Source organism: Scyliorhinus torazame, chromosome 11 (assembly GCF_047496885.1).
Source record: "Scyliorhinus torazame isolate Kashiwa2021f chromosome 11, sScyTor2.1, whole genome shotgun sequence".
NCBI lineage: Eukaryota > Metazoa > Chordata > Chondrichthyes > Carcharhiniformes > Scyliorhinidae > Scyliorhinus > Scyliorhinus torazame.
In genome coordinates, this window is record NC_092717.1 from 139,106,623 (window position 1) to 139,390,576 (window position 283,954).

At 50.5% G+C, this 283,954-nt stretch overlaps 1 protein-coding gene across 1 annotated transcript; it reads right to left on the minus strand.

Annotated features, from left to right (window-relative positions):
* Positions 1–31,370: 31,370 nt before the first annotated feature.
* LOC140385547 (chloride channel protein C-like) lies at positions 31,371–240,555 on the minus strand. Its single transcript, XM_072467798.1, has 16 exons — positions 240,265–240,555; positions 202,719–202,848; positions 200,223–200,303; positions 193,355–193,530; positions 167,879–167,971; positions 166,640–166,883; positions 162,492–162,686; positions 157,774–157,862; positions 145,137–145,276; positions 141,046–141,217; positions 125,753–125,924; positions 99,270–99,436; positions 57,966–58,145; positions 45,992–46,085; positions 41,844–41,936; positions 31,371–33,481 (listed from the first exon to the last, which is right to left on the minus strand). The coding sequence occupies exons 1-16, from the start codon at positions 240,501–240,503 to the stop codon at positions 33,263–33,265; spliced, it is 2,484 nt and encodes an 827-aa protein (XP_072323899.1). The 5' UTR covers positions 240,504–240,555; the 3' UTR covers positions 31,371–33,262.
* Positions 240,556–283,954: the final 43,399 nt, after the last annotated feature.

Consider the following 283,954-nt stretch of genomic DNA (forward strand, 5'->3'; position numbering starts at 1 on the left):
CATGATCAGAGGCCAAATCGTTTTTGGAGTTACTCTGATCCTCTGAGAGAGCAGCTACTGAAAATTAAGCATATGACCCTGCCAGTCACAATTGAAACATGCACAGTGCATGAGCACGCCAAAAATCGCTATGCCCAGTACATATTGGTTGAAAATGAGAAACTTGCCTCCCACGAGGCAGAGAGTGTGCAGGCTATCTCCCGGATGCAGCGCCTCAGCATTGATGAAAGCGGCCAATTTGCACGCTATTCGCTGGGCTCCACGCATGCGCGATGCGAACGGGATAACGAAGCGGCCGACACCCGCACTGCGTATGTGTGACGACGCGCGGAGCGTCAGATCGCCGACATCATGACGTGCTCGAACTGCGGCAACGCCCACTTAAAGAAACACTGCCCTGCAAGAGGCAGGCGATATTTAAACTGCGGGAAGCCTGGACAATAGGCAGCTTGTGCAGATCTGCACCACCAGTCAGGGGCCAGCGCTCCCAATTCCGACGACGGCACGTTCAGAGTGTGCATCAACGATTACAGGATTCTGATCCTGGCAGCACAACGGATCCAGAGGAAGATTGCCTGGACTCCGCCTCCTGTGTGGGCATCATCACCAAATGTGAATATGCCACATCCAACTCATCACAAAGTCAATCCATCCTCGCTGTGGATTCTGCGGAAGAATGACATCGGTGATGCAGGTCAACCACTGCTCCATCCAGTTTAAGCTGGAGACAGGTGCTTCTGCCAAACTCCTCTCACAGGCAGATTTCAAACGCATCAAGAAGCCCCCCCAGGTCCTTCCAGCAGCCTGCAGGCTCCTGGACTACAACGGAAATGCCATCACGGCACTGGGATCCTGCCATCTACTCGTCTCCAACCGGAGCACCCATGCACAGATAGGTTTTTAAATTTTCAAGCCAGACAGGGCATCCCTACTTGGCGCGCATGCCTGCAAGTAGCTGAACCTCGTGCAGAGGGTTTACACAATGACATCTTCCAATGTGGATCTTCAGGCCGGCATTGACGACATCCTCGCTCAGTATCCGGATGTGTTCGACGTGATGGGCATGCTGCCATATCGATACAAGATTCTGCTACGACCTGATGCCAAGCCAGTGGTCCACGCACCACGCCGGTTCCCAGCTCCGCTGAGGGAGCGCCTGAAGGCACAGCTCAAGGATCTTCAGCAACAGGGCATCATTTCCAAGGTAACCGAACTGACTGACTGGGTCAGCTCGATGGTATGTGTTAGAAAGCCTTCGGGAGACCTGCGCATCTGCATTGATCCCAAGGATCTCAATAAGAATAAAATGCGTGAACACTACCCCATCCCGAAGCGGGAGGAACTCACCAGTGAGATGGCACATGCAAGGTTTTTCAGGAAGTTAGATGCGTCACATGGATTCTGGCAAATCCAGCTGGATGAGTCCAGCAGAAGGCTCTGCACCTTCAACACACCGTTTGGCAGATACTGCTATAATCGCATGCCGTTTGGCATTGTCTCGGCTTCGGAGATCTTCCATCACATCATAACATAAGAACATAAGAACTAGGAGCAGGAGTAGGCCATATGGCCCCTCAAGCCTGCTCCGCCATTCAGTGAGATCATGGCTGATCTTTTGTGGACTCAGCTCCACTTTCCGGCCTGAACACCATAACCCTTAATCCCTTTATTCTTCAAAACACTATCTATCTTTATCTTAAAAACAATGGAGCAGATGATGGAGGGCATTGAAGGGGTTCGTGTGTACATCATCATGTGGGCCACGACTCCTGAAGAGCGTGTTTCCCGTCTCCAGCAGGTATTCCGCCGTGTCCATGCCAATGGCCTGAAGCTGAACAGGTCCAAATGTTGCTTTGGCATGTCGACACTCAAGTTCCGAGGTGACCAGATCTCTCAGCAGGGCCCGAACACCGACAAGTCAAGGCCATCGAAGCCATGAAGGTCCGTGAAGACAAGAAGGTGGTGTTGCGCTTCCTGGGCATGGTCAATTTTCTGGGCAAGTTCATCCCAAGTTCATCACACACACGGCCCTAAGAAACCTGGAAAAGAAGTCCACTGCCTTTCAGTGGAAGGCAGCACATCAGGCAGAGTGGTCGGAGCTGAAAGCCAAGCTCACCACTGTACCCGTCTTGGCATTTTTTGACCCAGACAGGGAGACGAAGATCTCGACAGATGCGAGCCAGGATGGCATCGGTGCGGTGCTGCTTCAACGCAATGACACTTCAACCTGGGCACCGGTAGCCTACACATCGAGGGCCATGACGCCCACCGAAACAAGGTATGCGCAAATAGAGCAGGAATACCTGGGTCTTCTCACTGGTATTCTCAAGTTTCACGACTATGTCTACGGCCTGCCGACATTCACTGTCGAGACGGATCATAGGCCTCTGGTCCACATTACCCACAAGGACCTGAATGACATGACGCCTCGGTTGCAGCGTTTGAGTTTTCCTCAAACTCAGAAGGTACGACTTTGACTTAGTGTCCACGCCTGGCAAGAAGCTCATCATTGCTGGTGCATTGTCCCGCTCCATCACATTGCCTAGTGAACCGCTGGAAATCATCCGGCAGATTGAATCACAGGTGCAGCTGTGCACTAGCACCCTCCCGTTGTCTGATGAGAAGGTGATTCGTATCCACAAGGAGACAGCCAAAGACCCCCTCTTGCAGCATGTCATGCACCACCTCGCCAATAGCTGGCAGAAAGGGCAGTGCCCTGAATTTTACAATGTAAAGGACGACCTGACAGTGATTGATGGTATCCTCCTCAAGCTGGACCGCATTGGCATTCCACTCAGTCTCCAGAGCTTGGTGCTCCGCCAAATCCATGAGGGACACCTGGGCGTCGAGAAGTGTAGATGCAGAGCCAGGCAAGTTGTCTACTGGCCCGGTATTAGCCAGGACATCTCGAACATGGTCCTCAACTGTGCGACCTGTCAACGCTTCCAGCCAGCGCAGAGCAAGCAGACGCTCCAGCAGCATGAAATCGAGACCTCCCCGTGGTCCAAGGTTGGCATTGACCTCTTTCGTGCGAATGGTCATGACTACATGTTGATTATCAACTATCTCTCCAATTACCCTGAAGTCGTGAAGTTCTCAGACCTCACATCTCGGACCGTCATCAAGGCCTGTAAGGCGACGCTCTCCAGGCAATGTATCCCACTTACTGTCATGAGTGACCATGGCCCATGCTTCAACAGCCATGAGTGGTCTATGTTTGCCAAGTCATACCATTTCAAACATGTCACTTCCAGCCCACACTATCCGCAGTCCAATGGGAAGGTTGAAAAAGGGGTGCACATTGTGAAACAGCTCATCTGCAAGGCCGCGGATTCTGCTTCTGACATCTACCTCGCCCACCCTGCTTACGTACAGGGTGACTCCACTGTCCACTGGCATCTTGCCGGCTCAACTCCTGATGAGCAGGGATCTGCGGACAACACTTCCAGCCATACAGTTGCCCAACCTGGATCACCTCCCGGTGCTGCAGAAGGTGCAGCAGATCCGAAACCAGCAAAAACAGGGCTAAGATGCTCATGCCACCGATTTGCCCGTGTTATCCCCGGCAGACACTGTCAGGATCAAGATACCGGATGGTGGTCAGGTCTGCTCCAGCTGTTGTTGATCGACAGGCTGCGCCCCGCTCGTATGTTGTACGTATGGCTGATGGTTCTGTTGTGCGACAAAACAGACAGGCACTGCGCAAGTTGCCTGCCCGCAACCGCTTTCTTCACCGTTTCTGTCCGTTGTTTTGCCACCTCCTGATACCTCGATCTACGAGACCACCAGTCAGGCTTCCATCCCGCTTGTCAAGGCGCCATCGTCCCCACCACCACCTCTCCGGCGGTCGACAAGGATCAGACGGAAGCCCCAGAGACTGGACTTATGAACATTTGTTTTGTTTGCTATGTTCTGTTTTCTCACATTAGACATGTAAATGCGTTCACATATGCCACCGCTTGTAAATATGTTAATATATGTCACCACATATAAGTACGTTCCCATGTACCAACAAAACATTTTTAAAAAGGGAGATGTCATGATATGCAGACATGCAGATAATGATATACAGACAGGCAGCTAATGAACACAGAGAACAGGACATTAAGGGCAGCACGCTATCATAGGGTTAGCACAATTGCTTCACAGCTCCAGGGTCCCAGATTCGATTCCCGGCGTGGGTCACTGTCTGAGCGGAGTCTGCACGTTCTCCCCGTGTGTGCGTGGGTTTCCTCAGGGTGCTCCGGTTTCCACCCACAGTCCAAAGATGTGCAAGTTAGGTGGATTGGCCATGATAAATTGCCCTTAGTGTCCAAAATTGCCCTTAGTGTTGGGTGGGGTTACTGGGTTATTGGGATAGGGTGGAGGTGTGGGCTTGGGTAGGGTGCTCTTTCAAAGAGCCGATGCAGACCCGATGGGCCGAATGGCCTCCTTCTGCACTGTAAATTCTATGAAATTCTATGCTGACCAATGAGCAGGAAGGACACTCAGGGGTGGTATCTCACTATAGAAGGCACGTGGCACTCACACTCCGCCTCTTTCCACTGTTGAACATCTACAGAGTGAGTCAGGGTGTACGTACAGTATCACACCTCCAGCACGTGGCTAAGAGCTAGTCTGGTTCAGTCAGACAGAGTAACCACACTTAGGTTAGCAGAGAGTCAAACTCATAGAGAACTGTGCTACTGGTTCAATAAATCAGATTGAACTAACTTCAAGGTCTGGAGTATCTTTTGGTTAAAGCTGCATCCAGTTGCTGCCTATGTTATCCCAGAGTACATAACACAACAGGAAGATGGCCAGAATTAAAAATGTGCTACTACAGAGAGGAAGGCAGGCTTGCGTCTTCCGAGCCTGATGCATTATTACTGGGCGGCGAATGTGGAGAAGGTACGGAGCTGGGTCAGAGGGGTTGACTCCCAATGGGTCAGAATGGAGGAGAGTTTGGGTAGAGGATTGGGATTGAAGGCGCTAGCGACAGCGCTGCTCCTGACGGCCCCGGGGAGATACTCAGGGAGTCCGGTAGTAAAAGCTTTGTTGAGAATGTGGAGGCAGTTTCAACAGCACTTTGGGTTGGGGGCAGGGTCAAGGGAAATGCCGAATCATAGATTTGAGCCAGGGAAATGGGATGGAAATTTTCAAAGATGGGAGGAGAAAGGAATTAGAACACTAAAAGATTTATTTCTTGAGGGTCTTTTTGTGGCATTGAAGGAGCTGGGAGCGAAGTATGGGCTGGAGCAGAGGGAAATATTTAGATACATGCAGGTTTGAGACTTTGCCAGAAAGGAGATACAGAGCTTCCCAGTAGAGCCGGCTTCCACATTGCTGGAAGAGGTGCTGACGACAGGGGGACTGGAGAAGGGGGTAGTATCGGAGGTTTACAGGGCCATTTTGGAGGAGAAGGCACCACTAGAAGGGATAAAGGCAAAGTGGGCGGAAGAGTTGGGAGAGGGTATGGAGGAGGGGTTTTGCTGTGAGGTGCTCCAGAGGGTGAATGCCTCCACCTCGTGTGTGAGGTTGGGGCTGATACAGCTGAAGGTGGTGTATAGAGCACACCTTACGAAGGCGAGGATGAGCCGGCTCTTTGAGGGGGTAGAAGATGTGAACGTTGCGGGGAAGGCCCCGCAAACCACTTTTATATGTTTTGGTCCTGTCCAAAGCTGGAGGATTACTGGAAGAAGGTGTTTAGGGTAATCTCTAAAGTGGTGCACGTGAAACTGGACCGGGGCCCTCGGGAGGCCATATTTGGGGTGTCGGACCAGGCCAGGGTTGGAAACGGTCGCGGAGGCAGATGTTGTAGCCTTCGCCTCATTGATTGCCCGACGCGGATCCTGTTAGGATGGAGATCAACCTCTCCACCCTGTGCCCTGGCGTGAAAAGGTCACATTTGAACTGAGGGGAATGATGGAGGGGTTCTGCAATTCATGGGCATTATTCATTACGCACTTTCGAGAATTGGATCAGATCGAACATTAGGGGGGTTGGGCGCTGGGAGGGTTGAGGGGAGAGGGTCTTTATGTGTTAATGGTGACTAATGATTCCTTTTTGTCGTTTGTTTATGTTAACATGCGGGCTAATGTCTGGGGTTTGGTGGGAGGATGGGATCGTTATTGATATGGGGATTGACATTGCATTCGTTACTGATTATTGTTTATTGTTGGCTGTAAATTTGGGAAAAAATGCGAAAAAGGAGAATTTTTTAAAAAAAAATTTTTAACTCCCCTTTCCATATTCAAGGTCACCCCTTCAAACTTGCCATCTCATGTGGCCTTACTACTCCAATTGTGTCAACCATAGCTAAGGGCATTTCTGACCATTTCTTTGCATCACTTGTCATCCACTTCCCTGTCCCTCCAGCCCGTTATCACTTCCTTCTATGTGCAACCTGGAAAAACTTTCTTCAAGTCACTTAAAATCACTTTCAAATTTCAAACTGGCTATTGACTCTCCATTCACAACAACATTCTTGCAGCTGCGGATTTGCTCAATCACTTCCTCATTTCCTCATTTCCTCACATCCACCTTTGATGCCCCGGTTTCCGGTGAAACAATTTATCTCGCTCTCCCTGGGTGGAAGAGACTTTACAGCAGAGAAAAGGTGTATCTTTGCATCGTAGAATGGTGCGCAGTTTTGGCAGATGACAGCCATGCCCAATTGTGCTTACGTAGTCCAGCCAGATGTGGCTGTGGATGGCAAGACAAATTGAGGGTTGTCTAAGGAAGTTTTATACAGCCCTCATCTCCACTTTCTCAAGTCCACGGGACACAGGCTTGAACATATATGGTAAACAATTTGTCTTGCCATCCACAGCCACATCATAGGTAATCATAGGTAATCATAGAATTTACAGTGCAGAAGGAGGCCATTCGGCCCATCGAGTCTGCACCGGCTCTTGGAAAGAGCACCCCACCCAAGCCCACACCACCCTATCCCCATAACCCAGTAACCCCACTCAACCAACGCGAAGGGCAATTTTGGACACTAAGGGCAATTTATCACAGCCAATCCACCTAACCTGCACATCTTTGGACTGTGGGAGGAAACCGGAGCACCCGGAGGAAACCCACGCACACACGGGGAGAACGTGCAGACTCCGCACAGACAGTGACCCAGCTGGGAATCGAACCTGGGACCCAGGAGCTGTGAAGCAATTGCGCTAACCGCTATGCTACCGTGCTGCCCACTCTGGCTGGACTACGTAAGCACAATTGGGCATGGCTGTCATCTGCCAAAACTGCGCACCATTCTACGATGCAAAGATACACCTTTTCTTTGCTGTAAAGTCTCTTAAGGCCCACTTCCCTGTGCCCTCCACCCTTACCTCCAACAACTGTGAGGGGTTCATAGGTTTATTTGTAATGAAGATTGACCCCCATCTAATCTGCTGCCTTTGCTACTTCCCTCCTTCCTTCTCGCTCTCCAATTCAAGTTTTTCTGCCATACCTCTGAACTCACACTTTTCTCTATTTCCTCTCCTATTTCCACTAAGTCTCCAAGTTCCACTTGTCCATGAGCCCCACCTCTTGTTCCCTCAATCATGTTTCCACAAAACTACTGACTGACACCAAACTTTCCCCCGGCTCCTGTCTAATGTTAGCTGATCTTGTTAATGGTTCGGTTGCCTCAGTACTGCACCCTTTTTTCCACATCTACTATTATCACCCACTTCTCAAAAAAGCTATCCCTGACCCATTGGTCCTTGCAAACTGACATCACATCTCAAAATCTCGCTTTCCTCTATAAAGTCCTGAATGTGTTGTCACTTTCCAAATCCACGTCCTTCTTTCCCAGGATTCTGTGTTTGAACCCCTCCAGATAGGTTTCTGTTTCTGCCACAGTACTGAAATGTTCCTTATCACAGGGTCAAACAACATCCTATGCAACTGTGACTGTGGTAAACTACCCCTCCTCGTCCTTCTTGACTTTATTAATCATTTCACACGGCTGACCACACCATCCTACTCCAATGCCTCGCCTCTGCCACGCAGTTGGGCAGGACAGCACTCACCTTATTTCATTTTCACCTTTCAAGTTGTAGCTAAAGCATCACTTGTTCCCATACTGTTTAGTCTTGTGCCTCCCTGCACCTCCCCCCCCCCCCCCCCCCCACCACCAACCCTACATGCTGCTCCTCTGTGATGTCATCCAAAAACCCAACATCAACAACCTCATTTACACTGACAACACCCAGCTCTTCCTCACCGCCACCTCTCATGATCCCTTTGCCCTATCTGATTTGTCACACTGCTTGTCTGAAATCAAGTACTGGATGTACTGGCAGCACAATGGCACAGTGGTTAGCACTGCAGCCTCACAGCGCCAGGGACCCGGGTTCGATTCCGACCTTGGGTGACTGCCTGTGTGAAGTTTGCATGTTTTCCCCGTGTCTCCGAGGGTTTCCTTCTCAACAGTCCAAAGGTGTGCAGGTCAGATGGATTGGCCATGATCAGTGCGCGAGGTTGCAGGGATAGGTCAGGGGGGTGGAGTGCTCTTTCAAAGGATCAGTGCAGACTCAAGGGGCCAAATGGCCTCCTTCAACACTGTAGGATTCTATGTGCAGAAATTTTCTACAACTAAATATTGGCAGAATCAAAGCCACTTCTGACCCTGTCATAGACATACATAAACTGGGGGAGAGTGTGGCAGGACTAGCAATCCAGAGACCCAGGCTAATGCTCTGGGCCACTGGTTCAAATTCCACCATGGCAGCTGATAGAATTTAAATTGAATTAATTAAGAAAACAAAATCTGTATTGAAAGCAAGTCTCATTAATCATTGATTGTTGTTGAAATACATCTGGTTCTTTGATGTCCTTGAGGGAAGGAAATCTGCCATCCTTATCTGATCTGGCCTATATGTGACTCCAGACCCACGGCAATGTGGTTGACACATAACGGTTCTCCATCACAAGAATTTAGGCAACAAATGTTGGCTTTGCTAAGTGATGCTACATCACATGATGAATAAAAACAAGCTCTCTTTGTTCGGCTCTCTCTCCCTGGCAACTGTCTGAAACTGAATCAGACTGTTCACAATCTTTGTGTTGCATTTGACCCCAAGGTAAACTTCCAACCACATACCAGCGCCATCACTAAAACTGCCTGTTTCTACCTCCATAATATCCCCCAATTCTAACTCATCTGAGAGCTGGAACCTTCTTCCATGCCTTTGTTATCTCTAGACTTAAGTATTCCAAACTCTCCTGGTAAACTGCTGATCATATGTCTGACATAAACCTGACTCATCCAAAAGTCAGCTGGCCATATCCCAACTCATACCACGATCCATTCACCCATCCACCTCCATTTCCACGAACCTATATTCCCATTCCGGCAATGCCACATTTTTAAACTTCTCACTATTATTTTCAACTCGCTCCATGGCCTTGTTGTTCTACCTTCGTAACCGCCTCCCAGCCCCTGAACCCCCCAAAATATCAGCACTACTTCAATTCTGCCCTATTGTGCTTCCCTGATTTAAATCACTCCACCATTGGTGGTCAGGCATTCAGCTGCCTCGACCCTAATTGTTACAATTCCCTCCCTGCACCTCTCTTCCTCTCTTTCCTTCTTTAAGACACGCCTTTAAACTTATTCCTTTGACAATGTTTTTGGGTATCCACCCTAATATTTCCTTATGCAGCCCTGCATCAAACTTTGTCTGATAATGCTCCTGTGAAGTGTCTTCTGACGTTTTAGTACAGTAAAGGGGTGATGGTGGCATAGTGGGTAATGTCGCTGGACAAGTAATACAGAGACCCAGGCTAATGGTCTGGAGTCATGTGTTCAAACCCCACCACGGCAGCTGGTGGAATTTGAATTCAGTTACTAAATCTGATTAATCTCAGTAATAGTGGCCATGAAACTAGCATTGGTTGTCATAAAAAAACATCTGGGTTCGATTCACCCAAAATAATTCTGTCATTTTGGGCAAGTTTGATGGGGTGTTTCACATCGGCCGCATTGGTGAGACTGCGGCCTGTATTCACCCGCACTTTGTCCCAAAAATGAGCCCCCACCTGAATCTCGGCATGCCTGGCTCCCTCGCCATCTGATCCACCTGCCTTGTGCCTCGGCTGTGCGCTGCTAACAACCTAGATCAACTTTTAAACGCTCCTTCAGCACTCATTCCCAGTCAAGACATGAAGATGGCAGTGCGGAGACCTGCTCCTCGCTTTGGGGATGCTGACCAGGCCAGGCTTCTCAACGCCGTGGATGAGAAGCAGTGCACCTGTTCCCCCGAGGAGGTCGAAAAACCAGTAGCAGGGTCAGGAATGCCGGCTGGGAGGCAGTGGCAACAGCTATCAGTGCGGGCAGCATGACCAGGAGGGCCACCGTCAAATGTCAGAAGATGAACGACCTCTAACGAGTTGCAAGGGTAAGTTACCACCTTCTCATGGCATCAGTCCCAACTGCCACATCTCAGTTTCCCAAACTCCCATCCGCTCCTCCTCTCAATCCACTGGCTGACCCCTTGCACTCTCCCAACATCCGATCTTCAAGCTTATTCCTCAGAACCCAATGGTCTAGCTGCAGTACCCTCACATGCCACCTGTTATAGACCCCCAACTCATCAAGCATGCAGCTTATAATGCCCCCTCTTTGTCCCCTAATGTCCCCGCAGGAGAAGATAGCCCATAATAAGAGGGAAAGAATGAAGACGGGTGGAGGAATCGCAGAGATCCGATGTCCTCACCTCCTATGAGGAAAAGGCATTGGAGATTGCGGGGTTGCCCGAGGAGAGAGCAGTGACAGCCAGGCTGGCCAGTGCCAGAGGTGAGGATCCACTGCCCCTTCATCCAGGTGACCTGTCTCAAGTGAGTTGTTGATGTCCCACAAAATGATCCTTCCCTCTCACTCACTACATGTCCATTCACTTGCAGATCATCATCTGATGAGGCTGGGCCATCCAGAATCGTACAACCCCTGCCACCCAAGAGAACATCTCAGTGGAGAGCTCCGAGGAGAACACCAGCAATCTGTCACAGCCATTACCCCTGTCGTGTTCGGTACACTGGTATAACACTGGCTGCAACTGGATGCAGCATAGATCAAAAAGATACTCCAGACCTTGAAGTTAGTTCAATTAGGTTTATTGAACTAATAGCACAGTTTGCACAGTTCTCTGTGAGTTCGACTCTCTGCTAACTTAAGTGTGGTTATTCTGTCTGACTGAACCAGACTAGCTCTTAGCCACGTGGTGGGGGGGGTGAGATTGTAACAACACCCTTGACTGATTCTCTAGATGTTCATCAGTGGAAAGAGGCGGAGTGTGAGTGCCTCGTGTCTTTTATAGTCAGATCCCACCCCTGAGTGTCCTGCCTGCTTATTGGTCATGTCCTGTTCTCTGTGTCCATTAGCTGCTTGTCTGTATATCATTATGTGTGTCCCCGCATATCATGACATCTCTCCTTTTTTTATGTTTGGATGACATATGTGAACGTATTTACATGAATAGGCCAATATTAACATATATACATGCAGTGGATGTGAACATATGTACATGTGAAAACAGCTGTCTGATGCGAGAACACAGAACATAGCAAACAGAACAAATGTTCATAAGTCCAGTCTCTGTGGCTTGCGTCTGATCCTGGTCGACCGCCGGAGAGGTGGTCGTGGGGGCGACAGTGCTTTGATGGGCGGGATTGAAGCCTGACTGGTGGACTCATGAGTCGAGGTATCAGGAGGTGGCAAAACAACAGAAGGAAATGGAGAAGAATGTGGTTGCGGGCAGGCAACTTTGCGCAGTGCCCGTCTGTTTCGTCGCACAACAGAACCATCAGCCAGACGCACAACATACGAGCAGGGGGCAGCCTGTCGAACAATGACAGCTGGAGCTGACCAGCCTCCATCAGGGACCTTGACCCGAACAGTGTCTGATGGGTATAACATGGGCAAATCGGTGGCATGAACATCATAGCCCTGCTTTTGCTGGTTTTGGAGTTGCTGCACCTTCTGCAACACCAGGAGGTGATCTAGGTTGGGCACGTGTATGGCTGAAAGTGTCGTCCACAGGTCCCTGTTCATCAGGAGTTGAGCCAGCGACATGCCAGTGGACAGTGGGATCGCCCTGTACGCAAGCAGCGCGAGGTGAATGTCAGACGCAAAATCCGCGGCCTTGCAGATGAGCTGCTTCACTATGTGCACCCCTTTCTCAACTTTCCCGTTTGGCTGCGGATAGTGTGGGCTGGAAGTGACGTGTTTGAACTGATACGACTAAGCAAACAGAGAGCATTCATGGCTGCTGAAGCACGGGCCATTGTCACTCATGACAGCGAGTGGGATACCATCCCTGGAGAACGTCTCCTTACAGGCCTTGATGACGGTCCGAGATGTGAAGTCTGAGAGCTTCACGACTTCAGGGTAATTGGAAAAGTAATCAATGATTAACCCGTAATCACGACCATTCGCATGAAAGAGGTCGATGCCAACCTTGGACCATGGAGAGGTTTCGATTTCATGCTGCTGAAGTGTCTCCTTGCTCTGCGCTGGCTGGAAGCGTTGACAGGTCGCACAGTTAAGGACCATGTTCGCGATGTCCTGGCAGATCCCGGGCCAGTAGGCAGCCTGCCTGGCTCTGCGTCTGCACTTTTCCACACCCAGGTGGCCCTCATGGATTTGACGGATCACCAAGCTCTGGAGACTGTGTGGAATTACAATCCGGTCCAGTTTGAGGAGGATACCATCAGTTCGTCCTTCACATTGAAAAATTGAGGGCACTGCCCTTTTTGCCAGCCATTGGCTAGGTGTTGAATAACACGCTGCAAGAGGGGGGTCCTTGGCTATCTCCTCACGCATACAAATCACCTTCTCATCAGATGCCGGGAGGGTGCTAGCACACAGCTGCATCTGTGACTCAACCTGTGACTCAATTTGCCGGATGACGTTCAGTGGTTCACTCGGCACGGTGATGGAGCGGGACAGTGTATCGGCAATGATGAGCTCCTTGCCAGGCGTGTACCCCAGGTCAAAGTCATACTTTCTGAGTTTGAGGAGGATGCGCTGCAACCGAGACATCATGTCATTAACGTCCTTGTGGATAATGTGGACCAGGGGCCTGTGATCCGTCTCGACTGTGAATGTCGGCAGGCCGTAGACATAGTCGTGAAACATGAGAACGCCAGCGAGAAGGCCCAGGTATTCCTTCACTATTTGCGCATACCTTTGTTCGGTGGGCGTCGTTGCCCTTGATACGGAGGCAACCGATGTCCAGGATGAAGTGTCATCACGTTGCAGCAGGACCGCACCGATGCCATCCTGGCTCGCATCTGTCAAGATTTTTGTTTCCCTGTCTGGGTCGAAAAATGCCAATACAGGTGCAGTGGTGAGCTTGGCTTTCAGCTCCAACCACTCTACCTGATGGGCCGCCTTCCACTCGAAGGCAGTGGACTTCTTCATTAGGTTCCGTAGGGCCGTGGTGTGTGAGGCCATGTTTGGGATGAATGTGCCCAGAAAATTGACCATGCCCAGGAAGCGCAATACCGCCTTCTTGTCTTCCGGGACCTTCATGCCTGCGATGGCCTTGACCTTGTCTGTGTCCGGGCCCACGCCCTGCTGAGAAATCTGGTCTCCGAGGAACTTGAGTGTCGACATGCCAAAGCAACATTTGGACCTGTTCAGCTTCAGGCCATTGGCATGGACACGGCGGAATACCTGCTGGAGATGGAAAACATGCTCCTCAGGGGTCATGGACCATATGATGACGCATCCACGTACACACAAACCCCTTCAATGCCCTCCATCATCTACTCCATGATGCAATGAAATATCTCCGATGCCGAGACGATGACGAACGGCATACGGTTACAGCAGTACCTGCCAAACGGTGTGTTGAAGGTGCAGAGCCTTCTGCTGGACTCATCCAGCTGGATTTGCCAGAATCCATGTGACGCATCTAACTTTGTGAAAAAACATGCGTGTGCCATCTCACTGGTGAGTTCCTCCCGCTTCGGGATGGGGTAGTGTTCACGCATTATATTCTGGTTGAGATCCTTGGGATCAATGCAGATGCGCAGGTCTCCAGAGGGTTTTTTAACCACCACCATTGATCTGACCCAGTCAGTAAGTTCGGTTACCCTAGAAATGATCCCCTGCTGCTGCAGCTCCTTGAGCTGTTCCTTCAGGCGCTCCTTCAGCGGAGCCGGGACCCGGCGTGGTGCATGGACCACTGGCTTGGCATCAGGTCAAAGTAGGCTCTTGCACTAATATAGCAACGTGCCCATCCCGTCAAACATATCTGGATACTGAGTGAGGATGTCGTCAATGCCAGCTTGAAGATCCACGTTGGAGGATGACGTTGAATAAACCCGCCGCACCAGGTTTAGCTTTTTGCAGGCATGCACTCCCAATAGGGAAGCCCTGTCCGGCTTGACAATTTCAAACCTGAGCCGTGCATGGGTACTCCGATTGGAGACGAGTAGATGGCAGGACCCCAGTGCCGTGATGGCATTACCGTTATAGTCCAGGAGCTGGCAGGCTGCTGGAAGGACCTTGGGGGGCTTCTTGATGCATTTGAAATCTGCCTGCGAGAGGAGATTGGCAGAAGCACCTGTGTCCAGCTTGAACTGGATGGAGCAGCGGCTGACCTGCATCACCGCACGCCATTCGTCCTCCGAATCCACAGCGAGGATCGACGCAATGCGAGATGAGTTAGGTGTGGCATGTTCACGTGTAATAATGATGCCCACTCGGTAGGCGGACCCCAGGCATTCGTCCTCTGGATCCGTTGCACTGCCAGGATCAGAATCCTGTAATCGCCGCTGCACATTCTGGACGCGCCGTCGTCGGAATTGGGAGCGCTGGCCTCTGACTGGTGGTGCAGACCTGCACAAGGCTGCATAGTGTCCAGGCTTCCCCCAGTTTAGACATCGCCTGCCTCTTGCAGGGCATTGTCCCTTTAAGTGGGCATTGCCGCAGTTCGGGCACATCATGACGTTGGCGTCGTGACGCGATGTACGTCGTCGCACATGCGCAGTGCGATCGGCAGACGTCTGCACCTGCGCAGTGTGGGTGTCGGCCGCTTTGTTATACCGTTCGCATCGCGCATGCGCGGTGCTCCAGGGAAAGCGCGCGAGATGGCCGCTATCTTCAATGCTCAGGCGCTGCATCCGGGAACTGGCCTGCACACTCTCTGCCTCGTGGGAGGCAAGTTTCTCATTTTCAGCCGATTTGTATTGGGAATACCGATTTTTTTGCGTTCTCATGCACTGTGCATGTTTCAATCGCGACTGGCAGGGTCATATGCTTGATTTTTAAGAGCTGCTCTCTCAGAGGATCAGAGTGAACTCCAACCACAATTTGGTCTCTGATCATGGAGTCAGCAATATCACCAAAGTTGCAGGACAGTGCTAGCAGGCGGAAGTTAGTTAAGAAGGAGTTGAAAGATTCATCTTTACCTTGAAGACGTTGTTTGAATATGGAGCGCTCTAAGATTTCAGTGGTGTCCACTTCACAGTGACTGTCAAACTTGTCCAGGATGGACTGAAACTTTGTCTTGTCCTGGCCTTCGGTGAAGTTAAATGTGTTGAAGAGTTTGATGGCTTGATCACCCGCTGTCGAGAGGAGAAGTGCGATCTTTCTTTCACCAGACACACCCTCGAGGTCTGAAGCTTCGATGTACAGCAGAAGCTTTTGCTTGAATACCCGCCAGTTGGCACTGAGATTTCCGGAGGTCCTGAGCTGGTGAGGAGCCTGAATCTTCTCCATGGTGCCGGGATACATTCGCTGGTCATCACGGAACGGACTGAGGTAAGCCACCATAAAGTAGTAGTTTCCTGGTATCATGCCGTGTTAGGTACACTGGTATAACACTGGCTGCAACTGGATGCAGCATAGATCAAAAAGATACTCCAGACTTGAAGTTAGCTCAGTTAGATTTATTGAACTAATAGCACAGTTAGCACAGTTCTCTGTGAGTTCGACTCTCTGCTAACTTAAGTGTGGTTACTCTATCTGATTGAACCAGACTAGTTCTTAGCCATGTGGTGGGGGTGTGAGATTGTACCAACACCCTTGAATGACTCTCTAGATGTTCATCAGTGGAAAGAGGCGGAATGTGAGTGCCTCGTGTCTGTTGTAGTCAGATCCCACCCCTGAGTGTCCTGCCTGCTTATTGGTCATGTCCTGTTCTCTGTGTCCATTAGCTGCTTGTCTGTATATCATTATGTGTGTCCCCGCATATCATGACAACCCCCACCTGCCACCAACGCAGAGACACACATCTCGGTGGAGTGCTTCGAGGAGAACACCGAAGATGCACCAGAGCCATTACCCCCATCTTCCACCAACGCAGATGTCATGATATCCACAGCAGCATATCATGGTGCAATCACACACACACTGATGGACAGGCAGTTGGACCAACCAGCACACACATAACATCGCAGCCAATCACCAGTGAGAGCACACACTATAAAACAGGGAACACCACAGTTTCCGCTCATTCTACCAGGAGATAGCTCAGAGCACAGAGCTCACAGCGTGCCACTCAGACATACACCATGTGCTGAGTGCCTCACTAAGATAGTGATAGGGCTGGGTCCACAGGTTAGCTGGTGAAGCACGTACCCAAGCCAGTAGTTAGTTGTTAAAGTTGTTTGGACAATAAAACTGAGTTGTACCATCTACAGCCGTATTGGATCATTTGTGCATCAGAACACCCAACACGACATGATACCAGTAGTGGAAGCAAACCAGCGACTGTGAGACCTACCTGCACCCTTTCAGAAATCCGCCATCCTGCTCCATGGAAAACATCAGCCCATTGCAGCCGCTCCGAATCGCTGGTCATCTCGGCGTTAACTGGAAGCTGTTTAAACAACGCTTCCAGCTCTTCCTAGATGCCACAGACAGGGAGAATGCATCGGACACCAGGAAGATCGCCCTCCTCCTCTCCACGGCAAGGCAACACGCCATCCACATCTACAACTCCCTGGCATGCGCGGAAGGCGAGGACAAAACAAAATATAAGACGGTGCTTCTGAAGTTCGATGAACACTTCAGCGTGGAAGTCAATGAGAGCTTCGAGAGGTACCTATTCCAGCAGCGCCTGCAGGGTAAGGATGAGCCTTTCCAATCTTACTTGACACACCTCCGTATCTTCGCGCAGTCCTGCGGCTACGAGGCTACCTCCGACTCCGTGATACGGGATCAGATCGTTTTTAGGGTCACCTCGGACACCCTACGCCAACAGCTCCTTAAAACAAAGCGCCTCACCGTAGCGACTGCCATCGAGACCTGCGTCCTCCATGAGAACGCGACCAGCCGGTACTTGTAGCCACCTGGGTTGGCCAAGTCCCGATTTAAAATGGAGAACAGCAAAGGCTGCAGGGAAATTCAGCCAACAGAGGCTGAAACTAGCAGGCGCAAGTTAGTGTGTATTAAATTTTGCAAAAGCCCAGTCTGCATCGATACAAGCAGCCATCTGCATAACAATGTAGCAGCCATCTACATACTAATGAGCGATCCCCGGGAACAATCGAAACATTTTGGATAAACAACGCCAAGCCAGACTCCCCGGCGCCAGCAGGAGCCAACACAAAAGAGGTTAACGGACATCTCAAGACCTCCCATCGATCAGGGAACCGCTCCAGTATTGGAGAAATCGAACCAAGCGATTGGAATGAAGTCCAATTACTTGGAATCAGGTACAGGGTCCGCCCCGAAAGACAGGAAGCCCCTGGGGACTATAAAGTTAAGCCCCCAAGTTCAAATCGTTCTTCTTGACCGGGTCACTCAGCACCGCGAACCAACCCTTGACAGTGACCGGTGCAGCTGCCGCCGATATCCAGTAAGTCTTAAGTTAACGCTCGCTACGAGATAGACGCTGCTAGCTACCAATCCGTACTAATTTCGAATCCCGCAGTCTCAGAACCCGAACGAAAGGCCATTTGTTCCCCTGACCTGGTGGGCCAGTCCGAAGCTATGTATAGGCCTGTTAGTTGTAGAAGTAGCTTAGAAGTAGAATTTGTGCATGAGTAGTGATTACTGTGTATAATAAATGTGCTTTGATTTGAATCTTACTAATCGGTGTATTGAATTATTGATCATTACTTGAACTTGAACCTCGTGGCGGTATCATAAAGATACCTGGCGACTCGAGAGCAAAGGTTATAAAACAAAGCCAATTGAACCAACCAAAAGTTAGCAACATACTCCCAAATCCAGGTGGCCAAAACGGCATGGCTCGGGTCCTACGAGGCGGAGCGGGTCCAGTCGATCGAGTTCCTCCTGGCCCACGGCCCGGATGAGGGCGGCCATTTCGCGCGCTTTCCGAGGCCTCCCGCGCTTGTATGCGCCAAAAGAGGGGACATTGACGCAGAGGGACGTGATGCGCAGGACCGCTCTACGCAGGACCACACCGCGCATGCGCGGTGGTGCAACGAACGCCATGACATCATGAGGGATGTCAGCGACATTCCAGCAATTGTAAGGCCGTTTGGAGAAGTCCCAAAGCCTTCAGATGCAGGAGCTCGTACCGGCAACGCGTGGTACACAGCCAACACTACTAGGGTGGTGACCGCAGTGGAAAACCTGGAGCACGACGTCCGCATCTTGAGTGATTGTGTCCAAGGCATGGCTGAGGGCCTCAACGTCATGTCTCTGTCGATGAGCGACATGTCCCAGGCACAAGTGGCCATTGCTGAGGCATTCCAAAGTGTGGCCCAGACACTGAGGACAAAAGCTGAGAGCGTCAACGCCATGGTGCAGATAACAGGGAGCCTCCAGGACCGGCAGATGACTCAGAGGCTTCGGGAGCTCACTCCAGCTGCCCCTCCGTCCCATGGATTCACGTAGAGCCCTCAGGCACTGCCAGGGAGGAGAAAATGCTGGAGCCCTACCCGGGGCTTTCCACAAAGCAGACTGTGGTAGTCACCACTGTTGTATTGTATATACCGCATACGAGGGGTATTACAGTAAGGCCCCTTTACTACAGGTACGGGGGTAGATCCCTGCCTGCTGGCTCCGCCCAGTAGGTGGAGTATAAATGTGTGGGCTCTCCGAGCTGCAGCCATTTCGGCAGCAGCTGCGGGAGGCTACACATCTCTGCGTTTTAAAGCCTCGATTACTCTCTACTCTCGTCTCGTCGTAATTGATAGTGCATCAATTTATTACGCAGAGATTTTACAACGATGGATCTCCGCATCAAGCCTGATCGCCTGCAGCTGCACCCTCAAGCAGACAACGCCAAGTCGGCCTTCGCACATTGGCTCGCTTGCTTTGAAGCATACATCGGATCTGTGACAGAACCACCCTCAGAGGCACAGAAGCTCCAGATCCTTTACACGCGGCTGAGCTCCGATATCTTTCCCCTCATCCGGGACGCGCCGACCTATGCTGAGGCCATGGCCCTACTGAAGGAGAACTACACTCAGCAGACCAACAGAATCTACGCCAGGCACCTCCTGTCCACGCGGCATCAACTCCCCGGTGAGTCTGTGGAAGATTTCTGGCGTGCCCTGCACGCCCTGGTGAGAGACTGCGATTGCCAGGCCGTTTCGGCCGTTAAACATTCTGACCTGCTAGTTAGAGACACGTTCGTTACGGGCATAGGGTCGGCCTACATCCGCCAGAGCCTCTTAGAAGGGGCTACCCTCGACATTGCGGCGACCAAGAAACTAGCGATCTCGCTCACAGCCGCCTCACGCAATGCACAGGCGTATGCCCCCGACCGCACGGCCCACCCCTCCTGGGCATCGTGGACCCCGCCAGCGAACACCCCATTGTGGACCCCATCAGCGACTGCCCCCAGCCAATCCCAGGCCTGCACCACGCGGCAGCCAACAAACCCCGGGGGACCCAAGTGCTACTTCTGCGGACAGACAAAACACCCCCGGCAGCGCTGCCCGGCCTGCGGGAAGAAAGGACATTTCGCTGCTTTGTGCCAGGCCCGCTGGATCACCGCTATTGTCCCTGCACCCCCCACATGCGACCCGTGGCGCCGCCATCTTCCTCGCCTCACAACACGTGCCGTGGGCGCCGCCAACTTGCCTGACTCAGGACACGTGCGGCACGTGGGCACCGCCATCTTCCCCGCCTCAGGACCTCTGCTCGTCGGCCACCTCATTGGGCCGCTCATCGCCTGAAACCGCCGCCGACCAGCCGCGTCTCACTTCCATCACGATTGACTAGTCCCGACCGCACAACCTCGCGACCGCGTCGACGACAGTGAAGGTCGACGGGCACAAGATATCCAGCCTTCTAGACTCCGGGAGCACTGAGAGCTTCATCACCCGATACGGTAAGGCGCTGCTCCCTCACAGTACACCCCATTAACCAGAAAACCTCCCTGGCCTCCGGATCCCACTTGGTGGCGATCCGGGGGTACTGCACCGTCGCCCTCACAATCCAGGGCGTAGAGTTCAGTGGCTTCTGGCTCTACATCCTCCCCAACCTCTGCGCTGCCTTGCTACTTGGCCTTGGCTTCCAGTGCAACCTCCAGAGCCTGTCCCTGAAATTTGGCGGGCCCCTACCACCCCTTACTGTCTGCGGTCTCACAACCCTTAAGGTCGACCTGCCTTCTCCGTTTGCAAACCTCACTCCGGATTGCAAACCCATCCCCACCAGGAGCAGACAGTATAGCGCCCAGGACAGGACCTTCATCAGGTCTGAGGTCCAGCGGCTGCTACGGGAAGGTATTATCGAGGCCAGCAACAGCCCCTGGAAAGCCCAAGTGGTAGTTGTGAAAACTGGGGAGAAAAACAGGATGGTCGTTGACTACAGTCAAACCATCAATCAGTACACGCAGCTCGACGCGTACCCCCTCCCACGCATATCTGATATGGTCAATCAGATTGCACAGTACCGGGTCATCTCGACAGTGGACCTGAAATCTGCCGACCACCAGCTCCCTATTCGCATGGCGGACCACCCGTATACCGCGTTTGAAGCAGACGGCCGCCTTTGCCACTTCCTTAGTTTCCCTTTGGCGTCACTAACTGGGTCTCGGTCTTCCAACGGGAGATGGACCGAATGGTTGACCGGTACGGACTGCGGGCCTCCTTCCGCTACCTGGATAACATCACCAACTGCGGCCATGATCAGCAGGACCACGACGCTAACCTTTCCAAATTCCTCCGCTAAACTCCTCAACCTAACCTACAAAAAGGAGAAGTGCGTGTTCAGCACGAACCAATTAGCCATCCTCGGCTATGTGGTCCAGAACGGAGTGCTAGGGCCCGGCCCCGATCGCATGCGCCCCCTCATGGAACTACCCCTTCCCCAATGCCCCAAGGCTCTCAAACGATGCCTGGGCTTCTTCTCGTACTACGCCCAGTGGGTCGCTAAATATGCGGCCAAGGCCCACCCACTCATTCACTCCACCATTTTCCCCCTGATGGCCGAGGCGCACCAGGCCTTCAATCGTATCAAGGCCGACATCGCCAAGGCCGCAATGCACGCGGTCGACGAGACGCTCCCCTTCCAAGTCGAGAGCGATGCATCAGACATCGCTCTAGCCGCCACCCTCAACCAGGCAGGCAGGCCTGTGGCATTCTTTTCCCGTACCCTCAATGCCTCCGAAATTCGGCACTCCTCCGTCGAAAAGGAGGCCCAATCTATCGTTGAAGCTGTGCGGCATTGTAGGCACTACCGGGCCAGCAGGAGATTCACTCTCCTCACTGACCAACAGTCAGTTTCATGTTCAACAACACACAGCGGGGTAAGATCAAAAATGATAAGATCTTGAGGTGGAGGATCGAGCTCTCCACCGACAATTACGAGATTTTGTATCGCCCCGGTAAGCTCAATCGATGCCCTATCCCGAGGTACTTGTGCCAGCGCACAAGTGGACGATCTCTGTCACTCAGGGGTCACTCGCTTTTATCACTTCATAAAGGCCCGCAATCTGCCCTACTCCATCGATGAAGTCAGGGCTATCATCAGAGACTGCCAGGTCTGCACGGAGTGTAAACCGCACTTCTACCGGCCAGACCGTGCGCGCCTGGTGAAGGCCTCCCGCCCCTTTGAACGCCTCAGCGTGGACTTCAAAGGGCGCCTCCCCTCCACCGACCGAAACACGTACTTTCTTAATGTGGTCGACGAATATTCCAGATTCCCCTTCGCCATCCCATGCCCCGATATGACGTCTGCCACCGTCATCAAAGTCCTCACCACCATCTTCGCTCTGTTCGGTTTCCCCGCCTACGTCCATAGCGACCGAGGATCCTCATTTATGAGCGATGAGCTGCGCCAGTACCTGCTCAACAGGAGCATTGCCTCAAGCAGGACGACCAGCTACAATCCCCAGGGAAACGGGCAGGTGGAGCGGGAGAATGGGACGGTCTGGAAGGCCGTCCAGCTGGTCCTACGGTCCAGTAATCTCCCGGTCTCCCGCTGGCAGGAGGTCTTCCCCGACGCCCTTCACTCCATTCGGTCGCTCCTTCGTACCTCGACCAACGAAACTCCCCATGAATGTCTCTTTGCCTTGCCCAAGAAGTCCACCTCCGGGGTTTTGCTCCCAACGTGGCTGGCAGCTCCAGGACCCGTCGTCCTCCACAAGCACGTGCGGCTCTACAAGGCGGGCCCGTTGGTTGAGAGGGTACAGCTACACCACACAAACCCACGAGGCGCACCAGCCTACGTAGCGTACCCCGGTGGCTGCCAAGACACAGTCTCCCTCAGGGACCAGGCACCAGCTGGGTCCCCACACCCCCCCCTTTGCCCCAGTGCCACCCTCCCTCCCCACAGCGCACCCCACCACAGCCCCTGCTCCAGGACGATCGTCCTCCCCTTGGTCCCACCCGGGGATGAAGATGAGGTCGACACCCTCCCGGAGTCACCGACGACCGAATCAACGCCAAAATCGCCACCAGAACTGCGGCGCTCGCAACGACGGATCAAGGCGCCTGATCGTCTGAATTTGTAAACTTTTCCTTAAAATGTTAAACACCTGACTGTAAATAGTTTTCCACGATCCCAGCTGGACTCCTTTTTAACAGGGGGTGAATGTGGTAGTCACCACTGTTGTATTGTATATACCACATTAGAGGGATATTACGCTAAGGCCCCTGTACTACAGGTACGGGGGTAGATCCCTGCCTGCATGCTCCGCCCATTAGGCAGAGTATAAATGTGTGTGCTCTCCAAGCTGCAGCCATTTCGGCAGCAGCTGCGGGAGGCTACACACCTCTGCGTAATAAAGCCTCGATTACATTCTACTCTCGTCTCGTCATAATTGATAGTGCATCAGAGACTATGGTGGTCTCCAGCTCTTCTGAATACCCTCCTCCTGACACTGGTGCATCTCGAGGGAAGCGGGCTGAACAAGGTGGCATGGCGATGCCTGTGACATCGGCAAGTCGGCTGGAGCCTTCCGTCTCCAGACCCTCCAGTCCGCCAAGAGCATCAAAGGCCATAGGACGTGGAAAGCAACAGGCTACCTCCAACACTATTGCGTATCCTGGGGACAGACCTAGACGTAGCACTAGACCACGGATGATTAAGAAGAGTGAGGGGCACTGTGTGGGCACTGGTGAGGTCACTATCCACAGTTGGTGGGAATGGAAATCTGTCACATTAACATGTTCACCAGTAAAACATGTAACACTTCATACATGTGAAGCCTCAGTCATGTTAGTCTCCACAGCGGGCCTGGCTGCACCCCAAAACTTTGTTCCCCTGTCACCCCCCCCCCCCCCCCTCCCGGCACAGTTATCCAAGATCAAAAGACCCCACTGCAGACTCTGTCATGAGAATGGGTGTGAGCGGGTTGCCAGCAGAAAGACAGGAGAAAGACTTAATCAGATCCTGAGGAGCACAGGACCTTTCCTCACAGCGAGTGATCATCACTCTCCTGCCTTGTGAGGTACACGCAGACAGTGCCAACACAGGCCCATCACCCTGGAGTGATCTTACATGAACCCTTGGTGGGGGGAAGAGGTGATTGGGGAGGGGGCGGAGTGATTGGTGGTATGGGGAGTGGGTGGGGGGGGATGAAGAATGGGTGCTGAGCTGATGGATCGTCCGAGGAGAATGTAGAGATGCTGAGGGCCTTGCTGGTCCTCTGAGGAGAATGTAAAGATGCTGAGGGCCCTGCTGGTCCTCCGAGGAGAATGTAGAGATGCTGAGGGCCTTGCTGGTCCTCCTGGCATGTTGGACCCTTGCCCGCCGCCTGTCCTCCATCCTCCGACTCCTCCAGGCTCCAAGCCCAGTGGCCTAATTCTGTCTTATATTTTATAGTCCTCCTAGTCTGTCTCCATTTCCTTCTCCTCCAGCATGTCACCCTGCTGTTGTGCCAGATTGTGGAGGGCACAGCTGACCTGCACAAAGCAGGAGACCCTCTGAGGAGTGTACTGTAGAGCACCACTAGAGTGGTCTAGGCATCGGATAAGCATCCTGAGCAACCCTATGCACTGCTCAATGATAGCACAGGTGGCAACGTGGGCCACATTATATCGGGACTCTCCGTTGCCATTACAGTAAATGGAGATTTAGCTAAGCATCAAATTCTCCGTCCTCGCTGGCAGCAGTAGTGAGGTAGACTTGCAATGGAGAATCCAGCCCAGGATCTCGACCTCGGTCTCAGGCTTCTGCACTGATGTCATCAGCCATGACCTCAACGGGTATCCCTTGTCCCCACGGGCCAACCCATCATCCTGGGGTTGTCCTTGAAGACACCGGGGAATCTCCAAGTGCCCCAGGATATAGCTGTCTTGCACACTCCCAGGGTAACGGGCACACACACATGCATGATCCTGAGGCATTGGACACACATGCATGATCCTGAGGCATTGGACACACATGATCTGAACATTCAGGAGTGGAACCCCTTCCTGTTCCTAGAGTACAGGCACGCTGTTCAGGCATCTTCTGAGACATGGCATCTGTTCCTTCGAGGAGGCACTTGAAAGTTCAGGAGCGTAACGTTCTATCACACCTAACAAGGCTAATTCCTCATTTGAAATAGCCTCCGGCTGTGAAGCTAGAGGCTGCTCCCAGTCAAAGGGAGTGAAATTGAATTTCAGGACGAAGCTGCAGCAGAGATCTGTCCTGGACGTATCTGGTAGGACAGACAGGCTGCAGCTGTTTGTGCCCCTGTTATGGGTCTCCACAATAGTTAGAGATGACTTGAAGGCCTCAGACCCGCACCACCTCCCCCCCCCCCCCCCCGACCCCCCCGCCGGCCCAGGGGCAACCTCCAACTTGGACCCCTCCAGCCCCATGAACAACCCCACCCCCCTGAAGGTACCCGCTCCCCAAGCACTGGGGCAGCAGCTGCATGCTACTCAGTTCCTCACATCCCCTCAGTAGTCGTTGCAGAGCCCCCCTGTTTTTGTAAAGGAGTACTGAATGGCACCCGGGATGGGTGACTCCCGGGAGGCCGCTGGAATCTCGCCAATGAGATTGAAATGATTGCAAATTGGCCTAAATGACCTTCTCGCCATTTTGGGGTGAGATTCGGAATCGTCATTGGGAGCGGGACAGGTGAATTGCAAAATATTTTGCATTCGATTTGGGCCTCTCGTGTGATTCACCCAATGCACACAGGTAGGCGCCAGGCACGACACGATGGGAAAATCGCACCTCTGGTTCATAAATGTCCTTTAGGGAAGGATATCTTCCATCCTTTCCCAGTCTGGCCATGTGTGACTGCAGATCCACAATGTGTTGACTCTTAACAGCCTCTGAAATGGCCTAGCAAGTGACTCAGCTCAATGGCAATTAGCGATGGGCAACAAATTCTGGTCTTGCCTCTGATGCCCACTGCCCCATGAAAGAATTAAAAGAAAGTAACAGTCCTGGCCGGGATTCTCCGTTCCCTGCCACTAAGATCGGGAATCCGTTTGGGCCAAGAATCCTCCAGCGGGGCAAAAATCAGGATTCACGCGGGTGGCAAACCAGTCACAAATCTCCGTGCCCGTCCTGCAGGCCACGCCAGGTCTCTGCCCCGACTTGGCGGGACCATGCAAATAGTTCATTAGAATTATTTTGCATGTCATTGGTGGGCAGGATGCACCATTCACCTGCCAGGTCAGATACTCTGGCCTTCCCAGCTGAGAGTCCGGCTGGCATACATTGGTGCAAGTATTGAGGAACGTGGACCTGGCGGCTTGTGGTCCCTTCACAACAATAGCCACCAGGGTGGGGAGGGGGGTCCTTACTGGGAGGTGGGAGTCAGGGAGGCTTGTGCTGGGCTGAACAAGCTCAGGTTGGGACTCTTCTCAGGCATGAAGCTCCTTTGACTGCTCTCCCTATCTGCAGCCTTTAAACCAATAAACAGCCACTCAGTAAGTAAAAAATAAAGTTTCCCCAGAATTTAGTGAAAGTATCTGTAGCCATTAAACATTTAAACAGTCAGTGTGTAAAATTTAGTTTTCCCGTAATAAAGTGAGAATGTTCTCATCTATACTCTATACCATTTAAACAGTCATTCATTATATCATAAATACACATCCCTATCAATAAACCAACAGTGTGCTTTTCTGCACCCCTAAATCATTTATACATTAAGTCAGTATGTAAGAAATAAAGTTTGCCCATAATAAAGTGAAAGTGATCCCTTCTGTATCCTCAAACCCTTTAAAACAAATGTCAGTGTGCCAGGTTTAAAGATCTGTGAGATGAAAATAATCCCTTTAAAGTGGTGGAAACCTTTGAAGTGGTTCGCAAACAGAAAATGTCATTCCCTTTTGAAGTATTGAAATCAATGTCTAGAGGCCAAATACTTTGAACTGGATTGTTTACATTGGAATTCACACTCCATTGCCTGCCAAAAGTTTCATGGTTTACAGCAGCTGGACCTTCAAAGGGTAGAATCAGATTGTTTATTTTGGTAGCTCTGCAGTGATCCATTAAGTCGGGAGCAGCTGTTTCTCTACCTGCAATTGTTTTTATGAGTCTGCCTCTTTGTTCTCGAGTCCTTCATAGAAAGTGATGGGGCAGTTCCCACAGCTGATCTTTCCTCAATGTAAACAATGATTTCTAAAAGATTTTTTACAAAACCCATGGAATGGCACAGTGGAGTCTCTCCAAGTGCCAACGGGAACCACTCCACTTTCTCTCCTGTCGGGAGCATAGGAATGGAGAATCCAGGCCTCTATATAAATGCAAGCTGCGTTTGTTGTTGTAAAGAACAGGAAATGTTCAGAGTAGAGTGACTGAACTTACCTACCAGGTTAAGCACAATAAATTCTTTATTTAATGAGGGCAACAACATTGGTGATGTTGGAAGGACAGGAAAACCACACGGAAATCATTTGGATTTATTCAAGAAAACAACAATTTTTAATGAAGCTTTTCTCAATAGCTTGGATCGAAATGAGACAGGTTTTGTTGAGGAGAGGAGAATTAAACAGGTTTCCAGCAGGGAAACATTCCACCCTCGGTGGGAACAGGCAGGCATGTCTCCAACATCAGGGAGCTTTTTATGCGAGAGGGTATCAGACGTCAGGGGAGCTTAGGGAGCCAGGGAAAAACACTGCTGCTCCTTCATACTCACAAGCAATACTGTGAAGGAACTCATCTGTCCACCTGTGTCTGAGACACATCACTCATCGATTGGGACATGATGTCACGGTCCTCAGTCATGGTCCTCACAGACTGAGCAATGCCTTGGACACCACCACTCAAGGTGCAGACATCGTGCTCTAGGTTTTCCACTGCAGTCGCCACCATAGCAATGTTGGCCTGGGTGCCGCACGATGCCAGCACCAACCCCTGTGCCTGAAGGTTGTCGGACTCCAATCGGCCTTGCAGTCACTGGAATATCGCTGGCTCTCCATCCTGAATGTCACGGCTGTGACCCATCATCTGCAACAGCTCAGGAAGAACCTTGTCCAGAGGCTTGGCATCTGGCTGGCACCTAGCTGAATCCTTGGTCCAGCAGACATCCAACTGCTGTCTCCCTTGGATGTTGATATTAAGAGTAATCATTCTCCCCTCCCCTTGGCTAACCCAAACTGAGAATCAGTGAGCAGGTTTTGCCATGCAAGTGTAACTTGATAGCACCATTGATAACATTTTATGTCACTGTGTTGATGATCAAGTGAAGGCTGATGGGGCAGTAATTGGACAGATTAGGTTTGTCCCTCTTTTTGTGGACAAGACATAGCTGGGAAATTTTTCACATTATCAGATAGATGCCAGTGTTATAGCTGTGCTGGAACATTTTGGCTAGGGGTTTGGCTAGTTCTGGTGCACAAGGCATCAGTTCCATTGCCGAGATGGTGTCATTAGATTTTGCAGTATCAAGTGCCTTCCGCCATTTCGTGATATTATGTGGAGTGAATCAAAATGGCTGAAGACTGAAATCCATGATGCAGGGGACCTCAGGAGGCGACCAAGATGGATCATCCACTTATCATCCACTTGACACTTCTGGCTGAATATGATTGCTTATGCTTCAGTCTTGTCTTTTGCACTGATGTGCCGGGCTCCCCGCCATCAATGAGGACAGGGATATTTGTGGAGCCTCCTCCTCCAGTGACTGGATGTGGCAGGACTGCAGAGCTGCAGGTTTCAAAAGATATTCAATACTTAAGAGGGTTCATTTGCTCTGTTTCCTTTCAGTGATGTCTGCCAGTGGCAAAATAGTTGCCGTGGGTGATTTTTTTAATTGCAGAAGTATGCTGTTCTAGCTGGTTTACTTTGAACATTCTCCCATTCAGTGAATTTGATTTCACATCAGCAGATCAAGAAGTCAAGTTTTCATTGCGTAGTCTTGGGTCAGGGTGTTTTCAGATGATCTGGGGTGGAGTCAGGTCAGGTCAGATTAGTTTGTGTGTCAGGGATGTGGGTAATCAGTTAGGCGGTAGGGGTGATCAGAAGGTATTCGGTGTCGGGGTTAGTCGGAGTTTCAGGGCGCTAGTTAGGAGGTAAGGCGGGTCGAGAGGGGAGCCAGGGTGACAGGTGGATCAAGGGGTAGTCAGGGTGTCAGTGTGAGTGGTTGTGAGTCAGTTGTGTAGATACCCAGAAGTTAGACTGAGACTTTTTCTATCAAACCTTTCTTGGGTAACCATTCATGTAAGTCCCACAGAACTGTTTGAAGTTTCAGACTCTTAACTCGAAGACGGAGACATTTGTGGAGGGTGCTGGGAGCAGGGGAATCGCCCATTAGAAGTTGAAGCTTCCTGAGCATTTCGGAGAGGTCGGGACTATAGCGACATGCCAACGGGTATCTTGGGTCAGTGGTCCGCCTCCAACGATCCAGAGAATGGAAGTCCTGGGCCACGGTTTGCTCCACTGCAGCCCAGCAAGTGTGAGTGATATCATTGTGATTTGCTGTACACGATCTAACTTTGTTTTGTAGCAGAGACAACAAATGGATCTATCATTGGGTGACTGTCTGTCTGTGTGGAGTTTGCACTTTCTCCCTGTGTCTGCGTGGGTTTCCTCTGGGTGCTCCGGTTTCCCCTACAGTCCAAGATGTGCAGGTTTGGTGGTTTGGCCATGCTAAATTTCCCCTTAAGTGTCCAAAGATGTGCAAGTTCGATGGGGTTATGGAGATAGGTGGGGAGTGGGCCTAGGTAGGGTGCTCTTTCAGAGGGTTGGTGCACGATAGCCTCTTTCTGCACTGTAGCGGTTTTACAGATTCGATGGACCTTCAACAAGATGATGAAGATGCCACAGGTGACACTAAAAGTAGTGAGAAGGTGGGAAGACACGAATACCAGCCGAGACTACCAGAGCTCTTTGGCAGTAACTCACTTCCGAGTGCTTCTCTCGTGAATGCCCCTCCCACACACGTTAACAGCAATGTCCAATCATCCATCCTTTCACCCTGCCCAAAGACCAGGATTACAGGGATCTAGTTAATACAGCAAAATACTGTCCACAAAGTATTCAAAACAGGTTATCATTTTAATGATTTTGCGCAAATTCCTACAAGCTATTTATCCCCCAAGAGCTAATCCAAATTGCCTTTCCTAAGTAGCAAAATAAATATTTGCATAATTTCTTAATATATTTTCACATTAAAGTAAAATTTCTTAATACTTGCAATTTTCACAATTTAACAAACATTATATTAAATAAAATGAAGAAAATTAATACAAGTCAACGTAAAATAACAAAACAGATTATAAAATATTGATGTTATAGATTGAAATAAGCTGTATATATTTAAAACTTGATTAGCATCATGCATGGGCTTTGCGTTGCATCTTTTACACCGGGCTTGTCCAACACGCAGCCCACGGGCTAGATGTGGCTCCCAAAGCCCTCCATTGTGGCCCCGGAGATAGTTTTCAAAAATGGCGCTAAGTGGCGTGGAAGATACTGAAAGAAACTGCCTCTCCGATCACAAGACATTCTCCTCTTGCGTTTGCTGCTGATAGGCTCACATGTGGGAGAGAAGCAATCTGGAGGAGTGGTGGGGGTAAGGGAGAGAGAGGCTGCCGGACCAAGGAAGCGGCTGGCTACCATGACAGGCCAGGTTGGGGAGATGGCTGGCTGCTATGCCACGCTTTGCCAGGCCAAGCTGAGCTAGTGACAAGGCTGATACTGGGCCGGGCCAGGCCGAGGGAGGGGCTGCTTGCCAGTCCAGGCCAGGCCAGGCCGAGTGGGGAGAAGATTAATTGTCGACCAGACCAGGGTGGAGGCTGACTGCTGGGCCAGGCTGGGTGGAGGGGGAGACTGAACACCCTGCTAGAAGAGGCTGGAGACAATGGTGCGGACGGCTGAAGGGACGGGGTGAAGATGAAGAGAGTCGCTGCCCAGGGATGTGAGAGAGAGATTGTTTGGGGAAGAGAGAGCGAATTGGTGGGATTTTACAGCCCTGCCTGCCACTAGAATCATCCGGTCCACCGAATGTCAATGGACGTTTGGCTGGGCCATCGAATCTCATGCAGTGGGTTCTACCTTCATGGGCTCAGGAAATCTTGGCCAATGTGTGGGAGAGAGAGAGAGAGCGTGTGTGTGTGTGTGAGAGAATGAGTGTGTGTGTGAGAGAGTGAGTGTGTGTGAGAGAGTGAGTGGATGTGTGAGTGAGTGTGTGGGAGGGAGAGAGACTTTGTCTAAAAAGGAAAGGCTGTGTGAGCGGGACAGTGAGTGAGTGTGAGAGAGAGAGAGACTGTGGGAGAGACAGAGGGCACAATTCTCCTGATCGGAGACTAAGCCAGCAGGAAAACCAGAGTGATTCCCGCACCACCCCAACATACCATTCAATTGCACACCAGGATTCTCGCTGGACCTGAGAAGGGTGGGACCTAATCTCGCCACAGGTCCGCTCATTAGACATTGAGTGCCACTTTTAAAGGGCGTCCCAATCTCAGAATGCTGCTGGCACGGGCCCCCCTCATTACTCCCCTTCAGCACCCCGCAGCCTCCCATTACCCCCTTAAGCACCTCCCAGTACCCCCCCCCCCCCCCCCCATCAGACCCCACAAACCCTCCTTCAGCCCCACCTCACTCCCACCCAATTCCATTCCCTTCAGAACCCACCCCATGGCAGTGCTAACTTTGCAGTCCGAAGGGTGGCAATGGGGTGAGAACCCTCTATACAATTGCCACCAGAGTGCATTCATGGGAGGCAAGGGACAGGGTGGCTTGTGCTAGGCTGGAGCCCCGGAGTGTCCTGGCCTCAGAGAAACTGTGGGAAAGACAGAGAGAGTGAGTGTGCGAATGTATGTGCATGCCTGGCTCACTCACAGTCTCAACATTACCACTCATACTTGCCCCCATACACCAACACACAATGACACCCACTCAGACAGTTGGTGAGGGTGAATGAATGAGCGTCAATAAGCCGGGAGCGAGCCAAACAGACACTGTCCCTCTCACACTCTAATGGTGATTTTTTAAAAAAAATTAATTACTCTTTAAATTATCAATTTATTGATTTGGCATTGCTTTATTTTTGAGAAAGTTATTTATTTTCTTCATACCGCAACTTTATTTTGAATTTCATGTTTAATGCTGTGTCAAATCTGTTTGCTCATCAGTCCCTTGAGTGAGAAAGATAACAAAATGTGCCCCCCTCCCCCAAGTGAAAAGGTTGGACAAGTCTGTTTAAACCACAGCAACATGTACATTTCATAAATTAGAAAGGAACGGTCACACTAAAATGTGACCGATTAAGGAAGTTGCTGGCTTTAGAATTTTATCTTTTTGATATTGAAGGTAAAATATGCCACGAAAAATCACTTTTTGTACTAAAGTTCGGTTAAGCATTTATCCCAGATTATTTTACAACAATTACAGAAACTGAGGACTAAGAATGTGAACACTGGCCATACTGTTTTCTCCCTAAAAATACTTTAAACCCATTGCTAATCTACGACAAATCACACTATTACATAGGGCATTGGTGAGGCCACACCTGGACTATTGTGTGCAGTTTTAGTCTCCTCATCTGAGGAAGAAAGTTCTTGCTATGGACGGAGTACCGCAAAGATTTCCCAGGCTGATGGAATGGCGGGAGTGTCATCTGAGGAGAGGCTAAATTGGTTAGGATTATATTCATTAGAGTTTAGAAGAGTGAGAGGGGATCTCATAGAAACTTACAAAATTCCAACAGGATTAGACAGGGTAGATTCAGAAAGAATGTTCCCGATGGTGGGAGAATCCAGAATTAGGGGTCACAGCTTGAGGATAGGGGGTAAACCGTTTAGGACTCAGGTGAGAAGAAATTTCATCACCCAGAGAGTGGTAAATCTGAGGAACTACCACAGAAAGTAGTTGAGGCCAAAATGTTGTGTAATTTCAAGAAGGAATTAGATATAGCTCTTGGGGCTAAAGCGACCAAGGGATATGGGGGGAAGGGAGAATCAGGGTATTGAACTTGGTGATTAGCCATGGTTATAATGAATGGCAGAGCAGGCACAAAGAACCGAATGGCCTCCTCCTGCTTCTATTTTCTATGTATATTTTTATATATATTCACATACAAAAATTGCAATCCACTGCCATTAAGAGATGAGGTACATAATTGAGAGTTAATATATGTGGGAAGATGGGCATTAATTGAAATTATATAGCTAACAATTGTGAAAAACATTAACTCACAGGAAATTCATTTTGCAATTCCTCTTTACAAGGCTGGTAAAGAGACATTCCTCCTCTGAAGAAGATAATCTCCCTGATAAACCCTCATCACCCTAATAAACAGCCGGTTAAAATGGATGTTTGGAGCTGTTTGGAGGAACCCTGAAAATGGTGATTACAAAGCAAAATTCAAAAGCAGAGCTTCAAAGCTGTGAGGATGTTCTATGGAAAACTTATCATAAACAATTCATACAATTAGAGTTACTTTCCCCTTTTAATGAGGTTTGTGTTCCACACAGGCAGGATAAGATGTGAAAGTTTCCACCAGGAAGCTTTTTTTTATCTTCTATCATTGTATGATTCCAAATTCTCAGATTGAAGCAGTTTCTCTTCAAGTCGGAACGCCATCAGATCTTTCCGTGTAATTATTCCAAGGACATGGTTCCTCAAGTCAACAACAGTCAAGTGTCGAAGTCCCAGTGTTCGAAAAATTATGTAAGTTCGTTGGAGAGAGAAATGAGCATGGACTGTCATTGCTGATTGGTTGATGTATGGTTTCTATAGGCAATAAACAAAAGAGCTGAGGAAAACTGATGATTGACAATTCTCAACAAAAGACAGATATCTTCAGATAACATCAATTAACTGGACAAGTTATCACATTGGAAACAATCATTCTTTATAGTTAGTGGCTGTCTTAAAAAGATGGTTAAAAATAGAATTGAATTTTTGTGCAGACATCAGATTGAAGCTATCCAAAATCAGCACAGTTAAACAAAACACAAAATGCAGAACAAGGCCAGCAGCGCAGGTTCAATTCCCGTTCCGGCCTCCCCGAAAAGGCACCGGAATGTAGCGGCTAGGGGCTTTTCACAGTAACTTCGTTGAAGCCTGATTGTGACAATAAGCGATTATTATAATTATTATTATTGCCCCTCCAGCAGAGACCCCCCCCGCAGCTCCAATACCCTCTGATGGCAGCCCACCCCATCTGAGGCTGGACCTCCCACCCCATGTTGCCCACCTCCCTCCAAGCGCAGGGGTAGCAAGCCCAGTGCCCCCGGGCGCTTTGCCTATGAGCAAAGATGCTACTCTCCTCCTCTGGTCCCCGCAGCAGCACATCTGCCAGGTTCATGTTTTTCAAGAGGATACTAATCGGCGCCAGCGTGACCACTTGCTGGGAAGGCCGATGTATTTCAGGGGGCCGTTGGATATGGTGTGGTTCCCGTTAATTGTATGGAAATAGGGCTTAACTGGCGATTATTGGTTTCTCCCCACACTACGGCGGGATCCCATTTTCGCCGACGGGAGCAGGCCTGTTGCATTGCAAACACTTTGGCGCCCGGTGGGATTCTCTCTCGCTATTTACCGGCCTCGGCGGGCTATCGCTCAACCGCAACATGGCAACTGAATCGCACCCTCAGTGTGTGTTTGCGCAACACCTTTACAAAGATGTTATCTGCTGCACTTCCCATCAGAAGTGTGCGCATGTGTCAAAGATACCATTTCCCACACTTCGGGGAGCCTCATAGCACCCAGATACTGACACAACATAGCCCAATTCCACCACCTTAACATCAAGCTATCTAGGTTCAGCGGAAGGTCCTATAAGATGGATCAAATGACAGAGATTTTCTCAAGCTTCCTGGAAAGCAATCAAATATGACTGGAAACTGCCACCTAATTGACATTATACTTATTACAGCTAATTAAGATCCAAGATTCAGAATCAAAACGTTAAGAAGTAATTATACATCAGCATACACAGAAGAGAGAAACAAATTGTTGAAGTCCTGTACATTTAGAAGGAGATAATTTGCCAACTGAGCATTAGACATAACTCAGATTTTTTTTTCTTTTTGCTGTTGAATTATAGTAACTTTATAGACATAAGAAGGATTAGTGGGATTCGAGGGGACATGAGGAAAATCTTGGCCGGGATTCTCCCGTACCCGGCAGGGTGGAGTGGCGGGAACCACTTTGGCGTCGGGCCGCCCCAAAGGTGCGGATTTCTCCGCACCTTTAGGGGCCAAGCCCTCACCTTGAGGAGCTAGGCCCACGCCGGATTGGTTGGCGTGCTGCCGGCCGGCGGGAAAGGCCTTTCGCACCACGCCAGCCGGGGCCGAAGGGACTGCGCCGGCCGCCGGAAGTCCCCGAATGCGCGTGAGGGTCAGCGTCTGCTGACGTCATCCCCGCGCATGCGCAGGGGAGGTGTCACTTCCGCATTGGCCATCGTGGAGGCTATGGCCGAGGCGGAAGGAAAAGAGTGCCCCCTCGGCACAGGCCCGCCCGCAGATCGGTGGGCCACGATCGCAGGCCAGGCCACCATGGGGGCACCCCCCGAGGCCAGATTGCCCCGCGCCCCCCCCCCCAGGACCCCGGAGCCCGCCCGCTCCGCCAGTTCCGCCGATAAGGTTTGATTCACGCCGGCGGGACTGGCATGACAGCAGCGGGGCTTTGGCCCATTGCAGGCCGGAGAATCGCAGGGGGGGGACCCGCCGACCGGCGCGGCGCGATTTCCGCCCCCGCCGAATTTTCGGTGCCGGAGAATTCGGCGGCCAGCAGGGGCGGGATTCACGCCACCCCCTGGCGATTCTCCAACCCAGTGGGGGGTCGGAGAATCGCGCCCCTTATTCCCCAGAGGGTGGTGGGCATCTGAAATTCACCTGGATCTGCAATTCATTTGCAAGACTACAGACCAGGTGCTGAACGACTAGTTTCTTTTGTTCTCATTGTTGGCTGGCACAGACACAATGGGCTGAATGGCTTCTTCCTGCACTGTATCTTTTGTATGGTTCTATGGTTTATAGTATAGTGCATTGGGTTTTGTATGGTTCTATGGTTTATAATATAGTGCATTGGGTTTTGTATGGTTCTATGGTTTATAATATAGTGCATTAGGTTTTGTATGGTTCTATGGTTTATAGTATAGTGCATTAGGTTTTGTATGGCTCTATGGTTTATAATATAGTGCATTAGGTTTTGTATGGTTCTATGGTTTATAGTATAGTGCATTGGGTTTTATATGGTTCTATGGTTTATAGTATAGTGCATTGGGTTTTGTATGGTTCTATGGTTTATGGTATAGTGCATTGGGTTTTGTATGGTTCTATGGTTTATGGTATAGTGCATTGGGTTTTGTATGGTTCTATGGTTTATGGTATAGTGCATTGGGTTTTGTATGGTTCTATGGTTTATGGTATAGTGCATTGGGTTTTGTATGGTTCTATGGTTTATAGTATAGTGCATTGGTTTTTGTATGGTTCTATGGTTTATAGTATAGTGCATTGTTTTTTTTTGGAAATCTTTCTATTGGCTTTTCTCATATTTATAAACAGTTGTTGCTTATATACATTACATTTTCCTTGCCCGCGCTAATTTGGTTTATTTTACAGAGGGGCTTGTTTTGTCCTTCATTTGACTAATTGTACGTACATTTTGCTGCCCTCTGGATCGGTCTATGATATCCCCCCTTCCTCCTGCTCGCCCCCCCCCCCCACTCTCTCTCTCTCTCCCCCCCCCCCCCCCCCCCCCCATTGGTTTCAGCATCATTCCTCTTCTCTTGTGGATTCCCCATTTTTCTTCCCCTCCCCCTGGGTTGCACAGTCCTTTGGTTCTTCATCTTTTCTACTTTTTTCCCCGGCTTTGGAACAGGCCGACAAACTGCCCCCAAGTATCCAGGAAGCCTTGCTCTGACCCTCGGATGGAGTACTTAATCTTCTCCAGGTGGAGAAATTCCGAGAGGTCAGCGAGCCAGTCTGCAGCATTGGGTCGTGCTGCCGAACCGCCAACCGAACAGGATTCTACGGTGGGTGATTAGGGAAGCGAAAGCGAGGACATTGGTCCCCTTCCCCATGTGTAGCTCTGGCTGCTCTGATACCCCGAAGATTGCCACTATTGGGCATGGCTTCACCCTCACCCCACAACCTTGGACATTGCCTCAGAGAAGGCTGTCCAGAACCCAGCAAGTTTGGGGCAAGCCCAAAACATGTGGGTGTGGTTGGCAGGGCCCCTCTGGCACCGCTCACATTTATCCTCCACCTCCGAGAAGAACCTGCTCATTCGGGTTCTGGTCCGGTGCGCTCTGTGCACCATTGTGAGCTGCATTAGGCTTAGCCTTGCGCAGGAGGAGTTGGAGCTCACCCCGCTCAGTGCTTCGCTCCAGAGTCCCCCTCCTACCTCTGTCCCCAGTTTGTCCTCCCATTTTTGTCTGGTCCCGTCCAGTGGTGTTTGGGCTCTGTCCAGTAGCTGTCCGTATATTTTCCCACATAGCACCCCCTTCTCGCTGCTTGTTCCTATCAGGTCCTCTAGTAGTGCGCTTTCTGGGGCCCCGGGTACCCTACTGTCTCTTTGCGGAGGAAGTGTTTTATTTGAAGGTGTCTCAATTCCTGCCCTCTTGCTAGTTTCCACTTCCTCGTCAGTTCGTCCAGTGTCGCCAGTCTGTGCCCTACGTAGAAGTCCCCGACCGTCAATGTGCCCCCGTCCCGCCTCCATCCTTTGAAGGTGGTATCTAGCATGGCTGGGGGGAATCTGTGATTGCCGCAGATGGGGGCCATAAGGGACATTTTGGTTATCCCGAAGTGTTGTCTCAACTGGGTCCACGTTCTCAGCATGGCCGCTACCACTGGGCTCGTTGTGTACCTTGTTGAGGAGGATGGGAGTGCTGCTGTGGCCAGGGGTCGGAGGGTTGTTCCTTTACAGGATGCCTCCTCCATTTGTACCCAATCTATGTCGGGTTCTTGTACCCATCCCCTCACTTTTTCTGCCGTTGCTGCCCAGTGGTAGTATTGTAGGTTCGGTAGAGCCAGGCCCACTCTGACTTTCCCTCTTTGTAGTGTCGGTTTGGGAATTCTCGGGTTCTTGCCCCCGCCCCCCCCCACCCACACACACACACACACACACACACACAAACACCATGATTAGCCTGTCTATGTTTTGGAAAAAGGCCTTGGGGATGAATATCGGGATGGATCTAAACAGGAAGAGGAACCTTGGCAGTATTTCATCTTGATCGTCTGCACTCTCCCCACCAGGGAGAGTGGGAGTGAGCTTCACCGTTGAAGGTCTTTTCTTACTTCCTCCACCAGGCTGGTCAGGTTCCACTTGTGGATCTGTGTCCAGTCTCTGGCTATTTGGATCCCCAGGTAACGGAATCTGTTCTGGGCCGTTTTGAACGGGAGCCCCTTCAGCTCTGTCCCTCCCCCGTTTGGGTTCACTGGGAATGTCTCGCTTTTGCCCAGGTTAGGTTTGTAGCCCGAAAAGGTTCCAAACTCTTTCAGTATTTACAGCATTGCCTTCAGTCCCTCCTGTGGCTTCGGGACATAGAGGAGCAGGTCATCTGCATAGAGTGAGACTCTGTGCTCTCTGTCTCCTCTCCGGATTCCCTTCCAGCTTTTTGCATCCCACAGGGCTAGCGCCAGGGGTTCGATCGCTAGCGTGAACAAGAGTGGGAACTGGGGGCAGCCTTGTCTTGTTCTCTCTGTAGCTGGAAGTATTCAGAGCTGGTGGTGTTAGTTCGGACACTTCCTTTGGGAGCGTTGTACAGGAGCCTCACCCAGGCGATGAATCCCGCTCCTAGCCCAAACCATTCCAGTATCTCGAGGAGGTAGCTCCATTCGACTCTGTCAAAGGCCTTTTCGCGTCCAGGGAGACGATCACCTCTGGTGTTCTCTCCCCGGGGGGTCATTATTACGTTCAGCAGCCGCCTGATGTTCGCTGTGAACTGCCTACCCTTGACAAAGCCCAATTGGTCCTCTGCGACCACCTCTGGTACGCAGCCCTCGAGCCTTTTGGCCAGGACCTTTGCGAGTATTTTCGCATCCACGTTCAGCAGTGAAATGGGTCTGTATGATCCACATTCCATCAGGTCTTTATCTTTTTTGGGTATTATGAGATTGTGGCCTGCGCTAGCATGGGGGGCAGGGCGCCCCCTGCCAGTGAGTCCGCGAACATGTTCCTTAGTTGTGGGGCCAGGACTGGTGTGAATTTTTCGTAGAAATCCGCCGGGAACCCATCGGGTCCCGGTGCCTTCCCGCCTGCATGGAGCTGATGCTCTCCATGATTTCTCCCAGGTTTATTGGTGCTTCCAGCTCCCCCCACCCGTCTGCCCCCACCACTGGCAGTTCCAGTCTGTCTAGGAACTGTTTTATTCCTGCATCCCCGTCGGGGGGCTCGGAGGTGTACAGTCCCCGGAAGAAGGTCTCGAATGCCCGATTGATCTCCTTTGGCTCGGTTATCAGTCTGCCTTTGCTTTCCTTAACCTGCGCTATTTCCCTCGTGGCTGCCTGCTTTCTCAGCTGGAGAGCCAATAGGCGGCCAACCTTGTCTCCATGTTCGTAGAAGGTCCCCCATGTCTGGCGGAGTTGGTACACTGCTTTCCTTGTGGATAGCAGGTTAAATTCCATTTGCAGCTTTTCCCTCTCCACCTGCAACTCTACGGTCAGGGCCTCGGAGTATTTTCTATCGACTTCCAGAATGGAGTCCACTAGCTGTTGCCTGGCCACCCTCTCTTCCCTATCTCTACTTGCCTTGTAGGCTATGATAGTATCGTGCATTAGTGAGGTAAAATCTTGGCTGAGATTGCTCATGACAGAAGAACTAACAGGAAAGAAAACACTTATCAATGAAAAGTTTATAACCAAAACTGGTAGTTAGTTATGCACCTCATAATCGGCATGAGGAATAAAGTGAATATCCCAGGAATAAAACTGACCAAAGGGAAATATTTGAGTTCTCATAAAACGGAACACTTCTTATTTTCCTCAACTGCTGGAAGTTTGAGATTCAGACATAATTACTGCTAAACACAAGGGGCGTCATTCTCCGCCGGCGGGAGTCTCCGTTTTGCCGGCGCCCGGGGGTTTCCCGACGGCGTTGGGCTGCCCCACAATGGGAAACCCCATTGACCGGCCGGTGTTACGGAGACTCCCGCGGCCGGTCGGGGCAGAAATGTGGCGGGGCGGGTAGGAGAATTTCGCCCCAGGTTAGTTCAGTTTGCTGTCATTAACTGTAGTAAAATTCCACTGCCATATCAAATGGTAAACTATACTTATTCTCTTTAATTGGATTTATGAGAGGAATCAGAAAGGTTGCAATGAGGCCTGTGAAACACGCAACATTCAGAGTATCATTTAAATAGAAACCGGGGGCGTCATTCTCCGACCCCCCGCCGGGTTGGAGAATCGCCGGGGGCTGCCGTGAATCCCGCCCCCGCCGGTTGCCGAAGTCTCCGGCACCGGATATTCGGCGGGGGCGGGAATCGGGCCGCGCCGGTTGGCAGGCCCCCCCGCTCGATTCTCCGGCCCAAATGGGCCGAAGTCCCGCCGATAAATTGCCTGTCCCGCCGGCGTGGATTAAACCACCTTTTGAACGGCGGGACAAGGCGGCGTGGGCGGGCTCCGGGGTCCTGGGGGAGGCACGGGGCGATCTGACCCCGGGGGGGTGCCCCCACGGTGGCCTGGCCTGCGATCGGGGCCCACCGGTCCGCAGGCGGGCCTGTGCCGTGGGGGCACTCTTTCCCTTCCGCCTCCGCCACGGTCTCCACCATGGCGGAGGCGGAAGAGACTCCATCCACTGCGCATGCGTGGGAAACTGTCAGCGGCCACTGACCCTCCCGCGCATGCGCCGCCCGGGGATGTCATTTCCGCGCCAGCTGGCGGGGCAACAAAGGCCGTTTCCGCCAGCTGGCGGGGCGGAAATTCCTCCGGCGTCGGCCTAGCCCCTCAATGTTGGGGCTCGGTCCCCAAAGATGCGGAGCATTCCGCACCTTTGGGGCGGCGCAATGCCCGTCTGATTGGCACCATTTTGGGCGCCAGTCGGCGGACATCGCGACGTTTCGGGAGAATTTCGCCCCAGAGTCTCTCAAATGAAGATAAAGGAATGGAGTCCAATGAAACATTCAGAACAAACTTGTATTCAATTTGTGTCTTGTGGAGTATAATTATTTCAGTCTAGATCCGACCTGCGAATCAAAGTTGACCATTGGATTCTGGGATGTTCAGCAAGATTAGTGATGGGATCTCAATACCCAAATTATTTTACTGCATCCAAATCACCAACATGCCCAGTGGGAGATGCATCTTATGTATTTAATATTCATGGTTATAACATTTTCAGGGAAAGAGAGAATCATGGGAGGGGGAGAGTGGTTGCATTAATAAAGGATTCTATCATAGCCTTAGAATGTAACAATGTACAATGGGTTATAACAATATGAAATGCTTATAAATAGAATTAAGAAATCAGAAGACAAATCATACAGTGCTTAGTGTGCATTATAATTTTTATTCCGTTCTTAATATTACAAAGTCAATGCGCAGAGTGGACAGGACAAGCCCTTAATCCAGCTCAATGCTTGCTCCAAAGACTAATTCAAATTCAAATTGAAGCCAATTCATGGTCTCCACAAGTGAGACATACAAGATCCAAGCTGACAAGAAAAGGCGTTATACTTCACTTGGGCTTGATCTGATGCTTGAACTGAGCCAAAATTGGAAATTGAGAGAGCAAACTGTAGACAGTTCAGAGAACGTGAGGGGTAATAATATCAGAATGATTTAACTATCCCATAATAGATTGAAACAAAGGTGATGCACAATCATACTGGAGCATGCAGGAATTTACTATAAGCAAGTTAAGTGTTCCTGCAAGAACTACACCAATTAGATTTTCAACACTTATGAACCAAAAGTTTAGAGTTTGGCATTCAAGGTATTCTTCTGCTTGAAGTACAATAACTAATAATGGAGACCCTAAAACTTCATGGGACCATCAGTGACAAGCAGAACCCACTGCAAAAAACAGACACGTGATTCAACTACTGTTTATGTAAAATCCTATCGCTCATCGAAAAATGCTATATAAACAGTCATAGAGTCAACACAATGAATGCAGATTTTTGTACAATTGGCTCACTGCTTACCAAATTCACATAGTAATCCTTATATTGGTTGTCAGTTCTGTACTTATTCAGGAGAAGATTTATCTTAGTTGAGTTTAGGAACTTGACTGATATCTATGAATAGATTACAAAGAACAAGACTTAGAATACTAAAAACCAGCTTGCATTTATACAGAGCCTTTAACTTAGTAAAATATCTCAAGGCACTTCACATAAGTGTTATCAAACAAAATTTGCCATTGAGCCAGAAAAAAATTGTTTCGGTCATGACGAAAGAGGCCAGTTTTTAAAAAGTGACTTCAAGCCAGAAAGGCAAATGAAGAGGCAAAAAGATATGGGGGAGGAAATTCCAGAACTTAGGACCTTCACCATGAAGGCACAGTTGGTCAATGCACAAGAGGTCGGAATTGGATGTGCAGATACTTCGGAGAGTTGTACAGATGAAGGTTACAAAGATCGGATGGGGTGAGTTCACTGAGGAATTTGAAAACAGAATTTTGAAACCGTGCTGCTACTTATCTGGACGCCAATATAAGCCAGCAAACACAGAGGTAATTGTTGAATGTGTGATAATAATGGTTAGGACAAGGGCAGCAGAGTTTTGGATAGCTTCACGTTTAAGGGTGTTGAAAGACAGGAGGTCAGCCAGGAATACATTGGAAAAGTTAAGTCTAGAGGTGACAAAGGCATGAATGAGAGTTTCAGCAGCAGTTGCACTGAGACAGGGGCAGACTCAGGTGACGTTATGGAAGTGGAATTGGGTGATGGGATGGGTATGTGCTCTGAAGCTCATCCCAGGATCATGGATGACAACAAAGTTGCCATCAGTCTGGTTCAGTCTTAGACATTTTCCGAGGAGAGGGATTGAAGTCAGTGGCTAGGCAACAAAGTTTGCGGCAGGGAAAATGGTTTTGTCCTTCCCAATATTTAGTTGGAGGAATATTCTGCTGGTCCCGTATTGGATGTCGACTAAGCAGTCTGATCATTTAGAGACGTTGCAGGTGATGGTGAGGTAGAGGTGGATGTTGTCAGTGCACGTTCAGAAACTGACACTAGGGGCCTGACTTTGGCTACCAGGTGGTAGCTCAAATTAGTAAATTTCCCTACTCACTGGACCCACCTCAGTAAAATAAATTGTTAAGCACTTTAGCCCTCACCCCTCACAATCCCTCACTCCCAGACCCCAAAGTCCCTCATACCCTCCTTGCCAACAATACAAACACATGCATCCCACCCTGTGACGAATGCAAGATTTTTAATATATTGGATTATAAACATTTGGCAATTTAAGGGTTAAAAGCCAGGATTAGAGCGCGTTTGACTGCAGTAGCCATGTTTTTAAAATAAATCTCGCGAGGTGTATCGAGCCGGATAGGGACATGGCGAGACATAAAGGCCTCTCATGAGATTTACCAGCCGCATTGTGTCCCAATTCGAGCGGGACCGTTAGATTTTGCCCAACGTCTTGTGGGCTAGTGCTGTATTGGGAAACATTCAGCACGTTTGAACTTCTAAATGGCATAGAAAGCCAAATATGTAAGACAGGAAATTGTTACAAGACAGCTTAAAAATTAAAAATAAATCGGTGCCTGGCTACAGGAACATACGTGTGAACTATTCTTTCCTCAGATCATCGAATATATGTGTGGAAATAGTGAGAAAAAGCACACATATTGGCCCTGTTCTGAATGGGCAGCCAGCACTGGAGAATGACTTGTCTATTTTGCCTGTCATCCTTTCCATTATACACTCCAGCAGTCCCCCTGCATCAGCCTCTTCTATGCTAATAACAATGGCAGAATCCACTTCACTGGGAACAAGAACAGGGTAAGGTAAATTCTGAGATCTTTATCTTTGCTGAAACATCGCTCCAGACATTTTTGCAACCCCGAGCCCTCTGAAGTAAAATATAAATGTGCTGCATGCGATCTGTAGGTTCTCACAGGCTTTTAAATCCTGCAACTAGTTTGCTCCCCTCCCCCTTCACAGTAATTCACTCTCATGTTCTATAAGGGATACACTTTTGGTCGACAAAGATGAGCCGATCCTGGGAATTCTGACAGAGTAGAAGTGTAATTCATGAGTGGGCAGAAGTGCTGACCTGTGGGAATTATCGCAGCAGAAACAACATTGCAGGTTTTCAGCCCAGTATCTGTAGATGCACTGATTGAACACTGGGCATTGATATTTAAAACAAAAATCAGAATCACATTCAAATACAGAATATATAAGGTATCCATTAGGTAATATTAGTGAGGGAATGGGTCTAACGTCCAAGGGCTGCTGTCAGGTTTCCTGTAGTTCATGTGTACAGATTAAATAAATAACTCTCTTGTGTTGGTCTACACACTGCATTTAATGATAACCATTCTGGTTCATACCCTTCTAGCCATTTAGGTCAGAGTAATAAAAAGTATGTGATGTAAGTCACAGTTCAATGCAACTGTTAAGTCATTTAAGAATATAGCTATGGTTACAGACCCAATAATTTATCCTGCAGCATTTGAATTCAACTGTTATTGAAAACATGCTTAATTTTGAAGAGCACTTCATTGCAGTAGCCTAGAAATTGCTATCAGCAGACCCCTTCATGCCACCAGCAGATTGGCAATAGTGCCAGCTCATACAGGATGCCCTGTTATTATCACTTTTCATTAGTTTCCACATTGAGGGCATTATGTGTCACTTAAGGCATAATGTTGTACCTTGTTATCTTTGTTGGTTCTTGTTCTCATTAATGATCATATAATGATCTTTATTATTGTCACAAGTAGGCTTACATTAACACTGCAATATTGTTACTGTGGAAAGCTCCTTGTCGCCACATTTCAGCGCCTGTTCAGGTGCACGGAAGGGAGAATTCAGAATGTCCAAATGACCTAACAGCGCGTCTTTCAGGACTTGTGGGAGGAAACCGCAGCACCCGGGGGAAACCCACGCAGCCACTAAAGGACTAGTGTGGCAAATTGTAGTCTTCATGCCTCCTACGGTTCTTATGAGAAGTATGCTGTATTCAGATGCAAGTTGGGTTTCTCCATTGGAAATCTCATGACAATTTTCAGTCCTCCAGAAGTACTTAGCTTGTTAGAGGGCAATGACAGGGAAGGGCTGCCAGGGTTTTGTAGTATGCCATTATTGTTATGCCACCTATCACATCTACAAAACTGGAAAGTGTTATAGTTTAGGTCTCTCCAACAGCAATATGTGCAATGCACCATCCCCTTCCCCCCAATATCCTAAGTCCCCAAGAAAACCCCTGCACGATGGCCGGATGCAATCATTTGTGCTGCGTGATATTCTGCCACTTGCTGCCTGAAACTAGTGGGATGTTGGCTGATGAGATCTAAATGAGGCCCAGGAGAAAAGGTTAAGGAACCTAGAAGTTGAGTTCATGAGGCAAATGGGCACTGAAGAAGAAGAATGTTATTACTTTCTTTAATCATTCCAGGTGTCATGTGAGGGTACCTTTAAGACATGGATGTTTAAGCAATGTACCTTTAAGAAAACAGCGATGTCAGAGAGTGGGTGGGGCTGCGTTCAGTTCAGCCATTTTGCAGTTTGGTTTTGCAATTTAGAAAGTGCCTGGCTGGTTTTGCAGAGAGCAGCTTAAAAGTGCCTGGCTGTTTTGCTGTGCGCAGTTTAAAAGTAGAAAGCCAGTTTGAGACAGCAGCTTGGGAAGTTCTGGTTTGCTGTGAGTGCTTGAAGGGAGAAAGCCAGGTTTGAGAAAGCAGCTTGGGGTGTGTCTGTGTGTTTCCAGAGAGTTTGCAGGAAGAAAGCAAGGTGCTGGGGCTGAAGTCACCCAAGCTAATATATCTCTGCCATTCTACAGAAAATATATATATCCTTTAACCTGATGTGATACTGTTTAAAGGCGTTAAGTCTCTTGGAAGTTTGAAGGAACATTTTAAGGAGTTATTTACTGTTGCAATATTTTCTGAGTTATCTTTAAGTAAGGGGTGTTAAGAGATCCAATGTTTATTTAAGTTGTTAAGTTGAGTTCATGGAATAAACAGTGTTTTGTGTTTAAAAACCCACGTGTCCATAATTGTAATCCCACACCTAGGGAAAAAGCCGTGTGCTCAGAAAAGCAACAAATACATTAATGCTTGAACTCCATTATACATTTTGGGTTCTGAAAACGCCTCGCCCATAACACAGGTAATCCTCACCTCATTGTAGTTCAGCTCAGCATGTTGTTTGTAGGTACCCTCATTTTGAGTTTCAAAAAGCATTTCATTTTCCAAGATTCGACAAAGTTCTAACCTACTCCCAAAATAAATGAAAGCATATTTGAGAATTCAACAATTAGAAGTCATTCAGCCAAAGAGCAAATGTTTGAAATACATAGCAGGTCTATTAACATCTGTAAAGTGACATGGGTTAATGATTCTGGAATAGATCTTTCATCAGCGTTTCTTTGTTTAATGGTCTCACCAAATTGAAGAAATATCACGAAAGCAAAATGGAAGATTCCTCTACTTTATGTGGATGTAGTGTTAGCATCAAGCACTCCAATATCCGGTCCTATACAAGTTGATGAAGAGTAAACTATGCTATGCACTGTCGCAACTATGGGAACACCTTTACCTGAGCCCTCATAACAGCAAACTGAATATCATGGGACCAGCTGTTAAAAACAGGATTTTTAGGGTGTCAGGGTTTCCCTTCCCGCCATCTGAAGAGTTGGTGGGGAGCACTTCTGCCCCACAGTGATTTCATGCTCCAATGAGCGATAATTGGCTGCAGACATCACTACTGCCCCTCACTTGGGAGAAAATCAGGATTCCCTGTTGGCTGACACTGGAATCGGGAAACGAGATTGGGCGGAGAATCAGTTTTGACGTCAAAATCGCAGCAGGCGCAGGTTTCACGCCAAATCACAATTTTCCGGAGCCTCGACAGCGGAGTCAATGTGTTCCACTCCACACTTATAGTATACGCCGCTGGCATATCACGGAATACTCCGGGGCCTCTATGATTCTCCGCCTCCACTGAGGAGAATTCCTGGCGAGGTTCACTTTTTCTTTTAAAAATCAGGAAACAGGCGCCATGGCTGATGAGGGAGAGAGAGAATTAGGACATGCAGAGGTGCGATCATGGGCTGCCAGCCCTGAGACGGGCAGGGAGACAGGCTATGAGGTCGGGTGACACCCACTTTGACTTTGGCTCTGCAGAGTGATGCTGGCCGTATGGGTGCCTCCACCCCACCACCCCCGTACCCCACCATCCACCCTACAACCATTCCCACAGCCACCACCCGCTAGCAGGGCATCACGTGGCCCCCACAGTAGCCCCTACAATGGGGTTCCGGATGGGGCTTCAGAGTGTACCATGGCATGGGCAGCACCAGCCGACGGTACCACTGGCAGCAGGGATCGGTGCCAGGGCCAGAGGCGGTGCAGGGATGGAGGAGGGGGGAACATATGGGGGCAAAGTCCGCAGTGCCAACCAGGCCGCTGTGTATCCCGGCGGACCTGTTTGGGCATAGGGGTACGCACTAAGCTAACATGTCGGCCTTTCACTGCCTGCAGGCAATGGATATTGGAATTCAACCAGCAATGGTGTCCGTCCTCCTAGTTGCTACAGCCCTAGGGGATGATCTGCGGCTGTACGAGCTGCAGCTGATTGAGGAGGAGGAAGCTGCGAAAGCAGAGCGTGCCCCAGAGGAACAGCAAGCAGCCGCTGAGGATGGAGAACCGGCCACACAACAGGCCTAGGAAGAGGTGTGAAGGAGGTGCCGCATGAGGCCACACATGTACGGCAGCGCCTGTCATTCGAGGATTTGCCGGACCGGGCATGCCATCGAAGACTCTGGCTGAGCAGAGAGACAATGCGGCACATCTGCCAGATATTAGTCTCAGGAACGGAGAATTCCACCAAGAGCTGCTACCCATCTGATTTGCAAGTAGCTCTCGAGTCCCAGCCGCACAAGAAGCTACAGTGGACAGGACTAGGGCTACAAGCAGTCCCCAGAGCCTAAGTGCTGGGATTCCAGTAAGTGGTGGTTTTTGGTGACCTCCGGGTGGAATGGCAGGTAGGCCTGATGAGGTGGCCAGTGGAGGATGGGGCGTCGGATGAGAAGCCAGGGAGAGGAGGGTGGAGGGAGGTCCTGTGGTTACCAAATCTTAAGGGGGACGTGGCACCCAAGGCTGATGGAGGATCCCCTCCGCCACCAGTCCCTTCTCATCAAAGGCCTGAATAATATTGGGTGGGATTCTCCGTCCCGCCAGCCCCATGTTCCAGCACGGTGCACCCCTGCCGACAATGGGATTCTCCGTTCCTGTAGCTGACCAATGGGATTTTCCATTGTGGCCACCCCCACGCCTTTGGAAAACCCGTGGACATGGGTACGCTGCTGGTGAAGTGGAGGATCCCGCCGACAGAGAATCCCACAGATTATTTTTGGGCTTTCCCTATATCCCGGAACACGTCCGGGCAGCACGGTAGTGTAGCGCACAAAGACTCCGTGAGACGAAAAGAGTGAAGTCGATGAGGCTTTATTAAGCGTGTCTGTTCCCCCGCAGCTCGATAGTAGAATGGCCTGCGGGGGAGGACTCCGGCTTCTTATACTCCGCCTTCATCTTTGAACGTAAGGCTCTGTAGATTGCACTGGAAATCTAATCCCAGTAAAGTGGGGGCGCAGAGTTGGGGAAGGACGTGTAGTTTGTAGTTTTTGAACTCCCTCCCCTGCACCGTTAGGGTAACTATGCAGAAACCTTGGATCTGTACGGAGTGGGATCCTGCAGCTAGGGAAATCTTTTGTGCGCTGGGATAGGTGGTCAAGGAACAGCGTCTTACCGTGTCGGAGTGGATAAAGCTCTCCGTGCTCCCGGAGTCGACTAGGCATGGTGTCTCGTGGCCGTTTATTAGCACCGTTGTCGTCGTCGTCTGGAGTGTCCGGGGCCGAGCTTGATCGAGCGTAATTGAAGCGAGACGTGGTTGTAGTAGTGGAGTGGGGTCCATTGTTGCCGTCCAAGATGGCGTCGGGGATGAACAAAATGGCCGCCCCCATACATCGCACATGGCTGGGGGGTCACAAGATGGCGGCGGGGGTGGACAAAATGGCCACCCCCACGCGTTGTACAGGTCTGGGGTGGTCCAAGATGGTGGCGCCCTTCCTCCCCTCGTGGTGGCCGGGACCCAAAATGGCGGCACCTGCGGGTCGCATATGGGGCGCTGGGGGGGTTGGGGAGCGTTAGGACCGCGCGGGGCTCCCTCATCTCCGGGGACAGCGGTGTTCGGGACTGAAGTTGGTAGTGCCGGCGGGTCAGACGTGGGGCGCGGGGGGGGGGGGTTAGGGGCGCGTTAGAGACGAAAAGAGTGAAGTTGATGAGGCTTTATTAAGCGTGTCTGTTCCCCCACAGCTCGATAGTAGAATGGCCTGCGGGGGAGGACTCCGGCTTCTTATACTCCGCCTTCAGGGCAGAGCTAGAGGTCAACGGCCAACCAGGACCCGGGATCTGTCAGCCAATGACATTAGGGCTTCCAGTCCCACATGACCCCTAATACATACTACCACAGGTAGCATAGTGGTTAGCACAATTGCTTCACAGCTCCAGGGTCCCAGGTTCGATTCCGGCTTGGGTCACTGTCTGTGCGGAGTCTGCACGTCCTCCCCGTGTGTGCGTGGGTTTCCTCCGGGTGCTCCGGTTTCCTCCCACAGTCCAAAGATGTGCAGGTTAGGTGGATTGGCCATGCTAAATTGCCCTTAGTGGCCAAAATTGCCCTTAGTATTGGGATGGTTACTGGGTTATGGGGTTAGGGTGGAGGTGTTTACCTTGGGTAGGGTGCTCTTTCCAAGAGCCGGTGCAGACTCGATGGGCCGAATGGCCTCCTTCTGCACTGTAAATTCTATGATGATAAACGTCGCACCAGCCTGAAAATTGAGGCTCGTGGCTAACAGCTCTTAAGTGGTCAATACTTGGTCAATTAAGGGCCTCAATTGCGGCAAAGGCAGAGCCTCACCCAAAGCATAAAATTGAAAAGAGGTCAGGGCAGATGGGAACCCAGCAGGAAGCCCGTTGAGGAATTTTACACTTACCACCCCTGCCCCATCTACAAACCTACCGATGGGAGAGTGTAAAGTTCAGGCCAAGAATACGGGAGACAGATGTTGGTCATACAGCCCATCAAACCTTTTCTACTCTTCACATCGACACCAATGTCACATTCCCACCCTAACCCCGTTTCCATTGATCCCCATAGTGTCCAGAAACCTTGTTGGCCCTGAATGGATCTGTTGTCTTCTGTTCTGATATTAAGCCACCAATCCGAACCTGTTCCAAATGGTCCCTTAAATTTCCAACTGTTAACTCTGTTTCTCTGTCTATAGATACTGCCAGACCAGCTGCGTTTTTCTCGCATTTTCTGGTGTCATTTTAAAAATATATTATTTTTAAATTATGTTGAACTTTTATCATAATGGAGAAATTTGACATTCCGCAAATTTGAAATTATTCTTTCAGGGCCAGTGAGGCTGCTTGAATGTGTAATTCGAAAGTTTTTTAAATATATATTTTTAGTGATTTTCATATTTTATATTACACATTTTTAGTTTGATGTTGAGTTACAGGTGTCATACCTGTTCGTACTATTTTACAAAGGCAATCAAGGTGTGGTTCTGGTTTATACAAGAGAGAAAATTAAAAAGTCAACAAAGTACAGACGATCAAGGCTTGCTATACACATTTACATTTGCCTGCTTTGTTTTCCTTTGGTGGCTGTGGGTCTCATTTGGCCGATCTGCCTCAGCAGCCCTGCCTGTTGTTGGCCCTAGCTTGCGCTGGTCCTCCTTTTGCCCTTGGATTGTCCCCTGCGGCTGTGCCCTTGTGTTTCGTGGTCTTCTTGCGGGTTTTTAACTCCCCCACTGCCCCTTCCCCCCTTCCCCTTCCTTTGTTATCTGTGGCACATCCATGTCCCCTCTCCCACCCACTCTATTGGCTGTTGGCTACAAACAGGTCTTGGAACAAGTTGGCGAATGGTCTCCATGTTTTGTGGAAGCCCTCTTCCAACCCCTGGATAGCGAATTTGATTTTCTCCATTTGGAGAAATTCCGATAGGTCAGACAGCCAGTTTGCAGCTTTGGGTGGTGCTGCTGATTGCCAGTATTGCAGATTCTTTGGCGAGCGATTAGGGAGGCAAAGGCAAGGGTGTCGGCCCCCCACCCTGTCATAATATACACATCAGTATATGATGGTGCAGAGCCACATACTGACTGACACACTGAAAGACCAATCAACACACACAACACAGCAGCCAATTACCAGTTAGGGCACGGTCATTATAAAGACAGAGGGCACTAGTTTTCCCGCTCATTCGGGATGCAGCCTCTGAGACAGACAGAGCCCGCAGTCAGTAGCACAAACATCCACCATGTGCTAGCAGAATAGGCTGGTCAGGTTAGGCATAGGTCTTCAGTCAATCTAACATAGTGTCGACCCACAGTGCAAGTATGTTTAACAGCTCTTAGTTAAATAAAATAGAGTTGTACTATTACAAGTGTTGGTAGCCTGTCTATGTTACTGCTAAGGTAAACACAGTCTCCACAGATCCAGAGTACCCAACACATCACACCCCATAAAGAGTTCTGGCTGGTATGATATCCCAAAGTAATTACAAAGTTAGTTACACGTCATTCAACAAGATGCAGCTTTTCCGAAATGTTGAACTGTCATGTGAGTACCTTTAGGAAATGGTGTTTAAGAAATGTACCTTTAAGAAATGGGTGTTTATCAGTGATGTCAGAGTGTGGGTGGACCTGGGCTGTCTGTCAGCTTTTTACTTTTGTTTTAGGCTGTTTTCTGCAGGATGTGTTTTAGTTTTGTTTTCAGAGCTAGACAGCTGCAGTCACAGCCAGAAGGTCTCTCTCTCTGTAATCTAAAAACTGTAAATCGATCCGCAGTACCCCATCCGCTAAAAACAACCGCTGTAAAGATCAAGAGGAAGGCTCGAGGGCAGGTAGAAGTAGAAAGAAGTTGAACCGTGATGTCACAGCCTGCAGGTAAGGGATTGGCTGGTGACTGGTAAGTAGTTTTTCTTTATTTTCCCTCAGGTGTTATCGTGCGGGGCTCAGAGGTTGCTGAGTAAGTGCTTGCTGATAAGGGTAGTACTTTTTTTTTTTAACTTACTGGCGGGAGTTTCCAGCTGAATCCGGTCGGAGTGAGGACAGAGTGACTGCTGGGTAAGTAATAAAGATTTAAATTGTTTGCGCAGGCCAATAACAGCTGATTGCTGTTTTTGTGTGGGCGCATTGGTTGCTGGTTAAGTGTTTTATTTTTACCTGTATTTAAGTTGGGCAGTTTCTCAACTCTAGACACTACACTTGTAGTGTTCCCACACCCTTCCACCTCCTCTAACCTAAGTGGTAGAGTGAATAACAGGTAGGCTCTTAACAGGTAAGCTCTTTCTTTCTTTTTCTTTTTTTTTCTAGAGTGGATGGCAGGGAAGGTAGTGCAATGTTCCTCCTGCAGAATGTTTGAGGTGAGGGATGCCGTCAGTGTCCCTGCTGATTTCATCTGTGGGAAGTGCACCCATCTCCAGCTCCTCAGAAACCGCGTTAGGGAACTGGAGCTTGAGCTGGATTAACTTCAGATCATTCGGGATGCAGAGGTGGTTATAGATAGAAGCTTCAGGGATGTAGTTACTCCAAAGAATAAAGATAGATGGGTGATGGTGAGAGGGGCTGGGAGGAAGCAGTCAGTACAGGGATCCCCTGTGGTTGTTCCCCTTAGTAACAAGTATACCGCTTTGGATACTGTTGGGGGGGGGGGACTTACCAGGGGTAAGCCATGGGGTACAGGTCTCTGGCACAGAGTCTGTCCCTGTTGCTCAGAAGGGAAGGGGGGAGAGGGGTAGAGCATTAGTCATTAGAGACTCCATAGTAAGGGGGATAGATAGGAGATTCTGTGGGAACGAGAGAGACTCGCGGTTGGTGTGTTGCCTCCCAGGTGCCAGGGTGCATGATGTCTCAGATCGTGTTTTCGGGATCCTTAAGGGGGAGGGGGAGCAGCTCCAAGTCGTGGTCCACATAGGTACCAACGACATAGGTAAGAAAAGGGATAGGGATGTAAGGCAGGAATTCAGGGAGCTAGGGTGGAAACTTAGATCTAGGACAAACAGAGTTATTATCTCTGGGTTGTTATCCGTGCTACGTGCTAGCGAGACGAGGAATAGGGAGAGAGAGGAGTTGAACATGTGGTTACAGAGATGGTGCAGGAGGGAGGGTTTCAGATTTCTGGATAATTGGGGCTCATTCTGGGGTCGGTGGGACCTCTACAAACGGGATGGTCTACATCTGGACCAGAGGGGTACCAATATCCTGGGGGGGAAATTTGCTAATGCTCTTCGGGAGGGTTTAAACTAGTTAAGCAGGGGCTTGGGAACCTGAATTGTAGCTCCAGTATACAGGAGGTTGAGAGTAGTGAGGTCATGAGTAAGGTTTCAAAGTTGCAGGAGTGTACCGGCAGGCAGGAAGGTGGTTTAAAGTGTGTCTTCTTCAATGCCAGGAGCATCCGGAATAAGGTGGGTGAACTTGCGGCATGGGTTGGCACCTGGGACTTCGATGGTCATTGGATAGACATATGGACGATAAGGGAATAGTGTAGCTGGGCTTCAGAGTGGTTTCACAGGTCTGCGCAACATCAAGGGGCGAAGGGCCTGTACTGCGCTGTAATGTTCTATGTTCTATGTTTGGTGATTTAAAACTAATAACTGCTCTCAGTAATGACTTTAACCTGATGTGCTTCTGTTAAGAACATAGAACATAGAACATTACAGCGCAGTACAGGCCCTTCGGCCCTCGATGTTGCGCCGACCTGAGAAACCACTCTAAATCCCATCTACACTATTCCCTTATCATCCATATGTCTATCCAATGACCATTTGAATGCCCTTAGTGTTGGCGAGTCCACTACTGTTGCAGGCAGGGCATTCCACGCCCTTACTACTCTCTGAGTAAAGAACCTACCTCTGACATCTGTCTTATATCTATCTCCCCTCAATTTAAAGCTATGTCCCCTCGTGCTAGACATCACCATCCGAGGAAACAGGCTCTCACTGTCCACCCTATCCAATCCTCTGATCAACTTGTATGCCCACAATTAAGTCACCTCTTAACCTTCTTCTCTCTAATGAAAACAGTCTCAAGTCCCTCAGCCTTTCCTCATAAGATCTTCCCTCCATACCAGGCAACATTCTGGTAAATCTCCTCTGCACCCTTTCCAATGCTTCCACATCCTTCCTATAATGCGGCGACCAGAATTGCACGCAATAGTCCAAATGCGGCCACACCAGAGTTCTGTACAGCTGCAACATGACCTCATGGCTCCGAAACTCAATCCCTCTACCAATAAAAGCTAACACACCGTATGCCTTCTTAACAACAAGGTTTTGTTTTTAAGTCTTATGGATGTTGAAAGGAAAGCTTAAAGGATTACTTAGTGTTGTAGCCTTTGGGGGTTGTATTTGAATTAATGGTTGCAAAGATGTTCACTGTGTTTTGAAAAGGTTAACTTGAGTTCATAGAATAAACATTGTTTTGCTTTACAAAATACTTTTCCATTTCTGCTGTACCACACCTGTAGAGTGGGCCGTGTGCTCCCCATACCACAATCTAGTAAAAGTTGTGGGTCAGGTGAACTCCATGATACACTTTGGGGTTCTCTAAACCCTGGCCCATAACAGAACCATGAGATTAACAGCAGAAAAGTGAGTATTTTTATCTACTCACTGATTGCTTAGGGATTATACCCTGGGAGAACCTCAGTAGCGCCCCCAGTGGAGCAGCGTAGAATCATTGACAGCAAATATTGGATTTCCATGTTATTCTGTGCACCTGCAGACGTCTGGGGCTGGATTCTCCGCCCCGCCGCGCCACATTTCTGCCCCGCCCCGCCGGCGGGATTCTCCGTTACGCCGGCCAGTCAATGGAGTTTCCCATAGTGGGGCAGCCCCACGCCATCGGGAAACTCCCGGGCGCCGGCAAAACTGAGAATCACACTGGCGGATAATCCCGCCCCCCAAGTTGCTGCCAGTTTGGGCGGAGTAACCACAGCAAACGCTGACAGTTTCACTGTCATTATCACTGCAAAATTTAGCACATTGTTTTGCAGATTGATTCTGAATTTGCCCATTTTCAAGCCCAGACTGTGTCATCTGGTTCGACTGTTCTGGACAAGGTAAAGTAAACAAGCATAGTTTACACTGTCATGTCATTTTAGGATTCTGAAAGCAGCAATCATGTCACATCTTAACCTTCCTAAAAGAAATGATGTGCATTTATAGAGCACCTTTCAAAGCATGTTTCGAAGCACTTTATAGCCAATGAGGTAATTTTTGAAGTGTAGTCACTCTAGTAATGGCGGAAACATGGCAGACAATATGTGCACAGTAAACCCCACAAAGATCAATGGGATAATGACCATCTAATTCTTTTTATAATAATGAATGAGGGGTAAGTATATGCCAGAACATCAGGGATAATTTCCCTGTTCTTCAAAATAGTTTCATGGGATCTTTTGCATCCACCCAAGTGAGCAAATGCAGTCTTGGTTCAAGTCTCGTCTCAAAGATGGCACCTCTGCCTCTGCAGTACTCCCTCAGTAATGCAATATCAGTGACTTTTGTGCTCACACCTAGAATGGGACTTGAACCCTGAGCATTGTGACTCAGAAATGAAAGTGCTTCCAACTGAGCCACGGCTGACACTCTAACGAGGCTCCAGTGAGAACATGACAAATTTACAATACTCAAAAGTGATTTACATTCGTTCATTTTTATGAAAAACAAATGAAAAGTAGATTTTACAAAGGTGGCCCTACTTTAATTTTATGACACACATCTAATGCTTTTCAGCAAAGAACCCACAACCTAAATTTGTCTAAAAATATGTTTTGTCAATCCACTTCCACAATGCCTTCATGATTTCCAAGCTTGTGGTATGGAATAAATGCACAGAGAAATCCCAACATTTGGTTGAGCTACATTACTCCTCTTGATTACCTTATTGGGGGTGTTTTATGCCCCTGGCCCGCCCCCATACTCCCCCTTCTACCTTCAGTGACAAATTTGGAGTTGGGGTGGGATTTATTTGGACTGGATGGTGGTGGGTGGGAACCCCACCACATTTCCGACTCCAACTCAATTAAGTGCGTGGCTGGAAGGCCTCTGGATGGCCTTCCCATCCCTCTACCACTTGAGGCCCTTAAGTAACCAAAAAATACCCACTTAAGGGCCACAGCCTGTTGTCACTGGTATTAGCCCAATGGCTGTCAGGGGGCTCATCACACAGGGAGTGTGACAACTAAGCTGTGCATGTTGCTTGTGGTCTTCTAGGGAGGAATTCCTCGTCAAACCAAATTCAGTGTCTGAATGAGGGCTGTAGCTTTGGGAAAGGGGAGTGCCACCCTCTACCCTTACTGTTAATCCCCCTATACCCCTTTTCCTCATCACCCTCAACTCCAGCAAACGTTCCCCCAGCATTTACCTCCAACCCGGGTCGCTCTGCAATCCTGAGACTCAGGTTAATGGTATTCCAACAGCAGCTGCCACCTCCCCAGTGGCACAGCTGAGCATAGAAACTGGCAGCCTCTGATGTTCTGGCAGCTCTCAACAGGCCGGACTTCCTGCCCCCAGGGTCCTTGATCCTGGGTAGGGCCTACTTGGCTTGTTAATGCCCTGATTGGCTCAAATCTCAGTGGGCCAACCCCAAAGAAGATAATGTGGGTTTCTCGCCATCCCCACCTCCACAATATACTATAACCTCCCTATGTTTTTGTATTTCGCTTTTTTCTGATTCATTCGTGTCACTCTGGAAGAGAAGGAAAACCTTTGGATGAGACTGACGATCCCCTCTATCGAGCCATTAAAGATCCCAAGGCCATTACCCGAATAATTCTTCCGGTATCCTGGCTTGCATTTTCATAGAATTCATAGAATTTACAGTGCATTTTACTTTCACTAAGTAGCAGCATTCATCATGCTGATGTTAGTAGGGAATTGTTAGCACAGAATGACTGCGGTTTTCCCTCCTGAACAACCATCAATGTACTTCAAAACAAACACAAATTTATTGGGGAAGTAATCTCACAAAATGGCATAACAAGGTGTTTTATAGATATGAGCATCTCTTTCTTTCCAAAGGGGAGAATCGTTCTTAAACATCTTATGTAACTCCTGATGACATTCACAGATGTTTTGCCTACTCTCTCAACTGAAGTTAATAAGTAGCATGAAGAAATGAGGAGTAAAATTAAGAAAGCATTTCAAACAACACAGAAACTATGTCAGGCTGTTAGTTAGACCACATGATTGTAATAGGTATCGATTGCTGACTTATCTGTTCTTGCAGCAAGTGCACATAGATTATGACAAGTATAATTACAGAAATTAAAATGGATTTAATTTTCAAATACAGCTGGGAGTTTTTGTGAACAGTGTCCCATAATGCATCTTAATTATTTGTTTTTTTTCTGCTTTACTTTTTTTGTTGGATTATCTTAAGCCATTCTTGACCAGCTGGCAAAGACCTCTGATATATTTCTAGGGTTTTCAAACGATCCATATATCGGCCAACAGCAAGGCACTTTCTTATTTCAGAATAAGCAGATTGCAATTTCCATTTATCCTCACACTCACTGAGAATTTTTATGCAAAACGCTGAGAGCAAACTGACCAGCTCTTTTTTTTATATATGAATATGTCAGTTAAAATGTGGTGGCTCACTTTTGTTCAGAGGTTAAAGCTATAGGCAACGTTCTGCGAAATACTTTGTTAATTAATGCCAACTGCTATCAAACCATTAGATGTGACTGTTTCCTGTGAATTCTTTTCATTTCATGTGTTAGAGAAACAGCTCCGTTGTTTTTATAATCACAGGCATTTTTTAAATCAAAAGTTCCTCTGGATAACTATGAGTTAAATTAAAATCATTCTTTCCCAGCCAATGTGGTTTGGATTTAGGTTTGCTCATGCATCATTATAAAACTGTTTGTTTCAACACTCCTGACATGATGGTTACCACTACCAGCTGCTCACTGGGTCTTTATTGTTCAAAGGTGCAAACCATCGGGCCGATACAATACATCAACATTCATTCATAACATTAAGTGACAAAACCAGTGGGGTTCTAGCACATAAATTGTTCACCTGGTGATGCTTCCTATAAATACTTCCTCATGGGCTTGTTCTAGTTGATAAATCACAGGGAATCCACCATGATTTGTCTCCAAGAGAAGTGCAGCCAGGGAAGAGACCTTCTCCCTCAGGTGGAGGACCTTTACTTGACGTTCCATGACATCTTTTGCTGTAAACAATTCTAAATTCAGCCTGTGAAAATGAACAAGGAAGTCAGGTATAATTAGGCAATCTTGTAGTCGTGGAAGTTTTTTTTCCCCAACATGCGGTTATTATCTATTAAAAGGAACTTGAAACTTGAAACCATCTGAATAGCTTAACATCAGCCTGGCTCCAGCAAATAGTCGGAATGTTTGTATTTTTTCAACTTGTTTAGATAAAAACAACTTTGTTACATTTGTGTAAGCTTTGTTCCATTTCTAAGTGATTATCTACTAGACTGGGTTTCAAACTATCCAAGTGCACACTGCACGACATGGGCTGGAAGTGCAATACATGACAATGGCCCAGAACTCCCAGTCAGTTTTGATGCTGTATGCATTGATGTTGTCTGCAAATATTTCTGTTTTACAATCCTCTAGCCTTTTTTACAAATTTTCAGCCGGGACTTGAGAAGATCGTCAGATACAAGAGACAGAAGAAGGGAGAACACATCCCCTTTTCACCACAGTAGTTGGCATATGCAGGCATTGAGTGATTAGTGAGTGGTTAAGTGGATGAGTGAGTGACTCGGTGAGGTGGGTGGGAAGGTGGCTGGGGTTTCGTCGGAAAATCAGGGGTAGATTTGGAGGGGTAGTAGGGTCAGATCAGGGGGATTGTTGGGTGGTTGTGGGACAGTTGGGGGCTTGGGGTGGTAGATTGGGAAAGTCAGTTGTGGTGCTCAGTTCAGTTAAACTGACTGTTCACTGAGTGTCATCAGGCACTAAACTGTGTAACATTTCCTGGGTAAGTAGAGTGGTAGGTCCCACCTATCTGGCCCAACTCTTCACCCCCCCCCCCCCCCCACCCCCCCCCCCCACTGCCCTCCCGCCATCCACTGCACTAAGTTCACCATCAGAGACATTCACAGAGGGCACAGGGCTGTGCCAATCTGCCCATCGGAAGTTTAAACTTATGCATCAGGACATCTGCATGGTCCTGAAGCACGTCCCTGAACGTACATCCCAGGGTGGTGCTGGACCCCAGAGGTACCTGAGAAGATGCATTGAGGACCCCTATGAAACCGTGTTTTAAAAGGCTTTAAGGGATAGTGGCATGACATCACTAAAAGGGAAATGTATCGAGTGATCCGGTCCTAGTTTCACTTTTGCTTTGAGCAGATCACACACAGCTCTGGGAGTCAGCTTTTCTAATTCGAGGGCTGTGACCAGTGGTGTTCCGCAGGGATCAGTGCTGGGACCTTTGCTGTTTGTAGTGTATATAAATGATTTGGAGGAAAATGTAACTGGTCTGATTAGTAAGTTTGCAGACGACACATAGGTTAGTGGAATTGCAGATAGCGATGAGGACTGTCAGAGGATACAGCAGGATTTAGATTGTTTGGAGACTTGGGCGGAGAGATGGCAGATGGAGTTTAATCCGGACAAATGTGAGGTAATGCATTTTGGAAGGTCTAATGCAGGTAGGGAATATATAGTGAATGGTAGAACCCTCAAGAGTATTGAAAGTCAGAGAGATCTAGGAGTACAGGTCCACAGGTCACTGAAAGGGGCAACACAGGTGGAGAAGGTAGTCAAGAAGGCACACGGCATGCTTGCCTTCATTGGCTGGGGCATTGAGTATAAGAATTGGCAAGTCATGTTGCAGCTGTATAGAACCTTAGTTAGGCCACACTTGGAGTATAGTGTTCAATTCTGGTCGACACACTACCAGAAGGATGTGGAGGCTTTAGAGAGGGTGCAGAAAAGATTTACCAGAATGTTGCCTGGTATGGAGGGCATTAGCTATGAGGAGCGGTTGAATGAACTCGGTTTGTTCTCACTGGAACGACGGAGGTTGAGGGGCAACCTGATAGAGGTCTACAAAAGTATGAGGGGCATAGACAGAGTGGATAGTCAGAGGCTTTTCCCCAGGGTAGAGAGGTCAATTACTAGGGGGCATAGGTTTAAGGTGAGAGGGGAAAGGTTTAGAGTAGATGTATGAGGCAGGTTTTTTACACCGAGGGTAGTGGGTGCCTGGAACTCGCTACCGGAGGAGGTGATGGAAGCAGGGACGATAGTGACATTTAAGGGGCATCTTGACAAATACATGAATAGGATGGGAATAGAGGGATACGGACCCAGGAAGTGTAGAAAATTGTAGTTTAGTCGGGCAGCATGGTCGGCACGGGCTTGGAGGGCCGAAGGGCCTGTTCCTGTGCTGTACATTTCTTTGTTCTTTGTTTGTCAGGGGGAAAACACTCCACTGGTTGGAGTTATATCTGACACAGAGGAGGATGGCTGTGGTGGTTGGAGGTCAGTCATCTCAGTTCCAGGCCATCACTGCAGGAGTTCTTCAGGGTAGTGTCTTGGCCCAACCATCTTCAGTTGTTTCATCAATGACCTCCCTTCCATCAATGGGCATGGAAATACATGATAAACAGTAGGACCCTGGGAAGCACTGAGGATCAAAGGGGTCTTGCTGTGCATGTACACTGAGCCCTTATGGTAGCTCAGCAGATGGATACAGTGATTAAGAATGCTTATGGAATCCTTGCCTTTATTAGCCAAGGCATAGAGTTTAAGAGAGAGAGTAAGTGAGTGTGTGGGAGAGTGTGAGTGAGGGTATGGGAGAGAGAATGGGAGTGACAGAGTAAGTGAGGGAGTGTGAATGGTGTGAGATACAGTGTAGGTGTGTGTGGGAGAGAGAGAGCAGGGAGGATATGCTGGAAATGTGTAACACGTTGGTTAGGCCACAGCTAGAGTATTGTGTGCAGGGGCGGGATTCTCCGATATCGGCGCGATGTCCGCCCGCCAGTTGGCGGGAAAGGCCTTTGGTGCCCCGCCAGCTGGCGCAAAACTAACTTTGTTGGGCGGCGCATGCACGGGAGCGTCAGCGGCCGCTCACGGCATCCCCGCGCATGCGCAGTGGAGAGGGTCTCTTCCGCCTCCACCATGGTGGAGACCATGGCGAAGGCGGAAGGAAAAGAGTGCCCCCACGGCACAGGCCCACCCGCGGATCAGTGGGCCCCGATCGCGGGCCAGGCCACCGTGGGGGCACGCCCTGGGGCCAGATCGCCCCGCGCACCCCCCCCAGGACCCCGGAGCCTGCCCGCGCCACCGTGTCCCGCTGTCCCAAAGGTGGTTCAATCCACGCCGGCTAACGTGGGTTGACAGCGGTGGGACTTCGGCCCATCGCTGGCCGGAGAATCGCCGGGGGAGGGCCCGCCAACCGGCGCGGCGCGATTCCCACCCCCGCCGAATATCCGGTGCCGGAGAATTCGGCAACCGGCGGGGGCGGGATTCACGCCAGCCCCCGGCGATTCTCCGACCCGGCTGGGGGTCAGAGAATCCCGCCCCAGTTCTGGAGTCCACATTATAGGAGGGATGTGATCGCACTTGAAATGGTGCAGAGGAGATTTACCAGGATGTTCCCTGAGCTGAAGAGTTTTCGCTATGAAGAGAGACTGGATAGACTGGGGTTATTTTTCTTTGAACAGGGGAAACTGAGGGGGACATGATTGAGATGTATAAAATTCTGAGGGGCATAGATAAAGTAGACAAGACAAAACGTTTCCCCTTGGTGGACAGATAAATGACCAGGTGCATAGATTTAAGGTACGGAGCAGGAGGTTTAGATGGGAAGTGAGGGAAACCTTTTCACCTAGAGGGTGGTGGGAGTCTTGAACCCGCTGCCTGAAAGGGTGGCGGAGGCAGACTCCCCCACCCTCACTCACTCTCTCTCCCATACTCACACTCACACCTTCACTCTCTTTCCCACACACTGACGCACTCTCTCTCTCACACACATTCACACTCACTCACTTACTCTGTCACTCCCATTCTCTCTCCCATACCCTCACTCACTCTCTCCTCACCCTCATTCACTCTCTCTCCTATACTCACACTCACACCCTCACTCTCTCTCTCTCTCCCACACACTCATGCACTCTCTCTCACACACATTCACACACCCTCACTTATTCTGTCACTCTCATTCTCTCTCCCACACACTCACGCACTCTCTCCCACACACTCACTCACTCGCTCCCACACGAACACACTCCTTCACTCTCTCACACAAACACACATACACACTACCTCATCCTCTCCCACACTTAATCCCTCACTCTCTCTCCCACATGCACATTCACTCCCTCACCCTCTCTCCACACCCACTCATTCACTCCCTTTCTCCTACACTCTCCCTCTCCCACTCACTCACGCTCTCTCTCCCCATAGACACTCACTCCCACACACATATTCTTTCCTCTTTTCCACAGACAGACACACACTCTCCCACATACACTCACTCATTCTCACACACTCATCACTCATTCCAAAACAATCACTCTCTTCAAAACACACTCACTCATCACTCCTACACACTCGCTCACTCACTCATTCATTTGTGAGCCTATCAGTAGCAAACATGAGAAAGGAATGGCCTGTGATTGGAGGAGCAGCCCCTTGAAAAAACTTGAAATTCACTTATCTGCCTGACTGCCATTTTGAACAGTGCTCCAGCATCCACAAAGAGGGGCTTTGCGGACAACAAAGTGGCCTACTTTCGAGATGAATAGATTAATCCATTCTGTGTAGTTATGTAATGGTAACCAAAAGTGAACATGGATTTTAAATAGTTATACTTTTTTCGAAGGAGGGAAAGTATCTCTAAAAAGAAAGGGTGATGTTGTAATATGCCTTTAAGGGTTATCAGTATGACATCACTAGAAGGGATGTGTGTCATGTGATCCGGTCTTAGTTTCACTTTTTCCTTTGAGCAGAGTGCACATACACAGCTCTGACATCTTCAAGTTTTATACCTATTAACAGCTGTTCTCATAGAATGTGGGAAAATGTGACATTGTTCATTTTAGAAGAAAGAATGAGAAGGCAGATTATTCGTTAAATAGAGAGAGATTGCAGAAAGCTGCAGCACAAAGGGACTTGCAGGTCCTTCTTCATGAAACCCAGCGAGCTAAGCATACATGTGGAGAAGGTAATAGGGAAGACAAGAGGACCCGGGTTCGAATCCCGGCCCTGTCCGTGTGGAGTTTGCACATTCTCCCCATGTCTGTGTGGGTTTCACCCCCACAACCCAAAGATTTGCAGATTAGGTGGATTGGCCACACTAAATTGCCCTTAATTGAAAAAATAATAATTGGCTACTCTAAAAAAAATTTTAAATAGGAAGACAAATGGAATGCTGGTTTTTATTTCAAGGGGGCTGGAGTATAAAAGTAAAGAGGTGTTGCTGCAACTGTACAAGGTATTAGTGAGGCTACATTTAGAATACTGTGTATAGTTTTAGTCCCCTTATTTAAAAAAAGATATATCATTGGAGACAGGATAAAAGAGGTTTACTGGGATGATCCTGGGTATGGAGGGACTGTAAGATTCTTAGAGGGTTTGACAGGGTAAATGTTGGGAGGATGTTTCCATTCAAGGGGGAGTGGAGGACCAAAGGGTATGGTCACATTTAAGATAGATTTGAGGACGTATTTCTTCTCTCAAAGAGTGGTGAATCTTTGGAATTCTTTAACCCAGGAAGCTATGGAGGCCGAATCCTTGAACATTTTCAAGGTTGAGATTGATAGGTTTTTGATCAGTCGGGGAAGTAAGGGTGATGGAGATAAGGCAGGAAAGTGGATGTAGTGTGTGTTATGATCTTATTAAATGGTGGAGCAGGTTCGAAGGGCAGAATGGCCTACTCCTATTCCTATTCCTTATGGCCTTATGATTTTATAATCTTCTCATGTGCCGCGCCTTAATAAATGAACAATGTGTTTACCCAGTCCCTTATGAGTGATTGGTGCCTTGTGTCTTATACAATATATAACCCTATGTTATTATATCATTACAATCACACAAAGGGGACTTCCGGTTGCGGTGATGCCTTGCTAGCCGCACGTTTTGGCGGCTCCAGCTCCGACGGACCTTCGGGCTCTTTTAAGAGCCCCAACGGGGAATTTTTTGACCACGCAACCCGGTGTGGGGTGTGTGAGAAGGGAGTCCCCCCCCCAACGAAGGAGGAAAAAACCGGCGGCGGCGGCTGCAGCGCGAGGAATCGTCAACCAAAGGGTCAGAAGGAGAGAAGTACAAGATGGTGGAGGAAAAAGCACAGGCGACATGGGGGCCTGAGCAGGACGAAATTGTGAGACGGTGCATGGAGCTGCTGAAGAGGGAGGTGCTGACCCCGATGCTACAGGCAATTGAGGGGCTCAAGGAGACACTAAAGACCCAGGAGACAGAGCTCCGTGTGGTGGAGCAGAAGGTGACAGATATTGAGGACGAGATCCTGGGCCTGGCGGTTAAGACACAGACGCACGAGGCACTTCATAAAAAGTGTACTGAAAGGATCGAGGCCCTAGAAAACGGAGCGCGAAGGAAGAACCTTCGGATACTGGGTCTCCCTGAGGGTGTGGAAGGAGTGGACTGTGGAGCGTATGCAAGTACGATGCTGGGCTCACTGATGGGTGCTGAGGCCCCTACGGGCCCCTTGGAGGTGGAGTGGGCAAATCGGATTCCGGCGAGAAGACCAAAAGCGGGAGAACCACCCAGGGTGATAATCGTGCGATTTTACCGCCTTAAGGATAGCGAAGAGGTCCTGAGATGGGCTAAAAAGGTGCGGAGTAGCAGATGGGAGAATGCAGTGGTACAGGTGTACCAGGATTGGAGTGCGGAGGTGGCGAGAAGGAGGGCGAGCTTTAACCGAGCCAAAGAGGTGTTGCATAAAAGGAAGGTGAAGTTCGGGATGCTGCAGCCGGCAAGACTATGGGTCACGTATCAGGAGAGACACCATTATTTCGAGACGGCGGAGGAAGCATGGACCTTTATCAAAGAGGAGAAATTGGATCGGAACTGAGGGACTGATGCTGCAGGAAATGTTATTGTTAATGTTATGGTTGAAGTTAATTGAGAAGTAAATTGGGAAGGGGGGAGACATTGGGGAAATGTGGGCGCCGGTGAGGGGGGAAAGACGGGACATAGTTGGAGAATGGGGAAGGGGAGGGGGAGGGGAAAGGGAGCTGCGCCATAAGAGGCGGGTCAGGTAAAGGGATGTTCCCGCGCCAGAAAGAATAAGGCGGGAAGACAGGCGCAAGGCGGATGGGAGTTCCCCACACGGGGGGGTCGAGGAGTGAGCAGGAGAAGCCGGGGTCAGTTGAAGTCAGCTGACTTACGGAAGTAATATGGGGGGAGCAATCACGCTAGAAAGAGATCTAGCGGGGGGGGACGGGGGGGGGGGGGGACAACTGGGTTGCTGCTGCGGAAATCCAAAAGGAAATGGCTAAAGAGTGGGTGGGCGGGGATGGTGTGCGACGCTGGGGGAGCGAGCGGGAGCGCGGAGGCGGGATACGGGACTGGCCTAGAGAAGGTAATGGCTAGTCGACATGGGAGGGGGGCAGGTAGCCCCCCAGTGAGGCTGATCACGTGGAACGTGAGAGGCCTGAACGGACCGATAAAAAGGGCCCGGGTGCTCGCGCATTTGAAAGGACTAAGGGCAGACGTGGTTATGCTCCAAGAGACGCACCTAAAGGTGGCGGACCAAGTTAGGTTGAGGAAAGGATGGGTGGGACAGGTGTTCCACTCAGGACTGGACACAAAGAATAGAGGGGTGGCCATTTTGGTGGGGAAACGGGTAGCATTTGAAGCAAAGAACATCGTAGCAGATAGCGGAGGTAGATATGTAATGGTGAGTGGCAGGCTGGAGGGAATGGAGGTCGTGTTGGTTAATGTGTATGCCCCAAACTGGGACGATGCGGGATTTATGAGACGGATGCTGGGGCGTATACCGGACCTGGAGGTAGGAAACTTGATTTTAGGAGGGGACTTTAATACGGTGCTGGACCCGGGGCTAGATAGATCCAGCTCAAGGACCGGAAGAAGGCCGTCAGCGGCCAAGGTACTTAAGGGGTTTATGGACCAAATGGGGGGAGTGGATCCATGGAGATTTCTTAAACCTAGGGCTAGGGAGTTCTCCTTCTTCTCCCATGTCCATAAGGTGTACTCCCGGATAGATTTTTTGTTTTAGGAAGGTCATTGATCTCCAGGGTGGAAGAAGCTGAGTACTCAGCCATAGCGGTTTCGGATCATGCCCCACATTGGGTAGACCTGGAATTAGGAGAGGAAAGGGAGCAGAGAACACTCTGGCGATTAGATGTGGGACTGATGGTGGATGAGGGAGTGTGTGCAAGAGTGCGGGGGTGTATTGAGAGATACCTGGAGGTCAATGACGACGGCGAGGTCCCTGTGGGAGTGGTATGGGAAGCACTAAAGGCGGTGGTCAGAAGAGAGCTGATCTCCATTGGGGCCCACAAAAGGAAAACAGAGGCCAAGGAAAGGGAACGATTACTGGGGGAGATTTTAAGGGTTGATAGGGCATTTGCAGAGACCCCGGAGGAGGAATTGTACAGGGAGAGGAGACGACTCCAGACGGAGTTTGACCTTCTGACCACCAGAAAGGCGGAGGTACTGTGGAGGAAGGCACAGGGGAGGAGGTATGAATATGGGGAAAAGGCTAGTCGCCTGTTGGCTCATCAATTGCGAAAGAGGGCAGCAGCGAGGGAGATAGGAGGAATTAGAGACGAAAGGGGAGACACGGTGCGAAGGGCAGGAAAGATAAATGAGGTGTTCAAGACCTTCTATGAGGAACTGTATAGGTCTCAACCCCCAGAGGGAGAGGAGGGGATGCGGCAGTTCCTGGACCAATTGAGGTTCCCGAAAGTGGAGGAGCAGGAGGTGGTAGGCCTGGGGGCACCGATTGGGGTGGACGAGGTTATTAAGGGACTGGGAAGCATGCAAGCAGGGAAGGCCCAGGGACCAGACGAGTTCCCGGTGGAATATTACAGAAAATATGTGGACTTGTTGGCCCCGTTGATGGTGAGGACGTTCAATGAGGCCAGGGAAGGGGGGACTCTACCCCCGACGATGTCGGAGGCGACGATGTCGTTAGTTTTGAAGAGGGATAAAGATCCGTTGCAGTGCGGGTCCTATAGACCTATTTCATTATTGAACGTGGACGCCAAATTGTTGGCAAAGGTACTGGCATCGAGGATAGAGGACTGTGTCCCGGGGGTAGTGCACGAAGACCAGACAGGGTTCGTAAAAGGGAGACAACTGAATGTTAACGTGCGACGACTACTAGGGGTGATAATGATGCCCCCAGTGGAGGGAGAGGCAGAGATAGTGGCGGCAATGGATGCAGAGAAGGCATTTGATAGGATGGAGTGGGAGTATTTATGGGAAGTGTTAAGGAGGTTTGGGTTCGGGAACGGGTTTATTAGCTGGGTTAGACTTCTTTATGGGGCTCCAACGGCAAGTGTAGTTACAGGTCAACATAGTTCGGAGTATTTGAGACTATATAGGGGAACAAGACAGGGATGCCCGCTGTCTCCATTGTTGTTCGCGTTGGCAATTGAACCTCTGGCCATGGCGTTGAGAGACTCCAGGAAATGGAGAGGGGTGATTAGAGGGGGAGAAGAACACCGAGTCTCGTTATACGCAGATGACCTATTGTTATACGTGTCGGACCCAGCAGGGGGGGATGATAGAGGTTATGCGAATTTTGAGGGGGTTCGGGGATTTCTCGGGGTATAGGCTAAACATGGGGAAGAGTGAATTATTTGTGATACATCCAGGGAACCAGAGTAAAGAGATAGAAGGCTTGCCTCTAAGGAAAGTGGAAAGAAACTTCCGATACCTGGGGATTCAGATCGCTAGGAGCTGGGGAACCTTGCACAGACTTAATCTGACACGGCTGGTAGAACAAATGGAGGAGGACTTCAAGAGGTGGGACATGCAGCCTCTATCGCTGGCGGGCAGGGTCCAAGCAATTAAGATGATGGTCCTCTCGAGGTTCTTATTTGTATTTCAATGTCTCCCTATACTAATCACCAAGACCTTTTTTAATAAAATAGACAGGAGCATCACGAGCTTCGTGTGGGCAGGGAAAGTTCCGAGAGTAAGGAGGGGGTTCCTTCAGCGTAATAGGGACAGAGGAGGATTGGCACTACCGAACTTGGGCGATTACTATTGGGCCGCCAATGTGGCAATGGATGATGGAGGGTGAGGGAGCGGCGTGGAAAAGACTGGAGAGAAAGTCCTGTAAAGGGACGAGTTTAGAGGCGCTGGTGACGGCGCCGCTACCGTTCTCACCTAAAATGTTTACCACGAACCCGGTGGTGGCGGCAACTTTGAATATCTGGGGACAGTGGAGGCGACAGAGAGGGGTGCGGGGAGCCCTGGTGGGGTCCCCAATCAGGAACAACCATAGGTTCGCCCCAGAAAGAATGGATGGAGGATTTCAGAGCTGGTACCAGTTGGGAATTAGGAGGGTGGGAGATTTATTTATAGATGGGACTTTTGCGAGCTTGGGAGCATTGGAGGAAAAGTATAAGTTGCCCCGGGGAAATTTCTTGAGATATATGCAGGTGAGGGCGTTTACTAGACAACAGGTGAGGGAATTTCCGTTGCTCCCGACACAGGGGATACAGGACAGAGTGCTTTCAGGGGTGTGGATCGGAGTGGGCAAGGTGTCAGAGATTTACCGAGAGATGAGGGAAGAGGGGGAGGAATCGGTGGGCGAACTAAAAGGAAAGTGGGAAGAAGAACTAGGGGAGGAGATAGAGGAGGGTATGTGGGCTGATGCCCTAAGCAGGGTAAATTCCTCTTCCTCATGCGCCAGGCTTAGCCTGATTCAATTTAAGGTGCTACATAGAGCACACATAACGGGAGCAAGATTGAGCAGGTTCTTTGGAGTGGAGGACAAATGTGGGAGGTGTGGCGGGAGCCCAGCAAACCACGCACATATGTTTTGGGCGTGCCCGGCACTGGAAGGGTATTGGAAGGGAGTGACGGGAGTGATTTCGAAGGTGGTGAAGGCCCGGGTCAAACCAGGCTGGGGGTTAGCTCTATTTGGAGTTGCGGATGAGCCGGGAGTGCAGGAGGCGAAAGAGGCCGACGTTGTGGCCTTTGCGTCCCTAGTAGCCCGGCGCAGGATCCTATTCATGTGGAAGGAGGCGAAACCCCCCGGACTGGAGGCTTAGGTAAATGATATGGCGGGGTTCATTAAATTGAAGCAGATAAAGTTTGCCCTGAGAGGATCAGCTCAAGGGTACACCAGGCGGTGGCAGCCATTTCTCGACTACCTAGGGGAACGTTAGAGGGAAGACAGATGACCAGCAGCAGCAACCCAGGGGGGAGGGGGAGGGAGGAGGGAGGGGGGGGGTGGTGGGGGGGGGGGGGGGTTAGTTTAGTTAAGGTCAAAAGATAATGGGGTTTTGTTATTTGTGTATTGTTAAAAATTTCTGTATTGTTACGTTTTGTTTTGTAAGAGGGGAAAAATTGTTGTTTGGGAAAAAAATTTCAATAAAATATATATATTTTTTTAAATTACAATCACACAAAAGCCCCTATGCAAGGACTGCATGAGAATTAGGGGCTGGTTTAACTCACTGGACTAAATCGCTGGCTTTTAAAGCAGACCAAGGCAGGCCAGCAGCACGGTTCAATTCCCGTACCAGCCTCCCCGAACAGGCGCCGGAATGTGGCGACTGGGGGCTTTTCACAGTAACTTCATTTGAAGCCTACTTGTGACAATAAGCGATTTTCATTTCATTTTTCATTTTTTCGAATTGCCCAGGAAGTATAAACTTCCCTTGAGCAATTATCCTACGTCTGGAAGCATCCGAAACTCCAGTTTAAATGAGAAACTTTGGATTGTTCTGACTCTCTTAACAGAAGAGTTACCTGGGAAACTTTAGAAGGATTAAAACCACTTCTAACTCCTGGGTAGCTAGAAGGCTGGATTCTCCAATTTTGAGGCTATGTCCCCACGCTGGCGTGGGAACGGTGGCGTTTTACGACAGAAAAATTGGCGTATAATGGCCACCGATCCTCCGTTTGGCTGGGGGCTAGCATCAAGGCAGCGTAGAGCACCCGGCTCTAGCTGCCGTTATGGCCCAGAGAATTGCCGGGCCCACGCCCACGCAAGTGCACGCCGCCGGCTTGCGTCGGCCGCGCCATGCAACATGGCGCCAGCCGCTCACGGACCTGGCAAACTGACAGTCATTGCCACTCAATGGAAGTTCCGGGTCTTCAAAATGTATCCTGACTTATTCCCAATACTCAAAGTATATCTGAATCCAGAATGGCTGAAGACTTTACACTGCACCAATATGGGAACATTATGACCGTAATTTGTTGCTAATTTTACCAGTCAAACTGTATCAAATGCATACATAAACAATGATTTCTCGTTATGATATCCTGATGGCTCTGGACGAACAATATAGTTCCCTATCTTCCAGTGAGATCAATTATTGAGAAATAGTATGTGAAGTTATATTTTGAAATGTAATATGTACACACCTATTCAGGTGCCCTTTTGTTCTGTATACTGGTCATAGGCTTTTACCCTTCACATTTTCTGAAAACTGTTTGTAAATTTGGTGAAAATTCAAAGACGATCTATTCAGTTTATCAGTTTGACATCATAACCATCAAAATTAAATGCCAATTCAGAATTTGTTTGTCCTGCTTCAATCAGGTCCATATATTGATTTCACCATCAAAAAATTGTTTACTGAGAAGGTGAACTCACTTCTCACCAGTGGCCAGTGGCATGAGTAATTCAACAGATCACAATCCTGTACGATCCCTTGTTTTGTAGTATCTGGTGAACAGCTGGCTGAATGATGCCATTTAGCCAACAGAACTACCATTACAAGGCAGAAATAGAGATGCCTTTTTGATCAAAGATGGATGTTTGCCTTGTGAATTCTATGTTGTTATTCCAACTAAATTTCAAAACACTATGATCAAGGAAATCCATGCCATTCATCCTGCTGTCGTAAGAATGAACGGATTGGCTGAAATGCACTTGTGGCAACCTTCTCTAGATAGTGACACAGAAGATGCTATTTATGAGCATCAAGTCTGTCAGATCAATTTACCTGTAATTCCTGAGGAAACTAGTACTTGGCAGTCGCCAACAAAACCATGGCAGCATATTCCTGTTCATTCTGTCTGGCTGAAGACATGGAAATCTTTCCCTTCTTTAGATCCTTATTCTAAATGCTGTAAGTGATTCCAATGTCATCAGCAGGTGTGTATGATATTTCTCGATTCTTGAATAAGAATAGTGTATCTCATATTACCTCTCCATCTGGACAATGGCAGTCCAAAGGGAAAATTGAGAGGAGTGTAGGTACTTTCAAAGTGTCTTTAAAGAAGGTGTTGCAAGATCCTTACACCATGCACCAGCAATTAGCTGCATTTCCTTTTAGTTATCGTAAGACACCCCAACCCAATGCCAGTTGCACACCTGCTGAGTTTGTCACTGGGAGAAAGTTATGTACTCATTTTGACCATTTCAAATCTGACTTGGGAACAAACTGGGTGGGTAGGGTGGCAGTGGAGCAGGGTGGCATGTGGGTGAGGTGATAGGGTAGCAGGTGGGTGAGGTGGACAGACAGATAGGGTGGTGTGTGGGTCAGTGGGGTTGGCGGGTCGGGGGCTAGACAAGTCTGGTCAGTGTGGAGGTTATGTGGGGATGGGGGGAGGGAATCAAGTGGGAGTCTCTGACGATCTGAAGACTAGAAGACCAGGACCTAAATGATTGCATATGTAGTGTTTTGTATTCCTTATTAAAATATTTTACATAACAATGGACAGCATTGCCCTTTTAACCAATTAAAATAAGCACTCAGAACTATTTTGCCTTACTAAACACATGCATGGTTTCTGCATTGTTAATGCACACCAGTAACAATAGTGGCATTCAGGAAGAAATATGTGGTGAGCCTTGTTTATCCCCTGTCTGGACTGAAAGCAATTTACTCTGGATGGTAATCATGTTAAATTAGCCTTACTATAAACTGATTTTATATTATCATGATGGGCCATTGAGCTTTGAATAAATAAGTTCAGCCAAAACTTTGCCGCAGTGGTGTTATTTTACCTATAGTGATAAATGGCAAACTTGTCCCTTTTACATTACTGGCTTTGGTTATGGGAGGTATTTGGTAGTTTACACACGGACTGATTTTGTCTAGTTCACCGACATAGTTGAAGAAATTAGGATGTTTTCATACTGCTTATTTATGGGTAACAGAACTGTTAGATGATGTTAGTCTAGGTGGTTTGCCTCTGCTTGTACTTAAGGTTTGAACAATTTTTATTCCAATTAAGTTAAGCATTCTATATCACTGTGGGATTCAGCAACATAATTAGATAAAGTCTGCAATCCTATTGTGGGATTCAGCATTTAGTCTGAGTTGGCATTCAAATAAATGGTAGCTTGACACATTGGCTGGATGTGAGAGTGAGATTAAAAATCACACGATCATTTTAAATATATTAACATAGTGGCCGCGATTCTCTGGTCTCGTCGCACTCTCACTCGAGCGAAACGAGGCAGGTGAATAGTGGGAGAGGCAGAAAACGAGAACCGCGCCAGGCGCCAAACAATTTGCAAGGCAACCCGCCCCTTCCATGGCGAAATCGGGATCTCAATTATCACCACTTAAGCCCTATTTTCATACAATTAACAGGAGCCACTCCTTATCCAACGGTCTTCTGTCATTCCTATGCCTCCCACCAAGTGGTCACGCTGGCGCCGATTCGTGAACCTGGCGGAAGGGCTTCCGTGGGGAGCTGAGGAGGTGAGTAGTCATCTTTGCTCCCAGGCAAAGAGCCCAGGTGCACTAGGCTTGCCAACCCAGTACTCAGCGGGGGCTGGGGGACCCTCCATAGGGATGGGCTGCCATGGGAGGGTGGTGGGGGGAAGCACTAAGGGGGGCAAGTGGGAGGCAAATGCTCGTGGCACCACCATCTACACCCCTGGATCATGTGTACCCATTCCGGGTGAATCCTTGTCCCTGCCCTTCCGACCACCCATGACCCTCACCCACTGCCGAGACCTCTGGCCGTGTGGCTGAAGGTTATTGCTAATAGGGAATTGGCAATCATGGTTAAGTGAACACTTAACATAGAATAACAGAATTTACAGTGCAGAAGGAGGCCATTCGGCCCATCGAGACTGCACTGGCTCTTGGAAAGAGCACCCTACCCAAGGTCAACACCTCCACCCGATCCCCATAACCCAGTAACCCCACCCAACACTAAGGGCAATTTTGGACACTAAGGGCAATTTATCATGGCCAATCCACCTAACCTGCACATCTTTGGATTGTGGGAGGAAACCGGAGCACCCGGAGGAAACCCACGCACACACGGGGAGGATGTGCAGACTCTGCACAGACGTGACTCAAGCCTGAATCGAACTTGGGACCCTGGAGCTGTGAAGCAATTGTGCTATCCACAATGCTACCGTGCTGCCCTTCACACAACCGAGTGGATTCCTGTGGGTTTGGCGGGCCATGTAGCATGTGGGAGTCATTGTCTAGCATCCCAATCACACCTTGATGCCTGGACACTCAGCTTGAACACTGCGGGAGGGAAAACCACAGATGCAGCAGCCAACATCCGAACACCCGGGGGATGGAATACAGCTCCGGGCACATGTCAGAGCTGGAGGCTGGGTGAGTGCTACTGGGAGGGGACCAGCGGCCAGTCTGGGGTCTGGTGAGGGGGGCCTGCTGTGGTCGGGTGTGCATGGACAGGGCATTCCGCGTGGGAGGGGAGGATCAATGGGGAAATGGAGAGTCCTGGGGTGGGAGCCACCGCTGTTTGTCAGTCTAATGGGCGGCACATTAGCACAGTGGTTAGCACTGTTACTTCACAGCTCCACAGTTCCAGGTTCGATTCCCGCCGTGGGTCACTGTCTGTACGGGGTCTGAATGTTCTCCCCGTATATGCGTGGGTTTCCTCCAACAGTCCAAAGATGTGCAGGTTAGGTGGAGTGACCATGCTAAATTGCCCTTAGTGTCCAAAAAGGTTAGGTGGGGTTACTGGGTTGCAGGGATAGGGTGGAGGTGGAGGCTTAAGTAGGGAGTGCTTTCCAAGGGTCGGTGCAGACTCGATGGGCCGAATGGCCTCCTTCTGCACTGTAAATTCTATGATTCTAACACCCTCTCCCAGTTCCTTACAGATATTGAACATTATGTCAGGGATTTTGGACCCAGAACTTGACCTAGTGGTGCTGCTGGTACTCCGGGTGGGCAGACACCGGAGACGACGGCAGCAGCAGCGTCTGCAGATGATCAAGGCAAAAGACCATGTGTCGGTCCCCGCCCCACACCCTGAGGACCCAGCAGCCCATCAGGCGAGGGAGGGAACCAGAGCAGGAGTTCTGCAAAGGCGTATGATGTAAAGGCATTGCTGCTCATTTGAACAGATGATGCAGGAGGCTCCGCCTCAACAAGGAGACAGTGCACCACCTGTGCCATGTCCTCGTGGACTTCGCACCATGTGGAGGAGGAGGACAACCGCTCCCTGTGGCCGTCAAGACCACCGCAGCACTGAACGTTTATGCCTCGGGATCCTTCCAGGGCTCAAGTGGGGAGCTGTGTGGTATCTCACAGGCCACAGCTCGCAGGTGCATCCGGTAGATCACGAATGCCTTGTATGCCTGGGTGGAAAACTATATCATCTTTGAAATGGACCAAGCCCAGCAAGATGCCCAGGCAGCAGGTTTCTTCGCGATCACCGGGGTGCTCCAGGTCTACGGGGTAATAGATGCCACGCATGTCGCCCTGCGCTCACAAGGCCATCTGGTAGTATCCTATGTTAACAGAAAGGGATTCCACTCCCTGAACATACAGCTCGCGTGCTACCACCAGTTGAAGATAATGCGCGTGTGTGCACGCTTCCCGGGGAGTGTGAACGACAGCTGCGTCCTGGGGCAGTCGGTCATCTGCGGCCTCTTCGAGAAGCACCCCAGGATGGACGGTTGGCTCTTGCGGGACAAGAGGTATCCGCTGAGGACCTGGCTAGTGACGCCAGTGCAGAGGCCGGAGACCAAAGCGGAGATCTGAAACAACGAGGCCCATGTGGCTACCCGGGCTGTGATTGAGCAGTGCATCAGACTGCTCAAGATGCAGTTCCGATGCCTTGACCGCTCAGGTGGTGCCTCCAGTACACTGCCCAGAAGGTCGCCCGCTTTGTGGTGGTCTGCTAAGCCCTTTACAACCTTGCACAGCAGCAGGGCAACGAGCTGGAGGTTGGTGATGAGGAACATGTGACCACCTGCGGAGGAGCAGGAGGAGGACGAGGACGATGAGGCGGTTCCAGACCAGCAGGGGCTGGAGGAACCTGAGGACCAGCCGGAGGCTGCAGGACAGGCGGCAAAGGCGACGGCCTGGGGAGCCCAGAGAGCCAGGGAGGCCACATACTCATCCGCTTCACATAGGACGTATCCTGGTCCATCACCCCCCACTCCCATTTCCGACCCTCCCAGGGTATGTGTCACATCACTCCAGGGTGCTGGCACCTGTCAGCGGTTCACTGTCGAGGACATGGGGGTGATGATAACATGCTGAGAGCTGAGTGCCAGTGCTCCTCAATATATGTTGTAATTTGACGCCTGCCTGTCTGCTGAATGCTCGCTCACACCCATCACCTGCATGTGGTGTGCCCAGGAAGAGGGGGGAGGGGGCGGGCCTGGAGAGATGGGCCAACGGTTTGGGGGTTGGCCCACATTGCAGAGAAAAGTGACAGGCGTCATACTGGTTGTGCCCATGGGCATTTACTGTGTTTTACAATTCCCCACTCTCCCGATGGTGCCCTCTCCCCATTTCCCTCACCCACATCCCTTGTGCTGGCTGTGAGACGGGGCCTTATCGGAGGGGTGGAACTCGGTGGAGCTGGTGGCCACCGTCACCACTCCACGGGACGGGTCTAGGTTGGCACCCAGCGTCCCCTCCTTCCGCTTGATGCCCACATGCCCTGGGGTTCACCTTGGGATGGAGGGGCAGCTGATTCGAGCACTGGCTGCCCCTGCACCATCTGGCTCTGCCAGCCCTGGCAGTTCCCCATAGTCCGCCCCATCGCGTCGACTCCCTCAGCGATGCTCCTCAGTGACTGAGACATGTTCTGCAGCATCTCAGCAATGCCCACCTGCAACCAGTACAAGCTCAATATCACCTCGGCCATTCCTATCTGAGAGCAGGAAATGTCCCGCAGGACTTCATCAAGGTCAGCCTGGAGAGGGTGACATCCCCCATCAAGGCAGTCATTCTGCCAAGGCCCTCAGCCATGGCCATCAGCGACTACTCAATGCCTTGGACACCTCCACTTTGGTGCCGACGTCGTGCACCAGGCTCTCCACTGCGGTCGCCACCCTAGCTGTGTTGGCCATGATGCATTACCAGTGACAAATCCTGCACCTGTAGCCTCTGGGACTCCTCCGATCGGCTATGGACCTGCTGCAGTGTCAGGGGGTGGAACTTGGGCGAGCTGGTGGCCACTGTCGCCACTCTGTACGGTGGTTCCAGGCTGGCATCCAGTGCCCCCTCCTCCTGGTCAGTGCCCGTAGGGCCCGGAGGTTCACCTCTGAACAGAGGTGCAGCTGGATTGAGGCCCGGCTGCTCCGCCATCTGACTCTGCCAGCCCTGGCAGCCCCCCAATGTCTGCAGCATGGTGTCGATGCCCTTGGCGATGCTCCTCACTAATTGGAACATGCTCTGGAGCACCCGGCAATGCCCCCTGCGACTGGGACATGCCCTGGAGTGCCTGGGCTATGCCCACCTGAGAGTGAGACACGTCCCCCAAGCAAGTCGGACATGCTGTCGCAGCGCTCAGCCATAGCCATCACTGACTGAGGCACACCTTGGACACCTTTGCTGCTGATGTTGTGCACCAGGCTATACACTGCGCTCGCTACCCTAGCAGTGCCATGCATTGCTGTTGCTATCTCCACCAATCGGCTATGGTACAGCCGGAGTGTTGCTGACATCCCCCTCTGAATATCACAGTCGCACCCTACCGATTGCTCTGGCTAAACCTGGTCCAGAGGCTCAGCATGGTTCCTGGGACCAGGCAGACTTCTGACTGCTGTCTCGCCTGGGCATTCCTGCCTCCACCTGATGTGCATCAGCAAGTGTGAGGTGCTCACCAGAATTTGTCCAGAGGCCTGTCCTCTACTATTGCCCACCGAGGTGTGTGTTTTTGCACTAGTGGAGGGTCAGATTGACAGCTGTGCCGCAAATCCCATGGTCTCCTCGGAGCTCCCCTCAGAGATGTTTTTATAAGGGGACCATCCCTGACGCGGGATAATGGACATGTGGTCAGTGGGGACAATGGGGCATTCTGTATTAACAACTCACATATGACCGGTCCTCTGCGGGGTGCCGGTGCATCCTCACCTGTGCGGCGTAGGCCAACCTCTACATCGGTGACCGATCTGTCCTTGGCCACCCCTGCGACCTCCAGGGCCTGTACCTGGTTGGGGGTGAGGACTCTGATGTCTGGCACCCCACCACCCGTTTGGGCCCTCTCTCATCTGTTGTGGGCCAACTTCTCCTGTGGGGACAGAGGGGCAGCGTGAGCCACACACTTCGTTCATCGCGGGTGGGTGGGGAGAGTGGGGGGGGGGGATGCATGGGGATGGGGGAGATGGGGAAGGGGAGGAGTTGGAGAGATGGGGGGGATGGGGATGGCGTGGACGGCACTGTTGAACATGGGTGGGCCGGGGTTTGGTATGGTGGACAGGGGCAGTGCCAGGCTCATGAATTTCAAACAGGCAGGTGGGGCCGGTGCCAGGGGGCCACTGCTAACCCACCCTTCCGGCCAGGTGGAGGTCATTGATCTTCTTACGGTACTGGGTACTGGGCCTCCTGGTGACACTCTCCGAGCTGACGGCCGCTGCCACTTTCTCCCACGCAACACTGACTGCCCTGTGGCTGACCCACCGAGCCTCGCCTGTCTGCACTCAACTGCATCGAACAATCTGGACATGTCGCCATCCCTGAATCGTGGGGCCAATGTCCTCGGTGGCATGGCTGTGATTTGCGGCATGAAACCCGTAGGCCTCGTTAAGTGGACCGACCATCTGATACCGGTGATGGCCTCGCTGAGTCAGAGGTTGGGAAGCTCACGGTAATTCCTGCTCACTACCACACTTGGAAACGTTTCCACTATATCGCGCCCGTCCTATTTGTTCTCACACCAGAGGGTCTGAATTTCCTTGCTGCTTATTTGTGTATAAATGATTTGGGGAATTTTGTAAGTGAGGGTAATCAAGCAATAGGGTATTTCTATATCCTATTGTCGGAAGACCTGAAGGTTTTGGTAGTTGGCCCACACTGCTCTCTTAGTGGCTACGAAGGTAACATTGTTTTGCAAATTTAGAGGACAGGATCGTTTCAGGTAGATACAAGGGATCCTTGTACATTCAGCCGAATATCAGTGCTTTCATTGCCATTGGCGGCCTTTACATGAGCAGCACAGCACCTTTAAAATTACAGCAATGCAGCAGAATGAAAGGACCATAGAGTTCCATGTGAGTGCTGTTCCCAAGGGCACACTGCAATCAATGGTACCCACATTGCATTGAAGAACATCCACTCAGCTGTATACTGATGTAAGTTTGAAGGGCTTGTAAGTGGGCACATGCAACAACTTTAAGTCCATTTCTGCAATGTTTATGTTTTAACTGCTGCTGTATGAGCCTTTGCGTCAATTGTTCTCAAATTCCTTTTTCCCACCTACAGCATTGATACTGATCTGTCAATGGGAATCCTTTCTCTTGAGAAAGAAGAGGAGAGCCAAAGAACAGATGACAGACAAGTAAGGCTAAATTAGATTAGATTTGATTTGATTTATTGTCACATGTACCAAAGTACAGTGAAAAGTATTTTTCTGCGGCCAAGGGAACGTACACAGTACATACATAGTAGACAAAAAAGAATAATCAACAGAGAACATTGACAAACAGTGATTGATTACAGTGCGGAACAAGGGGCCAAACAAAGCAAACAAAGCAAATACATGAGCAAGAGCAGCATAGGGCGTCGTGAATAGTATTCTTACAGGGAACAGATCAGTCCGGGGGGAGACGTTGAGGAGTTTTGTAGCTGTGGGGAAGAAGCTGTTCCTATGTCTGGCTATGCCGGTCTTCAGACTTCTGTACCTTCTGCCTGATGGAAGGGTCTGGAAGAAGGCAAAGCCTGGGTGGGAGGGGTCTCTGATAATGTTGTCTGCCTTCCTGAGGCAGCGGGGGTGTATACAGAATCAATGTGGGAGTGGCAACTTGTGTGCTGCGTTGGGCTGAGTTCACCACACTCTGCAGTTTCTTGCGATCTTGGGCCGAACAGTTGCCATACCAGGCTGTGATGCAGCCGGATAGGATGCTCTCTGTGGCACATCTGTAGAAGTTTGTGAGAGTCGATGCAGACGATGCAGTTCCATGTCCAGATCTGCATAAACTGCAAAGATGTATATACCTCACTTTCACTGAAGATTAGTGCCAACGAATTTTGATATTGCCATAAAATGTGTTGCATATTAAGCCGATGACAGGGATATGACAAGGTCTGACTAATGTCACAAGCAGGTGAGGAAGGATATAAATAGTCTCCCTTTTCTGCCGCTCCTTAGCTAATCGTTTCTTGAAATTTAATGAACACACACGCACAACAAACACAACAAACACAACACACACAACGCAGGCACAACAAACACAACACACACAACGCAGGCAAAACAAACACAACACACACACAACAAACACAACAATGCAGACACAACGAACACAACACACACACAACACACAACAAGGACCCCCTAATCGGTCATTTGGGGTGTTGGGAGAATCTGAATGCTGTGGTGGGGGGTCCAAAGATCGGGGCATGTAAAAAAGGTGCCCCAATCTCTTCCTGCACTGACCAGCTCAACTAATGAAGCTAAGTGCAGCCTCGGCGGGGCGTTCCTCACCAAAGCCTGAAATAAAAGTGTCCCGTTTAATAGCCACTAAACACGCCCAAAACGGGACTCTCTTTCTTTCCTGTTAAATCACCCCTGGCGTTTTCTCTGGGATTTCTTTGTCTGCTTCCCACAATCTGATATAAGGAAACAGAGAGTTGATTTTTTTATTGCAAGAGAAAGAGAAAGGCAAGCAGCCTTTTTGCTGCTCTCAGATGTTTCTTCTCCAGACTGCTCCAAACCAAGCAGGGTTTTGTAATAAAATACATTTCAAAATGGTGACCCTGATCACATGATCTCTCTCTCCATAATGATTGAGTATTCCACAGAAGGTAATTGATTATGATTTATGGCTTAGGTGATTGATTTTTAATGTCCAAGCCATCACTTCTGAATGACTCATTCTTTCATGTATGAGGTAGGAAGCAGAATACAAACATCGCGAATGTGGCCATGGTTTCTGTAGACTCTGTTTCCAGCCTAACAGAAATGGAATGTGGCTGTGGTGGCAGTAATTTTAAGTTTCTGTCGGTCTTTGTCATAATCCTTGATATCAGCAGATGTGAAATACCACAGAACGATTGCCTGGATGTGTCTTAGTCGTAATTCACATTGGAAACTTGTACAAACTTGACAAACTTGCGGTTGCAGATATGTCAGGTGACCTCTGGCAGCCATCTTACGTCAGTGTCTTTGTTTTAACAGTTGAAACCTCATTTTTGAAAAGTTCCATATGTGAGTCCAGAAGGGGCTGGTTTAGCACAGTGGGCTAAATAGCTGGCTTGCAAAGCAGAACAATGCCAGCAGCGCGGGTTCAATTCCCATACCGGCCTCCCCGAACAGGCGGCGGAATGTGGCGACTCGGGGCTTTTCACAGTACCTTCATTGAAGCCTACTTCTGATATTAAGCGATTATTATTATTAAGATGAAATTAAAATGTAATAACTGACATCAGTACAACTCAATAACACTAATCGTTATATCAGATGGTTCTTTGGAAGCGCCACAATCATAGTATGTCATGGTTTCAACAGTAATGCATGAAAGAAGGCATGTGGTGATTAATTAAAAAAATGAGTCAAACTGGTTGCATACTTCAACATTTCAGCAATCATTTTCGAAGACTTTGGCACACATATCTTCTGCAGCCTTGTGAAACTTGTTCCATTATCTCCAGATCAGTGTAAAGGCAGAACTCTGCTATGTGCTGAAAGAATACACAGCACAGGGCTGGCATTGTCAGGGGCACAAGGGAGGCTGCAGGCTTGCTCCTGCCCACTTCCCCATCAGCTTTGATTATGGTTGCCAATAAGCTGAAATGCCTCTAGAAGCTATTTTCTGGTCCTCTGGAAGGACCAGACAAGGTACAAGGATGACACCAAAACATTGACTACAATTAGTGCATTACTATACTGACAACATTTAGTAGTGACTTGGTTAAATGCATGAAAATTGTCTGTGATAATTAATCAAAAGCCAGAATTTTAACTTGGACCTGGCAGGGTGTGATTAACAATGGCCTGTCCTGCCAACATGAGGCTTAGGCCATTTTAACTCTTGGCTGTCATTTAAATACACATGGCAGGCTGCCTCCCAATTCAGGCATGAATCGGACAGCCTGTCAGACTCTCACATGCCACTTAAGAGTACACTTTCTGAACAACATTTAAAGAAGAAATGCACTTCTTAAAGTGAGGTTGTATCCCTGTTTGCAGCTATTGCTGGGTAACCTAATTTGGCCGGTCTGGAACAAGGGGTGGCACGGTAGCACAGTGGTTCGCACTGTTGCTTCACAGCGCCAGGGACCTGGGTTTGATTCCCAGCTTGGGTCACTGTCTGTGCGGAGTTTGCACGTTCTCCCCGCGTCTGCGTGGATTTCCTCCGGGTGTTCTGGTTTCCTCCCACAGTCCAACGATTTGCAGGTTAGGTTGATTGGTAATGCTAAATTGCCCCATAGGTACGGTGCTCTTTCAGGGGCCAGTGTCGACTCGATGTGCTGAATGGCCTCCTTCTGCACTGTAAATTCTATGATAAGCCATTCCCTGAACTACAGCATCAGACAGAAAGATACAGAGGGTGAACAAGTTGAGTAGAAGAACTGTCCGCATCTCCTCTCCCAACCTGATTCTCAGAAATTTTTAATTGACAAGGTGAGGGAGGCATATCCTCTTCTTCCTCCTCACTGTCTTAAGCACCAAAAGAGCAAGAGCAGTCCAAGCCTGGACAATGACCTAACGGTCATTGCCAGTAGCACGACATCATACGATGATGGCATGCAGGGTGACTGAATTAGATAGGACGCAAAATTTTGATTTCAAATGGCAGGTCAAGATGCAAGGATAAAGGTGCAATCCACCGGCCACACTGCACCTGAAAAGCAGCGCACTGCTACGCAACATGGCCTGTAAATTACAGGAGAATTACAGGGTGTGGAATATAAGGAAAGTAGGAAGGAACGTAAGCAAGGAGTCAGGAGGGCAAGAAGGGGTCACGAAAAGTAATTGGCAAATAGGGTTAAGGAAAATCCCAAGGCTTTTTACACGTACATAAAAAGCAAGAGGGTAGCCAGGGAAAGGGTTGGCCCACTGAACGATAGGCAAGGGAATCTATGTGTGGAGCCAGAGGAAATGGGCGAGGTACTAAATTAATACTTTGCATCAGTATTCACCAAAGAGAAGAAATTGGTAGATGTTGAGTCTGGAGAAGGGTGTGTAGATAGCCTGGGTCACATTGAGATCCAAAAAGACGAGGTGTTGGGTGTCTTAAAAAATATTAAGGTAGATAAGTCCTCAGGGCCTGATGGGATCTACCCCAGAATACTGAAGGAGGCTGGAGAGGAAATTGCTGAGGCCTTGACAGAAATCTTTGGATCCTCACTGTCTTCAGGTGATGTCCCGGAGGACTGGAGAATAGCCAATGTTGTTCCTCTGTTTAAGAAGGGTAGCAAGGATAATCCAAGGAACTACAGGCCGGTGAGCCTTACTTCAGTGGTAGGGAAATTACTGGAGAGTATTCTTCGAGACAGGATCTACTCCCATTTGGAAGCAAATGGACGTATTAGTGAGAGGCAGCATGGATTTGTGAAGGGGAGGTCGTGTCTCACTAACTTGATAGAGTTTTTCGAGGAGGTCACAAAGAGGATTGATGCAGGTAGGGCAGTGGATGTTGTCTATATGGACTTCAGTAAGGCTTTTGACAAGGTCCCTCATGGTAGACTAGTACAAAAGGTGAAGTCACATGGGATCAGGGGTGAGCTGGCAAGGTGGATACAGAACTGGCTAAGTCATAGAAGGCAGAGAGTAGCAATGGAAGGATGCTTTTCTAATTGGAGGGCTGTGACCAGTGGTGTTCCACAGGGATCAGTGCTGGGACCTTTGCTGTTTGTAGTATATATAAATGATTTGGAGGAAAATGTAACTGGTCTGATGAGTAAGTTTGCAGACGACACAAAGGTTGGTGGAATTGCGGATAGCGATGAGGACTGTCAGAGGATACAGCAGGATTTAGATTGTTTGGAGACTTGGGCGGAGAGATGGCAGATGGAGTTTAATCCGGACAAATGTGAGGTAATGCATTTTGGAAGGTCTAATGCAGGTAGGGAATATACAGTGAATGGTAGAACCCTCAAGAGCATTGAAAGTCAAAGAGATCTAGGAGTACAGGTCCACAGGTCACTGAAAGGGGCAACACAGGTGGAGAAGGTAGTCAAGAAGGCATACGGCATGCTTGCCTTCATTGGCCGGGGCACTGAGTATAAGAATTGGCGAGTCATGTTGCAGCTGTATAGAACCTTAGTTAGGCCACACTTGGAGTATCGTATTCAATTCTGGTCGCCACACTACCAGAAGGATGTGGAGGCTTCAGAGAGGGTGCAGAAGAGATTTACCAGAATGTTGCCTGGTATGGAGGGCATTAGCTATGAGGAGCAGTTGAATAAACTCGGTTTGTTCTCACTGGAACGAAGGAGGTTGAGGGGCGACCTGATAGAGGTCTACAAAATTATGGGGGGCATAGACAGAGTGGACAGTTAGAGGCTTTTCCCCGGGGTAGAGGGGTCAATTACTAGGGGGCATAGGTTTAAGGTGAGAGGGGCAAGGTTTAGAGTAGATGTACGAGGCAAGTTTTTTACGCAGAGGGTAGTGGGTGCCTGGAACTCGCTACCGGAGGAGGTGGTGGAAGCAGGGCCGATAGTGACATTTAAGGGGCATCTTGACAAATACATGAATAGGATGGGAATAGAGGGATACGGACCCAGGAAGTGTAGACGATTGTAGTTTAGTCGGGCAGCATGGTCGGCACGGGCTTGGAGGGCCGAAGGGCCTGTTCCTGTGCTGTATATTTCTTTGTTCTTTGTTCTTTGAGATCCCACTCAAAGGGGTTTATCAGTTGGGTTAAGCTCCTTTACAGAGCCCCGGTGGCGAGTGTAGTGACGAACCGGCGGAGGTCGGAGTACTTTCGGCTGTACCGAGGGACGAGGCAGGGGTGCCCCCTGTCCCCCCTGTTGCTCACATTAGCGATCGAACCATTGGCCATGTCATTGAGGGAGTCTAGCAAATGGAGGGGGGTGGTCCGAGGGGGAGAAGAGTATCGGGTGTCGCTATATGCGGATGATCTGTTGCTGTACGTGGCGGATCCAATGGAGGGGATGGTGGAGGTCATGCAGACTCTAAGGGAGTTTGGGGAGTTTTCGGGCTATAAGCTCAATGTAGGGAAGAGTGAGCTCTTTGTATTACAGGCGGGGGACCAAGAAAGAGGGATAGGGGACCTACCGCTGAGGAGGGCGGAGGGGAGCTTTCGGTATCTGGGGATCCAGATAGCCAGGAGTTGGGGGGCCCTACATAAACTGAATCTGACGAGGTTGGTGGAGCAAACGGAGGAGGATTTTAAAAGATGGGACATGCTCCCGCTCTCGCTGGCGGGTAGAGTGCAATCGGTCAAAATGGTGGTCCTTCCGAGCTTTTTGTTTGTGTTTCAGTGCCTTCCCATCGTGATCACTAAGGCCTTTTTTAAGAGAGTAGGCAGGAGTATTATGGGGTTTGTATGGGCGAATAAGACCCCGTCGGTAAGGAGAGGGTTCCTGGAACGCAGTAGGGACCGAGGAGGGTTGGCACTGCCAAACCTGGGGAGCTACTACTGGGCAGCAAATGTGTCGATGATCCGCAAGTGGGTTATGGAGGGAGAGGGGGCGGCATGGAAGAGGATGGAGATGGCGTCCTGCAAAGGAACGAGTCTGGGGGCGTTGGTGACGGCACCGCTGCCGCTCTCGCCGACAAAGTATACCACGAGCCCGGTGGTGGCGGCAACGCTAAGGATCTGGGGCCAGTGGAGACGGCACAGGGGTGCAATGGGAGCATCGGTGTGGTCCCCGATCAGGGGTAACCATCGGTTTATCCCGGGGAAGATGGATGGGGGGGTTCCAGAGCTGGCATCGGGCGGGGATCAGAAGAATGGGGGACCTGTTCATTGACGGAACGTTTGCGAGCCTCGGGGCACTGGAGGAGAAGTTTGAGTTACCACCGGGAAATGCCTTTAGATATATGCAGGTGAGGGCTTTTGTAAGGCGACAGGTGAGAGAATTCCCGTTGTTCCCGGCACAAGAAATTCAAGACAGAGTGATCTCGGGCGCATGGGTTGGGAGGGTAAGGTGTTGGAAATACACCAGGAGATGAAAGAAGAGGGGGAAGCGCTGGTAGAAGAGTTGAAGGGTAAATGGGAGGAGGAGCTGGGGGAGGAGATCGAGGAAGGTCTGTCGGCGGATGCCCTAGGTAGGGTTAATTCCTCCTCCTCGTGTGCCAGTCTCAGCCTGATACAATTTAAGGTGGTTCACAGAGCTCACCTGACGGGGGCGAGGTTGAGCAGGTTCTTTGGGGTAGAGGACAGATGTGGGAGGTGCTCAGGGAGCCCGGCGAACCATTTCCATATGTTTTGGTCATGCCCGGCACTGGAGGGGTACTGGAGAGGAGTGGCGGGAGCAATATCTCAGGCGGTGAAAGTCCGGGTCAAGCCAAGCTGGGGGCTAGCAATATTCGGAGTAGTGGACAAACCGGGAGTGCAGGAGGCGAAAGAGGCCGACATTCCGGCGAAGGATCTTGCTAATGTGGAAGGAGGCGAAGCCCCCCAGCGTGGAGGCCTGGATAAACGATATGGCCGGGTTCATAAAGTTGGAGAGGATTAAGTTCGCCTTGAGAGGGTCAGCGCAGGGGTTCTACAGGCGGTGGCAACCGTTCCTCGACTATCTCACGGAGCGTTAGAGGAAGGTCGGTCAGCAGCAGCAGCAACCTGGGTGGGGGGTGGGGGGGGAAGTCCGGCGAGGGGGGGAGGGGGGGGAGCTGCCTGGGGGGGTGGATGAGCAAGAGATAACATGAAGAGTCGGGGAAACTGGCACGTACGGGAGAGAGCCAGTGTACAAAGCTATGTAAATATACTATTTTGCCATGTATATATCTTGCTCCGCGCGATTTCTCGTTTCTTTTTTTTGTAACGGGTGGGGGGGGGGTTATTGTTTGTAAGGGAGAAAAATTGTGTTAAAAACTTTAATAAATATATATTTTTTTTTAAAAAGAACCCTTGTAACGACCCTCTCAAGGCGAATTTGACCCTCTCCAATTTAATGAACCCTGCTATATCGCTGATCCAGGATTCCACGCTTGGGGGCCTCGCACCTTTCCACTGAAGGAGAATCCTTCGCCGGGCTGCCAGGGACGCAAAGGCCAGTATTCCAGCCTCTTTCGCTTCCTGCACTCCCGGCTCCTCTGCCACCACAAATATTGCAAGCCCCCAGCCCGGTCTGACCCTGGATCCTACCACCCTCGACACCGTCCTCGCTACGCCCTTCCAAAATTCCTACAGCACTGGGCATGCCAAGAACATATGGGTGTGATTTGCTGGGCTCCCTGAGCACCTAACACACCTGTCCTCACCCCCAAAGAACCGGTTCATCCTTGTCCCGGTCATGTGTGCCCTGTGCAGACCTTAAACTGTATGAGGCTGAGCCTCGCGCACGAAGAGGAAGAATTCACCCTCCCTAGGGCATCTGCCCACGTCCCCTCCTCAATCTCCTCCCCCAACTCCTCCTCCCACTTACCTTTCAACTCCACCACCGAGGCCTCCTCCTCCTCCTGCATCACCTGGTAAGTTTCCGAGATCTTCCCCACTCCCACCCATCCCCCCGAGAGCACCCTGTCCTGTGCTGTGTGTGGCAGTAGCCGCGGGAATTCCATCACCTGCCGTCTGGCAAACGCTCTTACCTGTAAGTACCTGAAGGTGTTCCCTGGGGGGAGCCCGTACTTCTCCTCCAGCTCACCCAAGCTCTTGAACTTCCCGTCCACAAACAGGTCCCCCAACCTTCGTATCCCTGCCCTGTGCCACCCCGAAAACCCTCCACCTGTTCTTCCTGGGGCAAACCGGTGGTTCACCCGTAATGGGGTCCACGCCAAGGCCCCAACATCCCCCCTATGCCGCCTCCACTGCCTCCAAATTTTGAGGGCCGCCACCACCACCGGGCTCATGGTATACCTCCTTGGAGGGAGCGGCAGCCGCGCCGTTGCCAGCGCCCCCAGACTCGTACCCACACAGGACGCCGTCTCCAGCCTCTTCCATGCAGCCCCCTCCCCTTCCATCACCCACTTGCGCACCATTGTCGCATTGGCGGCCCAGTAGTACCCACAGAGGTTGGGCAGCGCCAGCCCCCCCCCTATCTCTACTCCGCTCCTTCTCACCCTCGGAGTCCCTCACGCCCACACAAACCCCATTATACTCCTGTTAACCCGCCTGAAAAAAGCCTTCGGGATAAACACGGGGAGGCACTGGAACAGGAACAAAAACTTTGGGAGCACTGTCATTTTGATTGACTGCACCCTGCCCGCCAAGGACAGTGACAACGCATCCCACCTCTTGAACTCCTCCTCCATTTGCTCCACCAGCCTTGTAAAGTTAAGTCTATGCAGGGCCCCCCAGCTCCTGGCACCTGGACCCCCAAATATCTGAAGCTCCTCTCCGCCCTTTTAAGTGGGAGCTCGCCAATCCCCCTCTCCTGGTCCCCTAGCTGAACTATGAACAGCTCACTCTTCCCCATATTGAGCTTGTACCCCGAAAAGTCCCCGAATTCCCTAAGGATCCTCATTACCTCTGGCATTCCTCCCACCGGGCCCGCCACATACAGCAGCAGGTCGTCCGCATAAAGCGACACCCTATGCTCCTCCCCACCCCGCACCAAATCCCTCCAGTTCCTCGACTCTCTCAGTGCCATAGCCAGGGGTTCAATCGCCAGTGCGAAGAGCAGGGGGGACAGGGGACACCCCTGTCTCGTCCCTCGGTGCAACCGAAAGTACTCGGACCTCCTCCTATTTGTGGCCACACTCGCCACCGGGACATCATACAACAGCCTAACCCACCTGACAAGCCACTCCCCAAACCCGAACCTCTTCAGCACCTCCCACAGGTACCCCCACTCTACCCTATCGAAGGCTTTCTCAGCGTCCATCGCCACCACTATCTCCGCCTCCCCCTCCCTCGCCGGCATCATGATAACATTCAAAAGCCTCCGCACATTCGCGTTCAACTGTCTCCCCTTCACAAACCCCGTCTGGTCTTCGTGGATGATCTGCGGCACACAATCCTCAATCCTCGTGGCTAAGACTTTCACCAGCACCTTGGCATCTACATTTAGCAAGGAAATCGGTCTGTAAGACTCATATTGTAGAGGACCCTTTTCCCGCTTCAGGATCAAGGAGATCAGTGCCCGGGACATCGTCAGGGGTAAAGCCCCCCCCTCCCTTGCCTCATTAAAGGTCCTAACGAACAGCGGGCCCAACAGGTCCATATATTTTTTATAGAACTCGACCGGGAAATCGTCCGGCCCCGGTGCCTTCCCCGTCTGCATGCTTCCTATCCCTCTGATCAGCTCAATCGGGGCCGCCAGTCCTGCCCCCAGTCTCTCTTCCACCTTTGGAAACCTGAATTGGTCTAGGAAGCGGCCCATCCCTCCCTCCTCCCGTGGGGGCTCGGATCGGTACAATTCCTCGTAGAAGTCCCTGAAGACCCCATTGATGCCAACTCCACTCCGCACCACACTCCCTCCCCTGTCCTTAACTCCCCCGATCTCCCTAGCTGCATCCCGCTTCCGAAGCTGATGCGCCAGCATCCGGCTTGCCTTTTCCCCATACTCGTAGACCGCACCCTGGGCCTTCCTCCACTGCACCTCCGCCTTCCTGGTGGTCACCAGGTCGAATTCGGCCTGGAGGCTGCGCCGCTTCCTCAACAATCCTTCCTCAGGCTCTTCCGCATACCTCCTGTCTACCCTCACCATCTCCCCCACCAGCCTCTCCCTCTCACCCCGCTCCCTCCGCTCCTTGTGGGCCCTAATGGAGATCAGCTCTCCCCTCACCACCGCCTTCAGTGCCTCCCATACCATCCCCACTCGGACCCCCCTGTTGTCATTGGTCTCCAAGTACCTCTCTATACTTCCTCGGACCCGCTCGCTCACCTCCTCGTCCGCCAACAGCCCCACCTCCAAGCGCCACAGCGGGCGCTGGTCCCTCTCCTTCCCCATCTCCAAGTCCACCCAATGCGGGGCGTGGTCTGAAATGGCTATTGCCGAATACTCGGTATCCTCTACTCTCGCTATCAGCGCCCTACTCAAAATGAAAAAGTCGATTCGAGAATAAGCCTCATGGACATGTGAGAAGAATGAAAATTCCCTCGCCCCCGGCCTTGCAAATCTCCAAGGGTCCACACCTCCCATTTGGTCCATAAATCCCCTCAGCACTCTAGCCGCCGCCGGCTTCCTACCCGTCCTTGACCTGGAGCGATCCAGTGCCGGATCCAACACCGTGTTAAAGTCTCCCCCCATTATCAGGCCCCCTCACTTTAACTTTTAATTGTACTCACATGGGAACCAGCAAAAAAAAAGCAAGAGCGTGGAGGTGCCGCTCACTACTACGTATTCCTACCCTGAATTGATATTTCTTAAAACAGAGTTAAATTCTTGATTAAGAAGGGCGTGAAAGGCTATCGGGGGGAGGCAGGAATATGTTGTTGGCTTGACAATAAGTCATGATCTTATTGAATGGCAGGGCCGAGTGGCCTACTCCTGCTCCACTTTGGATATTCATGTGACACACTTATCGGACCATCTGCACACAAATTGTTCTTCATAAAACACAGACATTTTATGAAAATTATTATGAAAGTTGAATCATAAATTCCACGAAGGCAGATTCCAGTGACTGGCGAATTGCCTTGAAAAGGATAGGTTGGGTGGGAGCGGCAGTGGCAAATAAGGAATAACAATCAAACTTTACACTGTTGGCAAGGCTGGGAACCTCACCCACCTGGATTGGGAATCCAGGAATCCTGTCCGACAATTAATTTTAAATGATCGGAAAATCATGCATCAAAAGTTTCTGATACGCAGTTCTGGTGGGTGCAGCTCTCTCAAAGAGCCTTAAACAGCCTGAGTTCGGAGATAATGTGCAGTGTCAATTACTATTGCAATTTCAAGGCAGTGTAGGTATCAATGTGGCCTAAAGCATTTCCCGCATTAACTTTTACAGTTGTAAAACTTAAATATTTGCTGTTTATGGACAACATATTTCTACTGTATCTGTGCATTGAACAATTTGTACAGGAGAACTATGACTACTTGGGATGCAGCCATAATTAAATACTGGCAAGTAGGGAGAAACTATTGGAGCCAAAATGGAAAATAATAACGTCTGGTACTTTTGACAAATTTGATGCAGAAATAAATTATTCCATTGTACTCGTCAAGCAATCTTTCATAGTGCTCTAATTTTCCCTGCCATTATGCTCCATACATGTCATTTATTATTAATGTGTTTTTATAGGGCAAGATTCTTCGGCCTCCGAGTGACCTGTTTCTCAGGACTTCCCATTGAATCCATCCCACAACGCCAGGAAATCTGCAACAGGGTTGCGCCATCAGCAGGACCGGAAGATCCCGCCTGCCTGAACAACCGGAAGATCTCACCCATAATGTGTGGAGTGAAAGCTGTGTTGCACCAGCTGTTACGAGAGGGAGCTATAAGGAAATTGGGTCCTGAAATTAGACCCCAATGCAGCAGGAAATATCGGGGTCAAACAGACTGAAGGGCAAAACTACCTGATTGCATAGAGTCAGAAGGATATGCCCACACCCGGCATAAGTTACATTGTCCCATTCAGACTTAAATTTGTTAGTGGGAAGACGCAGGATTGCCCTGCTCAGCAAAGGTGAGTCACTCAAGATCCATTGCCTTCGGGACATTTCTATCTGACCAGCTATTATCACATTACAGAGTTGTAGTCCTCTTTTTCTGTTAATGGGAGGTTAGTTGCATATCAATTGCATGACTCTGTTCTTTTGTGTGAGGGGCGATGGGCCGAGTGGCCTAATGTGCTCCTATGTCTTGCTTTTATGGGCTGGGTGGAGCTTAGAGAGAGAGAGAGAGAGATAGAAAATCCTGTTTTGAACAGGTACAAGGAGAAGGTCATGGAAGACACCACCGAGGCAGGTTTCGGAAAAAGGGTTCAGAACGAATGTTCCCTACCAGAAGAAAAATTGCTTAGTAAATACAAGTATTGCTTTTGTCTGACTGTGAAAGTGGCAGGTGAGCTGCATGGTCTGTTACAATGTTGTTTAATGGGAACTAGTGTATTAAGGTTAAGACGTTGCATGTAATCTGCTATTGTTAGGGTTGAAGTTTAAAAGTTTGGATATAGGTTTCTTTCCTTTTAATAAAGTTTGTTTGTAAAATAAACAAGCCCTATTTTTATATTGTCCTGAAACAAATTGATTTTTCCATACCGTCTTAAAACTTTAAAAAGTTAAGGTCTTGGTCCAGTCACTTAGCCACAGTTGTGAGCTGACCAGGCATCCGTTACAAATCCCAGGATAATTGAACTGCTAAATTCAACCCCACAAAAATCAAATGAGTCTGTAGATCAAGAGAATCATAACCAATACTTCATCCCCTGAGGCAAAGTCCTTCTGGAACTCAAAACTGTCATTAGTGCCCTCTCCTGAAAATCCGCCCATGTACCTTCCATTCACTACCCTATCTGCTATCTTCCTTTCTTCGCGAGTTGTTGTACGTTTTGTCACCTCACAGTCTGTGCATCATTGCTCTTGCAGTTCCCAGTTCAAATCTCATTGGTTCAGTTTCTGCCTTTTACAAAACACTGTTCCTTTGTGTTCCACACTAGTACATCCTTTATGACTGTGATCTTGATTCACTAGTCCTCCTCATCTTCTTCTATCCTCTTCACAGCTTTATACATTGTGAGCACACCATCCTCCTTCAAAACCTCCCAGCTGCTTCGTAACAGGTGTCAACACAAGAACAACTTGTAGCACAACCTGCCCTTCCCAACTGGTCTCCACTCATCTGTACAGTCCTATTTCATCGAGGACAAGATCCCAAATGCAACAACACTCAAGAATGATAATCCCAAGATCATTGTGAGCAATTGAAGAAAGCTCCAGACAAGATTAACATTGCTAGACCTGGGCATACCAGCAGGTTACCTCTATGTGATAGAGACTCACATATTCCTCAGTTCTACACACTTATGTATTGTTAACTAAACATGAACATATAGGCCTGTATTCTCCGGTCCCCCAGCCGCGTGTTTCTCAGCAGTGCATTATTCGCTGGCGGCTTGTCAATGAGAATTCCCATTGAAGCCACCGCACGCCACCGGGAAACCCACAGGCAGGGATGCGCTGCCAGTGGGAACAGAGGATCCCAACAGCAGGAGAATTCCGACCATATTGTAAATAGCTGAAGTATCGGAGGGGGAAAGGTATCTTTAAAAGGGGGATGTTGTAATATGTCTTTCAGGGATAGTGAATGTCTTCAGTAGAAGGCAAGTTTGTCATTTAATCCAGCCTCAGTTTCATTTGGGCCTGTGAGCGGAACACAGCACACACAGCTCTGTTGCTGATGCCTTTAAACTTTCTACCCATATATATCTATTCTCATGTGCCTAGTTTAAATAAACGAACCCACAAAATGGTAACACAATTCCTGATGAATGATTTACTTGCACATTCCCACTCCTTTCAAATCCCATTTTGGTTGCATTTGTATTTTTTGATTTCTAATCCTTTATGTAGATTATGATTGTAATGGAGTATACAGGAAGATGCCTACCAACAAGTTCAAGATTGGAGATGGGTACTAGGATCAGACAGAGACAAGCTATCAGTGAGCTGATGTAACACATGATAAAATAGGAGCAACTATGGTTCCCAGACAGAAGGAGTGGGAGTAAAGGTTAAGGTTTGTTGCATGGAATCAAATGATACCTGCAAGGAACTTGCAGCCTGTAAATCCTGGGGGTATTTCAGCAAGGGATAGGTTAATAGGACAAGTACCTGGAAGAATTCCGAGCAGTCTTGAGGGTGGGATCCTTCAAACAGGGTTTCCAACATTTAGAGACTCTGTTTGAAATTTCCCACCCTCAAAGCTCCTCAAAATTCTTCCAGGTTCTTCTCCCATTAACTGGAGTTGAGGATTGGAAGCATTTGGGAAGGAGCATCTGAGCCAGAGAAACAAAGAGGAACTTTGCTTGATATTTGGATTTTATGGGCACTCAGAAAGAAGCTGGAGCCAGTAACAAATTTTTGGTGAAGGCAGTATTCTGGGGACAGGGTGGGGGGCAGTGTTGGGGAGGAGGGGGTTAGAGTAGGAAGAATATTTGGTGGGAGGAGAGAGGTCAGTGAGCAGTCAAGGCAATGAGAACTTTGTTGTTCTGTCAGCAAGGTTTGCAGCCAATTTGGGCAAAACATGGTTCCACACAAAGCAATGGATGAGTGAATAGCTAGTCTATTTTTCGAGGTGTTGGCTGAGGGACAAATCTTGATCAGGACACGAGGAGATCCTTTTGCCCTTCTTTGAGCATTACCTGGGGTATATTAGATCTATCTGTGTCAGCAGACAGAATCTCAGTTTAATGTCTCATTCACTCAATATTACACTGAAGTTTCAGCCTAGATCATGGACTCAGAGCCTACTATCAACTGAGTCAATGATGATTGACTGTGTTTTTGCAATTTTACAATATAGACTGGAAGTGGGTAATGACTTGGAAAATACACTCTCAAACACCAACTTCATGGAGAAAAATCCACATTAGTGCGAATCTAAATAATAAAAAGACTGCCTTCGACTTTTGGGAGAAGGTTAATTTTCAATCTATTTTGCACTCACACCAAAATCAGACAATGGAGAATTTATTAGTTGATGAGTTACGAGGAACTAGCTCCCAGATGCATTTCTTTTTGGATTCACACCACTCATAATTCCACAGGTTTGAATCCAGTGTAAAACTAAATAGGGCAGTGTGCAGACAGGGAGCAATTTCAGATTGGTAGCTATGGTATCCATTTGCAGTTGTCTTGTTTGTCCAGGCAGCAACCCAGCTGGCATGAACCTTTGTTGTTTCAGAGTAGATTTGACATCCACAGTGATTTCTGAAGGAAACATTTCAGATGGATTTCCTTGTCATTTTCTTTTCCATTGGCAGTTCTGTCTTACTCTTTTGCCTTTAGATCTTTTCTTTCACTTCAGCTGATGCTTTTCTCAAATACCCATCTGCTCAAATTCACCAGCACATTCTCCAGTTCGCTAGATCAATAAAGTGCCTCCTATTATTGAGAATAGCTGCATTAGAAACAGATATATCTTTCCCAGAGCTCAGATGAATTCAAATGCCCTGATTTCCTAAAGACAACTGAGCTTCTCTTGCTTATGGTGTAGAGAACCCTTTTATTTCAATGTGCAAAGTGATTTGCAAGACGGAGTAAGCCAACAGCTGGGGTCTGCAATTTATCTGCTAGCAGTTGCCGAGAGCACCAAGGTTGTCAGCGTCATGTGGACAATTGTGATGGCACCAAGGGTTTCCTCCTTTAGTGTTGTTGGAGATTTTAGCCTGCATTGAAGACACCACAAAGAGCACTGTCATGCTAATCTCTGGTCATCCAGCCAGGGTTACATTGTATCTAAAAGGAAAGATCTACACCACAGATAGAGATTTCCTTCCATCATTCTGGTGGATTTGGGGCAGGTGGTTGAGGAAGATTTGGTGGGACAATGAGATGTTCAGCTATTTCCCAGCATCTAACTCAAATCCTGTCATCTCCCGCTGAATCATCGAATTATTGAATTTACAGTGCAGAAGCAGGCCATTCGGCCCATCAAGTCAGCACCGGCCCTTGGAAAGAGCACCTACTTAAGCCCACCCTCCACCCTATCCTCGTAACCCAGTAACCCCACCTAACATTTTTTTGACACTAAGGGCAATTTGGAATGGCCAATCCACCTAACCTGCACATCTTTGGACTGTGGGAGGAAACCAGAGCACCCGGAGGAAACCCACACAGACACGGGGTGACCCAAGCCAGGAATCGAACCCAGGTCCCTGATACTGTGAAGCAACAGTGCTAACCACTGTGCTACCGAGCCGCCAGTGGATGTGACATTGGGCATGTCTGCCTGAATATGTATCACAATGAGATGCATTATAATGAAATGCAAAATATGTGAATACACCTTCTAATCTATAACCCTTCATTTGTGTCTCAATTTGCCAATTGCCAGTAAGTCCCATCAAAAAAGGAGGTAATGGCACTTCAGTGGGCAACCAGACCCAGGGCACCATATTGTTACAGCGGCCAACCAAAGGCCACTGCTGGAGGACCAGCAACTCAGCAGTCTCACCAGTGCCACTGCCAGTTCTGGCCATTGCTATGCTGTAGCTCTAGATAGAGGGCACCTCATTGATCGGGTTCCCTTGAGGAGACTTGAGATAGGTTGAGGGAAGCTGGGTGCAGTCAGAAGAGCCCTGGAGATCGGGGATGGGGGTGGGGGGAGGTTATCCTGAAGCACTGGGTGCTGTTTCCACGAGGGCAGCAAATGGAGGGCCACTCGGGAGTAACCTAGGAAGATACAGGTTTCATTGGGCTGTTACCCCATTCAGTGGTGGGCCCTCCTGATGCCAGCAAAACAGAGGTGCAAAGTCATCCTTAATTTGTCACAGGACTCAGTTGGTCTCTTGGCAGACACCCAAATTGCCATCTTTCCCACCTGGTGTGAAGATATCAGACTCGCCTCCTGCTGCCTTTCCCTGACATCTTTCCGGACCTCCCACCCCCAGCTCATCGTCAAAGGGTCTGTAAAATTCAGCACACCTATGTTGTCATGATAAACGCCAAGCATTTCTGGAAACCAGCCTGCAAACTGAGGAGAAATAATATAGCTGCCTTTTTTTTAATTTGTTCATGTTATACGGGCATCACTGGCCCATATCCTCCTGATGGCAGGACCCAGCATGCAAATGCAAAAGAGAAGGCTGAAGCATTTTCAATCATTTTATCCAGACATGTTAGGTGGATGATACAGCTTGCCCACCTCCTGAGATTCCCACCATCACAGGTGCCAGTCTTTAGCTAATTCCATCACTCCGTGTGATATCGCAAAACAGCTGAGTGAGTTGGATAGAGCAAAACCTATGGGTTTCAACAATATCCTGTCTGTAGGGTTTCTGTTCTAGACTTACCTGCACGTTCTTGCCAAGCTGCTCTATTGCTGCTACAACACTGGCAGCCACCCAATGATTTTGAAAACTCAGGTATAACCTGTGCATGAAAAGGACAAATCCATTCCAGCCAATTACCAGCCCATCAGTGTACTGTCAGTCATTAGTAAAATGGTGAATAAAGGATCATCCACAGTGCTATCAAGAGGCACTTGTTTACCAATAACCAGCTCACTCATACCATTTTGGGTACTGGCAGGACCACTCGACTCCAGAACTCATTACAGTCCTGGTCCATGTCATGATATGCAGATATGCAGATAATGATGCACAGACAGGCAGCTAATGAACACAGAGAACAGGACATGACCAATGACCAGGCAGGACACTCAGGGGTAGTATCTCGCTATAAAGGCAGGAGGCACTCATGCTCCGCCTCTTTCCACTGATGAATGTGGTGATATGCATCGCTGTAAATACACAAGGGGTTAATGTAAATACAAGTGACCCTGAAATGACTCCGGACAGGGAGCAAGAAGAAACCTCAGCTGACTCAAGTGAACCTGCAATGACTCCGGACGGGACACTCAAGGAAACAGCAGATGCCACAAAGCACGCTGACACGAGTAACTGTGTGACGGACTCGTATTATCCACAGAGTGTAGTCCTTGAGCGCAGCAAACACAACAACAGAACCATCCAACACAACAACAACATCAAAGACAATAGCAAGAAGCATACCAAAGGCAACAACGTTGACAACAAGCACGACAAAAACAACACCAACGGAACTACGACTGGTACGACATGGTACAACTCTGCAAATGAGGGACATTGTTACTGCTTAGCTCAGTACAATGACATACCATGGCAGGATGATGCATTTTACCAATTCACGTTTGCTGCACTACCAACAGGCAACATGGCTTTCAGGACAGATTGCATGCATCTCTACCACAAGCATCGGAAGAAAAAAAGACTCCACATCAGACAACAAAGTGATTTGACCACATTTTGGTTCCTTACGCACAGAGACACTGATGGCGTTCACAAGGACATGCCACCATCAAAATCACCAACTCACCAACCAAACAAGAAAGACACTCGACCATAATAATTAATGGATTTTGGACTCATGTATACGATTTTGACTTATTGTTTAATGATCACTGTTACCATAACTTGTACAGAGCATCACTTATTTACCTGTTTTTGTTCAATTTTCTTGAACACTGTACAGAAAATATGTAACATGAAAAGAGGGGGGATGTGGTGATATGCATCACTGTAAATACACAAGGGGTTAATGTAAATTCATGTAGACTGGATAGACACTAAAGGGAGCACCAGAGACATGACACACAGACAGTTAACCAATGGGACACGACCAATGGTGAGTAAAGGATCATCCACAGTGCAGTAAGATAGGACACGACAGTAAGATAGGACACGACCAATGGGCATTCACTATACTCACAGAGGTGACAGTACCACTGGAGGGCATTACACCAACCCATATAAAAGGACACAGCGCACATGCTCAGTCTCTTTCCAGTGGAGACACTCAGTGAGTACAGATACAAGGTTGATTGAACATCACACCCACCACGTGGATTGTAGCAGACTGGTTCATCAGTCTGAGTAGCTATAGCAGGATTAACAGGAGAGTCGAATCCAAGTAGGAGAATTGTTAACAGTTTAATAAACGTGTTAAAGCTATCTCCAAGTCTGAACCTTCCTTTCTCAGAGTGCACATCAAAGAAGCAGCTTATGCTACGTCAAGAGCATAACAAAACAATGAACATCTACAGAATGCGTCAGGGTGTATGTACAGTATCACACCTCCAGCACGTGGCTAAGAGCTAGTCTGGTTCAGTCAGACAGAGTAACCACACTTAGGTTAGCAGAGAGTCGAACTCATAGAGAACTGTGCTAACTGTGCTACTGGTTCAATAAATCAGATTGAACTAACTTCAAGGTCTGGAGTATGTTTTGGTTAAAGCTGCATCCAGTTGCAGCCTGTGTTATCCCAGAGTACATAACATGGACAAAAGAACTGAATTCCAGAAGTGAGATTTACTTAGAACTATATTACCATTCCTTCATGGTCACTGAATCAAAATCCTGGAACTGCCTACCTGTGAGTGAACCTACACTGCATGGAATGTAGCAGTTCAAGGACACAGCTCACCACCACTTTATCAAGTTGCAATAAATGCTGACAATCTAGCAACACCCGTGAATAATTAAAAATAATTGCACTACCAGAGCCTTATTTAAACATGTTAATGGTTTCCCGCCCTCAGACCATGCATGCCACCATACAAATCTAACTGGCACAGAAACATCAGTTTGGGGTCACATTCCCCATTTTTTAATCATTCAACCCCAGTTGCCTTCTTCCTGCCAATATCAAACACATTGACTTCAATAGAAATAAGCATTGAAATAGATGTAAAATAGGCTGCCAACTTGCTATCACACATTTAACATTGTGGCACCCAGTCAAATTCTACCACAAGTAGTTTGTAGTTTCTCTATTTTATTTACTGTGTGACACCCTATAAATAGATGTAAACAGGGCATAGTGGATAAGAAAAAACATTTACCCCTCATAAGGCATTATTAAATCCAAACTGCTTTCCAATCGTGAATTCAATACTAATAAAATTCCACACTAGTCAGCACTAATCCTCTTTCGTGTGATTTATTTGATTATTTAAACTTGAACATTCAAATGTACTATAAAATAGATTCCTAAATCTATGCTCCAAGGAGATGCTGGGACTGTTGAATAGTTCAGAAGGTACTTACACTTTCTTCTGGTATAAGACACGTGGCTCTGGCTCCAGGAATGGAATACATTTTTGTTTCAGTAAAGAACTGTACAGCGAATGGTTAAACAAGTCTCCAGTCATCCTGGCCACCATGACAGCTACCATTATTGGCATTACCGACTGTACATCATTAGTTAGTTCCACCTATAAGAATATTGGAAAGATCAGGTTTGATTGAACAAGCTCATCATTAGTACAAACAAAATAATAGTTGTGGGTTTAGAAAGCTTTTGTGCTGGATTCTCCACCCCGCGCACCACACTTCTGCCTCGACCCACTGCCGGGATTCTCTATTACGCCTGCCGATCAATGGGGTTTCCCATTGTGGGGCAGCCCCACGCCGTCGGGAAACCTCGGGCAAAATGGAGAATCACACCGGTGGAGAATCCCGCCCTTTATCTTTTAATTTAAAATTGGGTTAAGCAAGAATTTATATAAATGAGAATTTAACAGCTTTTCACCAACTGTTGCGTTCGGGTTGGGGGGAGGTAATTTTTTTTGTGGGCCTCTGAGATTGGGGCGCCATTTTTAAATGGCGCCCCGATCTCTTGCTACAATGGGGAGTTCCGGCGAGCAGAGCTCCCCGTTGTAAAAAATGGGGCTATGTGAGGCCTCGGCTGCACGTTCCCATTTAGGCCCTTTATTCAACACGAGTAGCATTGAATAGCCACGTGTTTCTCAACACTGCGAGTGCCAGGAAACACGTGGCGAAACGTGCTCGCTAGGGGACTTTGTTCCCTTTTGGGAAGATTGCGCCCAATGGCTAATGAATGAATTCAGTGAATTATCCTGGAGCTACTCTAAGTGCGACTATCCTCTTTTACGACTTACTACCAACTGGCGGGTGTCTCGAGTGATATGATAGATCTCTATCACCACCAGCTGGTTGGAGGTTGCATCGCTAATTATACACAGAACTGTGCACAGGTATATCACCAAAATCCCCAAAGCACAAGCCTTGGGGTCACTAGTTCAGTGACATTATCACTATGTCACCATCTCCCCCAAACCAATGGCAAGTAATTCAATGGGCTGGATTCTTCCACCCCGCCTGCCGCAAGAATGTCACAGGTGAGCCGCGGACAATGGAGAAGTCCATTGACCTCGGGTACTGTTCTCCGGCTGCCGGGCAGACACGGCCGGCGAATCCCGCCCATAGTATCATCATATCCCACATTTATACTAACTTTATCTGACTCTGAAATACTGTTACTGGAATAACAAGTCAGTTTCACATCAGTTTTGAGTAAGGAATTGTGATTTAGAGATTTATCATACTCTCCTTCTGAGATAATCAACCTTGACTGATGCAGCTGAATCAACGATGAAAGCAAGTTGTGAATCTCTGGCTTTCATCCTTACTGTGGGAAACTTGAATCATATTTTCAGTCCTTTTCCTCTCATCTTCCTTGTGCTGTTTTCTTTACCCTCTGATCAAATACAACTCTTAATCTTCCTTCTCGATAACATCAATTTCTGTTTCCATGGACTGGATTCTCCAGTTCCCCCAGCCAATTGGTTCTCGCCCGGTGGCTGTTCCCTGGTGGAGGGGTTGGGAGGGTTCTCCGTTCCCACTGCTGTCAATGGGATTTCCCATTGAAGACACTCCACGTTGCCGGGAAACCCACAGGTGGGGGTGCACTGCCAGCGGGAATAGAGGATTCCGGCCCATATCTGTTATATGCACATCCGATCATTTCCAGATTCCTGAACTAGCTTTAGATCCACCTTGACATGGTACATGGCTGAGACCTGAAGCATTACACTGTTTCCTCTACATCTGCATGCAGTTCCAGAAGCAGAGCACTTTGACTGGAAATGGGGGCATTTAAATGGTTGGTGGCTACAATGGCAATAATAAAACCTAAATTTCTGATTCTGAGTCTGTGAACTGAGCTGCTGTGGCCTGGATCTTGCTGAATCCAGTGGACCTCCCCTGCCTGCTCAGGAAAATAACTCCCTTGCAATTATCTCATTCTGCCATTTCCAGAGCTGTGGCCTCATTACAGGCCTACTTCCATGTGAGCTTATCAATCACCTTTACTCAAAATCTTGGTCTGGATTTATTGTTCTTCAGGCCTCCTACAAACATGTCTCTAAGGTCAATTTCTAAGTTTGCGCCATACCCACACTGATGATGAGAGAGTTTCTTTAATGCAAAAATGTCATCTGTAATTGTCTCTTCTGGCAACTGGTTCCTTTGAAAGGATATAATTCTCAGTACAATTTAATTCTTAGTTGTGCTATAATATGAGTTCAGAACTTCATTAATTTCAGCATATTCTATCATACTCGTGTCTCTTTGACAACATTGATTAAAAATTAATTGAAAGATCTGACCCCATCATGGTGAGGAAAACATTTACTTTATCCTTATCTCCCATTTTATTCACTTTCAGCCAAATGTGTGACCCTCATTCATCCACAATTACACCAGACCTCTTTGTTAGTGTTGAATTCTCCCATTGTCTCCAAATATGTTTTCAGCACTTTTGTTTCAATTATATTCTGTACTGACTAACTGTGCTCCTGCACACAATGTCCACACAAAGCTATATTTAAAAACTTCCACAAAATCAACTTTAGGAGTTCAAAAAAATGTGTCACAATTGTTCTTCAGTCCTTAATATCCCAAATGAAATGCAAAAGAAAATTTCATCCCAGCCTTGTTGTCATCTTTCTGTTATGTATTACACTGAGTGAGATTAACAAATGCCCATTTGTATGCCTCCTCAATATAGAGGGCTGCAGAGAGTACATTATAACAAAATGCTCAAATTACTATTAAAGTATACTATGAAATGAAAATCGCTTATTGTCACAAGTAGGCTTCAATGAAGTTAAGCCCCTAGTCGGCACCTTTTCAGGGAGGCTGGTATGGGAATTGAACCATGCTGCTGGCCTGCCTTGGTCTGCTTTAAAAGCCAGCGATTTAGCCCAGTGTGCTAAACCAGCCCCAGGTCATTATTACTAATAATAATCTTTATTATTGTCACAAGTAGGCTTATATTAACACTGCAATGAAGTTACTGTCTATAACAAACTGTGGACTTCAGCTAAAATGAAATGAAATGAAATGAAATGAAAATGAAATGAAATGAAATGCATGAAAGCATAAGACGAAAATCAAATGTAAAATATTAAACATTGGCTAAATGCAGATATTAAACATTGGCTAAATGCTTGCTCCAAAGCCAAACAATTCACAATCATATAGTATAATCATAATTACAACCATAAGTATAAGAAGAAGTGTTTCTTTAATTATTAGGTTAAGCCAGGTAAAGGCCTTTGAGCTGGCATGCTCCCATTTTCTTTTATTCGTTCAGGGGAAATGGGTGTTGCTGGCTCGGCCAGCATTTATTGCCCATCCCTAATTGCCCTTGAACGGAGTTTTCAGAGGACATTTAAAAGTCAACCACATTGCTGTGGGTCTGGAGTCACATGTAGGCCAAACCAAGTAAGGATGGCAGATTTCCTTCCGTAAACGGCATTAGTGAACAAGATGGGGTTTTACAACAATCGGCAATGGTTTCATGGTCATCATTAGCCTCCTAATTCCAGATTTTATCTTTGAATTGATTTCAAATTTCACCATCTGCCATGGTGGGATTTGAACCCAGGTCCCAGAGCATTACCCTGGGTTTCTGGATTACTAGTCCAGTGACAATACCATTATGTCACCACCTTCCCTACTATTTCATACGGCTATGCTGCATTCTGAGATTGAAACGTTGCACTACGTCATGAAGCTCAACATTATTACAGTATTTTCTGCATTTAAAATAGGTCTCTGCCTCCTCCTCCTCAAAAATCACACAAAATGGGCAGGATTTCCTCCACCTCTGCAGCATATTCTGCATCAGCAGAGGCTGGCTTCCCAGTGGCCAATGGCGGGATCTTCTGGTCCTGCCATTGTTAACAGGGTTTCCCGTTGAACACATCCCTTGCTGCCACAAAATCCGCGGTGGGTGTGCGTCGTCAGTAGGACCATAAGATCCCGCCAGTGTGAATGGCCAGAATTCCCACCCATTGTCTGACGCCGAACCACATAAGGAGATATAGATATGATGACCAAAGTTTGGACAAACATGTTTTAAGGAATGCCTGAAAGGAAGAAAGTGAGTTTGAGAAGTAGAGAGGTGCAGAGAATGAATTCCAGAGCTTGGAGCGTAGGCAGCTGAAATCAAGGCCGCCAGTGGTGGGGCAACAAAAATTGGGGAAGCACAGAAGGTCAAAATGAGAGGAGCATGGACATCTTGGAAGGCTGGGCTGAAAAAGATTACAAAAATAGGCAGGGCAGTGAGGGGCTTAAAAATAAAGATGCAAATTTTAAAATGAAGGCATTGTTTGATAGGGAAATGGGACTTGCTGCGAGTTAAGACATGGACAGAGTGCTTTGGATGACCAAGTTTACAGAGGCTAGAATGTGGGAGACCAGCCAGGAATGCATTCCCCAATCAGAATGAACAGAATTTTCTTGACTATAACATTAGGCTTCAGGCACTACACTTTACGGGATCAGTTGTGGGTTTGCTTAGATTGGAGCAGGATTCGAGAACAGTGGGATACAAAAAATGTTTCGCTGTATAAGAATCCTTTGTTGAAAACTTTATTTGTTAAACATGTTTATAAACTCATGCTATTTACCAGAAAATGATCTTTTTCATAAGTTTTCATTTAGCTTATGTACTGAAAATCCAAAATGGGTTTTCCAAATAACCAAATACTCGTCTGGATGTTATTTGTGTATATTTATTAACAACATAATTACACAGGATATCTGAGTTAATCTTAGCAATGAGTTCCTGCCTAAGGGTGGCTTATTCCTTGAACTTATTCCATTCACTTCTAGTTACATGATGCTTGTTTTAGTTTCTGGTTCAAAGTGTACAACATTTGCAGAACTGCTCAATATCTTTTCGTACTTCACCTTTTTAAGTTCATCCTTGAAATATAATCTGAGTGGACATAATAGTTTTTGGTGTCTGGTTTTCTTTGACCGAAAGAACAGTGTCAAATTGCTCAAAAAATCTTCAGTTGCTCGGAACAACTATGTTAAGATTTTGGCAAGTGAGATGCCTAAACAAGACACTGAATTTGCAGATTTACTCTGTAGCTGACTGCAACAGGAAGTTGTCTGACTTTTGATCTGCTCTGATTCTTTAGGCAGTAGAGTTAAAATATTGATGCTATCACTGTGAGAAGCCACACTGATATTTACCGAGCTTTGTTCACTTGAAATAATGGTTTGACAGATTAATCACCTCAGTGCATAGAATATTTACTAGGTTTATGGAAATTAGTAACATTTAACAAGGTATCAAACTACTATATTTTCATATTACACTATGAAAAAATATTTTGAGTTGTGTTTCTCTTTCTTATTCAGCATTTGGATCCATGGAAGATCCTGACAATAGATCAACCAGTAATCCAACAGTTGGAAGCTATGGTTTCATCACTTACCCTTTCACAATGTTTCCCCACTAAACAGCAGTTATTGAAATCTGTTTATTGTCAAGAGTCCTTCCTTTTGACTTTCCTTTGTTCCCATTTTCTTTTCCTTTATTATTTTTGGTCCATGGACCCTGAATCGGAATGTGCCTTTAAACAGAGGACTTGAGCTGAAGCAGCCTGCTGGTCAGGACAGTATTCCAAGTTTTGTATTTTGGAGAGAAGAAAACAGACTCGTCAGCAACGAGTGAATCCTAAGAACCAGCTCTGGAGGAAGTCAGTTCGATTGGCTGGATGGCAACCTGTGGATTGGCCAGGGATAGTATCCTGCCTGAAAACAGTCAGTAATTGATTTCTGAGTGATGCTTCTCAGAGAGCTGGGCAGAAGTGATTAGACCTTGAAAGGAGAAGGAACAGTCGCTATCTCTCTCCCGCTGCTGAAGTAAAGAACTGTTTTATCGTTCTAAAACCAGTGAATGCCTGGCACATCTTTACTGTAAACTTGAAATAATCCTGAATCTACAGAGAAAGTAGACAACCTTGCCACAGAAAACCATCTCAAGCCCAGAATGAAGAAGTACCAAAGCAAAAGCTTAAACTCCAGAAAGACATTAACTGGAAGCCATCTTAATATATATAAGATCCTTTATCCTTTCATTTGTATTGATATTTTCTTTACCTCTCAATCACCCTTTATCCCCTGTGTTGTTCATCTGTGTGTATGTGTTTGTGTAAATAGTGGAGGTAGTTTGAAAGGCGGGGGTTGCAAAGCAGTATTAGATAGTCAGTTACATTTTTGTCAGTTTAATTATATTACTGTTAAATAATAAAAGATTATTCGTGTTTAAATTTTAAAAACCTGATGACTGCATTTTGTCGGGATCAGCCCAAGTCCTCAAGTATTTTAAACTAGCATCTAATTTCATTTGTGTTATGATTCCGGGTCAAGTGGGGCTAGAATTGACTATGCACTAGCCCAGGGTGTCGTGATATTATTTTCTAAAAATCTAGTGCCAATATTTTCTGCAGGACTTGATTTGGACTATATATTTATACATTCAGGGGATGTGGGTATCACTGCCTAGGCGCAAATTTAGTGTCCATCCCTAAACACATTTGAGAAGGTGGTGGTGAGCTGCCTTCCTGAACCTCTGCAGTCTATGTGGTATAGGTACACCCACAGTGCAATTAGGAAGGGAGTTCCAGGAGTTTGACCTAGCAGCCATGAAGGAATGGAAATATAGCTCCAAGTCAGGATGGTGCATGGCTTGGAGGAGAACATACAAGTGGTGGTGTTTCCATGCACATGCTGCCCTTGTAGTTCGAAATGGTAGAGGTCACGGGTTAAGAAGGTGCTATCGAAAGAGTCTTGATTAATTGTTGCAGTGCATCTTATGGATGGTACACACTGCTGCCGCCATGAAGGAAGGGAATGTTAAGGTGGTTAGATGAGGTGCCAATCAAGTGGGCTGCTTTGTTCTGGATGGAGTCAAGCTTGAGTGTATTTGGAGTTGCACTCATCCAGGCAAGTGGAGAGTATTCCAGCACACTCCTGACTTCTGCCTTGCAGATGGTGGACAGGTTTCAGGGAGTCAGGTTGTGAATTACTCGCTGCAGAATTCCAAGCCTCTGATTTGCTATTGTAGCTGTTATGTATTATGTGAAATGTTGGGCAGAGGCCCTTTAAGAGGTGAGTCACATGGGCATGGGCGACATCATCAGTCAGAGGCACAGGCTCTAGACCCAATCTTTGTATTAAGCCTGTGAGAGCACAGCATAAGATAAATAAAAACCCTACTTGTTGAATTACAGCAATCCACAGGTTCGATTCTGACTTGGGTCACTGTCTGTGCGGAGTCTGCACATCCTCCCAGTGTGTGCGTGGGTTTCCTCCGGGTGCTCCGGTTTCCTCCCACAGTCCAAAGATGTGCAGGTTAGGTGGATTGGCCATGATAAATTGCCCTTAGTGTCCAAAATTGCCCTTAGTGTTGGGTGGGGTTACTGTGTTATGGGGATAGGGTGGAGGTGTTGATCTTGGGTAGAGTGCTTTTTCCAAGAGCCGGTGCAGACTCGATGGGCCGAATGGCCTCCTTCTGCACTGTAAATTCTATGATCTACCTTAATGCTACTCTACCACACTATCTCCATATCTCTTGATGTCATTAGACTCCAGGAATCTATTGAATCTGTTTTGAACATGCGAAATGATTAAACTTCCACAGCCCTAAGCACTTTAGGGTAGAGAATTCCAGCGATTCACCATTCTCTGGGTGAAGAAATTCCTCCCCATCTCAGTCTTAAATGGCTTACCCCTTTTTAGTAACTTGAGGAAGGCAGGGATATTGGAACAAGGATTTATTGAACTGTCTACAATACTCTGCCCACAGCAGTAACTCTCCCCCAATCCAGTCCTTGTTGGGAAAACCAACAACTGTGGGCCCTGCTTGGACAGCCATTTATGTGCAGTCTTTAATGAGCTCCATCTGGGTGGCCTCTGCCACGTGTACTCCACGTGTCCCACAAGGAGGTCGACAATGGTTTCCCTATGGTCCTTGTGAGGATTATGACAACCTTATCCTAAGATTATACTCCCTCTACATTCACCTTGTCACGCCCTGTAAGAATTTTGTAAGTTTCAATGAGGTCACATCACATTCTTTGAAACTTTAAGGAATACAAACCCAGTCTTCCCTCCTCATAAGACAATCTGGACAAGCCCTCCGTATACACAGGATCTGCTCAGACAAGGAGGAGCATATTAGACATCTACAGACGCTGAAAGATGCCATCGTACGAACGGGGTATGGCGCTTGACTCATCGATCGACAGTTCCAACGCGCCACAGCAAAAAACCGCACCGACCTCCTCAGAAGACAAACACGGGACACAACTGACAGAGTACCTTTCATCGTCCAGTACTTCCCCAGAGTGGAGAAACCACGACATCTTCTTCGCAGCCTTCAACACGTCATCGATGAAGACGAACATCTTGCCAAGGTCATCTCCACACCCCTACTACTTGCCTGCAAATAAGCGCGCAACCTCAAACAAACCATTGTTTGCAGCAAACTACCCAGCCTTCAGAACAGCGACCATGACACCACACAACCCTGCCATGGCAATCTCTGCAAGACGTGCCAGATCATCGACATGGGTACCACCATTACACGTGAGAATACCACCCACCAGGTACGTGGTACAAACTCGTGCAACTCGGCCAACATTGTCTACCTCATACGCGACAGGAAAGGATGTCGCGAAGCGTGGTACATTGGCGAGGCCATGCAGACGCTGCGACAACGAATGAACGGACATCACGTGACAATCGGCAGGCAAGAATGTTCCCTTCCAGTCGGAGAACACTTCAGCAGTCAAGGGCATTCAGCTTCGGATCTTCGGGTAAGCGTTCTCCAAGGCTGCCTTCAGGACGCGCGACAACGCAAAATCGCCAAGCAGAAACCTATAGCTAACTGCCGTACACATGAGTATGGCCTCATTCTCCCCGTGTCTGCGTGGGTTTCACCCCCACAACCCAAAGATGTGCAGGTTAGGTGGATTGGCCATGCTAAATTGCCTCTTAATTGGAAAAAAAAATAATTAGGTACTCTAAAAAAAAATTTTTTAATATTCTGCCTTTCTATTTTTGCAAACAAAGTGAATAACTTCACACTCAGTGACATTATATTCCATCTGCCATGTTCAATACCAGGCTTGTCCAACCTTTTGTGCATGCGGAGACACATTTCAATTTCTTTCTCACTCAAGGGGCCGATGAGCAAATTTTGAAAAGATAGGTTTTGGTTCAACATTAAAAATGAATCTCAAAAAAAAAGCTAATGTATGAAAAGAAACAATGTGCTGAGCATAAAAATGTCAAAACAATAAACTGCTAACATTAAAAAAAGATTACATTCGAGTGTGAGAGAGTGAGAGGCTGTGTGTGTCCAACTCATTCCCAGTCTCAGGTGTCCACTCACTCATGCTCACCCACTTTGAGAATGGGTGATGGTGTGTAAGGGTGAGGGTGAATGAGAATGCTGAGACTGGGAATGAGCCAGATACACCCTTTCCACTCCCTGTCACCCCTCATATACACACTGACACCCCTCACACTCACCCCTCCCTCACTCACAGGGTGGGTGCGAGGAAAGGGGAAGAGAGACCTGGAGCTGCTTAAATGTGGGTGTACTCTGGGGCCATGGGAAAGCAGTGTGGGTCGGGAGAAGGGGGGCTGGGCTCGGGGGAGTGTTGAGGGGGGAGAAGTGTCGAGAGCCAGGAGGGAGTGACAAGAGCCGGGAGAATGTGATGAGAAAGCGCAGGAAGGTCGGGGGAGGACAATGGTAAGAACCAGGGGGTAATTGGCAACAGCCAGAGTAAGCAGGGGGAAAGAATTTCCCTGCGTGCCCCACAAACTCTCTATCTCCACATATTCGCAGTTGCTGATGTTCCTCCAATCACAGTCTGTTTCTCTCCTGTGTTAGCTAGTGAGCCTATTAGCAGCAAACAAGGAAGAGAATATTGGTAAAGAAGCCCCTTGCAGAAAACTTCAACTTCACTGACTGGTCTTAGACCATAAGGCATAGAAGCAGAATTAGGCCATTCGGCCCATCGAATCTGCTCCACCATTCAATCATGGCTGATACATTTCTCATCCCCATTCTCCTGCCTTCTCCCCATAACCCCTGATCCCCTTATTAATGAAGAAACAAATAAGATTGATCAGTGGTACCAACAGCCACGTGGAGGGACTTTGCAGAGTTGGACAAACCTGTTCTACTCCATTCACTTAACCTGCCAAAGTCCACTTGAAGCCTCCTTACATCCTCCTCACAACTTATGTTCCCACACATTTTAGTGTCATCAGCCAATTTGGAAATATTCAATTTGTCCCCACATCGAAATCATTGATATGGACTGTGAACAGTTGTGGGTGATCAATGGCTTTGTCATACCTCAATAATAAACGCCTGCCATCCTGACAATGATTCTAGCCAACTCCTTCAACATTCTGGGGGCTGAAGCTCATCTGGTCCAGTGGATTTATCAACCAGTTAATTTTTCAAATCCTCTATACTAATATTAATTTCTTTTAGTTGCTCAGTTTCATAAGTCACTTGGTCTTAATCAGATTCCTGGCCCTCCTTTTCTGGGCTCTAAATTGCTGCCAATCCAGCTTTTCTGGCATCCTTATAAGCCATTTCCTTTGATCTAATGCAATCTTTAACTTATTAAATATGTTTGATTTCCTTTTCCCTTTGAGTGTTTGTGCCTTAGCAGAACGTATTTATTGCAGACCAAGTAGTATTTCTTTAAATACTTAGCCATTGACTGTCAAATCTTTCAGTGTAATTTTTCCAATCTACCATAACTAACTTGCCTCTCATACCTTCATTTCCTTTGAGTTAAGTCCCTTGTTTCAGAATGAACAATATCTCATTCAAACTTAACATGATATTCTATCATATTATGGTCACTATTTCCCAAAGGCAGACTCCAAAATAGCCTGATCCCTAGTTGGCTATTTGACGTACTGCTCCATAATCTCATCTCATACGCACTCCAAGAATTCTTCCTCTGGACCATGAGTGCTGCTTTGATTGACCCATGATGTGGAGATGCTGGTGTTGGACTAGGGTGGGCACAGTAAGAAGTCTTACAACACCAGGTTAAAGTCCAACAGGTTTGTTTCGAATCACTAGCTTTCGGAGCGCAGCTGAGGAAGGAGCTGCGCTCCGAAAGCTAGTGATTCAAAACAAACCTGTTGGACTTTAACCTGGTGTTGTAAGACTTCTTATTGATTGATCCAGACTAAGTGTAAATTGAAGTCACCCATTATTATTTTATTACCCATGTTACTTGCATCTCTAATTTCTTGATTTATACCATACGCAACATTAGCACAGGAGGTCTCATGGTGTAATGGATCAAAGTCCATGCCTCTGAGCCAGAAGCTCTGGGTTTGAACAAGCCAATGGCAGCCATGCTTGATGCAGAGAGGCGCCCCTCGAGCTATAGGCCTCTGGCAATAGGTTAACGACTTGTTTCAGAAAAAAACTCACTACAGGAACAGATGAAAGTCTGCCTTGTACATCTCTGCATCAAGCAAGTTTGGAAAGAGAAACAACAACATTAGCACTATAGATTGTTGGCCTATAAACAACTCCCACTAATGTTTGCTGCGTCTTGTTTTTTTAGCTCGACCCAAACTAATTTTCCATCTTAATCCTTCAATCTAAGATCTTCTCTTACGATTGTACTTGTTCCTTATTAAGAGTGCTACACCACCTAGTTTTACTTTTCCTCAACATATTCTGGTTATTTGTTTAATCGTCTCCAGGATGGGCAGGACATGGGGTCTGGGCAGGCGTAGGAGGCCGCACAATGTTGGCCAGGGTCAATGCGCACGGGACGCTCTAATCACCTCCAGGTTCACCGACTAGGGGAATGGGCAAGGGCAATGGGCACGGCCACCCCCACCACCCCCCTCCTCCCCCCCACCTTGGCCACACCCTCCCTGCTCTGAGCTCTGGTGCTCCACATCGTTTGACAACATCTGACTCCTGCCCACAGTAGCACTTACTACCATCCTCCTGGGTGATCCCTGCATGCGAGCTGGCCATTCCATCACATGGTCACATCGAATCGCTAGGGTGGCGGAGGTGGGTACGGTGGAAAGGTGGGGGGGGGGCACCGGAGCAGTGAGCACTGGCTGAACCGCGGTCCCCGGGCCAATCCCACCCAAAACATCTGTCCATTCCCCCGTCCACCGCGCCCCCTCTGCACGACCCAGACCAGCCCACCCCTCACAACCTTCTAACAGAGCACCGAGGCTGATTGTAACATTGTGCACAGGTATTCAATGTGAACAAATATATTCAGGTTTATGCCCCAGGCCCTACACCATCCACAGCACCCCCTCCCCACCACACACCCACACCACCCACTCCCCACCACACACCCACACCACCCCCTCCCCACCATCACACCCACACCACCCCCTCCCCACCACACACCCACACCACCCCCTCCCCACCATCACACCACCCCCTCCCCACCACACACCACCCCCTCCCCACTATCACACCCACACCACCCCCTCCCCACCACACACCACCCCCTCCCCACCACACACCACCCCCTCCCCACCACACACCACCCCCTCCCCACCACACACCACCCCCTCCCCACCATCACACCACCCCCTCCCCACCATCACACCCACACCACCCCCTCCCCACCACACACCACCCCCTCCCCACCACACACCACCCCCTCCCCACCATCACACCCACACCACCCACACCACCCCCTCCCCACCATCACACCCACACCACCCCCTCCCCACCATCACACCCACACCACCCCCTCCCCACCACACACCACCCCCTCCCCACCACACACCACCCCCTCCCCACCACACACCCACACCACCCCCTCCCCACCACACACCCACACCACCCCCTCCCCACACACACCACACCCTTCCCACACACACCCACACCACCCCCTCCCCACCATCACACCCACACCACCCCCTCCCCACCATCACACCCACACCACCCCCTCCCCACCATCACACCCACACCACCCCCTCCCCACCAGACACCACCCCTCCCCACCAACACACCCACACCACCACCTCCCCACCATCACACCACCCTCTCCCCACCACACACCCACACCACCCCCTCCCCACCATCACACCCACACCACCCCCTCCCCACCATCACACCCACACCACCCACACCACCCCCTCCCCACCTTCACACCCACACCACCCCCTCCCCACCATCACACCCACACCACCCCTCCCCACCATCACACCCACACCACCCCCTCCCCACCATCACACCCACACCACCCCCTCCCCACCATCACACCCACACCAACCCCTCCCCACCACACACCACCCCCTCCCCACCATCACACCCACACCACCCACATCATCCCCTCCCCACCATCACACCCACACCACCCCCTCCCCACCATCACACCCACACCACCCACACCACCCCCTCCCCACCATCACACCCACACCACCCCCTCCCCACCATCACACCCACACCACCCCCTCCCCACCATCACACCCACACCACCCACATCATCCCCTCCCCACCATCACACCCACACCACCCCCTCCCCACCATCACACCCACACCACCCACACCACCCCCTCCCCACCATCACACCCACACCACCCCCTCCCCACCATCACACCCACACCAACCCCTCCCCACCACACACCACCCCCTCCCCACCATCACACCCACACCACCCCCTCCCCACCATCACACCCACACCACCCCCTCCCCACCATCACACCAACACCACCCCCTCCCCACCATCACACCCACACCACCCCCTCCCCACCATCACACCCACAGCACCCACATCAACCCTCCCCACCATCACACTCACACCAACCCCTTCCCATTATCACACCCACACCACCCCCTCCCCACCAACACACCCACACAAGCCCCTCCCCACCATCACACCCACACCACCCCCTTCCCACCATCACACCCACACCACCCCCTCCCCACCAACACACCCACACAACCCCCTCCCCACCATCACACCCACACCACCCACTCCCCACCATCACACCCACACCACCCCCTCCCCACCACACACCACCCCCTCCCCACCATCACACATCATACCCACACCACCCCCTTCCCACCATCACACCTACACCACCCCCTCCCCACCAACACACCCACACAACCCCCTCCCCACCATCACACCCACACCACCCCCTCCCCACCATCACACCCACACCACCCCCTCCCCACCACACACCACCCCCTCCCCACCACACACCACCCCCTCCCCACCATCACACCCACACCACCCCCTCCCCACCATCACACCAGCACCACCCCCTCCCCACCACACACCACCCCCTCCCCACCATCACACCCACACCACCCCCTCCCCACCACACACCACCCCCTCCCCACCATCACACCCACACCACCCCCTCCCCACCAACACACCCACACCACCCCCTCCCCACCATCACACTCACACCACCCCCTCCCCACCATCACACCCACAGCACCCTCTCCCCATTATCACACCCACACCACCCAGTGGTGTGCACTCGTGCCTGCTTAGCTAGTGTCTACTTTTCTGGCCTTACAGGCTCTTATGTCTAGGTTGTTCCCCAGATGGTACACCAGGAGTGGAGGCAGCCTGCTGTGATTCCCGCCCTGTGACCTGTGTCCCCTTTAGCGGCCGTCTTCTGGGGCGACCAGGCCTGGATGGGCCCGGCTTCTGCTCGGGTGTAGCATGTGGTGTGGTGCTGCCCTGTTCTGCCTGCTGCCCATGTCATGCAGCAGGGACGGAAGGGGGTAGTTGAGACACTGCGGTGTTCCGGCACCACTGCTGTGGGAGTCACCGGCATAGGCCCCATCACCTCCTCCACCCTTGGAGTGCCCAATGGCCCTGAGCTACACCATGGGACAGGGTGCGAGCAGAGCTAACCCCTGAGGCTCCCCTGTCACCTGACACTGCCAGTCCTGGAGTCCCGCTCTCGTCTCGACTAGGGTCTGCATGCTCGTGGCCATGGAACACACGGAGTGGACCATCTCTATCTGGGACTGCGCCACATCACGCTGCGACTGTGCCACCACCTTCTGGGTCTGTGCCACATTAGCCAGTGACCGTTCCATCTCCCTCTGGGTCTGGGCCACTTCACTCTGTGTCTGTGCCACGTCAACCAGCGCCTGGGCAAAGCCGCCAACTCTCTCAGCCATGGCCCGCTGTGACTGGACCATGCTCAGGGGCACCACAGCAATGTCTAGGTGGCTCTGGGACATGGCTGCCTGCGATAGGGCAGCTGTCTACTGGGCCTCGGCCACTGCCTGCACAGAGTGCCCCAGGCCATAGACATGTTGACCCATGTCTGAAACCTTTGCCCCAAGACCTCCACTGTGGCCCCCCCATGTGGTGTTGGCCTGGGTGGCATGCATGGTCGGCACCACATCCTTCTGCTGCATGCGGTTAGATTCCTCCAACTGCACCTGCAGGTGCTGGGTGCTCGCCAACAACCGCTCATGTAGTCCCTGGCTCTGCGACTGCATCTCCACAATCGATGGGACTGACCATCCTGGGGTCGGCCCACCCTCCAACCATCCACCCCCTTGGGCGTTCCTACCTCCAATTGCTGTACAGGAGCATGTGTGTGGTGAGCACCAGACGGTGTCCCAGGCGCCTCTTCATTAAAGTGCCCAGCCGAGGTGAGTGTCTCTGGTGGAGGTTGTTGGAGACAGCTGTGACAGGAAATCTGTGCTATCCCCGGACTCGAGCACCAGGGTTTCTCGGGATGTGGCCGAAGAACCCCGCCCGTGTCGGTGTCACCGTCATCGCTGGTCGATACACAGGGTTTTGGCTGCGGCTACGGACAGAGACACCAGAAGGGCCTGCTCTGTCAGTAGCTCCTGCAAGACACAAGGCAAGATGCATGATTGCATTCCGGACTGGGGAGGAGTGGGGAGACGGGTTGTGTGGGGAGGTGGGAGGGGGTGGTGTGGGTGTGATGGTGGGGAGGGGGTGGTGTGGGTGTGATAATGGGGAGGGGGTGGTGTGGGTGTGATGGTGGGGAGGGGGTGGTGTGGGTGTGATGGTGGGGAGGGGGTGGTGTGGGTGTGATGGTGGGGAGGGGGTGGTGTGGGTGTGATGGTGGGGAGGGGGTGGTGTGGGTGTGATGGTGGAAAGGGGGTGTGGGGGTGCTGCTGGAGTGGGGGGGATGACTCACGTGCCATGGGGAACCGTAACTCAGCAGGTTCTCACTTCCTAGCCTGATGCCAACCTCCGACCTAGTGATTGCCCTTTCCTCGGGCCCACTGACCACGTCCAGTGCGCTCTGTTCTGCTGTGGTGAGGGGCCGCAGGTCCGGGAGATCCATCCATCGTTCTCTCGCTCCCGGCAGTTGTGCGCGGCCTTCTCCTGGTAGGGATGGGAGTGGAAAAAGACGCGCAGTGTTAAACAGTCCAGGGGGTGGGTACGCATGTAGCCCAGGGGGTGGGTAGCTGGTGGCCTCAGTGGCCAGGACATCCAGCCATGGGGTCGGTATGGGTGCTGGCATGTGGTGCAGGGTGGGGGTTCGGCCACTCCCCCCTAAGTGGAGGGGGTGGAGTTACGAGTGTTTGGGACGTGTGTTAGTGCCAGGGGCACAGTGCTGCCTACTTATCCTGAGGAGATCATGCAGTTTTCTCCAGCACTGGCCAGTCCAGACGGTGTTGCCCATTCTGCCACTTGTGCCCAAGCCTGGCGAACGGCAGTGGCTGGCAGCCTCCTACCCACCCCAGGGTCAGGATCCCCGCCTCTTCTCCACAGCCTCTCAACAGGGTCTCCAGTTTTTTATGAGAGGTTGTACGGGTCAGAGCCACCCGGGAGAGATCGTGAGATGCAGGAATTTCTCGATGGGTTGGAGTACACGAGGTTAGGGGAGGGGGACAGGACTACATCAGAAGGAGCGATAGTGGAGCAGGAGATAAAGGATGCGATTGGGAGGATGCAGTCGGGGAAGGTGGCAGGGCCGGATGGATTTCCGGTTGAATATTATAAAAATTCAAGGATATGCTGGCACCCCTGACGGTGGGGATGTTTGAGGAGGCGATAGGGAAGGGGGTGTTGCCACAAACTTTGGGGCAGCCATTGATTTCCCTGTTGCTGAAAAAAGATAAGGATCCGACGGAGTGTGGGTCGTATAAACCCATATCACTTCAGAATGTGGGCGCAAAAGTATTGGCGAAGGTCCTGGCGGGTAGGCTGGAGGAGTGCCTCCCGAAGGTGATAGGTGAAGATCAGATGGGGTTCGTGAGAGGGAGGCAGCTCTTTTCAAATGTTAGAAAGTTATTGAACGTCGTTATGGCACCGGCAGAGGGGAAGGAAACAGAGGTGGTTGTGGCACTGGACGCTGAGAAGGCGTTTGACCAGGTACAATGGGGGCACTTGATGGCAGTTCTGGAGGGGTTTTGGGATTGGACCATGATTTGTGAATTGGGTAAAGCTACTATATAAGGAGCCGAGGGTGAGTGTCCGCACAAACAACATCAGTTTGAGATACTTTCCTCTCCACCGTGAGACTAGGCAGGGATGTCCTATGTCCCCCCTGCTGTTTGCACTCGCGATTGAGCCATTGGCCATCGCATTAAGAGGTTTGGAGGTGTGGGAAGGAATAGATCAGAGGGTGTCCTTATATGCCGATGATTTGCTGTTACACGTGTCGGAACCGAGTGTGTCGATAGGGGGAATATTGGAGCTGCTTCGAGTGTTTGGGTCTTTCTCGGGGGATAAACTAAATCTAGGCAAGAGTGAGTATTTTGTGGTGTCTCAGCCGGGGGTGGGGGCAGGGGTGGGGGGGGGAGGGGTTGGGGGGGGGAGGGGGGGGCTGCCATTCCGTAGTTCAGGGATTCATTTTAGGTATCTGGTCGGTTTGCAGGATTGAAGGAGCTGGAAGTGAACTGGGCTGGAACAGGGGGAAATGTTTAGATACATGCAGGTTCGGGATTTTGTCAGGAAGGAGATACAGAGCTTTCCGGTGGAGCCGGCCTCCACATTGCTGGAGGAGGTGCTGACGACAGGGGGACTGGAGAAGGGGGTAGTGTCAGCGGTTTACGGAGCTATTTTGGAAGACGAGAAGGCACCACTGGAAGGGATCAAAGCAAAGTGGGAGGAAGAGTTGGGAGAGGATATGGAGGAGGGGTTCTGGTGTGAGGTGCTCCGGAGAGTGAATGCCTCCACCTCGTGCGTGAGGTTGGGGTTGATACAGCTGAAGGTGGTATGCAGAGCACACCTCACGAGGGCGAGGATGAGCCGATTCTTTCAAGGAGTAGAAGATGTGTGTGAAAGTTGCGGTGGGGGCCCCACTAATCACGTTCATATGTTTTGGTCCTGTCCAAAGCTAGAGGATTACTGGAAGGAGGTTTTTAGTGTAATTTCTAAAGTGGTGCACGTGAAACTGGACCCAGGCCCCCGGGGGGCCATATTCGGGGTGTCGGATCAGCCAGTGTTGGAAACGGGTGCGGAGGCAGATGTTGTAGCTTTTGCCTCATTGATCGCCCGAAGGCGGATCCTGATGGGTTGGAGAGCAACCTCTCCACCCTGTGTCCTGGCGTGGCGGGGGGATCTGTTGGAATTCTTGACTCTTGAGAAGATTAAGTTTGAACTGGGGTGAAGGATGGGGGGGTTCTACAATTCATGGGCATTATTCATTATGCACTTTCAAGAACTGGATAACATCGAACATTAGTTGGGGTGTGTGGGTGGGAGGGTTGGGGGGAGGGGGGCTGTGTGTGTTAATGGCGACAATGGGTGTTCCCTAATTCCTATTTGTCATCTGTTTGTGTGAACATGCGGGCTAATGTTTGGGGTTTGGTGGGAGGGTGGGATCGTTATTATTGATATGGGGATTGACATATTTGTTACTGATTATTGTTCCTTGTTGGTGGGTGTAAATTTGGGAGAAAATGTGAAAAAGGAGGAGAATAAAAAATATTTTTTTAAAAACAGGGGGCGGGATTCTCCACTCCCACGCCAAAGTGGCCGCGCTGTCGTGAACGCCGTCGAGGTTCACGACGGCGCGGAACAGCCCCGATCCTGACCGATTCAGGCCCTGACAATGGGCCAGTATCGGGGCCGCGTCATCTAGCCGCGCCAGGCCTTGTCGCCCGCGTAAAAGCGGCGCCGCATAGATGACGCAGCCGGCGCCGCATAACGGACGTCATCCGCGCATGCGTGGTTGCCGTCCTGTCCAAATCCGCCCCGCAAGAAGATGGGGGACGGATCTTGCGGGGCCGCGGAAGGAAGGAGGTCCTCCTTCAGAGAGGACGGCCCGACGATCGGTGGGCACCGATTGCGGGCCACCCCACATTGCAGGTGAAGCCCGGTGCAGGATCCCCCCTCGCCCCCCCACAGGCCGCCCTCCCAGCGTTCACGCACCGCCCACGACTGTAGCGACCAGGTGTGGACGGCGCCGGGGGGAACCCGCCGTTTTGGCCTGGCCGCTTGGCCCATCCGGGCCTCAGAATCGCGGGGGTGCCGGAGAATCGCCATTTTGGGTGTCTCCGGCGATTCTCCGGCCTGCGGCCCGCGAAACTCGACCGGGCCGTTCCCGCCGCTTGGGAGAATCGCGGGAGGGCGTCGGACCGGCGTCCCTGGAAATTTTGGCGGCCCAGGCGATTCTCCCAACCGGCGTGGGAGTGGAGAATCTCGCCCAGGGTCTCCAGTTGCACATCAGTGAATCTCGGGGCCATGCGTTTTGCTGCCATCTTGTTGGCTGGAGTGGTGTGTGTGGGGAGTGCAGTGTGTATGTGCAGCTGCAGCTTGTCAGCCTCCTGAGCGTCAATCCCGAACCCGGCAAATCCGGCACCATTTCTCATTAGAATTGATTGTGTTCCACGTAGCGCCGGTGCTAGCCCTTTAACGGTCGGTGAATTGGTCCAGTTGCTGCGCCAGTTTTGCTGTTGAAGAACTCCACTAATCCTGCACTTAGTGCACTTAATTACCACTTAGGCTCAGGAACAGAGAAGCCGGCTGCTTGTATAGGCTGTTCCCAATCTTGGTTAATTTTGGCCACATCTCCATAATGGCAATTAATACAGTATTAATACGGTTGGTTCAGTATAATTTCAGGTCAATGGTATCCCCCAGGATTTTATGGTGGGGAATTCAATGATGGTAATGCCATTGAATGTAAAGGAGAAAAGGTTAAATGTTCTCTTGTTAGGAATGGTCATTGCCTTGTAATTGTGTGGTGTGAATGTTACCATTCCACCTATCAGCCCAAGCCCGAATGTTGTCCAGGTCGTGCTGCCAATGGATACAGACTGCTTCGGTTGCTGAGGAATCACGAATGGTGCTGAACATTGTGCAATCATCAGCGAACATCCCCATTTCTGACCTTATGATGGAGAGAGGTCATTGATGAAGCAGTTAAAGGTGGTTTGCCTGAGGACACTGACATATGTGAGTTCTGATAGTTGTAGAACCAAGTCATGTGACCTGCATGACATCAGCTACTTTGCAGGGTTTGGCCCTTAGTCTATACCAGCTTTTGTACAGTGAAGAGCTATTTAATAAGCCTCTTTTAATGTTGTTCTCAATCCACGTGCATCAGCAATCTATTTCTTTTGTACTGTTAGTCTAAAGATACAACAACACAGCTCTGAGGATCTCCTGTAGCAGTGTCCAGGGACCGAGATGGTTGACCTCCAACAACCACAATTATCTTGCTTTGTGCCAGGTATGACTCCAAACCAGTGGAGAGTTTTCCCCCAGATTCCCACTGACTTCAGTTTTGCTAGGGCAGCACAGTAGCACAGTGGTTAGTACTGTTGCTTCACAGCTCCAGGGTCCCAGGTTCGATTCCCAGCTTGGGTCATTGTCTGTGCGGAGTCTCCCCGTGAATGCGTGGGTTTCCTCCGGGCGTTCCGGTTTCCTCCCACAAGTCCCAAAAGACGCGCTGTTAGGTGAATTGGACATTTTGAATTCTCCCTCCGTGTACCCTAACAGGCGCCGGAATGTGGCGACTAGGGAATTTTCACAGTAACTTCATTGCAGTGTTAATGTAAGCCTACATGTGACAATAAAGATTATTATTGTTGTTATTATCCTTCATGCCAAATTCAATCAAATGCTGATGTTAAGAGCAGTCACTCTCACCTCAGCGGTACACTAACACTGCTGACATCCACTGTTAATTCAATAAGTGTCAAATCCCTGGGTGAAAACCATAAATGAAGCTTCCTGAAATTGGATTCCTTCTGAAAAATGAAAGCCAATGTTAGCTTCTATCGTATATGTTGGAATACAGCGGGGGATTTTCTGCATGTTTCTCGGCGGCAGGAAGTGGCCCACCATTATCCAGCGGCGAGATCTTCTTGTCCCTCTGCTGTCAAGTGATTTCCCACTGAATTCCGCCCCCCATCGTCAGGAAACGCGCAGCGGGGGTTCGCTATCAGCAGAATCGGAAGATCCCACTGGCGAGAATGGCTGGAAAATCCCCACTGTAATGATCATAATGAAAGTTCTCAGAATAGTTCAGTTCCTGCAATAATCTTTCCAACCACATGGCTCGTATTCCACAGTGGGATCATCTGAAAACTCAGCTGCAGATATTAAAGACAGCATTAGAATGTTTAGCAATGTGCGACACAATAATGTTATTTACTTTGCCCCTCATGACACGACTACTTCCTCTATTTTAAAATTTCGATGCACATTAAAACCGTATCCCCTAAATACAGGACAGTTGTGATAAGCTACAGCTTTAACAAATTACACTGTTCTACAACTATGTATTTGCAATGATCTTCCACAGGTGTTGTAATGTGACACATGCCAGACCTCAGGAGGTGGGCTGGGGGGCAGGGGGAGGGGCCTGTAAAATCCCAGGAAACCGCATTGGGCCATCCCCCAAACATGGTCCTGCCACCACCAGAGCATTTTGCCAGCAGCTCCAAGGAGACGTGCAGCTTATTACCATAACTAAAGGACCGATTAGGATTCATTTTATGGTGCTATTAGTGTTTTGCTCATGGTGGAGTGATCCCTGCCCCTGGGGAGGCCGCCAGTGGAGGAAGTGAGGTCCAGGCACAAAGACCCAAAGAGGAGGCCATGGGAACGATAGCCAGCCCCCATGGCCGCAATCTCCCAGCGGGGGAGAACCCCTCTGGCACTCGACCCCATGATTTTTTTATTTTTTTTACTCTCCTGGCCCAGCTCTCAAGGCCTGCTGAGGCTACAGAGATGCCTCTGATTGGGTCAGCAACATCAGGAACTTGCCCACTATCTGTAACTGGATAGTGGGCCCAATGGTGGCCAATTAAGAGGCCACCTGTTTTAAAATGATCAAACAGGTCACAATGGCAAGTGCGGGCTCCGGACTTGCTATTTATCGTGATGCCAGAGGCCCATGCCTGCAGTAACATTCAGAACTTTGCTTTCAAAAGTTGGAGAGGAGCTAACATTATTGTCAGTAAAACATTGCTACATAGTGGACGCAAGTGAACAACCTCATCGCGTCTGGCTCAGTGACGCAACAAGGCCATTAAACCTCTCGAGAGGCCTCTCGCGAGATTTGTGACACTCAGAACGTCTCATGAGATCTAATGAGATCTCGCGTGGCAATTGCGAGAGCGAGATCCAGATTTGCATATTTAAGTGAGCAGTTAGGCTCATTTAAATATGTCGCCGCCCGATTCTCCCAAGGCCAGGGAACGAACACCTGTGCCTGCGAGACTTCGCCATCAGGCCTACTGAAACATGGACCAGGTGTAACGGCACCTGGGGGGAGATCTCCCATGCTATCAGAGGCCACCGGTGGTCAGTCTCTGGGCAGGGTGGTACCCTAGCACTCCGACTGCCATCCGAGCACCTTGTAACTGCCAGCCTGACACCTTGGCACTGCCATCCACGAACCCTAGCAGTGGCAGGGGCACTACCAGGACACTGGGCTGGTGGTGCTAGGGTGCCAGGTTGCCCATGCCAGGAATCGGGCCCGGGGTGCCCTGCTATCATGAGGGGGAGTTGATGGTGGGGCTCGAGGGCCCCTTAACAGGTACGTTGGGACATTGGGGGGGTCCGCAGGCCGCAGTGGGGAATCCGAGGGGAGGCAAGAGATTGGGGCGGCATTTAAAAATGGTGAGGTAAGCGTGGCCTCGGCAAGGCGTTCCTTGTCAAGGCCAAAAAAAGAACAGAGTCCCGTTTGATAGCAGAGTCGTTCTCGGTGCTGTGGATGCCAAGAAACACCCCGCTAAACGTACCCAAAACGGGAGTCTGGTTTTTTTCCTTCAAACCAGTTACCGTTTCAATACATGATGTCCAAAGATGTGCCGGTTAGGTGGATTGGCCATTATCAATTGCCCTTTGGTGTGGGTTGCAGGAATAGGGCGGGGCATTGGGCCTAGGTAGGGTGCTTTTTCAGAGGGTCGGTGCAGACTCGATGAGCCGAATGGCCTACTTCTGCACTGTAGAGACTCTATGATAATTTCTCTGTCAGAAATACATTCAGTCTTCTTAAGAGTGCCAAAATTTTAAAACTTTGGAAGTCCTGACACCTGGTGGTGAAGCTGAAAACAACAATGGGAAAACTTCAGTAAGATTCCAATTTGATGAACCTGAGGTTAGCCAACAAGGAAGTCTCCTGCTACTTTCTGCCAGCAGACCAGTGTAAAGACAATGTGGGCGTGGGAACATGGGAAGGGCAGAAGAACACATCATTCTGGCAAAGTTTTTATTGAGGTTTTCTGAGGGAAAAAAAAATTCAAATACACACTCTGATAATTCAATACTTGCTGTAGGTTTTAAATTATCTATAACATACTGTGCTCAGAGAGACTGAAAGTAAGTCAGAGAAAAAGTCAGGGAGAAAGAGATGACAGAAGTCCTTTTCACCACCTCCGCAAAGCAGATAATTTATCTGCCATAGAATTCATCTCATTTTCATTCCAATGAAATCAATGGAATTAAAATCAGGCAATGGGTGGGATTCTCCACTCCCCCAACCACGGCCGGAATTCTCCAAAATCGCGGTAAAGTGTTGCCGCCGGTGTAAACATCAGAGTGCTTCACGCCGGCGTTAACGGGCCTCTTGGCCCAGCAATTCAGCAACCCACAGGGGGCCAGCATGGCGCTGGAGTGCTTCACGCAGCTCCGGCTGCCGATATGGGCCCCAGCATTTCCGGCCGCGAGTCTGCGCGGCGGCTGGCCGTGGGTACGCGCGTGCGCGCGGCGGCCGTTTTCGTGCCGGCCCCCGCGCAGCATTGCGGATCCCTACAGCGGCCAGGCGCGGAAGGAGCTAGGCCCCCCCCCCCCCGGAATGCACGCCCGCCGATCGGTTGCCCCCAATCGCGGGCCAGGCCATCATGGAGGCCACATCTTTGTCGGCAGCGCGCCTTTCACTTGTAGCGGGATTTTATACTCCCGGGTTTGTCAATGGGATTTCCACGCTTCCAGGAAACCTGCGGCCGGGAGTCTGCTGCGACCGGGATGTATGAATCGTAATAGATGGGCCATCTTCTCCACTGGACAACTGGGCAACGGAGATGAAAATTTATCCCAGAGAATCTTTTCTCATCTAAATTTTTTAATAAAAAATTGATTTGGACGTTTCTCAGGCAAAGATAAAGAGATAAAGAAATAGAAAGCCAGAGGGAAAAGAGATGAATCCACATCCAGGAGATAATGCTGATCCATATCTTGACTCCATCTACCGCCTTGATTCCATCGCCCTAATATCCTTCTACCAATCTCAGTTTTGACATTTTTTCAACAGATTTCTGGTGGAGAGAGTTCTAGATTTCCACGACACTTTGTGTGATGAAGCATTTTCTGACACTTTCTGAGAAGAATTAAAAATTATTATTGCAGCATTCTGCAAGGCACCTCCATTGAGTCTGTAAGCATGACCCCAAGCTTTTGGAGGCCTGTGATTTGAATTCTTCACCTTGCTCTCCCATTGACATTTCTGTCCTTGGCTTGCCGCACTTGTCCCAGTGAAACTCTACATTAGGTGGAACACCACCTCATCTTTTGGTTAGGCATTTAACAGCCTTTCGGACTCAACAATTTCAGACCATAATCTGCACACCATTTAGTTTCCTTTGCTTGTTTTAGGGGGGGTTTCAGTCAGCGGCACACCTGCTCTAGACGCATCTTTTGTTTCTTCTCTTGCCCCATCACCATTCCCTTTCACCCTGGAAGGGCCCTTTTCTGCCCTTGTGCACCTAGTTCGATATCCCTCCCGAATGACGCGATCAAAATGCCTTGTCGCACCCGACTTGGTGACGTGACAAGGTCGTTGAATCTCGCAAGAGGCCTCTCACGGGATTTGTAGCGCTTGGAAAGCCTCCTGGGATCTAACGAGATCGTACGAGACGTTGTGATCTGGATCTCGCCCTCACTGGGCAGATTAACATATTTAAATAAAGGCATTAGTCCCACTTAAATATTTCGGCATCCGATTCTGCCGAGGCCTGGGAGACCTCGCCAGAGTGCCGTTTAGTGCTGGTCCACACAAACGTGGACAAGGTGTAAATGCACCTGGGAGGGGCCTCCCTGGCCATCAGAGGCCCCTGGGTGGTCTGGCTTTGGACAGGTTGGTATCCTGGCATGCCTGCTGGCAACCAGACACCCTGGCAATGCCACCCTGCCTGGGTGCCGAGCTGGCAATGCCTGGGTGCCAGGTTGCCTGTGCCAGGTTGCCTGTGCCAGGGATGGGACCTGGAGGCACCCTGCCCTTTGGAGGTGGGGTGAGGTGGACTCGAGAACCCCCTAAAAGGTAAGTTGGAGCAGTGGGAGGGTGGTCCGGAGTCCACAGTGTGGTGTCCGAGGGGGTTCAAGAGATCGGGGTAGCATTTAAAAATGGCGCCTCGATCTCTTCCTACAGGGCTGAGCTCATTAGTGCAAGAAATAAGGTAAGTGCAGCCTCAGCGGGGCATTCCTCGCCGGGGCCAGGAAAAAAACTTAGTCCCTTTTGATAGCAGGGATGCCCTTGGCGCTGCAGGCATCGAGAAAGACCCTGCTATATACGCCCAAAACGAGACTCTTTTTTGCACGTTAAATTGCACCCCATATGTCAATTTTCTATCCATGTGGATATCTAGCCACTCACCCCTTCCAGTTCTCAATTTCTTGTCACTTCTAGCCTGCAGCCGGAGAAAATTACCATTTCCCTGCTCTCCATTTTACAATTCTGTATGCTGTAAAACTGATCTATTCGTTAGTGAACAAAGAAGGCACAACGTCCCTTTAGAGAAGCTGATCAAAACCCAGCAGAACAACAGCTAAAGGAGAACATGAATGGGAACAGGGCACAAGAACAAGACTCAGATAGAGATCAGAGGCAGAAATAGAGGGAAATCTGAGGCAGTATCAAAGAAGTGTGAAATACAGGTATCTATACCTGGCGAGTAGTGTAAAGATCAAAAACAAAGCAACCATTGGCAAACATATTGTATTTAAAGATGCTTCTTGATGAATATTTCTTACCATGATGGCAGTAAGGGAGATTGTCAATCTGGAAACGCCACAGAAATATGAGGCAGCTCCAATTACTGCAAAAAGGCCAGGGTCCATCCAGGCTTCATGCTTGTCAGTTTGGATACCAAAAATCGACACCATTATGAGACCAATTATCCTGCCATATAATGCTCCAGTGTACCTAATGGAAAAGATAATCAGTTCTAGGACACTTCACATAGATTTTCCTTTGAAAAAAATCAATTCCCTTTCAGATCACTACTTGAAATAGTTCCCCAGTTACATTTTACTGCTGAAGATTTTCAAATATTACACACGAAGAACGAAAACTGAAAAATCTAATGTCCTCCTGATTTCCCACGTGGAAAGCCATTGGACAAACAAACAGGGGAGATCAAATGTGAAATATTCCCTCAGAGGAAGGAAACGGAACTGGTGAATGGATTGTTTATCGAATCACACAGCAGAGACCCAACAGCAAGCATTTCCTTGATGATCAATCTTGTACTTCATTATAATAGCCCACGCCTGCTGTTTGGGCAACTCTTACTGGGATCATTATCCAGAGGATCAGGAGTAGGCACGAGGAGAAATATTCCAACAATTGCCTTAAATATTTCCACACAGGAGAAAACAGACGATACCAGATACTGACACAGGTAAATACAGGCTATATCATCAGATTGGCACAGTAAAGACAGGCTATATCAGATTGACAGTTAAAGACAGGTTATATCATCAGATTGACACAGGTAAAGACAGGCTTTATCATTAGATTGACACAGGTAAACACCAGCTTTATCATCAGATTGACACAGGTAAAGACAGGCTATATCAGATTGATACAGGTTAAAACAGATTGTATCAGAGATTGATGCAGGCTTCGGGGTATCAGACCAGCCAGATCTATTCCTGGGGAGGAGGGCGGGCGCCCTTGCCTTTGCCTCCCTGATCACCCGCCATAGAATCCTGTTCGGCTGGCGGTCAGCAGCACCACCCAAAGCTGCAGACTGGCTGTCCGACCTCTCAGAATCTCTCCAAATGGAGAAAATCAAATTCGCCATCCGAGGGTCAGACGACGGCTTCCACAGAACGTGGGTGTTTTGTTACCTGTAAAGCAGGTAATCTGTGCTACTCAACTCAGTTACCGTAGAGGCTTTGGAAGAAGGCTCGGAGTCGTCCAGAAGTTTTACAGAAGGTTTATTGAGCAACACAACTTAAATAACTACATGAGTTCTTACTTTAAGAACTGTACTAGTAGAAAGGTTACAACTTTTCTATGCTGTACAATTAGGCCTGACCACACTAGCAGCCCTGAGCTAAATCTCTGCCTGTTCTCCTCACAGTCTAATCAGCCAAAGAGACCAAAGGGCTGCTTGCTTCCCCTTTTATACACGCCAGTGCTGCCCCCTAGTGGTCTTTCCATTACCCATCAGCCCCTTCTCTACATACCCATGTAAAGATCACTACATCCCCCCTTTTTCACTTTTTATTCATAGTTGCAGAGCTGTAACTAAAAAAAATCAAACACAGTTAGTTTCATGCACAAATACAGAACAGAGAGCAATGATTGTATCATGTTCACAAGTTCAGACGGTTGGGTGCATGTCTGATTGGGTAGACCTCCTGAGTGGGCATGGAGACCCAGAGGTTTTTATGTCCATTTGGGCACCAACTGCTGGTGTCCCGGGATGTCGCATGATAGAGTCCTGAAGATCTAACGTCGGAAATACAGGTTGATGAGGTGGAACCTTCAGCAGGTCTCGCCGCTTGCGTCGAAACAGTATTCCATCATCAGACTTCACAACGTACAATCGTGGCGATACTTGGCGGAGCACCATTGCCATGTTAGACCAACCTCCACCAGGGTGTCGCAATCTAACCATGTCATTGATCGCTAACGGATGCAGCACTTTTGCATGCCGGTCATAGTGCTGCTTTAGTCCGTGACGTTGGTGACGCATCGTGTCCAGGACTGGCGAGTGATCTGGATTGGCGAAGTGTGACACCGGTAGCATTGTCCTCACATCTCGATTGAAGAGCATTTGAGCCGGTGACAGCCCAGAGCTCAAAGGCGATGAACGATATGACAATAGAGCCAAGTGTATGTCGGAATTCGAGTCTGTGGCCTTGCTGATCAGTTGCTTAATAATGTGGACACCTTTCCCCACCCTGCCATTCGATTGAGGAAAGTGTGGACTCGACGTCACGTGCTTGAAGTTGTATTTTTTTGAGAATTCCAACCACTCCCAGCTTGCAAAGCACGGACCATTGTCGGACATGACCGTCTGTGGGATGCCATGCCTCGAGAAGGTTTCCTTGCAGGCTTTGATAACTGACGCCGATGTGAGATTCGGGAGTTTCATTACTTCCAGAAAGTTGGAGTAATAATCTATGAGAAGAACATAGTGTCGACCCATGGAATGAAACAAGTCGATGCCAACTTTGTCCCACGGTGACGTAGCCATCTCATGCTGCTGGAGTAGCTCCTTGCATTGTGCCGGTCGATGTTTTTGGCACGTGTCACATGTGAGCACTATGTTTGTTACGTCCTCGTTTATCCCAGACCAGTACACAGATTGCCTCGCTCTTCTTTTGCACTTCTCGACACCAAGATGCCCCTCATGAATCCTGCGGAGCATGTCCGCCCGGAGTACCAGAGGAATGACGATTCTGTCATTTCGCAGTATGATGCCATCCACCAGGGACAGTTCAGTTTGGACGTTTTGGAACTGTGGGCACCGCCCTCTTGGCCAGCCATGCTGAAGGTTGTGCATGACCTGGAGCAGGGTCGCATCTTCTCGTGTCACCTGATGAATTTGCTGCAGCCTCTCGTCCGTTGCTGGGAGTGTCTCCCTGCACCACTGTGCATGAGCTTCTACATCATTAATGGAAGCCGGAGGTGGACTGTCAGCATCAATGGCTCGGGATAATTTTCATAGAATTTATAGACTTTACAGTGCAGAAGGAGGCCATTCGGCCCATCGAGTCTGCACCGGCTCTTGGAGAGAGCACCCTACCCAAGGTCAACACCGCCACCATATCTCCATAACCCAGCAACCCCACCCAACACTAAGGGCAATTTTGGACACTAAGGGCAATTTATCATGGCCAATCCACCTAACCTGCACATCTTTGGACTGTGGGAGGAAACCGGAGCACCCGGAGGAAACCCACGCAGACACGGGGAGGATGTGCAGACTCCGCACAGACAGTGACCCAAGCCGGAATCGAACCTGGGACCCTGGAGCTGTGAAGCAATTGTGCTATCCACAAGACTACCGTGCTGCCCCTTAATAAGGGGCAGGATTCTGCGGGAATCGGCGGGGCAGGCAACTCCGGCGCCGAGGAATGGCGGGAACCACTCCGGTGCGGGCTGCCCCAAAGGTGCGGAATCCTCCGCTTCTTCAGGGGCTAGGCTGGCGCCGGAGTGCTTTGCGCCGCACCGGCCAGCAGGGAAGGGGCTTGGCGCCGTGCCAACCGGCGCCGAAGGGCCTCCACCGGCCGGCGTGAGGTAGCGCATGCGCGGGAACGCCAGCATGTGCTGGCATCATCCCAGCGCATGCACGGGGGGGATCATCTCCACGTCAGCCATCGCGGTGGACCACAGCGGCCGACACGGAAGAATAGAGTGCCCCCACGGCATAGGCCCGCCCGCGGATCGGTGGGCCCCGATCGTGGGCCAGGCCACCGTGGGGGAACCTCCCGGGGCCAGATCCCCCCGCGCCCCCCGGAGGACCCCGGAGGCCGCTCGCGCAGTCAGGCCCCGCCGGCGAATACTTGGTGTAACATACACCGGCGGGACTGGTCGAAAATGGGCGGCCACTCAGTCCATCGCAGGCCGGAGAATCGCTGGGGGGGGGCCGCTGCCAGCGGCCGCCAACCGGCGCGGCACGATTCCCGCCCCCGCCAAATCCCCGGCGGCGGAGAATTCGGCAGCCAGCCGGGGCGGGATTCACGCCACCCCCTGGCGATTCTCCGACCCGGTTGGGGGGGGGGGGGTCAGAGAATCCCGCCCAAGGTGTCAGCTATTATTAGGTCCTTCCCAGGAGTGTAGACCAGCGTGAAGTCGTACCTCCGCACCGTCATCACCATGTGTTGTAGGCGCGGCACCATGTCATTGAGATCTTTGTTGATAATGTTGACCAGTGGCCTGTGATCAATCTCCACTAGAAATGTGGGAAGACCATACACATAGTGGTGGAATTTTGTTATACCCGTGATCAATCCCAGGCACTTGTTCTCTATCTGTGCATGCCTGCATTCCGTGGCGGTCATCGCTCGCTCCGACTGGTCATTCTGTTGAAGTAGCACCGCACCAATTCCATGTTGACTGCTGTCGGTGGAGATCTTTGTGGGTTTTGTAGGGTCGAAGAATGCCAGCGTTGGAGCTGCCATCAATTGGTGCTTCAGATCCACCCACTCGTCTTGGTGGCGTGGAGTCCAGTCAAACTCCGTGTCCTTCCTTATCACTTGTCGTAACGCCGTCATCCGTGCTGCTAGGTTCGATATGAACTTGCCGAGGAAGTTGATGAATCCAAGAAACCTGAGCACCGCTTTCTTGTCACGTGGCCGCTGCATGTTCTGAATTGCCGCAATCTTCTCAGCGTCCGGCTTCACCCCGTGCTCTGATATCGTGTCACCCAGGAAGGTCAGAGATGAACGTGGGAAGGTGTACCACTTGGTTGAGCTTCAGCCCAAATTGGTGGGTTCTTTGGAAGATTTGTTTTAACCGAGCAATGTGGTCTTCCTCTGTCGTTGACCACATTATGATGTCATCAACATATACACGGACGCCTTCAATGCTTTCCGTCATCTGCTCCATAATTCGGTGAAATATTTCGGATGCAGAGATAATCCCGAAAGGCATACGATTATAACAGTGTCGTCCAAACGGTGTGTTGAAGGTACACAGCAGTCGGCTGGAATCATCGAGCTGCATTTGCCAGAAGCCTTGTGAGGCATCAAGTTTGGTGAATATGCGAGCTTTCGCCATTTCGTTCGTTATCTCCTCTCGCTTGGGGATAGGGTAGTGTTCCCTGTGAATGTTTTTGTTCAAGTCTTTGGGATCTAAACAGATTCTGAGTTCACCGGACGACTTCTTGACACATACCAACGAGCTGACCCAGTCAGTCGGTTGTGTGACCTGTGATATGATCCTTGAGATTGGAGGCATTGGAGTTCTGCTTTTAGCTTGTCCCACAACGGAGCTGGTACCCTCCTTGATGCATGAATGACCGGTGTTGCATCGCCTTTGAGCAGGCTTTTGTACTACCCATGCCACAAAAGAAGTCAGGATACTCACTGAGAAGCAGCTGGATGGCATCAGCTAGTCGTGATGAGTCAACCGTGTTCATGAAAATCCTTTTCATCAGCCGCAAATCCTTGCAAGCTTGAGCACCTAACAGTGACGTTCTTTTGTCGTCTATGATCTCAAAGCGTAGTCCTTTCGTGACTTTCTTATTAACTACTTGTAGGTGGCATGATTCTCTCGAGGTGATCTGGTTGCCATTGTAGTCTGTTAACTTGCATGCAGCAGGTATCATCTCGTGTGTCCCTGGGATGGATGCGAGATCTATGCTTGTCATCAAGTTCGCGGATGCTCCCGTGTCGAGCTTGAACGTAATTGGGGAGTTGTTCACTTGCACCGTGACACTCCATTCGCTTGTGGATTCAATGGTATGCACGTATTGAGGCTGTGTGGTCAGCTCGTGCGGTTCCTCTGTGGCATTTATAATTCCAACGCCGTATGTGTTCTCCCAGGAGTGGAGCTCTTCGTGGACAGAAAAGTTTTCTTCGGGTGTCTGAGTGTCCATTGCATCTACTGTGTGAACCTTGAAGTTTCCATGTCTTTGCGTTGGAGAGTAATATTTGGCTGTGGACTGACACTGCGAGGGAAAATGATTCATCTTGGAGCACTTTAAACATCTTTTGCCTAGTGCAGGACATTTCCCTTTTAAATGGGCGGTGCTACAGCAGTAGCATGTCATGACGTCCGTGTTCTGTATTTGTTTCCCCGGCGCCCAAATGTATATGTACCCCCCCCCCAAGTTTCCCACCACCCCCCCTCCCTCCCCCACAAATAGATGCCTACTTATGTGCTAAAAACAATATTGCCAATTGTACAGGGCTGCTGTTGTTGAGCTGGCACATAATACTCTACCAGTTATTGTATTCTAACTTTTTTTTGTTGTTGTAGATATATATATGTATTCTATTTTGTGTACATAACGGTAAATATACTTTATTCAAAAACCCAACAAAAAACATTTATATTCAAGGGAAATGCCGATTCGGGGGAACCACAGATTTGAGCCAGGGAGGAGGGATGGAAATTTTCGGAGATGGGAGGAGAAGGGGATTAAGACACAGAAAGATTTGTTTCTTAGGGGTCGGTTTGCAGGATTGAAGGAGCTGGAAGCGAAGTGTGGGCTGGAGCAGAGGAAAATGTTGAGATACATGCAGGTTCAAGATTTTGCCAGAAAGAAGATGCAGAACTTCCCAGAGGAGCCGGCCTCCACATTGCTGGAGGAGGTGCTGACGACAGGTGGACTGGAGAAGGGGGTAGTGTCAGCGGTTTACGGAGCTATTTTGAAGGAGGAGAAGGCACCGCTGGAAGGAATCAAAGCAAAGTGGGAGGAAGAGTTGGGAGAGGATATGGAGGAGGGGTTCTGGTGTGAGGTGCTCCGGAGAGTGAATGCCTCCACCTCGTGCGCGAGGTTGGGGCTGATACAGCTGAAGGTGGTGTACAGAGCACACCTCACGAGGGCGAGGATGAGCCGATTCTTTGAAGGAGTAGAAGATGTGTGTGAACGTTGTAGGGGTGGGGGGAACCCACTCACCACGTTCATATGTTCTGGTCCTGTCCAAAGCTAGAGGATTACTGGAAGGAGGTTTTTAGGATAATTTCAAAAGTGGTGCACGTGAAACTGGACCCGGGCCCCCGGGAAGCCATATTCGGGGTGTCGGATTAGCCGGGGTTGGAAACGGGTGCGGAGGCAGATGTTTTAGCCTTCGCCTCGTTGATCGCCCTAAAGCGAATCCTGATGGGTTGGAGGGCAGCCTCTCCACCCTGTGCCCTGGCGTGGCGGGGGGATCTGTTGGAATTCTTGACTCTTGAGAAGGTTCAGTTTGAACTAAGGGGAAGGATGGAGGGGTTCTACAATTCATGGGCATTATTCATTATGCACTTTCAAGAACTGGATAACATCGAACATTAGTTGGGGGGGGGGGTTGGGAGGGTTGGGGGGGAGGGGGGCGGTGGGTGTTAATAGTGACTATGGGTGATTCCTGATTCCTTTTTGTCAGTTGTTTATGTGAACATGTGGGTGTAGCGCACAAAGACTCCGAGAGACGAATAGAGTGAAGTCGATGAGGCTTTATTAAGCGTGACTGTTCCCCCGCAGTTCAGTAGTAGACTGCCTGCGGGGGAGGACTCCTGGTACTTATACTCCGCCTTCAGGGCGGAGCTAGAGGTCAACGTCCAACCAGGACCCGGGATCTGTCAGCCAATGACATCACAGCTTCACAGTCCCACATGACCCCTAATGCATACTACCACATTCACCCCTTGTTAAAAATGAACCCGGCGGGGTGATGCTTCGCATGGTGGTAAGGGTTTACAAGGCTGGTCCTGGGAGGAAAACTTTCGCATGTTATTACAGTATGTACAAGGTTTTTTTTGTTTTGAACTATTTACAGTAATCGTCAGGAAAAAGACAAAATGTTTTCGTTAAAAGTCCACATATTGTAGCGTTAGATCGACGCCACGAGTCGGTCGGGCGGTCTGGTTGTCCGTGTCAATCGCCTCGGCCCCGGTGGTGGTGGTGGTGCTTGTTCCGGTGTTGTCGTCTCCGGGAGCCTTACGGTTTCAGCTTGGGCTTCACTCCTGGTCGGGCCTGGGAGGAGGACCGATCCTCCTGGGAAGGGGGCGGTCGCGGGGTGCGGCGGTGGCAGGAAGGGGGTGATTGGTGTCGGGGGGGGTGTGTGTTGCCGGCGGGCGCCAGATCTCGCAGGGAGACCGTGTCCTGTCGGCCGTTGGGGTGCTCCACGTAAGCGTACTGCGGGTTCGCGTGAAGGAGGTGAACCCTTTCGACCAACGGGTCCGACTTGTGCGCCCGTACATGTTTTCGGAGCAAGATGGGTCCTGGGGCCGCCAGCCAGGTCGGCAGCGACGTTCCAGAGGAGGACTTCCTGGGGAAGACAAGGAGGCGCTCATGAGGCGTTTGGTTAGTGCTAGTGCAGAGTAGTGACCGGATGGAGTGGAGAGCATCCGGGAGGACCTCCTGCCACCGTGAAACTGGGAGGTCCCTGGACCGTAGGGCCAGTAGGACGGTCTTCCAGACCATGCTGTTCTCCCTCTCTACTTGCCCATTCCCCCGGGGGTTGTAGCTGGTCGTCCTGCTCGAGGCTATACCGTTGCTGAGCAGGAACTGGCGCAGCTCGTCGCTCATGAAGGAGGACCCCCTGTCGCTGTGGACGTATGCGGGGCAACCGAACAGTGTGAATATGGTGTTCAGGGCTTTAATGACTGTGGCCGCGGTCATGTCAGAGCAGGGGATGGCGAATGGGAAGCGGGAGTACTCGTCCACCACATTAAGAAAGTATATGTTGCGGTCGGTGGAGGGGAGGGGTCCTTTGAAATCCAGACTAAGGCGTTCAAAGGGGCGGGAAGCCTTAATCAGGTGCGCACCATCCGGCCTGAAAAAATGCGGTTTGCACTCTGCGCAGATGTGGCAGTTCCTTGTGACTGTACGGACCTCCTCTAAAGAGTATGGGAGGTTGCGGGACTTAATAAAGTGCTGGAACCGAGTGACCCCCGGATGGCAGAGGTCCTCGTGAAGGGTTTGGAGGCGGTTAATTTGTGCGTTGGCACATGTGCCGCGGGATAGGGCATCAGACGGCTCGTTCAGCTGTCTGGGACGATACAAGATCTCGTAGTTGAAGGTGGAGAACTCGATCCTCCACCTTAAGATCGTGTCGTTTTTGATTTTGCCCCGCTGTGCATTATCGAACATGAAGGCTACCGACCGTTGGTCCGTGAGGAGAGTGAATCTCCTGCCGGCCAGGTAATGCCTCCAATGTCGCACAGCTTCCACTATGGCTTGGGCTTCCTTTTTCACTGAGGAGTGGCGGATTTCTGAAGCGTGGAGGGTTCGGGAGAAAAAGGCCACGGGTCTGCCCGCTTGGTTAAGGGTGGCCGCTAGAGCTACGTCGGAGGCGTCGCTCTCGACCTGGAAGGGGAGGGACTCGTCGATGGCGCGCATCGTGGCCTTTGCGATATCCGCTTTGATGCGGCTGAAGGCCTGGCAAGCCTCTGTCGACAGAGGGAAGGTCGTGGTCTGTATTAGGGGGCAGGCCTTGTCTGCGTACTGGGGGACCCACTGGGCGTAGTATGAAAAGAACCCCAGACAGCGTTTTAGGGCTTTTGAGCAGAGCGGAAGGGGAAATTCCATGAGGGCGCGCATACGTTCGGGTCTGGAGGAATTTTTGGAGGTTGGCGTCGTGGTCCTGCTGATCATGGCCGCAGATGGTTACATTGTCGAGATACGGGAACGTGGCCCGTAACCCGTGTTGATCAACCATTCGGTCCATCTCTCGTTGGAAGACCGAGACCCCATTTGTGATGCCAAATGGGACCCTTAGGAAATGGTATAATCGCCCGTCTGCCTCAAAGGCTGTGTACTTGCAGTCACTTGGGCGGATGGGGAGCTGATGGTAGGCGGACTTGAGGTCCACGGTGGACAAGACCTTATATTGGGCAATCCGATTGACCATGTCGGATATGCGGGGGAGAGGGTACTCGTCTAGTTGTGTGTACCTGTTGATGGTCTGGCTATAGTCTATGACCATCCTTTGCTTCTCCCCTGTCTTTACTACTACCACCTGTGCTCTCCAGGGACTATTGCTGGCCTGGATTATGCCTTCCTTTAGTAGCCGCTGGACTTCGGACCGAATGAAGGTCCGGTCCTGGGCACTGTACCGTCTGCTCCTAGTGGCGACGTGTTTGCAATCCGGGGTGAGGTTTGCAAACAAGGATGGGGGTTGCACCTTGAGGGTTGCGAGGCCGCAGATAGTGAGTGGGGGTATTGGGCCGCCGAATTTGAAGGTTAGGCTCTGTAGATTGCACTGGAAGTCTAATCCCAGTAATGTGGGGGCGCAGAGTTGGGGAAGGACGGAGAGCCTGTAGTTTTTGAACTCCCTCCCTTGCACCGTTAGGGCAACTATGCAGAAGCCTTTGATCTGTACGGAGTGGGATCCTGCAGCTAGGGAAATCTTTTGTGCACTGGGATGGATGGTCAAAGAACAGCGTCTTACCGTGTCGGGGTGGATAAAGCTCTCCGTGCTCCCGGAGTCGACTAGGCATGGTGTCTCGTGCCCGTTTATCAGCACCGTTGTCGTCGTCGTCTGGAGTGTCCGGGGCCGAGCTTGGTCCAGCGTCATTGAAGCCAGACGTGGTTGTAGTGGTTGATCGTCTTCTTCGAACCCCGTGGAGCCGTCGACACTGGGGTCCGTTGTTGCCGTCCAAGATGGCGTCGGGGGTGAACAAGATGGCTGCCCCCATGCATCGCACATGGCTGGGGGGTCACAAGATGGCGGCGGGAGTGGACAAAATGGCCGCCCCCATGCGTCGCACAGGTTTGGGGTGGTCCAAGATGGCGGCGCCCTTCCTCCCCTCATGGTGGCCGGGACCCAAAATGGCGGTGTCTGCGGGTCACACATGGGGCGCTGGGGGGGTTGGGGAGTGTTGGGAACACGCAGGACTCCCTCTTCTCTGGGGACAGCGGTGGCCGGGACCCAAAGTGGTAGCGCCGGCAGGTCATACATGGGGCGCGGGGGGGGGGGGTTGGGGAGCGTAAACGGCGTGCAGGGTTCCCTGTTCTCCCGGGACAGCGGCGACCTCGCGGGACCGGCACACAGCCGCGAAATGGCCCTTTTTCCCGCAGCTCTTACAGATCGCTGCGCGGGCCGGGCAGCGCTGCCGGGGGTGTTTCGCCTGGCCGCAGAAATAGCAGCGGGCGCCCCCAGTGCGACTTGGCTTTTGGACCGCGCAAGCCTGTGGGGTGTCCGGGGGGGGGGGTGGGTTTGTCGCGACGGGTACGTACGGAGCCCAATGGGCTGCCGCGCGGTCGGGGCCGTAGGCGCGGGTATTACGCGCGGCCACGTCTGGGGAGGCTGCTAGGGCCCGTGCCTCTGAGAGTCCTAGCGACTCTTTTTCTAGAAGTCTTTGGCGGATTTGGGAGGAGTTCATACCTGCCACAAAAGCATCGCGCATTAACATGTCCGTGTGTTCATTTGCGTTCACCGGCGGGCAGCTGCAGGCTCGTCCTAAAATTAGTAGCGCGGCGTAGAATTCATCTATCGATTCTCCGGGACTTTGCCGTCTCGTTGCGAGTTGATAGCGAGCGTAGATCTGGTTCACTGGGCGAACATAGAGACTTTTTAGTGCTGCGAACGCCGTCTGGAAATCCTCTGCGTCTTCGATGAGAGAGAAAATCTCCGTGCTTAACCTCGAGTGCAGGACCTGTAGTTTTTGGTCTTCTGTGACCCGGCCGGTGGCCGTTCTGAGGTAGGCCTCGAAACAAGTCTGCCAGTGCTTGAAAGCTGCTGCCGCGTTCACTGCGTGGGGGCTGATCCTCAGGCATTCCGGGATGATCCTGAGCTCCATATTCCTTTAGTCACGCTTAATAAATTGTAGCGCACAAAGACTCCAAGAGACGAATAGAGTGAAGTCGATGAGGCTTTATTAAGCGTGACTGTTCCCCCGCAGTTCAGTAGTAGACTGCCTGCGGGGGAGGACTCCTGGTACTTATACTCTGCCTTCAGGGCGGAGCTAGAGGTCAACGTCCAACCAGGGCCCTGGATCTGTCAGCCAATGACATCACGGCTTCACAGTCCCACATGACCCCTAATGCATACTACCACAGTGGGTGAATGTTTTGGGTTTGGTGGGAGGATGGGATCGTTGTTATTGATATGGGGATTGACATATATGTTACTGATTATTGTTTACTGTTGGTGGGTGTAAATTTGGGAGAAAATGCGAAAACGAATAAAGAATTTTTTTTTTTTTTAAACATTTATATGAAAATGGATTGATGCAGGCAAAGCCAGGTTGTATCTAATTGACACAGGTAAGACAGACTGCTGCAGAGATTGGTACAGGTAAAAACAGACTCCGGCAAAGATTGACATCAGTAAAGACTGTCTGTATCAGAGAATGACACTGGTCCAGACAGCCAATATCAGAGATTGATACAGGTAAAGAAAGACTGTATCCAATATTGATACAAGTAAAGACAGGCTGTATCAGAGGTTGACATAGATACAGAGAGGCTGTATCAGATATGTGTTACGAATGGGAGTGAGTCAGGCAAACTACATTGACTTCCTCTCACCGCCCATCTGTGAGCAGAAAATGCATTAAATTATTTTTAAAGTATGCGGTGACGTGTCTTGTGCGATCCAATTTACTAATAACCCCCAACAAATTCACTTTCTGATGAACTCAGAAGGTTAGTTTATTTCACATTCAAAAGCCAGGAGAGGACTGTTCGTAACTTCCCACTCCTCTCCACGCACAAGGTAAAGGGGGAATGGGAAAAAGAGTTTTATAGCTATGGATAGTAATAGTACAAGAACCACAGAAATTAATATTAAGTCACATAATTTCCACAGTCTGAGTCCAATGAGGAATTGTTTAATATAATTATTTCAACTAGCTGAAAACAGGCTTTACAGTTGGTGCTGGTACCGCAAGATGAAGTAGGTACACAGAGCCTGGGTTACTGCAACAGGAAATCTTCTAATAGAGACAGGCTTCAAGGAGCAGACTGTTGTCAGCCTAGAGGTTTGCTTCTTGGTAGTTCACCAGTTGGATGTTAAACATCAGACTGTTTGGGGGGCTAAAGATAGAGGGCGCGATTTAAGTAAATGGGAACAAAGTCCCACAGCGAGCACGTTTAGCCGCTTGTTTCCCAGTGCTCACAGCGCCAAGAAACACATGGCTACACAACGCCACTCACATTGAATAGGGCTCCTCAACGGGAAACGTGCAGTCGAGAGTGCACATAGCCCTGCTTTGTACACTGAGGAGTTCCGCTCACCGGAACCCCTCAGTGTAGCGAGAGGTAAATGGCATCCCATCTCCGAGGCCCCTGACATGACCACCAACCCCCCCCCCCCCCCCGCCCCGCAAGCCCCAATTCACTATGGGAGGTCCCTGCCCCTCCCCCCCACCCCCCTCCCCCCACCCCCGTACACCCCCTCAGGACACCCCTGGCCTGATCGCCAGCGCACAAGAAGTGTCAGCTTGGCACCTTGGCAGTGCCAGGCTGTCACACAGGTGGCATTTCCAGGGTGCCAGGCTGGCACTGCCAGGGTGCCTGGGTGGCACCAGCAGCTGAAAGTGCTTGATTTTGTCAAACAAGTGATTTCACCGTTACAGTGTGCAATGCAGAAGAAGATGCAAGAGATAACTTCAGTTCATTGTTTTCTTTTTCGAGGGGCTGTGACCATTCCGGTCCTGGAGAGTTCTCTCTTGAATCAATTTTCCCTTGATCGGTTTTCACTGCTTTTACATTAAGTGTCATAGCCCAGGAGCCAGCTGCCATGAAAAGCTGCTTTCCCATTTCACCAATATGTTCCAAGGAGACGATGAGGGAACAGATAAGTCCTCTCAGAGAGCTGAGAACAGTGTTGGAGATTGACACCTTTGACGAAAATGACTTGGTGTTGGGGACGGGTGAGGGTACGTAGGAGTTGGATGGAAACAGTAAATAGTAGATGAAGTTAACGATTTGTAGGAAAAGTGAGCATGGGAGATGTGTGGAGTAAAGGGTTAGTGAATAATAGTTACTGAGCATGTACATAAGGATCATGGTGATGTCATTCACTGAGAGGAAATGAGTGTGAAGCATTTTAGAGATTAGCTCCAGCTATGCCTCGATCTTGTAACATTTGTAAATAGTTGGGATGTAAATAAATGCATTTTCAACAAGACCATTCTAGAGTAAGAAGCTAATATAACCACAAAATAAAAGAGAGGCTGTGACATATAAAGACAGCTGAATCAGATTGACAGGTAAAGATAGGTTGTATCAGAGATCAACCAGTTTGTTTCCAATCACTAGCTTTCGGAGCACAGCTCCTTTATCAGACCGAGCAACTGGAGAGACCTCTGGACCTGTAAAGACTTAATTACCTGCAAAGACATGCATTCAAAGTATCGTCTTGCATCTTTGACCTTGTCTATATATATGTTTCTGGAACCCACCTCTGCATTCACCTGAGGAAGGAGCTGTGGTCTGAAAGCTAGTGATTCGAAACAAACCTGTTGGACTTTAACTTGGTGTTGTAAGATTTATTACTGTGCTCACCTCAGTCCAACGCCGGCATCTCCACATTGTATCAGAGATTGGCACAGGTAAACGAAGGCTACATCAGAAATTGATACAGGTAAAGACAGGTTGTATCAGTTTGACACAGGTAAAGGCAGGCCGCATCAGAGATTGATACAGGTAATGTTAAGCTGTATCAGAGATTGACACAGGTAAAGAAAGATAGGCTGTATCAGGGCGGCACAGTAGCACAGTGATTAGCACTGTTGCTTCACAGCGGCAAAGTCCCAGCTTCGATTCCCGGCTTGGGTCACTGTCTGTGCAGAGTCTGCACGTTCTTCCCGTGTCTGCGTGGGTTTCCTCCGGGTGCTCCGGTTTCCTCCCACAAGTCGCAAAAGACATGCTGTTGGTGAATTGGACATTCTGAATTCTCCTTCAGTGTACCTGAACACGTGCCGGAGTGTGACGACTAGGAGATTTTCACAGTAACTTCATTGCAGTGTTAATGTAAGCCTACTTGTGACAATAATAAAGATTATTATTATTCTTATTATTAGATTGGCACATATAGAGACAAGCTGTATCAGAGATTGACACAGGTAGAAACAAGCTGGAAGAGTGAAGGCATATGGGAGGATTGTTCAACTAGAGGGATGAGGCCATGAAAGGATCTGAAAGCAAGGTGAGAATTTTAAAATAGAGGCGTTGCTTAACTGGGAACCAATGTAGGCCAGACTGCACTGGGATAATGGATGAATGGGACCTGGTGGCAGTTAGGAAACAGGCAGCAGAGTTTTTGATTAGCTTAAGTTCATGGAGATTCAAAGAATTGGGTTTTCACTGGCAATAAAGTAATAACTTAAAAATATAGGTTTCTCAGTCAATAATTCGTTGGCCTTATTAGACAGTACACTGGAAAGCATATTTCTATTAAAGATTCACAGAAGTAAAATGGCTTCTTACAGCATTGGTATGACAAGTCCACATGCCATAGCAGTACCAGCTGTCCAACAAGAAAATAAGTAGTAAATAATAAGGGCTGTGAAGAGAGCAGCATATCCAAATTCTTCATGTGTCCCTCTTCTGAAGAGATACACAATTCCATTATAGCCATTTTCAATCAGAAGTACAGCAGCTGTAGGCAGACACAACAGTTTAGAAAGTTAAAGGCAAAATACTGTTGATGCTGACAATCTAAAATAAAAGAATATCAATAGCGTATTTATATAATGGCTTTAACGTAACAAAACATTTTTAAAAACAGAAAATGCTGGAGATATTTGACAGGTCAGGTAGCACCTGCGAAGGGAAAAACAAAGTTAATGTTTCAAGGGTGACCAACTTTGAGCTAATGTACAATCAGTGGAGTATTTCTAAAGTGTAATTACTGTTGTAAGGCTTCAACTAATTGGTGGCAAAGTCCCATCAACAGCAATGGGGTAAATAACCAGAATTATCTGATTTTGGTGGTATTGTTTGAGGGATAGACATTAGTTAAAACACTGGACAAATTCCCCTTCTCATCTTTGAATCACGTTATGGGATGTTTTATGTCCATTTGTAAAACCATTGCTACCCTTCCAAAACTTCAGCACTCGATTGGTACAGCACGCAAGAATCAGCCTAGAGCTCAAAAGAAATACTAAAAACTGGAGAAAGAAACATTACAGAAAGAGGGGGTAATTCCTTAATAAATCAAAAACATGTAAATTATCTAAACCAGTTTGAAAATAATAGAAAATAAGGACGAATGCATGACAGCAAACAAAATGAATAGCTAAATAAAGATTATGAGGAGTAAGTGGTCTGATATGAAATCTATACTTGTCCTTGATATTTGTGGCTATTTTTGACTGTCATATTTCATATAAATCTTACACAGTGTATCTCATTATTAAAATTATGGTAGAAATAGCTGCAGTATCACTGAAAAAATGATGTTATTATATCAAAAATGTTCATTCTCATCACAAGGGTCACAAGTCAATTATAGATGAGTTATTTAACCCATCAAAGTTCATTTATACAAAAGGAACCTTGTAACGTCCAATTGCTTCTCAACTGAAAAGGCCAACAACCTCCAGCTGACTTTCAACATCAGGAAATTCAACTTTCCATCAACAATCTGGGCTACCAAGTTAAGCTTCACACGAGCGGGAGAAAGATCATGGCTGAACTGGTCGTGGCCCCACTTCCACATTTCACCTACCCTCACTCGGCGTGATCCAGATAATGATATTTAAATGAACCTAAATACCCGGATGCCGCTTTCACCCGGGGACCAGGAGTCAATGGCTGCACCTGCAAGACCTCAACCGGGCACCATTTAGCACTGGTTCCCACAAGCGCGGGGCAGGCGTGATGGCACCTCGGAGGGGCCTTGCAGCCTATTACAGACTCCCGGGTGGTTGGGGAAAGGGCAGGGTAGCACTCTGGTACTCACATGGCATCCTGACAGTGTCACTGGGCACCTTGGCAGTGCCACTCTGGCAGGGTGACAGGGACACTGCCAGGGTGCCATGTTGGCAGTGCCCAGGTGCCAGTTTGGCACTGCCAGGGGTCAGGCCCTGGGAAGGGAAGCCATGCCCATGAGAGAGGGGTGAGGGGGGGTGTTGGAGGGGCCAAAGAAAGTTGGCGGGGTGAAGGGAGGGGTTCCTGAAAGCGGGGGGTGGGGGGGAGAGCATAGAGATCGGGACAGCCATTCAAAATGTCGCCCCAATATGGGAAGAGCTGGTCCTGCAAGTTCAGTCCAGGAAATCAGCCTAAGCGTGGCCTTGATGGAGAGAAACACCCCAAGGCTAAAAATAACGACAAAGTGCCGGTGAATCTCGGCGCTGCAGAGAATTCAGCCCTTGGCCTCACAAACACCCTGTACAACTGTAGCAAACGGAAAACTATCAAATCAGCTGGATTCTCCACCGGCGTGATCCTCCTTTTCGCTGGAAGCGCACTCAATGTGAGGCTGCTCACAATGGAAAAACCCATCGGCCGGCTGCCGGGACAGAAAATCCCGCTGCCCGCGGGGACGTGCCACACCGGAAAACGGGTGCTGCAGGACGGAGAATCGCCCAATGCATTGACTATCCCAGTAGCCACTTCTTATAATACCTTCGGATGAACTCTTTCAAGACATGGGGACTTTCTCAGTACCCTTTTCCTGGTGATTGTAATTGTTTTAAATTCCTTCCTCCTTTTTACCTCTTCATTCACAATTATTTCAGTGAAGATAGATGCAAATTATCTATTTAATTCATCCGCCATTTCCTTCTTTTTCATTATTAATCCCCCAGGCTCACCCTCTAGAGGACCGAGGACCAACACCCATGTTTACTTACTCTGTTACTTTTTTAAATACCTGTAAAAACTCTTACTATGTTTTATATTTTTAGCTAGTCTTCTCTAATACGCTAACTTTTTCCTCATTTTTAGTCGTTTAGTCATTCTTTGCTATTCTTTATATTCTGTTCAATTTTCTAACCTGCCACCAGTCTTTGCAGAATTACACACTTTTGCTTTAAATTTGATACTATCTTCAACTTCTTTAGTTAGCCACAAGGGGTTTGTCCTTCTCTTAAGAGTCTTTCTTTCTCACTGGAATGTGCTTTGCTGAGATTTTTGAAAAATCTCCTCAAATGTCTGTCTACAGACCTATCCCTTATCCTAATTTCCCAGTATACTTTAGTCTTCATGCCTTCATAATCTTCCTGCCCTTGTTTAAGTTTAAAACATGAGTCTTAGATCCACTCTGCTCTCCCTCAAACTGAATGTGAAATTCAATCATATCATGATCACTGCTACTTAGCAGCGGCTTCACTATGAGGTAATTAACTAACATTGGGCACGATCTTCCCAAAAGGGAACAAAGTCCCCGAGCGAGCGCATTTAACCACGTGTTCCCTGGCACTCGCAGTGCCGAGAAACACATGGCTATTCAACGCTTTGAAAAATAGGCCTGAACGGGGAACGTGTGGCCGAGTTGTTTACAATGGGGAGCTCCGCTCACCGGAACTCTCCATTGTAGCGAGAGATTGCGATGTCATTTTTAAATGGCATCCCGATCTTCGAGGCCCGAAAACAATCCCCATCTTCCTCACCTCCCCCCAGCCTGAATGCAACATTGGCTGGCACTGTCAAGGTACACAGGTGGCATCATCAGTACCAGGGCACCATCCTGCCCAAAGTGCATTCAGCTGAGGGCCCCTGATCCCCTTGGAGATCCCCACGTGTGCCATTCTGTCTGATCCCTGTTTGTGGGGGCCATACCAAAGAGCACTCGCCCGAGGTCTCTGAGGCAAGGGGGTTGAATTCCAAAGCCTCAGGTACCTCGAGAATCTGCACATTAGAGTAAGGCTTACTGCCTCGCTCCAGTATGCAGATTTGTTAAATCGTGATCCCACCCACTGTGGGCAGTATTCCCCTTGCAACGTCTCACGAGATTGCATTGAATCTCACAAGGCTTTATGAGAAGAGTAGATCCCAGGAAGGGGGTCTCTTGGCTTTCACCAGCCACGCTGAGCCACGGTGAGCCTCTTTTCCAGCCCAGCATGGCCGGAGGATTGCGCCCCATGTCTCATTGCACACTACCGGGTCTAGTATAGCCTGTATTCTGGTTGGCTGTAGAACGTGTTGCTCAAAGAAACTGTGCTGAAAATACTCAATATACTCATCTTCTAAGCTACCTTTGTCAATCTGATTCACAATGACTCAGTATTCCACAACAATATTCAAGAGGCGGCTAGATATAGTACTTGGGGAGAATGGGATCAAAGGCTAAGGGGAGAAAGCAGGATTAGGCTGTTGAGTTGGATGATTAGCCACGATCGTGATGAATGGCGGAGCAGGCTCGAAGGGCCTAAAAGCCTCCTCCTGCTCCTATCTTCTATGTATGTATCTATGTAAGTCTCTCACAGCCTGATCCCTGAAAACAGCTCCACCATCTACAAAGCACGACAGGTATGTCATGGATTATTCCCTACTCATTTGATCAGTATCCCTGCTGCTGAACTGAATATCCATCCCCTCCAAAGTTCCAGGGGAGTTTGTTTCAGCATTACCTTGATTATAAGTGCGATTTGAATGCTTTATACCATCAGGTCCGATCCAGGTTGTTCCCAGTGGACAGTTGTAGGAGTTAAAATGTTCTGTATTACTCAGTAGTTGAGTAACTTGTGTTGAGATGTTGTAGTAAAATGATCTGTTTAACCATTCAGAGAAAAATATCAATTGATTTTCTCATAATAAATATAACAATAATTAAACAATGAAAACATAGAAAAGAAATCAATAATACTTGCTAATTGGTGCTGCAAATGAAATTTATCATATAAATGAGGGGACGCAGAAATAAGTAAACGTTCCCTCCATGTGTTTTATGAATTCTACAATCAGCATTGAATTGACAACTCTGTTATAGTAATAATTTATACCATTTTAGAATAAATTTGTATTTGGGCATTTTAATGAATACAATTAGGAGCAATGTTCACTGTATGTTCCCTATTCATTGATGCCAATCATCTCTGTCCAGAGGAATTTAGCTGCCATCTTGAATGGCCCAGTGGTTTCAAATTAGAAAAATGGCAAGCTCTCACTTCCAAAATGCTACTTCTTAATAATTCAACACCTATCACAAAGCTTTGATTACCATGTGAAAGATGAAAAATATAGATTATGAAGAACTAGAATAGAACATTGACTGCCAAATGGAAAACTGGAACTGGAGCTCTTGCCCAATGTGGTAGTATGCATTAGGGGTCATGTGGGACTGTGAAGCCATAATGTCATTGGCTGACAGATCCCGGGTCCTGGTTGGACGTTGACCTCTAGCTCCGCCCTGAAGGCGGAGTATAAGTACCTGGAGTCCTCCCCCGCAGGCAGTCTACTACCGAACTGCGGGGGAAACAGTCACGCTTAATAAAGCCTCATCGACTTCACTCTATTCGTCTCTCGGAGTCTTTGTGCGCTACAATTTATTAAGCGTGACTAAAAAGGACTATGGAGCTCAGGATCATCCCGGAATGCCTGAGGATCAGCCCCCACGCAGTGAACGCGGCAGCAGCTTTCAAGCACTGGCAGACTTGTTTTGAGGCCTACCTCAGAACGGCAACCGGCCGGGTCACAGAAGACCAAAAACTACAGGTCCTGCACTCGAGGTTAAGCACGGAGATTTTCTCTTTCATCGAAGACGCAGAGGATTTCCAGACGGCGTTCGCAGCACTAAAAAGTCACTATGTCCGCCCAGTAAACCAGATCTACGCTCGCTATCAACTCGCAACGAGACGGCAAAGTCCCGGAGAATCGATAGATGAATTCTACGCCACGCTACTAATTTTGGGACGAGCCTGCAGCTGCCCGTCGGTGAACGCAAATGAACACACGGACATGCTAATGCGCGATGCTTTTGTGGCAGGTATGAACTCCTCCCAAATCCGCCAAAGACTTCTAGAAAAAGAGTCGCTAGGACTCTCAGAGGCACGGGCCCTAGCAGCCTCCCTAGACGTGGCCGCGCGAAATACCCGCGCCTACGGCCCCGACCGCGCGGCAGCCCATTGGGCTCCGTACGTACCCATCGCGACAAACCAACCACCCCCCCTGACACCCCACAGGCTTGCGCGGTCCAAACACCAAGTCGCACCGGGGGCGCCCGCTGCTATTTCTGCGGCCAGGCGAAACACCCCCGGCAGCGCTGCCCGGCCCGCGCAGCGATCTGCAAGAGCTGCGGGAAAAAGGGCCATTTCGCGGTTGTGTGCCGGTCCCGCGAGGTCGCCGCTGTCCCGGGAGACCAGGGAGCCCTGCACCTCGCTTACGCTCCCCAACCCCCCTTGCGCCCCACGAACGGCCCGCAGGCGCAGCCACTCTGGGTCCCGGCCACCGCGGTCCCGGGAGAACAGAGAGCCCTGCACGCCGCTTACGCTCCCCAACCCCTCCCCCGCGCCCCATGTATGACCCGCCGGCGCTACCACTTTGGGTCCCGACCACCGCTCTCCCCGGAGAAGAGGGAGTTCTGCGCGGCTCTAACGCCCCCCAAACCCCCCCCCCGCGCCCCACGTATGACCCGCCGGCGCTACCAATTTGGGTCCCAACCACCGCTGTCCCCAGAGATGAGGGAGCCCCGCGCGTTCCTAACGCTCCCCAACCCCCCCAGCGCCCCATGTGCGACCCGCAGGCGCAGCCATTTTGGGTCCCGGCCACCACGAGGGGAGGAAGGGCGCCGCCATCTTGGACCACCCCAGACCTGTACGACGCATGGGGGCGGCCATTTTGTCCACCCCCGCCGCCATCTTGTGACCCCCCAGCCATGTGCGATGCATGGGGCAGCCATTTTTTTCAACCCCGACGCCATCTTGGACGGCAACAACGGACCCCAGTGTCGACGGCTCCACGGGGTTCGAAGAAGACGCTCAACTACTACAACCACGTCTCGCTTCAATAACGCTGGACCAAGCTCGGCCCCGGACACTCCAGACGACGACGACAACGGTGCTGATAAACGGGCACGAGACACCATGCCTAGTCGACTCCGGGAGCACGGAGAGCTTTATCCACCCCGACACGGTAAGACGCTGTTCTTTGACCACCCATCCCAGCGCACAAAAGATTTCCCTAGCTGCAGGATCCCACTCCGTACAAATCAAAGGCTTCTGCATAGTTACCCTAACGGTGCAGGGGAGGGAGTTCAAAAACTACAGGCTCTACGTCCTTCCCCAACTCTGCGCCCCCACATTACTGGGATTAGACTTCCAGTGCAATCTACAGAGCCTTACCTTCACATTCGGCGGCCCAATACCCCCACTCACTATCTGCGGCCTCGCAACCCTCAAGGTGCAACCCCCGTCCTTGTTTGCAAACCTCATCCCGGATTGCAAACCCGTCGCCACTAGGAGCAGACGGTACAGCGCCCAGGACCGGACCTTCATTCGGTCCGAAGTCCAGCGGCTACTAAAGGAAGGCATAATCCAGGCCAGCAATAGTCCCTGGAGAGCACAGGTGGTAGTAGTAAAGACAGGGGAGAAGCAAAGGATGGTCATAGACTATAGCCAGACCATCAACAGGTACACACAACTAGACGCATACCCTCTCCCCCGCATATCCGACATGGTCAATCGGATTGCCCAATATAAAGTCTTCTCCACCGTGGACCTCAAGTCCGCCTACCATCAGCTCCCCATCCGCCCAAGTGACCGCAAGTACACAGCCTTCGAGGCAGACGGGCGATTATACCATTTCCTAAGGGTCCCATTTGGCGTCACAAACGGGGTCTCGGTCTTCCAACGAGAGATGGACCGAATGGTTGATCAACACGGGTTGCGGGCCACGTTCCCGTATCTCGACAATGTAACCATCTGCGGCCACGATCAGCAGGACCACGACACCAACCTCCAAAAATTCCTCCAGACCGCTAAAGCCTTGAACCTCACGTACAACGAGGACAGGTGCGTCTTTAGCACAAACCGGCTAGCCATCCTGGGCTACGTAGTGCGCAATGGGATAATAGGCCCCGACCCCGAACGTATGCGCGCCCTCATGGAATTTCCCCTCCCGCACTGCTCAAAAGCCCTGAAACGCTGCCTGGGGTTTTTTTCATACTACGCCCAGTGGGTCCCCCAGTACGCAGACAAGGCCCGCCCCCTAATACAGACCACGACCTTCCCTCTGTCGACAGAGGCTTGCCAGTCCTTCAGCCGCATCAAAGCGGATATCGCAAAGGCCACGATGTGCGCCATCGACGAGTCCCTCCCCTTCCAGGTCGAGAGCGACGCCTCCGACGTAGCTCTAGCGGCCACCCTTAACCAAGCGGGCAGACCCGTGGCCTTTTTCTCCCGAACCCTCCACGCTTCAGAAATCCGCCACTCCTCAGTGGAAAAGGAAGCCCAAGCCATAGTGGAAGCTGTGCGACATTGGAGGCATTACCTGGCCGGCAGGAGATTCACTCTCCTCACGGACCAACGGTCGGTAGCCTTCATGTTCGATAATGCACAGAGGGGCAAAATCAAAAACGACAAGATCTTAAGGTGGAGGATCGAGCTCTCCACCTTCAACTACGAGATCTTGTATCATCCCGGAAAGCTGAACGAGCCCTCCGATGCCCTATCCCGCGGCACGTGTGCCAACGCACAAATTAACCGCCTCCAAACCCTCCACGAGGACCTCTGCCACCCGGGGGTCACTCGGTTTTACCACTTCACCAAGTCCCGCAACCTCCCATACTCCTTAGAGGAGGTCCGTACAGTCACAAGGAACTGCCACATCTGCGCAGAGTGCAAACCGCATTTTTTCAGGCCGGATGGTGCGCACCTGATTAAGGCTTCCCGCCCCTTTGAACACCTTAGTCTGGATTTCAAAGGACCCCTCCCCTCCACCGACCGCAACATATACTTCCTTAATGTGGTGGACGAGTACTCCCGCTTCCCATTCGCCATCCCCTGTTCTGACATGACCGCGGCCACAGTCATTAAAGCCCTGAACACCATATTCACACTGTTCGGTTGCCCCGCATACGTCCACAGTGACAGGGGGTCCTCTTTCATGAATGACGAGCTGCGCCAGTTCCTGCTCAGCAACGGGATAGCCTCGAGCAGGACGACCAGCTACAACCCCCGGGGGAACGGGCAAGTAGAGAGGGAGAACAGCACGGTCTGGAAGACCGTCCTACTGGCCCTACGGTCCAGGGACCTCCCAGTTTCACGGTGGCAGGAGGTCCTTCCGGACGCCCTCCACTCCATCCGGTCACTACTGTGTACTAGCACTAACTAAACGCCCCATGAGCGCCTCCTTGTCTTTCCCAGGAAGTCCTCCTCTGGAACGTCGCTGCCGACCTGGCTGGCGGCCCCAGGACCCATCTTGCTCCGAAAGCACGTGCGGGCGCACAAGTCGGACCCGTTGGTCGAAAGGGTTCACCTCCTTCACGCGAACCCGCAGTACGCTTACGTGGAGTACCCCGACGGCCGACAGGACACGGTCTCTCTGCGAGATCTGGCGCCCGCCGGCAACACACACACGCCCCCCCGACACCAATCACCCAACACCCCCCCTTCCTGCCACCGCCGCACCCCGCGACCGCCCCCTTCCCAGGAGGATCAGTCCTCCTCCCAGGCCCGACCAGGAATGAAGCCCAAGCTGAAACCGTAAGGCTCCCGGAGAAGACAACACCGAAACAAGCACCACCACCACCACCGGGGCCGAGGCGATCGACACGGACGACCAGACCGCCCGACCGACTCGTGGCGTCGATCTAACAGTACAATGTGGACTTTTAACGAGAACATTTTGTCTTTTCCTGACGATTACTGTAAACAAAAAAAAACCTTGTACATACTGTTATACCATGTGAAAGTTTTCCTCCCAGGACCAGCCTTGTAAACCCTTACCACCATGCGAAGCATCACCCCGCCGGGTTCATTTTTAACAAGGGGTGAATGTGGTAGTATGCATTAGGGGTCGTGTGGGACTGTGAAGCCATGATGTCATTGGCTGACAGATCCCGGGTCCTGGTTGGACGTTGACCTCTAGCTCCGCCCTGAAGGCGGAGTATAAGTACCTGGAGTCCTCCCCCGCAGGCAGTCTACTACTGAACTGCGGGGGAACAGTCACGCTTAATAAAGCCTCATCGACTTCACTCTATTCGTCTCTCGGAGTCTTTGTGCGCTACACCCAAAAACTTACATTTGTGTCCCCTGGTCCTTTTATAATTGGACAATGGGAACAGTTTTTTTTCGTCTCCTATATGTAAACCTGTCATAATCTTGTACATCTCTTGGTAAATCATCCCTCAATCTTCTTCACTCTGAGGAGGACAACTCCAGCTTCTCCAATTTAAACTTGTAGATAAATGCCCTCATCCCTGGAACCATTCTAATAAACCACCTCGCCACCATCTCAAGGACCTTCCTATTCTTTTTGAAGTATAGTGACCACAATTGGTCACCTGAGCTTTAGAAAGTTTCTGCATAATTCCTCTGCTTTTCTACTTAATCCCTCTATTTACGAAGCTCAACCAATCTCTCGATATCTTCTGCCACCTTCAAAAATCAATGACAGGAGCCCCGGGATCCCTCTGTTCCTGCGCACTCTTTAGAACTGTGCCATTGAGTTCATATTGTTTCTTGCTATTCATTCTGCCCAAATCCATCACCTCACACTTCACTTTTTAAAATTCTGCCACTTGTCTGACCATTCTGCTTGTCTATGTTCCGTTGCAGTCGATTGGTATCATCGTCACTGTTCACCACTACTTCAAGCTTGGTAGCACTGACAAATTTTGAAATTTTAATCTGTGCAGCTATGCCTTATTTAGCATTCCTAAAGTGTTCCTAAAAAACAGTGTGCTAAACAAAAACCTGCTAAACGAAAATTATTTTCCCATAAGAAAACATGTCGGATGAAATTCCTGATAATTTTTATATTAAAGGCCTATTGCCTGTCATGATTCTAATCGGTACAAAAGTCCTCTTAGTAACTTTTACTAACTTACTAATTCTTTCTACTTATCTCCAATTCCTGCTTGCCACTTCCGCCACTCCCAGACCTTTCCCCCATCCCTCCCACCCACTACCTTATCCCAAACCGCCCGATCCCTCCTTGACCCTAACTCTTACTGCTTCTCCCACTTCATCCCCTACCCTACCCTCCTGCTCAATGCCCTTAGCCCAACCCTCACCGCTTAGCCTGACCCTCCCGCTCGCTGACCCTCCCATTCCTTCTCCGAGCCTCCCCACCCCTCCTGTTCCCAGCGAGAGCTCAAGGGAAGGACGGCAGGTGGGGCAGTGAGCAGCAAGTGTCAAGGGCTTGGGATGAGAAAGTGATGAATGGTGTAAAACGGAAGGATGGCATAAGGGGAGCAACTGGGAAGGACCATGAGGTTTGGGGGAAGGAGAATGCAGAAGGGTCGGCAAAGGGTGTGGTGAACGGGAAGTTCGAGGAAGCTGCAAGCAAGAGGATCAAGAGAGTGAAGTAGCAAGAGGGAGGGTCAGGATAGGGAAGTGGTGAGAGGAGGGTAGGGGGAGGGAAGCAGTAAGTAGGATGGTCGGTGGAGGAAAGCAATGAGAAGCAGTTTCTGTATAAAAGACTGAGCATAGGGCAGCACAGTGGCACAATGGTTCGCACTGCTGCCTCACGGCACCAAGGACCCAGGTTCGATCCCAGCCCTGGGTCACTGTCCATGTGGAGTTTGCAAATTCTCCCCGTGCCTGCAAGGGTGAAGTAGCATAAACCAAAAAGATGTGCACGGTAGGTGGATTGGCCACGCTAAATTGCCCCTTAAATGGAAAAAGAAATTGGGTACTAAGTTTTTTTTTAAACTTTTAAAATAAAAGATTGGGCATATGCAGTAACTATGCAAAAGTAAAAATGGAGGCAACCCTATTCAAGGAGTATCCCTAATTTACAAAACACGCCAAATCAAAAATGCACTGTTAGAATCTGCTTTAAACAGGGATACCTGTATTTTAATATCCAACTCAATTCGGTATATCAGAAAAAAAGCAGTGGTTCTAGCGCCAGCCATTTGGGAACATTGCTGCCTACCATTCTCCAGTCTGAAAAACAATCATTTACCTCTATTTGCTCTTTTCTGTCCTTAAGCCAACTCTTTTATCCAACCTGACACTAACACTCCTATACCATGACCCTCAATTGTGTGGTGCTTTCTCAAACACTTTATTAAAATACATACACACAATTTACATTGTATGTCATCCCACATCTGTAAATATTTTGTGAGTCATATAGAACTTTAAATAATTTCAGGCCATAAGTTATTTAAATATATTACCAGGCAGTTAAGTGCATGACTGACAGTCTAGTATGAAGTTACTGAAATCCAATGAATAGTAAAAGTACCTTAAAGCACAAAAGCCCAAGGTAATTCATCTAACTTTTTAGCTCAGTAGTACTCTGCATAGCTCCCAGTTCTCACTTCCAACCCTTGCAAACATAACAGTGCAGCAAATTACCTTAAAGCTTTGAGTAAGCTAGGCTTGAACTCAACTCTCAAGTGGCACATAAATGTTTAATTTCCTCTGATAACAAACTTCATAAATTTGCCTCCACATATTGGTCCACAGGAAACCATTCAAGTAGCAAAGACCATATCGCAATGTGAAAAATATTGACCAAGCTTTGTGGAGTCATTAATATAATAATTATTTCACTTGGCACCAGAAGCTACAACTTGAACTTAAATTATTTCTTTAACATGGCAAGAGAAAGGGGACTAGACACTGAGCAGGAGTAAGGAGAAGAATGTTTGAAGAAAGACATTGTGAAGAGCGGAAAAGCGTAGCATTCACTTGGGTCATTCTTATCTATCCAAACAGAGCCAGAGAATGATCTGTAATGGCATTTCTTCCTGCACCTGGTGTCCTTGAAGGATCTATCCTTGGCCCCTTCCTATTTCTTGTCTACGTGTTGCTTTCTGGTGGCATCATCCAAAAACACAGCTTCAATTGCCACATGTGTACTGACGACATCCAGCTCTACCTCACCACCTCTCTCAGCCCCTGCTCTGTCTCTCCAGATTATCAGACTGCTGGTCCAACATTCAGTATTGAATGAGCAGAAATTTCCTCCAATTGAATATTGGGAAGGCCAAGGCCATGGTTTCAGTTCTCACCACAAATTTGCTTCCCTAGCTACCAACTCCATCCCTCTCCCTAGCAACTTCCTCAGGCTGAATCAGGTTGTTCACAACCTTGGAATTATATCTGATTCTGTGTCTGTTCCATCACTAAGACTCCCTATTTCCACCTCCATAACATCGCCATATTCTGCATGTGCCTCCGCACCCGCAGCTGAAACCCTCATCCATGCCTTTGTTACGTGTGGACTCGAATAGTCCAACACAATCCTGGTCAACCTCCCTCTTTAAACTTGAGTTCATCCAAAGATGCATGTCCTTACTCACATCCCTTCACCCATTACCCTGTGGCCACATTGGCTCTTGGCTCTCTTCCTTGTTTTCAATTCCTTCCAAGGTCTCCCATCTGCCTATCCCTGTCATCTCCACCAGCCATACAACCCTCTGAGATATCTGTGGTCCTCCGTTATAAGAGAAAGCCAGCTACAAATATAAAAACAGATAATAATGGTTTGATATGTATTTAGAAAAGAAAAGAGCAAGTAAAGTGAGCGTTGGTCACTTAGAGAATGAGAATGGGGAACTAATAATGGAAAACAAGGAAAGGTAGAAGCTATGAACAGGTATTCTGTGACTTTCTTCACTGTAGAAGACTCAAATTCCAAGAATATTTGAAAACCAAGAGATAAATGGGAGGAGCTTCAAACAATCACAATCACTCGGGAAAAGGTACTGGAAAAACTTAGAACTAAAGGCTGATAGATCCCCTGGAACCGATGGCCTGCATACTAGATTCTTAAAATACTTCCAAAATTTGCTGGATTTTGGAAAGGTTGCAGTGATTTGGAAATTTATTAATATAACATCACTATTCAAGAAAGGAGGGAGTCAAGGAGCCAGTAACGGCAAGCCAGTCAGCCTTTTTTCTCATTCACTCAGGTGATGTGCACATCGCTGGCTAGCCTAAATTTATTGTCCATTCCCAGTTGCCCTTGAGAAGGTGGTGGTGAGCTACCCTCTTGAATTGCTGCAATCCCTGAGGAGTAGGTACACCCACAGCACTGTTAGGGAGGGAGTTCCAGGATTTTGGCCCAGTGACAGTGAAGGAACTGCAATATATTTCCAAATCAGGATGGTGAGTGACTTGGAAGGGAATCTGCAGGTTCTGGTGTTCCCAGGTATCTGCTGTCCTTCTCCTTCTAGATGGTAGTGGTCATGGATTTGGAAGGTGTTGTCTTAGAAGCCTTGGTAAGTTCCTGCGGTGTGTCATGTAGATGGTACACATGGCTGCTATTGTTCGTCAGTGATGGGGCGAGTGAATGTTTGTGGATGGGGTGTCAATCAAACAGCCTGCTTTGTGGTGTCGAGCTACTTCAGTGTTGGTGGAGCTGCACTCATCCAAGCAAGTGCAAAGTATTCCATCACACCCCTGACTAGTGCCTTGTAGTTGACAGACCAGTTTTGGAAGTCAGGAGGCGAGTTACTCGCCGCAGGATTCCCAGCCTCGGATTCCTTTTGTAGCCATTGTACTTGCATGACTGGCCTAGTTTAGTTTCTGATCAATGATAAACCTCAGGATGTTGATAGTGGGGGATTCAGCATGGGGCGATGGTTAGATTATATCTTGTTGGAGATGGTCATTGCCTGCCACTTGTATGGCGCGAATGTAACCTGCCACTTGTCAGCCCAAGCCTGGAGATTGTCCAGGTCTTGCTGCATTTGGACATGGACTGCTTCAGCATCTGAAGTACTGCAAATGGTACTGAATATTGTGTAATCATCAATGAACGTCCCCACTTATGACCTTATGATGGAGAGAAGGTCATTAATGGATCAGCTGCAGGTGGTTTGGCCTCGGACGCTACCCTGAGGAATGTATGGACTTGAGGTAATTGACTTCCAACAACCAACACCATCGTCCTTTGAGCCAGATAATTCTCCAACCAATGGAGAGTTTTTCCCCTGAATACCCATTGGCTTCAGTTTTGCTATTCTCAGTCAAATGCTGTCTTGATAAGAAGGGCAGTCACTCTCATCTCACCTCTGGAATTTAGCTTTTTTGTCAGGATATTTTTCCCCGTCGAGGCCACACTCAAGAGAGATTTCATGCTGGTGAGCTGATCTTGCCAGCAGCAATGACTCCTCATAAATTGAGGCATCATTTTGAATGGCAGCCCTAATGCTCCCCCCCCCCCCCCCACCAGCACCTCCGCTTTCAGGCCCAAGCTTTATTGAGCGACCCGGGCCCGAACCCTGGAAGTGCCAACCTGGTACCTAGGCACCTTCTCACTGCCAGCCTGGCACCCTGACCGTGCACCTGACTCCCTTACAGTGCCCTTGGCACCCTGACAGTGCCACCTGGGCACACTGGCAATGGCCCAGTGGGGCTGAGATCCAATTTGTGCCGGGCGGAGCATATCAAGTGACTCGTCATCGGCCAAGCACGCAGTCCACTTTGGGGATCTCGTGCAGTTCATCCATTGCATCCGGATCCCTGCCAGGAGCAACGGGGTTGCTGAATCGCACCCAATGTAACAAATTAGCTACTCTCCAGATAATCTCCAGCAATCATAACAAAATTCCATTAAACTTCTCTTTGTATGCACATACATGGTTGGACAGAATGATGATCTCACCTTTACAACATCTTAATTGTATATTTTACAGCCAGAGAGTCTACATCCTTAACCTAGCTTCTATAATAATATTACTGCAACAGATTATATGTACCTGAACTCAGGCTTTTAAAAACATTACTGCAACAATAATAAATATCTCTAACAATTTCTTACATCACATTATGTCAATGACTTAGGTTAAGGGACCGAATATTCATCACATTATACCAGCGACTTGGGTGAAGGGACCTAATGTATAGTAGCTAACTTTGTTGACGACACAAAGATATATAGGAAAGTAAATTGTCAAGAGGGCAGAAGTCTACAAAGGCATTTAGATTGGTTAAGTGAGTGGGCAAATACTTGGCAGTTGCAATATTTGTGGGATAATGTGAACATGCCCACTTGGCAGGAAGAATAGAAAAGCAGTATATTATTTAAATGCAGAGTGACTGCAGAGCTATTCAGAAGTGATTTGGAAGACAAATGGCATGTTGGCATTTATTGCAAGGAGAATGTTATATAAAAGTAGCTAAGTGTTGCTACAGTGGTACAGGCCCTTGCTGAGACTGCATCTGGAGTATTATGTACAGTATTTGTCTCCTCACTTAAGAAATGATATAATTGCATGTAAATCATTTCAGGGAAGGTTCACGTGACTGATACCTGGGATGAAGCAGTTAGTTAGCTTATAAGGAAAGGTTGAGCAGACTGGGCCTATACCCATTGGAGTTTAGAATAATATGAGGTGATCATACTGAAATATCATATGAGTGAAAACTCAGCTAAGAATAAAATCTGACACAACTGAGTGAACAGTGAAAAGGAAAGGGGTCTGGTAATATGTTTATTGGTGGCAGTGAGACAAAATAATTTCAAGCTGGATGAAGTACGGTGTAAATTTAAAATGTGCTACCTGGGGCTCTCACTTGGTTCTGAGGTAAAAGTACCAGCTTTGAACCATGCAGTTCAGGTCACAGGTCCAATTCCTGATAGGTACTGAGTTAGTTAATAAGGGCAACAGTAGGGACACTAGGGACACTAAAACCATCTCATCTGCACCAGTCTGGAAGAGAAAAGAAATGATCAACCATGAGTCTCATGCCTGACCAACAAGGCCACTTATATAGAGGTTTCATGGGAAATTGAGAAGAATCACAGGACTCAGAATTTAATCTCTGATATATGAATAAGAATCCTGGCATTCCATGGAATTAAAATCTGAATTTGATTGATTCACTCACTGTATACCACAGGTCTTGGAGATGACTATCTAGTGATCCTTGAAGGAAACATGTGCCTGAACAATGGATGGGAACAGAATGACTTACACAGGTGAATGGCCAGCAAACATTCACTGTCAAATCTCACACATAAATAATGGCCACTTGGACGTGGCAAGAGTTCCTATGAGGTAGCATTCCATTAAGGATCCAAAAGTTTCAAGAGGGTAGTGGAGGGAAGATAGACAATTGCAAAGAGAAAAAAATGTGTTCTTACCCGTTTTCTTGTTCACCGTGTATACGGCTAGAGAGCGATGTGCATGGGAAGAAGGAAGGCACATAGACTGTAACCGTAATTGTGATTAACTGAAAAATAGAGTGTTCGCAAAAGCCCAAGCTTTACAAACGATTCATCTTTTTTTCTAACTACAGGTATCTTTACCAGAAAGATATTAATGTAAAAGTTGCACGAGAATAAGAAAACTACCATTGGTAAAAATTTTGAATACTTTTACACGCAAATTTAAAAGCATGCTAAAAGGACAGTCACTTAATGAAGCTCTGCTGTCCAATTAAAATCTTCAAAAATCTAAACAGGATTTTTTTTTTTTTACAAATTTTATGATACTGTGTGTTTATTAGTTCACCAATTTTATTTTTCTGTGTCTCAATTGACAAACAAATGTTTAAACATTGATATGGATTGGATTCCAGCCATGCAGCTTTCATTGAAATATATGTCGGGTGTAACATAAAAGTATTTTTAAAAAATAGATGAACTTTTATGAAGGGGTGAAAAAGCATGGCTACAAAAAGCATTAAGAGAATAAGAAAGTGTGGAAAGAGAGGAAAACCCACTTCTGCCTAACTGCTACGTTGGTAACACCCACCCATTTAATCTTCTGAATGAAAATTGAGAATAAATAATCCCTGCTCCAAAAGATAACCAAGTTAAACCGCAAGAAGTGTGTCTGTCTCCATCATTCATTCCAACAGGTTGCTTTCCATTCTTGATGTGTTCTCTCCTGCTCAAGGCCAAGCACCTCATGAGTTATATTGTCCTGGAGAGTATTTTATTATTTCAGTCCATATTTATCCCTAATCCACTGCTTCTCAAATTGTGGGATCCGCTCTACTTGTCAAGTGTGAGGTCTGTCCAGCTGAGGCACTGTGGGTCCAAACAAAGTGAATATGATGACTGGAAATATATTCTTTGGTAATGGTGCTGTGAGAGGGGGATATCATACCAGTTTTTTGGCACTTTCAAAACAGATCACCTGCAGTTTGGCTGACAGTCAGCAAAATTGTGTCTCAGTAGGTCAATCCTCTTCCCCTTTGTTTCCATTATGAAAGAACATTGCCAACTCGTTACCAATATTGTATAGACCTGGGTGCTCGTTAATCCAGGAACAGTCTGTGCCAGGCCGGAGGTTAATTAGGGATTCTTTTTGTTAAAGTAACAGAGGGTGGGGTTTTCCACCCCCTCCTGCAGGCAGCATCTTCCAGCCCCACTGAAGTCAACCCCCTGCGGGGACCAGGGGCGGGATTCTCCGCAATCGGCGCGATGTCCGCCGACCGGCGCCAGAAACGGCGCGAATCAGTCCGGCATCACGCCGCCCCAAAGGTGCGGAATCCTCCGCATCTTGAGGGGCCAAGCCCTCACCTTGAGCGCCTAGGCCCGCGCCGGACTGATTTCCGCCCCGCCAGCTGGCGGGAAATGCCTTTGCCATGCGGCGCACGCGCGGGAACGTCAGCGGCCGTACACGGCATCCCCGCACATGCGCAGTGGAGGGCGTCTCTTCCGCCTCCGCCATAGTGGAGACCATGGCGAAGGCAGAAGGAAAAGAGTGCCTCCACGGCACAGGCCCGCCCGCGGATCGGTGGGCCCCGATCGCGGGCCAGGCCACCGTGGGGGCACCCCCCCGGGGCCAGATCACCCTGCGCCCCCCCCCCAGGACCTCGGAGCCCGCCCACGCCACCTTGTCCCGCCGTTCAAAATGTGGTTTGATTCTCGCCAGCGGGACAGGCATTCCAGCAGCGGGACTTCGGCCCATCGCGGGCGGAGAATCGCCGGGGGGGGGGGGGGGGGGGGGGGGGGTGCCTGCCAACCGGCGCGGCGCGATTCCCACCCCCGCCGAATATCCGGTGCCAGAGAATTCGGCAACCGGCGGGGGCGGGATTCACACCAGCCCCCGGCGATTCTCCGACCCGGCGGGGGGTCGGAGAATCCCGCCCCTTATTTCATATTCTTTCACAGGATGTGGGTGTCACTGGCTAGGGGGTATTTGTTGCCCATCCCTATTTGCTCTTGAGAAGGTGATGGTGAGGTACTTCCTTGAACAATTGCAGTTCATGTGGTGTCGGTACACCCACAGTGATGTTCGGGAGGGAGTTCCAGGATTTTAACCCGGCGACAGTGAAGAAACAACAATATAATTCCAAGTCAGGATGGTGTGTGACATGGGGGGAACTTGCAGGTGATGGTGTTCCGTGTATCTGCTAGTCCTGCTAGGTGCTAGAGGTTGCGGGTTCGGAAAGTGCTGTCGAAATGGCCTTGCTGAGTTGTTACAGTGAATTATGTGGTGTGGATGGTACACACTACTGCCACTGTGTGTCGATGGTGAAGGGAGTGAAGGTTTAAGGTAGTGGATGGGTGCCAATCAAGCGGGCTGCTTTGTCCTGGATGGTGTTGTGTTTCTTGGCTGTTATTGGAGCTTCACTCATCCAGGTGAGTATTCCATCATATTCCTGACCTGTAATTTGTCGATGGTGGATAGGCTTTAGGGAATCAGGAGGTGAGTTACTCGCCACAGATTTCCCAGCCTCTGACCTACTCTTGTAGCCATATACATACAGGCACAATAAGAATGCCACAATCATTTGTAAGGAGTTTTGGTATTCATTTATTTTCCAAGCAAGTTATCCCATCTAATCAGGGCATTAAACTGCATAGATACCAAATATAAATTTTGCAGTTCTGTCATTAGCAATTGCGCTGTTACTGGGAAACTGCACAGCAGCCCTTAACTTTCAAGTTATCATTCATGTATTCCACGCACAGATTGTTTGCTATGCAGGAACGTAGTTGATATATGGTACATGGACAGTATATGTGACATAGCAGCTGCTTTGCTCTAAAGGGAACCCAACCTTGGCTTACTTCAAATAGAGGATCACAAGTTTCTAGCTTGATCATTTTAGTACCCCTACAAAAATAACACACAATGTAATTTCTAAATTAAGTTGTATAATTACTATTTTCTGAATTTTTAGGTTTATTTGTGGGGATATGTAAAGATGAGGTTTAACCCCCAAAACAGTCGGATCAGGTCAGATGTTGACATTTTTTAAATCTCAAACCCAAAACCCTAACCTGCCTCTAACCCACCAAGTTCTGAGTTTCACGGACACAGGACAAGGTACAGATAGGCAGCCCACACCCAGGAAGCAGGTCAGTCATTTGGATATCTGAATGTGAGGTGGATAGCCTCTGATTTAACATATTTTGCAGATTTGACATTGACCAACTGGATTTCCCAGGTCTAAGAATCTTAAGAATGGAGGAAAGGACAGATTCAGGGAGAAAGTTAAGTGCTTAACAATTTGTTTGTGGACCAAGAAGAACAGGAGATCATCCTACATTCCCCCTCCCATAAAAAGACTTCCCAGCCTGATTGGCAGCCAAACCTGTCAATTAGTCTAACTTTTGAGTGGGAAAGCTATGAAGGAGAAAAGGCACACGCTGTGAAGTTGAATCTCTAAAGTGTATAGAGAAAGCAGACTTTCTGCCAAAATCTCCACACCCATATCCAGGCCACAATTTCAATACACCTTATGTTTTTCAAATTATATAGACCTCTAATCCTTCATTTAAATTTTTAGACCAATCTAATGTACACATGTGCACATGTGCACAAACTCGCTTTGGGTAGGACACCTGATTGTTCTGTTGGTCTATTTCCATTTACAAATAAAATGAATGATAGCTCAGTAGCATAGCAATAGTTGTGTATCAGAGCTTATGATAAAGATATCCGCACAAACTGAAATGGAGCAGTGCACCAGAAGAAGATAGAAGATAGAACATAGAACAGTACAGCACAGAACAGGCCCTTCGGCCCTCGATGTTGTTGTGGTGGTATGCATTAGGGGTATTACGGTACCCTGTGATGCCGAGAGGCTATTGGTGGATAGACGCCGGGTCCCGATTGGATCAGCTGCCTACTGGCTCCACCCAGTAAGGCGGAGTATAAGAGCCTGGGTTCTCCCAGCAGCCGCATTCTGTAACTGTGCTGCTGGGGAACAAGTCTGCGTAATAAAGCCATCGATTGACTCCTTCTCATCTCGTCTCGTGAGTTATTGATTGTGCTACAGTTGTGCCGAGCATTGTCTGAAACCAAGATCAAGCTATCCCACTCCCTGTCATTCTGGTGTGCTCCATGTGCCTATCCAATAACCGATAATCCTCCTCTCCGCTGCCCACAGGGTATCCTTCCCCGAACTGCTTGCAGGTCACGGTTTATATTCTGTGGGGAGTTCCTCCAATTAGCAGGGAGCTCCATCCCCTAGTCACCTGAGTAGCTCACACTGGTGAACCTCAGGCTTGTTACAAGCAGGTTGTTCTTCTCTGAGCTCCTGCTGCTCCTGGCTGTAACCCTACTTCCGGACCTTGTGTGTTATTCTGTATGCTGGCCGCCTTTTTTAGGCTTTGAAATCTGGACAACGGCAAGGGGAAACAGAGCTCCAACTGGTTGGACGGAGGGCAAGATGCGCCTGTTGCTGCTGCCAGTTGCTTGCATGGGAGAAAGGGAAGTGAGCTTGCAACTGCCGCACCTCGGACTCGTACTTGTTACTGGCTGCCTTCCTGCTTATCGGCTGGGAGTGGAGCATGAGGTGGAAAGATGTGAAATCAAACAGGAGGATGCAAGTGAATATGTTAGGGAAACAAACTAATCAAATAATTTGCATTCAGCAGTAAAATCACAGGAAACTCACCAGAATCAGGACTGCTTCCATGAGCTTGCACGCCTTTTGCAAAAACGCATGCTTAATTAGGTTAAAGAATTTTGCTCGGAATTTGTTGACTCTCATGTTCATGGAGACAAACAATGCTCCCAGCAGACCTCCTATTATTCCCAGGATAATGGTCGGAATGAAGACTAAAACATTCATGTCAAGCAAGTATTTAACCTGGATGAACAGAAATCAAAAAGGAGACTAGCATTTTAAAATTGAGAAGCATTCACCCTTTCAGAGCCACAGGTAGTTCAAGTACAAAAATAGAAGATTTGGTAAAGCAAAGATGAAACAAAGCTATATGGACCAGGAAGTCTTCGATCCCTGGTCAGTGCTGAGTTAGAAACTCCCATTCCAGTTGATATCGCAGATGTTGTCATTGGCCTCAGCATCCCCCTACTAGGCTTAAAACAGGTTTGCAATCCTCTCAGTCCAATCGAATAGTTGCCTCCCGTCCTTTTAAAAGGAGCTCTGAGTTTTAAAATAATCAAGCGGTGCAAATTGGAACAAAAAAATACATTTTAAGTAGATGGGATTGATTCCTTTTTTTTTAATTCGCATATTAAAAAATTTCCGTCATAAACAAAATCAGACAACAAAATTAACCAAAGTCACACAATAAAAGAACGAGACTAACAAGCTAAAGCACATATTAACCTAACCCCCAAAAACTAAACTAAACCCACTAACAGCTGACGATGACTAGCTCCTTAAAAAAATAAATGAATGGCTGCCATCTTAGGTAGAACCCGTCTACTGACCATCTAATGGTTTACTTAACCATCTCCAAATGTAAGAAAGACATGAGGTCACCCAATCAAGCCGAGACACTGGGCAGAGTAGGAGACCACCAGCCACGAGGAGAACTCGTTTCCGGGCTATCAATGAGGTGAAGGCGAGGACATCCACCTTCACCCCCATCTGAAGCACCGGCAAGTCTGATACCCCAAAAATGGCCACTAGCAGACATGGATCCAAATCAACATTGAGTATCTTTTTTTAATTCATATTCAGGATGTGGGCGTCGCTGGTTAGGCCAGCATTACTACCCATCCCTATTTGCCCTTCAGAAGATGGTGGTGTCTTCTTGAACCGCTGCAGTCTCTGAGATGTAGGTACACCACAGTGCTGTTAGAGTTAGGGAGGGAATTTTTCCCCAGCCACAGTGAAGGAAGAGTGATATATTTCCAGGTCAGAGTGGAGAGTGACAATTGCCGGCGCTGGATCTTCCATCCCTTCATGCAGCCCCACAATTCAAAAGACACCATTAAGCCATTTGGACCTGTGCCAAAACCTGCAAGAGCAATTTAGCTCGTCTCTCTCCCTTAGCCATTCCCTCTTTTGTCTCCTGGACCAATTCTCGAAATCATTTACCTTGGCCTTCAATGATTTATTCGCTTCGGCCACCAGAGACGTCTCTGCTTCCAGTGAGGCAATCTAATCACTCTGTCTATAAAGGGCCACTCCCATTTCTTTTATCGTGGCTCCATGGGCTTTCACGGTTTTGTTGCTCTTCTCCAGAGCCACTTGTATGGAGGCCAAGGCCTCCTCCATCGTTTTCCAGAGGTCATCCGACACAACTCAAATTCTTTCACTCAGGTACTCAAAAGCTCCTCGGCCATTAGTGGACTGGCCGGAGCCCAGAGGCTGCCACTGCCATTTTATCTGTGGTCGAGCTCTGAGACGCCTCCAATTCCACCAGCAAACCACTACTGCCCACCTTCTTTTCCTTTGTCTTTTCTGGGTATTTCACTTCTATAGGGTCCTTATCCCATTAATTAGGTGGGCTTTCAAAAGAAAATACCCTCTAAAACTAAAACTAAAAGTGCTCTCAAGCAGGAGCCACCCCATGCACCCCAACCCTCTACATTATGCCACTGGAAGTCAGCATGGTTCCTTCTATGGCATCCATAAAAAGATAGTCATGAGCTGAGATATTAAACAAATTGCAGAAAAAGTTTCTCATGAGTTAAACTATGAAAGAAATATCCCTGAACTGTCCAGAACTGTCGGAAATGTTTCAAAGGTAATACTGAAGGTCCTGGAAGGATTTATGATTTGGGGCAGTACTTTCCAGATTGTAATGATTCACTGGGTAAAAACATTTTACCTCATGTCACATTGATCCTTTTGCCAATCACCTTCAATCTGTGTCCTCTAATTCTCAAACCTTCCACCAATGGGAACATTTTCTCTCTACCTATTCTGTCTGGATTTGCCTTGATTTTGATCACCACTACCAAATCTCCTCTTGACCTTTTCTGCTCCAAGAAAAACAATCTCAGCTTCTTAACTTATTCATACAACTTAAGCCCCTCATGCCCTCATCTCATAAATCTTTTGTTCACCTAAGCAAAGGCTTTCTCACACTTCCTAACATGTAGTAATGTGAATTGGACACAATACCCCTGTTCAGGTCGAAACAGTATTTTATAAAAGTTGAACAGAACTTCTGCGTTTTTGTACTCTGTCCCTCTATTGAAAATGTCTGGGAGCCCATATACTTCTTTCACCATTTACTCATCCCGGCCTGCCACCTTCATCATCTCATGCACATATACTCTGTCACTGTACCTACACTGCCTTTGGAATTTTGCTCTTTAGTTTATGCTGCCTTGATTCATTCTTCCAACCCAAATCTATAATTTAGCATTTCTCTGCGTTAACTTTCATCTGTCATGTGCCCATCCATTCCACCAACCTCAATCTATATCGTTTGATGTTTATCACTATTCTTCCTCACCGTTCACTATAACTCCAGGTTTTGCATCACCTGCTCATTTTGAAATTGTGCCCCATACAGCCAAGTCATTAATATACATCAGGAAAAGCAGTGGTCCTAGTACCAACCTTTTGGTGAACACTACTATACAGCTCCCCCGTCTGAAAAACAGTTCACCACTATTCTCTTTCTGTCACTGAGCCAATTTTGTATCCATGCTGCCACTGCCCCACTCCGAACTTCATTTTAGGGATAGACAGGGCAGGGGAAGAGAAATGTTGGGGTAGGGTGGCCTTGGGGGAGGGCCTCTTATTGGCAGGGGGCCTGCAAAGGAAGTACCCCTTATGTCCAGCCAGCAGCCTGAGCAGTGAAACTAACAGCTGTATGCTTAGCATGGATCCCTCACACCATGGATTCATTAGTGAATAATTAATTGGCCATTTAGAGCCTCGGTTGGCCCACGAGTGATAGAATTGCAGTGGGGCTGGTGGGTAGGTTCCCAGAATGGCATCCATGGCATGGCACACAATTTACAGCCACGCTCCCCTCTCCCCATCTAACAACCCTTCCCTTGAGGGTTGTAAGTTCCAGCTTAATGTTTGTTTGTACAATAATTTAAAAAAACATATTGGTGGTGGTTTTCTGAGTTGCTATCTTTGTGTCAAATTTGAATTAACCCACCCAATTATCACAGAGATATCATAAAAAGAGATAAAAGAGCACAGCATATTCTCACCTGCAGTCATTAACTTGTTCTTTTCCTGCTCATAGTAAACACATGACAGCAATGATCCCACCCTTACATATTATGAAAAATAAAATCCATATTTTTGAATTGTAAATTTACACTTCAACAAGAGCTTTACAAAAAATAGTTATCTTCTGCAAATAGAGCATAGCTAGTCTCTTGTGAAACATATAATTAGTTGGTATGCACCTCGATTCCAATGTGAACTTCAGTCCCTCTGTTTGAAATAAAAACAGCAATTTACTCTGATTACTATCTCGCATGAGATGTAGAACATAGAACATACAGTGCAGAAGGAGGTCATTTGGCCCATCGAGTCTGCACCGACCCACTTAAGCCCTCACTTCCACCCTATCCCCGTAACCCACTGACCCCTCCTAACCTTTTTGGACACTAAGGGAAATTTAGCATGGCCAATCCACCTAACCTGCACCCGGAGGAAACCCACGGAAACAAGGGGAGAATGTGTAGGCTCCGCACAGACAGTGACCCAGCGGGGAATCGAACCTGGGACTCTGGCGCTGTGAAACCACAGTGCTATCCACTTGTGCTACCGTGCTGCCCACTCACTGTCTCACTGTCTGGAAAATCCTGCAGCAATAAGCAGTTCACATTAAATTAGTGGAGTTCTGTCAAATGGCTCTCTGCTGAACATACCCCAAACAAGATGCTCTCTTCAGCCTTGAAGAATCCAAAATGGCCCCGATAAACAAATCCACAGAACGAAGAGGACAGGAGATCAGTGGTAAATGCAGCCATCAAACAACAAAAAAAAGTCTGCCAGGCTAGCTTGATATCCCAGAAAGAAGCCACCTCTTCAAATGTAAATAGAAGTCCACCCATAGGGGCTCGGAATACAGAGGCAATGCCTGCTCCTGCCCCTGCAGTGATGAAGTTTCTCCTGAAACACATACAATGCCATTGAAGAGCTTCTGAACAGGAATTTGAACAATTTGACTGCAAATAAAAGAATGTTTCATAGTTTAAGACATGTTGTAATTCTGTTTCACACAAGATCGGAAAATATACTTCCAGACACTTTTTTTCAAAAAAGGCAGAAAAACTGGGATGACATTGAACTCATCGACTTCACCAGGCAATTCTGAACTATAAATGTAGCACACAAATAAACGGGTTATGTGCTGCCAATATACAATGCAAAATCTGCTTTGGTGATTCAATGAAATCCATTTCTATAGGGTGGAACTTTCCATTCCCAGCAGCAGCGGGAATTGTGGTGGGTGGGGGAACAAGATTTGACGGGAGGCCAAAAATCAATTTCCCAACGTCGGGAAACTTCTTTGGAATCTTTTTCTCCTGACTGTCATAGCGGGTTAAATGCGGGTCAAAAGTCCCGCGTATCTATCTTGGGAGCCACATTTGTATCTCATGAATGCTCAATAAAATCCCAACACTTTGGAATCTTGTCCCCACTCCAAATTCAGCAGGAGTTTAAAACGTTCAGTTTCATGACTATAAAGGCAAGGTAGACGTCTTCCTAGATTTTCGCCTTCATTCCAGACAGTCACTGAGAGACATTAGCTGTCTGCCACACATGCTGCGTCAAGGCTGGGCTCAGGAGAGGAGTGAGACTAAGCCAGGACTGGGTTGAGAGGGGGGGTGCGGAGTGCGGGTGGAGTCAAAGAGCAGAGTGGAAGAGTGAATGGCTGCGGCAGTGCCATTCAAATATGGGACCTGGACGTTAGAGCCTATGAAGTGACGGGGAAGATGGGTCACTTCCTGCCCATCTCACCACGAGATTTGATCTCACAGCTGCATTATTATGGAGCCGGACAGCTCAAGATCTCGCATGTTCAGCTTCCCCGCTCTCCAGAAGAAACCACTCCAACTTTTTCTTCCACCACCAGACATTCATCTTCAAAATCAACCAATTACCTGTCAGCGCAGTTTCGAAATCTTGTGAAGAAAGGAAATTGTACTCCAAATGTGTCAGATTTAAACTGACTCAGACCACTTCCTAGAATTGAACTACAAAGAAAGCTTATTTATGATAAACATAATTATTTACATTTCAACAAAAATGAAAATAAGAATATTGTTTTGAATTCAACCCTGCCAGTTACACTCCCATATATCCTGCATCCCATACTATTCACCTCTTCTTGTCCACTTTTTAGTTAAACTATAACTTTCCTGTTTTGTAATTAGACCCTTAGGTCGGTACACCAGCTATTGAAATATCATTCGCCCACCATATGTTTTCTCCTCTCTTTATGCCATGCAGCATTCATTCAAGACGAAGCACTATTCCAAACAAAAAAAACTGTTTATTTAACATAAAACACAAAAAAGGACATGGGTTTCACAGTGAAAAAAGTTTATTTTGTACGCCTCACACTATGAAGAATAATAAAGATGCCACCTTGCTGACTCCTAAGATATAGGTCCATTTTCAAACTAAGCTATTGCAAAGCAAGCTGGATCAACATTTTTGTTACTGATGGCTGTGGCATTGTCACCTGCTTTATCTCTCAGAAGGAAAGAGAAAGTTCTCTGTCATTAAAACAGAAAGGGCTGGAAATGCTCAGCAGGTCTGGTTGCATCTGTGGAGAGAAAAACGGAATTAGAAGGTCTGGCAACATCAAAATGTTGAGAATCTTCAGCACCTTCTGTTTTTGTTTCTGGTTGCCAGGATCCACAGTATTTTGCTTTGATTTGAGAGTTCTCAATCCCTTGCCTCAAGGCAGCGCATGGACCATATAAGCTCTAATATTCAGGAGTACCAGAAACAGGATGGGAGGCATTCAAGAGAGTATTAGATGATTACTGGAATAGAAACAATGTGCAGTGGTATGGGGAAAAGGCAAGGGAATGACACTAAGCCACAATGCTCTTTTGGAGAGCTAGTGGAGACACGTAGGGCCTCCTTCTGCACCGTAACAATTCTGTGATTCTGTGATTCATACAACCCGCAGCCAAGGCACACCAAAATGAAGAAGCCTGAAGGCCATCTAAATTGTCCCTGAAGACTCATCATCACAGTGAGTTGCGGGTGCATTGCATGGCTCTCCAGATAACCAATCTTGGCCAGCTTAGACATCAACTGAGACCCAAATGTGAGTCCTAGAGAGGAGAGACAATCAAAAGTTGAATTTCATCCCTTTCTCTCACCAAGACAGAGGTATTGACAATAGAACAAATAATTTGGAGGAGACAATGAGGGAATGCCAGTAATCCTACATTAACACTTTACATCTTCACAGAAGAGGTGGATATTGAATTTGTCAAACTACCCGAGGTGAGCACATCCAGATAGCAAAGGTTATTATTCTGTGATAAACTCATTGTGATGATGAGTCTTCAGGGACAATTTAGATGGCCTTCAGGCTTCTTCATTTTGGTGTGCCTTGGCTGCGGGTTGTATGAATCACAGAATCACAGAATTGTTACGGTGCAGAAAGAGGCCCTTCGTGTCTCCACTAGCTCTCCGAAAGAGCATTGTGGCTTAGTGTCACTCCCTTGCCTTTTCCGCATACCACTGCAAAGGTTATTATTCTGTGATAAACAATACTAAAGAAGTTACTCAAATTTAAGATAAACATATTGCCAGGGTTAAATGGTTTAGATCTGAGGTTCCTAAATCTCGCCAGGAAGGAAATAGCACCAATAGTTTGCCACAATTTAGTGGAAAGAGGAAGTGTACCCGAGTCCATCTAGGGAAGTGCTATACAGCATGAGGGTAAAATTCATATGCAATTACCACCCTCACCCCACCATCTCCGCCCCAATGGTCGTGATTCAGGCAGTACACAAAGTCAGTGCTACCTGCTTATAGAATTTTAGAATGGTTACAGCACTGAAAGAGATCATTCAGCCCCATAAGGCCAGTGCCGGCTTTTTGCAAGAGCAATTTAGCTAGTCCCACAGTTTCCCAAGGGCCCTGCAATAGTTTTCCCTTCAGGTTCTTATTCAATTCCCCTTCAAAGGTCATGACTGACTCTGCCTGCAGCACAGCTTCAGGCAGTGTATTCCATCATGACCACTCACTGTGTAAAAACGTTTTTTCTTCTATCCCTTTCTAACCTGTATAGACCCCCCATGATGTTGAATACTTCTACATGGGCAGCACAGTAGCACAGTGGTTAACACTGTTGCTTCACCGCACCAGGGACCCGGGTTCGATTCCCGGCTTGGGTCACTGTCTGTGCGGAGTCTGCACGTTCTCCCCGTGTCTGCGTGAATTTCCTCTGGGTGCTCTGGTTTCCTCCCACAAGCTCCGAAAGACCTGCTTGTTAGGTGAATTGGACATTCTGAATTCTGTCTCAGTGTACTCGAATATGTGCCAGAGAGTGGCGACTAGGAGATTTTCCCAGTAACTTCATTGCGGTTTATGTCACACTAATAAAGATTATTATTATCATATCTCCTCTCAACCTTCTGTTCTCCAAAGAGGACAACCACCCGCTTCTCCAATCTATCCACGTACTGAAGACACAATAGAGGCTATTTGTGTGAAAGATTTCTGGCCAATGGTAGCCCCCAGGATGTTGAAAGATGGCAAGATTCTCTTGTTTTGGAGATGGTCATTGTCTGGCACTTGTGGCGCAAATGTTGCTATTTATCAGCCCAAACCTGAATGTTGTCCACGTTTTCCTGCATTTGGGCACAGACTGCTTCATTACCAAAGAACTGGGAATGAAGCTGAACACTGCAGTAATCAATGAATGTCCCCACTTAGATCTTATGATGAAGGCAATAATAAAGGAGCTGATGGGCCCTGCTACCCCGAGGAACCCCTGCACTAATATCCCAGGAGTCATATGATATTCTGCCTATCCAACAACCATAAACATCTTCCTTTGTGTAGAATGTGACTCCAGCCATTGGAGAGCTTTTCCCCAATTCCCATTGAATTCAATTTCACTCGGGCTCCTTAACTGCATGGCAACAGTCTGAGCTTCCAGCGTAGCATTCAGATGTTGGTTGCTGCTTGTGCTGTAATGGAAGATGTGCTATCAAACACAACAGCAGCGGCCAGAGAAGTGGCACCCTGGCTGGCTCTGTTGTTCAGCAGGGAGGGTCAAAGTGCAGAAGAGCAATAATCATAGGGGACTCCATAGTCAGGGGCACAGATAGGCGCTTCTGTGGTCATGACAAAGACTCCAGGATGGTGTGTTGACGCCCTGGTGCCAGGGTCCAGGATGTCACTGAATGACTGCAGGGCATCCTGAAGGGGAGGGTGATAAGGCATTGGTCATGGTACATGTTGGTACCAATAACATAAGTAGAAAGAGGGATGAGGTGTTGCATCAAGAATTCAGGGAGCTAGGCAGTCGGCAACAAAACAGGACCTCTCGGGTTATAATCTCTGGATTACTCTTAGTACCACGTGCTAGTGAGTACAGGAATAGGAGAATAGCACAGAAGAATGTATGGCTTAAGAGTTGGTGCAGGAGGAAGGGTTTTAGATTCCTGGACCATTGGGGCCGTTTTGGGGGAAGGTGGGACCTGTACAAGTGGGACAATCTACATCTGAACCAGAGCAGGACTAACATCTTTGCTGGCGGTGTTGCAGCAAGTGCTGTTGGGAAGAGTTTAATCTAATTTGGCAGGGGGGGACACAGACGAATAGCAGAACAGGGACACAGTATAACATAGAAAAGCAATCAGGTCAAAGGGAATACAGTGGTAGTAAGTTTCAAGGGAGTAAGACAAGGCTGGATGGCCTCTACTTTAATGCCAGGAGTATTAAAGGTAAAACGGATGAATTAAGAGAGATGATTGACACGTGTAAATATTTTTATTTTTTTATTTTAGAGTATCCAATTAATTTTTACCAATTAAGGGCCAATTTAGCATGATCAATCCACCTACTCTGTACATTGTTTTGAGTTGTGGGGGTGAAACACATGCAAACACAGGGAGAATGTGCAAACTCCACACGGACAGTGACCCAGAGCCAGGATCGAACCTGGAACTTCGGCGCCGTGGGGCAGGAATGCTAACCATTGCGCCACCGTATTGCCCTGACACGTGTAATTATGATATAATAGCTATCAAAGAGATATGGTTAAATGATGGATAGGATTGGTAGCTCAACATCCCTGAATCTTCAGGCAAGACAGAGGAGGGGGTAAAAGAGGAGGAGGCATTGCATTATTAGTTAAGGAGTCAGTTACTGTAGTAAGGAAAGATGATGGGCTGGATTCTCTGATTTTGAGGCTATGGCCCCATGTCGACGTGGGAATGGTGGCATTTTACAACAGAATAAATTGCGTAAAACAGCCACCGGTCCTCCGTTTGACTGGGCTAGCATCAAGGCAGCGTAGAGCTCTAGCTACCGATATGGCCCGGGGAATTGCCGGGTCTGTGGCCGCGCATGCGCATGGCGGAGGCCTGCAGTGGCCACGCCATGCAACATGGCGCCGGCCGCTCGCGGATCTGGCCTGCGAAAAAGTGCCCATCCCTTTGGCCGAATCGCGCGCTCCGGACCGCCCCCCACAGTGCCCCCAGCCCCTGCCAAAGTCCCCCCTTCCCGCAGACCGGCTCTCCCCCGACTGTGGCGGCATTGGACTGGGTCCGCAGCTGCCACGCCAAGTTCCCGACAGATGAGATGATGAATGATCCATGCCGTCGAGAACTCGGCCGGTCGGGGGCGGAGCATCGCGGGCGGGCCTCAGGAAATTTGGTCATAAACTTTGATTATCCGACCAATTGCCAAATGCAATTTCAGCATCGGCGACCGGAGATTTCTGCCCAATATCTTCAGGGGGGCATCAAATGAAGCTTTGTGGGTGGAGCTTGTGAATAAAAAAGGGACAGCTACATTGCTAGGTGTTTATCATAGACCCCAGATAGTCAATGGGAAATTTATTTTTCTAAATTTAGAGTACCCAATTACTTTTTTCTAATTAAGGGGCAATTTAGTGTCGCCAATCCACCTACCCCGCACATCATTGAGTTGTGGGGGTGAAACCCACGCAGACACGGGGAGAATGTGCAAATTCCACATGGGCAGTGACCCAGGGCCGGGATCGAACCCGGGTCCTCAGCGCTGTAGGCAGTAGTGCTAACCACTGTGCCTCCGTGCTGCCCATTCAGTGGGAAATTGAGAAGCAAATATATGCGCAATTCGTGGAGTTGTGTAAAAATAATAAGAGGGCAATTTTTAAAAAAAATTTAAAGTACCCAAGTCTCTTTTTTTCAAATTAATGGGTAATTTAGCATGGCCAATCCGCCTACCTTGCATATCTTTGGGTTGTGGGAGTGAGATCCACACAGACACAGGGAGAATGTGCAAACTCCACATGGACAGTGACCCAGGGCCGGGATCGATAAGGGGGTAATCATATTAGGTGATTTCAACTATCCCAAAATTAATTGGGATAGCCATCACGTTAAGGGCTTAGATGGGGTTGAGTTCTTAAAATGTATAAAAGAAAACCTTTTATCTCAATATGTAGAGGATCCAACAAGGGATGGTGCAGTCCTGGGGATGAAGCCGGACAGGTGGTTGATGTGCTGATGGGGGAGCATTTTAGTGACAGCGAGCATAACACGGTCCAATTTAAATTTGTTATGGACAAATAAATACACAAGTTGCAAAAAAGGTTTTGGTTTTGGGTAGAGTAGATTTTAACAAAATAAGGCAGGATCTGGCCAAGGTAGAGTGGAAAGAGTTACTTGTGGAAACATCTACAGAAGGGCATTGGGTTCAAAGATGATATTGGGAGGGTACAGGCCCAATATGATCCATATAGAGTAACAGGAAGATGTAACAAACCGAGAGAACCATGGATGACCAGAGACATTCAGAATACGATGAGAAGGAAAAGAGAGGCTTTTAACGTATAAGGGGAGCAAGTCTGCAGAGGCATTAGTGGAGTACAGAAAGTGCTGCAGCTTAAAGCGATATGAGAAAGCTCTGGCTGGCAAAAGTAGGGAAAGTCTCAGGATATTCTATAAGTATATTCATGGGAAGAGGATAACCAGGGAAAATCTAAGGTCCATTAGGGACAAAGGGGGCAATCTGTGGGTGGAGCCAGATGATAATGGTAGGGTGTTGAACGAATATTTCACATCTGTCTTCACCCAAGAGAATGAGGAGGTAGTTATGGAACTCAGGGAGAGAGATTGTGAAGTTCTTGAGCAAATTGTCAACGGGAGTGACAAGGTACTGGAGGTATTGGCGGGCTTAAACGTGGACAGATCTACGGGTCCGCATGAATTAACAATCTTTATCACAAGTAGGCTTGCATTAACACTGCAATGAAGTTACTGTGAAAAGCCCCTAGTCACCACACTCCGGCACCTGTTCAGGCACACTGAGGGAGAATTTAGAATGTCCAATTCACCTAACAAGCACGTCTTTCAGGACTTTAGGGAGGAAACCAGAGCACCCAGAGGAAATCCACGCAGGCACAGGGAGAACGTGTAGACTCTGCACAGACAGTGACCCAAGTTGGGAATCGAACTCAGGTCCCTGGTGCTGTGAAGCAACAGTGCTAACCACTGTGCTACCATGCCACCTGTGTCCCAGGCTGCTGTGGGAGGAGAGAGAGACTCTGACCTAAATTTTTAATTCCTCTCTGGCCACGGGAGAGGTGCAAGAGGATGGGAGAACATCTAACGTGTTCCTACTATTTAATAAAGGCTGTAGAGACGAGCCAGGGAACTACAGACCAGTGAGCCTCACGTCAGTGCTTGGGAAACTACTGGAGAAGATTCTGAAGGAGAGAATCTATCTCCACTTGGAGAGGCAGGGACACAAAGATTGGCCGGATGGTTAACAGTGAGGCTGAGTGTCTTGGGTTTCAGGAATATATAAACGGTCAAATGGGAGGATAAGTGGGAGATGGAATTAACCCTGAAAACTGTGAGGTGATACACTTTGGAAGGAGTAATTTGACAATAATAATAATAAGAAGAAGAATAACCTTTTATTGTCACAAGTATGAAATTACTGTAAAAAGTCCCTAGTCACCACATTCGCTTGTTCAAGGAAGTAGACTATGAAAGGTCTGACACAGGGAAGTTCCGAAGAACAAAGAGACCTTGGCGTGTTTGTCCATTGATCTCTGAAGGCAGAAAGGCAGGTGAATAAGGTGGTGAAAAAGGCTTATGGGACACTCGCTTTTATCAATCAGGGCATAGATTACAAAAGCAGGGAGGTCACGATGGAGCTGTATAGAACTTTGGTGAGGCCACAGCTGGAGTACTGTGTGCAGTTCTGGTCGCCACATTATAGGAAGGATGTGATTGCACTGGAGGGGTGCAGAGAAGATTCACCAGAAAGTTGCCTGGAATGGAACATTTAAGTTAGAAAGAGTGGTTGGATAGGTTTGGGTTGTTTTCTCTGGAGCAGAGAAGGCTGAGGGGTGACCTGATTGAGGTGTACAATATTATAAGAGGCATGGACAGGGTGGATAGGGAGCAGCCGTTCCCCTTAGTTGAAAGGTCAGTTACGAGGGGACACAAGTTCAAAGTGAGGGGTGGGAGGTTTAGGAGCGATTTGAGGAAAAGCTTTTTTACTCAGAGAGTGGTGATGGTCTGGAATGGACTGCCTGGGATGGTGGTAGAGGCGGGATGCCTCACATCCTTTATAAAGTACCTGGATGAGTACTTGGCACGCCGTAACATTCTAGGCCAATAGCCAAGTGCTGGCAAGGTGGGCAGGTGGATTAGGTGGGCAGGTCAGGGTCTTTCATGCATCGGTGCAGACTCGATGGGCCAAAGAGCCTCTTCTGCAATGTAGCATTCTGTGATTCTGCGATAGTGGAGTCCACAAATTTGCAAATGGTCATCACTTACACGGCAGAAAGGATTGTCTCCAAGCTCTGTGCAATATCCTGTGCTAAACTTCTAGACATTGAACACAAGGGGCGTCATTCTCCGACCCCCCGCCGGGTCGGAGAATGGCCGTTGGCCGCCGTGAATCCCGCCCCCGCCCCCGCCGAAGTCTCCGAAGGGAGAAAAGTCGGCGGGGCGTTAATGGCGCCGCTGCCGCGGAGAATGTCACGGGTCTGCGCAAGGCAGCCGATTTTCGGCCTGCCGATATTCTCCCTTCCGGATGGGCCGAAGTCCCGTCGACGTGATGACCGTTCACGTCGACGTGAATCAAACCTCCTTTTCATCGGCGTGACCCGGTGCTCCAGGCTCACGCCGACCAGCGAGGAGGTGAGTGACGGCCTGGGGGGTTGGCTCTGGGCAGGAAATGGCGTGGCCGCAGACTGATTGCCTGAGGAGAGGTGTGTCTCGGCTTGTGTGTGTGTGCGGCGGGGGGGGGGGGGGTGGTGGTTAGAGTAGGCTGGGCTCCGGGGGAGTGCCGGGAGGGGGTCCGTGCCGGGGTGGAGGTTGGGGGTTGTGGAGGGGGTCCGTGCCGGGTGGAGGTTGGGGAGGGGGTCCGTGCCGGGGTGGAGGTTGGGGGGGGGTCCGTGCTGGGGTGGGTGTTGGGGAGGGGGTCCGTGCCGGGGTGGAGGTTGGGGAGGGGGTCCGTGCCGGGGTGGAGGTCGGGGGGGGGTCCGTGCTGGGGTGGAGGTTGGGGGGGGGTCCGTGCTGGGGTGGAGGTTGGGGGTTGGGGAGGGGGTCCGTGCCGGGGTGGAGGTTGGGGGGGGTCCGTGCTGGGGTGGAGGTTGGGGGTTGGGGAGGGGGTCCGTGCCGGGGTGGAGGTTGGGAGGGGGTCCGTGCCGGGGTGGAGGTTGGGGAGGGGGTCCGTGCCGGGGTGGAGGTTGGGGGGGGGTCCGTGCTGGGATGGGTGTTGGGGAGGGGGTCCGTGCCGGGGTGGAGGTCGGGGGGGGGTCCGTGCTGGGGTGGAGGTTGGGGGGGGGTCCGTGTTGGGGTGGAGGTTGGGGGTTGGGGAGGGGGTCCGTGCCGGGGTGGAGGTTGGGGGGGGTCCGTGCTGGGGTGGAGGTTGGGGGTTGGGGAGGGGGTCCGTGCCGGGGTGGAGGTTGGGGGGGGGGGGGGTCCGTACCGGGGTGGGTTATTGGAAGGACAAATGAGTTGGTCCACCTGGCCAGGTGCCAGCCTCCAACAGTTGGACCCATGCGGTCCATGCCACCTGGCTGGGGGGAGGAGGGGATATGGGCAATGATGACATGTCGTCGTTCCCCTCCCCCCCACCAGGCCGTCATGTTTTCAGACCATCCAGCGATGTTGGCCGCCGTGGTGGCAGCCGCTCATGTCTATGTTGCCCTGGATGAGGAGGAGGAGGAGGAGGAGGAGGAGGAGGAGCGTGCCAGAGAGGCGGCGCAGGCTGCCGCAGAGGGGCAGGCGGCAGCCGCCCAGGCTGGAGGGACACCTGACCGACAGGACGAGGAGGGGGAGGAGGACGTCGCGGCCCCACGGCAACGGAGGCACCCGAGGGCGCCCCATGTGTACCGGCCCCGGCAGTCATACCAGGACCTCACGGACCGGGAATGCAGGAGGAGACTCCGGATGAGCCGGGAAACCGTGGCACACATCTGCCACCTGCTGGCACACCTGTCACCGCGTGGCACTGGCGGGGGACACCCTCTCCCCGTGTCCGTCAAGGTTACGGTGGCCCTGAACTTTTATGCAACGGGGTCATTCCAGGCACCGAGTGGGGACCTGTCCGGCATATCGCAGACATCGGGGCATCGGTGCATCCGGGCAGTGACAGATGCCCTTTATGCCATGGCGCACCGCTACATCCGCTTCCCCGTGGACCGGGCCAGCCAAGATGCCCGGGCCGTGGGCTTCTCTGCCATTGCCGGGTTCCCCATGGTCCAGGGCGCGATCGATGGGATGCACGTCGCCGTGCGGCCACCTGCAGATAACAGGGCCGTGTTCACTAATAGGAAGGGGACCTATTCGATGAACGTACAGGTGGTCTGCGACCACCGCATGATGATCCTGCACGTCTGCGCCCGTCACCCAGGCAGTGTACACGACTCATTCGTGTTGTCGCGGTCATCCATCCCCGGCATGTACGAGGGACGCCATCCCCGGCTGAGGGGCTGGTTGCTGGGCGACAGGGGCTACCCATTGCGATCGTGGCTGATGACGCCTATACGGAGGCCACGCAATGAGGCGGAGAACCGCTACAATGATGCCCATGTAGCGACAAGGGGAGTGATCGAGAGGTGCTTTGGCGTGCTGAAGATGCGTTTCAGGTGCCTGGACCTCTCTGGGGGCGCCCTCCAGTATCGGTCAGATAGGGTCGGCCGCATCATTGTGGTGTGCTGCGTCCTGCACAACATAGCCCAGCAGAGGGGCGATGTGCCGCAGGCAGAGGACGGCGGAGTGGAGGAGCAGCAGGAAGAGGCCCAGTCCTCCCCAGATGAGGGGGATGGGGGCAATGGTCAGGGCAGACGGGGTAGACACAGACGGGTGGCTGTCCACCGTTACCGGCTGGCCCAGCGGGCACGGGACAGACTGATAGACGCCCGCTTCACTGACTAGATGGGCGTGGGAATCGGGTAGTATGGCCACAGACCGCACACCATGACAACAGCCGACCACCCACACCCCCCACCCATCCACCCACCCAGCACCCTCACCCCCCTCCCCAACCCCACACACCCCACCCGCATGCACACCACCCCCCCACTCCCAATTGCCGATCCACCGGCGGCACAACGGGCCGGGCTCACCCAGTTGCGGGTGGACGCGTGTCTATCGCAGGCCATGGAGAATGATGACAACCCGCCTCCGATGAGCTCCTGGCTCTACATCGTTGGACTATGTCTGACCCATGGCCACAGTACCACCATCCACCCGGACCATCCCTGCATGCGGCTGTGACACTGCAGCGCACGGTCCCGTTCTCTGCCCGGGGGATGTTGATGGCGGCCCAGGGGGAAGGGGGCAGACTCACCTGGAGCTGAGGTAAGACCACCCCTCACACACACACTTGCGCTCAACGTACATGACACCCCCGCACACTTTGGACAGAGCACAAAGGCAGCTTCGGTAGGTGTAACATTGACTTTAATAACCAAAGGAGTTCATGCACGTGCCCTAGCGCCTAAAACTCATCTGTGCCCTGCACCCGTGCCAACTTACTCAGTGTCTAATTGTTTGGCCTTACGGGCCCTTTGACTACGTCTACGTGGTTCCCCAGACGGTACAGCAGAACTGGGGGTGGACTCCTGTGATTCCTGCCCTCTGACACTGGATCCCTTTGGCGGCCGTTTCCTGGGGCGTCCTGGCCTAGATGGGCCAGGCTGCGGCCCGGGCGACTGGGATGGCGAGCTGCCAGCCTGTCCTGCCCGTTGCCCACCCGATGCACCTGGGACGGAAGGGGGGGAGTCCGAGGTGTCGCGGTGTACCGGGACCTCCCCTACAGAGGGAGCCGGGACGGACCACACCACCTCCTCCTCCCTCGGGGTGCCCGATGGCCCCCAGGCCTCTACATGGGTGGGGGATGCGAACGGACTGGCCATCCGACGCGCCCCCGACATCTGGCGCTGCCAGTCCTGGAGGCCCGTGCTGGTATCGACAGGGGTCTGCAGGTGTGCAGCCATGGAGCCCAGGGGGTTGTCGAACCCTGTCTGCGACAGTGCGACGCCAGCTCGCACATGGCCACTGGCGCCGATGCCCTCAGCGATGGCCTGCTGAGACTGGGCCATGGCCTGCAGAGACTGGGCCATGGCCTGCAGAGACTGGGCTATGGCCTGCTGAGACTGGGCCATGGCCTGCTGAGACTGGGCCATGGCCTGCTGAGACTGGGCTATGGCGTGCTGAGACTGGGCTATGGCGTTGAGCGCCTCTGCCATCTGGCGCTGGCACTGGCTCATGGCCTCCTGTGAGAGGGCAGCCATTTCCTGGGCCACAGACGCCGCCTGCACGGAAGGCCCCAGGCCTCGCAAACCGTTCCCCATGTCTGACACCGTCGCACCCATTGCCTCCACCGCGGACGCCACCCGTGCGGTGTCAGCCTGGGTGGCACGCATGACCGGGACCACTCCCAGCTCCTGGACGCGGGTTGACTCCTCCACCTGCGACCGCAGCCGCCGCAAGCCACCCGTCACCCTATTCGCTCGTCTCCGTGTCGGTGGTTGCATCGGATCTATGTGTGGGTGTGGTAACTGCAGGAACCCGGGATCCATCTGGGCGGCAGATGTTCGCTTGGCCTGGGCTGCCCTCCGACCGCCCGGTCCCTCTGCTGCTCCTACCTCCACCTGCTGTACCGGGACGGCTGTGTTGTGCGCACCAGTGAGTGTACCAGACGCCTCATCACTAAAGTGCCCAACCGTGGTGAGTGTTTCTGCGATGGTGGAGGGTGTTGGTGACAGCAGTGGCGTTGTGTCGTGCTCTTCGTCCCACTCTGAGTCCATGGCACTTTCCGGTATTTCGTCTTCCCGGGTAGGGGTGTCCCGGGTAGTGCTGTCCCGGGTAGTGCTGTCCCGGGTAGTGCTGTCCCGGGTAGTGCTGTCCCGGGTAGTGCTGTCCCGGGTAGTGGTGTCCCGGGTAGGGGTGTCCCGGGTAGGGGTGTCCTGGGTAGTGGTGTCCCGGGTAGGGGTGTCCTGGATAGTGGTGTCCTGGGTAGTGGTGTCCTGGCTCGGATGTGACGGGGGCCTGTGGCTGCCCCCCTCATCGCTGGGTGGTCGCTCCCGCACGTGACGGGGGTGTCGTCTCCCTGTTGCTCCAGGTCTCTCCGTCTCCCGTGGTCTCCGAGGGGCATCCTGCGGGCGTCGCATGCTGGAGGGTCCGGGTCTCTCCGTCTCCCGTGGTCTCCGAGGGGCATCCTGCGGGCGTCGCATGCTGGAGGGTGCGGGTCTCTCCGTCTCCCGTGGTCTCCGAGGGGCATCCTGCGGGCGTCGCATGCTGGAGGGTGCGGGTCTCTCCGTCTCCCGTGGTCTCCGAGGGGCATCCTGCGGGCGTCGCATGCTGGAGGGTGCGGGTCTCTCCGTCTCCCGTGGTCTCCGAGGGGCATCCTGCGGGCGGTCTGCATCTGCGGGGATGGGTGCCTGGACGTTTGGTCCTGCGATACACAATGAAGCATGCATGGTTAGACATCAGGCAGTGATCAGGTGATACGGGAGAGGGGGATATAGGGGAGGGGGGATATGGGGACGGGCTGTTGGTGGCTCACTTGCTCGTGGGGCCCCGACCTCTGCATCAGCAACCTCCCGGTCCTCAGGTCCGCCAGCCAGTTCCAGGGCCCTTTCCTCGTGTACGGTCAGTGGCCTCTCATCAGCGGGAACTCCTCCAGTCCTCACATGCTCCCTATTGTTGTGTGCGCGCTTCTCCTGGGGGGGGGGGGTGGTGGCAGGGGTAAAAGGCAACAGTGTTAGGCAGGTATATGAATGCACGCCATCGGTTGCGCGTGCATTGCAGAGGTTAAGGTTAGGGCTGGATTCACTTGGGGATATGGGGGATATGGGGGAGGGGGGGATATGGGGGAGGGGGGATATGGGGGAGGGGGGATATGGGGGATATGGGGGAGGGGGGATATGTGGGAGGGGGGATATGGGGAGGGGGGGATATGGGGAATATGGGGGAGGGGGGATATGTGGGAGGGGGGATATGGGGAGGGGGGGATATGGGGAATATGGGGGAGGGGGGATATGGGGGAGGGGGGAATATGGGGGATATGGGGGAGGGGGGATATGGGGGAGGGGGGATATGGGGGAGGGGGGAATATGGGGGATATGGGGGAGGGGGGATATGGGGGATATGGGGGAGGGGGGATATGGGGGATATGGGGGAGGGGGATATGTGGGAGGGGGGATATGGGGGATATGGGGGAGGGGGAATATGGGGGAGGGGGGATATGGGGGATATGGGGGAGGGGGGATATGGGGGATATGGGGGAGGGGGGGATATGCGGGAGGGGGGATATGGGGGATATGGGGGAGGGGGATATGGGGGAGGGGGGAATATGGGGGATATGGGGGAGGGGGGATATGGGGGAGGGGGATATGGGGGATATGGGGGAGGGGGGATATGGGGGAGGGGGGATATGGGGAGGGGGGATATGGGGGATATGGGGGAGGGGGGATATGGGGGAGGGGGGATATGGGGAGGGGGGATATGGGGGAGGGGGGGATATGGGGAGGGGGGGATTTGGGGGAGAGGGGATATGGGGGATATGGGGGACGCTCACCCTGCCTGCTCTGACGAGGTCGTTCACCTTCTTGTGGCACTGGGTGCCTGTCCGTGGTGTTAGGGCCACAGCGGTGACGGCCTCTGCCACCTCCCTCCACAGACGCCGGCTGTGGCGTGGGGCAACTCTGCGGCCGTGCCCGGGATACAGGGCGTCCCTCCTCTGCTCCACCGCATCCAGGAGCGCCTCCACATCGCGTGACTCGAACCTCGGGGCTGAGCGACGGCCAGCCATCAAGTCGGGTGTTGCGGTCGGCTGTTCCGGTCGGGTGGGGGGGAGCTGCGCGGCCTTATGAGCCGTCACGCCGTGCAGCGCATATGACGCTGCACGGCGTGAACCACTGCGCAAGCGCGGATCCCGTTACGTCGCTGCTAGCCCATTTCGGGCCGCAGACTATCGGCCCATTTTTATGACGTGACGCAAGTGGGATTTGCGCCGTTTTTTGCGCCGATCGGCGGAGTTTCCGCCGATAACGGAGAATTTCGCCCATGATTTGTATCAGGTTTCCCAATGCACCAAGCAATTAGTTGTGCATATGCATGTTTTCTTTTGTAGGTTGTCCCATTGAAATTCTTATCTGACTTCTCTGTAGCCATACTTGTGTCCCCCTTCAGTGAATTGGGGATTGCCTGTTGCTTATGGTAAAATGCATCTGAAGGTGCATTGTGGTAAACACCACTGGTCACATACTACGTGTATTACGGTACTGCCACTGTATTACAGTTAACACAGTAAATCCCAGCCTGTTGGCTCCTCCCAGCAGGCGATGTATAAAAGTGTATGCACTCCTGCGCTGCTTCCATTCTGGTTCCAGCTGCAGGAGGCTCAACATCTAGTGCAATAAAGCCTCAATAGTTTCACCATTTTTGTCCCGTGGTCATTGATGATACATCATTTTATTGCACTAGAATTTTAGAGATGAACGTCTTAATCAAGCCTGATCGCCTGGAGCTGAACCCTCACGTAGCCGACGCCACATCCACCTTCGAGTACTGGCTAGCCTGTTTTGAAGGATACCTCGGAGCATCCACAGAAGCCGTCTCAGACCCGCAGAAGCTCCAGATCCTCTACTCACGGGTGAGCCCACAGGTTTTCCCCCTCATTCAGGACGCGCCCACTTACACGGAAGTGATGGCACTACTAAAAGGACAGTACATCAGGACTGTGAATCACGTGTTCACCAGGCACCTCCTGGCTACGAGCCGGCAACTCCCGGGGGAGTCTCAGGACGATTTCTTGCATGCTTTGTGGATACTTGGTAGGAACTGTAATTGCCAGGCAGTGTCAGCAATCCAACACACAGAACTGCTGATCAGAGACGCCTGTATCATGGGCATTAAGTCTAATTACATTTGCCAGTGGTTGTTGGAAGGGGGTATGCTCGACCTTACAGAGACTGTGCAGCTCGCTAACTCCCTAGAAGTGGCCTCCCACAATCTGGAGTCCTACACCTCCGACCGTGCGGCACCCTCGTGGGCATCGTGGGCCCCACCATCTGCCGACTCGGGTACACCGCAAGCCTGCGCCGCGTGGCAGCCAGCCAACCCCGGAGGGTCCAAATGCTATTTTTGTGGCCAGAGCAAGCATTCCAGGCAGTGCTGCCCAGCGCGGAGCGTGACCTGCAACGGGTGTGGCAAGAAGTGCCACTTCACCTCCGTTTGCCAGGCCCGATCGGTCGCTGCCGTTTCCAGGCCCAGCATCGCTACACCCTCCACGTGCGATCCAGGGGTGCCGCCATCTTCCCCGACACCCGCAACGTGCGGCCCATGGGTGCCGCCATCTTGGATATGATCCGCCATTTGCTCCCCGTGGGCGCCGCCATCTTGGGCGCCATCTTGGACTGCGCCTCCGGACCCCTGCTCGCCTGGCCGTTCGCGGGCCGCCGATACGTTAGCCACCGCCGATCAGCCCAACAACCCCCAACATCTTCCGCAGCTCGCCTCCATCACCCTTGATCAGTCTCGGCCCCGCAACCTCGCGACCGCTACGACGACTGTAACGATCAACGGGCATGAGACGACCTGCCTCTTCGACTCCGGGAGCACAGAGAGTTTCATCCACCCTGCTACGGTAAGGCGCTGCTCCCTTCCGGTCCTCCCCGTCACCCAGAACATCTCCCTGGCCTCCGGTTCCCATTCCGTACAAATCCGGGGGCACTGCGTCGCGACCCTCTCCGTACAGGGCATAGAGTACAGCAACTTCGGACTCTACACACTCCCCCATCTCTGCGTTACCCTGTTATTAGGTCTCGATTTTCAATGCCACCTCCAAAGCCTTACTCTGAAATTCGGCGGACACCTGCCCCCCCTCACCGTCTGCGGCCTCACGACCCTTAAGGTCGATCCGCCCTCACTTTTCGCAAACCTCACCCCGGACTGTAAGCCCATCGCCACGAGGAGCAGACGGTACAGTGCACAGGACAGGACCTTCATCAGGTCGGCAGTCCAATGGCACCTGCGGGAGGGGGTCATTGAGGCCAGCAACAGCCCCTGGAGGGCTCAAGTGGTGGTAGTTAAGACTGGGGAGAAACACCAGATGGTCATCGACTACAGTCAGACCATCAACCGTTACACGCAGCTCGATGCGTACCCCCTCCCACGCATATCTGACATGGTCAATTAGATTGCGCAGTATCGAGTCTTCTCCACAGTTGACTTGAAGTCCGCCTACCACCAGCTCCCCATCCGCCCCGAGGACTGCCAATACACTGCATTCGAAGCAGATGGCCACCTCTATCACTTCCTTAGAGTTCCCTTCGGCGTCACCAATGGGGTCTCGATCTTCCAGCGAGAGATGGACTGAATGGTTGACCAGAACAGGCTACGGGCCATGTTCCCGTACCTAGATAATGTCACCATCTGCGGCCACGACCAGCAGGACCACGACGCGAATCTCCACAAGTTCCTCTATACAGCCAAGCTCCTTAACCTCACCTACAATAAGGAGAAATGCGTTTTCCGCACCACCCCCTTAGCCATTCTTGGCTACGTTGTGGAAAATGGAGTCCTAGGGCCCGCCCCCTTCTGGAACTTCCCCTCGCCCACTGCCTCAAGGCCCTGAAACGATGCCTGGGGTTCTTCTCCTACTACGCCCAGTGGGTCCCTAATTATGCGGACAAGGCCCGCCCACTTATCAAACCCACAGTTTTTCCCCTGACGGCTGAGGCCCGCCGGGCCTTCAACCACATCAAGGCGGACATCGCCAAGGCCACGATGCACGTGGTCGATGAGTCCCTCCCCTTTCAGGTGGAGAGCGATGCATCGGATGTAGCTCTGGTCGCCACCCTCAACCAGGCGGGCAGACCCGTGGCTTTATTTTCCCGCACCCTTCATGCCTCCGAAATTCGGCACTCCTCTGTCGAAAAGGAGGCCCAAGCCATTGTGTAAGCTGTGCGACACTGGAGGCACTACCTGGCCGGCAGGAGATTCACTCTCCTTACTGACCAACTGTCGGTTGCCTTCATGTTTAGCAATACACAGCAGGGCAAGATCAAGAACGACAATATCTTGAGGTGGAGGATCAAGTTCTCCACCTATAACTACGAGATCTTGTATCGCCCAGGGAAGCTCAATGAGCCCCCAGATGCCCTATCCCACGGTACATGTGCCAGCGCACATATGGACCGACTCCATGCTCTCCACAATGACCTCTGCCACCCGGGGGTCACCCGGTTCTTCCATTTTATCATGGCCCGCAACGTGCCCTACTCCATCGAGGAGGTCAAGACCGTGACCAGGGCCTGCCAAGTCTGCGCCGAGTGCAAGCCGCACTTCTACCGGCCAGACAGAGCGCATCTGGTGAAGGCCTCCCACCCCTTTGAGTGCCTCAGCATGGATTTCAAAGGACCCCTCCCCTCCGCTGACCGCAACGTGTACTTTCTCAATATAATTGATGAGTACTCACGTTTCCCATTCGCCATCCCATACATGACGTCTGCCACGGTCATCAAGGCTTTACACAGCATCTTCACCTTGTTCGGTTTCCCCACCTACACCCATAGCGATCGGGGATCCTCCTTTATGAGTGATGAGCTGCGTCAGTTCCTGCTCAGCAAGGGCATCGCCTTGAGCAGGACGACCAGCTACAACCCCCGGGGAAACAGGCAGGTGGAGAGGGAGAACGCGACGGTCTGGAAGGCCGTCCTGCTGGCCCTTCGGTCTAGGAATCTCTCGGTCTCCCGCTGGCAGGAGGTCCTCCCCGATGCACTCTATTCCATCCGGTCGCTCCTTTGCACTGCTACTAATGAGACCCCTTACGAACGTGTGTTTGCCTTCCCTAGGAAGTCCACCTCCGGGGTCTCGCTCCCAACCTGGCTGACAGTTCCTGGGCCCGTCCTCCTCCTGAAGCATGCGAGGAGTCATAAATCGGATCCCCTTGTCGAAAAAGTCCCCCTCCTCCATGCAAATCCACAATACGCCTACGTGGCACACCATGGCGGGCGACAGGACACAGTCTCCCTCCGGGACCTGACACCCACTGGGTCCCCACCCACAACCACCACCACCCCCGACCTGGTACCGTCCCCTCCCCCTCCAGTTGCCTCCCCCGCCCCTGCGCCATTCACCCTCCCACCAGCGACCCTCACTGCAGCCCCCATCCCATCAGCATCCGTCCACTCACCGGATCCACTACTGGGTGAAGAAAGAGAGGACAACACGCTCCCGGAGTCGCAGGTGACCACATCGGCGCCCACACCACAACCAGGACTGAGACGATCGCAGCGGAGGATCAGAGCCCTCGACAGACTCAATCTGTAATGTTGTTTTTCACCCCCGCTGGACTTTTTTAAACAGGGGGTGAATGTGGTAAACACCACTGGTCACACACTACATGTATTACGGTACTGCCACTGTATTACAGTTAACACAGTAAATCCCAGCCTGTTGGCTCCTCCCAGCAGGCGATGTATAAAAGTGTATGCTCTCCTGCGCTGCTTCCGTTCTGGTTCCAGCTGCAGGAGGCTCAACATCTAGTGCAATAAAGCCTCAATAGTTTCACCATTTTCGTCTCGTGGTCATTGATGGTACATCATGCATTCACTGACCTAGATCACTTGTGCAAGGTCACAGAATTTTTTGCAGTTCTGCATTGATGACAAGGATGCTTGACTCCAGGCTTTGACCCCCCATAGCTATCTGCTTCCTGCCTTTTGATATTGTGTCTGGATCGCCTCAGCCCCAGTGATTTTCGGACATTTCGCCTACTCACTACCTCTTCAACCAATGCCTCCAATGTATCTGACAAACTCTCTCCAATGTTATGCCATTCCTCACTGTTTCCAAGACCAGATTCACTTCCTGTTGCAGCCACAATCCACCCCCACCTCTACCCCCAACTTTAAGGGGGTCAGTGAGCTTTAAATAGTGAAGGATAGCTTTAATTGGTGCCACCAAATGACAATTTTAGGCCCCCTGCATTGGCTGCACCCAAAAATTATTCAAATATGCAGGCAGCATCAGGTTTGCTTTGTATAATGGTACATTATGAACAAATGGGAGTATCCATGTGGAAATTCACCACCAGCCCCTGCCCCCTCCCAACTCATGTAGAATGCAAAATCTCCACAGTTGCAAATTGCATCTTTGTAAAGAAAATGGAGAAACCTCAATGCACTTGGCTTGTATTTTAGATTACTTGTACACACATACATATTTGAGTGCAGAATAGTCTATGTCAGCACATGCTAAAAAGCAGAAGTATCTTTTAATGTTATTGTTTAAAACACACATGTCAGGGAAATGCTTCACTTTGTTGTGTGTATATTTCATTTATTCAGCTCATTTGTTTTGAATACACAGACCAAGGTGAGAGATGTCAGTGATGGGAAATGTAATCTTTTTCACTTTTGGCATTCAGAAGGGACATCAAAAATTACCCGACTGAAGTATAGCACTGCAGAGTAAACATTCCCTTTACAATCTCCTAACAAAATTCTTTAACTACAACTACCAGAACCTATTTCTCACGAGTGTGAATTTTTATATCTTCCGTAGCAGCCATATTTATGACCCAACCCTCACCAAATGGCGGCCTGTTGAATCGAGTGAAACACGTTAAATACACGTATTGGGTGGGATACTCAGTTTCTGAGACCAAGGGCTGGGTTCTCCAATCACCGACGCCAAAATCGCGTTCAACGATTGGCCGGAGAATCCATTTTTACGCCGGAATCGGGTGCGGTGCCGTTTTCTGATGCTCCGTCCCTTCAAAAATGGTGTACTCGAGTACACTGCACGCCGCACGCCGTCAGGAAGGTCTCAGGACGTCACCTGAGGCCCTCCTCTGATGCTCCGCCCCCAATGGGCCGAGTCCCCGACGGCGTGGGGCGCGTGTCCTCTCACCTTTCAGGGACCTCGCATGGTGGCGGCTGTGGACTGTGTCCAGCACTGCCACAGTTGGAGGGGGGGAGCCGTTCCATTGGCAGAGGGAGATTCGGCGGAGTCTGAGGGGACAAGTGGGGGTGGTCCGGGGGTGGCGAGAGGGATTACAAGGTGGCAGGACAGGTCCGCGCACGGGCGGCGCCATGTTGCACGGCACGGCCGCCACTGGCCGCCACCGTGCTCATGCGCAGCCATGGACCCGTGGCATGGCAGCTAGCCCCCCACCAGGCGGAGCATCGGTGCAGGGGCGCTGCTGACCTTTTGGTCGTATGACCAGACCATTCCTGCGGACAGAGCCGCAGAATCGGAGAATCCAGCCCTAAGTGTTGACGCCAACAGAAAATCCGTGGACCTTCACAACAGAAATATCGGCGCTGCACCTGCACCAATTCTGCCACTATTAAGGGGCTAGCACCTGTGCCATGTGGAACACAATCGATTTGAATGAAAAACGGTGCAGGATTCACCAGGTCCGTGATTGACACACAGGAGGCTGACAAGCTGCATCCGCACATACACATTACACACCTTACACACACTCATCCCAGCCAACAAGATGGCACTGGTTGTGCTGGAGCAAGCCCATACAGCTGGGGCCAGAGGGCACACAGAGGGGTGCTCTGGGGGGAACACCTATACGACCCGTGGCACCAGGTTCAAAGTGGGCTGTTAGCGGTGTGCGCAGCTGCATGGCTGCCTTGCCGGCTGCAGCAATGGTATCCCCTGCCGCCGACCCCACAGCCCACCTCCTGGTCACCTCCCGCTACTCCCGCTAGACCTGGCAGAAGCCCCCCAGCCAGTGGCACACATGTCAGCACACCACGGCCATGTTGGACACCTTCCGTACCCCTCTCTCCCTCAGCAGCCGCCATGCTGGTTTCACGATTTTTAAAAGCACAAATGAACCACCCCATCAGGAACTCGGGCCATCGAGGCGGAGAATCACGGAGGCCCTGGATAGTACTGCGTCGGGCCCGCTAATGATATGCAAACGTTGTCTACTGTATGTGCAGAATGAAACGCATTGAAGACGTTTTTGAGGTGACGGAGAATCACGATTTGGCATCAAATCAGCGGCTGCCACGATTTTGGCATCGGAAGCTATTCTCCACCCAATCGCATTTCCCGATTTCAGCGTCAGTTAATGGAGAACCCACCCATTATTTCCCAAAACCTGTAGGGATAAAGCTTCCTCTGAAACTCAAAGTACCTGCATTGAGTGAATTTTCTAGATCATGTATCGACCCACATGGTGATGCTGCAAGGTTCAAATGAAACTTGGATAAGCACAGGTTATACATGTTAAAAATCACATTATCTACCAGCCCAAGAGGTCAGACCCGTTGTAGATGGAGTGTAAGCATGACTCAGTGAGGTGGGAAATTTAGCGCTAGTTTACAGACTTATGTCCAGTGGGATCCATTTGACACAGCCCAACTGTAGACTTCAAGGGGCGCGATTCTCCGAAATGGAGACAGAGTGTTTGCGCTGTCGTGAACGCCGTCGCGTTTCACGGCAGCACGAAACGGGCGCGGGGATTATCGATTCTGGCCCTCACAGGGGGCCAGCACGGCGCTGGAGCGGTTCATGCCGCTCCAGCCTCCCTTCCCGGGGCCAAATGGGCACCGCGCCAACCTGCGCATGCGCGGGGGACTTCCTCAGCGCACCAGCCCCGCGCAACATGGCGTAGGGGTTCAGGAGCCGGCCACGTAATAAAGTAGGGCCAGGGCTGGAGAGGCCAGTCCGCCGATCGGTGGGTCCCGATCACGGGCAAGTCCCCATCGGACGCCCCCCCCGGTGAAGGAGCGCTTTTCCCCGGCCAACAGGCCACCCCCAATCCTTCGCGCAGAGTTCCCGCCGGCAGCAACCAGGTGTGGATGGCATCGGCGGGACTCAGCTTTTTCCGCACGGCCGCGCGGCCCATTTGGGCCAGAGAATCGGCGGCCCCGACGCGTACAGCGGCCCGCGACCGGCGCCGCACCAAACGCGCCGGCGCAAATGGCGCCGATTTTCCGCACCTCGGAGAATCGCGCGGGGCGGCGTGGCGCGGTTGCGGCGATTCTCCGGATCAGCGCGGGGCACAGAGAATCGTGCCCAAGATAGGGAATGAGATTTTTGTCTTATCTGGCTGCTTTAGGAAAATGTTTATTTAATTGCATGTACAGGGCAGCACGGTAGCATGGTGGTTAGCACTATGGCTTCACAGCGTCAGGGTCCCAGATTTGATTCCCGGCTTGGGTCACTGTATGTGCGGAGTAAGCACGTTCTCCCAGTGTCTGCGTGGGTTTCCCCCGGGTGCTCCGGTTTCCTCCCACAAGTCCCGAAAGACGCGCTGTTAGGTCATTTGGACATTCTGAATTCTCCCTCTGTGTATCCGAACAGGCGCCTGAATGTGACAACTCGGGGATTTTCACAGTAACCTCACTGCAGTGTTAATGTAAGCCAACTTGTGATAATAAAGGTTATTATATTATTATAGTAAACAATGATCACCAATACGTTTGTGTCTGCCTTATCTCTCCCACACCCCACCACCCTTTCCCTGTTCACACACATACTTCGAAACAAGGGGCAAGATTTTTCCCCTATCAGGACACAAATATCATAATCAAGTGGGGGACAGAAGCCTAGGCACTACAGGAACAGTCAACAAGGTTTGATTCCTCCCAAATTGGCCAATCAGAGGACATGGCTTGCCATCCAATTAAGGTGGCCCGTCAGCACTGAAGAAGTAGCTTGCTATCTTTTCAGGGAAGTGATGGAAAGGGCATTCCAAGATGGAGGCATCCACTCACTAACTTTGTTAACTTTAAATTGAAAAATGGCCTCAACAACCAGGCTACTAAAATCCCTCCACAGCGTGGTTTGTAGTGGTCTGAAGCCATTCAGATACGCGTTCATCCTCCTCCAGCACGTCGCCCCTCTGCTACGCGATGTTGTGGAGGATGGAGCAGGCCACCACGATATGGGAGATCCTCCTAGAGCTATACTGGAGGGTCATCTGACACCTGAATTGCATCTTCAGGATGCTGAAGGCACCGCTCGATCACGCCCCAGGTCGTGGCATGAGTGTCGTTATAGCAGGTCTCTGCGATAGACATCAGCCACGACCGCAGTGGATAACCCCTGGCATCTAGGAGCCAACCCTCATACTGGGGTGCACCTCGAAGGTGTCAGGAACCATCGAGTGTGCCAGGATGAAGACGTTGCGCATACTGCCCGGGTATCAGGCACAGACGTGCATGATGAGCATCTCATGCTCACACACCAGCTGCATGTTCATCGAGTGGAACACCTTTTAGTTTGTGAAGACCAGCTTGTCATGGGCCAGTGTTCGTAGGGTGACATGCATGGAAGGAGAACTGCATGAGTCGTCATGTGTACTGGCAACACCTGTCAATTGAGGACCTGCCGGACCGGACATACCACAGCAGACTCCGGCTGAGCAGGGGGACAGTACAGCATATCTGCTGGATTATGGCGCACCTGGACGCACGGGGGTATGGAGGAGGATACCCGCTCATGATGGCCGTCAAGGTGACGGACGCCCTGAACTTTTATGCCACGGGGTCCTGCCAGGCGCCAAGTGGGGACCTGTCTGGGAACTCGCAGACTTCAGTGCACAGGTGCATCCGTGCCGCTACGTCGGCCCTGTATGCCCAGTCAGCACAATATATCAAATTAAATGTGGACCGAGCCCATCAGGATGTCTGGGCAGCGGGGTTCGCCTTCATCGTCAGGATTCCTCAGTTCCATAAGGTGATCGACGGGATGCATGTCGCCCTCCGAGCACCGGCCCATGACAAGTCGGTCTTCACAAACCGAAAGGGGTTCCACTTGATGAACGTGCAGCTAGTGTGTGAGCATGAGCTGCACATCATGCACGTCTGTGCCCAAAACCTGGCCAGGGCCCCATGGCATAAGCGTTCAGGGCGACCGTCACCTTGACGGCTATCTGGAGCGGGTGTCCTCCTTCCACCTCCTCCTCGGCCTGTTGGGTGGCCGGCTCTCCATCCTCAACGGCTGCCTCTTGTTCCTCTGGAGCAGGCTCCACCCCTGTTCCTTCCCCCGAACAGCTCCTGCTCATACAGCCTCAATGAATCCCTCAGGGTTGCGGGGGCCAGGATGGTGGGGCGGGGGTTTGGAGTGCGGAGGTGTTGGAGTGGGGACACCCATATGGTCGGCGTCATTCTGCGCAAACAAGGCCACGGTGGGTGGTCAGTGGGGTGCATAGTAAGATGGCTGCCTTGTAGGCCACAGCAATGGCGGTCTGTGCCTGGACGCCCTGGTTCGGGGGAGGGAGGGAGCACCCCAACCACACAACCCATCCCCTGGTCACGCCTGTCACACCACGTTGCTCCCCCCCCCCCCCCTCCACCCGGTCCTGGCAGACCACCATCCTCCCCCCCCCCCCCTTCCCAGGCAGCCCTGCCAGTGGCAGGACTGGCAGCCCATGGTCACGCATCAGGGAACATGTCCTACCTCCTGTCTCTCCCTCATCAGCCACGGCGCCTGTTTCCCAATTTTTAAAACCACAAGTGAAACACGCCGTCGGTAATTCCTCCTTCCGGAGGCGGACCATTGCGGATGCCCCGGAGAAGGTCAGGTCCGCCAATGATACGGCAATGGCATTTAATGTGCGTGAGGACTAGAATGCATTGACGCCACTGTCGAGGCACCAGAGCATGGCATTCTGTCGGGCACCCAGCAGCGGTCACGATTGTCGCCTCACATGCGATTCTCCGCCCAATCGCGTTTCCTCATTCCAACATCAGCGACGAAGAATCTCGCCCATTATGTTCCCTCCCAGTTATCAAGAAGAGACATACAATCTCATAATCAGTTGGTAAGTGACATTGACAATAATTAAAGTCGTATGATGAATCATTAAGTCGGCAATTTTCATACTCATTGTTTTAAATCAGTACCTTTGCACTTTAATCTCAGCGATGAACTGCTTACCCCATATGAATCATTGGTCCTTCTGGTCCACAGAAGAGCCCGGAGGCTACAGCTAAAACACAAGACACTAAGGTCCCAATCAGGGTTTTTATGTGAAAGATACCATGGACTGAGGCACCATTCAAAAATCCAATCACCTCTGGCAGGCCACTTGGCATACCTGACGGGCAGAAAATCTGGAAATGCCAAACAAATAATGTCAGTCTATGAATTATACAGGAATCCTTCATTGTTGCACAACTGTGATTTTATCCAAGTTTTTATTGTGGTTAATAAAACCTTTCTGGGGCAGCACAGTATCAGAATACAAAATAATGCTGGCTAAATTATTATACTATCCTTTATGCACTGTAACATACTCCAGGACCTTTTTTAATCCTTGCAGTAGTCATGTTTTAAATGATACACTAAAAATTTACAATAAACCTAACCCTAATCAAGTAGACAGGCAGACCGTCCGGGTGCGGCGATGACCAGCTGAGTCGCACGTTTCGGCAGCTCCCTGTGAAACGGACTTTTGGGCTCTTGATAGGAGCCCCAACGGCAATTTTGACGGCTAAAAACACTGTGCGGTAAACCAGAAGGGAATCCCCCCTGGATACGGATGGAAAAAGGAGGAGAGAGTGGCCAGATTGCAGTGGATCCTTTAGAACAGCGGCAAGGAAGGCAAGCAAAAACCAAGATGGCGTCGGAAGGTGGCAGTTTAACATGGGGCCCTGAACAACAAGAGTTCTTGAAATGCTGTGTGGAAGAGATCAAAAAGGAAATGAAGAAAGAGCTGTTGGCCCCGATACTACAGGCGATCGAAGGGCTAAAGGAGGAACAAAAGACCAAGGAGCGGGAGCTTCGGGTCGTGAAGGCAAAGGCAGCCGAGAATGAGGACGACATACAGGGCCTGGTGGTGAAGACGGAGACGCAGGAGGCACATCAGAAACGATGTGTGGAAAGGTTGGAGGCACTGGAAAACAACGCAAGGAGGAACAACCTGAGGATTCTTGGTCTTCCTGAAGGTGTGGAGGGAGCGGACGTCGGGGCATATGTGAGCACGATGCTGCACTCGTTAATGGGAGCGGAGGCCCCGGCGGGTCCGTTGGAGGTGGAGGGAGCATACCGAGTGATGGCGTGAGGACCGAGAGCAGGAGAAATTCCCAGAGCCATAGTGGTGAGATTCCTCCGTTTTAAGGATAGAGAAATGGTCCTTAGATGGGCGAAGAAAACTCGGAGCAGTAAATGGGAGAACGCGGTGATCCGCGTTTATCAAGACTGGAGTGCGGAGGTGGCGAGAAAGAGGGCGAGCTTTAATCGGGCCAAGGCGGTGCTTCATAAAAAGAAGATAAAATTTGGAATGCTGTGGGTCACATATCGAGGGAGGCACCACTACTTTGAGACGGCGGATGAAGCATGGACTTTTATTGTGGAAGAAAAACTGGAATGAGCGGGTTATTAAAAAGAACGTTCGAACAAAGTGGCGGGGCGAATGTGGGGGGCAAAGAGGGGTTTTATGTACTAATCCTGCGATGTGGTAACTTTTCTCTCTCCCACAGGTGGTGATGGGGGGAGGAGGGGAGGTGGAGGAGATGGGGCGTTGGCCATTGGGGGCGGGGCCAAGGGAGAAGCGCGGGCTTGGTTCCCGCGCTATGATAATCATGGCGGGAATAGAGAAGCAGGAAGGAGGGGGCGTCGCACTGTGCGAGCCGAGGTCACGGGGGGAAGCCGAGGTCAGCCAGAGTTTGCTGACTTCTGGGAGCAACATGGGGGGAGTAATTACGCTAGCGGGTGATCTAGCGGGGGGGGGTGGGAGGGGGGAATTACTGGGTTGCTGCTGCTGGGGAGAGGGGGGAGCTGGTATGGGAGAGGATGGGCGGGGGGGCACCGCCTGGGGGAGATACAGCTGCGTGGGAACCGGGTGAGGAGCTGGAAAAAGGTGATGGCTAATCGACAAGGGGGGGGGTAGGAAGCCCCCCAACTCGGCTGATCACGTGGAACGTGAGAGGGCTGAACGGGCCGATAAAGAGGGCACGGGTACTCGCACACCTTAAGAAACTTAAGGCAGATGTGGTTATGTTACAGGAAACGCACCTGAAACTGATAGACCAGGTTAGGCTACGCAAAGGATGGGTGGGGCAGGTGTTCCATTCGGGGCAAGATGCGAAAAACAGGGGGGTGGCTATATTAGTGGGGAAGCGGGTAATGTTCGAGGCAAAGACTATAGTGGCGGATAACGGGGGCAGATACGTGTTGGTGAGTGGCAAACTACAGGGGGAGACAGTGGTTTTGGTAAACGTATATGCCCCGAACTGGGATGATGCCAATTTTATGAGGCGGATGCTAGGACGCATTCCGGACCTAGAGATGGGAAAGCTGATAATGGGGGGAGATTTTAATATGGTGTTGGAACCAGGGCTGGATAGGTCGAAGTCCAGGACTGGAAGGAGGCCGGCAGCAGCCAAGGTACTTAAAGATTTTATGGAGCAGATGGGAGGTGTAGACCCGTGGAGATTTAGCAGACCGAGGAGTAAGGAGTTCTCGTTTTTCTCCTATGTCCATAAAGTCTACTCGCGAATAGACTTTTTTGTGCTGGGTAGGGCATTGATCCCGAAGGTGAGGGGAATGGAGTATACGGCTATAGCCATTTCGGATCACGCTCCACACTGGGTGGACTTGGAGATAGGGGAGGAAACAGGGGGGCGCCCACCCTGGAGAATGGACATGGGACTAATGGCAGAAGAGGGGGTGTGTCTAAGGGTGAGGAGGTGCATTGAAAAGTACTTGGAACTCAATGATAATGGGGAGGTCCAGGTGGGAGTGGTCTGGGAGGCGTTGAAGGCGGTGGTTAGAGGGGAGCTGATATCAATAAGGGCACATAAAGGGAAGCAGGAGAGTAAGGAACGGGAGCGGTTGCTGCAAGAACTTTTGAGGGTGGACAGACAATATGCGGAAGCACCGGAGGAGGGACTGTACAGGGAAAGGCAAAGGCTACATGTAGAATTTGACTTGCTGACTACAGGCACTGCAGAGGCACAATGGAGGAAGGCACAGGGTGTACAGTACGAATATGGGGAGAAGGCGAGCAGGTTGCTGGCACACCAATTGAGGAAAAGGGGAGCAGCGAGGGAAATAGGGGGAGTGAGGGATGAGGAAGGAGAGATGGAGTGGGGAGCGGAGAGAGTGAATGGAGTGTTCAAGACATTTTATAAAAAATTATATGAAGCTCAACCCCCGGATGGGAGGGAGAGAATGATGGGCTTCTTGGGTCAGCTGGAATTTCCCAAGGTGGAAGAGCAGGAAAGGGTGGGACTGGGAGCACAGATCGAGGTAGAAGAAGTGGTGAAAGGAATTAGGAGCATGCAGGCGGGAAAGGCCCCGGGACCGGATGGATTCCCAGTCGAATTCTATAGAAAATATGTGGACTTGCTCGCCCCGGTACTGACGAGGACCTTTAATGAGGCAAAAGAAAGGGGACAACTGCCCCCGACTATGTCTGAAGCAACGATATCGCTTCTCTTAAAGAAGGAAAAGGACCCGCTACAATGCGGGTCCTATAGACCTATTTCCCTCCTAAATGTAGGTGCCAAGGTCCTGGCCAAGGTAATGGCAATGAGAATAGAGGAATGTGTCCCGGGGGTGGTCCACGAGGACCAAACTGGGTTTGTGAAGGGGAGACAGCTGAACACGAATATACGGAGGTTGTTAGGGGTAATGATGATGGCCCCACCAGAGGGAGAAACGGAGATAGTAGTGGCGATGGATGCCGAGAAAGCATTTGATAGAGTGGAGTGGGATTATTTGTGGGAGGTGTTGAGGAGATTTGGTTTTGGAGAGGGGTATGTTAGATGGGTGCAGCTGTTGTATAGGGCCCCAGTGGCGAGCGTGGTCACGAATGGACGGGGATCTGCATATTTTCGGCTCCATAGAGGGACAAGGCAGGGATGCCCTCTGTCCCCATTATTGTTTGCACTGGCGATTGAGCCCCTGGCGATAGCATTGAGGGGTTCCAAGAAGTGGAGGGGAGTACTTAGGGGAGGAGAAGAGCACCGGGTATCTTTGTATGCGGACGATTTGCTACTATACGTGGCGGACCCGGCGGAGGGGATGCCAGAAATAATGCGGATACTTGGGGAGTTTGGGGATTTTTCAGGGTATAAATTGAACATGGGGAAAAGTGAGTTGTTTGTGGTGCATCCAGGGGAGCAGAGTAGTGAAATAGAGGACCTACCGTTGAGGAAGGTAACAAGGGACTTTCGTTACCTGGGGATCCAGATAGCTAAGAATTGGGGCACATTGCATAGGTTAAATTTAACGCAGTTGGTGGAACAGATGGAGGAGGATTTCAAGAGATGGGATATGGTATCCCTGTCAATGGCAGGGAGGGTGCAGGCGGTTAAGATGGTGGTCCTCCCGAGATTCCTCTTTGTGTTTTAGTGCCTCCCGGTGGTGATCACGAAGGCTTTTTTTAAAAGGATTGAAAAGAGCATCATGGGTTTTGTGTGGGCCGGGAAGACCCCGAGAGTGAGGAAGGGATTCTTACAGCGTAGCAGGGATAGGGGGGGGCTGGCACTACCGAGCCTAAGTGAGTATTATTGGGCCGCTAATATTTCAATGGTGAGTAAGTGGATGGGAGAGGAGGAGGGAGCGGCGTGGAAGAGATTAGAGAGGGCGTCCTGTAGGGGGACTAGCCTACAGGCTATGGTGACAGCCCCATTGCCGTTCTCACCGAGGAACTACACCACAAGCCCGGTGGTGGTGGCTACACTGAAGATTTGGGGTCAGTGGAGACGGCATAGGGGAAAGACTGGAGCCTTGGGGGGGTCCCCGATAAGAAACAACCATAGGTTTGCCCCGGGGGGAATGGATGGGGGATATGGAATGTGGCAAAGAGCAGGAATAACGCAACTGAAAGATCTGTTTGTGGATGGGATGTTCGCGAGTCTGGGAGCGCTGACCGAGAAATATGGGTTGCCTCAAGGGAATGCATTCAGGTATATGCAACTGAGGGCTTTTGCGAGGCAACAGGTGAGGGAATTCCCGCAGCTCCCGACACAAGAGGTGCAGGACAGAGTGATCTCAAAGACATGGGTGGGGGATGGTAAGGTGTCAGATATATATAGGGAAATGAGGGACGAAGGGGAGACTATGGTAGATGAACTAAAAGGGAAATGGGAAGAAGAGCTGGGGGAGGAGATCGAGGAGGGGCTGTGGGCAGATGCCCTAAGCAGGGTAAACTCGTCGTCCTCGTGTGCCAGGCTAAGCCTGATTCAGTTTAAGGTATTACACAGGGCACATATGACTGGAGCACGGCTCAGTAAATTTTTTGGGGTGGAGGATAGGTGTGCGAGGTGCTCGAGAAGCCCAGCGAATCATACCCATATGTTTTGGTCATGCCCGGCACTACAGGGGTTTTGGATGGGGGTGACAAAGGTGCTTTCAAAAGTAGTAGGAGTCCGGGTCGAACCAAGCTGGGGGTTGGCTATATTTGGGGTTGCACAAGAGCCGGGAGTGCAGGAGGCGAGAGAGGCCGATGTTTTGGCCTTTGCGTCCCTAGTAGCCCGGCGCAGGATATTGCTAATGTGGAAAGAAGCCAAGCCCCCGGGGGTGGAGACCTGGATAAATGACATGGCGGGGTTTATAAAGCTAGAGCGGATTAAGTTCATCCTAAGGGGGTCGGCTCAAGGGTTCACCAGGCAGTGGCAGCCGTTCGTCGAATACCTCGCAGAAAGATAGACGGAATGGGAAAAAGAAGGCAGCAGCAGCAGCCCAGGGTCGGGGGGGGGGGGGGGGGGGGGGGGTGGTGGAGGGGTGGCGGGGGGGGGGGGGGGGGGGAGAGGAACCAGAAGGACTCTCAGGGTTGTTAATATATACTGTATAGTATGTATAGGTCGTTGCTACAGATAATTATATATTGGACTGTTAAATTATATTTTTGGAGAGTGTTACTTGTGACAAGGCAGTTGCCAATTAGGGCTAGTTTTCATTTTTGTTATTTACTATTTATTCATTTTTTGTTTATAAAATAGGTCATTGTTATTTGTGTTGTTATAATATTGTGTAAAGGATGCACAATGTACTGTGTTGGTTGACCAAAAATTTTCAATAAAATATTTAATTAAAAAAAAGGTAGACAGGCAGACCTTGAGGTCAACAGGGAGGCGCTTATTGAGTTTGACAGCAGCACATACATAAAGCCCAGTTACGCATTACCAGGTCCTTACTTCTTTCTGTCGGCTACTACAGAGGCCGGCCTATTATACAACTGCTGGTTAATTCCCAATCCAATCAGGACAAAAGAACAATCATCCCCAGCTGGGTGAACCTCATGCAAGTCACATGCAGGTTATTACAGTCATGGATCAATTTTTCTAACTTTAATAAAGGCAAAGTAACTTGATGGGTATAAGACCATAGGAAAATTATTTGATTATTTGAGCACTTTCCTCAGTGCAATGCATTATGCAGACCAGTTCTTCCCCTCACCTCACTGCTGGTCCACCCACAATATTTCCCCACCCCCTTCTTCTAACGAGCCGTAACAAGAGTTAAATTTAATAGAATTATCGGTCCCCAACGCACCGTTTGATCTATTATCATGTAATACAACAGCTGTTTAGCACAGGGCTAAATCGCTGGCTTTGAAAGCAGACCAAAGCAGGCCAGCAGCACGGTTCAATTCCCGTAACAGCCTCCCCGAACAGGCGCCGGAATGTGGCGACTAGGGGCTTTTCACAGTAACTTCATTGAAGCCTACTTGTGACAATAAGCGATTTTCATTTAATTTCATATGCAGCTTGCTCATGTTTCATAATTGCATGGATCAAATTGTTAAAGAGCTTTTGTGGCTGTTGTGAAAGAATTGCATCCCTGAATTCCTTACCAGCACCGCTCCAGATGAGAGTGTGACCATCACCAATCCAATTCCAACTAGCCAGGTCCAAGTGAGGAGAAACTGGCTATTCTATGGAGTAGAGAAAAAGCACAAATTTTCAAGATATCATCTCAGACATCAGTAATTGATTTTTTAAGAAAATGATCTTGTGGAACAAGCAGGCACAGCCACAGGAGCTTCAAGTCAATACACCATCAGGAACACAGGTTTGCTGACCACTCTGTACAGTAGTTAGGCTATGCTAGTTCAATGTGACATTTAGCAAAGGTCAGCAAGGGAGAATTACAGGAAGAGACATCCCAGTCACTACACATCTGAACATTAATTAGCAGTCGCCCAATTATTTCCCCTTGACTAGAAATGGAGCATGACATGAGATGACTACAGATACAAACACATCCCATACATAGCAAAACAAAATGTGGTGCGGAATTCGCCATATTCTCCCATCCTGGGACTACGTCTCAAGGCGGGGTGAGAACGTGGGGTGTTTCCCACTGCAGAAGCCAGCAGAAAAGCATTCCAATCATCTGGCCCCAACATCATTAATTATGCAACTGAGGGTTTACACCATATTCCATGGCATGCTAGTCTGATGGCACGTGGTCTGCGTCGTATCCGGGCACCATATTTAAATTGTGCCTACCATCACTGTTCTATTATCAAGGAAAGAAGGTGGACCTCCAGAAAATGAAGATGATCCAACAGAAAACTAAGATGGAACGTCAGAAAATGAAGATGGACTTTCAGAAAATGAAGATGATCCTACAGAAAATGAAGATGGATTTTCAGAAAATGGAGATGATCCTACAAAAAATGAAGATGGATTTTCAGAAAATGAAGATGGAATTTCAGAAAATTAAGATGGACTTTCAGAAAATGAATATGGTCCTACAGAAAATGAAGATGATCCTACAAAAAATGAAGATGATCCTACAAAAAATGAAGATGGACTTTCAGAAAATGAAGATGATCCTACAGAAAATGAAGATGATCCTACAGGAAATTAAGATGATCCTACAGAAAATTAAGATGATCCTACAAAAAATGAAGCTGATCCTACAGAAAATTAAGATGATCCTACAGGAAATTAAGATGATCCTACAGAAAATTAAGATGATCCTACAGGAAATTAAGATTATCCTACAGAAAATTAAGATGATCCTACAGGAAATTAAGATGATCCTACAGAAAATTAAGATGATCCTACAGAAAATTAAGATGAACCTACAGAAAATTAAGATGATCCTACAGGAAATTAAGATGATCCTACAGAAAATTAAGATGATCCTACAGGAAATTAAGATGATCCTACAAAAAATGAAGATGATCCTACAGAAAATGAAGATGATCCTACAGAAAATTAAGATGATCCTACAGGAAATTAAGATGATCCTACAGAAAATTAAGATGGATTTTCAGAAAATTAAGATGGACTTCCAGAAAATGAAGATGATCCTACAGAAAATGAAGATGATCCTACAAAAAATGAAGATGATCCTACAGAAAATTAAGATGGATTTCAGAAAATGAAGATGGACTTTCAGAAAATGAAGATGATCCTACAGAAAATGAAGACGATCCTACAGGAAACTAAGATGATCCTACATAAAATTAAGATGATCCTACAGGAAATTAAGATGGTCCTACAGAAAATTAAGATGGATTTTCAGAAAATTAAAATGGACTTCCAGAAAATGAAGATGGATCTCCAGAAAATTAAGACGATTCTTCAGAAAATGAAAATGGGCCTCCAGAGAATGAAGGTGATCTTCCATAAAATGAAGATGGACCTTCAGAAAATGAAGATTGGCTTCCAGAAAAAGAAGATGGACCCCCTGGAAATGATGATGGAATTCCTGAGAAAGCAGGTGAGTCTACAGGTACATTCTGAGACTAGGAGATGAAACTCCTCAAGGTCACCGAATCTAGAGGATCCACCTATAGATGCTGCCCTCACCCATGGTGTTCCAGGATTCAGGGTTGCCAGTGTTCTCCATCCATTGTTCACGCCATTTTGTTCCAGATGTGTTTTGCACCGGCATGATTTCTCGCCGGTGTTGCAGGGAATCAGGTGTGGTAGTGTTGGGCCTTCATCTGCATCCTGTTAGCAGGATTGCAAATCAATTTCATGCCAGCCTCCAGCAGGTTTCCCGATCTGCTATGGCAGGCACAGCAAAAGATCCCATGGGAAATACCCACTAGTGTAAAATCGATTTCTGGATCTCCTGCCAACCTCTCTCCCACATGTCTGCCATTGAACCTGCTGGCGGGGAGAATTCCACCCATGGTGTTTTAGGTTAAAAAGGTTTATAAACAGGAAAATTACTTTAACTGGAAAATTAAACAGAGAGGACTTTGTGCATTTTCCAGCTCTACAATTACATCATTTAAGAACTAAAAAAGCAATTTCAATGAGTAGAAATTGGGAAGAAATTCTAAAGCATGTTCATGCATACCAACTGTTTCGTTGCTATTCCTTACCTGCATATAATGTAGAATAAGCTTCCATTTCAACTTGATAAGAGTGTCAATCGCCTGATGTACAAAAAATCCCAGGATCCCAACTGCTATTCCAATGAGTCCCATCATAAACCAATAGTCCCAGTCTAACCTGGAAGAGAGTACGCAGCATTAGTGCCCCTCCTATTAACTCAAAAAGAATATTCGGACGTTAGAGCAAAAAGTCCCTCGAAACTGTTTCAATATTCAATTAAATCATTGTTGATGTACCTCTCGGCTCCATCCACCCACCTTGGCTCTATGTCTCTTAATATTCCTATCGAGCAAAGATTTTTTTTTTTTAATGTTTTTTATTGGGTTTTTGAACGTAGTATATTTACAGTTATGTACACAGAATGAAATCTAAAAACAACTGGTAGGGCATTGTACACCAGCTCAAAAACAGCAACTCTGTACCATTAGCAATATTACGTTTAACAAATAAGTAGACACATGTTTGTGGGGTGGGGGGAAACTGGGGAGGTATACTTCTCCCGCGGATGGAAATGGCTAGCACGAGGGGACATAGCCTTAAACTGAGGGGTAATAGATATAGGACAGAGGTCAGAGGTAGGTTCTTTACGCAAGGAGTGGTGAGGCCGTGGAATGCCCTACCTGCTACAGTAGTGAACTCGCCAACATTGAGGGCATTTAAAAGTTTATTGGATAAGCATATGGATGATAATGGCATAGTGTAGGTTAGATGGCTTTTGTTTTTTGACTTCCCATGTCGGTGCAACATTGTGGGCCGAAGGGCCTGTACTGCGCTGTATCGTTCTATGTTCTATGTTCTATGTACATTTGGGTGCCGGAGAAACAATTACATTAGTTATGTCCAATACAGAGAGGGCAATACGAGAATGGATCTGGTGTTGGTGTTGTTACTTGCTTCTCCCGTTTTCGATGCCGTTGTTGTTGCGCTTTCACCTTGCTTCGGCCGTTCGTCCCGTCTTTCTCCCGTATTTTCTTGCTCTCTGTTAACTGTATTTGCCGAGCTTGTTGTCATTTCCTGTGGTCTCCTTCCAGCTTTCATTACCTTCTCACTCTTCCCCCACTCCCCTTCTGCCCCCCCCCTCCCCCCGTCTCCTGTGGTTCACCTTTCTTTTCTCTTAGGTTTAGCTGTTCCCCAACCCCCCACCCCTATCCCGGGTCTTTCCCTCCATCTCACGCCTTGGTTACTTTCGCCTAATTATTGGCAACTTGGCTATTCTTAGCCTCGTTCATTGGCCACAAACAGGTCCGGGAACAGTTGGGTGAATGGATCTCACGTTCTGTGGAAGCCGTCGTCCGACCCTCGGATGGCGAATTTGATTTTCTCCATTTGGAGAGATTCTGAGAGGTCGGACAGCCAGTCTGCAGCTTTGGGTGGTGCTCCTGACCGCCAGCCGAACAGGATTCTACGTCGGGCAATCAGGGAGGCAAAGGCAAGGGCGTCCGCATTCCTCCCCAGGAATAGATCTGGATGGTCTGATACCATGAAGACTGCCACTTTCGGGCATGGCTCCACCCTCATCCCCACCACTTTGGACATTGTCTCAAAGAAGGCAGTCCAGTAGCCATCAAGTCTGGGGCAAGACCAGAACATGTGGGCATGGGTGGCCAGGCCTCCTTGGCACCGCTCACATCTGTCCTCCACCCCCAGGAAGAACCTACTCATTCGAGTTCTGGTTAAGTGGGCTCTACGTACCACTTTTAGTTGCATCAGGTTGAGCCTTGCGCACGTGGAGGTGGAGTTGACCCTATGCAGTGCTTCGCTCCAGAGTCCCCACCCTATTTCAATCCCCAGGTCTTTCTCCCATTTCTTTCTTGTTGCGTCAAGTACGGTGTTGGCCCGTTCCACCAGTCGTTCATACATGTCACTACAGTGTCCTTTATCTAGGATGTTTTCGTCCAGTAACTCTTCCAGTAATGTCTGTCATGGCGGTTGTGGGTATGTCCTTGTCTCCTTTCGTAGGAAGTTTTTGAGTTGCTGGTACCTTAGCTCGTTCCCCCTGGCTAGCTGGAATTTCTCTGTCAGTTCGCCCAGTGTTGCGATCCTGACATCTGTATTTAGGTCCCTGACTGTCAGTGTCCCTCCGTCCTGTCCCCACTTTTTAAAGGTGGCGTCAGTCAGTGCTGGTGTGAACCTATGGTTTTTGCAGATGGGGGCTTTGTCTGACATTTTGGTCAGCCCAAATTGCTGCCATAGTTGGTTCCAGGACTCGAGGGTGGCTAGCACCACTGGGCTGCTGGAGTGTTTTTTGGGTGGGGGTGGGAGTGCCACCGTGGCGAGGGCCCGGAGGGAGGTCCCCATGTGGGAGGCCTCTTCCCCGCACACCCATTCGGCTTCTGGCTCCTTGATCCATCCCCTTAAAGGGATTAAGGGTTATGGTGTTCGGGCCAGAAAGTGGAGCTGAGTCCACAAAAGATCAGCCATGATCTCATTGAATGGTGGAGCAGGCTCGAGGGGCCAGATGGCCTACTCCTGCTCCTAGTTCTTATGTTCTTATTCGCTCGGCTGTCGCTGCCCACTGGTAGAATTGTAGGTTTGGGAGGGCCCCCATATGAACACCATGATTAGTTTGTCTAGTGCTTTGAAAAATGCCTTCGGGATGTCGATCGGGATAGATCTAAGTTGGAAGAGGTATCTGGGCAGCACGTTCATTTTGATCGTCTGGACACTCCCCGCGAGGGAGAGTGGGAGTGTGTTCCATCTTTGCAGGTCCTTTTTGACTTTGGGGGCTGTTGACGCCGGAGTGGTTGGCACTGGATCTCCCACCAGCGTGGGGACTTAGTTCCCAGAAGGGAGAACCCGCTTCTGATGTTCGAGGTTAGCTGTCTACCTTTGACAAAGCCCGTCTGGTCCTCTGCGAACACCTCCGGTATGCAGTCTTCTAGCCATTTGGCGAGGATTTTGGCATCTACGTTCAGCAGTGAGATGGGTCTGTATGACCCACATTCCGTTGGGTCTTTATCTTTCTTAGGTATCAGCGAGATTGAGGCCTGTGCTAATGTAGGTGGCAATGTGCTCCTAGTCAGTACATCTCCCGCAGGTGCGGGGCCAGTGTTGTCGCAAATTTGTTGTCGAAGTCCACCGAGAACCCGTCTGGTCCCAGCGCTTTCCCCGCCTGCATGAAGCTAAAGCTGTCCATGATCTCTCCCAATGCGAGTGGTGCTTCCAGGCCCCGTTTTCTGCCCTCCCCCACGACTGGCATGTCCAGTCCATCAAGTGTCCCACAAGCCCATAGTGTTGGGTGGGGTTACTGGGTTATGGGGATGAGATGGAGGTGTTGACCTTGGGTAGGGTGCTCGTTCCAAGAACCGGTGCAGACTCGATGGGCCGAATGGCCTCCTTCTGCACTGTAAATTCTATGAAATTCTATGAAATCAAGGAACCATTTCATGCCGGACTCCCCTGTTGGGGGCTCTGAGGTGTACAGCCCTTGGTAGATGGCCTCAAAGGTTTTGTTGATCTTTTCTGATTCTGTTTCTAATGTGCCTCTGTTATCCCAGAGAAATTTGTGCAATTTCTCTGGTGGCTGCCTGCTTTCTCAGCTGGTGTGCCAACAGGCGGCTGGCTTTGTCTCCGTGTTCGTATAGGGTCCCATGTGCCTGGCGGAGTTGGTGCACTGCTTTCCTGGTGGAGAGTAGATCAAAGTTCCTTTGTAGCTCTTTCCTCTCCGCCAGGAGCTCTACGGCCGGAGTATTTATGATCTACCTCCAGTATGGAGTCGAACAGCTGCTGCCTAGCCGCCCTTTCCACCCTATCTCTTCACGCTTTGAAAGTGATGATTTCCCCTCTTATTACGGCCTTTACCGCTTCCCAGAACGTGGAGGGTGAGACCTCCCTGATTTGGTTGTTCTCCGTGTACTCTGCTATGGCCTGCGATATCTTTTTGTTGAAGGCCTTGTCTGCTAGTAGGGCAGTGGGGTGTTGGGCCTGCCCGTCTCCAACCTCACGTCCATGTAATATGGAGCGTGGTCGGATATCACAAAGTATTCTGCTTTGACCAGCCCTGGAAGCACCGTTTTCTCCACCACAAAGAAGTCGGTTCTGGTGTATACATTGTGTACTGGGGAGAAGAAGGAGAACTCCTTCTCCCCCGGGTGGGTGAACCTCCAGGGGTCCACCGCCCCCATCTGTTCCATAAAACGATTGAGTTCCTTTGCCATGCTTGAGGTTTTCCCTGTTTTGGGGTTTGATCTGTCAGTCATTGGATCCTGTACACAGTTGAAGTCCCCCACCATGATCAGTCAGTGCATCGCTATGTCGGAATTTCTGCCATGGTCTTTTTGATGAAGTTCGTGTCGTCCCAGTTGGGCGTGTACACGTTAACTAATACTACCGGTGCTCCGTCCAGGGTCCCACTGACCATAACGTACCGTCCCCCTGGGTCCGTAACCGTCTTTGTCGCCCTAAACATCGTCCTCTTGCTGACCAGTATTGCCACCCTCCTGGCTCTCGTCTGTAACAGGAATGGTAGGTTTGTCCCACCCAGCCCTTTTTTACCCGCAGTCGGTCCTGTTCTCTCAGGTGTGTCTCTTGGAGGAAGACTATGTCGGCTTTCATGTTTCTTAGGTGGGTGAAGATTCTGGGTCTTTCCACTGGGCCATTGAATCCCCTTACATTCCAGGTGACTACCCTGGTGTGGGGCTTCTGTCCCCCTGTACCTGTGGGATACACCATACTTACCTGGTGGACGCGTCCCTGCCCTCCGGGGTTTCCCTTTGTTAGGGGGCCGTCCAGGATGACCGCTGTCACTGCTCTCCCCATGCAGTCTGGTCCCTGTGCTCCGGGGTTTCCCTTTGTCCCGGGGGCACCCGACATGGCTGCCCACTGTGCGTCCGCCATGCGGGTAGTCCCCTGCACTCTGGGGTCTCCCTTCACCCAGAGACCGTACTGGGTGGGTGCTTGCAGCGATTCCTTGTTCCTTGGTTGTGGCACTTTGTAGCCTTATTGCTGTTCTCTTTCTAGTTTTGTTTGTCTCTCCTTCCCTGTGTCCCACCCGCGATCCCTCCCTTTCCCCCCCTCATCCCCCTTGTCCCCACTCTCCCGTTTACCCCTCCTTTGTCCCTCTTTCCCCCATTCCAATCCCCGTTTACTCTCCCGCCTCTGTTGAGTGGTCCCCCCTCACCTGGTGCTGTTCCCCCCTGTTGGGGGGCGCGCCGCTTTGTTGCATGCCTCCGGCGCTAGCTTCCCTGCTAATGCGGTGACCCCCTCCCGGGAGTTACTGTCTCGCATCTCCCTCGCCCGATCTCTACGGTTTTCTGCCCGCTCTGCCCCCATCTTACCCTGCACTCCTCTCGCTTGCTCTCCCTTCTCCGCTACTCTCGTTCCCTCGTGCTGGGCCATGGTCTCCTACCTGAAGCGGTCCCTTGGGCAGTGGTTTGCTTTTTGTTCAGAGTGCGCTCTCTGTAGGGGGGTGGAGGAGGCAAAGTGGTGCCTCTCCCTCCACACCCCCCGTTGCTCTTTGCTACGGGCTTTTGTCGGTCACGGCCTTTTCCATCTCCTTAATAGTCGCCTCTTGGGCTTCCATTTTCTTCTCTGCTCTGCCCAGGGCGAGCTGTATCTCCACCAGAGCCTTGGCCACTGCTGCCTTCACCGCGGCCTTCATGTCTGCTCTAACCTCTGCCTTGATTTCCTGCTGGTGTTCCCTCAGTGCCTCGGTGAAGGGCACCTTCCAGTTCCCCCCTGGCACAGCGGGAATTTGCTCCTGTTTGTCCTGTTCTTTTTGTTGCGGCAAAATCTCCGCTCCGCCGCCTCGTGCGCCGGTCAGCTCGTTTGAGTGGGTTCACCCCTGGCCCCTTCTGCTCCTGGTGTCCGTTCTGCCTCTACTTTGGTTCCCTTCTGACATTGTTTTGTTTAATAAAAATTTTTTTTTAAAAGACCCAAAGATTTTTTTTTTTTAATTCAACTTTTCAGGAGAGGGGGAAAAAAAGTGTTATCCTCTCTGTGGTCTTTGAGTCCTCCGGCTTTCCGGCTGTTTCTTGGGCAAACAAAGTCGCGACCCCCACTCCTCCTCCACGTGCAGCCGCTCCTCTGTACTCACCGGGACCAGACTCTCCAATCTCGCCCTTTTACCTCTCCGCCTCCGTGGAATGGAGTTTTGATGCTTGGGCAGGGCGAGGGAGACAGGGCCAACTTCGGGGACGTTTCATTTTTCAACAAAAAACCCCGGGAACCCCCTGCAAAAGACCTCGATTTTGGGGACCGGCTGGAGCCTCTTTAGTGCGGCCGCTCCGCTCGCGAACGCCATCGGAAGTCATCTAGCAAAAATATATAAATGTCAGTTTTGAACATTAGAACAGGAGCAGGTGGCTTCTGGTGACGGCGGGCGAGTGGCAGGCGCACACTGGAGGGCTCCCGCTCAGGAATAGATATTTTGGAGTTTTAACGCCCGGTCCCGGGGGCAACAGAGGCTGAAAAAGCTGTAAGAAGGCACAGGGAGGAGCAATATCCAAGTTTGGGAGAAAAACGGCTGTGAAAAAGGGGGTTAATGAATGTCCACTGGTGAGTGAAAAAGTCAGCGCAGGAACTGTAAGGAAAGCGGAGGCTGGGGCACCAGGGGAGGCCGCATCACTCACAGCAAATGAAATGACCAAGGTGATGGCTGTGGAACTTGAAAAGCAGTTCATAAAACACATGGAAGAAGGAGATGGGGGCGGTATTGAAAGAGCTGGTGGAGAAGGCGATTGCCCCGGCGAGGGCGGCGTTATCAAGCGCAGTGGCCGAGGTGCGGAAGCAAGGTGAGACACTGAAGGAAGTGGAAGAGGTATTATCGCAGCACAGTGATCAACTCACCTCGATGGGGAAGGAATTGCAGAGGGTGATAGAGACCAACAAGGGTCTGCGAGCCAATATGGAAGACCTGGAAAACAGATCCAGGCGACAGAATCTGAGGATTGTGGGGCTGCCCGAAGGGGTGGAAGGCCGGAGGCCGATGGAGTATTTTGCCACGATGTTGGCGAAGCTATTGGGGAGGGGGACGATCCCTCCTGATATGAACTGGATCGGGTTAATCGGTCATGGAGACCTATACCAAAGGCAAGTGAGCCGCCAAGAGTAGTAACTGTGTGTTTCTGTAGGTATAGCGTGAAGGAGAAAATCCTGTGCTGGGTGTGGTAGTCTGTGTAGAGGTATTACGGTACCTGGTAATGCTGGAACACCATTGGTAGATATTGTATGCTTCCTATTGGTCAAGCTGTATGGTAGCTCCGCCCTGCAAGGCGGGGTATAAGAGCCCGTGCCACCCCAGCAGCCTTCATTCTGTACCTGAGCTGCTGGGGGAAACATCTAGCTTATTAAAGCCTTCAGTTGGGACTACAACCTCGCTTTAGTGGTCATTGATCGTGCATCACGGGGCAAAGCAGAAGCGGGTGGTGCAGTGGGCTGGAGCTCGCTTTTTCCACTTTATCAAGACCCGCAACCTGCCCTACTCCATCGAGGAGGTCAGGACAGTCACCAGGGACTGCCAAATCTGCGCGGAGTGCAAACCGCACTTCTACTGGCCAGAGAAAGCGCACCTGATAAAGGCTTCCCGCCCCTTTGAATGCCTCAGCATGGACTTCAATGATGAGTCCCCTCCACCGAGCGCAACATGTACTTCCTGAACGTGGTCGACGAGTACTCCCGGTTCCCATTCGCCATCCCCTGCCCCGACATGACCGCAACCACCGTTATCAAGGCCCTCCATAGCATCTTTGCACTGTTCGGGTTCCCCGCTTACATACATAGTGATAGGGGGTCCTCCTTTATGAGCGACGAACTGCGTCAATTCCTGCTCAGCAAGGGCATTGCCTCTAGCAGGACGACCAGTTACAACCCCCGGGGTAACAGACAGGTAGAGAGGGAGGACGGAACGGTCTGGAAGACCGTCCTACTAACCCTACGGTCCAGGAATCTCCCAGTCTCCCGCTGGCAGGAAGTCCTCCCGGATGCCCTCCATTCCATCAGGTCACTACTTTGTACCACAACCAACCAAACACCTCACAAACGTCTCCTTGTCTTCCCCAGGAAGTCCTCCGCTGGGACCTCGCTCCCGACCAGGCTGGCAGCTCCCGGACCCATCCTGCTCCGAAAACACGTGCGGGCGCACAGGTCGGACCCGTTGGTCGAGAGGGTCCATCTTCTCCACGCTAACCCCCAGTACGCCTACGTGGCGTACCCCGACGGCTGACAAGATACGGTCTCCGTGCGAGATCTGGCGCCCGCCGGAGCCCCACGCACACCCCAGTCACCAGTCCCACCCTCCCTCCCACCAGTGCACCTTACAGGAGGATCGGTCCTTCCCCCGACCCCATCTAGGCCCCCCCTCCGACCGACGCATCCCGCAGACACTCCCTTCTAGCTTATTAAAGCCTTCAGTTGGGCTACAACCGTGCTTTAGTGGTCATTGATCGTGAATCACGTGGCAAAGCAGAAGCGGGTGGTGCAGTGGGCTGGAGCTGGTATACGCATTTACCAGGACTTTACGGTGGAGCTAGCGAGGAGGCGGGCTGCCTTCAGCCGGGTGAAGAAGGCACTGTACATCAGTAAGGTGCAGTGCGGCATAGTATATCCAGCTAAGTTGAGGGTGACCTACAAATCCAAGGACTATTATTTTGGGATGGCGGAAGCGGCGGAGGGGTTTGTGAAGGCAGAAGGACTGTGGCAGAATTGAGAAATGGTCGTGTATCGATGTAGCCTCATGTAAGTATTTTTTTCACTGTGTGTTGGTGTATGTGCTAAATCAGTCAACGCTGTATATATTTGGACAAGGGAAGAGATGGGACTTTCATTTGCAATGATGGTTCTTTGGGGCTTGGGTGTGTATGCGGGGTTTGTGTGCTAAAGGGGATTTCTTGGTTTTCCTGGGACTGGGCAAGGGGGAAGGAGACCCGGGCGGGGGCCTCCTTCGGTTTAAGCCGGCCAGTGAGCGGGAGTGAGGTGGGGGGAGGGGCTGCGGCCATTGGAGCCTGGTAGAACAGGTTTCGGTGAGTATAGATGGCGTGAAAAGTTGGGGGAAGGAACCAAGGTTGGGGGGAGGCGTTTACAAGAGGAAATGGAGGGGAGGAGTCTGGGGTGGGGAGGTGGTGTCTACAATTCATGGGTGTCATTCTCGGTACTCTTTCGGGGATTGGGTGGCATTGAATATTAGGGGGGTAGGTTGGGGGGTGGATTGTGTATGTCAATGGTGACCATAGGCGGTTCCTGATTCCTTTTTCTTTTTTCCTTTTTTTCCACCTTGGGAGGGTTTGTTTTATTTGATGCTTATATTGTCAGGTGGGCTGTTGTTTGGGGGCTGGTGAGAGGATGGGATCACTGTTGTTGATAAGGGGATTGACATTGTATTTGTTACCGTTTACTGTTTGTTGGTGGGGTGTAAATTCTGAAGAAAATGTGAAAATGGAGAATAAAAATATATATTTTTAAAAGAACAGGAGTAGGTGATTTAGCCCCACAGGCCTGTTCCATTGTTTAACGTGATGGTTGGTGCTGTTTTACCTGCTTACTGTATAGGGCGGAGCATCTGCTGCCTTGCTGTCTGTCTCTGAACTCAGCAAGGAGCTCAGCAGTCTGTTCGAACAGCTCCCTGTGGAGCCAAACTTCTCTTCTTGAAGTTAGTGTGTCCCACTTAAAAAGAAGCTGCACTGAATTGCAGGAGGCTACTCCTGAATACTATTATTTCAATTTAAAAGAAGATAAATGAAACACCATGGCAGAGAGAAGGCTGAAGATTCATGATTGCATGCTGGAGGCCTTAGTGGTGAAAATGTTGAGGAGGAGAGACACCATGGTTCTATGAGGGCACTGGTGTCAGAAGGGATTGGAAGCAGGTGCCCGGGGAGATCAAGTCTCCAAGTCTAGCAGCAGTGCCACTAGAAGACTAATTCTGAAGAAAATGGGAAAATGGAGAATAAAAATATATTTTTTTAAAAGAACAGGAGTAGGTGATTTAGCCCCACAAGCCTGTTCCATTGTTTAACGTGATGGTTGGTGCTAATACACTCAGAAGACTAATACATTCTTGGGTGTAGTCAAGTTCAGTGAATGCTTTCGGACCCGCTAGAGGGGATGGCAGAGGTCATACGGATCCTGAGGGACTTTGGGAGTTTAAATTGAACATGGGGAAGGGTGAACTGTTCGTGGTCCATGGTAGAGGCCAGGAGGAGAGACTGAGGGAGCTCCTGCTCAAGATAGTGGAGAGGAGCTTTCGGTACTTGAGGATACAAGTGGCCAGGAACTGGGATGCCCTGCACAGGCTCAACTTAACCCGGCTCGTGGAGCAGATGGAGGGAGAGTTTAAAAGGCGGGATATGCTCTGGCTTTCCCTGGCGGGACGGGTGCAGACTGTGAAGATGACGGTTCTCCCCAGGTTCCTCTTCATCTTTTAGTGCCTCCCCATTTTCATCCCCAAGTCCTTTTTTAAGCGGGTGAATAGGATTGTTACGGGATTTGTGTGGGCGAATAAAACCCCGTGAGTTAAAAGGGCATTCTTGGGGCATGGCCGGTGGGGGGGGTGGGGGGGGGGGGGGGGGTTGCTGGCTCTGCCGAACCTCTGCAGCTATTATTGGGTGGCCAATGTGGCCATGATTAGGAAGTGGATGATGGAGGAGGGGGCGGCATGGGGGCGGCATCATGCAAAGGCACCAGCCTAGTGGCACTAGTCACAGCTCCGCTGCCGTTCTCATCGGCGCGATACACCACAAGTCCGGTGGTGACGGCGGCACTGAGGATTTGGGGGCAGGGGAGGAGACACAGGCAGGAGGAGGGGGCCCCTGTGTGGACCTCTATATGGAATAACCATAGATTTGCTCCGGGTAGGATGGATGGGGGGTTCCAAGGCCAGTATAGGGCAGGTATTAGGAGGATGGGGGACCTGTTTATAGATGGGACTTTCCCCAGCACGCAGGCGCTGGAGGAGAAGTTCGGCCTGCCCCCGGGGAATGCGTTCAGGTACCTCCAGGGACTTTCTTCGAAAACAGGTGGGGACATTTCCGCTGCTGCTCCCACGTGGGATCCAGGACAGGGTGGTGTCCGGCATCTGGGTAGGGGAGGGGAAGGTATCGGACATATATCAGGAGCTGCAGGAGGTGGAGGAAGCCTCAGTGGAGGAGTTGAAGGGCAAGTGGGAGGAGGAGCTGGGCGAGGAGCTGGATGAGGGTCTGTGGGCTGATGCCCTGGGCAGGGTGAATTCCTCCTCATCATGTGCCAGGCTCAGCTTAATTCAGTTTAAGGTGGTGCATCGGGCGCATATAACAGCGGCAAGAATGAGTAAGTTTTTTGGGGTGGAGGACAGGTGCGCGAGATGTGCAGGGAGTCCAGCGAACCATGCCCATATGTTTTGGGCATGCCCGGCGCTTAAAGAATTCTGGCAGGGGTTTGCGAGGATGGTGTCTAGGACTTTGGACACTCGGGTGAAGGCGAGTCGAACAGTAGCGATATTGTTCACTAGCGGGGGGGGGGGGCCTCAGGTGGAGGGGGGAGCTGTTGATATAATGTAAGTTCTGTATGAAGACAACACCCACCTTGTTCTGTTTAATAATTCTTGTTTATTTTTATTATTATTTGTACTTCTATCTTTGTTATGTAAAAACGTTGGTTGGAGAAGCTTTAATAAAACATTTATTTTAAAAAAAGATCAGTTCTGCATTTTCATGGAATCTCTTATTCATTATTCCACCAGCCTCTCATGGTGCACAGTGCATCGCATGCCTTATCATTCAACCAGTTCCTGACACTCAGGGCTCCTACATAACATTCAGATACTTCACCTACACCTCTCACTGCTGTGACGTAACTCCAGCTATTCAGCTATGGAAGTCACATCACCCAAACACAGCGCAACACAAGCACTAACATTCTTCCATCTGTCCAAATTACCTAACAAGCACGTCTTTCGGGACTTGTGGAAGAAAACCGGAGCACCCGGAGGAAACCCACACAGACACAGGGAGAACGTGCAGACTCCGCATAGACAGAGAACCAAGCCGGGAATTGAACCCGGGACTCTGGAGCTGTGAAGCCACAGCGCTAACCACTGTGCTTCCCTGCCGCCCTTATACCTTATGCCCTTTCATAATCCTCAGTTCATCCTTACCTTGCCATCTGCGTGATGAGATCATCATGACACTCTTACTTTCCACCTCATGCCACTTCCCATCCCAATCTTTCTCCTTCTGATTTTTTTGCATTCAGGCACATAATACTGCCACAAGCCCACCAGGTGTCCCGGAGAGGGAAAGAAGCCAGGAAAGTTGATCTGAAACTCACAGTCCCGAATGGTGTGTCTTACAGTTGAATGCTTGATCTTTGGTGAGTGGTGTGTGAATTGGTTGAATGGTCCAAATTCGTGATATGGGCATCTCATCAGCAAATTGGGCTGTTTGGCATTGTTCCATTGTTTTCCGCACTCACAAGGATATCCACACAAGCACCTTCTCAAGTGATGTTTTGCACCAGCCAAGTCAGATGCAGCTAGCAGCCTAGCTAACATCCCCATTAGGGTGATTGGCTTCCACAACATCATGGTCCAACAAGTCTGAAACAGGAAGCGAAGCCCCTCTAATGCATACAGTTCTGGATTTAATGGAGGTGCGCTGGAGAATAAGCAACCATTTACTCAGAGGAGGTGCTTTGGTCATTTAAATATATTTTTTTACTTATTTTGTGGGATATGAACATCGCTGATCAGGCGAGCATTCGTTGCTCAGCCTGAATTGCCTTTGAGAAGGTGGTGGGGAGCTACCTTCTTGAACAGTTCATGTGGTTTACGTACACCCCACAACACTGTAGTTGCTCCAAGATAGTTCCAAGATTTTGACCCAGTGACAGCCAAGGAATGGCGACATAGTTCTAAGTCTGGCTGGTCTGTGGTTTGGAGGGGAGCTTGGTGGTGCTCCCATGAGTCTGCTGCCCGTGTCTTTCTAGGAGGTAGAAGTTGTGGGATTGGAAGGTGCTGTTGGAGGAGCCTTAGTGAGTTGCTGCAGTGCATCTTGTATATGCTAAGCACTGCTGCCACTGTGCAATGGCGGTGTGCGGAATGAATGTTTCATGTGGTGGATGGAGTGCCAATCTAGCGAGCTGCTTTGTCCTGAATGGTGTTGAGCTTCTTGAGTCTTGTTGGAGCTGCACTCATCCAGGCAAGTGAGGAACATTCCATCACACTCTTGACTTGTGCCATGTATATGGTGGACAGGTTTTGGGAAGTGAAGAAGTGAGTTACTCACCACAGAATTCCCAGTCCCTAACCTGCTCCTACAGAAAATGTATGTACATGGGTGATCCAGTTAAATTTATCTTTTTTTAATCAACATTTTATTGAGGTATTTTTGGTATTGTAACAACAAAATAAACAATGTACATGAAACTATAAACATAGTGCAAAAGCCGTCTCCCTTCCTTACAGGTCCCACCTTTATTAATCCCCCCACTCTAAGCTAAACTAACCCCCCCCCCCTTCTGCTGACGATTAATTTTCCGCGAAGAAGTCGACGAACGGCTGCCACCTCCGGGCGAACCCTAACTGTGACCCTCTCAAGGCGAACTTATTTTTCTCCAAACAGAGAAAGCTAGCCATGTCTGTTAGCCAGGTCTCCAACTTCGGGGGCTTTGAGTCCCTCCAAGCTAATAGTATCCGTCTCCGGGCTACCAGGGAAGCAAAGGCCAGAACGTCTGCCTCTTTCTCCTCCTGGATTCCCGGGTCTTCCGGTACCCCGAAAATCGCCACCTCTGGACCCAGTGCCACCCTTGTCTTTAACACCGTGGACATGACATCTGCAAACCCCTGCCAAAATCCCCTCAGCTTCGGACATGTCCAGAACATGTGGAGATGGTTCGCTGGTCCTCCCGCACATTTTGCACACCTGTCTTCTACCCCAAAGAATCTGCTCATCCAGGCCAATGTCAGGTGAGCCCGATGAACGACCTTGAATTGTATCAGGCTGAGCTGGCACATGTTGCGGACACATTGACTCTACTCAACGCGTCTGCCCATAGACCATCCTCTATCTCTCCTCCCAGCTCCTCCTCCCACTTATGCTTCAGCTCCTCGGTCTGCGTCTCCTCTGACCCCATAAGTTCCTTATAAATGTCAGAGACGCCCCCTTCTCCTACCCACCCTCTGGAAACTACCCTGTCCTGAAGCCCCCTTAGCGGTAGGTGCGGGAAGGTTGACCCTGTTTACGTAGGAAGTCCCGAACCTGCAGATACCTGACACTCCGTTGTTTTAGTTGACATGCCCCAAACAGCCGAGCACATTCTAGGAATCGATTTTATGAGCTCCCACAACCTTTCCTTTGATCCCGTGAATAGATGTGTATGGAAAAGCGCTAAAACAGCGAAAGCCCCTGCTACGCTCACAGTAGGGGACTATGAACATAGGATTTGCTCAGTAGGAGACTATTGGTTTGATCCATAAACAATTAGTACAGACCAGACAATTAGAGAGGTCCTCAGAAAACATAAAGCTTCCTTCTCCCAACACAAACACGATTGTGGGAAGATCCCAGGAATGGTCACAATTTCAGGTCCCGATCCTAAGCCACAGAAGCAATACGGTTTCCCACAGCAAGCTGAGGGTGAGGTTTCAAAAGTCACCAATAGCTTATTAGATCAAGGAGTAATTCAGCCTGTAGCCTCAACAAATAATGCCCCAATTTGGCCCGATGGTTCTTGGCGACTGACAATCGACTACCGAGAACTTAACAAGGTCACCCCTTTACAGCCCCCACCGTTGCCATGAGTCCTGAGACCATGCTCAAGCAGGGAATACAGGCAAAGTACTTCACAGTGCTGGACATCAGCAATGGCTTTTGGTCCATCCCGCTGGACAAGACCTGTCAATATAAGCTCGTGTTCACATTTCAAGGGCAGCAATATACGTGGACATGCCTCCCGCAAGGATTCCACAACTCCCCCTCCATGTTCCACCAACAATTGGCCAATGGACTTTCCAAATTTTCTCGCCCCGAATGCCTTGTACAGTATGTGGACGACTTACTCCTACAGGCGGACACAAAGGAGGAGCATGTACAGCTCCTATTGGAATTACTTGGCCTCCTGCAATCCATCGGATGCAAGGTCAACCCCAAAAAAGCCCAGATCGTAAAAGGAAAGGTTCTTTACTTAGGCACCATTATCACCCACGGGAAGAGAGAGATCGAACAGAAGCAAATTGAGTCAATAGTTAAATTGCCCCTGCTCCACAATATCACTGCACTCCGGTCATTCTTAGGATTAGTTGGATATTGTAGGAACCATATAGGTGGTTTTGCCACAAAAGCAGCCCCACTCTCAGAGCTCCTAAAATGAACGCCCCATGGGAATGGCTTCCTCAGCACACAGACGCCATCGATGAATTAAAACGCGCCCTAGGCACAGCCCCCGCTTTGCAGGTTCCAGACACACACACTCTCCCTATGCCATAGAAGTAGCAACCACCGACCAAACCCGATCAGCAGTACTCCTACAGGAAAGACATGACCGCTTAGGACCCGTAGCCTATGCTTCGTGAATTTTGGATCCCGTAGAGCAAGGATTTACTGCCTGCGAACGGCACTTGCTTGCAGTCTTTTGGGCAGTACAGTATTTTGCAAACATCACAGGCCTTAACCCAGTAACGATTTTAACCGAGCTCACCACAACGCAGCTATTGTTAGATGGTAGTTAAAGGACGGTTCAGTCAGCCAGATCAGAGCAGCTTGCTAGACACTGTTGTTACAAGGAAGGGACATTACAGTCTGTGGTAAACCACTGTGTTCTTATATTAAGGGCTGTACGGTAGAACCTGCACTACAGGTTCACCTGGGCCCCTTCATGCTAGCTCCGCCCAGGAGCCGGGTTATAAATGTGCATGGCCTCCAGCTCGCAGCCATTTTGTCAGCTGCTGTGGGAGGCCACACATCTGATACTAAGAAAGCCTCAGTTTGGATTCAACTTCATCTCCAGTCAAATTGATCGTGCCTCAATTTATTAGTATCAGATTCAGAAGATGGACCTCCGGATTAAACCAGATCGCCTGCAGCTGGATCCACACGCAAGCGACACCAGAAAGGACTTTCAACACTGGCTAGCTTGTTTTGAAGCGTATATCAACGCGGCGCCAACCCCTGTTCCAGAGGCTCAGAAGATTCAAATCTTGTACTCCAGACTCAGCTCCAAAGTCTTCCCGCTGTTCCAGGATGCACCCAATTACGCTGATGCCATGACTAGAATCAAAGAAAATTATGAGCGGAAGGTGAACACGCTCTTCGCCAGACACGCGCTCGCAATGCGTACTCAACTACCTGGTGAGTCAATCGAAGACTTCTGGAGGGCCCTGATCCAACTAGTTCGGGACTTTGACGGCCAGGACGTTACAGCTAAGGAGCACTCAGATCTCCTTATGCGGGATGCTTTTGTAACTGGGAATGGGTCTGATATTATCAGGAAGTGGCTCCTAGAAGGGGCCACGCGCGACCTCGCAGAGACTAAAACACTAGCGCTTTCCATGACGGTCGCCCTGCGCAATGTCCAGTCCCACGCCCCCAACCGCACAGCCCAGTCCTCCTACGCTTCATGGGCCCCACAGGCAGCCGCCTCAGTGGAGGCGTTACCCACCCAATACGCCTGCGCTACGTGCCAGCCAGTGATCTCCGGGGGGCCCCGATGCTATTTTTGCAGTCAGCAAAGACACCCCACCCAACGCTGCCCGACCGGCACTGCCCTTTGTAAGGCCTGCGGGAAGAAGGGCCACTACGCAGCGGTGTGCCAGGCCCGCTCTGCGGCCGCGGTCACCCCACACACCCCCCCACACACCTCCCCCCCCCGGTCACGGACAATGGGCGCCGCTATCCTCCTCTCCTCCCCAGGCCATGCGCGAGCAATGGGCGCCACCATCTTCTCCCCCACACAACACGTGCGTTTCATGGGCGCCGCCATCTTGCTCCACCCCCGCAACATGCGTTCCATGGGCGCCGCCATTTTGTAATCCGCAGGACCTTCGGGCGCCGCCATCTTGTTCACCCCACAGCACATGGATACCAACGGCGTTTCAGGACCCCAACTCAACGGCCGCCTCACTACCCGACAATCAACCACGGCTCGCATCCATGGCAATCGACCAGTCCCGACCACATACGCTGACCAACGCATCCACCAGCGTGAAAGTCAACGGCCATGTGACCTCCTGCCTACTGGACTCCGGGAGCACCGAGAGCATTGTACACCCGAATACGGTAAGGCGCTGCTCCCTTAAGGTACACCCTACCAACCAAAGTATCTCCCTGGCCTCCGGATCCCATTGCGTAGCGATCCGGGGGTACTGCACGGTCACGCTCACAGTCCAAGGTGTAGAATTCCACGGTTTTCGCCTCTACATCCTCCCTAAGCTCTGCGCTGCACTTATCCTCGGCCTGGATTTTCAGTGCAACCTCCAGAGCCTGAACCTTAAATTCGGCGGACCATTACCACCCCTCACTGTGTGCGGCCTCGCGAGACTAAAGGTCGATCCTCCTTCCCTCTTTGCCAATCTAATTCCAGATTGCAAACCCGTCGTCACCAGGAGCAGATGGTACAGCACCCAGGATAAGGCTTTCATCAGGTCCGAGGTCCAGCGGTTGCTTCAGGAGGGAGTCATCGAGGCCAGCAAAAGCCCCTGGAGAGCTCAAGTGGCAGTGGTTAAGTCTGGGGAGAAAAACCGAATAGTCGTGGACTACAGCCAGACCATCAACAGGTACACGCAGCTCGAAGCATACCCCCTCCCACGCATATCTGACATGGTTAACCAGATTGCACAGTACCGGGTCTTCTCAACGGTGGACCTGAAATCCGCTTACCACCAGCTCCCCATCCATAAATCACACCGGCCATACACCGCCTTTGAGGCCGAAGGCTGGCTATATCACTTCCTCAGGGTCCCCTTCGGCGCCACCAATGGGGTTTCGGTCTTCCAAAGAGAGATGGACCGAATGGTCGACCGGTACGGCTTGCGGACCATTTTTCCGTATCTAGACAATGTGACCATCTGCGGCCATGATCAGCAGGACCACGACGCCAACCTCGCTAAATTTCTCCGCACCGCCACTCTCCTCAACCTCACATATAACAAGGAGAAGTGTGTGTTCCGTACAAACCGCCTAGCCATCCTCGGCTACATAGTCCAGAACGGAGTTCTGGGGCCCGATCCCGACTGCATGGGCCACCTCATGCAGCTCCCCCTCTCCCACTGCCCCAAGGACCTCAAACACTGCCTGGGGTTCTTCTTGTATTACGTTCAGTGGGTCCCAAACTATGCGGACAAGGCCCGCCCACTCATACAGTCCACTCATTTCCCCCTGGTGGCCGAAGCCCAACAGGCTTTCGCTCGGATCAAAGCTGATATTGCCAAAGCTGGAATGCAAGCTGTCGACGAAACACTTCCTTTCCAAGTAGAAAGCGACGCATCGGACGTCGCCCTTACCGCCACCCACAACCAGGCAGGCCCGTGGCATTCTTTTCCCGCACCCTCCATGCCTCCGAAATTCGGCACTCATCCGTCGAAAAGGAGGCCCAGGCTATCGTTGAGGCTGTGCGACATTGGAGGCATTACCTGGCCAGCAGGGGATTCACTCTCGTCACTGACCAATGGTCGGTAGCCTTCATGTTCAACAACACACAGCGGGGCAAGATCAAAAATGATAAAATCTTGCGGTGGAGAATCGAGCTCTCCACCTACAATTACGAGATTTTGTATCGCCCTGGCAAACTCAACGAGCCCCAGACACCCTATCCCGAGGTACATGTGCCGGAGAATTGAGCGGGGGGTCCCGCCAACCGGCGCGGCCCGATTCCCGCCCCCGCCCAATCTCCGGTACCGGAGACTTCGGCGGGGGCGGGGGCGGTATTCACGGCGGCCAACGGCCAGCGCACAGGTAGACCAACTCCGGGCCCTGCACGACAGCCTTTGTCACCCAGGGGTCACTTGGTTGTACCACTTCATTAAGGCACAAAATTTGCCCTACTCCGTCGAGGAAGTAAGGGCGATCACCAAGGACTGCCAGGTCTGTGCGGAGTGCAAACCGCACTTCTACCGGCCGGACCGCGCGCACTTGGTGAAGGCCTCCCGCCCCTTTGAACGCCTCAGCGTGGATTTCAAAGGCCCCCTCCCCTCCTCCGATTGACACACATATTTCCTCAGTGTGATCGATGAATACTCCCGGTTTCCCTTCGCCATCCCATGCCCCGACATGACATCTGCCACTGTCATTAAAGCCCTTAATTCTATCTTCACTCTGTTCGGCTTCCCCGCCTACATCCACAGTGACAGGGGATCCTCATTCATGAATGATGAGCTACGTCAGTTCCTGCTAAGCAGGGGTATCGCCTCCAGCAGAACGACGAGCTACAACCCCCGGGGAAACGGACAGGTAGAAAGGGAGAATGGAACGGTATGGAGGGCCGTCCAGCTGATCCTACAGTCCAGAAATCTCCCGGCCTCCTGCTGGCAAGAGGTCCTCCTTGATGCACTACATTCCATTCGCCATTACTTTGCACTGCTACTCACAGTACACCGCATGAACGTCTTTTTGCCTTCCCCAGGAAGTCCACATACAGGGTATCGCTCCCAACTTGGCTCACAGCTCCGGGATCCAAGCTTCTCCGTAAACATGTGCGGCTCCACAAGGCGGACCCGTTGGTGGAAAGGGTGCTTCTGCTCCACGCAAACCCACAGTACACTTACGTGGCGTTCCCGGACGGCCGCCAGGGTACCGTCTCTCTCAGGGACCTGGCACCAGCAGGTTCCACCCCCGGTGCCACCCCCCCTCCCCCGCCGCCCCATCACCCCCCCCCCCCCACCCCCCCAGGTCTGTCCGCCCTCCCCCTGCCCACCCCCGTGAAGAGGATTTCAGCACGCTCCCAGTGTCAACTTCGACCACGATAGCACCAACATCGCCGGCTCCACTTCGTCGATCTCAAAGGACCATCAAGGCGCCGGACCGGCTGAACCTCTGACCGGCCCACTGGATGACCAGAGACATTTTTTTACTGCCCTGTAAATATTAAAGATAGCTAATTGTATACAGTTCTCCACCACCCCCGCCGGACTCAATTTTAACAGGAGGTGAATGTGGTAAACCACTGTGTTCTTATATTAAGGGTTGTATGGTAGAACCTGCACTACAGGTTCACCTGGGCCCCTGCATGCTAGCTCCACCCAGGAGCCGGGTTATAAATTTTCGTGGCCTCCAGCTCGCAGCCATTTCGTCAGCTGCTGTGGGAGGCCACACATCTGGGGCAAAATTCTCCCCCAACGGCGCGATGTCCGCCGACTGGCGCCAAAAAAGGCGCCAATCAGACGGGCATCGCGCCGGCCCATAGGTGCGGAATGCTCCGCATCTTTGGGGGCCGAGCCCCAACATTGAGGGGCAAGGCCGGCGCCGGAGGGATTTCCACCCCGCCAGCTGGCGTAAATGGTGTTTGTTGCCCCGCCAGCTGGCGGAAATGGCGTTTGGTGCCCCGCCAGCTGGCGCGGAAATGCGGCGCATGCGCGGGAGCGTCAGCCGCCGACAGTTTCCCGTGCATGCGCAGTGGGGAGAGTCTCTTCCACCTCCGCCATGGTGGAGGCCGTGGCGGAGGCGGAAGGGAAAGAGTGCCCCCACGGCACAGGCCCGCCCGCGGATCGGTGGGCCCCGATCGCGGGCCAGGCCACCGTGGGGGCACCCCCCGGGGTCAGATCGCCCGCGCCCCCCCCCAGGACCCCGGAGCCCGCCCACGCCGCCTGGTCCCGCCGGTAAATACCAGCTTTGATTTACGCCGGCGGGACAGGCAATTTCTGGGCGGGACTTCGGCCCATCCGGGCCGGAGAATTGAGCGGGGGGTCCCGCCAACCGGCGCGGCCCGATTCCCGCCCCCGCCCAATCTCCGGTACCGGAGACTTCGGCGGGGGCGGGGGCGGTATTCACGGCGGCCAACGGCCATTCTCCGACCCGGCGGGGGGGTCGGAGAATGACGCCCCTGATACTAATAAAGCCTCAGTTTGGATTCAACTTCGTCTCCAGTCAAATTGATTGTGCCTCACAGTCAAACGTACACATTTCTAGCAGAGAACCTTCAGTATGCAGGGACCCCACATGAGTGCCAGATGATAGCAGCCCAACACCACACAGGACCCTTTATTCCGAAGTCACTGCACACACGAGCAGGCAGTAAACACAGAATCCACACACCATAGACAACTCTTTAAAGATTTATGTAGACGGTTCCTCCACGATAGAAAATGGAAAGAGAATAACTGGTTGTGGAATTTATGTAGAAGACGCACAGGGACGCGCATTTCAGCACCATTGTTGAAACACATTCTTAGGACAGCTAAAGACCGCACATATGGTATTATTAAAGTGAGAAGCCATCATCGTTCCTCCCCACCCGGTAATGTAAAGGCAGATGCCTTAGCTAAGTCAGGATCACGCCACGGTCACTTTTCGTAACTCCCCGAAAGTGAACCGATACACGCAGTCCATGTTTCTCAGATCAATATCGATGATCTGTTCCAGGACCAAAAGGCAGACGACACTAAGAACAAAGAAAACTACAGCACAGGAACAGGTCCTTTGGCCCTCCAAGACTGCGCCGACCATGCTGCCCGTCTAAACTAAAATCTTCTACACTTCCTGGGTCCTTATCCCTCTATTCCCATCCTATTCATGTATTTGTCAACATGCCCCTTAAATATCACTATCGTCCCTGCTTCCACCACCTCCTCCAGCAGCGAGTTCCAGGCACCTACTACCCTCTGTGTAAAAGACCTGCCTCGTACATCTCCTCTAAATCTTGCCCCTCGCACCGTAACCCTATGCCCCCTAGTAATTGACCCCTCTACCCTGGGAAAAGGCCTCTGACTATCCACTCTGTCTATGCCCCTAATAATTTTGTAGACCTCTATCAGGTCACCCCTCAACCTCCGTCGTTCCAGTGAGAACAAACCGAGTTTATTCAACCGCTCCTCATAGCTAATGCCTTCCATACCAGGCAACATTCTGGTAAATCTCTTCTGCACCCTCTCTAAAGCCTCCACATCCTTCTGGTAGTGTGGCGACCAGAATTGAACACTATACTCCAAGTGTGGCCTAACTAAGGTCCTATACAGCTGCAACATGACTTGCCAATTCTTACACTCAATGTTCCGGCCAATGAATGCAAGCATGCCGTATGCCTTCTTGACTACCTGCCCCACCTGTGTTGCCCCTTTCAGTGACCTGTGGGCCTGTACACCTAGATCTCTCTGACTTTCAATACTCTTGAGGGTTCTACCATTCACTGTACATTCCCTACCTGCATTAGACCTTCCAAAATGCATTACCTCACATTTGGCCAGATTAAACGCCATCTGCCATCTCTCCGCCCAAGTCTCCAAATGATCTAAATCCTGCTGCATCCTCTGACAGTCCTCATCGCTATCTGCAATTCCACCAACCTTTGTGTCGTCTGCAAACTTACTAATCAGACCAGTTACATTTTCCTCCAAATCATTTATATATACTACGAACAGCAAAGGTCCCAGCACTGATCCCTGCGGAACACCACTGGTCACAGCCCTCCAATTAGAAAAGCACCCTACCATTGCTACTCTCTGCCTTCTATGACCTAGCCAGTTCTGTATCCATCTTGCCAGCTCACCCCTGATCCCGTGTGACTTCACCTTTTGTACCAGTCTACCATGAGGGACCTTGTCAAAGGCCTTACTGAAATCCATATAGACAACATCCACTGCCCTACCTGCATCAATCATATTTCTGACCTCTTCGAAAAACTCTATCAAGTTAGTGAGACACGACCTCCCCTTCACAAAACCATGCTGCCTCTCACTAATATGTCCATTTGCTTCCAAATGGGAGTAGATCCTGTCTCGAAGAATTCTCTCCAGTAATTTCCCTACCACTGACGTAAGGCTCACCGGCCTGTAGTTCCCTGGATTATCCTTGCTACCCTTCTTAAATAAAGGAACAACATTGGCTATTCTCCAGTCCACCGGAACATCACCTGAAGACAGTGAGGATCCAAAGATTTCTGTCAAGGCCTCAGCAATTTACTCTCTAGCTTCCTTCAGTATTCTGGGGTAGATCCCATCAGGCCCTGAGGACATATCTACCTTAATATTTTTCAAGACGCCCAACACCTTGTCTTTTTGGGTCTCAATGTGACCCAGGCTATCTACACACCCTTCTCCAGACTCAACATCCACCAATTCCTTCTCCTTGGTGGATACTGATACAAAGTATTCATTTCGTACCTCGCCCATTTCCTCTGGCTCCACACATAGATTCCGTTGCCTATACTTCAATGGGCCAACCCTTTCCATGGCTACCCTCTTGCTTTTTATGTACGTGTAGAAAGCCTCCTGACTCCTTGCTTAAGTTCCTTCCTACTTTCCTTATATTCCACACAGGCTTTGTCTGTTCTCAGCCTTCTAGCCCTGACAAATGTCTCCTTTTTCTTTTGACGAGGCCTACAATATCTCTCCTTATCCAAGGTTCCCAAAATTTGCCGTATTTATCCTTCTTCCGCACCAGAACATGCCGGTCCTGAATTCCTTTCAACTGACATTTGAAAGCCTCCCAGATGTCAGATGTTGATTTACCCTCAAACATCCGCCCCCAATCTAGTTCTTCAGTTCCCGCCTAATATTGTTATAATTAGCCTTCCCCCAATTGAGCACATTCACCCTAGGACCACTCTTATCCTTGTCCACCAGCACTTGAAAACTTACTGAGTTGTGGTCACTATTCCCGAAATGCTCCCCTACTGAAACTTCTACCACCTGGCCGGGCTCAGTTCCCAATACCAGGTCCAGTACAGCCCCTTCCCTAGTTGGACTATCTACATATTGTTTTAAGAAGCCCTCCTGGATGCTACTTACAAACTCTGCCCCGTCTAAGCCCCTAGCACGAAGTGAGTCCCAGTCAATATTGGGGAAGTTGAAGTCTCCCATCACAACAACCCTGTTGTTTTTACTCGTTTCCAAAATCTGTCTACCTATCTGCTCCTCTATCTCCCACTGGCTGTTGGGAGCCCTGTAGTAAACCCCCAATATTGTGACTGCACCCTTCTTATTCCTGATTTCTACCCATATTGCCTCGCTGCCCTCTGAGGTGTCCTCCCGTAGTATAGCTGTGATATTCCCCCTAACCAGTAGAGCAACTACGCCACCACTTTTACATCCCCCTTTATCCCGCCTGAAACATCTAAATCCTGGTACGTTTAGCTGCCAATCCTGTCCTTCCCTCAACCAGGTCTCTGTAATGGCAACAACATCATAGTTCCAAGTACTAATCCAAGCTCTAAGTTCATCTGCCTTACCCGTAATACGTCTTGCATTAAAACATATGCACTTCAGGCCACCAGATCCGCTGTTTTCAGCAACATCTCCCTGTCTGCTCTTCCTCAGAGCCATACTGGCCCTATTCCATAGTTCCCCCTCAATGCTTTCACCTTCTGACCTATTGCTCCGGTACCCACCCCCCCTGCCATACTAGTTTAAACCCTTCCATGTGACACTAGCAAACCTCGCGGCCAGGATATTTATGCCTCTCCAGTTTAGATGCAACCTGTCCTTCTTATACAGGTCACACCTGCCCCGGAAGAGCTCCCAGTGGTCCAGATAACGGAAACCCTCCCTCCTACACCAGCTGTTAAGCCATGTGTTTAGCTGCTCTATATTCCTATTTCTCGCCTTACTGGCACGTGGCACACTCTCAAACAAGTTTTAGACGGTAACTTCCCAGCCCCCGACGACAAATGCAAGGACTCACTGACGGTACAGGATGGTATAGTTTTGAAAAATTGAATTTATGTGGTCCCCACCCAGGACAGAAACTAGATAATTTACCAGTTTCATGACGGACACGGACATCAGGGGATAGACAATACCATTGCCCATTTAAGACCTTTGTGCTGGTGGCCCGATTTAAAATCCGATTTAACACATTTTGTTGAGAATTGTTTAATCTGTGCACAGAACAATCCTGAAAGATACTCCAAGAAGGGACAATTGAGACACACCCGACCTGTTAATGGCCCTTGGGCAAATTTGCAACTCGACTACATTGGCCCCCTCCCCCCTTGCAGAAATGGTTTCAAATACGAATTAGTGGTAATCGACACCTTTACAAAATGGGTAGAAGCATTTCCCTCACGGACAAACACTGCAAAGGCCACAGCTACAATTTTGACCCAACAGATATTTACACGCTGGGGACTCCCCCGCAGCATTGAGTCAGACTAAGGTTCCCATTTCACCAGCAGAGTCATGCAAAATGTCCGAACGATTTTTGGAATCAATCAAAAATTTCACATCGCGTATCAGCCCCAATCCAGCGGCATTGTTGAGAGAATGAATCGCACTTTAAAAGCGACCATTAGAAAGATGGTGCAACACAATAATACCACATGGGACTGTTGCTCGTTTTAGCCTTAGTTTAATTGCTCTTGTTCTATCACCTTTGCTCTTGAGTCGCCAGGTATCTTTCTGATATCGCCACGTGGTTCAAGTCCGTGTAATGATCAATAATCCAACACACCGCTTAGTAAGAGTTAAATCAACGCACATTTATTATATACAGTAATCAATACTTATACATTAATTCTACTTCTAAGCTACTTCCTACAACTAACAGGCCAATACTTAACTTTGGAAATGGCCCACCAGGTCAGGGAAACGAATGGCCTTTCGTATGGGTTCTGAGCCTGCGGGATTCAAAGCTGGTACAGGTCGATAGCCAGGAGCGCCTATCTCGTAGCGAGCGTTGGCGTAAGACTTATGATTCTAGCGGCTGTTGTAGAAGGTCAGCAGAAGGGTCTCGAAGGGTGCGGAGAGGAGAAGAAGGGTCGACTTGAACTTGGACTCTATTCTTATAGTCCCCAGGGGCTTCCCCCCTTTCAGGGCGGACCCGTACCTGGTTCCAAGTGATTGGACTTTGTCCCAATCACTTGGTTCGATATTGTCCAATGCTGGAGCGATTCCTTGATCGATGTGCGGTTTTCGGGTGGTCATTCACCTCTCTTTTGTGTAGGCTCCTGCTGGTGCCGACAAGTCTGGGTTGGCTTTGTGTATCTAATTTGTTGTACATTGTTCCCGGGGATTGCTAATTTATATTCAGATGGCTGGTGTGTTGTCATGTTGATGGATGCAGGTATCGATTCTGTCTGGCCTCCCCAGAGGCGAATACACAGTTTTGCCTGCAGCTGCCTGTTTGAGTCCTGTTGGCTGATTTTCCCATCAGCCTCTTCCGTTTGCCATTTTAAATCGGGGTTTGGCCATTCTAATCGGGAGTTAGCCATTTTAACTGGCTATTTGCCCTTATGTTTATTCAGAACACCGTTGCCAGTTCCACAGGTTTCACCCCCCACACGCTCATGACTGGACGGCCCATGAAAGGAATTGAATATTTATTATGTCTCGATTTGGCAAGCCCCACAGTCACCGCCCTCACCCATGAAAAAGCAGTCCACCAAGTCACAGACAATATTAAAGCAGCACAGCTCACTGCAGCTGTCCGACTAGGTGCTAGAAGGAAGCAGAGTAAAGCCTGCTTTGACAAAACCGTCCACCCCGTAGAGTACACAGTCGGTCAGCAAGTAATGGTTTCCCTTTACAATCCCAGTTCTTTCCTCTCCTGCAAATTTGCAGGACCCTACTCCATTTCGGACAAAGTAAGCCCCTCTGTGTACAAGATAACGTACCCCAATGGTAAAACTGGTTGGTTCCACATCAACCAGCTCAAAGTCTATGGAACCCAATGTAGCCACTCCCACCACATCTCCCTAGCAATAGCAGATGATTCCGCCCCGCCCATCGACAACCTAGTCTAACCCTCCCCCAGCCCTGACAGCACGTCCACGCCCACAGACCCGACCTTGTCTCCGCCCACAGGTACGACCTTCCACCTTGAGCTTGACTCCGACGACAGCGCCAGCCTCCCCGAATTGACCACGATCACTGACCACTGGTACAACCTCCCCGGCCCCAGTCACTCCAGCCCCCGGTACCACGACGAAGACATGTTTGGCCCCCTATACCCACTTCCACAGCCAGAGCCACTGCCACCGCCTGACAACAGTAACTTGCCCTTCACTGCCACCGCCCCTACACTTCATGACAAACAAGCCGTTTTTTGGCAGCGCGGCAACTCTTGTAGATTGGTTCGACATGACGATTCGGATTCCACAACGGCCCACGCAGCCACGGCACAAAAACGGCAGACACGAGTCTGGCAACCGGGAGATGGTGATGATTCAGATTCTGACTCTGGTTATGGTAATTCTTTTACAACGCTTTTTGATACAGAGCCCTGATGATGAGAAAAAGACGCCGCATAAGAATTACGGTGTCCTACGTTCTGATGGAACCTGCCCGCCTTTTTATTTTCCTTCTTTCGTTCTTCTTGTTACATGGTTTTAATTAATGTCGGCCTGACACCCAATTTCTTGATACAGTCATAGTTACTCTTTCAACGCCATTTACTGACCAATGGCCGTTAAAGGAACAATTGTTGGATCTCACATGTGTTACAAATTCTTCCCGCTCGTTTAGGTCACCCTGGTAGGGAATAACGGCACTAATCCCCACCCTGCCTCAGGACTCCAAATGCATCTGGTCAGTTAAGCTCCTGTAGTGGAGCAACGGCACTGATCACGGCCCTACCCAGGGATTCCACCCATTTTTCCCTGCCGTGGCCCACACACACCTCATGTTCCCGTCACTTTGAGTACTCTGGAATGGTTCTTTACACTTTTCACTGTCTTTGGCAGGTCTTAGTTTTCCCTCCTCTGCTCTTTTATTGTGGTTTAAAGAAAGCCCTTTGCCACAGTCTGTACACTCATCCCTTTACCTTCTGCGACCCTCTGGTCGTTCCCCACCTGCTATTTACACGCTTGACACACTTGGTTGCCACATATGCTGCTGCACGCAAAGTACCTCTGGACTCTGGACGATGAAACTCTATAAAACTGGCCGCCCTAAAATTCGGCTAGTAAGGTGAGCATCAGACATCACTGGTTGCAATAAAGGAAAGACTGGATGGAGAAATTGTCCGCCCACTCCCCGCATCGCCCACCAGCTGTGAGAATCTCTGCACTTACAAAGAAATTTTTTTTTGGCAATGTTATTAAAAAAAAAAAATGAGGGAGTTACACATGGTGACGATTCTAATGGGTACTTGAAGTTAAGGAGAGAAAGACAAATAGACGAGATATTAACCGAAGATAATAATAGATATTATGCTTGCAAAGCTACAAAGCAAAGCCGAACAGTATCTCTGGCAGCAGCGCACCCCTCCCTGATGAACTCAATGCATTCTATGCTCGGTTCGAGCAGGTAACCAACAATCCGCTGGCGAGTGCTCCAGCAGCCCATAATTCACCCATACCCACCATCACAGCTTCCGAAGTCAGATTGGCCTTCCTGAAAGTGAACCCTCGGAAGGCGACGGGCCCAGACGGGATCCCTGGTCGTGCACTCAGAGCCTGCGCAGACCAGCTGGCAGAGGTATTCACGGACATCTTTCACCTGTCCCTACTCCACTCCGAGGTCCCCACCTGCTTCAAGAAGACCACCATCATACCGGTACCAAAGAAGAACCAGGGAACGTGCCTCAATGACTACCAACCAGTGGCGCTGACTTCAGTCGTAATGAAGTGCTTCGAGAGGTTGATCATGAAGCACATCACCTCTATACTCCCAGAACGCCTTGATCCACTGCAATTCGCATACCGCTGCAACCGGTCCACATCAAACACCATTTCCCTGGCCCTACACTCATCCCTAGAGCATCTCGAAAACAAGGACTCCTACATTAGACTCCTATTTATTGGCTACAGCTCCGCCTTCAACACCATAATCCCAGCCAAGCTCATATCAAAGCTCCAAAACCTAGGACTTGGCTCCCCACTCTGCAACTGAACAAAGAACAAAGAACAAAGAAATGTACAGCACAGGAACAGGCCCTTCGGCCCTCCAAGCCCGTGCCGACCATACTGCCCGACTAAACTACAATCTTCTACACTTCCTGGGTCCGTATCCTTCTATTCCCATCCTATTCATATATTTGTCAAGATGCCCCTTAAATGTCCCTATTGTCCCTGCTTCCACTACCTCCTCCGGTAGCGAGTTCCAGGCACCCACTACCCTCTGCGTAAAAAACTTGCCTCGTACATCTACTCTAAACCTTGCCCCTCTCACCTTAAACCTATGCCCCCTAGTAATTAACCCCTCTACCCTGGGGAAAAGCCTCTGACTATCCACTCTGTCTATGCCCCTCATAATTTTGTATACCTCTATCAGGTCGCCCCTCAACCTCCTTCGTTCCAGTGAGAACAAACCGAGTTTATTCAATCGCTCCTCATAGCTTATGCCCTCCATACCAGGCAACATTCTGGTAAATCTCTTCTGCACCCTCTCTAAAGCCTCCACATCCTTCTGGTAGTGTGGCGACCAGAATTGAACACTATACTCCAAGTGTGGCCTAACTAAGGTTCTATACAGCTGCAACATGACTTGCCAATTCTTATACTCAATGCCCCGGCCAATGAAGGCAAGCATGCCGTATGCCTTCTTGACTACCTTCTCCACCTGTGTTGCCCCTTTCAATGACCTGTGGACCTGTACTCCTAGATCTCTTTGACTTTCAATACTCTTGAGGGTTCTACCATTCACTGTATATTCCCTACCTGCATTAGCCCTTCCAAAATGCATTACCTCACATTTGTCCGGATTAAACTCCATCTGCCATCTCTCCGCCCAAGTCTCCAGACAATCTAAATCCTGCTGTATCCTCAGACAGTCCTCATCGCTATCCGCAATTCCACCAACCTTTGTGTCGTCTGCAAACTTACTAATCAGACCAGTTACATTTTCCTCCAAATCATTTATATATACTACAAACAGCAAAGGTCCCAACACTGATCCCTGTGGAACACCACTGGTCACAGCCCTCCAATTAGAAAAGCATCCCTCCATTGCTACCCTCTGCCTTCTATGGCCTAGCCAGTTCTGTATCCACCTTGCCAGTTCACCCCTGATCCCGTGTGACTTCACCTTTTGTACTAGTCTACCATGAGGGACCTTGTCAAAGGCCTTACTGAAGTCCATATAGACAACATCTACTGCCCTACCTGCATCAACCATCTTAGTGACCTCCTCGAAAAACTCTATCAAGTTAGTGAGACACGACCTCCCCTTCACAAAACCGTGCTGCCTCTCACTAATACGTCCATTTGCTTCCAAATGGGAGTAGATCCTGTCTCGAAGAATTATCTCCAGTAATTTCCCTACCACTGAAGTAAGGCTCACCGGCCTGTAGTTCCCGGGATTATCCTTGCTACCCTTCTTAAACAGAGGAACAACATTGGCTATTCTCCAGTCCTCCGGGACATCCCCTGAAGACAGCGAGGATCCAAAGATTTCTGTCAAGGCCTCAGCAATTTCCTCTCCAGCCTCCTTCAGTATTCTGGGGTAGATCCCATCAGGCCCTGGGGACTTATCTACCTTAATATTTTTTAAGACACCCAACACCTCGTCTTTTTGGATCACAATGTGACCCAGGCTATCTACACCCCCTTCTCCAGACTCAACATCTACCAATTCCTTCTCTTTGGTGAATACTGATGCAAAGTATTCATTTAGTACCTCGCCCATTTCCTCTGGCTCCGCACATAGATTCCCTTGCCTATCCTTCAGTGGGCCAACCCTTTCCCTGGCTACCCAGGGCCAACTGGATCCTCGATTTTCTGACCAACAGACCACAATCAATAAGAATGAACAACAACACCTCCTCCACAATAGTCCTCAATGCCGGGACCCGCAAGGCTGCGTACTTAGCCCCCTAATCTACTCTCTGCACACACACGACTGTGTGGCAAAACGTGGTTCCAACTCCATCTACAAGTTTGCTGACGATACGACCATAGTGGGCCGGATCTCGAATAACGATGAGTCCGAATACAGGAGGGAGATAGAGGACATAGTGGAGTGGTGTAGCGACAACAATCTCTCCCTCAATGCCAGCAAAACTAAAGAGCTGGTAATTGACTTCAGGATGCAAAGTACTGTACACACCCCTGTCAGCATCAACAGGGCCGAGGTGGAGATGGTTAGCAGTTTCAAATTCCTAGGGGTGCACATCTCCAAAAATCTGTCCTGGTCCACCCACGTCGACGCTACCACCAAGAAAGCACAACAGCGCCTATACTTCCTCAGGAAACTAAGGAAATTCGGCATGTCCACATTAACTCGGAGCAACTTTTACAGATGCACCATAGAAAGCATCCTTTCTGGCTGCATCACAGCCTGATATGGCAACTGCTCGGCCCAGGACTGCAAGGAACTTCAGAGAGTCGTGAACACCGCCCAGTCCATCACACGAACCTGCCTCCCATCCATTGACTCCATCTACACCTTCCGCTGCCTGGGGAAAGCGGGCAGCATAATCAAAGATCCCTCCCACCCGGCTTACTCACTCTTCCAACTTCTTCCATTGGGCAGGAGATACAGAAGTCTGAGAACACACACGAACAGACTCAAAAACAGCTTCTTCCCCACTGTCACCAGACTCCTAAATGACCCTCTTATGGACTGACTTCATTAACACTACACCCTGTATGGTTCCTCCGATGCCAGTGTTTATGTAGTTACATTGTATATGTTGTGTTGCCCTATTATGTATTTTCTTTTATTCCCTTTTCTTCTCATGTACTTAATGATCTGTTGAGCTGCTCGCAGAAAAATACTTTTCAATGTGCCTCGGTACACGTGACAATAAACAAATCCAATCCAATCCAACCCCCAGGAATATACGGAAAACAGGATACAGAAGACAAGATGAAGAGAGGACTGATGACCTACATTGTGATCATCGCTGGACTCCTACAACTGTGCGCGTTACAAGCCTCTGTACCACACCCCACACCAGCCCCGAACACCACAACACACCATGACACCCCGAGCCCGGACACCACACCACAATAGAGATAGACACTGAAACCCCCACTTGGTGCGAAAACATTGCCAAATGGTACCCCCTTTCATACACAGTAGAGGCCCTTCTGGTAATTGCAATAATCTGCAGTGTCATCCAGACACTTAGACTCCGCAAATGGCGAAAAAGAGCCTCCCGCTCCCCGATATATACAGTCCGAGCCCCCTTCTTTGGAATTCCTCACCTCAATAAACACTGTAATCGCTGACAAAAATAAAGACCGTATACCTCTCTAACTTTGATAGATTAAGTCAGAATGTGATGGAGCTGTTTTGAAATCTTGTATTATACATAAGTTCTTTTTGATATTTCCAGCAGCATGAGAGTAGCTTAGATAGTGTTAGTTAGATATTCAATTGTGCGGAACAGTGAAATGTTTTATAGTGACCCGTAAGAAATTATGAATGTATGATGTGTTCATAAAAATATTAGGTAAATGCTCCAAAAACATAGGACAGAGTAGTGTAGAACCTGTCCTTGACCAAGGGTAACCGAAGGGATCAACAGTGTGATCCACCACACTTCGCGTTCAGGATCAAGAGGATGGGATGTAGCCATCTCAGATGGCCACCTGCAAAGGACCATGGGAATTAAGGCAATCCCCAGGACTCATCAGACACAGAGCTGGTGTGTTTATTTGCAACCCAGATAGCTAGACACGATCGAAACCCCCGCTCGTTTGCATTCTAATGGCCCATTTCCCCAGAACAAAAGAACTGTACTCAGGTAACTGATACAGATACAGACTAATCGGTGCCATTCCCTTTACTCAGGGAGCCCAAACAGCCAAGGTCAATGACCGCTAAGGACAAGCCCAGCCATCAAGGCATCCAGCCTTTTATTGGCCAAAAGCGGAAGCAGTGATCGAAGTCTGTCAAATTATTGGGTCCAAGTTAAGGACCGCCCCAAAGAGCGTGAAATCCCAGAGGGATAAGAAGAGACACTCTTGGATCCTCTTGGAGACACTTGGAGAGTCTCTCTTGGATCCGGCTTGTGCCAACCCAAGTGCAGCATAAAGACTAGACAGACAGGTTCAAGACCAACGATCGCTACCAGACGTATGAGCCCAGCAGAAACAGAGCCACTTCTTCCACCCAGCCACCCAAGATCCGGACAAAGGCCTTGTCCATCTGCATAGAGCAGGTTGCCCTGAAGTTAAGTATAGGTTATTGTAGTTGTTAGGTGTAGTTTAACTTGTACTGTTTGGTGTTGCATGTCTTAGTAATCCTTGTGTGTAAATAAACCATCTTTGAACTTGAACTAACTAATTGGTTGTGTGGTCCTTTGATCGATATCCGGTAAAGCCTTGTGGTGGTATCATTTGATACCTGGCGACTCTAAAGAACATAATTATTAATTGGCAACATTATTGGCGACTCCGGTGTCAATTGGCAACTCATATAATCAGCCTAGTTGGTGGGCTCATTGCCCCCCCCCCTTCACAGATCAGCCATCCCTTTTTTTGGGTCTGCCTCCAGCCCATGCTCCGCGCCTCCACCGGTCCGCCCCCAGGCAGCCTCCACCCCCAACCTCTTCTCTGTCCCTTAGCCCAAGTCCCTCCCTCGTCAGCAGAATATTTACCCCCCCTCCCCCCCCCCCTAGTAACAACACTCTGTAACCCAACCCCTTTAATAAACCAAACATATGCACCCCCCCCCCCACTGCGCTTCCGGGAGCTAGCTCGCCCAGCTAGCTTGGCGGCCCCCATCCCAGGCGCCGGATAGTCGCCCACCTATTGTTCCCTCCCCCCCCCCCACGCTCATACAAACATACTCCAACATCAAACAATCCCCACACAATTGCCCGACAGAAAAACACCAAGATCTAAACAAGCACACCTCCATCCCCCAACAGTGCAAATGAAAATCTTAACTCACTCAGCTCTACCGCTGGTCCCAAATCAATGCAAAAGGCAGTACAAACAGCTTCCACAAAACGAAAAACAAGAAACTTTTTTTTTTAAAAGAACAGAAAAACAAACAAAAAAAAAAGAATGTTGTAGCAAATTTCAAAAGTTCTCAGACAACCACCAGTCCTTTCCTTTTCGCGAAGTCCAGCGCGTCCTCGGGCGACTCAAAATAAAAGTACTGTTCCTCGTGCATGACCCAGAGATGGGCCGAATACAACAGTCCGAACTTCACCTTTTTCTTAAAAAGGATCGACCTAATCGGTTGAAGCCTGCTCTTCTCCTGGCCACCTCCACACTCATGTCTTGGTACCTGCAGGATACTATTGTCCCACTTGCAGCTCCTTGTCTGCTTGGCCCAATGTAGAACGCGCTACTTATCCAAGTACCTGTGGAATCTCACCACCATTGCCCTCGGGGGGTCTCCCATTCGCGGCTTCCTCACGAGCGCTCTGTGAGCCTTGTTCACCTCCAAGGGTCGGGAGAATGTCCCCTCCCCCAGCAGCTTCTCAAACATACCCGCTATGTATGCCCCAGCATCCGCTCCTTCGCACCCCTCCGAGAGCCCAACAATTCTCAAGTTCTGCCAACAGGACCTATTCTCTAGGTCCTTCACCTTCTCCAGGAGCCTTTTCTGCTGGTCTCTCAGCATCCCCACCTCCAACTCCACCGCAGTCTGATGTTCCTCCTGCGCCTTCTCTACTTTCTGGATCGACGATCTTGGCATCCAGTCTATGCTCCAGCCGCTGAATTGACTCTTTTATCGGGTCCAAGCAGTCCCGTTTCTGCTCAGCAAAGCCTTCCTGCATAACTTGCATCAGCTGCTCCGTTGACTGCTGGGCCGACAAACCAGAGGTCCGGTCCTCCGCCATGCTGTCTCCTGATGCAGCTTCAGCCCAAGCCTTCTCTGTCTTTCTGTTTCTGCCTTTACGAGCACTTCTAGTCCTTCTCTCCATGCACCGATGAGGGAATTCAGTACACAATTGCCTCTGTCATCAGTTTTACAATTCAAGTCCGGTAGAAAATCAGGGGGAAAGGTCCAAAAGTCCAACCCGAGCGGGAGCCACCAAATGTGCGACTTACTCCTTCATAGCCACCACCGGAAGTCATCCAGTTAAATTTCTAATCAGTGGTAACCCCAGAATGTTGATCGTGGGGGATTCAGCGATGGTAATGCCGTCAAATGCCAAAGGGAGATGGTTGGATTTTCTCTTGTTGGAGATGGTCATTTCCTGGCACTTGTGTGGGAGGATTTTTTCTTGCCACTTATCAGCCCAAGCCTGAATGTTGTCCAGGCTTTTGGACATCGATTACTTCAGTATCTGAGGAATCACAAATGGCACAGAACATTGTGCAATCATCAGTGAACATTCCCACTTCTGACCTTATGATGGAGGACAGAAATGATTAGCCTCCAACATCTACAACCATCTTACTTTGGGCTAGTCATGACTCCAATCAGTGGAGAGTTTGTCCCCAGTTCCAATTGACTTCAATTTTGCCGGTGCTACTTCATACAACATGCAGTAAAATGCTGCCTTGATGTCAAGGGCAGTCACTGACTCCAAAATGGCTGAATATAAAAGCTTTGTACCAGTGTCTATATCTCATAAATATGTTGTGTGTGCTCACTCCAACTGTTTTGTAAAACATCCAAATAATAACATGGAACTCCATGCTTCTGTGACTGATTGATTGTCCCAGATTCTGCGCCTGCTGATCTCAAAGAAAGTTTCACTGAAAGATCTGTCAATCTCTGTGGAAGGAGCTTTATCTCTTCTATTAAATAAATTATAGTTTGAATGGGGATTCCCAGCGATGAGCTGGAATGATGTTATCAAGCTGCATAAGCAACCAATTACATTAAAGAATTCTCACAGTCAACCTGGAAATTAAAGACACTAAAAACGAAATACCTCTTAAAAACTTTGCAGAAAGCAAGATTGAGACATACTTATGAAGTTATGATCGAAGGTGAAATATCATGAACAAACCTTTTAAATAGTTTAATTATTTAAAATGTTTAGCGCAAAATATCTGGAAATTAATCATAATGAAGACACTTAACGACATTCCACATATTTCTTCAGGGCCAGATCAATTGTTTAGCTATAGTTATTCCTCAAATATGACATAGTGGTTAGCCCTGCTGCGGACCCAGATTCAATTTCAGCCTTGGGTGACTGTCTGTGTGGAGTTTGCACATTCTCCCATGTCTGGGTGGGTTTCCGCCGGGTTCCCCGGTTTCCTCCCACATTCCAAAGATGTGCAGGTTAGGTGGATTGGCCATTCTAAATTGCCCCTCAGTGTCCAAAGATGTGCTGGTTAGGTGGAGCTATGGGGATAGGGCTGGGGGGGTGAGGAGGGGGGCTAGGTAGGATGTTCTTTCAGAGGGTCGGTGCAGGTTTGATGGGCTGAATGGCCTCCATCTGCACTGAAAGGATTCTATGATCCTATAATTTGAGATCACTGTTACACCAATTACACCTGACTGAACAAGATGTAATCTCTTACAGGGTATCTCATGGCAATGTGAGAGGAAAGTGAAATTTCTCAACAGAATTCATGATTTCACTGATTTCCGGCTCTGCAAGGTGACGGGGAGGGGAACAATCCACAGTGCAGCCTGTGATGGGGCAGTGAATGACAAATCATAATTTCAGGATTTCTGCACTAATCTGCGCTTGTGCTAAATCAAGAGTAGCAACTTGTATTTATATAACATGTTTAATATAAAAGTGTTCCAAGGTGTTTAAATCCTGAAGTTGCGGTCAACTTCAGAGGGGTAAATGATACCGAAATACCAACAGTTTGCCATCAAAAACCGACAAATTCCAGGACATTGGAATCACCACATCATCACATTATTCCTTTGCTAAATATTTGTACTTAAAGCCATTATACTCTGAATAAAATTAAACATTTGTTTCTCTTCCGAAGTCATTGACATTTTCGGAAAGGCAACCAATCCTCCCATCTGAGCCCAATCATCTCCTCAGTCAATGTCCACACAAGACACCCATACATTGCCCAGCAGATTCCAGCATCTGGTGCAATAATGCAAGCTGATTCATGTGCTCCTAGCCCAGGAGGCTGTCAGCCATGGCCCAGGTGGGACCTCGCTTTCTTCTGGGTCACAAAGATTCTGGGATCAAATCCTAATCTGGAGGTTTAAGCAATGAAATTGAGGCTGACAGTCCAGTGCAGTCCTGAGGATGTCCCCCACTGTCTCAGGTACTATCTTTCAAGGCCCCATTTTCCTGCTCGGATGGATATAAAACGTTCCACAGCACTATTTCAAAAAGGAGAAAGGTAATTACCCCCACACCTGACCGATATTTATTTCTCAAGCAACAATACAAAAGAGATTATCGGTTCATTATTATCACAGTATTGCTGTTTATGAGAGTTTGCTGTGTACAAATAGACTGCCGCATTTCCTACGACAGTGGCTACACTTCAAAAGTACTTCATTGGCTTTAAATAGTTTTGAGATCTTTGATGGTTGTGAAAAACGGTTAAAAAAATGCAAGTTTTTTCTTTATTTCCCAGAGACAACATTTTAAAATACACCTTGAGTAGGTTCTTTATCAATATAATTACATTCTTAAAAGATAAATCTGCCAATGTTGAAATGAAAATATCTAAATAATAGACAGGAATTGTGCTACTTACCTATAAGGCATTTTTCGCAGCCAATTTTTATAAATGTCGCTGTGAGAAGGTAGATAATCCAGGCTCTCGTGCGATGCTAAACTCTCTCGATCTTTCTGAGTGTACTTAACACTAATTAAATTGTCCCCACCGTTTCCTCTTTGAACACGGTATTTACCTATCACAGGTCTGCATTCTTGTAACAATGGATGATCCTCAGGATCCTTCCATTTGCTCATAGATTTGAAGAGAGAAGTCATTTAGCTCCACTAACTTTCAGGGTCTCAGGAATCAACAGCTTCAAAAGTTCAGTAAGGAAAAATCCTGGTTGAAACAGCGAAGTGCTCACCACCACCAAGGTTCCAAAACAGAAATGATCATATGCCTTTGTCAAACCTTGCGATGAATAGAGTTGGCTGGCAAATTCTTCCAGTAACCTGTTTTATCCAGGTTTGTTTATTGTCAGATGTTGAATCAACAGAGTTACGACTCTCTCGTAGCTTATAAGTTATGTGTAAAAGATCACAGTCCACCTATTTGTGCCTTCTACCACCCATGTTGTTGGGTGATGTGAAAATTGAGCTGTTGACTAACATTGGATATTTTAAAATTATTTTATGGGTTGTAGGTATCGTTATCAAGGCCAGCATGTGTTGCCCTTCTCTAACTGCCTTTGAACAGAATGGCTTGCTAGCCCATTGCAGAGGGCAGTTAAGTCATTCGGCGGGATTCTCTGGTCCCCCAGCCATAGTATTTCTCGGTCGCGTGTCGTTCGCTGCGGCGGGATTCCACCCCCCCTCCCACTCCGCCCTCCCCCTCCCCTCCCCCCTCCCCCCCTCCCCCTCCCCCCTCCCCCTCCTCCCCCTCCCCCTCCTCCCCCTCCCCCTCCCCCTCCCCCCCTCCCCTCCCCCCCTTCCCCTCCCCCCTCACCCCCCCTCCCCCCTCCCCCTCCCCCCCACTCCCCCTCCCCCCCACTCCCCCTCCCCCCACTCCCCCTCCCCCCCACCCCCCCACTCCCCATCCCCCCCCCACTCCCCCTCCCCCCCAACTCCCCCCACTCCCCCTCCCCCCCACTCCCCCTCCCCCCCCACTCCCCCTCCCCCCTCCCACTCCCCCTCCCCCCCCCACTCCCCCTCCCCCCTCCCCCTCCCCCCCACTCCCCCTCCCCCCACTCCCCCCACCCTCCCCCCTCACTCCCCCCACTCCTCTCCCCCCCTCTCCCCCCTCCCTCTCCCCCCCTCCTCTCCCCCCCACCCCTCCTCTCCCCCCCTCTCCTCTCCCCCCCTCCTCTCCCCCCCTCCTCTCCCCCCTCCCCTCCTCTCCCCCCTCACCCCCCTCTCCCCCCTCCCTCTCCCTCCTCCCCCCTCCCCCCTCCCCCCCCCCCCCCTCCCCCCCCTCCCCCCCTCCCCCCCCCCCCCCCTCCCCCTCCCTCCCCCCTCCCTCCCCCCCCTCCCCTACCTCCCCTCCCTCCCCCCCACTCCTCTCCCCCTCCCTCCCCCCCTCCTCTCCCCCCCTCCACTCCCCCCCTCTCCCCCCCCTCTCCCCCCTCCCCCCCCTCCCTCTCCCTCCCTCCCCCCCCTCCCCCTCCCCCTCCCCCCTCCCCCCCCCTCCCCCCCTCCTCCCCCCCTCTCCCCCCTCCCCTCTCCCCCCTCTCCCCCTCCCCCCTCTCCCTCCCCCCTCCTCTCCCCCCTCCTCTCCCCCCTTCTCTCCCCCTCCTCCTCTCCCCCCTCCTCTCCCCCCCCCTCCTCTCCCCCCCTCCTCTCCCCCCTCTCTCCCCCCCTCCTCTCCCCCCCTCCTCTCCCCCCCCCCTCTCCCCCCCTCCTCTCCCCCCTCCTCTCCCCCCCTCCTCTCCCCCCCTCCCTCCCCCATCCCCTCCCGTCCCCTCCTCCCTCTCCCCCCTCCCTCTCCTCTCCTCCCCCCGCCTCCCCCCCTCTACCCCCTCCCCCCCCCCTCTCCCCCCCTCTCCCTCCCCCCTCTCCCCCCTCCCCCCCCCCTCTCCCCCCTCCCCCTCCCCCCTCTCCCCCCTCCCCCCTCCCCCCCCTCCCCCCCTCTCCCCCCCCTCTCCCCCCCCCCCTTCCCCCCCTCCTCTCCCCCCTCCCCTCCTCTCCCCCCCTCTCCCCCCTCTCCCCCCCCCTCTCCCCCCTCTCCCCCCTCCCCCTCCCTCTCCCTCCCTCCCCCCCTCCCCCCCTCCCCCCCCCCCCCCCCCCCCTCCCCCCTCCCCTCCCTCCCTCCCCCCCCCTACCTCCCCTCCCTACCTCCCTCCCTCCCCCCCACTCCTCTCCCCTCCTCTCCCCCCCTCCTCTCCCCCCTCTCCCACCTCTCCCCCCTCCCCCCTCCCTCCCTCCCCCCCTCCCCCTCCCCTCCCCCCTCCCCCCCTCCCCCCCTCTCCCCCCTCCCCTCTCCCCCTCCCCTCTCCCCCCTCCCCTCTCCCCCTCCCCCCCTCTCCTCCCCCCCCTCCTCTCCCCCCTCCTCTCCCCCCTTCTCTCCCCCTCCTCCTCTCCCCCCCTCCTCTCCCCCCTCCTCTCCCCCCTCCCCTCTCCCCCTCTCCCTCCCCCCCTCCTCTCCCCCCCCTCCTCTCCCCCCTTCTCTCCCCCTCCTCCTCTCCCCCCCTCCTCTCCCCCCCTCCTCTCCCCCCCTCCTCTCCCCCCTCCTCTCCCCCCCCTCCTCCCCCCTCCTCTCCCCGCCTCCTCTCCCCCCCTCCTCTCCCCCCCTCCTCTCCCCCCCTCCTCTCCCCCATCCCCTCCCGTCCCCTCCTCCTCTCCCCCCTCCTCTCCTCTCCTCCCCCCGTCTCCCCCCCCTCTCCTCCCCCCGTCTCCCCCCCCCTCTCCCCCCCCCCTCCTCCCTCTCCCCCTCTCCCCTCTCCCCCTCTCCCCCTCCCCCCCCCTCCCCCCCCTCCCCCCCCCTCCCCCCCCCTCTCCCCTCCCCCCCTCCCCTCCCCCTCCCCCCCTCCCCCTCCCCCCCTCCCCCCTCTTTCCCCCCCCTTTCCCCCCTTTCCCCCTCTTTCCCCCCCCCCCTCCCCCTCCTTCCCCCTCCCCCCTCCCCCCCTCTTTCCCCCCGCTTTCCCCCCCCCTCCTTCCCCCCCCCCCCCCTCCTTCCCCCCCTTCCCCCCCCCCTCCTTCCCCCCCCCCCTCCTTCCCCCCCCCCCTCCTTCCCCCCCCCCCTCCTTCCCCCCCCCCCTCCTCCCCCCCCTCCTCCCCCCCCCCCCTCCTTCCCCCCCCCCCCCTCCTCCCCCCCCCCCCTCCTTCCCCCCCCCCTCCTTCTCCCCCCCCCCTCCTTCCCCCCCCCCCTCCTTCCCCCCCCCCCCTCCTTCCCCCCCCCCCCCTCCTTCCCCCCCCCCCCCTCCTTCCCCCCCCCCCTCCTTCCCCCCCCCCCTCCTTCCCCCCCCCCCCTCCTTCCCCCCCCCCCTCCTTCCCCCCCCCCCCCCCTCCTTCCCCCCCCCCCCTCCTTCCCCCCCCCCCCTCCTTCCCCCCCCCCCCTCCTTCCCCCCCCCCCCTCCTTCCCCCCCCCCCCTCCTTCCCCCCCCCCCCTCCTTCCCCCCCCCTCCTTCCCCCCCCCTCCTCCCCCCCCCCCCCTCCTTCCCCCCCCCCCCCCTTCCCCCCCCCCTCCTCCCCCCCCCCCCTCCTTCCCCCCCCCCCCCCCCCTTCCCCCCCCCTCCCCCCCCCCCCCCTCCTTCCCCCCCCCCCTCCTTCCCCCCCCCCTCCTTCCCCCCCCCTCCTCCCCCCCCCCCCCTCCTCCCCCCCCCCCCTCCTTCCCCCCCCCCCCCTTCCCCCCCCCCTCCTTCCCCCCCCCCCTCCTTCCCCCCCCCCCCCCTCTCCCCCCCTTCCCCCCCCTTCCCCCCCCCCTTCCCCCCCCTCCTCCTTCCCCCCCCCCTCCCCTCCCCCCCCCTCCCCTCCCCCCCCCTCCTTCCCCCCCCCCTCCTTCCCCCCCCCCTCCTTCCCCCCCCCCCACCCTCCTTCCCCCCCCCCCCTCCCCCTCCCCCCGTCTCTCTCCCCCCTCCCCTCCCCCCCCCTCCTTTCCCCCCCTCCTCTCCTCTCCTCTCCCCCCCTTCCTCTCCTCTCCCCCCCTCCTCTCCTCTCCCCCCCCCTCCTCTCCTCTCCCCCCCCTCCTCTCCTCTCCCCCCCCCCCTCCTCTCCTCTCCCCCCCCTCCTCTCCCCCCTCCTCTCCTCCCCCTCCCTCCCCCTCCGCTTGTCAATGGATTTCCCATTGAAACCACCCCACGCCACCGCAAAACCCATTGCCGGGGTGCGCTGCCAGCAGGAAAAGTGAATCGCGGCAATCGAAGAATTCCAGCCATTATCACGGATCTGGAGTCACATATAGGCCAGAACAAGTAATGATAGCAGATTTCCTTCCTTAAATGGCACAAGTCCTTGAGATGGGTTTTTATGACAATTTCATAATCACCATAACTGAATCCAGCTTTTAATTTATTCATTACATTTTAGTTCCACCAGGTCCAATGGTCAGATTTGAACCCATGTCCACAAAGCTTTGGACAGGACCTCTGGATTCGTAGCCTAGTGACATTACCAGCACACCAACCACTTAATCACTCTACCACGGACCCAGGCATTACACAAGGAAAACTAGTGTGCTAACTCTGATTGTACCAATGATTTATAACGTAGGATTCACCCCACGATCACAACTTACTATTAACATTTTATTGTATCTGTTTTGCTTTACTCACTGCCATTCAGCATTGCTGCAGTAGCTTCTATTTGTTACCAAACAGAATCTCCAGATCTCTTTCATTTACCATGCACTATTTTCTTTCCATTTAATATTTTCCTCAATATTAAAATTGATAAGTGGCTGTCAACAACACCTAAAATAGTCACTCAATAATTGGGTCAAATGTCCTCCAGGCAACTTTGATATGCAGTACATTAGTCCCTGAAATTTTACCTCTCTCTGGCTATGACAAGCTCCAATTTCCCATGATGAGCAGTTGGTGGATGGTTCAGAAGGTAAAAGAGCACAAAAAAATAATTTAATGACGAAAATTGTATGGGAATGGCTTCCATCTAGTTTTTCTGCTTAAAAGGTTTCTCTCACAAACCTCTGGGGAAGGCTTTACTCCTCTGGTGTGGCTGGTAGATGGAGCCACGAACTAGGAGTGGGACAAGAAGGAAAGAGTTGCTGGAACAGGAGAGTCTTCGTGATGGGCCACAGGATAAGATGGCGGAGGGCAAGGGGGCTGCTCTGCCCGCCCAGTGGTCAATGGAGCAGCTAATAGAGTTCCTCAATGGAAAGTTCTGCCAGCAGAGGAAAGAGGCCCTGGAAGACCTGGCCAAGGTAGTGGAACCAATTAAGTCGGGGATCGAGAGAGTGGAGCAGAGGCTGGAGTCCCAGGGCAGGGCGATCCAGAAAGTGGAGGAGGCAGTGGGGAAGCAATTGGCCTCGTTGGTGGCTGAGGTGGGGGTGGTGCGGGAGACCCAAAATAGACTGATGGAGAAGGTGGAGGATCTGGGGAATCGCTCCAGAAGACAAAACCTTAGGATCATGGGGATGCCCGAAGGCATCGAAGGTTTTGAGGCCGGTATGTACGTGGCTAAGGTGCTGGAGAATCTGATGGAGGAGGGGGCCTTTGACCGGCTCCTGGCGGTCGACGAGCGCACAGGGCGCAGGCGGGTGAGCCACCGATGGTGATGCTTTCTGGACAATGAGAAGATTCTCCGATGGGCGAGGCAGAGTAGGAAATGTACCTGGGAAGAGAACGAGCAGTGGGTGTCTCAAGACCTGCGAGCATAACAGGCGAAGAGAAGGGCCGGGTATAACTGGGTCAAGGCTGCTCTCTTTAAAAAGGGGGCGAAGTTTGGAGTATTGTACCCAAACTGCCTGTGGGTGACATTCCAGAAGCGCGGGTATTATTTTACTATACTAGAAGTGGCAATGGAGTTTATGAGGGACAATGGACTGGGGGGTGGGTGAGGACATTGAACTTTGGAGGAGTTTGTGTGTTATTTAAAAGGGTTTTCTGGAGGGCAGGTCTTTCATGGGGGTACATCGAGGGTCAGTGCATCTTTTGTTACTCTTTCGGGGAGTATAGTTGGGGGGTGGGGAGTTGGGGGTGGTGGGGGAGTTGGAGGCCTTGGGCGAGAGCCACCACGCTATCTGGGCAGGCTAGTTAACGGGAATGAAGTGGTGGGTTGTCAGAAGGCAGGCATGGTGGGGGGATGGGGCTGGTGTTTGCTTCAAGGGGCGGGGGGGGGGGGTTGCTGACAAAGGTGTGGTTGATGTGGAGCTGTTGTAAAAAAAATCGATGACAGTGGACATCTGAGGGTGGGGGTGGAGGGGCGTGTGACACAGGCCAAGGGCTGACCGAAAAAGGGATATAGTTGATCGGCAGGAGCTGGGGACGGGGAGCCCCCTGACTCAGCTGGTCACGTGGAACATGAGCATGAATGGGCAGGGAGCAGAGGGATACAGATCCTTAGAAAATAGTTTTAGATAGAGGATCTGGATCGGCGCAGGCTTGGAGGGCCAAAGGGCCTGTTTCTGTGCTGTACTTTTTCTTTGTTCTTTGTTCTTCTTTGACTGAATGGGCTGGTCAAAAGGTCACGTATGTTCACGCACTGACAGGTGCTGGGGAGGATTCTTGACTTGGATTCGCATCGGTTGATTATGTGGGCTGGGATTTCAACACGGTTATAGAACCGAGCTTGGACCGGTCAAGTCCTAAGTCGACGAAGGTGTCGGCAATGGTGAAAGAGCTGAAGGGGTTCATGGAGCACATGGGGTGGTGGGGGGGTTGTGTTTCTAACTTTGGTTGGCTCTTAATTTGTTGCTCGTTGTGTCTTTACTTAATTTGCTCTGTTTCTATAACCTTTGCTCTAGAGTCGCCAGGTATCTTTATGATACCACCACAAGGTTCAAGTTCAAGTGCTGATCAATAACTCAATACACCAATTAGTAAGATTCAAATCAAAACACATTTATTATACACAGACAATCACTACTCATGCATAAAACTCTACTTACTAGACTATCTCTAACACTAAAAGGCCTATACATAGCTTTGGAACTGGCCCACCAGGTCAGGGTAACAAATGGCCTTTCGTTCGATTCTGAGTCTGCAGGATTCAAAGCTGGTATAGACTGGTAGCTAGGAGCGTCTATCTCGTAGCGTGCGTTGACTGGAGACATACTTGGTTGATGCAGCGGCTAGACAGATCACTGTCAAGGGTTGTTTCGAGCTGCTGAGTGACCCTGCCAAGAAGAGCGAATTGAACTTGGGGACTCTACTTTATAGTCCCCAGGGGCTTCGCGCCATTCGGGGCAGACCCCGTATCTGGTTCCAAGTGATTGGACTAGGTTCCGATCACTTGGATCAATTTCTCCAAGACTGGAGCCGTTCCCTGATCACTGGGCAGTTCCTGAGTGTCAGTTAGCCTTCCTTTGTCTTGGCTCCTGCTGGCGCCAAGGAGTCTGGCTTGGCCTTATTCACCTTAAATGTTTCAATTGTTCCTGGGGATCGCTCATTAATATGCGGATGGTTGCTAGTTTCAGTGCTGTCTGGGTTTCTGCAAGTTCTAATACACAGGAAACTTTGCACCTGCTTGTTTTTCCTGCGTTTGACTGAATTTCCCTGCATTCTTTGCAGATCTCCATTTTAAGTCGGGAAGTGGCCAACCCAGGTGGCTACAGTTGGACCTGTGGAGGGTTAGAAAGCTGAGGGCAAAGGAATTTTCATACTTCTCCCATGTCCAACGGGTGCGATTTTTTTCATGTTAGACACGTCGTTGCTGGCAGAGGTGGTTGACTTGGAGTATTCGGATATTGTGGTTTCTGACCATGCGCCGCACTGGTGGATTTACGAGTGGCCTGGAGGACGCCCAGCGCCCCCAGTGGAAACTGGATGTGGGGTTGTTGGTAGGAGAGGAGGTGTGCGAACGGGTGAGGGCTGACATTTGGGGGCAGGTGGAGCTAAATGACACAGGGTGGCCACGCCACCACACTGTGGGAGGTACTCAAGGCTGTGGTCGGGGGTGAATTTATTTCATTTTGGGCACATCGGGAGAAAGAAGAGCGGACGGAGATGGCAAAGCTGGTGGCCGAGATATTGAGGATAGACAGGAGATATTCGGAGGCCCCGGAGGCAAGGCTGTTGAAGGAGAGGCAGAGGCTCCAGATGTAGTTTGGGCTAGTGTCCACGGGGAACGCAGTGGGGCAGTTAGGGAGGGCCAGAGGGACAGTATATGAGGAGGGGGAGAAGGCCTGCAGGATGTTGGCCCACCAGTTGAAGAAGCAACAGGTGGCGAGGGACATTGGCAGAGTAAGAGATGATAAGGGTAAGGTGGTGATGGACCCAGAGGGAGTGAATGGCATATTTGAGGTATTCTACAGAAGGCTATATGAATTTCAGCCCCGGATGTGGGGGGGAGGGGATGCGGCAGTTTTTGGACGGGCTGGAGTTTCCCAAGCTAGAGGAGGAGCTAGTGCAGGGATTGGAGACCCCAATTGGGTTGAGGGAGGTGATGGACAGTATGGGGGTGATGCAGGCAGGGAAGGACCTGGGTCTGGATGGGTTCCCAGTTGATGCACTATCAATTATGACGAGACGAGAGTAGAGTGTAATCGAGGCATTATTAAGCAGAGATGTGTTGCCTCCTGCAGCTGCTGCCGAAATGGCTGCAGCTCGGCGAGCTCACACATTTACACTCCGCCAACTGGGTGGAGCCAGCAGGCAGGGATCTACCCCCATACCTGTAGTACAGGAGCCTTACCGTATAGAATAGATAGATAGAACGTTACAGCGCAGTACGGGCCCTTCGGCCCTCGATGTTGCGCCAACCTGTGAAACCACTCTAAAGCCCATCTACACTATTCCCTTATCATCCATATGTTTATCCAATGACCATTTAAATTCCCTTAATGTTGATGAGTCCACTACTGTTGCAGGCAGGGCATTCCACGCCCTTACTACTCTCTGAGTAAAGAATCTACCTCTGACATCTGTCCTATATCTATCTCCCCTCAATTTAAAGCTATGTCCCTTCGTGCTAGATATCACCTTCCGAGGAAAAAGGCTCTCACTGTCCACCCTATCTAACCCTCTGATCATCTTGTATGCCTCTATTAAGTCACCTCTTAACCTTCTTCTCTCTAACGAAAACAGCCTCAAGTCCCTCAGCCTTCCCTCATAAGATCTTCCCTCCATACCAGGCAACATCCTGGTAAATCTCCTCTGCACCCTTTCCAATGCTTCCACATCCTTCCTATAATGCGGCGACCAGAATTGCACGCAATACTCCAAATGCGGCCGAACCAGAGTTTTGTACAGCTGCAACATGACCTCATGGCTCCGAAACTCAATCCCTCTTCCAATAAAAGCTAACATACCGTACGCCTTCTTAACAACCCTCTCAACCTGGGTGGCAACTTTCAGGGATCTATGTACATGGACACCGAGATCTCTCTGCTCATCCACACTACTAACAATCTTACCATTAGCCCAGTACTCTGTCTTCCTGTTATTCCTTCTAAAATGAATCACCTCACACTTTTCTGCATTAAACTCCATTTGCCACCTCTCAGCCCAGCGCTGCAGCTTATCTATGTCCCTCTGTAGCTTGTAACATCCTTCCGCACTGTCCACAACTCCACCGACTTTAGTGTCATCTGCAAATTTACTCACCCATCCTTCTACGTCCTCCTCCAGGTCATTTATAAAAATGACAAACAGCAGTGGCCCCAAAACAGATCCTTGTGGTACACCACTAGTAACTGGACTCCAGGCTGAACATTTTCCATCAACCACCACTCTTTGTGTTCTTCCAGCTAGCCAATTTCTGATCCAAACTGCTAAATCACCCTGAATTTCATGCCTCCGTATTTTCTGCAATAGCCTACCATGGGGAACCTTATCAAACGCTTTACTGAAATCCATATACATCACATCAACTGCTTTACCCTCGTCCACCTGTTTGGTCACCTTCTCAAAGAACTCAATAAGGTTTGTGAGGCACAACCTACCCTTCACAAAACCGTGATGACTATCTCTAATCAAATTATTCCTTTCCAGATGATTATATATCCTATCTCTTATAAACCTTTCCAAGACTCTGCCCACAACAGAAGTAAGGCTCACTGGTCTATAGTTACCGGGATTATCTCTACTCCCCTTCTTGAACAAGGGGACAACATTTGCTATCCTCCAGTCTTCTGGCACTATTCCTGTGGACAATGATGACATAAAGATCAAAGCCAAAGGCTCAGCAATCTCCTCCCTAGCTTCCCAGAGAATCCTAGGATAAATCCCATCCGGCCCAGGGGACTTAACAGTTTTCACACTTTCCAGAATTGCTAACACCTCCTCCTTATGAACCTCAAGCCCTTCTAGTCTAGTAGACTGTATCTCTGTATTCTCCTCGACAACATTGTCTTTTTCCTGTGTGAATACTGATGAAAAATATGCATTTAGCACCTCTCCTATCTCCTCGGACTCCACGCACAACTTCCCACTACTGTCTTTGACTGGCCCTACTCTTACCCTAGTCATTCTTTTATTCCTGACGTATCTATAGAAAGCTTTAGGGTTATCCTTGATCCTACCTGCCAAAGACTTCTCATGTCCCCTCCTGGCTCTTCTTAGCTCTCTCTTTAGGTCCTTCGTAGCTAACTTGTAACTCTCGAGCGCCCTAACTGAACCTTCACGTCTCATCTTTACATAAGCCTCCTTCTTCCTCTTGACAAGTGATTCAACTACTTTAGTAAACCACGGTTCCCTCGCTCGACCACTTCCTCCCTGCCTGACAGGTACATACTTATCAGGGACACGCAGTAGCTGTTCCTTGGACAAGCTCCACATTTCAATTGTGCCCATCCCCTGCAGTTTTCCTCTCCATCCGATGCATCCTAAGTCTTGCCTCATCGCAACATAATTGCCTTTCCCCCAGATATAATTCTTGCCCTGCGGTATATACCTATCCCTTTCCATCGCTAAAGTAAACATAATCAAATTGTGATCACTATCACCAAAGTGCTCACCTACCTCCAATTCTAACACCTGTCCTGGTTCATTACCCAGTACCAAATCCAATATGGCCTCGTCTCTCGTTGGCCTATCTACATACTGTGTCAGAAAACCCTGTATTACATCTCGTATGTGATATATACAACAGTGGTGCCTACCACATTCACCCCCTGTTAAAAAAGAGTCCGGGGGGGGGGGCTATTTACATGCATTTTAAGATTAACATTTTGGGTAAAGTTCACAAATTCAGCCGATAGGGTGCCATGATCCTCCATTGTGAGCGCGGCAGTCCCAGTGGCGATGCAGGTGTCGGCTCGGTCGCCGGTGACTCCGGGACCGTGTAGACTTCATCTTCATCCCCGGGTGGGACCAAGGGGAGGACGGATCATCCTGAAACGGGGGCTGTGGTGAGGTGCGCTGGGGGGAGGAAGGGTGGCGCCGGGGCAGAGGGGACGGACGGGGACCCAGCTGGTGCCAGGTCCCTGAGGGAGACTGTGTCTTGGCGGCCGCCGGGGTACGCCACGTAGGCGTACTGCGGGTTTGCGTGGAGTAGCTGTACCCTCTCGACCAATGGTCCGCCTTGTGGAGCCGCACGTGCTTACGGAGGAGAACGGTTCCTGGAGCTGCCAGCCATGTTGGGAGCGAAACCCCGGATGTAGACTTCCTGGGGAAGGCAAGGAGGCGTTCATGGGGGGTTGCATTAGTCGCCGTGCAAAGTAACGATCGGATGGAGTGAAGGGCGTCGGGGAGGACCTCCTGCCAGTGGGAGACCGGGAGATTTTTGGACCGTAAGGCCAGCTGGACGGCCTTCCAGACCGTCCCATTCTCCCACTCCACCTGCCCGTTTCCCCGGGGGTTGTAGCTGGTCGAGATGATGCCCTTGCTGAGCAGGTACTGATGCAGCTCATCACTCATAAAGGAGGATCCCCGGTCGCTGTGGATGTAGGTGGGGAAACCGAACAGGGCGTAGATGGTGTTGAGGGCTTTGATGATGGTGGGAGATGTCATATCGGGGCATGGGACGGCGAAGGGGAATCTGGAGTACGTGTTTCGGTTGATGGAGGGGAGGGGCCCTTTGAAATCCACACTGAGGCGTACAAAGGGGCAGGAGGCCTTCACTAGGTGCGCGCGGTCTGGACGGTAGAAATGCGGTTTGCACTCGGTGCAGTCTTGGCTGTCTCTGGTGATAGCCCTGACCTCCTCAATGGAGAAGGGCAGATTGCGGGCCTTTATGAAGTGAAGGAACCAGGTGACCCCTGAGTGACAGAGAGCATCGTGTAGGGCCCGGAGTCGGTCCACTTGTGCGCTGGCACATGTACCTCGGGATAGGGCATCGGGGGGCTCGTTGAGCTTACCGGGGCGAAACAAAATCTCGTAATTGTAGGTGTAGAGCTCGATCCTCCACCTCAAGATTTTATCATTTTTGATCTTGCCCCGCTGTGTGTTATTGAACATGAAGGCAACCGACCATTGGTCAGTGAGGAGAGTGAATCTCCTGTCGGCCAGGTAATGCCTCCAATGCCGCATAGCTTCTACGATGGCTTGGGCCTCCTTCTCGACGGAGGAATGCCGAATTTCGGAGGCATGGAGGGTGCGTGAAAAGGATGCCACCGGCCTGCCTGCCAGGTAGAGGGTGGCAGCCAGAGCTACGTCTGATGCATCGCTCCCGACTTGGAAGGGGAGCATCTCGTCGACCGCGTGTGATGCACGATCAATTACACTCAAGACAAAGTGATTTCATAACTGAAGGCTTTAATCGACTAGAACTTGTTCCCCAGCAGCTTCGGTACAGAAAGTGAAGGCTGCTGGGACGGCACCGGTTCTTATACTCTGCCTGTCAGGGCGGAGCTACGTATCAACAGCCAATGAGAAACTCCTAGGTTTAACCAATGGTCATCAGCCTCTTAGGTACCGCAATACCTGATAATACCACATTTGCCTCCTGTTAAAAAAAGAGTCCGACGGGGGTGGTGGCCAGTGGTAACAGTCGCCTTTAACATGGTATGATCAGATATGGAGGTACCGTGATACCTCCTTACAGGGCTGTCGAGAATATTTACAAAGTGTTCGTTCACGGTTAAAGTCACAGCGAAGCAATCAGTCGATTGGGTGGCCTGGTCGTCCTTCTGGATCGCCTGGGCTTCAGTGGTGATTCTGGTGGGGGTCCAGGTGGTTGCGACTCCGGGAGCTTGGTTTGGGCCTCCCTGGCAGCTTCGTCGCCCCTAGGTGGCGCTGTTGGGGCAAACGGTTGACACGGGGGTGGGCAGGCCTAGGCAGGAGCGGTGGGAGTACTGACCCTCCAGTGAGGTGCTGTGGGGGGAGGGTGGGGGTGGGGGTAATGATTCGGGTGCGCGTGGGGTTCCGGCGGGCGCCAGGTCGCGTAGGGAGACCGTATCTTGTCAGGTAACGCCACGTAGGCGTACTGGGGGTTAGCGTGCAGCAGGTGGACCCTCTCGACCAACGGGTCCGACTTATGTGCCCGCACGTGCTTCCGAAGCAGGATGGGGCCGGGTGTCGCTAGCCAGGTTGGGAGCTAGGTCCCGGAGGAGGACTTCCTGGGGAAAACCAGGAGACGTTCATGCCGTGTCTGATTGGTAGTTGTACAGAGCAGCGACCGGATGGCGTGAAGGGCCACCAGGAGGACTTCTTGTCAGCGGGAGACTGGGAGATTCCTGGACCGTAGGGGCAGTAGAACAGTCTTCCAGACCGTTCCGTTCTCCCTCTCCACCTGTCCGTTTCCCCAGGGGTTATAACTGGTCGTCCTGCTTGAGGCAATGCCCCTGCTGAGCAGGAATAGACGCAGTTCGTCGCTCATAAAGGAGGACCCCCTATCACTGTGTATGTACGCGGGGAAACCGAACAGTGTAAAGATACCCTGGAGGCCCTTGATGACGGTGATTGCGGTCATATCTGAGCAGGGGATGGCGAATGGGAACCGGGAGTACTCGTCAATCACGTTCAGGAAATACGTGTTGCGGTCGGTGGAGGGGAGGGGGCCTTTGAAATCCATGCTGAGGCGTTCAAAGGGATTGGAAGCCTTTATCAGGTGCGCCCTCTCTGGCCGGTAGAAGTGCGGCTTGCGCTCTGCGCAGATTTGGCAGTCCCTGGTGACTGTCCTGACCTCCTCGATGGAGTAGGGCAGGTTGCGGGTCTTGATGAAGTGGAAGAAACGAGTGACCCCCGGGTGGCAGAGGTCCTCGTGGAGGGATCGGAGGTGGTCCACTTGTGCAGTGGCACAAGTGCCGCGGGACAGGGCATCAGGAGGCTCGTTTAGCTTCCCCGGACGGTACAAGATCTCGTAGTTGAAGGTGGAGAGTTCTATCCTCCACCACAAGATCTTGGCGTTTTTAATCTTGCCCCGCTGTGCATTATCGAACATGAAAGCAACCGACCGTTGGTCCGTGAGGAGAGTGAATCTCCTGCCGGCCAGGTAATGCCTCCAATGTCTCACAGCTTCAACTATGGCCTGGGCCTCCTTTTCGACCGAGGAATGGTGAAATTCAGAAGCATGGAAGGTACGGGAGAAGAAGGCCACGGGCCTGCCCACTTGGTTGAGGGTGGCCGCCAGAGCTACGTCGGACGCATTGGATTGGATTGGATTGGATTGGGTTTGTTTATTGTCACGTGTACCGAGGTACAGTGAAAAGTATTTTTCTGCGAGCAGCTCAACAGATCATGAGAAGAAAAGGGAATAAAAGAAAATACATAATAGGGCAACACAAGGTATACAATGTAACTACATAAGCACTGGCATCGGATGAAGCATACAGGGGTGTAGTGTTAATGAGGTCAGTCCATAAGAGGGTCATTTAGGAGTCTGGTGACAGTGGGGAAGAAGCTGTTTTTGAGTCTGTTCGTCCGTGTTCTCGGACTTCTGTATCTCCTGCCTGATGTAAGAAGTTGGAAGAGTGAGTAAGCCGGGTGGGAGGGATCTTTGATTATGCTGCCCGCTTTCCCCAGGCAGCGGGAGGTGTAGATTGAGTCAATGGATGGGAGGCAGGTTCGTGTGATGGACTGGGCGGTGTTCACGACTCTCTGAAGTTTCTTGCGGTCCTGGGCCGAGCAGTTGCCATACCAGGCTGTGATGCAGCCCGATAGGATGCTTTCTATGGTGCATCTGTAAAAGTTGGTAAGAGTCAATGTGGACATGCCGATTTTCCTTAGTTTCCTGAGGAAGTATAGGCGCTGTTGTGCTTTCTTGGTGGTAGCGTCGACATGGGTGGACCAGGACAGATTTTTGGAGATGTGCACCCCTAGGAATCTGAATCTGCTAACCATCTCCACCTCGGCCCCATTGATGCTGACAGAGGTGTGTACAGTACTTTGCATCCTGAAGTCAATGACCAGCTCTTTAGTTTTGCTGGCATTGAGGGAGAGATTGTTGTCACTACACCACTCCACTAGGTTCTCTATCTCCCTCCTGTATTCGGACTCATCGTTATTCGAGATCCAGCCCACTATAGTCGTATCGTCAGCAAACTTGTAGATGGAGTTGGAACCAAGTTTTGCCACGCAGTCGTGCGTGTACAGGGAGTAGAGTAGGGGGCTAAGTACGCAGCCTTGAGGGGCGCCGGTGTTGAGGACTATTGTGGAGGAGGTGTTGTTGTTCATTCTTACTGATTGTGGTCTGTTGGTCAGAAAATCGAGGATCCAGTTGCAGAGTGGGGAGCCAAGTCCTAGGTTTTGGGGATTTGATATGAGCTTGGCTGGGATTATGGTGTTGAAGGCGGAGCTGTAGTCAATAAATAGGAGTCTAATGAAGGAGTCCTTGTTTTCGAGATGCTCTAGGGATGAGTGTAGGGCCAGGGAAATGGTGTCTGATGTGGACCAGTTGCAGCGGTATGCGAATTGCAGTGGATCAAGGCGTTCTGGGAGTAAGGAGGTGATGCGCTTCATGATCAACCTCTCGAAGCACTTCATTACGACTGAAGTCAGGGCCACTGGTCGGTAGTCATTGAGGCACGTTGCCTGGTTCTTCTTTGGTACCGGTATGATGGTGGTCTTCTTGAAGCAGGTGGGGACCGCAGAGTGGAGTAGGGACAGGTTAAAGATGTCCATGAATACCTCTGCTCTCGACCTGGAAGGGGAGGGACTCATCGATGGCGCGCATTGTGGCCTTTGCAATGTCTGCTTTGATGCGGCTGAAGGCCTGGCGGACCTCCGTAGACAGGGGGAATGTTGTGGACTGGATTAGGTGTCGGGCTTTGTCTGCGTAGTTGGGGACCCACTGTGCGTAATAACTGAAAAACCCGAGGCAACGCTTCAGGGCCTTGGGACAGTGAGGGAGGGGGAACTCCATAAGGGGGCGCATGCGCTCAGGGTTGGGGCCTATAACTCCATTTCGCACTACGTAGCCTAGAATGGCTAGACGGTCTGTGCTAAACACGCATTTATTCTTATTGTACGTTAAGTTAAGGATTTTCGCGGTCTGGAGAAATTTGCGGAGGTTGGTGTCATGGTCCTGCTGGTCATGGCCGCAGATGGTGACGTTATCCAGATACGGGAACGTTGCGCGTAAGCCGTACCGGTCAACCATTCGGTCCATCTCTCGCTGGAAGACCGAGACCCCATTAGTGACACCAAAGGGAACTCTTAAAAATTGATAGAGCCGCCCATCTGCTTCGAAGGCAGTGTACTTGCGGTCACTATTACGGAGGGGTAGCTGGTGGTAGGCGGACTTGAGATCCACCGTGGAGAAGACCTTGTATTGCGCGATCCTGTTTACCAGGTCGGCTATACGGGGGAGAGGGTACGCGTCCAGCTGCGTAAACCTGTTGATGGTCTGGCTGTAGTCAATGACCATCCTATGTTTCTCCCCGGTCTTTACCACCACTACTTGAGCTCTCCAGGGACTGTTGCTCGCTTCGATGACCCCTTCCCTCAGCAGCCTTTGGACCTCTGACCTGATGAAGGTCCGGTCCTGGGCACTGTACCGCCTGCTCCTGGTGGCGACGGGTTTGCAATCCGGGGTGAGGTTCGCAAACAGGGAAGGCGGGTCGACCTTAAGGGTCGCGAGGCCGCAGACAGTAAGGGGGGTATAGGGCCGCCGAATTTAAAGGTCAGGCTTTGCAAGTTACATTGGAAGTCCAACCCCAAGGGGGTAGCCGCGCAGAGGTGCGTCAGGACATAAAGGCGGAAATTGTTGAGTCTCCTGCCTTGGACAGTGAGGTTCGCTAGGCAGAACCCCTTTATCTCCACCGAGTGTGACCCGGAGGCCAGGGAGATCCTTTGGTTTACAGGGTGGGTAACAAGTGAACAGCGCCTTACCGTGTCGGGGTGAACAAAGCTTTCCGTGCTTCCAGAGTCAATCAGGCAAGACGTCTCGTGGCCGTTGATGAAGACTGTCGTTGTTGCTGTTGCGAGTGTCCGAGGTCGACTTTGGTTCAGTGTCACCGAGGCCAGGTGAAGCAGTTGCGAGTTCTGATCGGGCAGCGTGTAGTCGGCCGTGCTGGGGGCCTGGGGCCCCATCCAAGATGGTGTCTCCCATGGGTCGCACATGGGGCCGGGGATGGACAAGATGGCGGCGGGGATGGACAAAATGGCGGTGCCCACACGTCCAGCGTGGTGTCCGGGGGGGCAAGATGGTCGCGCCCGCGGGTCGCACGTGGCCCTAGGATAAGGGGGTGGCGGTGAGCGCTGGCCGGTCGGGGCCTGAAGGGGGGGTTGCCGCGGTGGTCCGGAGTCGCTGGAGACCGCGGCCATGCCGCGGGCCTGGCAGACTCCCACAAAGTGGCCCTTCTTGCCGCACCCTTTGCAGGAGGAGGTGCGGGTCGGGCAGCACGGGCGGGGATGATTCGCCTGCCCGCAGAAGAAACAGCGGGGCCCGGTGGCGTTAGCGGGCCGTCTCACAGCGCAGGCCTGCGGGGTCAGGGGGAAGATCTGTGGGGCTGCCGCTGCGGGGTGCCACTCAGCCCAGTGGGCCGCCGCGCGGTCGGGCGCATAGGACTGCGCGTTTTGGGAGGCTACGTCCATGGACTCTGCAGGGCCCGTGCCTCTCTAAGTCCCAGGGTGTCCTTTTCTAGGAGTCTTTGGCGGATCACTGATGAGCTCATACCTGCTACGAAGGCATCCCTGATTAAAAGTTCCGTGTGCTCGCTCCCCGCAACTTGTGGGCAGCCACAGTTTCGGCCCAGCACCAGTAGCGCCCAGTAGAAATCCTCCAACGATTCCCCGGGGATTTGCCATCTAGTTGCAAGCAGGTGACATGCGTAGACCTGATTTACAGGGCGGATATAATGTCCTTTTAACAGTTCGGTCGCGGCATCATAGTCCTCCGCCTCCTCGATAAGGGTGTAGATCCCAGGGCTGATCCTTGAGTGCAGCAGGTGCATTTTCTGTCCTTCTGTTGGGGTGCCTCCGGCTGTCTCGAGGTAGCCTTTAAAGCACGCCAGCCAGTGTTTAAATATTGCAGCCGAGTTCTCCGCGTGGGGGCTCAGTTGTAGGCACTCCGGTTTGATTCGGAGATCCATCCTTCCAGCTTAAGTCTAGTCGATTAAATTGATGCGCAATCAATTACACTCAAGACAAAGTGATTTCATAACTGAAGGCTTTAATCGACTAGAACTTGTTCCCCAGCAGCTTTGCTACAGAAAGTGAAGGCTGCTGGGACGGCACCGGTTCTTATACTCCGCCTGTCAGGGCAGAGCTACGTATCAACAGCCAATGGTAAACTCCTAGATTTAACCAATGGTCATCAGCCTCTTCGGTACCGCAATACCTGATAATACCACATTGTGCATCGCGGCCTTGGCGTTGTCGTCCTTGATACGGTTGAAGGCCTGGTAAGTCTCGGCCGTCAGAGGGAAAATGGTGGAGTGAATGAGTGGGCAGGCCTTGTCCACATAGTTAGGGACCCACTGGGCGTAGAATGAGAAGAACCCCAGGCATCGTTTGAAGGCCTTGGGAGAGGGGGAGTTCCATGAGGGGGCGCATGTGATCGGAGTTGGGCCCTAGAACTCTATTTTGCACCACATAGCCGGGGATGGCTAAGCGGTTGGTGCTGATCACGCACTCTCTTTGTTGTACGTTAGGTTGAGGAGTTTGGTGGTGTGGAGGAATTTGGAAAGGTTAGCATCGTGGTCCTGCTGGTCGTGGCCGCAGATGGTGATGTTATCCAGGTACGGGAAGGTGGCCCGCAGTCCGTACCGGTCAACCATTCGGTCCATCACCCGTTGGAAGACTGAGACCCCCATTAATGACGTCGAAGGGAACCCTAAGGAAGTGGTAAAGGCGGCCGTCCGCTTCAAACACGGTGTACGGGCGGCCCGCCTTGCGAATGGGGAGCTGGTGGTAGGCAGGCAGATTTCAGGTCCACTGTCGAGAAGACCCGGTACTGTGCAATCTGATTGACCATATCAGATATGCATGGGAGGGGGTACGCGTCGAGCTGTGTGTACCGATTGATGGTCTGACTGTAGTCAACGACCATCCTGTTTTTCTCCCCAGTTTTCACAACTACCACTTGGGCTCTCCAGGGGCTGTTGCTGGCCTCGATAATGCCTTCCCGCAGCAGCCGATGGACCTCGGACCTGATGAAGGTCCTGTCCTGGGCACTGTACTGTCTGCTCCTGGTGGCGATGGATTTGCAATCTGGGGTGAGGTTTGCAAACAGAGAAGGCGGATCGACCTTAAGGGTCGTGAGGCCGCATACAGTAAGGGGTAGTAGGGGCCCGCCGAATTTCAGGGTTAGACTTTGGGGGTTGCACTGGAAGTCCAGGCCGAGTAGCAAGGCAGCGCAGAGGTTGGGGAGGACGTAGAGCCGGAAGTCGCTGAACTCTGCGCCCTGGATGGTGAGGGTGGCGGTGCAGTACCCCCGGATCTCCACTGAGTGGGATCCGGAGGCCAGGGAGATTCTCTAGTTAATGGATGAAGGTGGATGAAGCTCTCTGTGCTCCCGGAGTCAAGAAGGCATGATGTCTTGTGCCCATCGACCTTTACCGCCGTCGACGCGGTTGCGAGAGGTTGTGCGGTCGGGACTGGTCGATCGTGATGGAGGCGAGTTATAGCTGGTGTTGGAAGGCCCCTGGCTGGTCGGCAGGCGATGAGCAGCCTGTTGAGGTGCCCGACGAGCAGGGGTCCTGAGGCGGGGAAGATTGCAGCGCCCACGGGCCGCACGTGGGTTGCGGGAGCAAAAATAACGGCACCCATGGGTCGCACGTGATGGGTGCAGGAACAATGGGCCTGGTTACAGCAGCGATCGAGCGGGCTGGCACACAGCAGCAAAATGTCCTTTCTTCCCGCAGGCCTTGCAGAGTGTGCTCCGGGCAGCGCTGCCGGGGGTGCTTCATCTGTCCGCAGAAGTAGCACTTGGGTCCGCCGGGGTTGGCTGGCTGCCGTGCGGCGCAGGCTTGGGGGTGGTCGCTGGGGGGGTCCACGATGGGGTGTTCGCTGGTGGGTTCCACAATGTCCAGGAGGGGGGCGCCGTAGCAGTCTGGGGCGTACGCTTGTACATTACGGGAGGCGACTGTTAGTGAGATCGCGAGTTTCTTGGTCGCCCGGAGGTCGAGGGTCGCCCCTTCCAAGAGGTGCTGGTGGATGTACGCCAACCCTATGCCCGTAACGAAAGCGTCCCTAATTAGGAGTTTGGAATGTTCAACGGCCGAAACAGCCTGGCAATCGCAGTCCCTTGCCAGGGCGTGCAGGGCACGCCAGAAATCTTCCACAGACTCACCGGGGAGTTGATGCCGCATGGACAGGAGGTGCCTGGCGTAGAGTTTGTTGGTCTGCTGGGTGTAGTTCTCTTTCAGTAGGGCCATGGCCTCGGCGTAGGTAGGTGCGTCCCGGATGAGGGGAAAGATATCGGAGCTCAGCCGCGTATACAGGATCTGGAGCTTGTGTGTCTCTAAGGGTGGTTCTGTCGCAGATCCGATGTAGGCTTCAAAGCAAGCTAGCCAATGTGCGAAGGCCGACTTGCCGTTGTCTGCTTGAGGGTGCAGCTGCAGGCGATCTGGTTTGACGCGGAGGTCCATCATTGTAAAATCTCTGCTTAATAAATTGATGCACTATCAATTACGACGAGACGAGAGTAGAGTGTAATCGAGGCTTTATTAAGCAGAGATGTGTAGCCTCCTGCAGCTGCTGCCAAAATGGCTGCAGCTCGGTGAGCACACACATTTATACTCCGCCTACTGGGTGGAGCTAGCAGGCAGGGATCTACCCCTGTACCTGTAGTACAGGAGCCTTACCGTATTACATCTCGTATGTGATATATACAACAGTGGTGACTACCACACCAGTGGAGTTTTATAAAAGGTTTGGGACGGTCCTGGGCCACTGCTTGTGAGGGTGTATAATGTTGCTAACTTTCCGGTTGGTTCAATTGCTCTGTTTTATTACCTTTGCTCTCGAGTCGCCAGGTATCTTTATGATACCGCCACGAGGTTCAAGTCCAAGTAATGATCAATAACTCAATGCACCGATTAGTAAGATTCAAATCAAAGCACATTTATTATACACAGTAATCACTACTCATGCACAAATTCTACATCTAAACTATTTCTATAACTAACAGGCCAATACTTAACTTTGGACTGGCCCACCAGGTCAGGGGAACAAATGGCCTTTCGTTCGGGTACTGAGTCTGCGGGATTCGAAGTTGGTACGGATTGGTAGCTAGCATCGCCTATCTCGTAGCGAGCGTTGAACTAAGACTTACTTCTTTCGGTGGTCACTGCACCGGTCACGGTCAAGGTTGGTTCGCGTTGCTGGGTGACCCGAGCAGGACGAAGTGATGAAGAGAGCCATTTGAACTTGGGGCTTAACTCTTATAGTCCCCAGGGGCTTCCCGCCTTTCGGGGCGGACCCTGTACCTGGTCCCAAGTGATTGGACTTTGTCCCAATCGCTTGGTTCGATTTCTCCAATACTGGAGCGGTTCCCTAATTGATGGGTGGTCTTGAGGTGTTCGTTCACCTCCTTTGTGTTGGCTCCTGCTGGAGCCGGGGAGTCTGGCTTAGTTTTGAGTGTCCCAAATGTTGCTATTGTCCCCGGGGATTGCTCATTAGTATGTAGATGGCTGCTACATTATTATGCTGATGGTCGCTGGTATCGAAGTTGTCTGGCCTTTTGCAGAGAAACCTGCTGGTTTCTGTCTATGTTGGCTGACTGTCCCATCAGCCTTTGCCGTTCGCCATTTTAAATCGGGAGTTGGCCAATTTAGGTGGCTACACACCCTCCTTGTGATCCTAACGCAAAGCGTGAAGGATCACATAACTACGTTGCTTTCCATTCCCTGACCTGGTGAGCACTTCTTTCATGGCCTCTACACTGACCATAACTATGCAAAAACATTTTTACCTGTCAATTCTAAGGGGCGCTATGTCAAACAGGGACATGCATTACAAAACAAGAAAATGGGAACCTCTAACTATCCTTAAAATGCTACTCTCACTTAAACATTTCATCACTCTAACTTCCTCAACCATACAAACAAAATCATAGCAGTTTATACACATTTTTCCTGGCTTGGCAGTCAAGCGCAGGATCGTACAATTGCTCATGAACATTTCTTTATTTACAACAAAAACGCAAATGAATGCTCTTTATTATAGATCGCGGGAGTCGGGGGTCTGGTCGTATCCGAAAATAGGGGATCTGATCCTATATACCGGGGTGCGAGCGCGGTAGGCTCTCCTTCTCCATTTTCTCAGACGCATAGTCTGCACGATGCAGCAGAGTATCGCCAACACCAATAGGGATTCTATCACGTAGGACAGGGAGTACCAGGTTATAAACCTGGCACACCAAGATGGTGTGGTGTCGCTGGTGACTGGGCTCTGGGTACTGTGGGGAAGTGAAACATTAACGGCTGGGGGGCTTGAGGTCATGGGTTTCGTGTTCATGCGCAACCAAATGTCCATTATAACGATGAACCATGCGGAGGATGTCCTCATGGTTCTTCTTTCACTTCTCTTCTCTTCTCTTCTCCTGTCCTGGAGCTTCTGGAGTTCGGTGGAAACAAGCATAGTGTCTGTTACTATCTTGGTTTAACATCTCGTATGATAGCCTGTCTGTCCTTTAGTGCCAATTACTCCCTTTATAATTGGTCACTATGTGTGACTCCCTCATTTTTTTTTCTCCAAAAACCGAATTTTAGGACAAGACACACTTACAAATAATGAACCAGTGCGAGCCGTCTCGCAGACTGTGCGGTTTACCATCCAAATATTTCAGGATGTAAATAGCATATGGTTGGCAGCCTAAGGGTTACCTGAAACAAACACAACTTTTTGAACTAAAACTTTCCAGAATGAGGTGCGTATGGGCCGCGACGGGTAAGAGTTGGATGGAGTCCCCGGGTAGATCGGCGACCAATGCCGTGTCTCTCCCCTACCCGAGCGTAGCTGACCAGAGGGGGGGTTCCCAGGCAGGGCGGATCCCAAGCCGTTTCTCCACTGCCTGAGCAACCGACAAGAACGGGCAAGAAATGTAGTCATCGTGGGGGGCTGCCGTATTGGTTCTTCTCTCGAACCAGAAGGGCAGTGGTATCTGTCGACAGACGAGTTCCGCTGAACTGGCGTCTGGGACCTTAACAAGTCTCTGCAGACAAACTAGTTCCTCTGAACTAGCATCTGGCCAGTAGCAAGTCTCTGTGGGCAAGTCCTCAGAGGTTTCGGCCGAAAAGGCGTGGGGCCGTGGAAAAAATGTTTTCGGTCTGAACATACAACATTTAACAAAACAGTACAAACAACGTAAAACATGCTGCTGGTTCCATCAGAAAGGACACCGTTTTCTCCCAAGCGGTTCCATTTTAAAACATCATCTGGACACCTCAGTTATTGGTTGTGAACAGGGTCGCAAAGGGGTTCTCATTTTGGGAGTCAGACTCAAGGTCATCATCTTCTCCCGGATGCCAAACTCTCAGGTGTATCAGGGCTGATAGGGCTGCTTGGTATGATTTCGGATCGCTCTCGTCATTCCGGACGAGTCTGAACGCGTTATCTCTGTGCCAGTAGGTGGTGTCTAGTTGTGTGAGGACGGAATCGGGGTCGTCATTGTGGGTCGGTGGTCGGTGGTGGGGTTTGTTAAGGAAAGTGATCATGAAGGGATCACTCGAATTGTGGTCAGATTCGCTGGGTGCGGGCCTGTTGCATGGGGATTGTAGGGAGGCGTGCTGTGGCTATCGTCCGAGTCACAGTCGCTGTCTCTGCTGCTGCAGTCTGTGGGCGTTCCGGGGCGGAGTGTATATTTCAGGGGTGGAGTCGAGGTCGAGTCCGTGGCTGGGCTGGACGTGTTGGGGGATGGTAGGGTTACGTTGGCTGTGGGCAGGGTGTGGTGTGCTGCATCGAGCATGACGTGGTGTGCGTGGTTAGACTGTGTTCCATATGCCTTCAGCTGGTTGATATGGAACCACGCGGTCTTTCCATTGGGGTACTTTATCTTGTAGACGGAAGGGCTTACTTTGTCCGCAATGGAGTACGGACCCGAGTACTTTGGTGACAGGAATGTGCTGGGGTTGTAAACGGAGAGCATGACTTGCTGTCCTACACTGTACTCAGTCGCATGCACTGTCTTGTCGAAACAGGCCTTGCTCTGTTTCTTTCTTGTGCCCAATTTCACTGCGGCTGCTAGCTGAGCCATTTTAACATTATCCACTAATTGTTCTACTGCTTTCTCGTGTGTGAGGGCCGTCACTTCGGGACTGGTCAAGTCTAAACCTAGTAAAGATTCTGTGCCTTTCATGGGGCGTCCGGTCATGAGGGTGTGTGGGGTGTAAGCTGTGGAAGTTAAACTGTATTTCGCAAAAACATCAGTACAAAAGGGAGGACTGAGTCCTAAGTGGTGTTGTTTTGCTGGACCATTTTTCTGAGGGTGGATTTTAGGGTCCGATTCATGCGCTCCACGATACCACTCGACTGTGGGTGGTATGCTATGTGGAATATTTGGGTGATGCCAAATATCGTGAGGACATTCTGCATGACACGTCCCGTAAAATGGGAATCTTGGTCTGATTCAATGCTGCGGGGGAGTCTCCATCTTGTAAAGATGTGGTGGGTCAAAATCTTGGCTGTGGTCTTTGCCGTGTTCGTTCTGATGGGAATGCTTCCACCCATTTCGTAAACGTGTCTATCACCACGAGTACATATTTATAACCATTCCTGCAAGGGGGCAATGGTCCTATAAAATCAACCTGGAGGTTAGTCCAGGGGCCATTAACGGGTCGGGTGTGACTGAGTTGAGCCTTTTTGGCGTATCTGTCCGGATTATTCTGGGCACAGATAAGACAGTTCTCTATGTAGTGATTTACATCGTCCTTTAAATTCGGCCACCAACAAAGCTGCTTGAGGTGGGCTGTAGTGGGATCGATTCCCTGATGTCCATGACCGTCATGGAATAAACAAATCAGTTGATTCCTGTCCTGTTCGGAAACCACATAAAGGGTGTCTTTTAACACCACACCGTCATGTGTGGTCAGTGCATTTTTGAACCTCTCATGGGGTGCTGGATAGTTTCCTCTTACAATCTCCCTGAGATTGCTGTCCTGCTTCTGGGCCTCCACTAGATCTTCGATCTTAGTCTGCGAGACCTGAACTGCATTCACTGGTGTGCTTTTGGGGGGTGTCCAAAAATATCCGTGCCTGGAACCTGCTTTAGCCAGTGCGTCGGCTTTTACATTTCCAGGGGGGTAGGAATGATGGTGACTTCGAACTTTGACTATCCCAAAAGTCCTGTTCTGTGCTCTCTCTAAGATGTGACGGAGCAATGGGGCTGAGGGGAGGGGTTTTCCATCTGCGGAAACAAATCCTCTTGCTTTCCACAGGGGCAGGAATTCCGTAAGGCTGTTGCAGACATAGAGACTGTCCAAGTATATGTCTGCTGGGCTGGGGAAGGAATCTGGGTGTTCCACTATATACGCGATGGCCGCAAGCTCTGCTGCCTGCGCGCCTAAGTGGCCTGGAAGTCTTAATGATATTTCCTCTAGGGCGCGTCCCTGCCCGTATGCGACATAAATACCGTAACCTGTTATGCGCTTCCCATCCAATACTGTGGAAGATCCATCCACATAAATCTTTATGGGCTCGCACGTGTCTGTGTGCTTGGGGCTCTGGGTTGAACTACCTATCTTTCTGGGGGGTGTTTTAGCAATAAAGGGGCCTGTGTTGTGGTGTGGAGAGATAATCTCACATTCATGGGGGGTTCCGGAGTACTGTAGGTTGTCGGCTAAAAAGTCTGGGTCTTTGTCCGTTTAACAGTGATGTCCCGTCCCTGAAAAAGAAGTGTCCATCTGGCTGCTCTTATTTGACTGACTGTACCGTCCTTGAGTCGTCCGTCCAGTAAAAGTTGGGTGGGGGTGTGCTCGGTGAGGATTGTGATGGGGTTCAGTCCGGTAATGTAGGAAAATACTGAACTGCCCAAAATACTGCGAGCAGGTGCCTCTCACAGGCTGAAAATCCCTGCTCCACAGCATCTAAAAGTCTGGAGGCGTAAGCCACGGGCCTTAACTGTTCGTGCCGATCCTGGAGGAGCACGGCCGAAAGGGTGCGGTCTGTGGTTGCTACCTCTATAGCTTAAGGGGAAAGCGGGTCTGGAACTTGTAGTGCGGGGGCAGCTATGAGTGCCTGTTTCAAAGAGTCCACAGCATCCGTATGCTGCGGAAGCCTTTCCCAGGGGGCTCCTTTCTTTAGGAGGTCTGAGAGGGGCGCTGCCTTGCTGGCGAAACCATCAATGTGGTTTCGGCCGTAGCCAACCAGTCCTAAAAATGACCGGAGGGCTGAAACGTTCTGGGGAAGGGGCAATTTAGCAATCGAGTCAATCCTTTTATGCTCGATCTTGCGTTTACCATGTGTGATAATTGTTCCCAAATATATCACCTTATCTTCCAAAATCTGGGCCTTTTTGGGGTTGACTTTACAAGCAATTGAGTGTAAGAGTTCCAGGAGTTCAGACAGAAGCTCGATGTGCTCTTCCTTGGTGTCTGTCTGCAGTAGTAGGTCGTCTACGTACTGGACCAGACATGCAAGAGAATTTGGCTAAGCCATTTGCCAGCTGTCGGTGGAAAATGGAGGGGGAGTTGTGGAATCCTTGTGGCAGGCATGTCCACGTGTACTGTTGATTTTTAAAAGTGAAGGCAAATTTGTACTGGCACGCCTTTGCCAATGGAATGGACCAGAATCCATTACTGACATCCAAAACCGTAAAGTATCGGGAATTGAGTCCCTGCTTGAGCATGGTCTCGGGACTTGTTGCTACTGTGGGGGCTGCTGCGGGGGTGATTTTGTTGAGTTCCCGGTAATCGATGGTCAGTCGCCATGATCCATCGGGCTTTCTCACTGGCCAAATCGGGGCATTATTAGTGGAGGCTACTGATCGAAGTCCGCCCTGCGCTAATAAGCTTTCGATTACTTTTGCGATTTCGTCCTCTGCCTCTTGGGGAAATCCGTATTGATTTTGGGGTCTAGGGTCAGGTCCTGTGATCTGTACGGAGCCAGTCATCCGGCCACAATCGTGTTTGTGGGTCGCGAATGCTGCCCTGTTCTTTTGCAGAACTGCCCTAACCTGCTTGTCCGTGCTAAGCGTGGTCGGGTTGAACCAAAATTCGCCTACTGCGCTAATTTTGTTCACGTATTCACCTATGTTGAGCGTTGCGGGGGCTCTTGGAGATTTTGCCATTTTCCAGACACACTGGTTGACTGGATCAAATGATAAGTTGTGAGAATTCATAAAATCGATTCCCAGAATGTGTTCTGCGGTGTGGGGCAGGTCAACTAAAACCACGGGGTGCTTGGTGGTGATGTTACCGGTTTGAATGGGTACAGGGGCTGTGATGTGTCCCTGCTGTGAGTGGCCTGTAAAGCCGCTGAGGGTGATGGTGGCTGTAGTGGGCCACGAGTCCTTTTGGAACATGGTGGAGGAATTTATTGCGGTGCGGGACCCTCCTGTGTCCCAGAGAAATTCGATGGGCTGTCCCCGAATTTTTGCTGCAACTACAGGTCATCCGGACCTATCCCAAAGGGTGTCGCAGACCCAACTGGGGGAGCCCAAACACCGTCAGTCCGTTCCGGTCAGGTCCTTCTGAACTGAACGGGCGCTAACACTATGAATGGGCTCTGTCTTCTTCTTACTCAGAGTGCCCGTCTGCTGGGCTCTCTGTGGCTTTCGTTGGGCATGGCACTCTCTTGCAAAGTGTCCCAACTGTCCACAGTTGTAACACTCCTGTGACTTGGGTGGGGGGCTGTTCTTTGCTTCATTCACCCATGCGGGGTTCTGGTGTGTTGTAACTGCCTGTATATCTGCGTCGGCCTGCTATTCTTCGGGAATTTTATCTGCGGGTTGTTTTGTACAGATTGCTCCCAGGCGCGGGACAATCTTTTTACCACCCATTTTTCGTTATGGGCCTCCTCTGAGGGATCATAATTCGCGCAAGCTTTCTGACCTGTTTCTGTGGCATGGGAGATAAGGGTGCGGGTCCATTTGGCCATGTTGTCTGGGGACAAATGGGCACGGTCTACGTCTCCAAAGACTGCTGCAAAGTGGATCCACAGGCGTCCAGCAAACGCTGTGGGGTGCTCGGCATTATTTTGCCTGCATTTGTTGAGGCCATCTACGGGGTCACCCCGGTTATACCCGATCGCATCCAGGATCGCGGTATGCATTTCTGCAAGGGTGCCTCCTCCTACATTCTGTGGGTCGGGAAGGGCTGCTGTGACTGAAGGGTCTAAACTTAAAACTGTGAGCTTTACATGCTCTCGCTCATCCAGGCCGTACATGGTTGCCTGCTGCTTTACCCTGGCAAATAAATGGTGGGGGTCTGAGATGGGGAGGAACGGTGTGATCTTATCGCACGCGTCCCGTAATTGGGTCACTGTTAAGGGGATAGAGTATAGAAATTCCTCATCGTCCGATGTGGTTGTGCTGTGGGTGGTTACTGGGTTCTTTGGAGCCTGAACTATCTGCTCTGTGGGGGGTTGGGGCGCTTTCCCCTTCTGTGGCTTTCCCTGCGCACATGTTCCCTGAACATATCTCTGCGCTGTCTCGTTTAACTCTTCCCAATCAGGGCCGTGTTCCTCATCTAATTTTGCTCCAAATGTTTCCTGGAATCCTTTCTGGACTGAAAGCAAAGATTGCAGTTCTGCAATCTGCTTCCGGCACTTTGCGTGGTCTAGTGAGCTTTGTCTTTGCTCCGTGGTGGCAGCATGGAGTGCTCTTAACGCTGCCTTCAGGTCACCACACTGCCTCTACAATGCTTCTACCTGCTTCTCTGTTTCTTCACGTACCAGGACTGCACGTTGCGTGTCCTGATAGGCCTTTTCATATTGGGGCTGGAAGCTGCTTAAGTGAGCCAGACAAGACTTGTGAGCCCTTTTGGCGTCATCCACCTCTCCGTCTTTTGCTGCCAACTTCCTCCTCAATTCTAAGTTCTCCTTTTCTACCTCGCTTACATCGACCTTACTCATTCCATGTATGCCTTCTACTTCTTTCCGGAGCGTCCTAATGACCTCCTCTGTGCCTCGCAATTGTGCCAAGCAGGACACGATTGCCATCGGCTTGCGAGCTTTCCCTAAGCTCTTCTTGTGGATCTCGCTCAGGGTCTCCCACCAAGTATGTCCTGTACTCCCGGGGCCTGATTCCTTATTGTCACAGAATTCACTCCAAAGGGGCCATCCTTTCCCATTGAGATGTTTCCTGATTTCTTCCTCCCAAATGGGACATTGTCCCACTCTACTGCTGCTGGTCGCTGCGACCGCAAATTCCTCGGGGTTCATGAGGCGTTGCATTGCCTGCATTGCCATCTTTCCTATCCGAATGCTGCTCTTCAAATTTGGGACAGGGGTATTAAGGCGGTGCTGTAAATACGGGTACGGCTTTCGCTACTTTCCGAAATACAAACTCCCGACAGTTTTGTCGCAACAAAAATCTATCAGTTTTACCTTATCGCCCTGTTAGTTACGCATGCATACACACACTTCCGAATTATGAATATTGATCAGAACTGCTTGAACACTTGTGGTTTTCTGTTTCCAATTGGATCTCTAATTCAAATTCTGGGTTCTGCCGGAGTGGTTATGCCACTTCTAGATCGGGTCCCGTCAGATGTCGCCAAGTAATGTTGCTAACTTTGCGGTTGGTTCAATTGCTCTGTTTTATTACCTTTGCTCTCGAGTCGCCAGGTATCTTCATGATACCACCACGAGGTTCAAATCCAAGTAATGATCAATAACTCAATGCACCGATTAGTAAGGTTCAAATCAAAGCACATTTATTATACACAGTAATCGCTACTCATGCACAAATTCTACGTCTAAGCTACTTCTATAACTAACAGGCCTATACTTAACTTCGGACTGGCCCACCAGGTCAGGGGAACAAATGGCCTTTCGTTTGGGCTCTGAGTCTGCGGGATTCGAAGTTGGTACGGATTGGTAGCTAGGAGCGCCTATCTCGTAGCGAGCATTGAATTAAGACTTACTTCTTTCGGTGGTCACTGCACCGGTCACGGTCAAGGTTGGTTCGCGTTGCTGGGTGACCCAGGCAGGACGAAGAGATGAAGAGAGCCATTTGAACTTGGGGCTTAACTCTTATAGTCCCCAGGGGCTTCCCGCCTTTCGGGGCAGACCCTGTACCTGGTTCCAAGTGATTGGACTTTGTCCCAATCACTTGGTTCGATTTCTCCAATACTAGAGCGGTTTCCTGGTCGATGGGCGTTCTTGAGGTGTTCGTTCACCTCCTTTGTGTTGGCTTCTGCTGGCGCTGGGGAGTCTGGCTTAGTTTTGAGTGTCCCAAATGTTGCTATTGTCCCCGAGGATTGCTCATTAGTATGTAGATGGCTGCTACATTATTATGCTGATGGTCGCTGGTATCGATGTTGTCTGGCCTTTTGCAGAGTTAAATACACAGCAAACCTGCACCTGCTGGTTTCTGTCTATGTTGGCTGACTGTCCCATCAGCCTTTGCCGTTAGCCATTTTAAATCGGGAGTTGGCCAATTTAGGTGGCTACAATAATGAAGCACGGGAGAGGGCAGGCTTCCATCTCCCTGACATTAAAAAAGGACAAGGATCCAGAACAGTGTGTGTCTGATCGCCCAATATCATTACTGAATGTAAATGCAAAGCTGTTGGCGAAGGTGTTGGATTTCCAAATCGAGGACTGCATCCCGGGGGTGATAGACGAAGACTAAACGGCGTTTGTGATTGGGAGGCAGTTGTCGGCAAACGTGAGGAGGCTGCTTAATGTAGTCATGATGCCTTCAGAGGAGCAGGAGGTGGAGGTAGTCGCGGCGATGGATGCGGAGAAGGCGTGGAGTGGGAATATCTGTTGGGGATGTTGTGGTGGTTTGGGTTCGGGCAGGAGTTTGTGAACTGGGTCCGGTTGCTGTACAAGGCACCGGTCGCAAGTGTGCGGACGAACCAAGTTAGTTTGGGGTATTTTGGGCTGCATCAGGGGATAAGGCAGGGGTGCCCGCTCTCCACGTTGCTCTTCGCCATCGCATTAGAGCCGCTGGCAATGTCACTTAGGGCACCGAGGGACTGGAGAGGGATTGAGCAGGGGAGGGGGGGGCGCGTCGAGCACGGGGTCTCATTGTATGCGGACGACCTACTGTTATATTGTTATATATTGGGCAATATCAGGGACATTATGGGGATTTTGGAGGAATTTGGCCAGTTCTCCAGGTTTACGTTGAACATGGGAATGAGCTGGGTGTTTCTGATTGAGACAAGAGGGCAGGTGAGGAGATTAGTGAAGCTGCCGTTCAGGGTGGTGGTTGTGAGCTTTAGATACTTAAGCATCCAGTTGACTCGGGGTTGGGCATAGCTGCATAAATGAACCTGGCCCCGGGAGGAGAGGAGGGGGACATGGGGCGGTTTCTGGACAAGCTGGAATTTCCCCAGGTGAAGGAAGCAAAGAAGCAGGCGTTGGAGGAGTCCCTGGGGCTGAGGGAGGTGCTGGATAGTGTCATGATATGCAGACACACACATAATGATATACAGGCAAGCAACTAATGGACACAGAGAACAGGACATGACCAATAAGCAGGCAGGACACTCAGGGGTGGGATCTGACTATAAAAGACACGAGGCACTCACACTCCGCCTCTTTCCACTGATGAACATCTAGAGAGTCAGTCAAGGGTGTTGTTACAATCTCACACCTCCACCATGTGGCTAAGAACTAGTCTGGTTCAGTCAGACAGAGTAACCACACTTAAGTTAGCAGAGAGTCGAACTCACAGAGAACTGTGCTAACTGTGCCATTAGTTCAATAAACCTGATTGAACTAACTTCAAGGTCTGTAGTATCTTTCTGATCTAAGCTGCATCCAGTTGCAGCCAGTGTTAGACCAGTGTATCTAACACCACATTGTCTTTTATGGTCAGATCCCACCCCTTTGTGTCCTGCCTGCGTATTGGTCATGTCCTGTTCTCTGTGTCCTTTAGCTAGTTGGCTGTATATCATTATGTGTCTGCATATCATGACAGATAGTATCAGGGGTATGAAGTCGGGGAAGACCCCTGGGCCGGATGGGAACCCGGCGGAATTCTATAAGGAATTTGTGACGGACCTGCCACCACATCTGTTGGGGGCATTTAATGAAGCACTGGAGAAGGGGGAGTTGCAGGAGACGATGACGTAGGCAGTAATCACACTAATTCCGAAAAAGGGGAAGGACCCAGTGGAATGTGGGTCTTATAGGCCCATCTCACTATTGAACATGGATGTGAAAGTATTGGCTAAGTTTTGGCGGGGAGGATGGAGGACTGTGTCTCGGGGGTGGTGGCAGAAGATCAAACAGGCTTTTTGGGAAGGGCAGGCAGCTCGCGAGTAATATAAGACGGCTGTTGAATGTGGTGATGAATCCGTCAAGGGTTCTGGTACCGGAGGTGGTGGTGTCCATGGACGGGGAGAAGACATTTGATCGGGTGGAGTGGGGGCACTTGTTTGAGGATTTGGGAAGGTTTGGGTTTGGGCCGAGATTTGGGGCATGGGTGCGGTTGCTGTATGTGGCACCAAGGGCGAGGGTAAGGACGAATGATATGAGCTCACAAAGCTTTGACTTACAAAGGGGTATGAGGCAGGGGTGCCCGTTATCACCGCTGCTGTTTGCACCAGCCGTGGAGCCATTGTTGATGGTTCTCAGGGGGTCGGCAGAGTGTTGGGGGATTATGAGGGGACAGAGGGAGCATCGGGTGTCGCTCTATGCCGATGACCTCTTGCTGTAAGTTTCGGATCCGTTGGAGAGTATGGGAAGGATTATGGGCCTGCTGGGGAGGTTTGGAAGGTTCTCAGGGTACAAGCTGAATGTAGGGAAAAGCGAGGTATTCCTGGTGAATGAGCTGGCACAGCGGGCTAATTTAGGGGGGATATCACTTACGAAGGATAGGTTTAGGTATTTGAGGATTCAGGTAGCGAGGGAATGGATGGGGCTCCACAAGTGGAACTTAACGAAGCTGGTGGAGGAGGCTAGGGAGGATCTTAAGAGATGGGATACACTGCACTTAACGCTGGCAGGGTGGGTCCAAGTGGTGAAAATGAATATTCTGCCAAGGTTCTTGTTTATCTTTTAAGCTCTCCCGATCTTTATACCAAAGGCCTTTTTTCGGAAAGTGGACACGATCAATGACTACCGGCCAGTGGCCCTGATTTCAGTCGTAATGAAGTGCTTCGAGAGGTTGATCATGAAGCGCATCACCTCCTTACTCCCAGAACGCCTTGATCCACTGCAATTCGTATACCGCTGCAACCAGTCCACATCAGACACCATTTCCCTGGCCCTACACTCATCCCTAGAGCATCTCGAAAACAAGGACTCCTACATTAGACTCCTATTTATTGACTACAGCTCCACCTTCAACACCATAATCCCAGCCAAGCTCATATCAAAGCTCCAAAACCTAGGACTTGGCTCCCCACTCTGCAACTGGATCCTCGATTTTCTGACCAACAGACCACAATCAGTAAGAATGAACAACAATACCTCCTCCACAATAGTCCTCAACACCGGCGCCCCCGCAAGGCTGCGTACTTAGCCCCTTACTCTACTCCCTATACACACACGACTGCGTGGCAAAACTTGGTTCCAACTCCACCTACAAGTTTGCTGACGATACGACGGATCTCGAATAATGATGAGTCCAAATACAGGCGGGAGATAGAGATCCTAGTGGAGTGGTGTAGCGACAACAATCTCTCCCCCAATGCCAGCAAAACTAAAGAGATAGTAATTGACTTCAGGAAGCAAAGTACTGTACACACCCCTGTCAACAGGGCCGAAGTGGAGATGGTTAGCAGTTTCAAATTCCTAGGGGTGCACATCTCCAAAAATCTGTCCTGGTCCACCCACGTCGACACTACCACCAAGAAAGCACAACAGCGCCTATACTTCCTCAGGAAACTAAGGAAATTCGGCATGTCCACATTGACTCTTACCAACTTTTACAGATGCACCATAGAAAGCATCCTATCGGGCTGCATCACAGCCTGGTATGGCAACTGCTCAGCCCAGGACCGCAAGAAACTTCAGAGGGTCGTGAACACCGCCCAGTCCATCACACGAACCTGCCTCCCATCTATTGACTCCATCTACACCTCCCGCTGCCTGGGGAAAGCGGGCAGTATAATCAAAGATCCCTCCCACCCAGCTTACTCACTCTTCCAACTTCTTCCATCGGGCAGGAGATACAGAAGTCTGAGAACACGCACGAACAGACTCAAAAACAGCTTCGTCCCCACTGTCACCAGACTCCTAAATGACCCTCTTATGGACTGACTTCATTAACACTACACCCTGTATGCTTCATCCGATACCAGTGCTTATGTAGTTACATTGTATATGTTGTGTTGCCCTATTATGTATTTTCTTTTATTCCCTTTTCTTCTCATGTACTTAATGATCTGTTGAGCTGCTCGCAGAAAAATACTTTTCACTGTACCTCAGTACACGTGACAATAAACAAATCCAATCCAATCATTTCTGACTTTGTATGGGCGGGCAAGGTGCCGAGGGTGGGGAGGACCCTGCTACAGAGGCAGAGGCAGCAAGGGGGGTTGGCGTTGCCAAACTTGCTTCATTATTATTGGGCGGCGAATGTGGACAAGGTGCGGCGGTGGTGGGAAGGAGAAGGAGTAGACTGGGTTAGGATGGAGGAGGAATCTTCTAAGTGGTCTATGTGAGGGCTATGGTGACAACAGCATTGCCAATGGTTCTGAGGAGGTATTCAAGGAGCCTGGTGGTGCAGTCCACAGTGAAGATATAGAATCAGTTGAGGAGGCATTTTAGGGTGGAAGGGATGTCGGTGCTAACGCCGCTGTGTGAGAATCATGAGTTTGAGCTGGGGGGGGGGGGGGATAGTGTATACAGGAGGTGGAAGGAAGTGGGGCTGGTCAAGATGAGGGATCTGCATTTGGAGGAAGGATTCGCCAGTCTGGAGGAGCTAAGGGAGAGGAGGCGAGGGGGAGTGATACACCCTGCTGGAGCGACTGCTACTCCCAGATGTGGGAGGGGAGGGAAGAATTGGGGATATATACAAGTGGCTGGGGCGCAGGGAGGCGAGCAGGTGGTGAAGATCAAGGAGAAACAGGAAGCGGAGTTGGGAGGGGAGATCAATTGGGAAGCATGGAGTGAGGCACTGCGTAGGGTAAATGAGACCTCCTCATGTGCAAGGATCAGCCTGATACAGTTTAAGGTGGTGCATATGACTCGGGCGAGAATGAATAGGCTCTTTCAGGGGGAAGCAGATGAGTGTGAGAAGTGTGGGCGGGGGCCAGCGAATCACATGCACATGAAAAAGTGGGAAGATTCTGGGCGGGAGTGTTCGCAGTCTTAGCCAGGATAGCGGAGGAGGAGGTGGACCCGGACCCTTTGTTGGCGATATTTGGGGTCTCAGAGAATCCGGGGCTCACGGAGAGGAGGAAGGCCGATGTCATGGCCTTCGCCTCTCTGATTGCACGGCGGTGAATTTTGCTGGAGTGGCGGTCGGCATCGCCACTAGGAGTAGCGGCTTGGTTGGGTGACCTGTACAACTTCCTGCGGTTTGGGAAGATAAAGCATGAATTAAGGGAAGTGGGGGGCAGCACGGTGGCCCAGTGGTTAGCACTGCAGCCTCACGGTGCCGAGGTCCCAGTTTCTCTGGGTCTGGGTCACTGTCTGTGTGCAGTTTGCACATTCTCCCCGTGTCTGCGTGGGATTTGCCCCCACAACCCAAAAGATGTGCACGGTAGGTGGATTGGCCACACTAAATCGCCCCTTAATTGGAAAAAATGAATTGGGCACTCTAAATTTATTTTTAAAAAGTGTGAGTTAAGGGGCTCTTCAGGGGGGTTTGAGGAAAGGTGGGGGATGTTTGTGACCGTGTTTGAGGGGCTGTTCGTCACGGGGGAGGGGGGGGTGAAAAAGGGGAAAAATCTGTACAGACAGTATAGTTAATTGTAGGGAAGCATGTTTCCTGGGGTGTTTGTTCGCTGTAACCTATTTTGATACATGTTTGTAATAAAATACATTTAAAAATAAATAAATAAATGAACCTGGCTCAGCTGGTGGAGCAGATGAAAAAGGAAGTTTAGGAGGTGAGATGTTCTGCCACTGTCGCTGCAGACAGTAAAAATGACGGTGCTGCCTAGGTTTCTGTTTGTGTTCCAGAACCTCCCAATTTTCTTCCCAAAGTCATTTTTCAATTCGGTTGATGCGCTGATATCTGGGTTTGTGTGGACAAAGTGCAGGAAACAATATAAGCGCGGCCTCGGCAGGGCGTTCCTCACCAAGGCCAAAAAAACGGCAATGTGCCATATATAGGGGCTGGTTTAGCACAGTGGGCTAAACAGCTGGCTTGTAATGCAGAACAATGCCAGCAGCGGGGGTTCAATTCCCATACCATTCTCTCTGAACAGGCACCGGAATGTGGCGACTAGGGGCTTTTCACAGTAACTTCATTGAAGCCTACTTGTGAAATAAGCGATTATTCTTGTTCAATAGCAGTGTCTGTTTCGGCATTGCAGGCGCCGAGAAACACCCCGCTAAACGTGCCCAAAACGGGACTCTATTTCTGTCCCGTTAAATCATACTCAGTGTCTGTGGCCTTCCAACAGCCTGCTGCAGAGACTGGGATAGCACTGTATCGGATTGAGCCTGGCAAACGCACCCCACGAGAGGCATCATGATAACGTACAAGGGTGATAAACTGAGTATGTTTTGGAGTATTGGATGTATTGTTGGATAACTTTGATATGGACTGGTTATTTTGTGAGTCTCTTCTTGCAGGATTATGGTCAAGGAGACACTGTAATGGTCCATAACAGAGGGGTGGGAAGGTGCAGGAATGTTGAGAATTGGAAGTGCAAGGATTCATTCAGGGGAACTAAGTCTAGATGCTACATTCACGGATAGCCTGTCTAATTGCAGATGTGCCGGCGCCTCACCCCATCCACCCTCTCTTCCTCGGCAAGTAGCTTGTCTTCTCTTTTACCTCTGCTCCATGTTCCTGTGATGCTGGAGCCCAATGGGAACTGCAATCATAGACCCAATGATCGGGAGTGAGTGCAGACATCATAAGCCTTTCAGAAGTGCACAGTCCATTCAAATATCCAGCACTTCTCTCTTCTGATTTCAACAACTTCTCACAACCCCTCCAGCAACAGTACTTCCACTAAGCCTGCAACAGCAAGTGAATAGTAAAAAGCACCTCACCTGCAAGTTGCATGGTGGTGCCATTAGGTGGCGCCGGTGAGCAGGGTCCCGCATGCAGCTGAATCTATGTTCAGCTGTGTGTATTTCAGAGAGCGGTTACAGAAAAACAAAGTCCAAAATGGCAGGTAGGGCATCAAACCAATTTTACATACTGACTGGTGTCACGATCTGCCCACTCTGCGTTCTGCCAATGCACACTTGGGACTCTCACGTTATTTACTTTCACAACATGCAATTGGCATAAACAATGCTGGACATGGTCAGGATTGGTTTACCTCAACTGACTTCCTGACTGTCAGAATCTACATCTCTCGCCTTTTGTTTCATTGCTATCTGTAGGAACTGCTGTGTGAAAATTGGATGTCACATTTTCGACATTACAACAGTGACTACATTTGAAAGGTATTTCATTGGCTGTAAAGCAGTTTGAGATGTTCAGAGGTTGCGACAGACGTTTAAAATTGTTCTTTCTTTATGACTTGGAAGCTTCCCAGACTCACTGGCTTAATGCCATATGACTTTGAGCTATCAAAGGAGACTTTGGTTCGTTTTTATATTGTGAGCTCATATCTACAAGAAACACGTTTTACACAGAATCTATACAGCTGAAAGAGAGGGGAGGTTTTTATCTCATCTGTTTCAGCTGGATTCAAACGTAGGTCTCAAAGTTCACAAGAAAAAGTGCTAACCTTTTGCTGGCGATACGACCATAGTGGGCCGGATCTCAAACAACGACGAGTCAGAATGCAGGAGGGAGATAGAGAACCAAGTGGAGTGGTGCAACAACAACAATCTCTCCCTCAATGCCAGCAAAACTAAAGAGCTGGTCATTGACTTCAGGAAGCAAAGTACTGTACACACCCCTGTCAGCATCAACGGGGCCGAGGTGGAGATGGTTAGCAGTTTCAAATTCTTAGGGGTGCACATCATCAAAAATCTGTCCTGGTTCACCCACGTCGACGCTACCACCAAGAAAGCACAACAGCGCCTATACTTCCTCAGGAAACTCAGGAAATTCGGCATGTCCACACTCACTCTTTCTAACTTTTACAGATGCACCATAGAAAGCATCCTATCTGGGGACTTCTGGTGATGGCGGGCGGGAGGCAGCCGCACACTGGAGGGCTCCTGTTCTGGAACAGAATTTTTGGGGTCTTAACGCCAGGTCCCAGGGGCAACGGAGGCTGCAAAAGCTGTAAGAAGGCACAGGGAGGAGAAATGTCCAAGTTGGGGAAAAAAATCGGCCGTGAAAAAAGGGGTTAATGAAAGTCCGCCGGGGAGTGGAAAAGTCAGCGCGGGAACTGCAAGGAAAGCAGAGGCTGGGGCACCAGGGGAGGCCGCATTGCTCACGGCAGAAGAAATGACCAAGGTGATGGCCGTGGAACTTGAAAAACAGTTCATAAAACACATGGAAGCGATGAAGAAGGAGATGGGGGCGGTGTTGAAAGTGCTGGTGGAGGAGGCGATTGCCCCGGTGAGGGCGGTGGTATCGAGAGCAGCAGCGGAGGTGCGGGAGCAAGGTGAGACACTGAAGGAAGTGGAAGAGGCATTATTGCAGCACAGTGATCAACTCACCTCGATGGGGAAGGAATTGCAGAGGGTGATAGAGACCAACAAGGGTCTGCGAGCCAATATGGAAGACCTGGAAAACAGATCCAGGCGGCAGAATCTGAGGATCGTGGGTCTGCCCGAAGGGGCGGAAGGCCCGAGGCCGACGGAGTATTTTGCTGATACACCATCAATAATAGACGACGAGTGATAAACGTAACTGAGGCTTTAATTCACTAATGCCTAGGTGGGCAGCACGGTAGCCTTGTGGATAGCACAATTGCTTCACAACTCCAGGGTCCCAGGTTCGATTCCGGCTTGGGTCACTGTCTGTGCGGAGTCTGCACATCCTCCTCGTGTGTGCGTGGGTTTCCTCCGGGTGCTCCGGTTTCCTCCCACAGTCCAAAGATATGCAGGTTAGGTGGATTGGCCATGATAAATTGCCCTTAGTGTCCAAAATTGCCCTTAGTGTTGGGTGGGGTTACTGGGTTATGGGGATAGGGTGGCGGTGTTGACCTTGGGTAGAGTGCTCTTTCCAAGAGCCGGTGCAGACTCGATGGGCCGAATGGCCTCCTTCTGCACTGTAAATTCTATGAAAAAAAAAAATCTATGAACAGCAAGCCTACTGCCTCTGGACCCGAACTGGGTCCGGAGGCGGAGACTTGCCACTTTTATACATAAGCCCTGAGGGAAGGAGCCACAGGCGGAGCTAGCCTGGATAAGCCCAGGCATGTACAACACAGCACAGTGAATATAATACAATGAACACAATAACGTGGTTTACCACATTCACCCCCTGTTTAAAAGAAGTCCAGCGGGGGGTGAAGTGGTGTTAATGGTCAAGTCTGTCGGGGGCCTTGACCTTCCGCGGTGACTGCCTCAATCCCGGCTGTGGTGTTGGCGCCGGCGTCTAGACCTGCGCGTCCGGGGGCTTGTTGTCATCTTCTTCACCCAGATGTTGAGTCGGCGAAGGCGAGTGCGGTGTATGGGCTGGAGTGGTGGTGCTTGTCCTCGGTGGGCCTGCAGGAGTCAGTTCTTGAGGAAGGTGGGGGGAGATGGTGTTGGGTGGGGTGTGGTGGTGATTGTCGCCGAGGAGCCTGCAGGAGCCAAATCCCGAAGGGAGACCGTGTCCTGCCGCCCGTCCTGGTGTGTCACGTAGGCATATTGGGGGTTTGCATGGAGCAGCAGGACCTTCTCGACGAGGGGGTCGGTTTTATGGCTCCTCGCATTCTTGCGGAGAAGATCGGGCCCCGGGACTGTCAGCCAGGACGGAAGCGAGACCCCGGAGGTGGAATTCCTGGGGAAGGCAAACATACGCTCATGAGGAGTCTGGTTAGTGGCCGTACATAGAAGCGACCGGCTGGAGTGGAGCACATCGGGGAGGACCTCCTGCCAGCGGGAGACTGGGAGACTTTTCGACCATAGGGCCAGGAGGACGGCCTTCCAGACCATTGCGTTCTCCCTCCCCACCTGTCCGTTTCCCCGGGGGTTATAGCTGGTCGTCCTGCTGGAAGCAATGCCTTTGCTGAGCAGGAACTGACGCAACTCGTTGCTCAGAAAGGAGGAGCCCCGATCACTGTGGATATAGGCGGGGAACCCGAACAGGGTGAAAAGGCTGTGCAGGGCCTTGATAACGGAGGCAATGGCCATGTCAGAGCAGGGGATGGCGAAGGGGAATCTGGAGTACTCACCAACGATGTTGAGGAAGTACACGCTACGGTCAGTGGAGGGGAGGGGCCCTATGAAGTCCATGCTGAGGCGCTCAAAACGGCGGAAGGCCTTTACCAGTTGTGCTCTGTCTGGCCGATAGAAGTGCGGTTTGCACTCCGCGCAGACCTGGCAGTCCCTGGTCACGGACCTGACCTCCTCGATGGAGTAGGGCAGGTTGCAGGTCCTGATAAAGTGGAAAAAGCGGGTGACTTCCGGGTGACAGAGGTCGTTGTGGAGGGTCCTGAGTCGGTCTACTTGTGCGCTGGCACCTGTACCGCGGGATAGGGCATCTGGGGGCCCATTGAGCTTCCCGGGCCGATACAAGACGTCACAGCTGTAGGTGGAGAGCTCGATCCTCTACCTCAGGATTTTGTCGTTCTTGATTTTGCCCCGCTGTGTATTGTTAAGCATGAAGGCAACCGACCGTTGGTCAGTGAGGAGAGTGAATTGCCTGCTGGCCAGGTAATGCCTCCAATGTCTCACAGCTTCTACTATGGATTGGGCCCCTTTTTCGACGGAGGAGTGTCGAATTTCGGAGGCATGAAGGGTACGGGAGAAGAAAGCCACGGGGCTGCCCGCCTGGTTGAGTGTAGCGGCCAGAGCAAAGTCCGATGCATCGCTCTCCACTTGGAATGGGATGGACTTGTCCACAGCATGCATCGCGACTATGGCGAGGTCTGCTTTGATGTGATCGAAGGCCAGTCGGGCCTCAATCGCCAGGGGAAATGTGGTGGACTTGGTCAGTGGGCGGGCCTTGTCCGCGTAGCTGGGGACCCACTGGGCATAGTAAGAGAAGAACCCCAGGCATCTCTTCAGGGCCTTGGGGCAGTGGGGAAGGGGGAGTTCCAGGAGGGGGCGCATGCGGTCGGGGTCGGACCCTAGGACTCCGTGTTCCACGGCGTAGCCAAGGATGGCCAGGCGGGTTGTGCGAAAGACACATTTCTCTCTATTATAAGTGATGTTCAGGAGTTTCGCGATGAGGAGGAAGCGCCGGAGGTTCTCATCATGGTCCTGCTGGTCACGGCCGCAGATGGTGACGTTGTCTAAAACATAGAACATTACAGCGCAGTACAGGCCCTTCAGCCCTCGATGTTGCGCCGACCTATGAAACCACTCTCAAGCCCATCTACACTATTCCCTTATCGTCCATATGCCTATCCAATGACCATTTGAATGCCCTTAATGTTGGCGAGTCCGCTACTGTTGCAGGCAGGGCATTCCACGCCCTTACTACTCTCTGAGTAAAGAACCTACCTCTGACATCTGTCCTATAGCTATCTCCCCTCAATTTAAAGCTACGTCCCCTCGTGCTAGACATCACCATCCGAGGAAAAAGGCTCTCACTGTCCACCCTATCTAATCCTCCGATTATCGTGTATGCCTCAATTAAGTCACCTCTTAACCTTCTCTCTAACGAAAACAGCCTCAAGTCCCTCAGCCTTCCCTCATAATATCTTCCCTCCATACCAGATAACATTCTGGTAAATCTCCTCTGCACCCTTTCCAATACTTCCATATCCTTCCTATGATGCGGTGACCAGAATTGCACGCAATACTCCACATGCAGCCGCACCAGAGTTTTGTACAGCTGTAACATGACCTCATGGCTCCGAAACTGAATCCCTCTACCAATAAAAGCTAACACATCGTACGCCTTCTTAACAACCCTCTCAACCTGGGTGGCAACTTTCAGGGATCTATGTACATGGACACCGAGATCTCTCTGCTCATCCACACTACCAAGAATCTTACCATTAGCCCAGTATTCTGTCTTCCTGTTATTCCTTCCAAAATGAATCACCTCACACTTTTCTGCATTAAACTCCATTTGCCACCTCTCAGCCCAGCTCTGCAGCTCATCTATGTCGCTCTGTAACTTGTAACATCCTTCCACACTGTCCATAACTCCACCGACTTTAGTGTCATCTGACAATTTACTCACCCATCCTTCTATGCCCTCCTCCAGATCATTTATAAAAATGACAAACAGCAGAGGCCCCAAAACAAATCCTTATGGTACACCACGAGTAACTGGACTCCAGTCTGAACATTTCCCATCAACCACCACCCTTTGTCTTCTTCCAGCTAGCCAATTTCTGATCCAAACTGCTAAATCATCCTGAATCCTATGCCTCCGTATTTTCAGCAATAGCCTACCGTGGGGAACCTTATCAAACGCTTTACTGAAATCCATATACACCACATCAACTGCTTTACCCCCATCCACCTGTTTGATCGCCTTCTCAAAGAACTCAATAAGGTTTGTGAGGAATGACCTACCCTTCACAAAACCGTGTTGACTATCTCTAATCAAATTATTCGTTTCCAGATGATTATACATCCTATCTCTTATAAACCTTTCCAAGGCTTTGCCCACAACAGAAGTAAGGCTCCCTGGTCTATAGTTACTGGGGTTTTCTCTCCTCCCCTTCTTGAACAAGGGGACAACATTTGCTATCCTCCAGTCTTCTGGCACTATTCCTGTAGACAAAGATGGCTTAAAGATCAAAGCCAAAGGCTCAGCAATCTTCCTAGCTTCCCAGAGAATCCAAGGATAAATCCCATCCGGCCCAGGGGACTGATCTATTTTCACACTTTCAAGAATTGCTAACACCTCCTCCTTATGAACCTCAAGCCCTTCTAGTCTAGTAGCCTGTATCTCAGTATTCTCCTCGACAACATTGTCCTTTTCCTGTGCGAATACTGATGAAAAATATTCATTTAGCACCTCTCCTATCTCCTCGGACTCCACGCACAACTTCCCACTATTGTCCTTGACTGGCCCTACTCTTACCCTAGTCATTCTTTTATTCCTGACATATCTATAGAAAGCTTTAGGGTTATCCTTGATCCTACCTGCCA

Coding starts and splice junctions, on each gene's coding strand:
- LOC140385547 (XM_072467798.1), bottom strand. CDS start 240,503: ATGACTTCTCTCTTCAAATCTATGAGCAAATGGAAGGATCCTGAGGAT. Junction 193,531..200,222: donor TCTCATCTGGAGCGGTGCTG/GTAAGGAATTCA, acceptor TGGCATTTCCAG/ATTTTCTGCCCGTCAGGTAT. Junction 141,218..145,136: donor AAATCGCACTTATAATCAAG/GTAATGCTGAAA, acceptor GTCTGCCTACAG/CTGCTGTACTTCTGATTGAA.